The sequence below is a fragment of the Myxocyprinus asiaticus genome, chromosome 2 (genome assembly GCF_019703515.2).
Source record: "Myxocyprinus asiaticus isolate MX2 ecotype Aquarium Trade chromosome 2, UBuf_Myxa_2, whole genome shotgun sequence".
Taxonomy (NCBI): Eukaryota; Metazoa; Chordata; class Actinopteri; order Cypriniformes; family Catostomidae; genus Myxocyprinus; species Myxocyprinus asiaticus.
Window position 1 is genome coordinate 23,235,161 of NC_059345.1, and position 288,358 is coordinate 23,523,518.

General features: G+C 39.7%; 4 protein-coding genes across 6 annotated transcripts in view; 3 read left to right on the forward strand and 1 right to left on the reverse strand.

The window, feature by feature from the left end:
- The first annotated feature begins 12,495 nt into the window (after positions 1–12,495).
- htr2cl1 (5-hydroxytryptamine (serotonin) receptor 2C, G protein-coupled-like 1) lies at positions 12,496–187,022 on the forward strand. Of its 2 annotated transcripts, XM_051722998.1 has the most exons (5): positions 12,496–12,613; positions 35,461–35,569; positions 169,331–169,968; positions 181,051–181,251; positions 184,807–187,022. In XM_051722998.1, the coding sequence occupies exons 3-5, from the start codon at positions 169,572–169,574 to the stop codon at positions 185,766–185,768; spliced, it is 1,560 nt and encodes a 519-aa protein (XP_051578958.1). In that variant the 5' UTR covers positions 12,496–12,613; positions 35,461–35,569; positions 169,331–169,571; the 3' UTR covers positions 185,769–187,022. The 2 variants fall into 2 exon arrangements, with proteins under 2 accessions (XP_051578958.1, XP_051578968.1); XM_051723008.1 differs by lacking the exon at positions 35,461–35,569 and having other exon boundaries at positions 12,567–12,613.
- A 2,658-nt stretch (positions 187,023–189,680) lies between these two features.
- zgc:109889 (uncharacterized protein LOC553542 homolog) lies at positions 189,681–247,090 on the forward strand. The gene is made up of 10 exons (XM_051723020.1): positions 189,681–189,854; positions 215,559–215,703; positions 216,632–216,766; positions 228,404–228,557; positions 228,758–228,875; positions 230,827–231,005; positions 231,471–231,755; positions 234,692–235,068; positions 235,535–235,735; positions 246,460–247,090. Exons 2-9 carry the CDS (start codon positions 215,571–215,573, stop codon positions 235,690–235,692), a joined length of 1,539 nt encoding a protein of 512 aa, XP_051578980.1. The 5' UTR covers positions 189,681–189,854; positions 215,559–215,570; the 3' UTR covers positions 235,693–235,735; positions 246,460–247,090.
- A 5,174-nt stretch (positions 247,091–252,264) lies between these two features.
- gpr185b (G protein-coupled receptor 185 b) lies at positions 252,265–258,051 on the reverse strand. 2 transcript variants are annotated; one of them, XM_051723155.1, is made up of 3 exons: positions 257,914–258,051; positions 257,677–257,821; positions 252,265–256,909 (listed from the first exon to the last, which is right to left on the reverse strand). In XM_051723155.1, exon 3 carries the CDS (start codon positions 256,905–256,907, stop codon positions 255,909–255,911), a length of 999 nt encoding a protein of 332 aa, XP_051579115.1. In that variant the 5' UTR covers positions 256,908–256,909; positions 257,677–257,821; positions 257,914–258,051; the 3' UTR covers positions 252,265–255,908. The 2 variants fall into 2 exon arrangements, with proteins under 2 accessions (XP_051579115.1, XP_051579106.1); XM_051723146.1 differs by having other exon boundaries at positions 257,764–257,947.
- A 19,463-nt stretch (positions 258,052–277,514) lies between these two features.
- si:dkey-172j4.3 (diacylglycerol kinase delta) overlaps positions 277,515–288,358 on the forward strand; it is a 121,808-nt gene continuing 110,964 nt past the window's right edge. The window contains exons 1-2 of the mRNA XM_051722763.1: positions 277,515–277,669; positions 278,702–278,921. Of these exons, the coding sequence (XP_051578723.1) occupies positions 278,745–278,921 (177 nt within the window). The 5' untranslated portion in view covers positions 277,515–277,669; positions 278,702–278,744. The remainder of the gene's footprint in view (positions 277,670–278,701; positions 278,922–288,358) is intronic.

The window sequence follows — 288,358 nt, forward strand, 5'->3', positions numbered from 1 at the left end:
AGTTGTGATGACTTTACTATTATTCTAAAATGTGAAAAAAAAAAAAAAAAAAAAGAATGAGTAAGTGACCCTAAACTTTTGAATGGTAGTATATATATATATATATATATATATATATATATATATATATATATATATATATATATATATATATATATAAAAACATGTCCCTTCCAAAAGGGCATAGCTTTGGTTGGGGACAAAATTATTATTGCTTTTTTTTCTCTATTCTAACAGCTAAAATAAATCTTATAATCCCCTAGACCCATTGCAATTAACTTCTCATACATAGACAATTTACAGTATATAAGCTTTTTAATTATTTTCTAGTTAGAATTATTAAACCAAGTCCATGAACCACCTGTGACTGTTTAATTAGCTGCACTGCTGCTTTGATTGCCATGTGAATAAAGTATGCAAGCTGTTCAAATAATGCACATTTCATTTGAAATTATTAACCAGAAAAACTATCAGCTAGGTATTTGCTACCACTTGGTTAGCCAGTGAACTGTGGGATTCACATGGGTTGTTAAAGATGCAAATCCACGAATCTCCATCAAAACTGTAAGTGATTAGAATATCATTTTACAGTGTTACTGGTAAACTTGTCTCAACCACAGGAGAAAGAGCAGCAGATTCATGGGACGCTCATGGACTCCTCAGTCTGAATTAGGAACACTATGGTCCTAATAAAGTGCCTGACATGGTCTTATGCTGTTATTGCCCATCTGCCTCAAGGTTCGATGTGTTGTGCATTCTGAGATGCTATTTTGCTCATTAAAACTGTACAGAGTGGTTATCTGAGTTACCGTAGCCTTTCTGTCAGCTTGAACCAGTCTGGCCATTCTCTATTGACCTCTCTCATCAGCAAGGCATTTCCATCTGCAGAACTGCCACTCACTGGATGTTTTTTTTTTTGTTTGTTTTTTTGACACCATTCTGAGTCAACTCTAGAGACTGTGGTGCGTGACAATCCCAGCAGTTACAGAAATACTCAAACCATCCCGTCTGGCACCAACAATCATGCCAAAGTTGAAATCACTGAGATCACATTTTTTCCCCATTCTGTTGGTTGAAGTGAACATTAACTGAAGCTCCTGACTGGTATCTGAATGATTTTAAGCATTGCAATGCTGTCACATGATTGGCTGATTAGATAATCGAATGAATAAGTAGGTGTACAAGTGTTCATAATAAAGTGCTCAGTGAGTGTACATATCTGATTTACCAAAAAAAGAAAAAAAAAAAAGAAAAATCACCAATTCTAATCTGTATGGCTGGATGCTTTGCAATTTTTGCAGCTTGGTCTCATGAAAATTATGTGACTGTAGCAACATTTTTGCACAATTATATTATGTGGTTCCTTATATGTATCACTGCAGTTCCAAGGCGAAATGTGCATTTTGTGGAACTAAAAGCGAGTCTTTATTCCTGACAGATGAGGTTTTCAAGGTTAATCATGTTTTAAATCAATAAAACCTACCTCCCTATCTTAAACCTTAAACTGAACCTAACCGATAGTGTCATAAAAAGCTAATGTCACATGAAAAACAGATGAGGTTTTGAAAGTGAATGCACTATTGAGTTTTAAATAAAAAGAAAAAAAAACCTACTTCCCTAAAACTTAAACCTAAACCTAATCAAAAGTGGCATAAAAAACAAATGCATGTAACATGAAAAACGCCACTGTCATTTTACAAGTCACTTAATAATTTTATCGTGCTTCTATGACACTTTCGACTCATGTGCTCTTCTGAGTTCATACACCAGTCCTTTGCATTGCAAGTGCATCGCTTTATCTGTTGAGCTACTGCACAATTTTATCACACCCGAATACGCTTGTAAATGTAGTTGGTTATGTAATGCAAATGTTAAAAAATATTGTTTTAAAAGTCGTGCACTGTAGTAAAAGTGTTTAGATGTCATCAAATAGAATTGTGTGAAGAACAGGGCAAAATGTAATGTTTAGGAATAATCTGCCATTTTACTTGTAATTTCTGTGAAAGAGAAGTCACTGTTGTTGTTGTTGCACTAGTGTTGATTTCACCAGGAAAGTGTCGCAATATTTACAATGAGCCATGTAAAAATTATTTTGCAAAAATGTACACTACCGTTCAAAAGTTTAGGTTCACTTACTTATTTTTTTTTTCTTTTTTTCACATTTTAGAATAATAGTAAAGTCATTACAACTATGGAATAGCAGAAATGGAAATATGGGAATTATGTTGTGACTAAATAAATCCAAAATAAATCAAGACTATGTTATATTTTAGCATCTTCAAAGTGGCCACCCGTTGCCTAGATTTTGCAGAAATATGCTCTTGGCATTTTCTCAACCAACTTCTTGAGGAATCACCCTGGGATGCTTTTTAAACAGTACTGAAGGAGTTCCCATCTATGTTGGGCACTTAGTGGCTGCTTTTCTTAATTATTTGGTCCAAGTCATCCATTTCAAAAATTTTTTTTTTTTTTTTTAATACAATTTTAGTTTTGTTATTAAATAAACTAATATGTTGGCACAATTATATTTTTGTCTACAAAACTAATTTCAGACTTTTAAGCATACGCCTTCAGATCAAAAGGTTTTTAAGACCATGAGAAACATTTCAGACAAGTGACCCCAAACTTTTGAATGGTAGCGTAGGTATAGTAAGTAACATCATTTTATGAGACCAGGTTGAACTTTTGGGAGTCAGGGTACACAGGGGTGCTCAAAGGTTAACTATTTGCTAGTTTTGCCAACGTTTACTAAGTTCATGACACTGAATCTTTGAAAGATTCAAGATCCAATGTACTTTATAACTAAATAATAAAATGTCCTGCTTTTTTTTTCAGGGTTATATTGATTAAATAGTCGGTTCTTATTACATTTGGACAAACAAACATTTTTACTAATTTCTACAGTGTTTTGTGTACACCCTTTGACAGAGACTGCTGCACCATTATTTGAATGAGCTATCACTTTGTAGCAGTCTGTTATTGTGGTGTCATTTATTTCAGATTTACCCTCCCCTAAACATCACATAACAATGTGAACGACGGTGTGCTGTTTTACATGTCAGTTATAAAATTCTGTCTCTTCGAGACAACTTATAGCCTGCCAGTAGCCTGCTATTTCAGTATAGACATACCAGCAACCGCTTTCCTAAAATTGAGTTTTCCCCTTACACCAGGAAGAGCTACAACAAGCATTAATCCCCTTAGCCCATCTTCTTTCTGTCTACACCCTTAACCATGCCTGAAAACACACCGCTTGTTTTGCACGTTTGTACTTTTGTAGATTAATGTTTTGAAAGGAGTGTTTATGCACTCTGGTATGGTTTATGGATGTATTTCAAATCTTGTATCAAGGTTTCAAGAATTCAATGAATTATTCCTCCCTGTGAGTCATATGAACTACATAAAGTGCTGAGAAGTATATCTTAGATAGATCAACACATCCTGCTTAAATATGAACCATGGAAACTTTACAAAAGTCCAAGCAGACTATCCAATTTATGTAAACACTTACTAGCTGTAGAGAACTGATTTAATCTCAGATATCTTGAAATAGGTTCTGCTATATCCTATTTGTAAAAAAAAAAACCCATATGTCAAAACGTCACAGTCAATTAACATTCTTTAGAAGTAGGATGTTATCGGTGGGATTTCAGTTTAATATATCAGAGACAAAGCAAAAGCAACTCAAATCCCTGTGCAGCTCCCAAAGACCTGTCACAGCCCTGCAGGGAGCAGAAAGAAAATGAGTACGACAGATATGGAAATACATAAAAAGAAAAAGCTAAATAGAAAGAGAGAGAAAGACAAAGTGAGAGGGAGGGAGGAAGAGCTCTAGGAAAGCAATAAAACGGATAAAGAAAAGGAGGCATGTGGCAAGACAACACAACAGTGACACAGTCAGAGAGATACAACACAAAATGACAAGCCAGACAACAACAAAACAAAAATATGGTAAGATGATGTCATTCCATTCCTGAAGAGCATCAGCGTCTCAAAACAATGATGAATATTGCATGTCAAACATGTTAAACTGTTTCTGTAATCTTTTATTCTAGTGTGAGATGTGCTGGCTTTCCTTGTCTCTCTGCAAGGTCCAGGTTTACTGGAGCTTGTCACAATTGTTATCTCCAGCCAGGCAGGAGGGTCTGGCACTCCCCTTAGGGGAACGCTGGGATTCTGGGTTTCACTTTGAGGATGATGCTTGTAGCGGGTATTGTTTTAGCATGTGCTGTGTCATTTTTTGGCACAGCTGGCTCTGCTATTTTTCAGGTATATAGGAGAGATATTGAAGGCGTGGTGATTTGTATGGTCTGTCTGACAGACATAGCATGTTTGACCAATTGGAGCCATTGCATGGTGCTTTACTGATAAGGGCTAATTCTTCATACTGAGAGCATACATGCTTTCATACTAGAAAACCAGAACATGATCAGCTTTACAAAATGACATATGGAAGCTGTTAATTTTTTCCTATCAATTAATCACATCAGGTTGCCAAATAGGGGAAGAAAGAAACAGGCAGTGGGAGAGAAAGAAGGAGAAAATAAGAATTAGTCCATATACAATGATAGGAGTTGTCAGGGGTCTGGCAGAGAGAAGCCAACTTACTGCAACATATACACACAAACAGGAACTAACACAACACAGCTGTTCTCAGCAGAGATTTTCCATTGTCCATTCCTCACAGCTGGAATATATTTTTTCAGAGTTAAAAAAAGAAGCCTTTTTGGCATGATTGTTGACATTTACAATATTGTCAAAGCATATAAAGTGCTTATAGTACAAAAACAGACAATATAGAAAATAAAAAGGTGAAGTAAATAAAGAAATATAAAAAAGGAAGGGGAAATAAAAAGGCACAATGTAAAACATAATAAAATAAAATGGTCCTTCATTATTATTTGTAACGATATTTGTTTTATATGTTGTATGTTGTCAAAGTGTATAAAGCATATGAATTATAAAGCAGACATAACAAAAAAATAAAAAAGGTGAAGTAATAAAAAAAAATGTAAGAATTGAAGGGAAAATGTCTGGAAACAATTTTTTTTTTTGTTGTTGCTTGAGTGATTCAGCCTTTCAGCCCAGACCTCAAGCATGACCGTATAATGCAAGCATCCCCTTATCATGTAGAGATGTGTGGAGTTTTTATGTGTGTCTATACACACAGAGACAGCTACCTGAAATCAGAGGTTAGATGACAATGCAAAATTCACATTAAATAAATGTTTTTGCTTTTTTCCTTTGACAGAATCTAGGATAGGAAAGAGGTAGCATTTGGTGTCTGAGCTGAAAAAGCTGCAGTGTCGTCAGATGTAATAGTACATGTTGTTTAATCAAATTTTCTCTACATGCACTGGTGAATCCGTCATAAGGGAGCGAACCAAATTACAACACAGTGCACCTGCTGAGGATTTAGCCATTTACAGGTCTTCTTCTTCATCATCTCTCTCTCTCTCTTCTTCTTTTTATTTATTTATTTATTTTGTTCTTACCTCACTCCTACCTCTCTCTAAGCAAACAGTGCAAATTGGTCTTACTGGCAAGAAGAACTGGTGATGCAGGGCTTAACCACTGTCTGCCCCAGAAACCTGTGTGGAAGGCTCTGTGTGGTTTTTGCTCAAATGCATTTAATGTGTTTGCCCCCTCTTTCTTTTTATTCCATTATTTGCCTTTGGAATCAAAACTAGGACAGTCTCTTCTCTAAGAATTCTGCAGTGGATGACTTGAGATAAAGTAATATACTGACCCATTCAAATGTGAGAAAAAATATCTCTGTGTGTTTACCTCTGTGAGGCCAGAGTTCTTGCAAGGACATAAGGCAAGTTAAATAAGGTGAGAGGAAATCAGTCATTTCTAATCCATTTCTGAGATTCTAAATCTCTTTCACAGACACACATAAATAGTGACGTATGCAGGTTTCTTTTGGGTTAAGGATATTGAAATGTATCTAACATAAAGCTCCATAGAGATTAAACCCATAGGTGGTTTACCCATAGGTGCCCCACATAATATAAAATAATCCTCTGCATCTGAGAGGATTACCAAAACTGGACTAGTAGCTGAACTGGGAGAGATGTGGAATCATATTTTGAGTGTGCTGTAAGGTCAGTGTGTTGCTGATGGTAATAACAATATAGCATTGATACATGCGTTAAGTAATTCCACAACATTTCATCTCCTTTCAGCCTGAGGAGATGGTTAGTCTCCTTCTCTCTGTTTCTCTCTCTCTCTCTCTCTCTCTCTCTCTCTCTCAAACACACACACACACACACACACACACACACACACTCCGGCAGGGACAACAGATCGATCAGTCAAGCTCTCAGATGTTTGGCCCTAGGGAGCCTTGTTTAAAACCTCTTACCTCCAGACCTCAAGAGTCCAGCATGCTCAACTGGGCCTCACTGTCAGAGTCAAAACTGGAGTTTAGGATCAGCTGGAATGAATGAAAATATTAAGCTCCTCGGCTCCGTGATTGGTATTGTTCAGTTCTCACCTCCAGTTCAGTATTTGCATTAATACATGGAGTATTGCTCCACAATCAGATTAAGTTGTTAACTAATCTAATCGTAATTAACTTAATTAAGATGGAGTTAAGTAAAAAAAAAAAAATATCACAGGATATTGAAATATTACAGGATTTTGAGGTTGAAAAAAAAATAAATAAAAAAAAAATAAAATCATTTGTAGAATACTTCTTGGTAGGCACCACATTTTTTTTATTTTTTTTTTATGTTTTACCTGAAATTAAAAGTCTGAATATCTTTTGCATCTGATATTGATTTTTAAGTTCAAAGCAAATCAGCTTTACCTCAACCAACTTTGTAGCAACACTGGTACATCTTTCCATCTAACTGACATGAGACTCAAATTTCAAGCCACCTTGGATGTGTATTTGAGTGTGTTTTTTATTTTAATATATTTATGGGATTTTCTCTTTAAATCATTAAGTGTACAGTAACTGGAAAGCAGGGAGAAGAGAGGGAAAGGCACATGGCACAGGCCAGATTCAAACCCATGCCCCCATAATCACAAACACCCTTAAGCTGTCTTTTCACTGCATCCAGAAAATATACTATAGACCACATTTCCAGTGGAGAGTTGCACAGGGGCTGCATGGGGTTCCGACCATCTGCGGATGCACAATTTTTGGATCTGATTTGAGCTTCGGATGCGATAAAATATTTCAACTCATTTGACTACTTTGTGACTGCCCAAGCGTATGTGATGTATTCAAAACTATGAGTCTGTATATTTTGAGTTATGCAGTTATATATTTTTCCCTCAGATGTGTACGTGTCATTTGCAGTATTTACGCACATGCAAAACCTTCATATTTAACCTATATCTATGAATTTCTTATCCATATTTGCTGAATTATTATTATTATTATTATTATGATTGTTGTTAATTATCATAACTGTAACAGTATAATAATAATAAGTTGTAATTATAACAGTAAATATTAAGTGAATATTAATATTATAAACTTTCTTAAAAATTTCCACTTGGTTGAGAGCACATGCGCCACTTACTGTGCTCAAACAGAGTGTGTCCCTGCGTCCAAAATTGCATACGGTCACAGTATTACCTCTGTTTGATGAAGGATGCACTTCTCCGCCGGTAAAACAGTACACTCTTTAGGTATGCATGCGAGTCAGGCAGATAATACCTATCAGGATATGCTACCGGCATAACTATCATGTAGTGTGATATGGTGTGAGGACGGTACTAAGCCCTTACCCTACCCCAAACCCTAACCCCAACCCTAAAACCATGCGAATATAGCGTTGGTAGCACATCCTGATAGGTAGCATATATTTTCAGAACACCGGCCCATCAGGAAAAGTCCCGGTTCTCCCTATGGCCAGTCCGCCCCTGGCAGCAGGGAGTCAATGGGATGTGTGCATAAGTGCATGCACATGCGGGGTTGGATGGCAGAAAGAGTAATTTGATATTAACCAAATATACCTTTTCTCAAAGTGGGAGAAATTTGCCTTCAAATATCCCACGTCATTGTTGAGTAGTCTAATGATCCTATCTACTGGCTAAGGCGGAGAGGAAGGCAGGATTACCCTTCAGCCATTTTGATAACGCTCTCTCTCTCTCTCTCTCTCTCTCTCTCTCTCTCTCTCTGAGTGTGTGTGAATTAACTTTTATATTATGGGGCAATATTTGCCCCCTGGATTTCATTTTGGGGGACATTTTTCCCTTTATGGGGCAAATTTTTTTATAACCATTTAAATCATAAACTGTGTCTCATGCGTTTGTCAAATACTTTATTTAAAATATACTTAAGAATTTATTACCTCTTACCCTAAGAATTTAATCAACATAAATGAATGTATTATTCCGTGTATAACTAGGTTATATACAATTTTAAGAACTATATCAGATATTAAAATTAAAAAAACAGAAGAAATAATTAAAAGGGCATTTTTCCCCCTTACAATTTACAACCCCAATTCTGAAAAAGTTGGGACAGTATGAAAAATGCTAATAAAAACAAAAAGGAGTGATTTGTAAATTATTTTCACCCTTTGCTATATTGAAAGCACTACAACTAAGCATTATATGATGTTTTACCTTGGGAAGTTTTTTTATTTTTTATTTTTTTATTTTTTTATGTACAGTAATTTCAAATCAGATGATTGTAACACACTCCAAAAAAGTTGGACAGGGGCAATTTAAGACTAATAACAATTTGATGAGTTAAAATAACAAGGCAATGTGAAACAGGAGATGTTAAACAGATGAGGCAATCGTGTCATAGTATATAAGAAGCCTCCAAAACAGCCTAGTCCTTCAAGAGCAAGGATCGTTCAAGACTTGTCAATTTGCCAACAAATGCTTCAGCAAATAATCCAGCACATTGAGAACAATGTTCTCCAAAGACAAATTGGAAGGATTTTGGGCATTTCACCCTCTACAGTGCACAATATAGTTAAAAGATTCAAGGAATCTGGTCAAATCTCTGTGCTTTAAAGGGAAAGGCGAAAACCACTTCTGAATGTGTGTGATCTCTGATCCCTCAGATATCAATGTCTTAACAAACATCATTCATCTGTAATGGATATCGTGAACACTGGCTTGGGATTACTTTAGTAAACCTTTGTTAGTCAACACCACTCACCGCTGCATCCACAGATGCAAGTTAAGACTTTACTATGCAAAGCAGAAGCCCTACATCAACACTTTCCAGAAGCTCTACCAACTTATCCTGGCTCGGTCTCATCTTATATGGAAAGTAAAACAGTGAAACCATGTTTTTTGGTCCGATGAGTCCACATTTTAAATAGTTTTTGAAAAACACAGCCGTCGTGTTCTCTGGGCCAAAAAGGAAAAGGACCATCCAAGCTGTTATCAGCGTCAGGTCCAAAAGCCAGTGTCTGTATTGGCCAGGGGTGTGTCAGTGCCCATGGCATGGGTAACTTGCACATCTGTGAGGGCACCATTAATGCAGACAGATATGTACAAATTTTGGAGCAGTATATACTGCCATCCAGCACCGTCTATTCCAGGGATGTTCCGGTATTTTCAGCAGGACAACGTCAAACCACATACTGGCCGAATAAGCAGAGAGTGTGGATGCTAGATTGGCCTGCCTGCAGTCCTGACCATCTCCCATTGAGAATGTGTGGTGCATTATGAAGTACACAATACGGCAACGAAGATCCTGTACAATTGTGCAGCTGAAGACATGCATAATGGATGAATGGGGGAAAATTCCACTTTTTAAACATAACAATCTTGTGTCTTCATTGCCTAAATGCTTAATAAGCGTTATTAGAAGAAATGGTATTGTTTCACAGTGGTAAACACTCGACTGTCCCAAATGTTTTGGAGTGTGTTGCAATCATCTGATTAGAAATTATTGTACATACTAGTTGTAGTGCTTTCAATATAGCAAAGGGTGAATATAATTTACAAATCACTGTAATTTGTAATTTTTTATTAACATTTCACATACTGTCCCAACTTTTTCTGAATTGGGGTTGTAAAGTTTGGGGGCATTTTTGTAATTTTGAGTGGCATTTTTCCCCGAGACCCTTCTGACCCTGGTTTGTTTGTACCTATAGTTTGAGAACAGATTTGTACCCTAAAGTGAGCTAAATCAGATAAAGCCTTCCTTTGGGGACATTTTGGGTTGTCCTCGTTTAGAAAAACAATTCACACATTAATCAAATAATGATTAATAATGCAAAAGGTTTTATGTTAGAGTTAGGTTTAGGGTGTGAATAAGGGTTAGTTTATTGTAATTATAGTTAGTGTTATATAAAAACAATAGAAGTCTATGGGATGTGCTCATTTAGATAGCTGAGCAAACGTGTGTGGGTTTAGTTAGTGTGTGTGTGTGTGTGTGTGTGTGTGTGTGTTTACAGGTATGTTTTGGTGGTTTACTATACACTAGTAGTTCCGAGGGTATTATGCTATAAAGGTGGTTAATGAAGACATCCCTAGTGTCCCCGTAATTCAAACAGCTTAATAAATATAATAAACAATGTTTTTTTGAAAATGTAAACAGGCTAAAAGATTTCTGTGAGGGTTAGGTTTAGGGTTATGGGATAGAATAGATCGTTTGTACAGTATAAAAATCATTATGTCTATGGAGATTCCTAATAACGATAGGAGTACCAACACGTGTGTGTGTGTGTGTGTGTGTGTGTGGGCGGGTTTAAGTGGTTTATGAGGACTTTTTTTTAGGTTACAAACTGGGAATTACAAGGGTATTATGCTATAAATGTGGTTTATGAGGACATTTCTAGTGTCCCCATAATTCAAATTGCTTAAAAAACATACTAAATGCAGAAAATTTTTTGTGAGGGTTAGGTTTAGGGGTAGGGTTAAGGGATATAATCTATAGTTTGTACAGTATAAAAATCATTATGTCTATGGAGAGTCCTCATAATGATAGCTGCACCAACATGTGTGTGTGTGCGTGTATGTGTGTGTGTGTGTGTGTGTGTGTGTGTGTGTGTGCGCGTGTGTGTGGTCAGGGGAAATGGTCCTGTGAGGTTCGGCTCAGTAGACTTGCAGGGAATCTGGTGTCTCCAGTCCTCTGCACTCATCACTTTGCATAAAGGCTACCGTTAATGCATAGCACTCGATGGAGTTACTCTTCCTAAGGTAGGAGTTCTGATTTCATACTCATCTGGGTCAATTTTTTCCCCCACTAAAATCCTGAATCATTATATGGACATGCATACTAGAACCATTTCACTACTCTGTAATGCCAGTAGTGCAAGTAATGAGTGGTGCCTTTTATGATTGCACTTGAGACATTTGAGTTGGATTTGAATGACCTTTCAAATCCCATAATCTTCATTCATATCATAAACCTGCAATTTTATTGCCCTACTGCTCATGCCCTCAAACCATTGTGAAGTTCCATTTGTCCAAGTCTGGCTTTAGGGTGAAGCTCAGGTCCCTGCTGTTGTCACAAATGATATGTCAGGAGCATGAAGAAGCCATTCGTAGGAGCCCTGCTGGGTCTGTATAATTTAACACGAGGCACTCAGCAATGGGCCGGTGCCAAAATGCTCAACTGCAGATCTCATCTAATCATATTCCTCTCCACACAGCACCATGCAGTTGTTCATAATTGGCTCCTTCAAATGTGTTTTGTTAGGTATGATTAGTCATACCCCATAAGAGAACTGACACTCTTGTCTATAAAAGGTTTGACCACACTTGCATCACTCTGAAATTTGGGTGAATCACATGAAATCTGTCAAGAAAGTTCCAGGTCATATTTCATGCCAAAATCACACACACACACACACACACACACACACACACACACAAGAGATATTTTTTTTTCTTATATAAAAACTTGGAGTTAGAGGTGTCTTATTCTCATTACTGTAATACAAAATAGATTATAAACATAATAATAATAGCAATAATAATAATAATTTTATCTGATCAATAATAATAATAATTTATGCTGATTTAAATCAAAAGATCATTGTATTCCAGTTATTTTACAGTAACAAGAATCTAATGTAATCATCGAGGATAATAGGGGAGGGGAAAAAAAAAACAGACAAACAAACTTGCATTACGTAATGAGAATTATAATGGGAATGTCATTATAAAAAAAATGGCTGAGGAACGTCTGATATATCATCTCAGGTTTGGCACTGCATTGCCGCTCCATGCACAAATACTAAGTCTTTTTATCAAAAGATAATTCTGCTTGACGTTCAGTTTTCTGAATGGTGCGAAAAGTCCTCAGTCTTGCACTAATTGCACATTCAATGTAATTAAAGAGGACCGTCCAGTTGAGACGCGTGCACAATAAACGCTGGCTGGCCACTATCCTCGCAACCCGTGGCCGTGTGCCAGAACGCAGCTGCTTTAGCAGAATGCCGGTGGATCATCGCGTCTCTTTGAAATGCGGCTGGTTGCAGGCGATGACGAGGACGCGCGCGCGCGTGCTCTCTCGCCGCTCTTCAGTCTGAATGAGCACGAGCCTTGTCCTGCCACGGGCTCGCGTTCTTGAGGAATTCGTGATCAATGAAAGTGAAAGAAGACTAAATAAGAGAGGACAAACGCGATAATGCGTCCACGACCGGCAGGAGAGAGGGTCAAGACAATTCCTTAATGGGTGAGTTAAGCATAACAAACATTTATTGTTGGTCACCTGCAAGAAAACACTTGTAGCTGTGTCTATTTGTATGATTCGCTTTGAATGGACATGTTTTTGCAAATATGTAGCCTATATAATTTCGCATTACCTCGTCTTTTGAAAAAAAACAACAACAACAAAAAAAAAAAAAAAAAAACAAATTTTAACAACTGCAATTGGTATCTTTCCCAATCGTTTTTCATGTGGTGGGTGACTCATCTGTTAAAAGTAAATGAAAGTCTCATTGCACTATTGTTTACTTACTTGTGTATGTAAACGAGTCTAAGTTTAAAAATGGATGGCAAATAATGAGCACTTTTTTTTTTTTTTTTTTTTTTGACGAGTAAATAAAGCCATCTATTTAGATGGAAATGTCATTGCAGCTTATTATAATACTTGCACTGGAGTACTGGAAGAACTTTAGTCTTTCCTCTGCGCATCACTTCACATCCATTAGGATACTCATCTTATTAATCAAGTCATTTCAACTCATTAAGTCAAACATTTGCATGAAATAGAGTCATGACCTTCTACAAGTTACTCCACAGGCTACTATTCACAATTCACTAGTAACAGAGAGTGTAAAATGAATCAGTTTTTAGTGACATTTAAATGCTTTGTCTTTGTTCAAAGAACTCCAAGTCTTATGCAATGGTATGTAGAGGTAGACTGATCAGCATGTGTTTGGTCATGGTAATTGTAAGAGCAGTTGCTGAGGCATGTTTGCCTTGAGCTGATTAAAAGCAATAAAAAATGAATGAGCTTGCGCGTACTCGGTTCGAAAAGTGGGATCGTTTTGAGCATCTGTCCTAAATTCGTGGCAAGTGTTTTCATGTTTAAATCAAATTTTGTCGTGAGATTTTGCGACACAGTGTCTCCGCATTCCTTTGCGGTGATAAGAGAAGCAGGGGTTATGCGTAAAGGGGATTTGGAGAGGTACGCACCCGAGACGCGTGTATTAAGTTCGAAAGTGGACGCTGTAATTAGATGAGATAACGCAATACGGCTGACATCATCCGAATACAGAGTGGCATGCGTAACTGCGCAACATTTAACGTCGTTTAAGACGGAAATGATGGGAATGGGTTGAATGACATTGTTAATTCATATGTGTGATATTAAAATGTTTACACAGCAAACATCTATCCAGGCATTTAAGTCTGTTTTTTGAAAAGGAAATTGATTGAAACTCATTAGAGGAAGGTGTGTGTGTGCGCGCGCGCGTGTGTGTGTGTGTGTGTGGGCGGGTTTGGGTGGTTTACGAGGACATTTGTTTTTAGGTTACAAACTGGTAATTACAAGGGTATTATGCTATAAATGTGGTTTATGAGGACATTTCGAGTGTCCCCATAATTCAAATTGCTTAAAAAACATACTAAACGAAGTTTTTTTGAAAATGTAAAAATGCAGAATGTTTTTTTGTGAGGGTTAGGTTTAGGGGTAGGGTTAGGGTTAGGGGATATAATCTGTAGTTCGTACAGTATAAAAATCATTATGTCTATTGAGAGTCTTCATAAGGATAGCCTCACCAAGGTGTGTGTGTGTGTGTGTGTGTGTGTGTGTGTGTGTGTGTGTGTGCTGATGCTGAATTTTAGCCATTGAATTCTTTAGTCCACCACCCATGAGGCAACTGAAGTTGTAGGGTTAAATTAAATACCTTGTTAATCTACATTTTCATCGCTCATGTTCTTTGCTTGCAATCTGATATTTTACAGAACAATTGCACCGATCCACTAACGCATGTGCATGCACGCACGCACACAAAAGCCAACCCAAAAGACCTGCAGAGTTCATATGTGAAGAGTAGTTATCTTATTTTATCTGGAATCAACTTTCACTATGCCCTTTTTTATCTCATCATGTACACTCAAATTATGTGTTATGTGTAACTGGTAATGTATCACAACAGAGCATGCATGCATTAAAAATTACTCAAAAGATTCTTGATACATGACAAAGGACACCTTCTCTGATAAAATTTTTCAAATTATTATTTTTTAAATGAACTTTACAGGCAGCACCAAACTACATCAGTCCCAACAGCTCTCCTAAAGCCACTAATAAACAAATAATATTTTGATACCAGTTTGTACTTCCATTTGCCATTAACAAACATATGCTGTAGGTAGGTATAGTTCTTAACAGATTAGTAGCTAGTTCTTGAACATTTAAATATATAAAATCAAACTTTCATGATGTTCATAACTACATTAATTCATTTTCAGTTTTAACTGTCTATTAAGCATTGTATAATGCAATAATGCTTAATGGGTTATTCATGAAAGTTATAAAATGTTAATATATTTTATATAACATAAACTACCACAAAGAAGCCATTCTGCATCTGTATATGTTGTTTTCTTTTATTGTTTTTCTATGAAAATATGCACCAGACCAGTAGTTCCCAATCTTTTTTACCTTGAAACCCCCTCTACTTATATATAAGTCTACACATACAGAATATCACCACCATGGGTGCGTGCTCTCTCTCCTCGCGCTGTATGTGTTTGCTCGTGTGAGAAATGCAAAATGATGATTATAATAAAATGATTTTTTGGAATATGCATTGTCATGGATTTTGCATAACTGCAGCAGACATGATACTTGATAGATTTCTAGCGGTTGACATTTCCATTACACATTGACACAGAGCCATGCAGCAGCTTAATGGTCTCGGTATAAAGCATCAAAAAGGTATGTCGTTTTAAGAAGTTTTTGCAGTCTTGAAGTGCGTGGTTATGATGTTGTAGAATTTTCCATTGAAGATCTGTGATGAGGCGTGTTGGTAAAACTCTCTGCACAAGAATGATGCCTCAGCCACAATAGCACATCGGTGCAAGGATGTTTATTTACAGTGCTCGTTTTTCCCAATCATTCCCCAAAAGTGCACAAAAATATTTACAAAAATATATACACAGCTCTTGGCTGGATTTCCTTCTACACAAAGCACCACAAACACACTACTCGGAAAAATGGCACGACTCTTGCACATCTTTCTCCTCTCTAAAAGAACCCCCCTAATGTGAGAGAAAGCCGCATAAAGCGGAGGCTCCACCCACTGGGGACAAACCATTGTATGGTAAGTATTAGGTAAGTATCAGCAGATCAACCTTCTACAAAAAAGTTAAGTTTACCCCATCATATACATACACATTCACATCTACATTTAAGCATATATTATGCACATTATATGAACATACATGTTATTAATCACATTTTCCATAGTTCTATATATTAACTAAAAGGAGTTCCCCCCCCCCAGACACATAAAACTTAAGCCCGTCCAGCCACCAGAGGGATCACACAGGGGGAAATCCCTGATATAAGGACTTGCGAACCGCCGCCTGCGTTTAGCCCCTTGAAGGATGCAGTATACTGAGCATCCTCCTTTAAACAAGACTCATTTAAACAAGATGGCCTTCATAGGACAAACGGAAATGGTACGTAACATGGTTGCTATGACAGCACACAACTCTTTAACAAGCGTGAGCGCTTTGAGTGAGAAGGGAAAAAGTCCCTTTAGAAAGGAATGTATGAGTGTAAATGGGTTATAAGGGAAAAGAAGGAGGCGAGAACCGGCTTGCGCCCCGCCTGCCGGTGGGTCATCCTCGCCTTCTTCGACCTGGGAGGAGACAGGAGGGGAAAAACAACAACAAAAAAAACAGGCAAGGGAAAGGCCAACACGGAGTGACAGCAAGAAAGAGAGATGAGAGAGAGAAAAAGAAACTCACTCACCGGTTCTCTGATGCGCCGTCGTGTGGTCCTCGATCACTCCTCCACCCTCTCAGGCGGACGACAGCTGCTTCTCCCCAGGAGGACCGGAGTCAAACCTCCGACCCCTAGCAGACAGAACGCCCCTCCACGATTCTGGCAACCCGTGGGGATACTCCTCTTCCCCTGGCAGCGGCCCTAACGCTCCAGGCGGTCGGGGAGTCGATTCCCTCCTCCCCTCGCAGATGGTGGTCTTCCCTCAACCTCTCCATGTTTTCTGGTGGCTGGCAGGGCACTCCTCCGCCCCTGGCAGTGGCTCCATTGCTCCAGGCAGTCGGGAAGTCCAGTCCCTCCTCACCTCGTGGACGGCGGCCATTCCCCGTGTCCGGGCATTTGGGCTAATCCGTCCCCTGGCGGATGGCAGCGGCACTCCCCTGGGTGGACGGCAGTGTCAAGGACTCTACGACGGGCTGCTGCCTGTAGTTCTCTCTCTCTCTCTCGAGAACTGCTGTCTCCGGTCACCTTTATCCCTCGCTCGCCTCATCAGGCTGATTGGGGTCTGGGCATGCATCATTCCGGCCCGGCCCCACCTTCCTCCACGCAACAATGAGGTACATTTTAGGAGAGTTATAATGATGTAAAGAGAAAAGAAAATAGATTTTACAGGTGTACTTTTAGTCTAATACTTTATTTTAATTATATATTAATATAATTATACATATTATATACTCTGCACCCATCTACTGAGGTACTTCAACTTGGGAATTAACATTACTTGTCTAACGTCATATTTACAGGCAAATTGTGATAATTTTTTTTAGACATTTCCGTTGAAGCAAAGAATTATGGGTTGTGAGTGCCCACGAAGGATACACCTCATGCATCCTCCAAATTCCCGTGAAAGAAGGTCGCATTTGAAGGCTGCATTCAAAGTGTCCTACTTACTTTTCTGAAATGAGATAGCCTTGATGACGTATGCAGCTGAGGACGCAGCCTTCCCAAACGAGACACAGCCATAGACTAACAAATATACAGATGAGTAAATAAAGATGTTGTGATTCACTTATCTGGTGTGTGCGTGTGGTTATTGGGATGGCAAATTAGCAGGGAAAAGCGATGTATAATGGGCATGTATGCGTGTATGAAAATACAGCAGTAGCACAGTCCCAAGTGTGCACCCAGGGAAAGGCTAAACAACTGTAAGTGTGTGAGGAATTTGACATGTAGATAAATAGATGGGGCTGGGATTGTTATTGCTGTCCTGGCCGGTGACAGAGATCTCTGTCACAAGATCCAAGAAAAAGAAACCCACAAGCACTTGTTCACGCGACAGCCAGCGCACCTGCGTCAGAAGCAGAATAGGCTACTGTAAGTTTGGTGCGTGCCATCCTCACGCAGTTGTGCAAAGAGGCTCTTATTGGTAGAGTGACATTTCATATTTCTTTTTTTAATGTTTGAGATTTTGCTAATCACGTTGAGTTAGACAAGGATGCTGGCATGCTGTTTACTGTTATCGCGCATTTTATGGATTCACACATTTTTTGGATTCACGCGTTTTTATTTGACTCAATTATCTGATTTCTTCAGAATCTTGGGTGTAAGCACAAGATTAATCAGACATTATTCAAAACGCTGTCGGTCATTTTGACACATTAAAAAAAACAAGTAAGAAACTCTGCTTAATCCATGGTATATCTCTCTCACAGAGCGATCGCGAGACAAACAGACCCAAGAGCAGAGGAACAGTTCAATGGATTTATTCACGAAAATATAAACAGTCACTGAGCTGATGAATGTCGAGGATCCCGGCACCTGTTGCAGCAGCATGAAGAGATCTACGGGGAGAGTGCGCGCCTTGGCCGCGCAAGGGGCAATAGTGAAGAATGTGTTTGTAGAATGAGTGTGCGTTGTGGAAGTCAGGAATAGATTTGTGGAATCCTCCATTGAAGCTCAGTGAGGTGCAGAACAACACCCAGATGGGTAGGGCATTCTTACTCCCAACATGCTGGCAGAGACGAGGTATCCTCCATGGAAGACCAGCTGACATGCAGCAAATTGGAAGGCAACCACACACCTGACACGCGGGCAACCAACAGATACACGTGACAGGACCAACTAGGCAGAGAGAGTGAGGCTAGTTACTTCACATCAGACAGTTTTCTATAATGATAACATAAAACAATCATTACAGACTACATTCCACAATACTGAACTCCATTCAGTCAACACTGAACTACATTTAACAAACCAGGCACACTATAGGATTAAAATAGGCAAGAATAAAATAAGGAACAGGTACCGCTTGCTAGCTGAAAGTTGGCATGATCAGCGTTCCCATGGAAATAATCAGGGTTCCCATGGAAACGCTGATTCCACGTGCCAGCAGCATCTGAAACACATGAGGGAGAAAACGTCAACACGCTTGGAACAAAACAAACAGAACATGGAGCATGAGTGTCCGGATCCCGACACAGACCAAAACTGAACCAGACAGGAAATCAGGATCCAGACACCATGCCCCAGACACAAACAAGACCGACTGAAGAGCGCACAGCGGCAAATCACAACCAGACTCATGCGCTCACACAAAGCACATACACGAAACACAAGACAGACAGGGAACAGACAGGACCGTGATATTACCGGAGAGCGCACAGCAATAACTAACACCCAGACCTGTGCACTCAACACAAAGACAGGACATGGGACGAATATGTCAATCTCTCCTCAGCCTGAGCATGTGCTTGAAAGAAAGAGAGGGAGGGGACAGCACTCGCAGCCATGTGAGAGAGTGAAAAAAACGGTGTTTTTAATGCAAAAATAACTAACGCGTCTCTTTTAAAAGTATTTGGCATATGAGGGAAGATGCATTAGGGAGTTTTTATTCTGATGGTAGGCTGCAATAGTAAGTTCATAACTTTGGGCGTTAGATCAGCTGTTACTCAGGCTGGTGCGCCCAAATAATTTTCCGCATTTGCAAGCAGTAATTTTCATTCGCAAATGTGAGTAAAATGCTCACACTGTAGAGCCCTGATTATTGTAAATAATTCACAAAATTTACTGTATCCTAACTGCATATATTAAATGGTAGTTGTTATTAGTATCTTTACTAAAATACAAATATTTGGGGACCCCCTCCAAGTCTATTTTTGACTTCTTATGGGGGGGTCCCTAATGGTCCAGCAATACAGCCCCAGAGACAAGCTTCAGAAACAACCCACCTGTCACAGTGTTACTCCCTGGGGAACAAAGACATCCCAGGTTCTGTGCCACAGTGTGGGAAAGTTTCTCTGACCTTTTCCCTCTGAGTCTTTACTTTGTGGGTTTCAAAATACAGGTGAGACCCCATATGTCACTTTTATTCCATGGGCAGCATCAGTGCTGGAATGAATCACACAAAGGGGCATTTTGATGTCCAGAGGGGGAACACACTTGCCACTCACTTTTGACTAAATATAACATTTTTATTTTTGAGTGGAGTGGTGGATGTGATTTTTAAAATGCTTTCTCCTATCCCATCTTAATATGCAGAGATACCTATAAGTAAACTATGTGTAGGTTGGTTTCCCCGAGAAGTGTAAACATTGTGGCTCTATGGCACTTTCAACATTTCTCTGTTTGTTTGATCGGCCCGGCCAGCCTGACACAGCAACATTGGCTTAACCAATGGCATGAGTTTGGGGCGGAACTATCTGTTAGTATTTTGGAAGGGCAAAAACTGGTATCAATATATTATTTGTTTATTAGTGGCTTTAGGAGAGCTGTCAGGACTGATGTAGTTTGGTGCTGCCTGTAAGGTTAATTAAAAAAAAACAATAATTAGAAAAAGTTTATCAGAGAAGGTGTTTTAGGCACTGTTAACTTAAAAATAATTTCAATATTTATTAACGCATCTCAAGACACCTGTGTTCTGTTTCACCATTTGTTGCACTGCATCAAGCTTTTTCAGCGCTGGTGTCACAAATCGACATTCTGATGAAGTTCAGGTTGCAAAGAGGACTTAATGTGACTGATACACATGATTCCAGATTATTTTGTTTTGTGAGACAATGCTTCCCCCTTTTGCTCTGGTGTGCAGACAATAATTACACAAGTTAAATGCTGAATCATTTAAAAATCAAAGCATCCCGAAGAAGTCCTATAATACATAGTGTTCGCTGCCTCATGGAAAGTGAACCTGCCCGGGCAGAATTACGCATTTTCCATTTATTAAGAATAGGCTTACTATGTTGCAGGCAGTGACAGAGATTAGTTTTTTTTTTTTCATGATTTTATAATTTGAAGATCTATCTATTGTGTTATTTAGGCTTGTAGCTCACTGTGCACTTTATTCCCTGCTATCTGAGATCGTGTTTGACGCATCCATGGCAATACATTCTTTAATCCAGAGTCCCTACTCCCGACAAATAACACAACCGTTCATGAACTCTCGCAGTTAACCAAATATTACAAAAGGTTACCGTGCACATATTTAGGGTATTAAGGCACCTTTCTCTTTATCATTAAACATTAAATGCATGCAGGACTTAAACATTTTAAAGTCCTCTATACTGTTGCATGAATTCTGTCACTTATATGAATTTAAACTATCAGCTTTGTACACAGCCAGGGTAAACTGCATCTTATCTTTGTGTTTGGAAGCTTTTTGTGAATCAGACGCTGTTCTCTGTAGTCCTTCAAATAAACACGCTTCACCTGTGGGACACAGATTCCCTGAGTGCGCCTCAAGTGTCTGTGCTTGTGTTGCTGTCGTCCAGCACGCATTCAGACAAAAAAAAAAAAAAAAAAAAGTATTTCACATAAGGCTGACATTTACATGGATTTATAATAGGTATCTCAAAATAAATAAATCATATATTTAAAGCTCGGGGCCCTTTGGGTTTAGAGGCCCCTGGGCAACGTCCCAATCGGCCCAGTGGTTAATCTGTCCCTGACTATTCCTCTTCAGTTGTTCAGTATTCATAAGTGTAGACATGCCTTTCACATGGATTGACAAGTGAGGTGTTCCTTTAATGTGTTATGCCTGTGGTTTTAAAGGCATCTTTTAAAGGCCTCTGGATTTAATAAATCTGCTAAATTACAACTAACTACTAACTAACTAACTAACTAAGTTGTTGTTTGTTCATTTTAGTTCCCGTGGCTTGTCGCTTAATATAAACTGAATTGGGATCAGTTGTTTATTTTTTTTAAAAAGACTGAAAGAAGTGTGAGAATTACCAAGCACTTTAGGACACAGGCACATGGCAAGTCTGTGTTTCTAAACTTTGAGTGGATAAATAAAGAGCCTTTTTATTTCAGAAGTATGTTTGAAAGTTAAATTCAGCTGCTATAGATGGCCTGTTTTACTTGATGTTTGTTCTGTTCAAAATGACCATGACACATTAAACTAAACAATGGTCTTGATGATGTTTTTTTGAAAGTGAGCCACCATTTCATTCAGATGTTCTATTTTCATCATGTTCTAATTTTAAATCTGGACATTCTGAGTCTGTTCCTGACAATGTTTCCATGGTACTTACTGGAAATGCTTTAGCTGGTGTCAACAGCAATTCCTCATGTGCATTCTGTCTGTCTCTGACTGATGGGATTGAAGCTCCAGCTTTGGAAAAACACACAGCTTTGCACATGTCTTTGGAACCTGTATGTACAATATGTGTGGGGCTCAAAGGTGCTGTAAGCAATTTTTGCTGTTCTGGAACTTCCACCAGACAACCTGTTGAATTAGCCACGTCCCCTCTTTCCAAAATCTCGCACTCCAAAGACATGCACACAGGCACAAACACACTAGAGAATGTTGTGTTGGAGCAGATGGAGGGAGGAGTGTCCCACTGAGCATTTTGCCGTCTGATCCTGAGCGTTTCACAGAAGCAGGACCAATAATTGACAGGCAGAAAGTCTTCTGACTGGCTGAACAAACAATCTGAGTGCAGCCTGCGGACATCCCGCAGACATCTACCGCAGACATATTTCATAGCTGATGCTATGGGAGCACCCCCAAGGGGACGTTGACTTTGAAACCCTATACCATCACAGCAATTTGATGACTGGCTTGGTGCTGCGCCTATGCTGATGCCATCGTGGGCATATAAGCTTGAGCTTTTATGCCCATGGTACATTGTATGCCTTGCAAATCCTACACAAGCACAGTAGCATCCAGTGGGAGATCCTTTGCTTGGAGATTGTGCCTCAAACCTATGAGAGCAGATCTATCCTCAAAGGAATTTCCCATGGGGGAGCATCATCAGCTCTATCATCTCTGGAAACCAGTGGCTGTTGAGCCATTTCGGCACAACTAGTATCACTGCTTCTTTGTCCTCCCGTACCTTGCACAATATTTGGATGTAGTAAGTGAATGGGGGGAAACACATACTTGCTTTTCACTGGACATCTGTGAGCTAAGGCATACAAACCTAGTGGAGCTTGCGTTGTCATGGAGTGCCAGAGGTGATATTGCATGGTCTCTGGGGAGGCAAACAGGTGTACATCGACTTCCTCGAATACCGACTAATTCCTCTGAACTGATTGAGGGTGGACTCTAGTGTTTGTGTGTCTGTCACTGCATGTGTAACTTCCAAATATCCAACAAACGTTATTTTGCATTGCTATATTAACTCCTGTTTTGCAAACAGACATGTTGATAAATATGGTTAGAGTTCATTTTGAAGTGCTTTTGTTGAACTCAGCGTTTCGCGCGCGGCAACGAAAGGGCTCTCAAGCAGCTCCGCATTATCGCAGGCAGTCTACCTGGTGTGTCCAAAGGGTCTGTGAAACCTGGATGCTCAAATGCGTCTCCAGTGACTACTTGTGTTCAGATTTCGAGGGGAGATTTCATAAATACATACAGCAATCACTAAGCCATTATGTTACTGCATGATACATGATATTTTCTGGACATTTGTGCTTCGCACTAGTAACACGAGTGTGAATGTGAGCATCTTTTTTTGACCAATGCTTTTCCAGGACAGGGGCACTAAATGGGCTAATCAGATTTCAGCTGGGGCCAATGCACCCATGGCCCCCTCCCCTAGATATGCCTCTGATGCTATCCAACAATGTTTCCTAGAGTATTGGAGAGAAGAAGCAGCACTTTCTGAAGATCTGTCACAGGTCTTTTGAAAGAAAATATAACCTCTGCTATATTTCAGTGATACATTACATGGCAAATATAAAATAATAACAGACAATTGTGTTAATTTGATTGATGTTTCTATTTGGGATTTTTCTTTTTTGGGACACTTTTCCTTAAAGATTGTTTTCAAGAAAAAAATCTCTTAAAACACACAACTATATTTAGTTTACCAAGCAGAAAATGCTTAATACCCATGAAGTTGTGAAGCATGGAGCAGGGCCATCAAGAGTCGTTCATTTTATCGCGCGTGGTTATGGACATCGGTGTGTCCAGAGGCACCATCCAGGGACTTTGTAAAAGTTTTCCAAAACAAACCCCTTCATAGAAGGGCTCCGAAATGAAAGCGTTCACCAGACAACCTGCAGCCCCCAGATCCGTGTAGAAACCCCAAATCTGTGTAGAAACCTCACTTTTGAGAGGGCATTCAAAACTAGTGCTTACCCTTGCAAAACTTGCCGCTACAATGCTAGGGTGTTCAAAGTGGTTGCCAGGACTTTGTTATTCACTTGTTAAGGTGTTCTGAGTGGTGCTATGTGGTTGCTAGTTTGTTCTGGGTAGTTGCTAGGTGGTTATTGTCCTGAAAGTGTTATTATGGACCCTAGATATGGCTTGGGTCCCTCCTTCAATGTGAATCTATGGGATTTTGTTTTTTACCCAAATTATCCTCCTCCAGACAATCACTTAGAAAATTAAAAGCACACGTCTCCTCAACAATTGCAAAATTTGAGGTATCGTTCATGTCCATAATTTATGTGTGTAGCAAAGATTATTCCTCGAAAATGCTGAAGTATGAGCAAAAGTAATAGTGATGCTTGCCTTACTAATGACAACTGAAATAATATTGACCACAATAGATACAGTATTTTGGGTCAGATGTCTGTTTTAAGATAATTGAATTCTGGGGTATGTGTGTGGATGTGTGAGCGCACATTGTGTCAAACAGTAAAAGCACTGAGCATAAGAGCGGTGTAAGTTCCTCTCTGTTCACACTGTGTCCCTTACAGTGACATTGAGAAACCCTGTAGATAGGAGTGTCAGGCTGAGGCTTTAAAACGCTTCTCAGACTATTACTGGAGGTGTGAGAGATTTAAACATCTTTCTGCCCACACAAGGGCATTGAGTTCAATTCAGTTCAATCCTTTCCCCCTGCAGCTGTCCTCTCTCTACCTCTTTTCTTTTTCTGCTCTCATGGCCCCATAATGTCCTTTTTATGGCTTTTTCATCTTTTACACGACTGGTAAATTTATATGTGCAAATCTAAACAGCCATTTTGATACAAGACTGTATTATACTATACGGTGCTGTGAGATTTAGTAAAAAAATAATAACAATTATATTACAGTTATTTTAAAGGTGCACTCAGTAATATTTTCCTAATTATAATTTTTTTTTTTTTTTACTTGAAATAAGTTAATTGTAATTTTGAATTATATTTATAAAATCATTGATTGCTATATTTATATTTGAATATCAATATCAATCTTTTAATATGCAAAGTTAAGCACTGAAATCCTTTCACTGTGTGTTGACAGTTAAAGGTTTGGTTTGACTTGCTCTGTGTGTGTGTGTGTCCAAAGATAAAATCCACGCAATCTATTTGTCATTGTGAATGTCTCTTTTAATACCCTTTCTATACTTATCAGTCAGTTGTTGATCAAACATAACAAAAAGGAACATTTAATTCAAATGAAGAAGCCATGCTGCTTCATTCTCGTTAATATGCACTCAACCAAAACAAAACACGGAACTGGCGGTAATCCTGAAGAGACTACTGTTTTTGCAGTTGTTCTATAGCAATGTATATAATTGTATATATATATAACATTTTGTACATCAGGGATATAATACAATATTACTGGAATGTTAAATTATATTTAGCCTTCGCTACACATCTTTGGTTTTGTTTCAATGAAAGAATACTTGAGCCTTACTCATGGTGCTGTGGGGGTACTTATGGCAAAAAGTTTGGGAAACAATGCTATGCTATGCTATGCTATGCTATGCTATGCTATACTACACTATACTATACTATACTATACTATACTATACTATACTAAATGAATAAGGCTCAGCCTTAAAGGTTTCCCTTTTCTTTCTCCTCTCTGCTTTGATAAACAAGCAGGCATCACACTGCCACCTCTCCTATCTGTGCCTTTGTGGGGAGCTGACATTCTGTCGGGGGTGGCATCAATAGATCCAGAATGTTCAGTTACTGTCCTGCTGCGTGCCCTCTGTGGCATCACTAGTCACTGCTTGCTATTATATTCTAGCCATTGTGCACTTTTGCATTGGTTGCTGTGACTCTGATATCACACAGTGCGGAGTACATGAATTAACATTGTCAAGGGCAGGAGGCTTTGCTCGTCTAAGTTCAGGCTTTAGGAGAGGACATGATGGTACATCTGAGGTTAAATATATGCTGTGAAGTAGAGAGAGTGTGAATGTGACAGACCAAAATAGAGGGCTGGATAAAGGACAGGAAGGCAGCCAGCCATCAGAGAAATGATTGAATGAAGACGGTCACACTGTATCCTGACCAGTCCCTGTCCCTTGTTGAAAGGCCATTTATCAAGGCTTGTATTGCCTCTATCTGTATCAATACATGCAAACCTAATCAGTTGCACCAAACCGTTCTCAGAATAGTACCTGCTGTTCTGGCATAGGGTACTATCTGCAGAGTGAAATTTAGTAACAATGTTCCATTGCTGTGTTTAGTGATTTCTTCCAGTTCAGTGAATTTTTGTATGCAACTGTGTCTTGCATACAGTGAGAGTTTAATGTGTGTTGCTTTTACAGAAATCTGATATATGGCATTATTTTTTAAAATACATACCATAAATAATACATGCATGTATGTTCATTTATGGGTTTCTTGATATAAAAAGTCACGTACTTACATAGAGTATATATGCAACATATATTTCAAAATACAAAAAAAATACTGTTTACATTAGGGCTGCAACTAATGATTATTTTGATAATCGATTAATCCAGGGGCGTAGATTCTGGGGGGATGAGGGAGATGTAACCCCCCCAATAATCAAAACAAGCAAGTACAACATGCATCTGACGGACAATTTTTTGTTGTGGAGCATCTCACTGTAATTGTGTAGCGTCGTGTTTCACTGGGTTTCAGTGTCTCTAGCCATAAATACAGCGTTTTTAGGACACTGTATAGGTTAAATGCAGTTTGAAACTTTGAAAAATAAATCTCTGTCTTTGAACAGCTGTTGGTTTGTTGCCTGTACAGCTGGAGTTGCACTAACTGCCCCTTGCTGCCTTTACATCAAGGTGGTACTTCAAGCTTGAATTGCTCCATTGGTAGGAAAATTCTTCATTACAGAATTTATGAATGGTCAGCGGGCACGATTAATGGTGTAATTTTTTTTACATGTTGTTTTATTTAATTAATCGCCTTGAATTAATGCATTAAATCTAGGCAATCGCCAGCCCTAAAGACGAGTACAAGAAAACCTCACAAATCTGGGCAAAACACACTCTACTTACAAATACTAACAATTTATCCAAAGTTTGAAGCAGCCCTCTGTTCTCTTAATCCTCTTTCTTCTGTGATTATTCTGGCTGGGGTTTTATGGATGGCAGAGTAGAATGAAAAAGGAAGACCTCTCCAGCACAGTCTCAGAGAGACACTGAATCTTTAGGACTGCTGCATAACAGTTTGGAATAAAACTGTTGTACAGTGTATTGTGTAACAAACATTGAGTCTATGGAGAAATCACACATACACATGCTCATACTTTGCGATCATTCCCCCTGAAAAACAGGCACCTCGCTGACTTTGTGATATCCAGTTTTGTTCTTCCTATTTTTTGTGGGGGTTCACACACATTCAGTACACACAAATGCACAAACACACAGACACGAACACCTGACTGATTCTGTGATGTCCCTTCTCACCCTAATGCCATTCTACAGTCACACTTCGCCCAGCAGCCCCGCAGAGGATTATGGGATGTAAAGTTCTCTGACGATCTGTCATTTGCTTGTGGACTTGCAGATCAGCATCACTGAGCCACAGCTCTAGAGAAGAGACACTGAGAACAGGAGAGAAACAGCATTATTTCACCTTCCCTTTATCTGCAATAGGCGTTTGTGTCAGTGACTGTAAGAAAAGGGTTGTAACAGCATTTGTTATTAACTTTGTGGGATGGATGATGCACCAGGACAGAAGTTTATTTCCTAAGTAAGTTTGCACTTGGTTATGTTGCTTTCAAGCTCACAATAAGCACAAAGTTTTCACTAGTTAAAGAAAATGCTGTTTTGAATTGCACACAAATGAAAACAAGTCTGTAAGTGGAAGAAGTACAGATGTTGTTCCTGTTTTAAGATCCTTGATCACATCTAATTTTAACAATCCATGCTTTCCTGTGTTTTTCACTGATGCAGGAGTAAAAAAAAGTGTATAAATCTCAAAGAGACAGGTGACATTTCGAGCTACATGATATTTAAATGAAGGAGAGCATGTAGCTCGAAACATCACATGTTTGTTGGTGAGAATACTATTAAAGTTTGTTTAGGAGCAACAGTGTGCTGACCTTGCTGCATTTTTTGTCCTCTAAAAAATTGTGGAAAGATGATTATTTAATGATTCGTCAACTAAATGATTGACACCCCCGACACATAACAGCACAACATATTGAATGGATACCTCACAGCCTTGTTTTCATTTGCATCAAATTAAATATGGCGTCTAATATTACCAAGGTCTAATATCGATAAACCATGAATTTGAGGCCATAACTGATGATACACTTTAGTTTGGCATTAACCACTTTCACATATGAAACCTGTTAAGTTGCAGTAAAATTGCTGGATTGCCTTCACTGGTAAATGTACCACATGTGCTATTAACGCATACAACAGCTTTGCGTCTTTTCTCAGTTTTGCTACCAGTCACACATCACCACCAAAATGCCATAAAAGTCTGAGATGTAGTTAGTTATTTTATCAGTCGACAAATTTCTTCATTCCCTTGGATGAAGAGAAGCACTTTAAGGCTGGATTACATGACACAACTTCTAAAATAAGATTCTAAAAATATTTGGTATCATACAGTTACTGGCAACACACACTAAACGAATGAGGATCACTCTGGCAGTCAAGTCAATCCGATCAGATCATAAACTCAAGCGGAATCGCGGTTGCACGGTTGCTGGTCTAGGGTGGAAAGACAGGGAATGCGACATGAGTTGTAGTTACAGTAAGTGCCTTTCAAAGTTAAGGTCCACACTGAGTGCTTATTCACCATTTCCTTTCTTCATGGTCCAGTTTCAGGGCCTCGCGCGGTTGATTTCCATTGGCTGCTCACTGTATGACTTAAGATTTGAGTAGTGGAAAATCAAACAATACAAGATCTCCTCTATAGCTGCCTCTAAAATAACAAACATGTTTGATATCCTCCAACTATATTAAAATTATTTCACAATTTGTCCAATTTGACAACTATCGAGTAATTTAATAATCTCTTATTTTACGGCTTTGTTTACACATCCCTGCTAAGAAAAGCACTTTGACGGTCTAAAAGTCACATTTAGGCAACATAAAAGTAATCCATGCGACTCTAGTCGATCATTGAATGACTTCTAAAGTGAATCGATAGGTTTATGTAAGAAACTAGTCAATAATTAAAACATTTTTAACTTTAAATCGGCGCATCCATTCACACCAGCATCCTATGCTGGCGGACCAGCACCCAAAATGTCCTGGTTACTTTCGTAACCTCCATTCCCTGAAGGAGGGAACGAGACATTGTGTCGATGTAGTGACACTAGGGGTCACCCTTGGGAGCCCTAAACACCTCTGCTTTTTGAAAAAAGGCCAATGGGAATTGGCAAGTGGAATTTGCATGCCACTCCCCCGGACATACAGGTATAAAAGGAGCTGGCATGCAACCACTCATTCAGGTTTTGTGCTGAGGAGCCGAGACAAGGTCTCGGCCATTTCAGCGGGTAGTTCAGTGTTGTGGCAAGAGGGACACAATGTCTCGTTCCCTCCATCAGGGAACGGAGGTTACGAAAGTAACCAGGACGTTCCCTATCTTTCACTCACTCGATGTTGTGTCGATGTAGTGACACTAGGGTTCCCTATACGAAACACCACAACTAGCTGAACTGTGTTATGTGGACTGGTGGTGCAAGACGGGCAGACCACTGTGTGCCTTGTAGTCAGCGCATCAGGCCATCACGTAACCTCCCCCAATGCTCTTATGAGCGTCAAACGGTCCTTTGGGAACAAGTCGACTGCCCAAAAAATAGGGACAGTCTAACCCAGCCGTGGCCTCTTTTCCTCTTTTTTCTCCCCAAAAAGAGTGGAATTTTGTTTACCGGCTGGGGGCCATAAGTGTCTACGTCGGGGGGGGTGTCACTCCCAAGGGAAAAACAACACAGAGACCACACCCCACCCGGAGGGGTTCACGTGGAGAAGTCCCATGGTAGGTCCTACCCAACGGGGGAGGAGTTCAACAAACATGGTGACCAGGGGCAGAGGAACCTCTGCCCAAGGAAGACGCAGTTTACCGACAGAGAAATGATTTAGCGGAAGATATATCACATGGGGTCACCTATGGGGAACCAGCGCATGTGGAGCACCTACCCCAGTACAGGGCTTAGTTAGCACATGTACTGGGCCAGCAGCGAGTTTCTCCGCAAACTCGTCTGCCACAGGGCTAAGGAGGAAAGTCATCCAGGGATCACAACTTGTGAACACTACTGGGAGTCAAAAGCACATGTCTTCACCTCATGGGAAGGGAAATGCACTATGCACAAGCGGTACACCCGGCCAGCTGTCCCGGAACTTACCTGTTCGTACCTGACAACACACGGGACGAAACCAGCTCAACCCGGAGATTATAGAACCTCACAAAGGTGTTGGGTGTTGCCCAGCACGCTGCTCTGCAGATGTCTGCCAAAGAGGCGTCACTGGTCAGTGCCCAGGAGGCCGCTACACTCCTAGTAGAGTGGGCCCGTAACCCCATGGGGGGAGGCACGTCCTGAGTGTGATATGCCGTTAATGGCCCAGTGGCCGATCCTCTGTTTGGAGACAGCACTTCCTTTCCACTGTCCACCAAAGCAGACAAAGAGCTGCTCGGAGCTTCTAAAGCTCTGCGTGCGATCCAAATAGATGCGTAAAGCATGCACCAGACACAGCAACGCCGGGGGGAGGGGGGGGGGGTCTGTCACGAGGAGCGTGAGGTCCGAGAACCACGTCTGGGAGGGCCCAGTGCTACTAGGATGACCTGCTCCTCATCCTCCCTGACTTTGCACAGGGTCTGTTCAAGTAGTGACAACCACGCGATGTGTCCCACGGCACCATGCCCATCTCGGGACTCAAGTCTGAAGCCAGTGCTGAAACGGTCTCATATGCATCAACCCGAGCGGTGTGGCCACCGCTGAGGATGCCATATGCCCCAGGAGCCTCTGAAAAATTTTCAGTGGAACCGCTGTCTTCTGTCTGAACGCCTTCAGACAGTTCAGCACCGACTGTGCGCGCTCATTCGTGAGGCGCGCCGTCATCGAGACTGTGTCCAACTCTGAGCCGAGAAAAGAGATGCTCTGAACCAGGGAGAGCTTGCTCTTTTCCCAATTGACCCAAAGCCCCAGTCGGCTGAGGTGCGTGAGCACCAGGTCCCTGTGCGCACACAACACATCCCGAGAGTGAGCTAGGATTAGCCAGTTGTCGAAATAATTGAGGATGCGGATGCCCACTTCCCTTAGCGGGACAATGGCTGCCTCTGCGACCTTCGTGAAGATGTGAGGGGACAAGGACAGGCCGAAGGGGAGGACCTTGTACTGCCCAGCCCTTGAAAGCAAACCGCAGGAAGGGTCTGTGTCGAGGTAAGACCGAGACGTGGAAGTACGCATCCTTCAGGTCTACCACCGCAACCCACCACCTTTCTTTGGTATGATGAATTAGGGGCTGTAAAACCCCTTCTTCATCTCGGCCGGAGGGACAGGCTCTATCGCACCCTTCCGTAGAAGGGTAGCGTTCTCTGCACACAAGGTAGCGGCGTTCTCGCCCTTCACCGAGGTGAAGCGGATGCCACTGAACCTGGGCGGGCGCCTGGCGAACTGAATCGCGTAGCTGAGTCGGACGGTCCAGGTCAGCCATCACGATGGGTTGGAAAGCACGAGCCACGTGTCCAAACTCTGGGCGAGGAGGACCAAGGGGACAATAACGTCGGACGTACCAGCGGGTGGGGCCTCATGGCGGGGAGGAGCCCGAGGTGCCACGTTGAGGGGGCTCAAACCCCGTGGCCGTGCTGAGTACAGAGACATCGAAGCACTTACCTGGCTCCTGGTGCCCACCATAAGATTGGTCGAGGAGGGGGGAGGAGGAATATCGTCCCCGCAGTCCATCAGATGCGCATGGGCAGGGGGTCCGCCACTGGGGCGCCAAACCTACCGAAATGGGACAGTGGACGGCGGTCGTGATCAACTGAAGCTGGGTTATAGTGAAGTAATTGATATTAAAATGTCACAGTGACTGGACATCAGCTGTTCAACACTGTTGCTTATGTAGCCAGTCTGCATTGTGTCTTTGAGGAACACGAGTAGCTTTACAGGGAGTGAGCACAGCACACATATGTTCCTGATGTTTGCTTTTACATCTGCTTTTAATGTTAGTCAGGAAGCCACTAGTTTCAGTCTCAGATGGCTTGCCTATGGACTACTCACAGTCCGTTCACTGATGCATATTGTGCTTGCTTATTCCCTTAAGTTCCTCGTGAAACATAGGGCCTCTGCAGCAGTCCTCCAACGCACTAGGTTCTGGGCATATTGTGCAGTACGTATAAATGGAAAGAGCTGGTTAAAATCTTTAGTTCCAATCAGACTGGCTGACTTCTGTACAATTTATAAGAGTAACGGTGCTTAGGTTTTTAAACAGTCCACAGGTACTCAGCTGCTACAATAGCTAGGCTAATCACTGGATTTGGCAATGTTTGCGAGGTTATTGACACTAATATTTGAAATATAATCAAGAGTTTTGTTTGAAGGCAAAAAATTCAATCAATCACCTTCATGTTGTTCCAAACCGTAATGACTTTCTTTATAATGTGAAACAAAAATAATATTTTTATGAACTGAATTTGTATTCAGCTGAATATTTTTTAATACATTTTTATGGAGTTTTAAAGAATATCGTCATTGCATTTTCAATACAATGGCAGTGAATATTGCATTACTTTAAAGCTTAAAAAGGACCCAAAAGTATCATACACATGTACATGCAAGTCACTTTGAAAAACGTAATCAAAACATATCTGTTTGTGTTAAGCATTAGAAAGTCATATGAAGGCCTTTCACAATACATATATCATACATTAATTGCCTGATTGCAATTAATTTAGATAACAAAAATTCAGTCAGGACCACTTCCATCAACTGAATATTACCTTAAATGCTTATATGAATACTTTATTGGCTTGTAGACAATTGAAGCATACACTCCCATAGCACTATATTAGGAACACCTTTACACCTACTTAGTCATGCAATTATCTAATCAGCCAATCGTGTGGCAGCAGTGCAATGCATAAAATCATGCAGACATGGGTCAGGAGCTTCAGTTAATGTTCACATCAACCATCAGAATGGGGAAAACATGTGATCTCAGTGATTTCGATCATGGCATGATTGTTGGTGCCAGACAGGCTGGTTCGAGTATTTCTGTAATTGCTGATCTCCTGGGATTTTCATGCACAACAGTCTCTAGAGTTTACGCAGAATGGTGCAAAAAAATTAAAAACATCCAGTGAGTGGCAGTCCTGTGGACGGAAACAACTTGTTGATGAGAGAAGTCAATGGAGAATAGTCAGACTGGTTTGAGCTGCAGAAAGGCTACGGTAACTTAGACAAGCCCCCCCCCCACCCCAAACAAAACCATATGTCAGACATCCCCCAACCAACAGATGATGCTGCTGCTGGCTTAACTAAATCCAAACAGCTGAATCACCACCCTGCAGTGACCAGAATTTCTATGTCCAGAGTTCAGAGTTCTCAGGGTCCAGGGTATTCTCAGAACCCAGTTTAAGTAATCCTGAAGTACAGATTACCTAATAAAGCTGTTGATAAGAACCAAAGTCGATGTCCACAGATTTCCTAGACAGAATTAAAAACAGAGCCATCAATTAAATTTAGATTAGAGTTATTCAACAGAAGTCTATCGGCCAAGAGCATGAAGGCTTTTTAACAGCAGCTGCAGCTGTTGTTGTTGCTGCTCCGATGCAACAGTGTGAGCAGTATACAGCACCAAGGAGAGGACAAAAATCTGGCAAACCAAGAGCTGCAAACCAGGAACTGAACCTCTGGCTTTCTCTCCTCCGAGATGAATATCAGAGGGCATACATGAGGTCATAAACTTGGGTATCAGGATATGGATTAGTGACATCAGCAAACACATTTCACACATTTAGTGTACTACACATTGTCCACCCATACACATTTAATTGACCATAAATGTCCAAAAGAAGATATCTGACAGAAATGAGTCAGATCATGTGAGGATCAAATTAGTATAATAAAATCTCAATCTTAGAAAAACCTTGGGTGCAAGAAGAGACTGCTTCCTATATTGAGTCCACAAAATAAAATAAAATACACCCTGGACTTAAAGCACCCAAATCGACAGGAGTGCGATAAGAAGCATATTGTCTTGTTGATGCAGTCTATGCACAGACTTTAGATGCCAAACATTTTACAGATGGATAAAAAATAAGCATCTAAAGAACTCAAGGATCTAAAGGAACTCTTATGGAGGAAGGCTGCATTATCTGAGATGGGTGACAAGGCATAATAAAGGCACATAGGGCCTACTATAGCAATCACATGCGCCGATCCCGTGGGTGCTCAAGGGCCCAAGCACTCACGGGATCAGCGCCTGTGATAGCTGTAGTAGGCCCTTTGTACATTTATTATGCCTTGTCACCCATCTCAGACAATGGAATGGCCGAGCACCCATGGAAAAACACGAGATTTTCCCCATTAATTTTCTCCATAGGCTTTTAAATTTTTTTTTTTTTTTTTTTAATAAATATTTCTCAGCTTTGACCAGAAAGCTCTATTATTAATTAATGTCATTAAACATTTGATTTGAAGCAAATTATTTTCAAAAAACAAAAAAAGCGATTGGTAACTGGGAACTTCTCTCACTGGTGGATCTCACTTAGGGATCACGGTTCCGGCAGGAGATCAGGAACCAGAGGGATTTTACAAGACACAACTGCAGATTGAACTCTTTAATAATTAATTCATCAAGCACACTGCCGTACAGAGATAAAACTTTGTTACTGAGCAGGCTGAGCATGCACAATCTTATATTCCTTCCTAGTACTTAGGATAAAATTTTTTTATAGTTAATGGCCATTTGTTGCATGCATAGAAGTGTTCGTGCATGCACCGTGCTTAGCTTTTTGCCAGACGCCCCGTATTTTATCCCATACAGGACGCCTAACATCCCGTACCAAAGGCTTTGTGTCCTATACTGAAGCAAAAAAGGGTCTAACAACGAAACTCTTGAAGAGGACTCCCATCTTTAATCGAAGTGCTCAAAATGCTCAAGAGTCCCATATTGGCTGTTGGTCATTAGGGCACCCACGGGCAGATACATGATAGCAATTGCAAATAAAAAGCAAAACAACGCAAATAAGTGGAGCCAAGTAAGTCTTACACTTCATGCTGATTTTGCTAGAGTCATTGGAATGAATCCAGACAGACAGTGCGAAGCGTACCCTTGCTATTATTAAACGATTAGGATGCTATGATGTGTCACTCCAATTATTAATTAAGGAACTGATAGCTGTTATTTATTACATGAATGGCGAATGCGGAGGTTGAACTGCGAACCGATAGTTGTGGCCTTTTAAATCCAGATAATGGAGGAGTTGAAGGAAGTTCGGGACACTAGACAAGCATGTTATTAATTCCAAAATGGATGCAAAACATGGATAATAGCAAGATTTTCTCTGCAGGCCAGTCAATACATGGAGACGTAAACTTCTCCAGAGGCAGCTGTTGGTGATGAGTATGTCGGTGTTACCCTGGAGTAGATGTTCTTTGTTTCAGTCCAGCGTGTCCATGGTGAGTGACAAAAAATTTACATTTTGTGCAATGCGGTATTTTTATGTCAATTAACATATGCATGGTGTTATAAGCATTGTGGCGGGGTGAGCAAGAGACAGACACATTGGATGTGGTGACAGGCAACAGAATGGCATTTATTTGAAATAATAATAACAGAAAAGGGGGAACAAATGTGTCCATGGCGGAAAGTGTCCAAAATAAAGGGGAATCTGGTGTCTGGGCGGTGAATAGGGTTTAGTGAAGGAAGGGCTGTGATGTGAGGGTAAGGTCCAGGTATAATGGGCGGGGTCCGGCGGCCTCATGCGCTCCCCTCCTTGGTCCTTAAGTTTAAAGCTTCAGTGCCACTGTTAAGTGTAGCTCTCATCTATGCAAAGGAAAGGCAGCTGAGACAATGATTGAAGGAAGGACTTAAAAAGGACCACTTTAATTGAAGTCTGAATTGTACTGGTAGATATCATGATCAGCTAAGCGTCAGCTGATTGTAAGCTTGACTATCGTGACCTGCCTGAACTAACGCTATGCTATATATACAGTATATAAGGTGTATGTGTATAAAGCTTACACTATAAGTGACATGAACAAAACAAACATTTAAATGTCAATTATTTTAAAATGAATATGTCTGCTTTGTTCATGTCACTTACTGTACAATGTAAGCTTAATATACACCTTAACATGTATGACAGTTTGTATGACAATTAATCATCAGCCAATAATCATAATTGTGAGTGGGTCTAAAACATACAATAAAATCATTTATCAGAATTATTTGTATGACAATTAATCGTTAGGAAAATTTCATATCCATGACAGCCCTAGCCATACAGTTTGGAATGACATGATAGTGAATAAATTAAGACAGAATTTTCATTGATGGGTGAACTAGATATCCACAAGCATAATTGTGTATTCCATTTGTTATCTGAGGTATGCCTTTGAAACCAGAATAAACTGCAAAGTTGATCAGACTTTATGCCGATTTTATGCCGAAAAGTCTGGCTCTGTGAGACTAGAATGCCAGTTCTTAAGAACTCATTGAGGTGAGAGATCTTGGCCTGTACCATTTCGGATAGTGTGGAATGCTGTGCTCTGTTGTAGATGCCTGGACTGTTTTTGCAATGTTAGTCCTAAATCTGTTTTAACCCCATATGCACATTACTGTGGGTCTAGTAAGGTGTCCATAATTGTTATTGTAAGCATGACAATGTTAAATGGTACTATGTGAAAAAGTCTTCTAAAAGTATTGTATTCTTTCAATAAAGTCCATGGCCATCTGTCATTTGTCTGTCTTTCTGTTTCTCCACTAAAATCTGATGTCATCTTGTTTTCTCACCACTTTGCTTAAAAGTTTTCTTAGGAAATGTGTATTAATTGTGTGTGTGTGTGTGTGTGTGTGTGTGTGTGCGCGCGCATGTGCGTGTCTTTGTGTGTTATTACTGTATGTGAATAGTGCACAGACATAGTTTTAGGAAATTTGGAAAGAATGTGCCAGATATTGCAGACTGTCATTGAAGCGATCGTTTCAAAAAAGCTTAACAGTGGAACATGAAACATATTCCCACATCTTACACATAGGCTCTGCTTTAATGTCTCGTCATGTTGCAGCAGTAAATCTTGTTTTTTGAACTCCATTTCTGGTGGTCCATTCCCATTGGCCATCAAACCACAAATATTTCTGTAATGTGAACAAAAGGGATTAGCTCTGTCAAACTGATGAATAACCCAGTGCTCAGATGTGTAATGAAATGCATCCTAGACATGACTTGAACTTGGTATTATGTCTCATTGTGCTTTTTTACTGGGTGCATGTTAGGACAAGACTAGTGCAGGAACAAAGGATTTTCCATAAAAAAACACCAATAACCAGGATATTGAGTCCAGGGCTGGACTAGTCAGCGTCCTGGTACTTGTTCCCTTGTACTGTTTTTAGTATAGATGAGAGACTGGTTTGAGTGTCATTATAACTAGGGTGGCCAGACATCCTGTTTTTCCCAGGACAGTCCCATATTTAAGCACGTTTTCTAGTGTCCCAACTTATTCTGAAGAAATTGTGTTTGTCCCGTATTTCCCCTTTCCTAAAAATTCTCTAGTGCCTATGCGGCTTTCTCAGTCACTTGAGTATTCTAATCAAAGATAGCCAAGGATATGGCTTGTAAAATCGCTAAAATCACAATGTGTTATTTGAAGTACATGATTGTATTAAACTATCCAATCACAATCCCCTATCAATAGACATCCAGTTAGTGAACTGATTGAAGAGGCTTTGAAAGTGCACACAGATGAAATTGCAGCTGGAAAAATGTCCAATTTCAAGGAAGTGTGCATGTACATTTAATGAGGATCTTCAAAAATAATTTTAATTTCTAAAATTTACTAAAATGTACTGTCACAGACAGAGCCTAGTAAAGTGAGGTATGAGATTCGTGGAGCTCGCTTTTCCATCGCCCATGGAGGCCGCACTGACAACGCGCAGCATGTTCATACAAAAAGCATGTGGATGGTGCTAATAGCAAGTGTGCCACGGCAAGTGTTAGCGATTTTTTTTGTGCAGCAAAGTTCAGAATCTGACAAGGTGCACGCAAGTGGAGGACTTATTTGCTTATCATTCTGTTGTGCATGGCCATAGCTTTGCACATTCATGACCTGAGAAAAGTCTTGCAGGCCAGGCTGGAGGAATCATTCATACCCTCTGACATTAAAAAGCAGATGGATGCCCTGGTTGAAGCTGATGACATGCGAGTGGATGATTTATTTTGTGCAGTGAGAAACTTTTATTAAGCATTGGTGGATTACCTCCAAAATTGGAGCCGCTCATTTGAGAACACAGAAAAACTTAAGTGGGCCCTACTGAGAGACATCCCAGAGTGAAAAGACATTCAGAGTAGCCTCAAACACTTCTTACTCCAGAATCCCCACTCTCAGTTTGATTGACGAAACCACGCTCTTTGATGAGTGGGCTTGCATAAAATCATTGTCACTCGTCACATCACTGAGTGGAACATGAATAAGATGGCTGTGCCATAGAGATGGACAGACGTTTTGTGTGAGCTGGTGAGCAAGATCATCAACATCGGAGTCTTAGCCAAGGTTGTGGAGTTTGTTTTATGCCTGCCTGGGACATCTGCATCTGTGGATCATGTGTTCTCATTAATGAACGCAGCATGGACACCGGATAAATCTCAACTCAGTGTAACAGTCATGAAGGCAATACTTTTTGTACATCTTAATTTTGTACTGGATTGCTCTGTATTTTACAATAAACTCTTGAAAGGCATGCGCACACTGAGACAAATTGCTGCCAGCGAAAAGTACAAGGTGACAACAGTTACAGATGCGGATGCACCCTCTACTTTGCATTGATCTGCGTCTAGGTAAGGATACATCAGTTTCATTTTCGCTGGTAGGGGGCTGTCCCATTTTCCACAAGCAAGAACCTGGTCACCCTAATTATAACAGAGATAAGAATCTTTAGAATGAAATGAGACCCTAGGAAGATTCCATAGGAAGACCCTATGAAGTCTCAAATGGTGACCTAACAGTATGTGGCTTAATGAGATTTATTTCAGAAGCAGAAGAATGGGTACATACGGACAAGATGGACAGAACCAAACTGATTCTTATGCATCATATTATCTTAATAGAGTTTTAAATAAAGGTTCAGGAAGAGCTAATTCATTTAGTCTTGTCAATCATTACGCAAGAGTATATTGTAATTTTTTTTCCCCGAGCTACTGTACAGGTTATTATCTAGAGAAGATGTTTTAAATTTAGGCTGACAGCACCTTTGGTAACCCGGTTCTTGTCCGATTTCAGACTGCCCAAGCAGGCCACACAGGACACCTAAGTTAGGAATTAACAGGAAAACTTTATTAATGGCACAGTTGCTTAAGCCATTGAGTGCAACACACAAAATAAAGAGTTTAATAAAGAGTTGAGCTGTCCTCAGTACATCCCAGTAGTGAATATAAGCAACACCAGCCTCTTTTAGGGCCTCATTCATGAAAGTTTTGAAAGTATATGATCAAATTCGGAGTAATTTGAGCATAAAATGCACCTTCCCGAAATCTTTCCTCCGGATTAACATACAGTTCGTACTTCCCAAATTTGTTAGTAAAAACGTGTGTATGTTTGTGAATTCCAAACATTTGTAAAGAGGGGGCATGTGCACGTTCATTCACTATTATCATGTGTACCAGACGCACTGGCGAATGCTTTTAACATCTATGCGGAACAGTAATGAAATCGTTTTTATGTATGAAGTGCATTCTCATAGTAAAATTTGGATTTAGCAACAATAGTTTCTCAAAGAAATTGAGGACTTACTGTCATCGCATGTTTTTTCTGTCATCTCCAGCATCATTTGTGAAACTTCTTGTAATTAATGATGGTAACAATGATAAAGGCTACTTGCAAATGAAAGAATATTCAGAGAAATTAATAGAATGCCTGAAGAAGATCTTTGACCGAAACGCTGTAAGATATTACAGATTTGCAAGCTATACGACAGAGTGTGGGTTTTCTAGATGTTTCCCCACTGTATTGTGTTTGCATTGCATCTGTCCGCAATGTGTTTATTTATGGATTTTACAGCATTAGCACTGACCATACGTTATAAACGGAACACGATTTACCAATGCCTATACAGAATTAGGAAACTTAAATATAGAGCTCATATCAAATAATATTTATAATAATAAAAACTGTCCAACCAGTCAAGTTAGAGGGCATTAATCTTTTAGAGAAAAAATCAAGCACTTTTGCTGGAAAAAAAACGATAAGTAGAGTTGGGGAAAAATTAATACTTTAAAAAATAAAATTTAAGCAATAAATATATGTTTCTAAATAAGAAGCTATATGGTATGGTTTAAAAAGAAAAAAAGCTTTGTTTTCTTTTTAAACCATACCCTTCTTCTTCTTTTTAGGGCCCAAGCACTGAAAGTGCAGAGGCCCTATTGTTCTTCTAAGGATTACTAGGGCCCATGCACTGAAAGTGCAAAGACCCAATTGTTCTTCTAAGGATTATTATTAGGGCCCAAGCACTGAAAGTGCGGAGGCCCTATTGCAATTCTAAGGATTATTATTATTATTATTATTATTATTATTATTATTATTATTATTATTAGGGCCCTAGCACTGAAATTGTGGCAACCCTGTTGTACTTCTAAGGATTATTATTATTATTAGGGCCCAAGCACTGAAAGTGCTGAGGCGCTATTGTTTTTCTAAGGATTATTATTATTATTATTAGGGCACAGGCACTGAAAGTGCGGAGGCTCTATTGTTTTTCTAAGAATTATTATTATTATTATTATTATTATTATTATTAGGTAGGGCTGCAAATAATGATTATTTTGATAATCGACTAATCTAATGATTATTAGAACAATTATTCGACTATTTGGGCGATCATTGCAACGATTAATCATTAGCTTTTAACTGACTATTCAGCTTGTACCTTGACTTAAAAGGTTGTAATAAACATGCTTACTAATCATCTTTTACAAAATCATCTTTTAAAAATTCCTCTAAATGACATTAATTGAATTAAAGGGAAAAAAATACTTTTATTAAATTTAATTCAGTAAAATTTCACTGCAGAAAAATCCTGTTGTTATCAAGTGTTTTGTCTTGTTTCCATTTAAAAATATCTAAAAATCCTTAAAACAAGATACATTTACCTGAGAAACAACATATAATATATTTAGATTTGCTTTCAGAATGTATCAATATCAATCAGTAAAGTCAAAATATAATTATATTCAAAATCTATTCTCTGAAAGCAAGTCTAAATATCTTATATGTTGCTTCAGGTAAATGTATCTTGTTTTATGGATATTTGAGATATTTTAAAATATTAAAATATTTATTATATTCAATATTCTCAGATAACACATTTTCTTCTGCAGTAGAGCTGCTAAAGTAAATGTACTTTATTTTAAAGTATTTTTTGATATTTATATTGGAAAACAATCCAAAATAACAACAAATCAAACAAGTATTTTGTTGCAATGTATAATGGTACGAAGACGACCCTCTCTCACCTTTTTGTTCACATCGATCCATCTTTAACTCTCAAAAAACTAAATCTCTCTTCTTAATAGAGCTGCATATCGCTGATTTTCTTCATGATAAGATACACACCATAACACATATGTATTATGATTCACTACGTGGTGAGCCATCATGTTATAATCTAGCTGCAGCAAGCGTGCACAAGGGACGAGCGTCCCCACACCAGAGTGTGCATCAGCCGGGTGCAGTCTCTCCCCCTTCACGCGACTCATAAAAGCGGCGCTGACCGCACAGAGAAATGCCAGTTTCGGAATTTATACTTATTTACATTAACTGCTTATTATTTGAACTTTAATAAAGGATGCATTAAAGATATAATGGCGGAGTGTTTCCTTTAAAGGCGCTCTGACATGCAAGTTTTGCTTAAGGGAACGGCAGCTCCGACTCCACTCTATTTTACAACGAGAGTGCTTCTGTATTTAATTATTTGGTATTTTTGTATAATTCCCTCATACTTTCTGATCTACATCACCTAAAGCTGTTTGGAAAGTTTAGAGTGCATCTGGACTGTGAGCAGTGTTTTCTTCCTCTCCTCAGTCAGGTGCGAGCTGCAGTACTCCTCTCGCGTGCCATTATTTGTTTCATATCTGATCACATGTTGCATTAACATGGATATTTTGGATTGTATTTGCATATTTTGAAAATTGCAGGCCCTTTTTATACTTCTCCTAGGGGATTCATGTGACTGGCACCAAACTTAGGCAATATTATGCCAAGACATTATGTATTCTACATTGTGAATGGCTTTTGATTTATTGAACGGTTTTGCAATGGCGACGCAATAAATTAAGGGCACAAATGTCAACAGGAAATTCCTTATATCTTCTGTGTGCATTGTATGATTTTGATGAAAATTCAGATGTATGTTTGGTAGTGGGGCTGATCACATTTATGCAGCTATTATGGGTCACAGTCATAACGCCACCGACTGGCACCAGGAAGTAAGGCAATTTTATCAGACTTTGAAATAGCCGTCTTGTGTTTACATGAATTGCTTCAAAATTCTTTAGAATAATGTCAAGACACTGCTGATGTAAAATTGTCATGGGATATTTGATATCTTAAATAGTGTTGCCATGGCAACGCATTAATTGTTGTTATTCATTTGTTCCTATATTTGGTTATTTTTTGGGCACTTGGCATGCTTAAAATTTCATGAAATTTTGCAAACACATCAGAGTTGTTGGCCATTAGGGCTGGGCAAATGTTCACGCATGGGTGGGTGGGTGTGTGTGTGTGTGGGGGGGGGGGGGGGGGGGGCTCTGTAGCACAACCCTTCAATATGGGTGTGTAAGACGGCCTCTGTAGCACCCACATTTTCAGATACAGTCACCACAATTGGTACATATATTGTTCACATCAAGCCAGACAACTTTCATAATTATAGTGATAAGCACCGCCCAACAGGAAGTCAGCCATTATGGATTTTTTAAATATTACAATCTCTGAACTTTTAAATACTCCTCCTAGGGGATTCATGAGACTGTCACCACATTTAGACAACATTATGCCAATTCATTGAAGATGATAAATTGTGAACAGATTTTCATATATTGAATGGTGTTGCCATGGCAAGGCATTAAATTAATGGTGAAAAACGGGAAACAGGAAGTGTCATATCTTCTGTGTGCAATGTGTGATTTAGAGATGTATGTTTAATCTTGGGGGATAATTTCATGGATGTGAATTTGTGTCACGATCATAGTGCCACCACCTGGCAGCAGGAAGTTTGGCTCTTACAACAGACTTTAACCCTCTGGGGTCTGAGGGTGTTTTGGGTCCTGGAGAAGTTTTGACATGCCTTGATAATTGTGCTTTTTTCAGTTGCTTAAAAACATATTAATGGCTAAAGTCTGATAACACTGTATTCAACATAAACTAGGCTACAATAATATGTGAACAACAAGTATGTACATGTTTGTATTTTTGAAAAAATAACGTTTATGAGATTTTTTAAATGTTTTTAAAAGAAGTCTTCTGCTCACCAAGGCTGCATTTATTTGATCCAAAATACAGCAAAAACAGTGATATTGTGAAATATTTTTACAATTTAAAATAACTTTTCTATTTGAATATATTGTAAAATGCAATTTATTCCTGTGATCAAAGCTGAATTTCCAGCATCATTACTGCAGTCTTCAGTGTCACATGATCCTTCAGAAATCATTCTGATATGCTGATTTTCTAATATGGGCATATTTACAGCACATTTTACATATTTACACCCAAACAGACATTTGCAAGCACAAGCTTCATTGATGATAATGAGGCAGCATAAACAATGGTTAAAATGTAATCTAAACATTCATATTATTTTTATATCATATTACATATCATATTTATATCATACAGCATATAATTTAAATACCTGCTTTAGCTGAAACAACATTTAAATGTAACTAAAACTTGCCTATTAATGCACATTTCAAATTTCAATACTCTGAATCCTGGCTGGCAAGTCTGGAAATAGTCCAACTAGTAAAATATGTCCATGTTTATATAAAATAGCATGTCAACTAATATGTAAGTAAAACTAAATGACTGACTCATCCGAAATTATATCCTCAGCTGAATCAAGTAGCTCTTCAAAATGCAAACGTTCCTCGTCGGTTTCCTGCTCTTCTTCTGAGGAAAATGTGAACACTTCATCACTATCCAGGAGCTTCCTCACCTGTGTAGCATGCCATCTTCCAAACGCGCAGAAAAGTGAATGAACTTGATGCTTTTTAAGGCACTGTTGGGGGCGTTTACCATTTGCATTGATCGCCTCAGCACATTACCGTATATAGTGCCCTCTGCCCGTGGGTGGGATCACATTAGGAATCATTAGCTGAGCCAGGAGAAACTGTACATCGCTTTGTTTCATACAGATTACATTGCAGGAGAATATTTGTTTTAAATTTGAACTGTTTTATTTAAAAGTAGACATTTTAAGCTTTCTTCAGACAAATGTTTATTGTTTGTGTGATAAGAATTTGCTGAGTTTCAGTTCAATTTTGGGATGTGTTTCAGAAAGATGCTCACGGAGACAGAGACGGCTAAAAGCGCACCCTGTTTATTTTCTTTATTTTACAAAAGCACATGGTTTTGTTGTTATTGTGAGTGTACACAAATAAAAGTAGACCCTTTATAGTCTCTAATGATGTCTTACACTTATCTGTATGCCCAAAAATGACGGAGTATTTTAAGTTGTTTCCGCTGTTATGAGGAAAAAATCCAGCAGGATGTGCCGGCGCGTCCGTCGACCCCAGAGGGTTAAAATTGTCCACTTACTGCATATTTACCCTAATTGCTTCAAAATTGTTTAGAATAATTTCAAATGCCAAATGCATGTGTCCACATTGCATTGTTTTCCAAAAGCCACGGGGTGGAAATGGACCCATGGAACTTGGGCCCTTCATTATTTTTATTTTTTATAATTTGTTATTTTTTTAGGTTAATTTTACTAATTTAATATTAGTTATTTTTTCATTACTTATTTAATTTCTCGTGTTTCATGAATTAGGAGCAAAGGGTTACACACCAGACACCAGTTACTAAACCCCCCCCCCCCCCCCCCCGCCCTATTCCTGGAGAGGAAATCAGCCGCAACCATCTGCGGCCCCGGCCTGTGGACCACCTTGAATTTGAAGGGCTGAAATGCCAGGTACCAATGAGTGATCCACGTGTTGGTATCCTTCATGCGGTGGAGCCACTGAAGCGGGGCGTGATCCGAATGGAGGATGAAGGCCCACCCCAGCAGGTAACAGCGGAGGGTTAGGACCACCCACTTGATGGCAAGACACTCTTTTTTGATCGTGCTGTACTTAGTGTCTCTCAAAGAGAGCTTATGACTAATGTACAGCACGGGGCGCTCCACCCCTTCCACCTCCTGCGAGAGCACGGCCCACAACCCCCTCTCTGATGCATCTGTCTGTAAAATGAAGGGAAGAGAGAAGTTAGGAGCATGTTGGAGTGGCCCGCCACAGAGTGCAGATTTCACTCTCGTGAAAGCCTGTTGGCACGCCTCCGTCCACTGGACTGGATCTGGTGCCCCATTTTTAGGGAGATCAGTCAAGGGGCTGGTTACATCAGAAAAATTAGGCACAAACCTTCTGTAATAGCCAACCAACCCCATAAACTGTCTCACCTCCTTTTTGGACTCGGGACATGGGCAGGCCGCTATCGCTGTGGTTTTATCAATTTGGGGTCGTACCTGCCCATGTCCCAAGTGGAAGCCCAGATACCATACTTCCACCCACCCAATTGTGGGTTTGCAGTGTGTCCCGCTCACCTTGGCGACCTCAGCATGGCTCTTAGATGCTGCATATGCCTCTGCCAATCATTACTATATATGATAATGTCATCCAGGTAGGCAGCGGCATATGCGGCGTGTGGCCGGAGGATCTTATCCATTAGGCGCTGTAACGTGGCGGGAGCCCCAAACAAACCGACCAGAAGAGTGACGAATTGGTGTAATCCGAACGGTGTGGGAAAGGCTGTGTTTTCTTGGTATAATGGAGTTAAGGGATCTGCCAATATCCCTTAGTTAAATCCAGTGTCTAATAAAATTGAGCCACACCCAACCGATCGAGCAGTTCGTCAATTTGGGGCATTGGGTAAGCATCAAATTTAGACACCACACTGACTTTCCGGTAATCAATACAGAACCGGACTGACCCATCATTCTTAGGTACAAGAACAACTGGGCTTGCCCAATCGCTGTGCAATTCTTCTATTACCCCCATTTCGAGCATTGCCTCTAATTCGTCCCGAATCACCTTTTTCTTGTGCTCGGGTACGCGGTATGGCCGACTACGTACAACCACTCCTGGTGGGGTCTCGATATGGTGCTGTATGAGGTTAGTACGACCGGGAAGAGGAGAGAACACGTCCGCAAACTCTTTTGCAACCTGGCCACCTCCGTGAGCTGGGACAGTGAGAGGTGGTCTCCACAAGGGACCGGGGTGAAGGGATCAACTTTGAACTTCACCTCCGCCCTCTCCAGAACTACCATTGCCATGGACACGGGGACCACCTCTCTCAATAATTTAAGGAGGTTGAGGTGGTATGTTTGACGTGCCCTGCCTCTATCTGTTCGTTTAACTTCATAATCGAGGTCCCCGACTCACCGTGTAACCTCAAAGGGTCCTTGCCACTTGGTGAGTAATTTTGAGCTCAGTGTGGGGAGTGATACAAGTACTTTGTCTCCCAGTGCAAATTCCCATAGCTGGGCACCACTATTATAGAGCTGGCTTTGTGTCTCTTGAGCTTGGAGCAAATTCTGTTGTGACAACTGACCCAGTGTGTGTAGCTTTGCTCGAAGATCAAGGACGTATTGAATTTCATTTTTGCTCTGGGAAGGTCCTTCCTCCCATGCCCCCCATATGACGTCAAGCACAACGTGGGACCACCATCCATACAGAAGCTCGAAGGGGGAAAACCCAGTGGAGGCATGCGGGACCTCCCTGACTGCAAATAATAGGGGTTCCAGCCATTTGTCCCAATTCCTAGCGTCCTCGTGTACGAACTTACGAATCATGTTTTTCAGGATGCGATTAAACCGTTCCACCAGTCCGTCAGTAATAATTGAAAAATACAGATATGTGAGGGTGATGTCGGGATGGAGCTGCTGGCCATTGATTACTCTCACTTGGTCAAAGGTGTGCCTAAGGGTTTTGTCATGCGACTGCTCTAGAGGGAAGTCCCCCGTCCAGGAATTCCCTAAGGGTGGGAATGCTGGAGGATTCCCCTCCTACATCATTCTGATGCTGAGCAGACGCGGACGGCCCCGGCTCCGCCTCCCCAGCCATCGCATCACACATCACACACTGTGTTTTTGGTTTGTAGGACCCATCCACACACAACGCTTTTAATAATCTTTTAAACCCCGGCCAATTGGTTCCCAGAATCAGTGGATGGGTGAGGTGGGAATTAACCGTGGCCTCCACACTATGCTTTACTCCCTGAAATTGAATATTGGTAGTCACTACTGGGTATTTGTGAACATCCTCATGCACACACCTCACCATCACCTTGTGTTTTATACCCAAAGCCCTGTCATGAACCAAGCCATGATGGATCGAGGTTTGATTACAACCCGAATCCACCAGGGCTTGGTATGTACGCCCCTTAATTTTTACCAGAATCCTGTACATCCGTGCTCAACCGGGGGCAGACTGTGGTGTGTCATGGATCCGAATCCATGTCTCCACCTCCATCACTGAACGGCGGTCTTTGACGCGACCCGGCTCCCTGCAACCCCAACAGAGTGGCCTAGGCTTCCCAGCTACACCTGTGGCGGTGGACACATCAACCTGGGAAGGACGACGGAGAGGGGTAGAGGAGGGGGCCGGTGCATAGTGCAGCACGCAAAGGCGGGGCGCCTTTTTGGGTGGGGGTATAGGGTGAGAGAGAGGAGAGGGAGGGGCAAGAGGAGGAGGAGAAGCAAAAGAAGGAGAGAGAGAGAGAGAGAGAGAAATGGACTGCTCGCCGGCTTCCTGGTAGGCCGCCATGTGGGCTTCGGCCAGATGGACGGCATGATCCACCAATGTGGGGCGATGGCACTGGACCCATTCCACAGTTCCTTGGGGCAGACGAGTGGTTAGTTGCTCCAGCACCATCAGGTTGATAACTTCCTCCATGCCGCACCCTTCCTCGGCCAGCACCAATCTTCGGCCGGTGTCACGGAGCTGCTGGGCGAACGCGAACAGGCGGCCGGTGTCGCTCAAGGTGAGGGAGTGGAATTACTGGCAATGTTGTTCGGGGATATGACCAACCCGTTGCAGGACAGCGACCTTCAGCTTGATGTTGTCCAGGCGGTCCTCTGCTGGCAGTTGCTGCACTGCGAGCTGGGCCTCCCCAGAAAGCAACGTCAGGATGTGAAGGGCCCACAGAGCTCGCGGCCAGCCGGAGGCAGTAGCTGACTCTTCGAAAAGGCTTATAAATGCCTCCAGATCTTAGTGAGCAGGAGGTACAGTCTTTTCGCTGCCTTCGGGGTCACAGCGGAGGATCCGCACGGAGCTAACCAACTCCGTAAGGCCTGCCGATCCTCAGCCTGGGCTTGAGGAGCTCCCGGAAATGTTGCTCCTGGGCAAGGAGGGCTTGATGGTAGGTCTCCTGGGTGCTGGCCAGGGCACGGATGACTTCATCCAGCGGTGAGGTGTCCATGGCGACCAGTCTTCCTTTTCCCGGGTTTTGGCACCAGTGTAGAAGTTCCAATAAAAGGAAGGAAGCGGGAAGCGGGGTGGCAGTCCAAGTAAGATAACATTTAATGGTCTTTAGCTTGACAACAGTACATGCACTTTTAGCTTCACAGCACAATACACCTCAGCTTCACTACTAAACGCACTTCAGCTTCACTACTTCGGGTTCCTTGGTTCCCATTTCTCTCTCCCTCATTGGCATTCTCAGTGGCCTTTTCAAGCCCATCTCCGTTTTCACTGTAATGAGACACAGGTGTTACGTATCATTAATCACCAGGTGATGGCCCTTACCGCTTCCTCTCTCCCCAGTGACAGACACATGACCACGTCCCGCTCCTGCTCAGATTATGCTAAAATCATGGACCCCAGCTTGGATTGGCTCATCAAAAATCATTAATAAGTAATATTGCTGAGAAATGTATTTCTTTAATCTTTTTTTTTGGGGGGAGGTTTCCCATTTTCACCCAATTTGGAATACCCAATTCTCAATGCGCTTTTAAGTCCTCATGGTCGTGTAGTAATTTGCCTCAATCCGGGTGGTGGAGGACAAATCCCAGCTGCCTCCGCATCTGAGACCGTCAATCCGTGCATCTTATCACGTGGTTTGTTGAGTGTTTTGCCACAGAGACATAGCGCGTGTGGAGGCTTCACGCCATCCACCGCGGCATCCACGCTCAACTCACCATGCACCCCACCGAGAACGAACCACATTATAGCGACCACGAGAAGGTTACCCCATGTGACTCTAACCTCCCTAGCAACCGGGCCAATTTGGTTGCTTAGGAGACCTGGCTGGAGTTACTCAGCACACCCTGGGGTTTGAACTAGCGAACTCCAGAGGTGGTAGCAAGCGTCTTTACCACTGAGCTACCCAGGCCCCCGTATTTCTTTAATCTTTTAGTTTTTGCAATTTAAGGTTTATATGTCTTTTGTCTTTCTTGGAATTTCTGTTGTTGTTCTTTGAATTCCTTTGGGTTCACTGACCTCTATCTTGTGACTGTGCCACTTTTCCATAACTACTCTCGGAATTCATGCCTTTTCTATTTCTTACTTTGAAGTATGGGATCGGATTTATTCACAGAAAAACTTCAAAGCTGGTACAAGATTACTTCAAACTACAAATAAAAAAGTTTACCCACCAGCATTACAAAAGGTTGCAAAGTGGCTACAATTCTGCAGCTAATATCCAGCCCTTACTATGATTCCAGATTCCATGATCTAAAACGTGAGCATAAAATATGAATTACAAAATAACTTCTACTGTGTGTGAGAAAGAGAGTTTAATCACAGACTCAAGACTAGCATTAACCATGCCCCACTGGTCTCAGGTCAGTAGACACAACCTCCATCATAGAGACCATCACAGACAAAAATCAAATCAAGTCAGTTTTATGGAGAATAACTGGCATCACTTTTGAGACATATGAGACATTTACAATATGAAAAGACTGTGGTTGTGGTTGGAGAGGTCATTGAAGCATATAGTGTCTCTGTCTCTGTTTGTTATTTTTTCTTCTTTGCTGAAATTGATTCAGTAAAGAGGCTATAAATGGGATATATATATATATATATATATATATATATATATATATATATATATATATACATATATAGATAGATAGATAGATAGATAGATATAGATATATAAATAGAGAGAGAGAGAGAGAGAGAGAGAGAGAGAGAAAGAGAGAGGTGCAAATGGTTACTCAAACAAAATATTTTGCTTTTGGAAAGTTGCTAAGTAATTACACCTTTCAATTACATTTGATTTGTTCACATTCCTTTTTATGATGTCGCACCTAATTTCACCCCCATTCCCTGAGGCCTCATTCCATCTCATCCATGCTTGTGTATTAATGGCAATAAAGTTTTAATTTAATACTCATTACTTTTATGTAGGGCTTACTTTGCTGGCCCGAAATCTGTCAATTTTTAGACAGCGAGTTATTTTCCAGAGAAGCAAAAGTGAGCTATCACATCCCGTGACACTAAAAAAACAAGCACATGCTGCCTGTCAGCTAAACTGGGTCTATCACTCTGACGTGTCACAACCAAGCTTAAACCCCGACCTAGCCTTACCACTGTGTGGAGTCAGACAGCCATATTCCAGCTCTCTGACCTCTGATTATCATTGAAGAGATGGATAACTTCAATGACAAACCACTTATCTGAGCAGACCCCAAGAAACATTCTTCCTCTGTCCTCAAGGAGTAGACTTATGTGTCTTCATGTTTGTGTTAGAGGCACCCGCTGATCTATAATTTAGAAATGGATTACTACTGACATCATAAAATTGAAGCCAATGTGTCACCATATTTGTATGACAAAATATTTCAGTGTGCCTACTGGCTTAAAAGAAAATAATCTAATTTCAATTAATTAATATGAACCATTCATAATTAATTTAATGTGAAATCTGCCCGTAAATCTTGCCACGCAAAGACGATTAAAATGAAATCTGATGGGCTACTAGGACTAGTTTAAAATGGTTTTTAAATGGCAAATATACACACATAACAAATTTATGACATGTGTATGTATGACAATTGAGAGCCAATCAATATGAAAACAGAGCTTAATCCCGGGCATTTTAGGCAATTTAAAAAATCCTGGCCCAACTTCTTTAAGATCCTGGAAAAATTGTTGTGTAGTTCTAATTGCCTTACATTGCAGCCTTTTCTACTTAGTACTGTGCAAAAGTATCAGGCACATAAGCTGTTTCACTAAAAAAAAATTCTTAAGTTGTTTTTTTTTATATCTTCAGCTTTAGTGTGTCAATAGGAATTATACATTTTAGACTCCCAAACATTCCTTTTGCAAGTAGAATATAATAGAATCAAAGAATATGGAGCCCTGCAACAGATGGTATTTCCTGCACAGGGCCCCAACTGAACATCAAGTCAGTCTAGGATTACATGAAGAGAAAGAAGCAATTGAGACAGCCTAAATAGATAGAAGAACTGTGGCAAATTCTCCAACAAACTTGGATCATCCTATCTGCCAACAACCAAAAACACTTGTGTCCAAGTTTACCTAAGAGAATTGGTGCGGTTTTGAAGGCAAAGGTGGTCACACCAAATATTGATTTAGCTTTTCTATGTTTACTGGACTTTACATGACGTTAATTGATGAATGACAACTATTGATGTTATTATTTTTAAAGAAATTCTCACTATGCTACATTTTTCAAGAGTCTAAAACTTTTGCACAATATTGTACATCACACTTTGTGGACAGTTTTGCACATCCCTTGGTGAACGTTGTGCTGTACTGATACAGAACACTCTGGATCAGGTGGGTGCTCCAACATTGCGATCCGTTTAATTGTTCTTTGTTGCAACAAATATTATCTATAACGAGTCAGTTAAAAGTTAATCACAATTGTCACAAGGGGGAGAAAGGTGAGAGTGGTCCCGCAAAACATAAATCTAAACATAAATTTAAAATTACTCAAATTTATTTGATGTATTTAAGGTACAGAATATTATTTGTGTTATTCTTCTATTGTGCAAGAGCAACAAAAATAAACAATTTATAGACACAGGTTTGGTGGCCCATTCATACAAATTCTTTATTATTTTTATTATTATTATTATTATTATGTTTATTATATTTTTTCTGCAACATATACACAAGGAAGTACATAGCAGGAAATATGTAGAAAAGTACATTACAGTAGATATACATGCACTATGTATAACAAATACAATGCAGAGTGTGAAATACATATACAAGATTAATAGCTGCAAACAAGTGAGCTGATTGTAGTCTTTTAGTATTGTAACCGAGCTTCTGGATCGGGTTCGCCAAAACACTTTTGAATAATAAAATAATTAAAACGAGACTCAGAAGTTCCATGAACGGTGCACACTTTTAATTTTCCCACATCTCAACCACATGTCCTGCAGGGACCAACAGTAACCTTATGCGCATGCCCATCCCTCCAGTCCCAAATGACAGAATGTATTACACACACATAAATGCAAGATCCCTATACCTTAACTTCAATTCAGACTTTAATCTGTTACAATATGTTAAAGTGTACATAAAATGTAAATGCAAATCCAGATAGTTTAAATTCTATGTCTACAAACCAGATCGTTGAGCATCTGTACCTTCCTTAGTAGGAGTGCCCAAAACCTTGATCTCTCCGGTCACTGAAGCCCTGCCCTCTGCTCATAAGAGCATAATGTTTTCCTCATTTTAACTGCAATCACTAAACATCTGAGTGCCACAAACCAGTGGCTACATGATGTTGAGATCTTGCTTCGACATCCAGATAAGTGGAGGGACAGTTAAGTTGCATCTCAGAATTAATTGTTATGATGTCGAGATTCATCTGCGACAAAGAAGGAAAGAGAGACAGTAAAGAGCCTCACTCAACTGCCCCAGGAAGGCAGCATGCCACGGCAAGAGCCTACTCTGGACACTTGCATTCATACATACATACATACACACTTGCATACACTGATGTATACACAAATATACATATAAACATACAAACATAAATCTACACCTATATACACATACACACTCACATACATAGACACTCATACACCCATATATACAGTATATATATATATATATATATATATATATATATATATATATATATATATATATATATTTCATGTAACTGTGCATGGAACTACTTTCTTACGTGACGGATCAGAATCTGCCGTTGCTGGTTTAAACCAAATGATGCATCCAAGCCTCTCAAAAACATCACTTCTGAACTACTAGTATCACGAATTACTAGTATAACAGCTTGGGTTGTTTCTAACATGTTATTGGAGAAACAAGGATGTGTGTGTGAGTGTGTGTGGGGGAGATCATCATATGCAGGTTGTACATATTACTAATAAATATTGAATAATACTATATGTGGCATTCAACCTCATCTGACATAGAGGGTCTGCAGATCAATGTCCCCAAGCGCACCTCATTAAGCATGGGGGAGAAACAACAATTTTTACATTTTATAAAATAATTAGATAAACATATCTTAGAAAGACACACACACACACACACACACAATATGTAAAATCAAAAGTATAGCCCTATATAATCATAACTGTTTTCCTAGTTATTTTGTATGAGGCATTCATGGCATTCCATATTAGGAAGGTAGATTTTCATCTACTTGGAAAAAGAGGATAAAAAGTGACCAGATTTTATCAAAATTATTTATGTCCTGTTTTAATGTAGCAGCTATTTTTTTTCCATTGATATGTGTTCCAATAATACATTTGACCAGTGATTGATTATTGTTTATTTTTCCAGTTTTGTAAAATAGCTTTCTTTGCAATTGTCAGAGCTGTATATATAGGCTTAGTATAAAGCGATGTGGGATCAAGTTCAAATAAATCTCCAAGGACACAGAGGAAGAGGGAGAGGGGAATCTTGGTTTTTATGATATAAGAGAGTTTATCGGTTACCTCTGCCCAAATATTCTGTACTGGTGTGCAATAACATAAGGAGTGTGAGTATGTATCAGGGATGTTAAGATTACATTGAGTACAAGTTTCTTAATTAGATAAACCCATTTTGTGTTTCTTGTATTGTGTAATATGTGTTTTATGAATGGTTTTATATTGAATAAGTTGTAAATTTGTATTTTTAATAATTGAAAACGTATTTTTACAAATCTGACTCCAGAAGTTTGTGTCAGGAGAAAAAGTCAAATCTGTCTAATCTTACGAATAGGTAAAGAGACTGAAAAATCTGTACTGAGAATCAGTCAATATAATTTGGATAATATTTGTTTGGTGGATGAAAAAGTCACAATCTGTATGAAAAATATAGATGGTTGAAGTGTATTGAGGGTAATATTATTTATTTTATTTTTTATGGTGTTTTTTATTTGTAAGTATTGAATAAAATTTCCATTTGGGATTCCAAATTTGAAGGTGGAGGTGTGTTATTTAGGGGTCAAGCCCTGAAAGGGCGAAGACCCTTATTGTAATCGTTATCGTTAGTGTTCTTATTCTTCTTCTTTTTTTTTTTTTTTCCTGCCTTGGGAGTCTATGGCAGCCCATAGAACCGTTCGCAGGAAAGTTATGATATTTTGCACACAGCTAGAGGACAGTCTGAACTGTAACCACCGCAAATTTGGAGTCTGTAACTCAAACCCTTTAGCGCCACCAACAGGTCAAAATTTCACTCATGTTTATGCTAATAACTTTTGAACTGTAAGTCCTAGAGACAAAATTCTCCTGTTTCCTGACCTCACACCAAGTCGAATGCATACCTTGGTTTCGATTTCTGCCCGACTAGATTTTCCGCCATTCCTCCTACAATTTTTGTCCGATTTCCACCTAAATTTTTTAAAGCCATCGTGAGATAGAGCTACATGAAAGTTATCACTTTTTTTTTCGATGTTTGAAATCGTTCCTGAGAAATGGCTTCACGAAGTTGACAGCGAGCACGCCAAAATGGACTTCATGCTGTATCTCCGCAACACTTTGACAGATTGTGACAAAACTTGGTATGTGATCATCACCATCATGCCTTGAGGTCACCTGCAGTGTTTCGCCACACTGACCCCTACTGGTCAGGAGATAGCAAAAATTGCTATTTTGGCTCATACCTCTTGAATGCTTTGGCCAAAAATTATAAAACTTTAGATTCAGTGAAACATTCCGAGTCAAACGATACCCAATTTTCCCATGTTGGCCATTTTGGGCATTGGTCATTTAGAATTTTTTTGCAAAATGCTGTATTTTATGTGCGCATTGGTGTATCGTTATGAAACTTTGTGTCATCAGGACCATGCCCTGAAAGTGCCTGAGAAGTTTAAGTCCAGTGCCACCTATTGGTGGAAAAATGAATCTTTTCTAACTTTGTGAGCTTATAACTTTAGTGCCGTTGGTCTATTTTCACAGGACTGGTCTCATTAAGTTCTGAAGGTCTTGCCAAATGTAAAGATACCATATTTGCTATGGTTCACCTTATGGCCTGTTGCCACTTCGAAAATAGTTTCAAAACTACTTTAGCGAATTGCTTCAAAGCCGTTTGTCCGATTGGAAAGAAACGTCATATGAAAGAGAACATGGGAAAAATTTGCTCGTAAATGCCAAAAACAGGCCGATGAATTTTAAAAGTGGTCTCTGCTTTTACGTAAATTGATATAACTCTTAAGTGAAATGAGATATTTTCACCAAACTTGACACACTTATATAAGGACTCAACCTGAGAACACACAGAAATTTGCGAGGTTTGGCCATGTGGTGGCGCTATAACAGGGAACAATATGAAAGTGGCTCTAAATATAGAAACATTGGTCCGATTAATTTCTAAATTTGCATGCAGTGTCTTTGCATTCAGTGTCTTTGTGGGATTTGCCATCATTGATCATGAGGACAGTTGCATATATTGAAAAACATGGCAGCCATTGGCCTATCATCAACAAATTTGACATTGAGCACACCAAAATGGACTTGAGGCTGTATGTTTGCATTTTTGTGAGACTGGTCTTGTTAGATTGTGTGGGTCATGCAGAGAACAATGATACCATTGTTGGCCATGATTTGATTTTATGTAAATGATTTGTTATTGCTATTACTCCTATAACATTTGTCCAATCAACATGAAATTGAAATCTGCTAATTATTTGCAGACAATGCCTGAAAATATTAGCAAATAGATTTTTGTTGTTTAGAATTGTTTCACAAACAAATTCGAAAGCACCAAATTTATATAAAAAAAAAATAAATAAATAAAAAAAATACCAAAGAGGAATTAAGGCTGTTGCATTTGCTTAGTAAAATAAAAATATTTTAGGACCTTGCCCTGGGGAGTCATTGTGAATTCTGGATGCCCTGCAGTAAACAATGGCTAAATGTGCTTGCTTGAAATATTTCAGTCAATTAGACAAATAGTTTTCAATTAAGTTAGTGTCATGGAAATTATCAAAACTTTTTTTTTTTTTTTTTTAATTGGATTATACTAAATATTGCATAGATGTCTATAAATGTATTGCATATAACTCTATGGATGTAAAAACTGACTTTTCCAATTTTTTCCAAAAAATCCTACAAAGTGCTTGAGAATACACAAAACAATGTATAGTGTGCAATGTTGCACTTAACACCCTCTGCACAACCTTGAGTAAACGCTCTTTATCAATGTACATTTACATTTACATTTTACATTTATTCATTTGGCAGATGCTTTTATCCAAAGCGACTTACAAAAGAGGAAGATATAAGTGATTCATCTTAAGTTTCCCTAGCATCAGAATAGTATTCAAAACAGATTAATGTGCAACAAGAATTTTTATTTTATTTTATTTTTTTAATGACTGGTTAAGTGCTCATGGAAAAGATGTGTTTTTTTTTTTTTTTTTTTTTTTTTTTTGAAGACAGGGAGTGAGTCAGCTTCACGGATGGAGTTGGGAAGGTCATTCCACAAACGTGGTACGATGAAACTGAAAGTCCGGGAAAGTGTTTTGGTGCCTCTTTGTGTTGGTACAACAAGGCGACATTCCTTAGCCGACCGCAGCCTTCTAGTGGGCGCGTAGCTCTGCATAAATGATTTTAGGTATGCTGGAGCAGACCCAGTGACTGTTCTGTATGCCAGCATCAGAGCCTTGAATTTGATACGTGCATCAACCGGCAGCCAGTGGAGAGAGATGAGGAGTGGTGTAACATGCACTCTCTTTGGTTCATTAAAGACCAGATGTGCTGCTGGATTCTGGATCATTTGCAGGGGTCTAATTGCACATGCAGGGAGGCCTGCAATGAGAGCGTTACAGTAGTCCAGTCTAGTTATGACAAGTGACTGGACAAGCAGTTGTGTGGCATGTTCAGAGTGGAAGGGTCTTATCTTCCTGATATTGTAGAGTGTAAATCTACATGATCTTGTGGTCTTTGAGAGGTGGTCTGTGAAATTTTGATTGTTGTCGATGGTTACCCCTAGATTTCTGACCGTTTTGGAAGGCGTTACTGTAGTTGAACCCAGCTGCATGGTGATGTTGTGTTCAACAGCAGGGTTGGCTGGAAAGACAAGGAGTTCAGTCTTGGCTGGGTTGAGTTGCAGGTAGTATTCCTTCATCCAGGCCGAGATGTCTGCAAAGGCAGGCAGAAATTTGAGCAGTCACTGTGGTGTCATTGGGTTGGAAAGACAAGTAGAGTTGCGTGTCATCAGCGTAGCAGTGGTAAGAGAAACCATGTGCCTGAATGATGGGTCCCAGTGATGTTGTGTATATAGAGAAGAGAAGTGGCCCAAGCACTGATCCCTGAGGTACCCCAGTAAGCAGCTGGTGTGGCTTGGATATCTCACCTCTCCAGGCTACTTTGAAGGACCTACCTGAGAGATAGGAATTAAACCAGTGCTGTGATAGAGAGGAGAGGGTAGAGATTAAGATCTGATGGTTGACTGTGTCAATGGTTGCAGATAGGTCCAGCAGAATCAGGATGGATGATCTGGATTTAACTTTCGCCTGTCTCAGAGACTCAGAGACAGAGAGCAGGGCAGTCTCAGTGGAGTGTCCACTTTTGAAGCCTGACTGATTGTTATCCAGCAGCTTGTTCTGTGACAGATAGGAAGAGATTTGATTGAAAACTGCCCTTTCAAGTGTTTTAGCCATGAATGGGATGAGAGAGACTGGTCTGTAGTGTTCTATTTGTGTGGGGGTTAAATGCAGGTTTCTTCAGCAGCGGGGTTACTCGAGCCTGCTTAATCGAAGTGGGAAAAGTGCCTGTAAGCAGAGATGTGTTAATTATGTGTGTGAGTGCAGGTAGGATGGACGGAGAGATGGCCTGGAGAAGGTGAGAAGGAATGGGGTCAAGGGAACAGGTGGTGGGGTGGTTGGAGAAGAGGAGTTTAGAGACCTCAGTGTCAGTCAGAGGAGTGAACATAGAGATAGAAGAGTTGCATACAGGAGACAGGTGTTTGAGAGGGAGTGGTGCTAAGAATGTATTGCTGATGGTTGTAACCAGATTAGTAAAAAATGTGGCGAAGACATCTGCTGTCAGTGATGTGTCAGATGGTGGAGGGGGAGGGCAGAGAAGTGTGTTGAATGTTCTAAACAAGCTGCGAGTGTCTGTGGTGCTGTTGATCTTGTTCTGGTAATAAGAAGTTTTTGTAGATTTAACGTTATCTGAAAAAGTTGCAAGCAGAGACTGATATTTACCTAGATCTGCTGGATCTTTAGATTTCTGCCATCTCCTCTCAGCTGCCCTGAGGTCAGTCCGACGTTCACGAAGGACATCAGACAGCCAGGGGCTGGGTGGTGTAGTACATGCTGGCCTAGAGGAGATAGGACAGATGTTGTCTAGACATGTTGTTAAAGTAGAACTTAATGTGTCTGTGGCAGTGTTTACATCAAGCATGGAAAATACATTTAGTGTGGGAAGAGAGGTAGAGACAGCAGTGGAAAGGCGTGAGGGTGGAAGAGAACGGAGGGTACGGCGAAAGGAAACCAAAGGTGGAGTCTGTTTTAATGTAGATGGGAGAGTCATGTTGAATTGAACAAAGTAGTGATCAGAGACATGTAGAGGAGTAACAAGAATATTTGAGTTGGTACAGTTACGTGTAAAAATTAGGTCCAGCTGGTTGCCCGATCTGTGAGTTGCTGTGGTGTGTGGTCTTTCCAAGTCAAATGAGGCCAGAAGAGAATTCAGTTCAATGGCCCGGGGCTGGTCTTGGTGTATGTTGAAATCACCAAGAACCACAAGTGGCCTACCATCCTCTGGCAAGGAGGACAGCAGGAATACTGCTAATATGTACTAATGTACTAATAGCCAAAAGTGCAAGCACTTGTTTCTGCCGATGATAGAGATTTTAATGTACAACTAGTACACGCAAATAGAACAGTAGTGTATCTTGAGAAACATGGCCATCGATGTTTGTTTTTTTATCTTTAACTCCTACAGCATTCATCAGAATTCTAACTGAAAATGTTTCATGATGCTCTTTAAAATAAAGAGTTAATTTGTTAGACTCAAAGTCTGGATTGTGCTAGAGTGGTGTATACATGCAAGGTTGCATCTTTGAGTGTGTGATTTCTAGAATTTTCGTTAAATGTTTTTAAAACACTTGTGACGTTTGATATGTGTGCCAATGAAGGGTGGATCACCTAGTTTGATATTATTGCATTCATCTTGTTCCAGTTCAAGCCATGAATTCTGAGAAGAGTTAAAATGTATCCATTAAATAAGATATTGTAATGAGTCGCGTGATGCCATGCGAGGGTTGGACGTGTGAATCGCAAGCTCTGCGCACTTTGCCAGGTTTTAATACTTTTTGTGTCATAAACTGGTGAGATTCGATACACCCTGTTCCATAATTGTTCTATGAAGACAATATGTCAAAGAATTCAAAATCCTCGGGCTCTGGAGACATTAAAAGACACTTACGTGCTCAAGCTGATACCCCAGACAGGGCCGCAGGCCAGAGACTCAGTTTGGACGGTGCGGCGGGAGAGATTCAGCGTCAACTGTCGAGAATGTCGTTGATGCTGGCGAATGTCATAGCGGATTTGGAGGATCTTGCTGTAATACAGTACTGTGCAAAATTCTTAGGCACATAAGATTTTTCACAAAAACATTTGTCTTTACATGGCTATTTTTATCTTCTGCTTTAGCGTCAATAGAAAATATAGATTTTAGATTTCCAAACATTTATTTTGTGAATTGAATAGAATAGAGGTACAGGGAGCCCTGCAGAAGATGGCATGGGCCCCCACAGAGCCCCTTACTGAACATCGAGTCAGTCTGGGATTACATGAAGTAACAGAAGCAATTGAGACAGCCTAAACACATAGAAGATCTATGGTGAATTATCCAAGATGCTTGAAACATCCTATCTGCCAAGAACCTTGAAAAACTGTGTCCAGGTGTACCCAGGAGTATTGGTGCTGTTTTGATGACAAGGGTGGTCACACAAAATATTAATGTAGCTTTTTTATGTTTACTGCACTTTGTACAACGTTAATTGATCAATCGAAACTATTTATGGCATTACTTTTGAAAATATTTTCACTATACAACATTTCTCACAAGTGCCTAAATCTTTTGCACAGTACTGTATGTTGATTGATCATGGCCAAGGAGATGAAATTCACTGAGTTGGTTACAAGAATAAGGGATCGATTATCTGGAGTCATCAGAGAGGGAATTAGCTGGTAATCCAAAGCAGATTTCGAATGCGTTTGGGAAAAATTGGAAGATCTTGAAAATCATAACTGCCAAAACAACATCTGAATTGTTGGAATTCCTGAGAACGAAGAAGGCCGAGATATGGTGAAATTCCTAGACAAGCTCTTCCCGAGTCTGTTCGACATAACAGGCCATAAGCTGGAAATCGAGTGAGTTCACAGGGTCCTGGCTTGGAGATCCGCTGAGGGAGACAGGCCTTGGTCAATTCTGGCCAAATGTCTGAGATCATCCAATAAAGATCTCATATTACGTGAGGCGAGGAGTCGGGGAGGGCTTTCTTGGAAGAACCACAGCATTTTGTTGTTCCCAGATTTTGCGAGTTCAACAGGAGAGAAACATGATCGATTCGAGGAATGTGGGAAACTCTTGCATCAGTGGAGGGTCACTTTTGCACTGATGTTCCCGGCCGGGTTGAGGATAGATGCTAGGGATGGCTGCGGAATATTTACATGCCCACAGCAGGCGACGTCTTTCATAAAGTCAGTGGAATGAGTAAGTCATTGTGTGGCGCTCGCTTTGCAGCCGAGTGGACCTGACTCACTGAACATTCACTTGACTGTCCGAGGAAACTGAGCACCTTCTTTGTTTCTTTTTGTGCTGGTTCCGCCTAGCAGCTGGAGTTTGTTTTGTGGAATAACACTCCTTCAAGAAACGTTTGCATTGACGGAGGGTCGCTTTTGCACTGAAGTTCCCGGCCAGGTTGAGAATAGATGCTAAGGATGCCCGCAAAGTATTTACTTGTCCCCAATAGGCGATGTCCCTCATAAAGTGAATTGAATGAGTAAGTCATTGTGTGGCGCTCACTATGCAGCCTAGTGGACCTGACTCACTGAACATTCACTTGACTGTTTGAGGAAACTGGGCACCTGTTTTGTTTCTTTTTGTGCTAGTTCCGCCTAGCGGCTGGAATTTGTTTTGTGGAATAACACTCCTTCGGGACAGTATGTGAATAAATCTGTCCTATTTGCTGGAGTTTGTTTTGTGGAGTATTTTCTGCAGGACATTGGAAGGATTAGGTCATCTGCTGCACTCATGAACAGCCGACTCACTGAACATTCATTTGACTGTACGAGGAAACTGAACGGCCTTTTTTTGGGGGGGGGGGGGGCGGCTGGTTCTGCTAGCGGCTGGAGTTTGTTTGTGGAGGAACACACCTTTGGGAAAGTATGCAGATGAAGCTACACGTTCTTTGTGTTTATTCTGCCTATTGGCTGGAGTTTGTTTTATAGATTATCTTTTGCTGTGTAATTCTGTCTCACAAAATTTGTATAGAAGCAATCCGATGGCAAAGTTGTTGCGGGGGCTCTCATAGGCGTACATGGACTGTTTGAGTTTAGAGGGATGGACGCCAGTTGGCGTTGTTGTGCCACACGTTTGTTTGGTTTGGGGAGAAGTTTGGGGTTTGTTTGTTGCACTAATGTTGGAATGTGGTCTTTATAATTTTGTTTTTGACACACAATCTATATTTTCTAATATGTCAAAATGTTAAATGTTAATATGAGTGGATTGTCTCTCTCCACGTGGAATGTGAATGGGTTGGGGCACCCCATAAAAAGAAGGAAGGTTATTTATTTTCTTAAAGGTGCAGTATGTAACAATTTTCATGTAATATTCGCCTTTTTTGCCAATGTGTGAATGGCTTGTAATGCAACTTAAAAAATGAGCCCTTCCCGGACTTCCTAGGTTGCCTATTAAAGCCTGTAGACTGATTTTCATGTGAAGGGAGCGGGTCGGTTTTGCCAGGAAAATCCAAAGGATGTGCCGTTTATGCACGCTCCTGAAAGCCTTGCCTAAGTGCTTCTCTTCTGCTATTCAACAGCGACAACAAACAGTCTGCAACACTAGGTAACGGTATCTTAGAGATGGAATCCAGCAAACGTCCAGCTCCCAGCACAACACCAACTCCTACACAAACTCAGAGTAAGCCACAAAAAAAAAAAAAAATGCATCTACTGAATGTCTTCTGGCTATGCGGGAGCGTGCTCGTGGTCGAACGAAAACTAGAGTGAACATCGGCAGGGCATTTGATTCCTGGAGGGACCTTCGTTCATTTATGAGGATCAAAACCGACCCTGAATTGGCGTTCTTCTTATTGGACAGGTAAGCTTACATAACTGCAAAGCATGTGAAATATAGTGCCATAAGGATTGATCTGTGTAATTTTATCTTTGTTTAACTTAATCTTGCCTGCACAGTAACTGTCATAAACAATGTTAATCTGTAAATATTCAGCAAAGTAAACTACAATAACACATTAAATGAATGCTAGACAATGTTCAAGATAATGCAGAAAGACCCATTCATTAATGTAACGTAACTTGGTTATACAGAATATGTATACATTCTATTATTATAAAACAATATCGCATCGATACATCAAAATGACAGTTGTGATAGAATCAGATCAATACTGAATTGTGTCATCATATTTATAATGCACAGTCTATTTTATAAACAGTTACTGTCATCATCCACCAAATATAATATACATACTCAAAGTTTGTAGTAAAACGATCATAACTGTGTAATTTTAATTATGCTACCTCATCTGTCAGCATGATGCCGGTGAATCACGTTCAGTCTCTTTGTATGTTACGTCATTGTTTTGGCCGATGCTTGCTCGCTCGTGTCCCTATGGAGTGTGTGCATGAGCACGAGCAACAGGTAGCTGGCTGCAGTTCACTTAATGGCCACAGGTGTCATTAATAACAATGGTTTCTGAATTTTACATACTGCACCCTTAATCGTAAGAAATATGATATAGTGTTTCTTCAGGAAACACATCTTTCCCTGCAGGAAGCTGAAAAATTTGGGAAGATATGGGGTGGACATGTTTTCTTTAGTGCTGGCTCAAGTAAGAGCAGGGGAGTCATTACATTGATAAGTAAACATCGACAATTCAAATGTCTCAAACAGAGTAAAGATAAATTAGGAAGAGTCATTATTGTTTTAGCAGAAATTCAGGGGCAAAGGTTGATTTTGGCTAATATTTACACACCTAACGCTGATGATCAGAGCTTTTTTTATGGATCTTGAAGGGATGTTGCAAGATGCTGGCACCTCTCATGATATAATACTGGGAAAACATTGTTTAAACCCTTTACAATAAAGATTCGAATGTTTCTTTTTTTGCTGAGTTTAGTTGCTGCTTTAATGTATCCCTTTTGCAAAATCCTGGTTTCCAACAAATGTTAAAGGCTGAAATCAGTGTTTATATGGAGACCAACTGGTCCTCAGTACCCTTTGGTGTGGCTTGGGAGGCACATAAAGTGATCCTTAGGGGCCAGATCATACAGTATGCCTCATTCACCAAAAAAATCCAAAGCACGAGAACTCGTGGAGTTGGAAGGGAATATTAAAAGTGTCTCAATGTCATCTGATGGCCTCAGGGAATTGACCTGACTGAAATACAGATATAATACTATTTTGTCGCAGAAGGTGGAGTTTTGGCTATTCAGGGCTAGACAAAGTTGGGGGAAAAAGCAGGGGAGTTTTTGGCTAGAAATATAAAGCAGAGAGAGTGTTTTTCTACCATTCTCAGTGACATTTTTACCGTGTCCATTGATATTAATAATGCTTTTAAAGAATTCTATCTTGATCTCTATAGTTCCATGTCTTCGTCTACTAGAAATATTAGAAATTTTATGGAACTTTTAGAACTCCCTAAACTGACGACTGAGCAAAACAATTCTCATGAGTGTAAGAGTTACCGTCCAATTTCCCTGATCCAGCTAGACATTAAAATATTGTCAAATATTTTGGCTAATCGATTAAGTAAAGTTATGACATCTCTTATACATATAGATCAGGTGGGGTTTATTCGGGCTGTAGCTCTTCTGATAACATTAGGCGTTTCATCAATATCATGTGGTCAGTGGCAAATGATCAGACTCCGGTCGCTGCCATCTCACTTGACGCCGAAAAGGCGTTTGATATGGTAGAATGGGATTATCTTTTTAAGATTTTGGAAATGTATGGGTTTGGGAGTACGTTTATTGGATGGATTAAGTTACTTTATAGACACCTGTTAGCGGCGGTACAAACAAATAGATTAATTTCAGATTATTTTACTTTGGATAGGGGCACCCGGCAGGGTTGCCCTCTTTCCCCATTATTGTTCTGTCTTGCCCTGGAAACATTAGCAGCCACAATAATAAAAGAGGATGATTTTCCAGGGGTGACGGCGTAAGGTGTGGCGCATAAGCTTTTGCTTTACACAGATGGTATTTTATTATTCGTCTCCAACCCTTCTAGATCTATGCCTTGCCTCCACAGAATTATTCATTCCTTTTCTAAGTTCTCAGGATACAGAGTCAGTTGGTCTAAATCCGAAGCTTTGGCCCTGACAGCATACTACCCAGTAATGGCTTTTCAGCCGGGCACCTTCCAGTAGCCTAGACAGGGCATTAAGTATTTGGGCATTTTATTCCCAGCAAGTCTGATTTAGTTAAGTTAATTTTAGAGTTCATTTTGACCCCTTAATAAAAAGGTTTTCGAGCGATGTGGGCAGGTGGGTTTCATTAAAATTATCTATGATTGGGAAGGTTAATGTTATCAAAATGAATTGTATTCCAAAATATAACTACCTGCTACAATCTCTCCCTGTAGATGTCCCCATCTCTTATTTCAAGCAATTTGATAGCATAGTGAAGTCCTTCATTTGGAATGGTAAGAGTTCCAGATTACATTTCAATATGTTACATAGGCCGATTGACAAAGGTGGGCTAGGCCTACCCAAGATTTTGTTTTATTATTATGCATTCAGTCTCAGACATTTGGCTCATTGGTCGCTTCCACCTGAGAGAGCCCCTCCCTTATTTTTATTGAACAGGATGTTTTTGCCCCTGTTTCGCCATTGCAAAGCCTTTCTGTCAAACTAACTGGAGAAGTAGGGGGCCAGTGGGGGTCAGTGATGAGATGTTGCTGCCCATTCTAACCACCTGGCATCTGCTTGACAGGATGTCCAGGATCCAGCTGCACAACGAGCTGTTTAAGCCCAGAGCCCGGAGTTTCTCATCAAGCTTGGAAGGCACGATGGTGTTGAATGCTAAGCTGTAGTCTACAAACAGCATTCTCACATATTTGTTCCTTTTTTCCAGGTGGGAGAGAGCAATGTGTAGTGTAGATGCAATGGCATCATCAGTGGAGTGGTTGTTGCAGTAAGCAAACTGAGTCCAGTGAGGTGGGCAGCACAAAGCAGATGTAATCTCTGATTAGTCTCTCAAAACATTTGCTGATGTTGGGGGTCAGAGCAACAGGACGCCAGTCATTTAAGCAAGTAATTTTGGATTGCTTTGGTACAGGCACAATGGTGGATGTTTTAAAGCATGTGGGGACTACTTTTTGGGAGTAGCATACACCCCCCCCCCCCCCCCCGGATACTCTGGGAATGGTGATTACTGCTTTTGGAAAAGGTCATGAGGCATCAGTGTATTACTCCCTGCTAATTCAGAGTCTGGGGGATGGAGCTTTAACATCTATCAATAAAGCTTTGTGATGTGATCCCATTAGTGATGACAGAAGCCTTTGGTGCATTATAAATTGTTTGTATGCATTGAATAAATGATTTTCCAAAACCAAATTTCTCTAGAGTTTTAAAAATAAACTTCCAGTTGACTTTATCAAATGCCTTTTCTGCATCCAAAGAAACTATTATTGCCTGGGAATGATTGCGTTGTGATGTACTAATAAGACTGAGTAGCCTTCTTACATTACTAGAAGAATGTCGACCCTTGATGAAACCGGTTTGGTCATTATGGATAATTGATGGAATTATTGTCTCTAAGCGAGATGAGAGCGCTTTAGAGATTATATATCGGAATTTATTAGTGATAAGGGATGATAAATAGAGGGAAGAGTCGGATCTTTATCTGGTTTTAATAATAGTTTAAATTATGCTGTATTAATTTGAGCTGGGATCTGGCCTTTGGTATTTATTTCTGTAACATTGCAAAAAATAATGGGTCAAACATATGCCAGAAATGTTTCAGGAATTCCGCAGGGAATCCATCTGGTTCTGGTGCTTTATTATTAGGCATCTGATTTAATGCATTATGTAATTCAGAGCTTGTTAAAGGAGAATCTAAGAGGTCTGCTTGTTCTTTTGAATAAATTAAGCAAAGTTAAATTATCCAAAAAAGATTTAATGTCTGTTGGATCCGGATTATTATATAGTATAAGTGGCTGTAAAAAATAAGAAAAATCTGGTTTATTTCATCTGGTGATTGTGTGAAATTCCCTGCGGAATCCCTGATGGTTGTCATATTGATTTTTCTTTTTTGTGCTAAAGTGCTGATTTGTTATTATATTCAAACTCATTATACTTAAGTTGTTGAGCAAGGATTATTATTATTTTTTTTTTAAATAATGTTGTCATGCTGAAATTTATATTTTTGTTAGCACTTCCATGTGTTCTGCTCCGGGTTATTTGCATATATTACAAATACAGCACTGAAGTGTTGAAGCGTCATGTAGATTTAAAAGAAAGAGAGTCAATTTGAAAATGTAGTGATATTGGTGCATGATCACTAATTATAGGGTGTATTTTAGTGTTAATGATATTTTGAATACTAGATTTATTAGACAAAAAAAAAATCAGTTCATGAAAATGATTGCTGCAGAGGTGAGCAAAAAGAGTATTCTCTAGCTGTCATATTATTAACTCTCCAGCTGTCTTCAAAACCTAAATCTTCCATATATTCTATTATTATTCTTGATAATTGAGATTGTCTTAAATTTCCTAATTTACTAGATCAGCCTAAACTCGGATCCAAAACTGTATTAAAATCTTCTCCAATTATTACTGTTGAGATGGTGGATAAACTGGATATTTGTGAGAAAAGTGAGTGGAAAAATGATGGATCATCATTGTTAGGACCATATAAATTAACCACAGTAAATGGTTTATCGTTAATGGTTAAAAGGCTTTTGATGTACCTTCCTTCAGAGTCTGTTATTGTGTTGTTAAGAGTTAAAGAGAGTCTCTAATAGAATAAAACAGATAATCCTCTTTGCCTTGTATTAAAGGTTGAAGAGATTGTTTTTGTGAAATGTGGAGATGTGAGGGATTGTTCATCTGAATTTGAAAGGTGGGTTCCCTATCTGTCACTCACTCGACGTTGTGTCGATATAGTGACACTAGGGGTCACTCTTGGGAGCCCGAGACACCTCTGGTCTTTGATAAAAGGCCAATGAAAATTGGCGAATGGTATTTGCATACCACTCCCCTGGACATACGGGTATAAAAGGAGCTGGTATGCTACCACTCATTCAGGTTTTATGCTGAGGAGCCGATATAAGGTCCGGCCATTTTAGCGGGTAGTTCAACATTGTGGCAGGAGGGACACAACGTCTCGTTCCCTCCATCAGGGAACGGAGGTTACACAAGTAACCATGACATTCCCTATCTGTCACTCACTCGACGTTATGTCGATGTAGTGACACTAGGGGTCCCTATACAAAATGCCAAAATTGGCTGAACTGTGTTACGTGAACTGGCGGTGTGTGGTGGGCAGACTACTGTGTGCCTCATAGCCAGCACACCAGGTCGACACGTAACCTACCCCAACATATTTATGAGTGCCGAACGGCCCTTTTTGGGGACAAGTCGACTACCCAAGAGATAGAGACAGACTTAACCCAGTCGTGGCCTCTTTTCCCCTTCTTTTTTCCACTCCCTAAAAAAGAAGGGGGATTATCCAACTGGGCCGCCAGGTCTAGTCAGGGGGTGTCCCTTCCAAGGGGAAGACACCGCGGAGACCACACCTCACCCAAAGTGAGGGGGGGATATTTAAATGGAAAAATAAGCCATATAGTCTTTCCAACCATATGGGGAGTCTTCAAGGTAGATCCTGCCCAATGGGGGAGGAGTTACTACAAACATGGAGACTGGGGCAGAGGAGCTCTGCCCAAGGAAGATGCAGTTTGCCAACAGGGAAACAAATTAGCAGAAGATATATAAATCGCATGGGGTTAGCCTTACAGGGAACTGCCACATGCGGAGCACCTACCCCAGAACAGGGCTCTTAGTTAGCGCGTGTACTGGGCCGGCAGCGAGTCTCTCCGAATAGTCGACTGCCACAGGGCTCGGAGGAAGTCAACCAGGGAACAAAGTTTGTGAACACTACTGGGAATTAATGGCGCACGTCTTCAGCTCCAAGGGAGGTGGAAAGTGCTATGTGCAAGTGATACACCCGGCCAGCTATCCCGGGCTTATCCGCTTGTGTTGTGTGCCACTACCTGGGACGAAACCGGTTCCACCCGGAGGTTGTAGAACCTTGCACAGGTGTTGGGTGTTGCCCAGCCCGCTGCTCTGCAAATGTCTGTTAGAGAGGCACCCCTGGCCAGGGCCCAGGGAGCCGCTACACCCCTGGTAGAATGGGCTCGTAGCCCTACCGGGGGCGGCATGTCCTAGGCGACATATGCCATAGTTATGGCGTCAATGAGCCAGTGGGCGATCCTTTGCTTGGAGACAGCGCTTCCTTTCCGCTGTGCACCAAAGTAGACAAAGAGCTGCTCAGAGATTCTAAAGCTCTGTGTGCAATCCAAATAGATGCATAAAGTGTGCACTGGACACTGCGACGACAGGGCTGGGTCTGCCTCCTCCTTGGGCAGCGCTTGCAGGTTCACCACCTGGTCCCTAAAGGGGTGGTGGGAACCTTGGGCACATAGCCCGGTCAGGGTCTCAGGATCACGTGAGAGTAACCTGGACCGAACTCCAGGCACGTTTTGCTGACAAAGAACGCTTGCATGTCACCTACCCTCTTGATGGAAGTGAGCGCAGTCAGGAGGGCAGTCTTCAAGGAGAGTGCCTGAAGCTCGGCTGACTGCAAAGGCTCAAAGGGGGCTCTCTGTAGACCCTGAAGAACTACAGAGAGGTCCGATGAGGGAACGAGGTGCGGTCTGGAGAGATTCAGCCTCCTGGCGCCTCTTAGGAACCTGATGGTCAGATCGTGCTTCCCTAAGGACTTACCGTCGACTGCGTCATGGTGTGCTGCTATGGCGGCAACGTACACCTTCAAGGTGGAAGTAGACAGCCTCTCTTCCAACCTCTCCTGCAGGAAGGAAAGCACTCATCCGACTGCGCATCTCTGGGGGTCTTCCCGACGGGAAGAACACCATTTAGCGAACAGACACCACTTAAAGGCATACAGGCACCTCGTAGAGGGGGCCCTAGCCTGAGTGATTGTGTCTACCACGGCAGGTGGTAGACCGCTTAGGTCTTCCACGTCCCGTCCAGGGGCCATACATGGAGATTCCAGAGGTCTGGGCGCGGGTGCCAGATAGTGCCCCGTCCCTGTGAAAGAAGGTCCTTCCTCAGGGGAATCTGCCAGGGGGGAGCTGTCGCGAAGAGCGTAAGGTCCGAGCACCACGTCTGGGTGGGCCAGTAGGGTGCTACCAGGATGACCTGCTCCTCATCCTCCCTGACCTTGCACAGAGTCTGTGCAATCAGGCTCACTGGGGGAAATGCATATTTGCGCATGCCAGGGGGCCAGCTGTGTGCCAGCGCATCTATGCCGAGGGGGGCCTTGGTCAGGGCGTACCAGAGTGGGCAGTGGGGAGGATCCTTGGGAGGCAAACAGGTGCACCTGTGCCTGTTGAATCGACTCCAAATCAGCTGGACCACCTGAGGGTGGAGTCTCCACTCTCCCCTGAGGGTAACCTGTCATGACAGCGCATCCGCTGTAGTGTTGAGGTTGCCTGGGATGTGAGTGGCTTGCAGCAACTTGAATAGCTGCTGACTCCAGAGGAGGAGACGGCGGGCGAGTTGTGACATACAATGAGAGCGCAGACCGCCTTGGCAGTTGACATATGCTACCGTCGTCGTGTTGTCTGTCTGAACTAACACGTGCTTGCCCTGGATCAACAGCCGAAACCTCCGCAGGGCGAGCAGAATTGCCAACAGCTCAAGGCAGTTCATGTGCCAATGCAGTCGTGGACCTGTCCAGAGGCCGCCGGCTGCGTGCCTGTTGCAACCACGACCACGTCGTGACCACGACACGCCTGGAGACCAGTTCTAAAGGAACACCTGCTCGTAGAAACGAGAGGTCGGTCCAAGGGCTGAAAAGACGGTGACAGACCGGCGTGATGGCCACGCGATGTGTCCTGTGGCGCCATGCCCATCTCGGGACTCGAGTCTGGAGCCAGTGCTGAAGCGGCCTCATATGCATCAACCCGTGCAGGGTGGCCACCGCCGAGGACACCATATGCCCCAGAAGCCTCTGAAAAAGTTTCAGTGGAACCGCTGTTCTCTGTTTGAACGCCTTCAAACAGGCCAGCACTGACTGGGCGCGCTCGTTCGTAAGGCGCCGTCAAGGAGATTGAGTCCAACCGAGAAAAGAGATGCTCTGAACTGGGAGGAGCTTGCTCTTTTCCCAGATGACCCGAAGCCCTAGTCAGCTGAGGTGTGAGAGCACCAGGTCCCTGTGTGCGCACAACATGTCTCGAGAGTGAGCTAGGATTAGCCAGTTGTCGAGATAGTTGAGAATGCGAATGCCCAACTCCCTTAACGGGGCAAGGGCAGCCTCTGTGATCTTTGTAAAGATGCGAGGAGACAGGGACAGGCCGAAAGGGAGGACTTTGTACTGATACGCCTGACCCTCAAACGTGAACCGCAGGAAGGGTCTGTGTCGAGGAAGGATTGAGATGTGGAAGTACGCATCCTTCAGGTCTACCACCGCGAACCAATCTTGATGCCAGACACTCGCCAGAATGCGTTTTTGCGTCAGCATCTTGAACAGGAGTCTGTGTAAAGCCTAGTTCAGTACTCACAGGTCCAAGATTGGCCACAACCCACCGCCCTTTTTTCGGTACAATGAGGTAGGGGCTGAAAAACCCCTTCATCTCAGCTGGAGGGACAGGTTCTATCGTGCCCTTCCGTAGGAGGGTAGCGATCTCCATGCAAGGTAGCAGCATTTTCGTCCTTCACCAAGGTGAAGTGGACACCACTGAACCTGGGCGGATGCCCAGCGAAGTGAATCTCGTAGCCAAGTCAGACGGTCTGGACCAGCCCTCGCGACGGATTGGAAAGCACAAGCCATGCGTCCAAGTTCCGCGCAAGAGGGCCCAAAGGGACAACATCATCAGACATACCGGCAGGTGGGGTCTTGCGGCGGGGCAGAGCTCGAGGTGCCACACCACGTTGTGGCCGTGTTGAGTCTAAGGACATCGAAGCACTTACCTTGCTCCTTGTGACCACCCCGGAACAGCCTGGGATGGGGGAGGAAGAGGCCTGTCCTCGTGACCCGTGGAGACTGTCACATCGGGGGCAGATTTGTGCCACAGTTGGGTGATCAGGGGCGGGAGACCGCCGCTGGAGCACCAAACCTGCCAAATAGAGTGGTGGACGGTGGTCGTGATGACAGCCTTGCACACCAGATATGTGACCCAGGGACAAGGAAACCACTCTTGCTGAGCTCTTGAGTACTGCAGCCACTTGGGCATGCAGTGCAATTAAATGCAAAAGGTAACGACAAGATGGAGAAATCTGCTTACCAACTCCAGAGCAGCGGGTTTCGTTGTCCCTGAGTCGCCCGTCTCAAGGGTGCTTTGAAGCCTTTCACGGGTTCTGGGTGGCCGCGAGACGGGTGGCGTCTGCTTCCTGTGGTGGGCTCCACGCCGGGGCTGGGCCGAAGGGGCGGGCTGCGGCGGGGCCAGTGCAGTCACCGCAGGGGGACACCCTTGGCGATGAGTAGATGGGGTGAGGGATCTTGAGCCGTGCAGGGGCAGGATATGCCGACTAGCATCTGTCTACTGCTCCACCATCGAGAACTGCTGGGCAAAGTCCTCGACGGTGTCGCCGAATAGGCCCATCTGGGAAATGGGGGCAGCAAGGAAACGTGTCTTGTCGGCCTCGCCCATCTCGACAAGGTTGAGCCAAATGTGGCGCTCCTGGACCACTAGTGTGACCGCGCCGTGACCTCCGTCGCTCGGAGAGCGAGGTCGGTTGCCGAGCGCAGTTCCTGCCTCAATCCCGGTGCGGAACTACCCTCGTGCAGTTCCTTTAGAGCCTTGGCGGACTTGCAGGAGAGCCATGGCGTGCAGGGTGGAGGCGGCTTGTCCAGCGGCACCGTAGGCCTTGGCCGTCAGAGACAACGTAAAACTACAGGCCTTGGACGGGAGCTTTGGGCACCCGCAACAGGTGGCGGCGCTCTGTGGGCATAGGTGCACCGAGAGCGCCTTTATCCACCGGGGGATTGGCGAATAGCCCTTGGCTGCCCCACCATTGAGGGTAGTGAGGGCGGGGAAGCTGAATAGATCGGGACCAGGCAGTAAAAGTGCCTCCCGCGACCTTGTCAGCTATTCATGCACTTCCGAGAAGAAAGGAATGGGGGTGGGGCGTGGCTTTGAGTGGCGCCGTGAGCCCAGTAACCAATCACTGAGCCGCGAGCGTTCAGGGAAGAGCAGAGGGTTCCACTCTAGCTGACGCTCGCGGCTGCCCTGGAAAGCATGTCGTCATCTCCGCATCAGCCTGTGACTGGGCAATCATCCCCGAAGGGAGGAGCCCAGCTGAAGCTTCCGACTGGACAAGCCCGCTCTCCGATGCTGCGCTCGAGAGCTCATCACTTTCGCGGGCTCTGAATAAGACGTCGAACTTGCCATGAGACGAGCCGGCAGACTCATCCGGAAGCCCGATTGGGGCAGACGAGCGTGCTGGGGAATGGGAGGTCCGCGGGGGGATACCCGGCAGAGGCGGTCCCATTGGGGTCCCCAAATCACCCCCAGTGCTAGCCGCGCTGGCCTCATACCCATGGGTAAAAGGACCGAGGCGGGGAGCCTCTGGGGTGGCTTGCTGAAGGCAAGCCGTGACCACAACGTTGCCATGGACATATCCTCGCAATAAGAACTTGACCATCCACAAACACTGTCTCCGCGTGAGCAGTGCCCAGACACGAAAGACAGTGATCGTGACCGTCAGAATGCGAGAGATTACGAGCACAACCAGGAATAACACACAATCGGAAAAGCATCTTTAGAAAGACGAGTCTTTAAAAAGACGCTCCATGTGTGCCGCTCTTTTAGAGAAATATACTCTTTTAGAGAAATATACTCTTTTATTTCTGCCGAAGCGCCCAGGGGCATTATCTGCAGTGCACCAGTGCAGAGGGGGGAAAAGCCGCTGAAATGCACCGTCAGATCCAGCAGAGGTGAATGAACAGTAGTATTCAGCTCAGTGAGCGTGACCGTTCGGCTCCGAAGAGAAAATCTGAATGAGTGGTTGCATACCAGCTCCTTTTATACCCGTATGTCCGGGGGAGTGGCATGCAAATACCACTCGTCAATTTTCATTGGCCTTTTATCAAAGACCAGAGGTGTCTCGGGCTCCCAAGAGTGACCCCTAGTGTCACTACATCGACACAACGTCAAGTGAGTGACAGATAGGCAACATATTTTTATTCTGTGGCTTTTGTATAGATCATTGAATAGGTTGAAGTGGATTAATACGTGATGTTGTATTTAAATGTTTTTATTTATTTTATTATGTTTTATATTTAACTTTAAATCAGTCTGTTTTTATATATTTTGTTTGTTTGATCTGTAAAGCGCTTCCAGGAGGTGTTGGTGTGTGTGTGTGTGTGTGTGTGTGTGTGAAGATCAGATCAGAGCAGGGGATGGGTGTGAGACTGGGCTTTTCAAACCTGCAGTAAAACACTTTCAGTTCATCAGCCATTAGTTGACTCTCTACAGAGCGAGGAAGAGGTGTTTTGTACTTGATGTTTTTCGGGCCTTTCCACACAGATGCAGGATCACTGGCTGAAAACTGGTTTTTCAGTTTTTTAGAGTAGCTTCTTTTAGCTACTCTGATTTCCTTATTCAGTGGGTTTCTGGCCTGGTTGTACAATATTTTATCCCCACTTCTGTAAAAATCCTCTTTGGCATGATGAAGCTGTCTGAGTTTTCCAGCAAACCATGGTTTATCATTATTGAATGATAAAAATATCCTAGTAGGGATGCATATATCCTCACAGAAATTGATATATGATGTCACAGTATCTGTGAGCTCGTCCAGGTCTGTGGCTGCAGCTTCAAAAACATTCCAATCAGTGCAGTCAAACCAGGCTTGTAGTTCCAGCTCTGTTTCATTAGTCCATCTCTTTACAGTCCTTTCTACAGGCTTAGCTGATTTTAGTTTCTGCTTGTTGGAAAGGAAGAAGATGAACCAGACAGTGATCAGAGAGACCTAAAGCTGCTCGTGGGACAGAGCGAGAAGTATCCTTTACAGTGGTGTAGCAGTGGTCCAGTATATTTCTGTCTCTGGTGGGGCATGTGATGTGTTGTTTGTATTTTGGCAGTTCACAGGTGAGGTTAGCTTTATTAAAATCTCCTAGAATAATAATAAGTGAGTCCAGCTGTTGTTGCTCCATGTCTGTGATGTAATCAGCCAGCTGTTGCCACGCTGCGTTCACACATGCTTGTGGCAGGATATAAACACTCAACAGAATGAATGAGGAAAACTCCTGCGGTGAGTAGAAAGGCTTACAGTTGATGAAGAGCGCTGCTAAATTAGGACAGCACATCTTCTTCAATGCTATTACATCTGTATACCAACTTTCGTTGATGTAAAAACATGTTCCACCGCCTCTCGTTTTCCCTGATGATTCTGCAATGCGATCCGCTCTGAACAGCTGGAAGCCCGATGAAACACACTGTCTGGGATGGCTTCATTCAGCCAGGTTTCCATGAAACACAAAGCAGCGGAGTTAGAAAAGTCCTTATTTGTTTGAGTGAGTAGAAGCAGTTCGTCTCTTTTGTTGGCGGGGAAGCGAACATTCGCCAGATGAATACTCGTCAGGGGAGTCCTAAAGCTGCGTTGATGAAGCTTCACAAGCGTGCTGACTCGTGTCCACGAGCACTGCTGCGCCTCCAACTAAGAAGTCCAATAAAATGTCAGAATAATCAAACTCCGGCAAAAAATTATCATTCAGCATTCAAATATTCAGCAGTTCATCCCTGGTGAAACTAATCACCTAATCAATCTATCTATCTATCTATCTATCTATCTATCTATCTATCTATTAGGGGTGTAAATTGGACATAATCTTGAATAGATTCTCTTGACCTGTGATCCAATACTTCAAAGTTTGCTGCGATACGATTAGAATCAGGGGCCTGCGATCAATATTCTGATATTATGTGCCTATTTTACACAATCAATTACATTTTTTTTTTTTTTTTTGCCCTCAAATGCAACCAAAATTATTGATTATTTTATTCAGCTCTCTGTATACACATTGGTACATCCACAACAAAATAAGGTACTTTAGATGTTGAAAAAAATTATACAGATAAATAATGTAAAAAATAAAGTCACACACAAGTGATCATCACTCATTTTATGACAGCTAAAGTTTCAGTTTAGTCCAATTCAAAATACTTACATACCCATGACTTGTTTCCAACTATCCGTTCTATCCGTGGTTTTCTTGGCTACAACTTCCACAGTTGTAATGAAAAATTCTGTTACAGTTAACTGGGATAAATGTTAGTAAGTGTGTTGATGTGTAGATGAGTAAAGTCATATTACTGATGCTGGAGTTGAGCAGGTGTTTCTCTTTCCCTCGTTAGTGCTGTTCAGAATGTCAGCATTGTCAAGATGTTTCAACTTCTCCATGGTACTTTAAAATAGCAAATTCTCATGTAAAATTCAAAGGGGTTTCATGCGCAACAATATTGATGGAAGCCTGAATTAACTGTGCATGTGAGCCACTCTGCATTTGTCAAGAGAACTCACATTTTAAGGAGTGCCCGGTTGATGCGCTCGCATGGATCCTGTCAATGGAACTCGCATTTCACGGGAAGCCCGGGTGACATGTGCGCACACCGCACGGATAGCAGAGCACAATTTGGCTTCAAAGACCCCGCGCACATCCGTGTCCCACGCGAAAAGCATATTTAGCACTCAAAGTCAAATGAATGTAATAAGTTTGCTTCATCGGTTGATGGAAATGCGTATGGATGTGGCTGACATGAGAGTATTAAAATAAAGGTACATCTTAAAAAAAAATGTCTATATCGATATTTAAACGTTGTATTGATAACATTGGATTGTTGGTGATTGGCTGGATGCATGGATCCAGATTGATGGATCGTTACACCCCTACTATCTATCTATCTGTCTGTCTGTCTCTCTGTCTGTCTGCACAATTATATTCTTAGTTCTTTCTGAATCTGAATTTTGGTCAAACAATAATTTATTGTGCTTTGCCCTAACAATAAATTATATTTTATCTTGTCACACATTTACTCTGACTGTTGCTTAATGTCCTTTTCCCCAAAATGTCAATATATTTATGTTAAAGAAATGTTACAAAAATATTGATTATTGCTCTGAGAATATCAATACAGTATTTTGAGATGAAACATTGCAATAATTGAACATATCGATTTTTCCACAATTTCTACCATCCATCCATCCATCCCTCCGTCTGCCCATCTGTCCGTCTGTCAATCCATCCATCCATCCTTCCATCCCTCCATCCATCCATCCCTCCATCCATCCATCCATCCATCCATCCATCCATCTGTCTGTTTTCCTGAATTATCAGTGTTGCATTCCTTTGTAAATAGCTTGATTTGACCTTTCATCCTGCTGGTTCCCAAACAGAACATATGAATCACTCTTTTATCCATCCATTTATTCTGCCTGCCCACAGTTCCGCTCAGTGATTAAACGATTCGCTTAAAGGAGCAGGACAGACTTCACTATTAATGATTTTCTGTGGTTCCACAAGGAGATGAATGACTTGCATCCCACAGGCACATCAGGTTCAGCACAAGCAGTCTGGGGAATAGAATGGATTGTTTGCTCGTTTTCTCTCCATCCACAAGCTTCATCTTTGCCCCAAATTGAGTCAACATTTTTAATCAATAACATGATAAGTGATGTGCTAATCTTTATCATTCAATCCAGGATTGTCGATATGTACCGTAGCTCTAACGGTACTTCACAAATCTCCTGATATTGTGCGGCTGGTCGATGGCGGCTGAAGGGGTGACTGCTTTGGTGAACTTCAGGATATTTAATTTTATTGTAATATATAGAAGAAAAATAGAGCAGGTCGATATTGGAGGGTGTTTATGTGCAGATCCAGCATGGTCGAGATGTAACTGATATCCATGTCACGGGATCTGTGAGGCACACAGAAAGTATGTCTGTGTTTGACAGATCAGACCATGACTGTATGATTCTCTTTAAGTGAACATTCAAACACAACACTTTGCTGTTATATACATAGATCCAATTTGTGCACCATCTGTTCTGTGGTGTTTGACACACCATGATCCATGCTTGCTTTGCGGTGTGGTGGGAATTTGTCGCATGGTCGAAGGACACCGCAGTTGCGGCACCTGTAGAGCACGTTTGCGCTGCTTTGTGGTGTCATGGGGGTTTGTTGCATGACCCAAAAGACGGCACAGTTGTGGCACGTTGACAGCACATTTGTGCTGCTTAGGGATGTGTTTTTTTGGGGTTTTTTTGGAGCCGAAGGCAGAAGCACAGCAGTTGTGCTTTCTTAACTAAAATGGTTGCCATCTTTGGCTCCTCGGTAGGTAATGGTGAAGGCTTGGAAAGACACCTAGATAGAGAAAGTGAGAGGTAAACCTGCATACAATCCAGTGACAGGTATTTAAATGGGCTCTCGCAGAGACATGCTGGAAGTAATATTGGTGAGACCCTTCGGAAGGCGCAATTTCAGGCGTTGCTGTAGAAATTACAAAATAATCATATTTAGGTGAAACTTTAGAAAACATGTGCTAGGGAATATAGTACATCTTCATAAACAATGTGAAAAAATAGCATAAAATGATCTGAGAAATAAGAGCTTTGGCTCTGTACTGCATACAGATAAGCATGGACTTGCAATCATCATTGAAGGATTCACTTTAGGCCATTCGCTCTTTAGGAGTATAACTCACTTGTAGTACAATATACTTCTTGCATAGGAAATGCATCGCATAGCAATAGGTGTGAATTATCTAGGAATGCATTGAGTTGCAGCTCTGCACTGCATACAGAAATGCAGGAGATATGTGCTGGAAAATACAGTACATCTTAATAAACAATGTGAAAAACAGCATAAAATAATCTGAGAAATAAGAGCTTTGGCTCTGTACTGCATGCAGATATGCAGAAGAAATGGACTTGCAATCATTACTGAAGGATACACTTGTGGTCATTCGCTCCTGAGGAGTATGACTGCCCCCTGCTGTACAATATACGTCAATATATGTCAATAACGCTGAGAGGAAGCGAGACATGTTGCAGAATGATTATGAATGAGTTGGAACACGGCGCATGATCCGCCTCTTGCGGAGCTGAATTCGGCTCATGTCTGTTCGGACAGAGGCTGTGTATCACTGCAGTGTGCTGTGCAATGGTCAGATCGATGCGCGGCAGCAAAGTTGCGTTAAAATGTCTGCGTTGGTTTGAAAATAATTTGTCATTAGATGATCGGTCGATTGAAGGGAGTTCTGTGTTGCATGATGCCCCTGTCTTCAGAATGAAATAAATCATGCTCTTAAGGGCACTTTGGAGGGAGAAACAATTGTGATATTCATGTTAGAAGATGACGAACAATCGCTGAATAGAGCATGCCCTCTAAACAAGCTGTGGCATGGTAATGAGGCTGACAGGCATTACCTGTGTGGCAGAACCTGATTAAAAATGCTGGGGGTTGAAATGGTGGTTGGATTGAATAGTTAATCTTTGTTTCTTTCACTTTCAAATAAAATTTAATTCTAATGGCATGAAGCCGGAACGGCGCCTGTTCGCGGAGGCAGTTGGCACTGCTTTCCGTGTGGAAAGTTTAGATAAGAGAACACATGAGCAGTTTCACATTTTTAAAGTGCAGGAGCAGCTAGTTTGTGGCAGCAACTTAGCGCTATAAACTGCTTTGTCGAATGGAGCATAGAAAGACAGACAGGGTAAAAATATATCTTTATAATATATATATATAAAAACACTAAACGTGGTAGCCGTCAATACTGCTAAAAAACAAAGAGCTGCTATTGTAGCTTCTGTTGAATAATGAGACTGTTTGGATGGAAGAGCTGTTCTGGTGGAGCCGAATGCTTTGCAGGGAAGTTGTATCCGATGATCCGTCTGCCTGGGTCTGTTCGTGGGAAATGGGTGTGGCCGAATGCCGGAAAGACTCTCATGTCAGGAGAGTTGTCACAGGAAGCAGGTAAGCAGTGGCTTATATACTCCTGCTCGTGGGCTGTGATTAGTCAGATTAAAATTAACATGCTCCTCCCGAACCTCTGTTAGTTAACTCCATTCTGTGAATGTCGGGCACCTCAGGCTGCTGCAGATGTAATTGTATTCAGCTGGCGTTCAGTGCTTTATAAGCGTTCTTTCGCGCAATCCGCCACAGCACACCACACCAGTGTGATACAGAGATAAGATTGCCAGAGCAGCGCAGAGCGAAACTTGCATCATTCAGTCGGGCTTCACTCAATATAGGGATGGCTGGTGGAGACCACAAAATGGATGTGATCCATTTGAATTCTGCAAAGAACGTTGTAGTATAAAGCACTATATGAAAAAGTCAAACCTCTCAAAATGCTAGACAGCCCCTACATTATAAACAGAACTGACGATGTAAAGAGGAGGCAAATACACAATCATCCTAGCTAAAATGTTTTTGTTGTTGTTGTTGTTGTTGTTGTTGCTGTTTTTACTGCAGTAACACTAACTGGTAACTTATTACCATATTAAATCTATTAGGGTGAGTCTATTAGAATGTATTTTTATTGCCACTGTGAAAGTTATAGTTAAAGGTTTAAATGTGTTTGGGCTGTCAGTTTTTTTGTTTGTTTTTTTTTTTTTCTCATAACAAATACTATAGTTTTTTTAAAGACCATCAACAGTAACCTAACCACAGTTAGGTGGAGCTGTCCAGTGTCTTACTGTACCTGTGGCAATGGCTTTATCATTAGAAATGCCACTTTTAAACAATAGTAGAACTATGTTATCTTTCACATAGGCAAGTACAATTTAGAATGAAGGGGTTAAAACTTCCATGAATTATAGACAAATTATGGACACACTTTCCTCCTGTTTTATCATACTCCTGTTATAACTGACCATGTTTGCCTTCAGATATTCTAAAGGTGACTTAAATCATTAGGCTTGTGTCCTGCTAAACTCATATAATTCTTGTTCAAATAAAATGTCCAAACAAATATGCAAGTATGCAGTTACAGTCTCCAGTTACCTTTATCACTTTTTGGGAGGTGGGGGATTTTGGCTAGTGAAAATTATGAGTGGCTAGTGACCTGGTAACACTACTAGCCACAGTGGCCGGTAAGCCAAAAAGTTCATTTCAAACCTTGGATATATCAGTTCTACAGTCATGATCCAACATATGCTTTCTGTTGGTAGCAGAATTTGTACCATCAGTTCAATTAAAGGATTTCAGGAATCATAATGAATTTAAGAAGAATTTTTTTCTTCTGAGACAAGGAACTGTAGGGAATTCCCCCTGGAATATTCACCTTAATCACCTTAATTTCTACATCTGTACGTTTCTCTGTTGATTTTTCAGAATATAGGAAATGTTGTCAAAAATAGACCATTTTTTTTTTTTTTACTGACTTCCAGCACTATGAGTAGTCAGCAGATTTTATTGGTAATTTAAGTACTGGTCGTAACACTGTTTTATTGGCCGTAACACTCACTTAGTTACTGTCTAATAACTCACATGCTGACTATCAAAGTGGTAACTGCAATTGTTACCGTAATGAGCTATATCTACTTGATCTAACCCTTGAAAAAGTTTTGTTGGTGTCACCTAAGGATTCAGGTTGATTCAGTAATGTTAAATATTATTTTTGTCTTGAACAAAACCAGTTCAGTCATTACAACTCTCTGAAAGATTTTCTTCACATTTTAGAATAATAGTAAAGTCTTCAAAACTATGGAATAACATAAATGGAACTATGGGAATTATGTTGTAACTAAAAAAAATCAACAATAAATCAAAACTATGTAATATTTTAGCATCTTCAAAGTGGCCACACTTTTGCCTAGATTTTGCAGACATGTACTCTTGACATTTTCTCAACCAACTTCTTGAGGTATCACCCTGGGATGCTTTTTAAACAGTATTGAAGGAGTTCCCATCTATGTTGGGCACTTAGTGGCTGCTTTTCTTTTTATTATTCGGTCCAAGTCATCCATTTAAAAAAAAATTTTGTTTATTATTATTATTATTATTTTTTTAATTAAATACATTTATATGTTGGCACAATTATATTTTTGTCTACAAAACTAATTTCAAACATTTAAGCATACGCCTTCAGATCAAGAGGTTTTAAAGATCACGAGAAACATTTCAGGCAAGTGACCCCAAACTTTTGAACGGTAGTGTATATGATTTTGGTCTTGGCGGACTAGATCTGCAGTGCTGCTGCTGCTGCTGCTGAAGAGCATGTATGAAGACTTGCTACTGCTAAAACATACACAGACATGCTGAGTTACACTGAGTATGTAGGATATGCTGCTGTACAATTAGGCATTCATACAATCCCCATGTAACATATCTCTGACAGCACGCTGCAGTAAAACCAGCTTATCTGCAGAACTGAGCAATTTAAATGTTAGACAAAGAGAGAATATACAGTTGAATGGCTACCTGATTACACATCAAAGGACCTATCAGTTTACACCATGTGAGCAGACTGGCTTGACAAATCACATGTGAGTGAGCCGACTGACTAACAGATAACAAGTTTAAATAACTTTTTAGAGTTTAATGCCTGAACTTTAGTCATTTAATTTAGATGAACATGAAGCACAACAACCTTCATTTGTTACCTCAAGCATTTATTTCAACCCAAACCCCCAAAAATTGTTTTGTTGGTGTAACTTAATTTTTAATGTTGATTTAGTCAGATTAAATAACATTTCTGACTTGAAGAAAATCAGTTAATGTAGATATTACCACATGAAGCATATTTTAGTGCTTCACTTAAAACATGTGGTAACATTCATATGTTACCTCAAGCATCTATTTCAGTCTGATCTAACCCATAAAATGTGTTTTGTTGTTGTAACTTAATTTTTCATGTTGATATAGTCAGATTAAATAACTTTTCTTACTTGAATAAAACCAGTTAATATAGATGTTACCACATGAAGCTGACACACATTTTTTACTGTGTACAATTCTACCGATCATACTAATGCAATACTAACATCTAAGATTAAAAATAAGTGTAAGTAATATAAATGTTATTGTTATTTAGAATACAGTATACAGTAATTTAGCTTGGTTGTAGTCACAAGAACAACAACAACTGTACAGTGCAAAAGAACAGTTAAAAAAACATTATAAATATTTTAAATAATGCATTGGTGTGAAAACTATGTTGTTCTTAAATTGTCCATGCTTCAAAAAACAAAACAAACTTGTGCCAGCTTGCAGTAATGTCTTTTATTTATTTATTTATTATCATTATTGTTTTTTGCAGAAAAACAAATGGTTTTTGGCCAAGAACTAGGCATGCACTTGTCTATAAAAATGCATAATGTATCATTACAACAATTGCTGTTTTAATATGTCTCTGTGTGGTTTGTTTTGCATAGATATACTGTATGACTTAATTTGAGTAAATCATTTGAAGTTTGTTGACTCCATAAGTTACTTTGGCTTTTTCATTTTCCACACAAAACATCATCTCTTAAATTAGTCAATGAAGTTCCTCTTTTAAGGGAATTTTGATTGTGTTTTGCTGGGAACACATACATTTATAAGTACATACCGTCTCCCGTGGATCTTTCCTCAGCCTGTTCAGTCTGTGCCCCCTTCGGCTCATCAGTTATCAGCAAAGACAGCTAGCTGTTTGCTTTCATTAGTTGTTGTTTGAGTGACAGAGTGAAGCCGGCCATGGACTGAGTAGGTGTTAGAGCTGTCTCCATTCTGAAGTGTTTGATAGCAGGCTAAAAAAGAAATAATAAAAAGGCACACAAGAAGGTGACTTTGCAGCCAAAGCTGAAGCACAGATCTTTGTCTAATTTTGTAATATTTGGTTGACTTGTTTCTCCCTGCTGAGTGCTGACTCTGGTGTCAGTCTCGTTTGAGACAGAGTGCACACTGATTGGCTTGATGTCTGTCTGGAAAGCTCTAGAAGTTGGCAGAAAGTTCCAGAAGGTCAGAAAAGGCTCTACAAGATTCTAGGTGTTGGGGTTGACTCACAGAAATGTCATCTTAGTTATTCCTTTCCACAGTTGTCATGGGTCAACTTTAGCTTATGTTTTAATAAGGAGCAATTTCTTTTTCTCAACACTTGTTTGATCATGTTAAAGATGGTTGAAAATGTGTTTGCTGACTAATGCTGGGGTAAGTATTACCATTAAACTGTAATTGCTTTCTTCTTCACTTTCCTCCAATGACTGATCAACCATGCAGACACGCTTCGCTTTTATGTACTGACCGAACTGACCGAACAGGTCAACGGAGCATTTTTTATCAAGAGACCCTACAGTAACCCAGTGTTGCTGTAGATGGACCAAACACACTTGAATGAATCAACACTCTGTTTCTCTAGTGTTAACTGCTCACTCAGAGGGAAAAGGGGGGTGGGTATATTTCTGTTTCTACAGTAATAACAGGTCAGCCATGACTAGAGTGACACTGGCCTCCAATTAAAAAGTACAATTTCATTAAATGTCATGTCAAGCAATACCCTGAGGTCATGAAAGAAAACAGGCTGTGAAATTTAGTCTGTTTCGACCTGTGTCTGTTCAAAAGCAAATTTTTAGAAAAATAAAACATTTTAAATTTAAATTCAGTCTACTATATTCAGTGCCAGGATCTTTGAAACTTGAGCACAATATTAATTCATTGACTATGGGCCTAATGGAACACAGGGTTAAACAAGCATGTTTTAATTAATTCATGATCCATTTGAGACAGTTAACTGGACCGTACCACTGATCTGAGGTCGAAGGTGTGTTTTCAGATAATGATGGCCATCATTATCATACCTTTGGGGTATTTTCTCTGTTGAATGCTTGAGACCTTTATGTGTGTTTGTAGTTTATGCTGGTGCAAAAATATTAATGGATATTAAAGTCCAATCAAAGGGTTTTTGAAGGTCATTTAAAATGACTATTTAAAACCTTGATCATACTATAGGTTTGACTGTTTGACCTTTATATTAATACATTTTTATGAGGGTTAATTTCTCAAATGTTGTTCAGGACAATATTAATTAAATGAAGATGGAGTTTTGGCCGACTATTTATTGATTTCCAGGATTTACATTTTGAACCATCACATGACTGTTGCTATTCATCTAAATAATTATTTAAACAGAAATTTATATTCATTTAAAATATTAATCTTTCCATGGTACTTTAACACAGTCTGGCTAATATTTATTCAATCACATAAAGCAACACTACAACAACAATCCCTATATACATACTATATATATATATATATATATATATATATATATATATATATATATATATATATATATATATATATATTTTTTTTTTTTTTACAAAAGACACATTTGGCAGTATGCATTGTCATTAAAAGCATTATGCAATTACACTCACTGAGAACTTTCTTAGGATCTCCTGTAGACCTACTCATGCATTTATCTAATCAGCCAAATGGGTGGCAACAGTGCAATGCATAAAATCAAGCAGATATGGGTCAGGAGCTTCAGTTAAAGTGCACATCAACCATAAGAATGGGGAAAAAATGCGATATTGGAGATTTTGATTGTTGGTGCCAGACCGGCTGGTTTGAATATTTCTGTAACTGCTGATCTCCTGGGATTTTCACGCACAATAGTCTCTAGTGTTTATTCAGAATAGTGCCAAAAACAAAAAAACATCCAGTGAATGGCAGTTCTGTGGACGGAAACGCCTTGATGATTAGAGAGGTCAAAGGAGAACGGCCAGACTGGTTCGAGCTGGCAGAAAGTCTACGGTAACTCAGATAACCACTCTGTACAACTGTGGTGAGCTGAATAGCATCTCACAATGCACACCACGTTGAGCCTTGAGGCAGATGGGCAACAACATCTGGCACTTTATTAGGATGATAGTGTTCCTAATAAAGTGCTCAGTGAGTGTAATTTGCCACAGTAATTAACCTAATAGCTATCACTTTATGTGCCAAGCTGCCAATTGGGTGTTTTCTGGTCTCCTCATTGTGCATGCTGTGTGTCTTCATGGGTCCTCACAGCGCCTGCAATGTGGAGGCCAGGGGACTCAAAGACAACAAATTAACAACCACAACCACAAACACAACAACCTCAACACAACAGCTGATAAGGTCAACCGTATCCATTGTATTTTACATTGGCCTTAATGTGGCTTGGGAAAACTCCAGCTAATTACATTTATGCAAAACCCTGCCCTCATTAATGTTTGGACGCAATGTTAGAAACATTTTCATCTTTTATGCATGTGGTCTGTGTCAGTCAGCCACACAGATCACCTAGGCAGCTTCAGATGAAAATTGGTTTGAACCTAATTATCAGTGTACAAAGAAAGTGCTGTCTGTATTTCAGTTAAAGTGAAGTGATGTTTTCAAACGCCTGCTTTCTTGTACGCAATTTCATTACAATGACTGAATGGAAGAAATTTGGTATAATAAAATCTTTTAAGCTTTTAAACTGTTACAACAGAGTCACTATCTGTTTAATCAAAAGATGTCTCAAAGCAAGAATGTACATTTTCTAAAATGTTTAATTAAAGCACTGAAAGATCTTTTTAAATACCTAATCCTCCTCCAAACTTTTTGCGAAGAAGTTTATTAAAGGAGGTCATGTTATAAGGAATACAATTTTCCTTGATCTTTTGATATAAAACATACTGTAACTTTCAAAATTTAGAACTTCCTTTCTAATCCAAAAATAAAATTTAATAAAACCAAGTTTATGATGTCATGTGGATGAATGCATTAAAACATCAATAATACCTACTGGGTGATCAGAAACTTGGCCCGCCCAGTCATGGTGAGGTAATGAGAGGAAAGCTGGATAGATGCTATGATTCCTAAACACCAGAAGAACTTACAATAATACTGTATGTGGGAATATTTATCAAACCTTGTGCTATTCCTGGCTGTGTACAGCCAAGGAATATTGATATTCCTTGGCTGTACTGTAATATTCTGAAGGATCCCAATTTTAGAAACAAGTGTCTTAAGTTTGTTTTTAACAAGGTCCCTGATCATTTCAGTCTGACCTTAACAGTATGTGCACCACATTTCACCATGAATTAGGCCTATTTTATGAAACTGTCACAATGTAATGCAGGTTTTGAAAAGAGGCTGTTATTTAAGAAGGGTGAAATGTATTAATATAATTACATTGGACCTGTCAGCAAACTCGCAGCCAGTGAATTAGCAGACTGAGAACCAGAGCACAGCACTGATGCTGCGGGATATTCCAAGCTGATATCTCCGATCTACTACCATAAAGGCATTCCATTGCCAGATGCTCTAAAGATGACGTGTAAGGAATCAAAACTGCAATGTTTATCACTTACTTTGTACTGTATATCTCCCTGGGTGTCAACATGTTTGTGACATCACGCACCTGCATCTCAGCGAAATCGAAGTTAAAAATTTCCGCATACGTTTTTAAGTTAAAATTCTGACTTCAAGTGGCGTTCCATTGCACTTTTCCTAGAAGTTGTTTGAAAATCCAGCTTTCTGAGTTCAATGGAATGCAGCATTAGCACTGCTGCTAATTTCTTATGCAAAGGGAGAACTTATGCAGAAGCAAAAAGTGGACTGTTTAATTGTAAGGGCTAAAAAGAGGGTGGAAAATGGACATGAAAAACATAAATATGACAGTAATTATAACTAAAATTATAAGAGGGCCTCAGGAAAAACATAAATAATATAAAATAGATTAAATGACCACAAAAAAAGTGCTTGGTGAGACATCCAGAAACAAGACGCCCACACTCTGATAAAGATCAGAAACGGGGAACGATGCTATTTTCCACTAAAATGTAAAAAATTATTGCTCAATGCTCTAAAGCTTTCTCCCAAAAATGCTATGTTAAAGGCCACCATTTCTTTAAAAAAAAAAAATCAGAGCCAAACTTGCTACCCTTTTAGATATAATAAAAGAAATAAACCCTATCCCTTTCACATTGGTTATTTTTCACAGAGCCCTCATGCTCTTTATTGAGGGTCAAATTGCTTTTAAACGTAATAGAACTCAAGCCTCAGCCTTGATTGGAAGCGATGTGTTCCAGCTGGAATGATTAATTGAGGTAGTTTGTTTGAAGCACCAGTTCAAATATGTCCTTCCTCAACCATTTCCCATTATTTTTCCCTCTTGAGAGAAAGTACAGAAGGACCAAAGTCACAAAGGTGTGAGAGGTGTATTTACAATTTATTTTCCATTGCAGTTGTTATTTGCTCTTATTTTTGATGTGCATTTAAAAGAAAAGATTGTGTGTCAGGACAATGAGAAGGAGCTACTGTTAACACAATGGTGAGAATAAAAAGATGAAAGCAAGAAAAGTACAAAACAAATATGTAACCTTATATATTTAAAATAGACATTTTGCTAAGCTCTGCCCCCACTGAATCATGGTACATACCACACATTTTTTGTAAGGGCAGTAAATAATAATAATAATAATAAATATATCCATTATGTTGGGAGGAACAAAGAGGTATGTAGAAGTTCCAATGATAAGGAAGGAAGCGGGTGGCAGTCCAGGTAAGTCAAGATTTAATGGTTTATCAGTCTAGCACAGTCTTCGGCTTTTCAGCTTCACAACTTCAGGTTTCTTTGTCCCTGACTCTCTCTGTCTCTCCGGCGTTCTCGGCAGCCTTTTCAAGCCTGTCTCCATCGTCACTGGAACATGACACAGGTGTTTAGTGTTAACAATCACCAGGTGATGGCCCTTACCACTTCCTCTCTCCCCAGTGACAGACACATGACTACGTCCTGCTCCACAAGGTATATTGATTATTTTATTCAGTACTGAAAAATATCAATTAGAAAAAAATGTGATCTGATTATAAATTCATTAGCAAATTTCTTCTAATGTAAGTGTGTGCTATGTGTTTTTGGTGCTTATTATAGTAGGCGTGTTATTATCTAACACACCTGATTCAACTCATTAGTAGAGGGCTCCATGGCCTGTATTTTGTGTCAGGGAAAGGGGGCAAGGATTACTCTCAGCACAGTGCAAGGATCTCAGTGCTGAACTTCTTCGGCACCTCACTACTCAAACACTGGTCAGTGAAATCATGAAATTACCAGCCAGTGGCTAATTACAGAAATTTTTAGTCACATATGCAAGTGATTTAGGTTGGTTGCAGATAGAAAGAGCGATCTTGAGATTTTAAGCATTGACATCAGGGTCTTTCAAATGAAGATCACGATTGAGCGGAAAATCTATCATTTTGCTTGGCCCTACAGCCAAACGCATGAGAGAGTTCCAGCAGGTCCGTGAGAGAAACGGACTCCGTTTCAGTCTCACTCGCTCCTCGTAAATGCATCTCTTACTGCACTAAGAAAAACTGCTTTCAGAGCTTGCACTTATTTAGATGACCTGCTGCTTCTTTATTAAAATGCTGGACATGAATACACAAATCGTCCATGTTTTCACGCACTGGTGAAAGAATAAAAGTATCGATACAATATCACGAGAAAAATTATTGCGATATATCGATAATTGATTGTATTGACACAGCCTTAGTAAATAGGGTCAATTTAGATTTCACGTTGACTGAAACTTTTACATCCATCACAGAATATTCTGATTTAGAGATTTTCTAATTTTCAGTAAAATGAGCTCATGAAGTGGTAAAAATTCAATGGTAAAGCCTTATGTATATTCTTATGTGGACTGGAATGAAGGCCAGTAATGACATTTCAAAGCATTTCCATCTGCCATTTATCTTAAAATTACTTATTAAATTATATAGTAAGTGATTAAACTCTGGAGACTGCAGGAAAAAGCTAATTACAGTTACTGATGTTAAACATGCTCATTTGGGAATAAGGGGTGATAGTTTAATTCACAACATGCACTTCTCTAGATGTATTACATATAGATTTAGGAAAGTGCACCAATAAGCTATCAACAGGAGTGTAGTACTCTCAGCTCCATTTAACTATGTTTAAATCCATTTTGCAGAATTCTGCAGATTCTTCCCCAAAATCAGTGCAGATAGTGCAGAAAAAGACAGCAGATTCCATCTGGGCTTGATTATGAGGAATGTTCCTGCAGTTAAGTCCCCAGCGTACTCATGAAGAAGTGCTTCTTCATTCTTCGCTCAGTGCCAAAAAGATTTGAAACAGCTGAGCAATGACATACTATTTCTGAACATTCAGACATCCACCACTGTGGGAGGTGTTTAGAGGTACATTTGAATATGAGGATGCTCAAGACTACATGTAAAGCATCAACTAATATGACATGAGATCAGTAAAAGATGCTTTTTTTAACCTCTTGATGATGATTTAAAGTAACATGCAGAAAATGCGCAATTTGTCTTGTTTACCTTCTTAATTCATTACGCTAATGCGCTAACATGCAAAAAGCGGCCAAAACATGCTCCGGTTACACTCTGTTATTGTAATTTATGATGACACTGATACCACTGCAAATATGGGTGTATAAAATAGTGTTAATGGGCAGAATACAGACAAAAGAATGATGAGGGATATTTTAATTTGGGCGTATTGTTTTCACTGCAGAAGGCACATGAGTGAAGCAGCATATAAAATAACAGAGTGAATGGGCACTTAAAAGTAGTTGAGTACAGTTGATTCCTTTTGTGGATTAAGTAAACAAAAAAACAAAAAAATGCATGACATGTTCTTGGGAAATATACCATTGTCGAACTATAGTACAGATGTATGTACATTTTCATCAGCTCACTATTAACTCTGAACACCAATGTGTTAATGTTGACTGATCTTGACTGACTGAATGCTGTGAACAGGAATTAGCTGTCGGCCTCAAGGTATATGGAGCTCCAGGTCACACCTACCAATGACATGGACCAATGGGAGTAAGAAGATGTTTAGCAGCCGGTAAGAAGTTTTCCTAAAAGTTTGCTAGGTCGAGCTGGTGCGAACCACCAAAACAAACTCAAACACCTTCTTTTTGGCCAAATTTTCTCCTTAATGATGTCACACCCGTTCGTTCTTCGATTTCGTACAGTAGGAAGTATGCAGAGGCCTTCAGTCTTCTAAAAGTAATTTATCTAAATTATATAAAGGCTTCTGTTAAAGTGATCAAGTAACAAATTCAGTCTTGTCCAGTCTTCCCGAGCCCCCAAGCCCGCTCTGGAATCATGCTTTGTGTTAGCTGCAGTCTCCCTCAATCTGTTTTTTGTGGGAGCAGGTGAGAGCACATGTTGTGAGATTGACACTGTCAGATAAGCTGCTCACAGAGACTCAAATCAATGCACCTGAGGAGAGGGGAAGAGGTGTGAGTGATAATTCTACTGGGTGTATATGTGTGTGACAGCAGCTTTTATGTCAAGTAAGGTGTCTTCACCGACTCTGTTCTGATTCTCCTGGATCAGTTCTCTGCTTTTCACACTGTCAAGCACAATCTGCTGATCCCCATGCTGCCAGAGATTGGTAACCCCACAACTGCACATTCATGGTTTGATTGTACTTGAATGACAGATCATACCTAGTCAGTGGGAAAGGTTCCCTCTCCAGACCTTTGTCACCTGTGTGCCTCAGGGATCTGTTCTGGGACTACATTCTCCATCTGTACCACATCATATGCAATCCAAAGCTGCAAACAAAACACACACCTCACCCTTGTTTTTAAATGACAAGCCAAATTTACCATTTGAGCATGAACATACAAATTTAGCTTGATTAAACAAAAAAAAATCAAATTTCAACTCCTTACCATTCCTACTTAAAGGGGTAGTGAAGAAAATGTGAGGCATTTGATGCTATGATGCAAAGGTGTTGTGGGTTGTTGCCAGGCCATTGCTCTGTGGTTGCTAGGTGGTTGCTTACTGGCCCAAGTCAAAAGAGATTGAATTGAATATACCTAATTGTCCCATATAGGGAAATATGTCTTGGACTCACCCCCAAGTCTCTTTGATATTCTTGTCTCTAAATATGGCTTGTGTCCCTTCTTCAATGTAAATCTATGTGTTTTTTTTTTTTTTTTTTTTTTTTTTGCCAGATTCATGAATTCATGAAATTCATAAGTCTGAAATTAGAAAAGTAATAGTATATGTCTCCTCAACAAGCTACAAAATCTGTATCGCACAGTAGCGTGCCAAAGTGCTTGTGTGATATTGCTAAAATACAACAGTTCTATAAACAAAAAGTTAATACTTGGGGTTAGGGGTTTTCAGTGGTATCTCTTGCTCTTTATTACTGGTGAGGCACAATCACTTAGCTGCCAAACCCTCAATAAAGGCTTACAGAAATGTCCCTTTTATATCAAGCAAGTATGCATTGAAAACTTGCTTGTCCACTTGTCGTCAGGTCAAATCATCAACGTCTCAAAAGCAATATCCTTCAGTTCAGTAATATGATCGGTGCACACACAGCAAATCAACAGTGCATTCGAATTAATTCGGCTTGGCTTTCCAGTGAAGTTCATTTGAAAAGAAATGATGCACGGGGGCCTGGGTAGCTCAGCGAGTAAAGATGCTGACTACCACCCCTGGAGTTCGAATCCAGGGTGTGCTGAATGACTCCAGCCAGGTCTCCTAAGCAACCAAATTGGCCCGGATGCTAGGGAGGGTAGAGTGACATGTGGAAACCTCCTCGTGGTCGCTATATTGTGGTTCTTGCTCTCGGTGGGGCACGTGGGGAGTCGTGCGTGGATGCCACGGAGAATAGCGTGAAGCCTCCACACATGCTATGTCCTGCAGTAATGCGCTCAACATGCCACGTGATAAGATGCAAAGATTGATGGTCTCAGAAGCAAAGGCAACTGAGATTCGTCCTCCACCACCTGGATTGAGGCGAGTCACTACGCCACCATGAGGATCTAGAGCACATTGGGAATTGGGCATTCCAAATTGGGGAGAAAAGGGGAGAAAAAAGAAGAAAAGAAATGATGCATAATGATCTTTTTTATTTCATTTCACAGAAGTGCAAACCTCACCTATCGAGATCATACAGTCCATTAATTAATTGATTTTCATTTAAAACCCCTATTGCAACGAACTCCCTTGTGTTTATCCCATCACCTTCCCATTATGTTTGGACTGTTAGACTACACTTCCCATGCTGCACCTTGTTTATCACACTCATCTGTTCCCCACCTTTGTGCCCAGGTGTTCCATGTTTTGTCATTACCCATGTGTGTATATATAGCCCTCATGTTCGCTTTAGTCTTGGTCGGTTCTTGATAGTTTGTTAGCACGTAGTTTATGATGTTACCTCATTAGCCAGCAAACTGCTGTTATGTTTGAGTTCCCTTTTTGCTCCAGTGTTTTCGTTTCATCTTTGCTCCCTTCATCTTCTGAGTTCCGTAATAAAGAGTTCTGCAGTTGGATCCCCATTCTCTCGTCTCGTCCTTCCCAGTCTCGTAACACCTATAAAGGGTCTAAAGTTTTAACCCTTTTCAATTGCTTCAATTTGACCATGTTTACATGCATAATAATATTATGATATGAATGCGAATTTGCTCATATTTGATCAGTGTCAAGCACACATTTTTGGAGCAAGGATTTTTCATTTATAAACTAAAAGAATTGAACAAATGTATATACAGACAGACAAAAGCATCATAATAGTCTAATATTTAAAAATGTTACTGGCCTTTCCCAATTCTTCCTTCATCCTCTGCTACCTGTAAGGACATGAACAGAGTCTGCTTTGAGTGGCCACATTTTGAGGCCACAAACAAAATTTGAAGCATATTTTGGGTGGCCTTTGGACAATAATTCCCTTTTCCCCCAAATTTAACTTTTCTCTGAAATTGGTTGTCTTGCTTACAGTAAAGTTATTAATTTTAGCTGAAGGACAGGCAATTCACAGCTTTTGTAGACCCTAAAAATACACCAAACATTTTCAAATAAATACAATGTATGCCTTTTCTACCTTGCTAAAAATAATCTAAAACAAATATAAAATAAATGATCAACTTAAAATTAAGAATTAAGGATAAAGTGAATTAATATTTAGCAATAGGCTAAATATAAAAGAGTAGAATTACTTAATATGGCTTCTTGCTGGTGTGAACTTCGCAACATGAAGAGCTCAAGTTTAAATACTCAATGGGCATTCTTTTTTCTTGTTTTTAGAAGAAAAAAAATTAAGAGCTTGAAGACTTTATTAGCCACAGGGGCACATCTTATTTTGTGATTTATCTTGACCTGTACTGTACCATGTATATAGAACTATTCAAATAGCTGGCAACTCTATGAAGTAAATGTCTTACAGAACAGTCAGGTGTGTATATAAACAGACTAATCACACAGAATTTGGCAACAGGAGGTTCTGCTGAAAATTCTGCTGCTGAAATTGGTCTGTGCTTACCAAAATTCAAAGCACTGCTTAAAATGCATTTTGAAGTGTGGCAGAAGCTATAAGTGTTGTTGAACATGTGTGAGCTCCAGTTACAGGGTGAAATGTCTACAGGGTGGCGCCAAAAGTTGTATTTGTTGTAATACAGTCAGAAAATGCATATTTTATTAACTCTAAACCTAAACATCAGTGGAGTAAAAATTTAATTTTATTAAAAATGCAGCCTCCGAATCATGCTCACCATTGTTTGTGAACACAATTACTTCTGGTTTCCATGAGACGAGAAATCACGTCTCGGAGGTTGAGCAGTAGCACTAGAGGGAAAGGTAATCTCAGTTGAAATTATTCAAAAATGTCTGATAGGGGATGGCACTTGTCAGTAATTGATAAAATCCATATGGCAAAGTATGAGCAATAGTAACAATGATGCTTACCTTAGCAAGCACCACTAATTAAGAAGGTCAGGCTAGGATATTTACTACCTTTCTTCGAAGCCTCTGGAGCTATTCACACACACACACACACACACACATCCACATCTCCAGGAGCATCTGGAGGTACGCCAGCAGAGGCAATCACTTCCTCAACAAAGAATTGATGTATTGGAGCTGAAATATTGGCCTGAGAAAAGGCAATTGCTCTACAGTCAGTCCATTACAAAACATCAATTTAAAAGATTTTTGGACTTGGCCATGTGTTCAGTCACCAGAGGAAGCACAGGATAAAAACTTTGGAAAAGAGCTGTGACAAAAGTGTGCATTTCTCTGCTATTCAAATCTATTTGGTGATTTTCCAGAACTAAACAATCCAAAGCACGAGCCTCGCAATCACCTCTCCTGCTTTTCTAGTAGGTGCTTGGTATAGATATCTAGTATTACACTTAATCATCCAGTAAGGGAGTCAACCTATTTTGACATTCAATGTACAGTAATAACACTGAATGCTGTTCTTTTCTGCACTTCAGTTTCTCAGCAGATGAAGACAGTATGTGCTTTAGTCTCTGACTTCACTTTTGATAATTGCATGTTATGATCTTATATTTAGGGATTTATTTAACCTTATTTGACACTCTTTAGCAGTTTTTAACTGCCCACACATGTGGTTCTGGCATTTATAGATAACTATTGGATTGTGGAATTAAGTGATTGTGCCACACCAGTAATAAAGTGCTAGAGATGCCACTGAAAACCCCTAACCCTAAGTATTAACGTTTTGTTTATAGAACTGTTGTATATTAGCAATATCGCACAAGCACTTCGGCACACAATCGTGTCCCACACCATTTGTGCTATGTCTAAGATTATTGTGAACAGTTAGATTGTGTGTGGTCTTGTATTGTCTTATCCTTATTTTTGTGAGGTAATATTTGTAGTAAAGGTAAATCTTTGTTTGAAGCTTAAATTCAGAAAGTGAAATAAACAAGTGACCCTGTTTACTTTCTTGATACACATTTCTAGTCTTTATCCATTTAAAAAAAAATTTGTCTTCGTAATCTTTCATCAAAATTGAATAACTTTCTCAGCTTCTGAAATGACTTCCCTAAGTTGCACAGGTTATTGGTTAATATTAACCATTAGTCAGATAGCTATTTAGGTCAAAGACATCATTTACAGGTGGGACGGGTAGGACATGTCCATACCATTTTTTGCCTTGCCAGTTTTGTCCCCACATCTTTTGAAATGGCTTTTGTCTGAAGTGTCTAATGCAGACGTTCCAGTTCTTGAGCAGGAGTTTTTTTTAATTTAGTTCATGTGGGTTATAAGTGGTGATCCTTCATGGAGTTTTTTTTGTTTTTCTACTGTACTGACATTGTTAGGGTGCTTTCAGACTAAAACTTTTCATGCATTTCCGATTTTGAATGATGTCAAAGTTCGGTTCGTTTGGTTGATGTGAATGCAGTTTTCTGAACTCGGGTGTGCACCTGTGAACCGCACCCAAGTCTGCTTGAAAAGGTGGTCTGGGGTACGGTTCATGTAAACTCCAGTATGGTTTGTAATATTCATCACATGCATCGGCACTGATTTATGTTTCTACTGGTGGGTGACCTTAGTGATTCCAAAGCACTTTACACTGACTCATTCATCCATCCACACACACACACACAAATGACAGCAGAGCTGCCATGCAAGGCACAAGCCTGCCAATTCAGAAATACGTCACATTACCAAAGGCATATTCTGGGTTCATTGGGAGCTACTTGGGGTTCAGTGTCTTGCCCAAGGACACTTTGGCATGTGGAGTCATATGGGCTGGGATCGAACCACTAACCCTGCAATTAATGGCCAACACGCTCTACCACCTGAGCCACAGCCACCCACAAAGTCCAGCCCTTCTTTTCTTATTGAATATCCAGTTTAATTCAGAAATACGTCACATTACCAAAGGCATATTCTGGGTTCAATACAAGTTAAGCTCAATCAAAAGCATTTTTAGCATAATGTTAAATATCACAAAAATTATTTCACCTCATTTCTTCTTTCATTTAAAAAAAAACAAAAATGGAAGTGAATGGGGCCAATTTTAGGATTTCAGCATGCCCAAGTGGCGGCAGTACCCAAGAGTTCAGCAAGAGCGGTTTCCCTGGGTCACACATCCGGTGTGCACGGCCATCATCATGACCACCGTCCACCACTCTATTTGGCAGGTTTGGCGCTCCAGCGGCAGTCTCTCCGCCCCTGAGTGCCCAGCTGTTGCACAAATCCGCCCCCGATGTTACAGTCTCCACGGGTCATGAGGACAGGCCTCTTCCTCCCCCATCCCAGGCTGTTCCGGGGGTGGTCACAAGGAGCCAGGTAAGTACTTCGATGTCCTTGAACTCAGCACAGCCACGACATGGTGTGTCACCTCAGGCTTCGCCCCTCCGCAAGGCCCCACCCGCCAGTACGTCTGACGAGATTGTCCCTCTAGCCGAGATGTAGAAAGGGTTTTACAGCCCATACTTCATTGTACCGAAAAAAGGCGGTGGGTTGCGGCCAATCTTGGACCTGCGAGTACTGAACCGGGCTTTACACAGACTCCCGTCCTAGATGCTGATGCAAAGACACACTCTAGCGAGTGTCCGGCATCAAGATTGGTTCGTGGCGGTAGACCTGAAGGATGCGTACTTCCACGTCTCGATTCTACCTCGACACACACCCTTCCTGCGGTTTGCATTCAAGGGTCGGGTGTATCAGTACAAGGTCCTCCCTTTCGGTCTATCCTTGTTCCCTTGCGTCTTCACGAAGGTTGCAGAGGCAGCCCTTGCACCGCTAAGGGAAGTGGGCATTCACATCCTCAACTATCCCGACGGTTGGCTAATCCTAGCTCGCTCTCGGGATGTGTCGTGTGCGCACAGGGACCTGGTGCACTCGCACCTCAGCCAACTAGGGCTTCGGGTCAACTGGGAAAAGAGCAAGCTCCTCTCGGTTCAGAGCATCTCTTTTCTCGGATTGGAGTTGGACTCTGTCTCGTTGACGGCGCACCTCACGAACGAGCGTGCACAGTCAGTGCTGACCTGTTTGAAGGTGTTCAAACAGAAAACAGCGGTTCCTCTGAAATTTTTTCAGAGGCTCCTGGGGCATATGGCATCCTCAGCGGTGGCCACTCCGCTCGGGTTGATGCATATGAGACCGCTTCAGCACTGGCTTCAGACTCGAGTCCCGAGATGGGCATGGCACCGTGGGACACATTGCGTTGCCATCACGCCGATCTGTCACTGTCTCTTCAGCCCTTGGACCAACCTCTCGTTTCTATGGGCAGACGTTCCCCTAGAGCAGGTCTCCAGGCACGTCGTGGTTATGACAGATGCCTCCAAAATGGGCTGGGGCACCGTTTGCAAGGGGCACGCAGCCGCCGGCTTATGGACGGGCCTGCGGCTGCGTTGGCACATTAACTGCCTCGAGTTGCTGGCAATTCTGCTCGCACAGTGGAGGTTCCGGCCATTGATCCAGGGCAAGCACGTGTTAGCTCGGACAGACAACGCAGCAACGGTAGCATATGTTAACCATCAAGGTGGTCTGTGCTCGCCTGCCATCTCCTCTGGAGTCAGTAGCACCTTAAGTCACTGCGAGCCACTCACATCCCAGGCGACCTCAACACTGCAGCGGATGCGCTGTCACGGCAGGTTACCCTCAGGGGAGAGTGGAGACTCCACCCTCAGGTGGTCCAGCTGATCTGGAGTCGATTCGAACAGGCACAGGTAGACCTGTTTGCCTCCCAGGAATCCTCCCACTGCCCGCTCTGGTACACCCTGACCGAGGCACCTCTCGGTAATAGATGCACTGGCACATAGCTGGACTGCGCAAATATGCGTTTCCCCCAGTGAGCCGACTTGCACAGACCCTGTGCAAGGTCAGGGAGGACGAGAAGCAGGTCATCCTGGTAGCACCCTACTGGCCCACTCAGACGTGGTTCTCATACCTCACGCTCCTTTTTGAGCCTTTGCAGTCAGCTGAGCTTAAGGCACTCTCCTTGAAGACTGCCTTCCTGACTGCACTCACTTCCATCAAGAGGGTAGGAGACCTGCAAGCGTTCTATGTCAGCGAAACGTGGTTGGAGTTTGGTCCGGGCTACTCTCACGTGATCTTCAGACCCCAACCGGGCTATGTGCCCAAGGTTCCCACGACCCCTTTTAGGGACCAGGTGGTGAACCTGCGAGCCTCCTCCTGGGGAAGTGCAGACCCAGCCCTGTATTTGCTTTGTCCGGTGTGCGCTTTACGCATCTATTTGGATCGCACGCAGAGCTTTAGGATCTCTGAGCAGCTCTTTGTCTGCTTTGGCACACAGAGGAAAGGAAGCGCTGTCTCCAAGCAGAGGATCACCCACTGGCTCATTGACACCATAGCTATGGCATATCATGCCAGGGACGTGTCGCCCCCGGTAGGGCTATGAGCCCATTCTACCAGGGATGAAGCGGCCTCCTAGGCCCTGGCCAGGGGTGCCTCTCAAACAGACATTTGCAGGGCAGCAGGCTGGGCAACACCCAACACCTTTGCGAGGTTCTACAACCTCCGGGTGGAACCAGTTTCGTCCCGGGTAGTGGCACGCAATACAATCGGGTAAGCCCAGGATAGCTGGCCAGGTGTATCACTTGCACATAGCGCCTTTCACCTCCTCTGAGCTGAAGACGTGTGCCATTAACTCCCAGTAGTGTTCACAAACTATGTCCCTGGTTGACTTCCTCCGGGCCCTGTGGCAGTCGAGTTTTCAGAGAGACTTGCTGCCGGCCCAGTACACGTGCTAACTAAAAGCCCTGTTCTGGGGTAGGTGCTCCGCATGTGGCGGTTCCTTGTAAGGTAACCCCATGCGACGTATATCTTCCGTTAATTCGTTTCCCTGTTGGCAAACTGAGTCTTCCTTGGGCAGAGGCCCCTCTGCCACGGTCTCCATGTTTGTAGTAACTCCTCCCCTGTTGGGTAGGACTTACCATGAGACTTTCCCACGTGACATAGTTCCGACATAGCTCAGCAAGACCATGTGACGTATTTTCCACTTAAATATCCCCCCTCACTCTGGGCAAGGTGTGGTCTCCATGGTGTCCTCCCCTTGGGAGGGACACCCCCCAACTAGACCTGGTCAGCCCAGTCGGATATTCCCCCTTATTTTTGGGGAGTGGAAAAAAAAAAAGGGGAAAAGAGGTCACGACTGGGCTAGCCTGTCTCTATCTTTTGGGTAGTCGACTTGTCCCCAAAGGGCCGTTCGACACTTATAACTATGTTGGGGAAGGTTACGTGATGGCCTGGTCTGCTGGCTTTGAGGCACACAGTTGTCTGCCCGTCATACACCTCCAGTTCACGTAACACAGTTCAGCCAGTTGCAGCGTTTTGTGTAGTGACACTAGGGGTCCCTATATCGACACAACGTCGAGTGAGTGACAGATAGGGAATGTCATGGTTACTTGTGTAACCTCCGTTCCCTGATGGAGGGAACGAGACGTTGTGTCCCTCCTGCCTCAACGCTGAACTACCTGCTGAAATGGCCGGGACCTTGTCTCGGCTCCTCGGCATAAAACCTGAATGAGTGGTTGCATCCTTTTATACCCGTATGTCCGGGGGAGTGGCATGCAAATACCACTCGCCAGTTTTCATTGGCCTTTTATCAAAGACCAGAGGTGTCTCAGGCTCCCAAGAGTGACCCCCTAGTGTCACTACATCGACACAATGTCTCGTTCCCTCCATCAGGGAATGGAGGTTACACAAGTAACCATGACGTTTAATGGGCATATATTGTTTACGCGTTCACATCGTCATGGCAACAAAATTGTAAAAATGGATATAACTTTACACAGAAAAGGTTAGAAAGGGATGTTAACACACATATTGTTTAAGTCCTGTGGCTGTACTTGTGAATCAGTGAGTATCTATACATTTACTGATTGGCCCCATTCACTTCCTCTGTAAATGCCTGTAAAAAGCTTTTTTTTTTTTTAAAGAAAAGTCGAAATAAATTTTTATGGTAATCAACATTATGCCACAAATGCTGTTGACTGTCGTAAAGATTTGCCATGTAAATATGGGTATGTCATATTAATAGGAAGTTGGTCTTGGCAGACTAGATCTGCTATGCTGCTGCTGCTGTTGCTTCTGCAGCATAGCAAGTACTAAGACTTGATACTGCTAGAACATATACACAGGCATACTGAGTATAGCATGTGGACATGCTGCTGCTGCTGCACAATTAGAGAAGCACAAGACATGCTGCATCAAGCATGTATGACATGCTGCTACACAATTATACAAAAATACAATCCCCATGTGGCAGATCTAAAATGTGCAACTGTGGCTTATGCCACAAAGCAGGATTACGCAGCTAGCTAGATAAGTTTAAACTTAGTTTAAGCAAACTCTGAATTCGCGGTACCAGTAAAGTGGATTGGCTTTCATCTGGGTTCCTCGCCATAGTAACATACGCTAATCGGCTAACCTGCTCCAGGGCAGGTTATGTTCCCGATCAGAGATCTCATCCAGATACTGGACCAAATCAGCTGTGAGCAAAGTGATAGTCACTCCCCCCAGTATCTCTCACTCAGATTTAAAGTGCACTTCAATGAGACAATTTTATAAATTTACAAAAGAATCTATTTATGATCATTATTTATTGCAAGAAATATATTTTTGGCAGTCTTGCATTTGTTTAAAGACACTTTCATTTGTTCCCAATAATTTTCCCACACTGGCCATAAAATATGTATGAATAAATAAGCCTAAAATAATAATTATATAATTTCAAGTAAGATATTAATACAATATCAATAATGATCGAATGACTTTAAAATATAAAAACCCCACAATATACTGTAGATGTATCAGAAAAGTTTGAATGCCACCCAAACCCCTTCTTATTAGGATTTGCTGGCAGAGATGCCATGAACATACAGTATTCCACTTGAAGTTCAATAAAAGCACACTAGCACACCAAATGTCTTTTATTGTGTCTTATGCAGCTAGAAAGATCAAATAAGTGTTTATTAGTGCATACATCTACTCATTTTCCAATTTCTCACACTTTTATTATTTGATAGTGTATGAATGTCTAATAGTATTAAATGATATTAAGTAATTTAAATTAATACTAAAGCTTATTTCAGTTTTTTACATTTCAAATCAAGATATGAAACTTTTTAAATTACAAGCCTGAATGTTCTTGTTGTGGACCTATATAAAGTTACTTTCACATCAATATATTATCTATTTTCATCCCATTCAGAATTTGTTTGTGCTCTAGCAGAAGCAGCAGCAATGTTTCTTCTTACTGTGTAAATGCCTTTTGAATTCTTTATCATTTACTAGTGATCCTCTGTGCTGTGTGAATGTATAATAATTATTCTTGATTTCATAGTGTTTATTCGTGTTGTTTAAATGTGATTTGATTTATCATGTTTTTTTTTAACGTCCTCTTGTGCTGTGTAATAACTGTTTAAATTCTTATAAGTTATCATAATTTTCATAAACATCTTCAGTGGAGAAGTAAATCTCGCTTTCTCACGAGATGTGATTGGCTGTTCGCTTCATTCATGTGAACGCAACGTGAACTAATAATCTCGGGGTCAAACTCTGAAATGATAAAGTTGGTAATGAGTGTCTTGATACCACTTAACCCTAATGACACCTGATTGGATTTGGTAAGTTTTGTCAAACTAAAATCAATCCTGGAATCCAGAATTTGTGCAGCTTTTTTTGTGATACATGGCACTGGGGAGGTGGAGGGTTTCAATGAAAACTCTTGCAGCACGCGGCAGTGAACCAGCTTACTTTTCATTACTTGCACACTGAGCAAATATAAATGTTAGTCAGTGATAGAGTAAGCAACATGATTGGCTACCCGATTACACATCAAAGAACCTATTAGCTTGCGCCATTCAGCGTTTCATGCCTGAACTTGGTCATTAAAATGAGAGTCGGCTGTTGAATTTTGACTTTACATAACATTTGTTGAACGAAAAATACATTGTCAGATAAAGGTCCCTGAAATATTCCAGTCAGGTAGAGCTACACATGGCATGTTAATCTTACATAAATGATTATCATCTTCTGTTGTGTATGTGCACTAGTTATCAAAGGATTTAAGAAAGGGGGGGCGGGTTGTAAATATCTCATCTCTCCCCAGAGATAGACCTCAACTATCTTGCTGTTTTAGAATCAGATTGTTACATTTAATGTTAATCAGACACCGATTGCCTAACAAGATCTAAAATGTGTGTAGGTGATCAAGCGTGTTGTCCTTGCTGGATTTTAGCAGGGTTAATGTCAAAGGGAGATTGAAGGAAACCGAGAGGAAGAGGAAAATTAAATGCAGAATGCATAAAATAGGTAGATAGCCATATCAAGTAGACTATGTAAAGGCTATTGCTGGAGCAATTTTATGATATTGCAATTAAGGGTGTTTCTCTGTTGCAGAGCCAATTTTGCATGCAGAGGTGGCAGCAAAGACATCTATGACAGCAGGAAGGGAGGCAGAGAGCTAATTTTGGAAGTACTGTTATATGTATGCAAATACAATTGCTGTGTAACTATATAACCATCTATTGACGAAAAAACAAACAGTATGTATTAAATGCAAAAATGAGATGACCAAATGGGAAATATATGTTTAAAAAATGCATGTTGGGTAATGAAGTGATTAAATAAGTGTGTTGTTCAGCCAGAAAATGGTAATGTCAGGGCCATCCTGTCAGACTAGAGTCACTAATGACTGTGTTTATGAAAACCGCTTCAATATTGAATCCTATTGCTGTAATACAGCAGTAATCTGCATCATTCTCCACCGAGAGAGAAAAAGAGATAGACGGACAAAGGGAAAGACTGTAATTTTCTCTCTAGTCTCAGTTTGACAGGATCAATTCTAGTTTGTAATAACAGGTTCTGGGCGTGAGGCTGGCTCAAGCACACATTGGGATGACTCATAGTTTTACCTCCTGTTTGATATGGGCGACTCAGAATGAATGTGTGTGTCCGAGTATGTGTTGGTTGGCGTATCCGCTTGAAAACTTTGGCTCAGGGCATTTGAAAAGTCTTCCACTTGATGGTAAAGCCAGTACACATCATCGTACCCTGTCCCTAGAGGTAACACTTTGGATGTGACAACATAACATGCACTTCATTTCTTTCTTTCTCTCTCTCTCTCTCTCTCTCTCTCTCTCCCTTCCATGGCTGACACATCAGCCCTTTTTCCCCACAATGAAATGAAAGCCAAAGGGAACACTTGTGAGAACAATTAAGAACCTTACATTGTAGGCACCACAGAGCCCTCTATAAGTTATGTGTTCATAAGGGACCGAGAGATTTGTGAGGAGGGTTTATGAGAAAAAGAGGTGAAAGAGAGAGAGTAATGTGTACATAATAGAGAAGAATCATGTCAGCTCTGGTCATCATTAAACTGCCTGGTTAGCGCTGATTTCCCATTGGGAGTTCTTTCTTTGCTTTTGGTCTTGGTTTAATCTTTGTCCAGGGAACCAGCATGAATGGTGACAAATTTAGTCCATCACACCTGTTCAGCTGCATCAAGATCTTTACACCAGAGAGTCAGCAAGCTGCAGACAGACTTCATTACCTGCACACAAAAAATCCTGCTCTTTCACTCCTCCTTTCTCAATCTGCTCTTTTCTTTGTTTCTCATTCTCCAAGGTCTGGCCATGCTCACGTCAAATCAACTCTCACTCTTTCTTCCAACTACTTTCTTACACCACGGATTCAGAATCTGCCGTTGCTAGTTCGAAAGATGCACCCAAGTATCCATTACTAATTTGAAAATAACACTTTAGAACTAGTAAAGACAGCTTGGGCTGTTTCTTACAAGTAATTGGAGAAACAAGGACATGTGTGTTTGTGTGTGTGTGTATGAGAGAGAGCAACTGAGCATGTGATTACCTGTGTCTGTTACAGTGATAAAGTAATGTTGCAGCTGTTTGATTAGCTCTATTCCTCAGCTGTAGTGTGGTAGTAATCCGCTCCAATCGTGGAGTGATGCTGCCATACTATCAGAAATATCCAATGAGTATTCTACTCACATTGTGTTTTGATGTTGGAGAGAAAACATAAAGGACGCTAATTTCATTTAAAAAAATCTCGTGGAGAACTCGTTTTGACACTGACACAGAAAGCTGTTTGATTACTCCATCTGTCGCGACTCTCAGTTGTGATCGGCATTAATGCTGAAGCTGTTAGTTTAACTCTATTTCTCAGCTATAGTGTAGTGGTAATCCAAGCGATCATGGAGTTAGAGACAATTCCGGATGACTTCAAAGAAACTCACGCACTGACTGACAACACAGTTTGTCATCGTCAGCTTAACTCGCTCATAGCACACACAAGACAGTCATTTGTCGCCACCTGCTGGCTCAAAACGTTGTCTTTATTGTAATCTTCAATAATTCTTAATTGCTGTGACTTACAGTGCACTGCAGTGTATATACAGTATGTCATTTGTATTCAAAATGCCTTTGTATACCAAAAATGTGGTGGTGTCTCCACAAAATCGTTATTGCTGTGCTATTTTTAATAGTCGTCAACAGTCTGTCATAGCAGCATTAAAATATCTAATAATTGTTCAAACTAAAGATGGTTTTTGTTGGGTGAGAACTGTTTTATTGCTTGCATTATAAAGACTCTTGGAGCATTTACATTTCGTCATGTTTAATTCGTAACATGCAGGGTTTTGAGAAAATATACAAGTAGATTTACATGGCAATAAGATTCAATCATTTGTTTTAAACATTTGTTCTAACAGTCTTTATGATTGTGCAAAATGCAGTGATTTTAAACTTAATACTTAACACAAGTTTTTTTTTTTTTTTCAATAAGCAAATCAACATCAGACTCGTAATCACTGCAGCTTGAGAAATCAGTTTATTTTATTTTTTATCTGTTTGCTAGTGAACCCACTTGCTTGTCTTGTTTGTTTTGCAAACTTGTCAAGTGGTTAATTCTTCTCGCCAGTGATGGGCGGAGGGCGGACCAGCTCGAAGGTGCATTCAGTAACCTATCATACCTGGGTAAAATAGCTTGTCATTTAGAGCCACCTATTGTAAAGACATGAATGTGCCAACGGCAAACATTTTGCATCGGCCATTCATCAGTGATTCGTCTCTCATTACCGCGTCGCCATTGGTGAGCAAAGGCCTTTACACGTTAGTTTGGAACTACATAAACACAAGTGGAGTGATACGAACAGTAAAGCGTCCCAGTACTGATGGTCTGAGCTATCAGCACTCTTGGGATGCCTCTCATCCAATCAGACTGGAACTAACTATAGTACAGACAGACAGATAGATAGATAGCATTTTTTCATTTTTTTCAGTTGCAGAATGTCAGGAGTTTACATAACCATTGAACCAAGCAAATCTCTCTGTCGATATTTGATCACAGATTCTATCATCTGTTCTTGCCAAACGCTGCACTGAAGTGATATGCATCTTGGAGCAAAATACCTTCTTAAAGGGATAGTTAAACCAAAAATGTAAATTCTTTCAGTATGTATTCCTCATGCGGTTTAAAATCCGTATGTACTTTTTGTTACGTGGAACAGACAATTAGATGCTAAGAACAATGACCTGGCTGCACTTTTCCATACAACAAAAGTGAATGGGAACTGGGGCTGTCACTCTAAAAAAAAAAAAAAGACAAATAAACGGCATAAAAATGGCTCTTTCTGCCTCCATCTCTTCATCTTTCACCCACTGCAGTGGAAAGTAGAAGTGTTTACTGATAGACTCCATACCCTCACAGAGAGAGGGAGGGAGCTGTCAGGGATCCTGGGCATATTGAGGGCTCTGGGGTGCTTTAAGACTGAGGACGGCTGGTGCCAGTATTCACTTTTCCTGGCGTTCATACACAAACCACCAGTCTGAGTAATTCATAGCATAGAGTCAGGAGTTGAAATGTTCTCTTTAGCACTGAACAGCATTGTGTAACCAGAGCTCAGTTAGTGTGACCAGCCAGTAGGGCCTCTGTCATTTCATGACCCTGAGAACTGGAAGTCACTTTGACTGTTTTCTGGACAGAGAGTATGTGCTCATACTCCGCTTGACTGACTGAGTGAGACCGATTCAGTGTGTAACCCAAACTGAATAAAATCCAGTCCTACTAGTTGTGTTCGGAAACCTAGAGAGCTGCCTACCTAGACAAAGTTTAAAGCTGGGAGTCAGTCTTAAGGCACTATAGTTTTAAGTCACTACAGCCTTTAGTCACTAAGTTACAGTACTCTCTCTCCCTGATAGCCTCTAAGCGGTTGATTCAATTAGCACTTTATATAGTACCTCAAATCACACTGGTACGTTAGGGCCTTTCATCCAACAATTACATTTTTCATCTCTCCTTAATTATTTGTTATTATTACTATTCTATGTTTTATGCAATTTATTTAATTTTATTGACATTTTATTTTACTGTTTATTTTAGTCTAAATATGTGACATGTTTTTTTAATACTGTATGTTTTCTGTAAAGCACTTTGTAAACACTAACTATAAAAGGTGCTATATACATACAAGTTTTATTTACTTAAAGGAATGTTTCAGGTTCAAAACAAGTTAAGATAAATCAAAAACATTTGTTGCATTATGTTGGTTATGACAGAAAATAATTTACTCATTCCTTGTTTATTATTAAAAAAAAAAAAAAAAAAAAAAGCAAAAATTGCGGTTACAGTGATGCATTTGCAATGGAAGTGAATGTGGCCAGTCCATAAACATTAAAATACACACTGTTTCAAAAGTATAGTCATAAGACGTAAACAGTTTACATGTTAACATCATTTTAGTGTGATGCTGCTTTCTAAGAGACCTTGTTTTGGCCAAACTCAAAACAAGTTCTGCAAGTGTTTGTCACGCGTGAGTGACCATTAACAGACCTGCTGTCTACAGTATGTAGAGCGTTTCAAATCAGTCACTTATAAGGTTTCATGAAGGTTAAGGTACTCTGCTAGAGGGTAGCTGCCTATGTAGGCAGTAGGGAAAGAGGCAGAGCACTAGGTTTTGGGACAGAGCCATTATTATCAATGAGATGAAATGAGACAGGAAAATGTAATGCTGGTCTTTTATTACTAAACAGGGCATGGAACTGATCCAAAATTACTGTTGTTTTCATCCCTACAAGAATCACAGGTGTAATCTAAATCAGCTCCCAATTACTCTTCATCACATGCGGTCTTCTTCAGAACACCATACAGTCTGACTTTCAACCTTGCAGTTGTTGATGAGTATATTAGAACAGTAAGGAGTAACAGTGTAGTGAATAAACTGTCAGTCGAAAGGTTGTGGCTTCAATGCCAGGCTGTTGTGGAGAGGGATTATGCCTAAAACTGCTAATAAATCACTGTTGTTACAGTCCTGCACTGCTAGTGATTTGTTATTGACGAATGTCCTGCAATATACTGTACATATAAGCTATGTACAAAAAAGTTATATTTTTGCCTTTCCTGCGAATGGCTGATGAATTTAAATTTCTTGTAACTGTTTTGCACCTTTTATTTCATTAAAATGCTTTTGTCCCAGTGGCAAAAGAGTTTAGCTATTTTCTGTAGCACATTTGCATCAAACAGAGCAGATGACTGTGGCACTTGCAGCATCATATTTAAGCCATTCTCGGTGAAACTGCAACTGTCAGTAAAAAGACAGTTTGTGATTTTATTTTGTAATATTTTTTTTGTTGGCTCTATGCCAGGGATGTATCGGCAAACAGAGTTGTGAAGACACAACATTTTTGGCTTCATAGGTTCCTAACTGCAAAGTTCAGTTCACTGTAAACTGAGGTGTATCTCTTTACCTTTTTAATATGATGTGAGAGGAAAAGAAGAACTATTGTTCCAACTTATATTACAGTTTAAACCATACATTATGTTGCAATTGAGCTTGAGTTGTATTGAACCCAGAATATTCCTTTAATTTCACTCGCATTTGAAGCTTGCCGAGTTTTAACTGTGGACCCTTATGTTAAAACCTTACATTATCAGCAGTAAAGCTTTTAAAGCCTTCAATGTCTTATCAAAGACATTTGTGGTGGTGGTTTTTTTTTTTCTGTGATTTGTCTCCAAAAGACCTGGGAATTGAATTCATGAATAAGGTTGTGTGCATGTGCTAAAGCTACTCCATATGTCCATGATGTTCAGACTAGTGGTTGTCTAATCAGCCAAAGCCAATAATTAAAAAATGCCACACATTGGCTGATTAATTGGCCTTGTTTATATAGTGTTTAACTACTTACTCATAGCTACCATATTAATAAATTATTTGCCAACTAAAGCCTTCATCAGCCAAATGACAAAGGACAATACATCTGTGTGCACTTCCGCAGTTAATTCAGGATGGACTTCAAAGACTTTAGATATTAATCTTACAGTTCATACAAAATCTTTTTGTTTAAACATTGCCCCCTAACACTTTCTTAGTTTACTAACTTTAAACCATAACTTGTATTACACATAAATAATTAATACTGGCATTATATTCATGCTGTTGAGCCAGAGGGGTCATTCACCAATCAAAGGGAGATCTGCTCTTTACTCCCAAAAGTGATGAGTAACAGCAATGCTAAACAACATGTGCGGTACTGCACAACTCATGGTGTGGGCGAGAGCACCCTTGGGTGTCAGAAAGGAAGAGGAGACGAGGATGAGGAGCTAATATATTGTACGGACGATTTTCATGCATGGCATCAAGTTTTTGACTTTTTTCCTTCTCTCTCTGATTGTAATTTTTACAGTTCTCTGCAACAATCATGCCACCACTTTGTTGTTACCAACTAGTCCACAAATAACTTTTAGTTATTAATTTATCTGTTCATCCAATATTGACAAACCATTTTCTGCATTTATTATTGTTATTATTATTAGCCTTGTCGTTTAAAAATAATATAATAAAACGTATGTATACTGATATTAAATAAAGTGTAGCTATAGGTATTTAAATTGTATAAAGTGTAATTTTGTGATTGTCCTGTAGGTGTCTGCATCAGTCTGTGTCCTGATGATGTTCTTTGCGCTGTACCATTACTCAGCACTCGTTAATCTACAAGCATTTTCATGTACAACTTAAGTTACAATGCTTTTGGGAAACAGGCCGCAAAACTAAGATGAATTGTAAGATGGATTCTACGATCTACTTAGGCTTACGATGCTTTTGGGAAATGAGGCCCATGTTTGTTGTGAAAAGCGCTATACAAATAAAAATGACTTGACTTGATAATATTTAAGGCAAATTTAGGAAGTTAGGAGAAGAGCAGGAAAATGTTTTTTTTTTTTTTTTTTTTCAGTGGCTGTTACTGGCTTAAAGCAGGTGATAGCACAGATCAATATTGAGTTGTATCTCACACAGCTGGGCCCCCGGCTGCTGATTTTCTTTACCGTGCACTCTGTGATTGCAGAGCCTTGCTGCCTATTCAATTTCTTCTGTTTTTTTTTTTAATCATTTCAGTTGTGTTTGTGGTTTGTGTGATGGAGTGTGATATCTGTAAATATGACCGGCCCTGATGATGTATATGGTTTCGTATCGACAGACTGTGTGGGTTTATTTAGTGTGTGTGTGTGTGTGTGTGTCTTTCCGTCTGTCTAGCTTTTGTACGTTCTGGAGAAAAAAGAAATTGAGCTTAAGTTGAGTCTCAGACACTTAGTAATTACAGAAGCATGCTGTGACTACAGACATACTGTAGGTGTGGAGGAAACCGCACACACACTTACAAACGTAGTAATACACAAAAATGCTCTTTCTTAAATGCATGCCGACACATTACCTTGCTGAATAATTACAGATGAACATTGTTTATGACAGTTACTGTGCAGGCAAGATCAAGTTAGCTAAAATTACACAGATCAATCCTTATGGCACTATATTTCACATGCTTTCAGTTATGTAAGCTTACCTGTCCAATAAGAAGAACGCCAATTCAGGGTCAGTTTTGATCCCCAAAACCGAACGAATGTCCCTCCGGGAATCAAATGTCCTGCCGATGTTCACTCTAGTTTTTGCTCGACCAAGATCACGTTTCCGCTTAGCCAGACTGGATTCAGTAGATAAATGTTTTTTTGTTTTTTGGCTTACTCTGAGTTTGTGTAGGAGTCAGTGTTGTGCTGGGAGCCGGACGTTTGCTGGATTCCATCTCTAAGATAACGTTATCTAGTGTTGTAGTTTGTTGTCGCTGTTGAATAGCGGAAGAGAAGCTATTACTGTCTGAGGCAAGGCTCTCGGGAGCGCGCGTAAACGTCACATCCTTTGGATTTTCCCGGCAAAAACAACCTGCTCCCTTTGCATGTAAATCAGCCTACAGGCTTTAATAGGCATCCTAGGAAGTCCGGGAAGGGCTCATTTTTTAAGTTGCATTACAAGCCGTTCACACATTGGCAAAAAAAAAGGCAAATATTATATGAAAATTGTTACATATCGCACCTTTAAATAAAAACTCAACGTCAATTAACCCACTTATCCTGCGTGGGTCACATCAATATTTCTAAGACATCTTTGTGCCATGCCATAAAACAGTAAGTTATGATGTGCAAAACAATACACATTTCAGGGGAGTGAAATTAAAATGTACTGCAGACATACAGTGGCATGCAAAAATTTGGGCACCCCTGGTCAAACTTTCTGTTACTGTGAATAGTTAAGTGAGTGGAAGATGAACTGATCTCCAAAAGGCATAAAGTTAAAGATGAAACCTTCTTTTCAAGATTTTAAGCAAGATTAGTGTATTATTTTTATTGTGTACAATTTTAAAGTGAAAAAACTAAAGGAGCACCATGCAAAAGTTTGGGCACCCCAAGAGATTTGAGCTCTCAGATAACTTTTACCAAGGTCTCGGACCGTAATTAGCTTGTTAGATCTACAGCATGTTCACAATCATCATTTGGAAAGGTTAGGTGATGCATATTTCAAAGCTTTATAAATACTCTCACTCCTCAAACCTTGTCCCAACAATCAGCAGCCATGGGCTCCTCTAAGCAGCTGCCTAGCACTCTGAAAATTAAAATAATTGATGCCCACAAAGCAAGAGAAGGCTATAAGGAGATTGCAAAGTATTTTCAGGTAGCGTTTCCTCAGTTCGTAATGTAATTAAGAAATGACAGTTAACAGGAACGGTGGAGGTCAAGTTGAGGTCTGGAAGACCAAGAAAACTTTCTGAGAGAATTGCTCGTATGATTGCTAGAAAGACAAATCAAAAACCCCGTTTGACTGCAAAAGGCCTTCTGGAAGATTTAGTAGACTCTGGAGTAGTGATTCACTGTTCTACTGTGCAGCAACAGCTGCACAAATATGACCTTCATGGAAGAGTCATGAAGAAAACCTTCCTGCATCCTCACCACAAAATTCATTGTCAGGAGTTTGCAAATGAACATCTAAACAAGACTGATGTATTTGGGAAACAAGTCCTGTGGACTAATGAAGTTAAAATACACGTTTTTGGCCACAATTAGCAAAGGTATGTTTGGGGGAAAAAAGGGTGCAGAATTTCAAGAAAAGAACACCTCTCCACCTGTTAAGCATGGGGGTGGATCGATCATGCTTTGGGCTTGTGTTGCAGCCAGTGGCATGGGGAACATTTCACTGGTAGGGGGAAGAATGGATTCAATTAAAAACCAGCAAATTCTGGAAGCAAACATCCCACTGTCTCTAAAAAAGCTGAAGATGAAATAAGGATGGCTTCTAAAACAGGATAATGATCCTAAACACTCCTCAAAGTCCAAAATGGACTACCTCAAGAGGTGCAAGCTGAAGGTTTTGCCATGGTCCTCACATTCCCCCAACCTAAACATCACCAAAAATCTGTGGATAGACCTCAAAAGAGCAGTGCATGCAAGATGGCCCAAGAATCTCACAAAACTAGAGGCCTTTAGCAAGGAAAAAGTTCATCAGATAACCACATTTTCACATTCTTTGCTGGTGTAAAGGACAAGAAAACCATATACTTTATGCAATTATAGCCCCCATTCAGTTACATCGATTTTGGAAAAGATGTAATGTAAGTGAAAAGACTGAGGCTGTCACTGCCTAACATTCTGCATAGCATCTCCTTTGCGTCCAAGGAAGAAAGTAGAAATGTTTGAAAATATATAATTTTTTTTTGTCTATTACCCCTTTAAGAATAAGCAAGTAACCTCATCTCGTGATAAGTGAATGATAAATGAGTCAGTCCCTTAGCCTAGGAATTACATAAAAATTTAAGTGTTTTGATTAGATGCCAAGGAGGTCAGCTTGTGGAAGTGATGACATCAAAGTCATCAGCGCTGCAAAGAAATAGATTATTGCAGGACGGAACATAGCTGGTGTGGGTAAATTTAAGTCAACAACTCGACAACAAAGTTTCACCAAAGAACCTTTATACTTTTGCCAAGACAAACAGGCACAATATATGGCAAGTCCTTGGCCTATGCAATAATGACACAAAAGTCCAAGACAAACATCCCAACAGTGATGGCTCAGAATACAACCAGATGACATGCATTCACGAGTGTCAAATCAGTCACAAATCAATGCTATGACATCCGGTTTGAGATCAGTCTCTCTTATAAGAGATGGCTACAAATCTGGCCTGAGAAAGTTGTTTACAATGAAAAATCACACGACACATGCAAAAGGGAATACTCCATCATGAAACGTGGAGCATGGACTCATATCTTGCATGAAAAGCATCAAGTCCTCATGCACTCTGAGATTCAGGAGAGCAAATGTTTATCCAAATGTTGCATCTCACTATATAGATATAATTTGGCTCTGCACTGAGTGTGATGCACAAATGTATATAACGGTTGAGAATATGCCAGTGGCTGACAAACCAGTTGTGCTTAAGTGCATGTTCCAGAATGTTGATGAAAGTCTCCACACTGGGAAAGCAAAGGACCAATTATCAGGAGATCTGAGAACACAAGTGTCTAAAGACCTCTGGGAGGGATGAAAACCAGCACATATGGTGAGCAGCGGAGGCTTGCAAACTGATGGATGATGGTGACCCAGAGCCAGGCCACCTACCAAATCTGGCAACATTACAAAAAACTAAACAAGAGATGCGTGACAAAGAGCTTGGAGACAGGGACCCAATCATGTCACTACATCTGCTAAAATACAATGTTCCCCACAATGAAAGCATTCATGACACTGGCCTTGCTAAGTTTTTTTTGCCATTACTAGACACCAACCTAGATGCAAGTTTATCAAATGAAGTCCAAGTATTCAGGCTCCATTGTGAGTTTTGATGCCACCGGTCCAGTTGTGAAGAAACTAAGACCCTCTGGACATGTCTTTCTGTACCAAGGAGCAAATGCTCTCTGAGAACCACACCATCAATTCTATTGCATACTGGCTCACAGAATGGCAATGAGCAGGTGCTTCTGTGCCCAAAGAGGCGGTCTGTGATTTCTCCTTAGCTTTTCTTGGAGCATTAGTTAAGGCCTTTACTCCTTACCCTAACTTGAAATCGTATGTCAGTGAGTGCTTTGGAGTGTTGACAAGGAATGTCTCAAGGCTCCTACCTTGCTTCATCAGAGTGGACATTGCACACTGCATCAAGCTCATTAGCTAATGGGAATGCCTAAGACAAAGAGGAAACGGAGTTAGAGAATTCTCAGAGCAGTGGCACAACTTTTACAAACTAATTCACTCGAAGATGCAAGGGAGCTCATTCATTCAGTGGCAGTTCAGTGATTCCTTCAGTGAATCAGCAGGGAATGACAACAAAGGCATACCTGTTGTCTCTGAAACATGCAAAGCACAACTGAAGAGACGAATTGCAGAGGGGTGTGTCTTGCCATGTGTCACTGAAGATGACAACTTAGACGTGACAGGACATGAGGAGATGGGAAATGAGGAGACAGAACATGAGGAGACACTCCACACAGATCTAAAAACATGAGTGACAGAAATCTGTGCAGAGAGTCAGATGCTTGCAGCACATAATGGTGACAGGGACAACTTGCATTTCCTTCCAGATCTTGTCCCAAATATCATAAGAATGGCATCCTATCTGCCTCTTTGGACAGCCGTGGTGGTTCCATACTTCAAAAGTGTGCATAATACAGCAAGCTCTGCAAATGTTGAGGCTGAATTGAAAAACGTAAAACACGGTCTCTTCAAACATGAAAGCCTCCCTATCCGAATGGACCGCTTTGTCATTCGTCACCTTGAATTCCTTGAGGGCAACATGAGGCTCTCCTCTACCCCTTGAAGACAACGGAGCACACTGAGACAAAGAATCAAAAGACTGAGACAAACACTGACCATAGTGAGCAGGATTCAGAGGTTACACCACAAATAGTGGAAGACGACCCTGTTGAAAACTGGAAAGGCCTCAGTGTTCCTCCCAAAAAGCAACTGTCCTATCTGACCCCTTACACAGAGTGGCTGCATACAGACACAAACCTGAAAAGAAAACAGACCAAAATTAATCTCATTAAAAATGGCAATTACCAGGCTAATGCACCTATTAGAGTTGGCACAATGCTCAGAAGTGTCATTAATACCTGTGCTTTTGATTCATTTTGCCAGTGCCTTTGCTCTCCTTTCTGTGACAGTGGATCATTTTGCAATAATCTCAAAAAGGAGCATCCAAAACAAGAAATGTTTGATTTGGTCAAGACCATTGTCACAAAAGGAGTCGGAAAAGAGGTGTATGCAAAGAGGGCAAAAATGCTGTTCGAAATGTTTCAATGTGTTAGGCAGGTAGATGCAAATTGCAATGTTGCAAACATAACATCAACAATGAAGCAAGTACCAAGTGCAAAAATTTTGACTGAGTGCTCTTCTCCATGTACAAGTTCATCAAGGACAATCCCTCTCCTACCAGTCAGTGTAGATATGCTACAAAGTCAGGGAATGAACAAACTCCAAGAAGCACTGGAAGATGGACTACACCTCAATAGGTCCAAGTGTCTGAAGCCACTGAAGTCACCTGATGACTGCCCAGAAAGCTGGAAGATAATGGGTGGCTCAGCAAAGAAAATCCTCTGCAATGGCTCAGTCACACACAGCTGCATCACTGGACAACTACTTTGCATTTAAATAAATGCTGATACAAATCTGAAATCCCTGTGAACATGGACCTGGACAGTCATATCTTCACTTGGTGAGGGGTTGTTGCATTAATTCTAGGACCTACATGGGATTCTATTGGACATTTCATGGCTCACTGGAGGAGAACCTCTGTTGGCTGGGAGAAATACGACAATCTCAGCAAAAACGAAGATGCAACCCCATGTCATATTGTTCTCCAAGGAGGACTAAAATGTTTTGTTATGAATATCTTCTATTGGCCTCTGCAAAAATGAGTAAAGTTAATAACAGAAATAGTCAATACATTTTCTTTACCAGTCAATTTCCATTATAACATCTGTTTAAACAGTTCCTAGTTTGTTTTTTCAATGTTTTTAAGAGAAATTCAATGCTTTTTTTATTGTTCTGTTATTTCGAACACAGACCTCTTTTTACACTTCTCTAACAGGAACTGTCAATAGAAAATGTTTTTCAGTTGATCCATGGTTCTTTGAACGATGATACTTATTTTCTTCAGATTATTTGTTCTGTTATTTGTATATTTTCCATCTTTAAACTAGATCAATTTTCCATTTGAAATGATACAAGACTTTGTTGTCTGTTCTTTGTTTGATGTTTAAAGGGCAATGTAGTGGGCTGCATTCTGCTTGATATCTTAATCTTCAATATTGTTCACATGTTAGAATATAAAGATACATAACTAGAGATTATTTAGCAGAGACGGGCCACTTCTATTAAAAATGAATGGGAGAAATTGGAACGCTCAACCAAGAAGCTCTGAGCGCCCAACGGATGTAGATAGGAAGTCCTGTCTTACAGTTAAAAGAGCCAATCACCTTCTAGATACAGACATCACCTGTCAATCAACTCTATCAACACTTCATCAGCTATAAAAACCAGGAAAATTGCATTTTTTAGGGTAATATGTAAAGAATCACAATTTATGATACCTGTATTGTCAGATTTTATTGCTGATTTGAAATATGTTGTTTGATCGTAATCTTGACCAAACATTTTTTAGATGATGGTCTTTCTCCATTCAAGTAGACAGGAGCTATACTGGCATAACTGGAAATAGTCTCCCGAGAGCTTTCCAAAGTGGACTGACTTGCTAGAAAGACTTTGACATAACTCGGCAACATTATCTCATGTTTAAAAACAAACAAACAACAACAACAAAAAAAGCTAAAACCAGCATAAGCTTTTTTTCTTTTTTTTTTTTTTTTTTTTTGGTGGTTAAAAAAAACTAATCTGCCAGCCTAGTTAACCTGATTTTTCTGGCTTTACAGAGGTTTTGTGCACTATTTAACACTTGTCTTTTTAGGAGACCAAGTTAAAACAGCAAAGACCAGCAAATCCACTTAGGGTGGTTTAAGATGTTTTTAGACACACTAATTATTGATGTTGGCAGGTAACTAAAAGGTTTGACTCACTGCTTTAATAAATACTTTAAACAAAAAGGAACTATACACCTTAGCTGTTCTTACCTTTCTCAGAGAAATCTAGTATAAAACAGGCAGAAATTTGAAGATAAAATGAACAAACATTTAATTCAGTAGTCTAAATTATACACTCGTTAGGTTACTCATTGCTTTGAATAAAATCCTAAACATTACGGTCTTAAACGAGAACCTCATTCAGCGATGAACAAAAGTAGCATTATGTTCCAACATGCTCACAAAGTTTTCAAACATTGCAATACACAAGAGCTGAATTTACAAACAAGTGATGCATGTGCACCTGATCTGATCAGTGCACGCCTCATATTGATTAGACTCATATTAGAGAACAGTGTACATCTTTAAAATACAAATACAAAAACCTTAAAAAACCCATCAACCAAACCAGGCCGCGACGGTTTCTGACAAACTATAAACGCACACACAATTTGTGATGGCTTATGAATGAATTAACTTCTTGATAATTATATTGTGGTGGGCCATTAAGATTTCTTGTTCAGCAAATTCCACAAACAGCTATATAAATGACCATCTGTGCCACAAATACATACCTTGTGTTGAATTTGGAGCTTGCAAGTCAATGCCAATAATAAAAATGCCCATATCAAAAGAAAAAATAAAGCAAATGTAATGGACACTGCGTGAGCTCAACGAGTAACTGACGTAGTCCACGTGACGTCATTGTTCCCGAAAGGTTTCTTGTTATATCTAAGAAAGGGAAATAGGTACAAAGTTCATTTTAATGGCACAAACCAGCACAAATCGAGCACAAACGAACAACACCGGTTTGAAGTGATTTAGACCACATGGGGTGGAGAGTGACGTCACACAGCCAAAAAAAGTATGTTTAATATCACAAACACCAAACCAGCACAAACACTCGTTTTAGCTGCACAAATTAGCACAAACTAATGGGATAGTTTTTGAGATTATTTAATTATATGGGGTGCCATCTTCATGGAGGTGTAAGACTTTGATATTAGGGCAAAGATGTACTGCAAAAAAAATCTTATTTTTGATGAGAATTTTTGTATTGTTTTCCTGTAACAACCGGCCACTGTGGCTAGTAGTATTCCAAGATCACTAGTCACTCAGCATTTTCACTAGCCAAAAACCCCCACCTCGAAAAAAGTGATAAAAATAACTGGAGACTGTAGCTGCATGCATTTGTTTAGATATTTTATTTGAACGAGAATAATGTTAGTTTAGCAGGACACAAGCCTAATGATTTAAGTCACATTTCTACCATTGTTTAACAGTGGCATTTGTAATGATAAGGCCATTACCACAGGTAAGACCATGGATGGCTTCACATTACTGTGGTTAGATTAATGTTGATAGCCTAAAAACATTTAAAAACCTTCAACCTCAACTTTTACAGCTCAAATAAAAATAAGGTCTAATAGATTTTCCCTGATAGATTTAAAATGAATACAGTATATGCAAGTTACCAATTAGTGTTACAGCAGTAAAACAAAAACAAAAAACATTTTGGTAAGCATGATGACAGTGGCGTAACTTGGATCTTACGGGCCCCAGTGCAAAGATCCTGTCGGGCCAACTCCTTGGGGTGTTTGGGTCGTTTATCGTCCCCCGTTGGGCCCGCAGCCATTTTCAACTGTTGTGGGCCCCCTCTCATCCCGGGCGCTAGGGTGGTGCCCACCCTGCCCTCCCTGTAGTTTGCCCCTGGATGATTATGTGTATTTTATAAACTGGTGATGTGTATTTGTCATTTCTTTATCTCATCAGTAATGTTTATAATGAAGGGGCTGTCTAGCAGTTTGAGAGGTTTGACTTCCTCCATAAAGAGCTTTATACTAGAATGTTCTCTGTAGAATTCAAATATGTCACAAGTTCCATATCTGTCACTCACTCAACATTGTGTCGATGTAGTGACACTAGGGGTCACTCTTGGGAGCCCAAGACACCTCTGGTCTTTGATAAAAGGCCAATGAAAATTGACGAGTGGTATTTGCATACCACTCCCCTGGACATACGGGTATAAAAGGAGCTGGTATGCAACCATTCATTCAGATTTTCTCTTCGGAGCCGAACGGTTGATGCTCACTGAGCTGAATTCCCATGGCTGTTCATTCACCTCTGCTGGATCTGATGGCGCATTTCAGCGGCTTCTCCCCCCTCTGCACTGGTGCACTGCAGAGAATGCCCCTGGGAGCTTCGGCAGAAATAAAAGAGTATATTTCTCTAAAAGAGCATATTTCTCTAAAAGAGCGGCACACACGGAACGTCTTTTTAAAGACGTGTCTTTTTAAAGATAACCGTTTGTGTGTTATTCCTGGTTGTGCTCGTTATCTCTCGCACTCTGACGGCCACAATCGCTGTCTTTCGTGTCTGGGCGCTGCTCACGTGGAGACAGCATTCGTGGATGGGTCATGTACTCATTGCGAGAACATGTCCATGGCAACGATGCGGTCGTGGCTTACCTTCGTAAGAAAGCAAGCCACCCCAGAGGCTCCCCGCCTCAGTCCTTCTACCCACGGGTATGAGGCCAGCGCGGCTAGCACTGGGGGCAATTTGGGGACCCCAATGGGACCACCTCCACCGGGTATCCCCCCAAGGACCTCCCATTCCCCAGCAGGCTGGTCTGCCCCAATCGGGCTTCCAGATGAGTCCGCCGGCTCGTCTCACGGCGAGTTCGACCTCTCGGAGCCCACGAAGGTGATGAGCTCGCGAGCACAGCATCAGAGAGCGGGCTCGTCCAGTCAGACACGGAAGCCTCAGCTGGGCTCCTCCCTTCGGGTGTGGTCACCCAGTCACAGGCTGACACGGAGATGATGACATGTTTTTCCAGGCAGCCACGAGCGTCGGGCTAGAGTGGAACCCTCCGCTCTCCCCTGAACCCTCGCGGCTCGATGATTGGTTCCTGGGCCCCCGTTCCTTTTTTCCTGGAAGTGCATGAAGAGCTGACAAGGTCATGGGAGGCACCTTTTACTGCCCGGTCCTCGGGCGGGCGATGTCCACCTTGGTGATCCAGGAGCGCCACCTATGGCTCAACCTGGTCGAGATGGGAGAGGCCGACAAGGCACGGTTCCTTGCTTCCCATTTCCCAGGTTGGCCAGTCCAGCAACACCGTCAAGGACTTTGCCCAGCAGTTCTCAGCGGTGAAGCAGCAGACGGAGGTTATCCAGCACATCCTGCCCCGGCACAGCTCAAGATCCCGCACCCCGTCTGCTCATCACCAAGGGCATCCCCCTGCGGTGAATGCACCGGCTCCACCGCAGCCCGCCCCTGCGGCCTGGCCCCGGCGTGGAGCCCACCACAGGAAGCAGACGCCACCGTCTCGTGGCCGCCAAGAACCCGCAAAATGTTTCAAAGCACCCCTTTGATGGGCGACCCAGGGACGACGGAGCTGGTAAGCAGACCTCTCCATCCCCCGGTGGAGGGCTGGGAGGAGAATCTTTTGTTACCTTTGCATTTAATTGCGCCGCATGCCCAGGTGGCTGTGGAACCCAAGAGTTCAGCAAGAGCGGTTTCCTTGTTCCCTGGGTCACATACCCAATGTGCACGGCCATCATCATGACCACTGTCCACCACTCCATTTTGGCAAGTTTGGCGCTCCAGCGGCGGTCTCCCCACCCCTGAGCGCCCAGCTGTGGCACAAATTCGCCCCCGATGTGACGGTCTCCACAGGTCACGAGGACAGGCCTCTTTCTTCCCCGCCCCAGGCTGTTCCAGGGGTGGTCACAAGGAGCCAGTTAAGTACTTCGATGTCTTTGAACTCAGCCAGGCCACGACACTGTGTGGCACCGCAGGCTCCACCCCACCGTGAGGCCCCACCCGCCGGTAAGTCCAACGAGATTGTCCCTCCAGCTGAGATGAAGAAGGGGTTTTACAGCCCCTACTTCGTTGTACTGAAAAAAGGCGGTGGGTTGCGGCCAATCTTGGACCTGCGAGTACTGAACAGGGCTTTACACAGACTCCCTTTCAAGATGCCGACGTAAAGACACACTCTAGTGAGCGTCCGGCATCAAGATTGGTTCGCGGCGGTAGACCTGAAGGACGCGTACTTCCACGTCTCGATTCTACCTCGACACAGACCCTTCCTGCGGTTTGCATTCGAGGGTCGGGCGTATCAGTACAAGGTCCTCCCTTTTGGTCTGTCCTTGTCCCCTTGTGTCTTCATGAAGGTTGCAGAGGCAGCCCTTGCCCCGCTAAGGGAAGTGGGCATTCGCATCCTCAACTATCTCAATGACTGACTAATCCTAGCTCACTCTCGGGATGTGTTGTGTGCACACAGGGACCTGCTGCTCTCGCACCTCAGCCGATTAGGGCTTTGGGTCAACTGGGAAAAGAGCAAGCTCCTCCCGGTTCAGAGCATCTCTTTTCTTGGTTTGGAGTTGGACTCAGTCTCGTTCACGGCGCTCCTCACGAACGAGTGCGCACAGTTGGTGCTGACCTGTTTAAAGGTGTTCAGACAGAAAACAGCGGTTCCACTGAAACTTTCAGAGGTTCCTGGGGCATATGGCATCCTCAGCAGTGGCCACTCCGCTCGGGTTGATGCATATGAGACCGCTTCAGCACTGGCTTCAGACTCGAGTCCCGAGATGGGCATGGCGCCGTGGGACACATCGCTTGGCCATCATGCCGATCTGTCACCGCCTCTTCAGTCCTTGGACCGACCTCACGTTTCAACGGGCAGGTGTTCCCCTAGAGCAGGCCTCCAGGCACATTGTGGTTATGACAGATGCTTCCAAAACGGGCTGGGGCACTGTATGCAATGGGCACGCGGCCACTGGATTATGGATGGGCCCACAGCTGCGTTGGCACATCAACTGCCTCGAGTTGCTGGCAATTCTGCTTGCCCTGCGGAGGTTCTGGCCATTGATCCAGGGCAAGCACATGTTAGTTCGGACAGACAACACGGCAATGGTAGCATATGTCAACCGTCAAGGTGGTCTACGCTCCTGTTGTATGTCACAACACACCCACCGTCTTCTCCTCTTGAGTCAGCAGCACCTCAAGTCACTGCGAGCCACTCACATCCCGGGAGACCTCAACACTGCAGCAGACGCGCTGTCACAGCAGGTTACCCTCAGGGGAGAGTGGAGACTCCATCCTCAGGTGGTCCAGCTGATTTGGAGTCGATTCGGACAGGCACAGGTAGACCTGTTCGCCTCTCAAGAATCCTCCCACTGCCCGCTTTGGAACGCCCTGCCCAAGGCACCTCTCAGTATATATTCGCTGGCACACAGCTGGCCCCCTGGACTTCGCAAATATGCATTTCCCCCAGTGAGCCTACTTGCACAGGCCCTGTACAAGGTCAGGGAGGATAAGGAGCAGGTCATCCTGGTAGCACCCTACTGGCCCACGTAGACATGGTTCTTGGACCTCACGCTCCTTGCGTCAGAACCCCCCCCCCCCCCGGCAAATTCCCCTGAGGAAGGACCTTCTTTCTCAGGGACGGGGCACCATCTGGCACCCGCGACAAGACCTCTGGAATCTCCATGTCTGGCCCCTGGACGGACTGCGGAAGACTTCACCACCTGTGGTGGTAGACCTGATCACTCAGGCTAGGGCCCCCTCTATGAGGTGCCTGTATGCCTTTTAAGTGGCATCTGTTCGCTAAGTGGTGTTCTTCCTGACGCGAAGACCCCTAGAGATGTGCAGTTGGATCTTTGTTTTCCTTCCTGCAGGAGAGATTGGAAGGGTGGCCTCCACCTTGAAGGTGTATGTAGCTGCTATAGCAGCACACCACGACACAGTGGACGGTAAGTCCTTAGGGAAGCACAACCTGATCATCAGGTTCCTGAGAGGCACCAGGAGGTTGAATCCCTTCAGACCATGCCTTGTTCCCTCATGGGACCTCTCTGTAGTACTTCAGGGTCTACAGAGAGCCCCCAGGCGGGGTGTGGTCTCCACGGTGTCTTCCCCTTGGGAGGGACACCCCCCCCCCCCCAACAAGACCTGGTGGCCCCAGTTGGTGAATTCCCTTTTTTTGGGGAGAGTAAAAAAAAAGAGGATAAGAGGCCACAACTTGGCTAGACCATCTCTATCTTTTGGGTAGTCGACTTGTCCCCAAAGGGCCGTTCAACACTCATAATAGTGTTACATGTCAGCCTGGTGCGCTGGCTACGAGGCACACAGTGGTCTGCCCGTCACACACCGCCAGTTCACGTAACACATTTCAGCCAGTTGCTGCGTTTTGTATAGGGACCCCTAGTGTCGCTACATCGACACAACGTCGAGTGAGTGACAGATAGGGAATGTCCTGGTTACTTCTGTAACCTCCGTTCCCTTATGGAGGGAATGAGACGTTGTGTCCCTCCTGCCACAATGCTGAACTACCCGCTGAAATGGCCAGGACCTTGTCTCGGCTCCTCAGCACAAAACCTGAATGAGTGGTTGCATACCATCTCCTTTTATACCCATATGTCAGGGGCAGTGGTATGCAATTTTCATTGGCCTTTTATCAAAGACCAGAGGTGTCTTGGGCTCCCAAGAGTGACCCCTAGTGTCACTACATCCACACAACATCTCGTTCCCTCCATCAGGGAGTGGAGGTTACGCAAGTAACCAGGACGTTTTGTGGTTTCCACCGGTCGCCACAATATCGAGTGAAGCCTGACTGAATCATGCAAGTTTCACTCTGCGCTGTGCCAGAGCTGTGGTGATTTTATCTCTGGAGCATGCTTCATTCGCCCCACACAGATGCTCTTGTAAGTCATGAGAGGCATATTTAGTGCTTATAAAGCCCTGAACATGAAATGAATACAAATATATTTGAATATTCACAGAATTTTCAATGCAAGAAAATTCCAGAAAACGTCACCCAACAAAATGGCTAATAAGAGTGATGGAGTTATCCGCCACTGCTGAATGTTACCCGCATTTAGCAGGTTGGCAGGTGTAAATTTCAAACACTGTTTGTTATTAACTTAAAAAATAAAAATGTTAAAAAAATGTGCTAAGAAGTAATCAATAAGTATTTCACTTTACTGACCTTCAGTAATCTAATTGAATAGGTAACAAATTACATTTTACAGCATCTATTCTTTAATCTGTAGTGTAATACTGTACATTTTAAAAGTAACCCTGAGTATACAGTACATATGCTCATATTTGCCTTTGTCAGCTTTTTTCTTCCAGTAGGATTCAGTGGTTAGGGTATGTGTTCATAGTTTTCTTTTTTGTTCACTGTCTTGTAGTCTTAAGTAAGCGTAAAGCTGCATTAAGAAGCAAGCTACCTTTGCTCTCACAGAGACCCTACATTACACATATACACAGAAATCTGAGGTAAAGCCACACACTCAAATTATCTGAGGCTGATTGCAAATTTGGGATGGCGGTCGATGGAAGAGAAGTGGTGCTCTTCACCTAGAGAGATTGAGGAAGTGGATAGCAAAAGAAAGTTTCATTAACTGAGAAGAGACATTTGACTGAGCTCAAAGGACTGTCCATGTATAAAAAGAGCCATGGAAAAAGTGAGGAGGAGGAGACAAGAGACTGATTGATTGCACATGAAAGACAGTTGTAACAGAAAAGTGTTTAATATTAGAAGGTGGAGAGTTTCAGAGAGAGAGACTGGTCTTGAAGACTGGAGAGAATTATTTGTAAATGGTGATGATGATGGTAATGTGAAGAAAATGTGAGTGGTGCTTTTCCAAGCAAAATTCATCACCATGATGCTAGGATTTAATGAGTGGTTTTTAGAGCATTGGTGTGTGGATGCATACAGGCCCAAGTCAAAAGATTCTTGTCCCTGAATATGGCCGAGGTCCTCCTTCAAAGAAAGTCTATGGGATTTGTTTTCACCTGTTTTAGCATTTGCTAGGTTAAATCATAAGTCTGATTGCTAGGAAAACGTCCTGATTACTTTCGTAACCTCCATTCCCTGATGAAGGGAACGAGAAGTTGTGTCGATGTAGTGACACGGGGGAGGATTCCTGGGAAGCAAACAGGTCTACCTGTGCTCAACCAAATTGACTCCAAATCAACTGGACCACCTGAGGGTGGAGTCTCCACTCTCCCCTGAGGGTAACCTGACGTGACAGCGCGTCCGCTGCGGTGTTGAGGTCACCCGGGATGTGAGTGGCTCGTAGCGACTTGAGGTGGGCGGGCAAGTTGTGACATGCAATGGGAGCATAGACCGCCTTGGCAGTTGATGTACGCTACCGATGCTGTGTCCGTCCGGACCAACACATGCTTGCCCTGGATCAATGGCCGAAACCTCCACAGGGCGAGCAGTACTGCCAACAACTCTAGGCAGTTGATGTGCCAACGCAGCCGTGGGCCAGTCCAGGAGCCGGCGGCTGTGTGCCCATTGCATACGGCGCCCCAGCCTGTCTTGAAGGCGTCTGTTGTAACCACGACGTGCCTGGAGACCTGCTCTAGGGGAACCCCTGCCCGTAGAAATGCAAGGTCGGTCCAAGGGCTGAAGAGGTGGTGACAGATCGGCGTGATGGCCACGTGATGTGTCCTGCGGCGCCATGCCCATCTCGGGACTCGAGTCTGAAGCTAGTGCTGAAACGGTCTCAAATACATCAACCCGAGTGGTGTGACCGCTGCTGAGGATGCCATATGCCCCAGGGGCCTCTGAAAAAGTTTCAGTGGAACTGCTCTTCTCCGTCTGAACACCTTCAGACAGTTCAGCACCGACTGTGCACACTCGTTCGTGAGGCGAGACTGAGTCCAATTCCAAACCGAGAAAAGATATGCTCTGAACCTGGGAGAGCTTGCTCTTTTTCCAGTTGACCCGAAGCCCCAGTCAGCTCAGGTGCCGGAGCATGAGGTCCCTGTGTGCACACAGCAACTCTCGAGAGTGAGCTAGGATTAACCAGTCGTCGAGATAGTCGGCATCCGCATCCTCAACTTTCCTTAGCGGGGCAAGGGCAGCCTCTGCGACCTTTGTGAAGACGCGAAGGAGAGGACCTTGTACTGGTATAACTGGCCGTCGAAGGCAAACCGCAGGAAGAGTCTGTGTCGAGGTAAGACCAAGATGTGAAAGTACAAGTCCTTCAGGTCTACCGCCGTGAACCAATCTCGATACCGGATGCTCACTAGAATGCGTTTTTGCGTCAGCATCTTGAACGGGAGTCTGTGCAAAGCCCGGTTCAGTACTCGCAGGTCCAGGATTGGGTCACAACCCACCGCCTTTCTTCGGTACGAAGTAAGGGCTGTAGAACCCTTTCTTCATCTCAGCTGGAGGTACAGGCTCTATCGCACCCTTGTGCAGAAGGGTAGCGATCTCCACACGCAAGGTAGCGGCATTCTCGCCCTTCACCGAGGTGAAGCGGATGCCGCTGAACCTGGGCAGATGCCTGGCAAACTGAATCGGGTAGCCGAGTTGGACAGTCCGGGTCAGCCATCGTGACGGGTTGGAAAGCGCGAGCCATGCGCCCAAACTCCGGGCGAGGGGGACCAAAGGAAGGATCATGTCGGACGTACCGGCGGGTGGGGCCTCACGGTGGGGCAGAGCTTGAGGTGCCACGTCGAGGGGACTCGAGCCCCGTGGCCATGCTGAGTCCAGGGACATCGAAGCACTTACCTGGCTCCTGCCGACCACCATAAGATTGGCCAAGGAGGGGGGAGGAGGAACCTCGTCCCCGTAGTCCACTGGAACCAATCCCGTGTGGGCGTGTTTGTGCCAAAGCTGGATGCACAGGGGCGGGGGGTCCGCCGCTGGAGCGCCATACATGCCAAAATGGGACGGTGGTTGGTGGTCGTGACAACAGCTATGCGCACCGGATATGTGACTCAGGAGACAAGGGAACCATTCTTTTTTCAGGCTTTTGGGTGCCGCAGCTTCCTGGGCATGCGGCGACAAAAGATTCTTCTCCCGGCCCTCCACCGGGGGATAGAGTGGTCTGTCGACCGGCCCCAGAGAAGTGGGTCTCCTTGCCCCTGGGTCACCCATCTCAGGGGCACTTCGAAGCCTTCCTCGGGTTCTTAGCGGCCGGCCGTGAGACAGGTAGCATCTGCTTCCTGCGGAGGGCTCCATGCCGGAGGGGGTGGGCTGCGGTGGAGCCGGTGTTGTTGCTGCAGGAGGACGCCCTTGGCGACGAGCAGACAGGGTGCGGGGTCTTAAGCCATGCTGGGGCAGGATATGTTGTAAGGCCTCCGTCTGCTTCTTCACTGCAGAGAACTGCTGGGCAAAGTCCTCGATGGCGTCACCAAACAGGCCAACCTGGGAAATGGGTGCGTCAAGGAACCGTGCCTTGTCCGCCTCTCCCATCTCGACCAAGTTGAGCCAAAGGTGGCGCTCCTGGACCACCAAAGTGGACATCGCCTGCCCGAGAGACCGCGCCGTGACCTTCATCGCCCGGAGAGAGATGTTGGTCACCGAGCACAGTTCCTGCATCAATACCGGATCAGAACTACCCTCGTGTAATTCTTTTAGCGCCTTGGCTTGGTGTACTTGCAGGAGAGCCATGGCGTGCAGGGCGGAGGTGGCTTGTCCAGCGGCACCGCAGGCCACAGTCATCAGGGACAACGTAAACCTACAGGCTCTGGACGGGAGCTTCGGGCACCCATGCCAGGTGGTGGCGCTCTGCGGACACAGGTGCACCGTGAGCACTTATCCACCTGGGGGATCACTGAATACCCCCTGGCCGCTCCACCAACGAGGGTAGTGAGAGCGGGGGAGCTGAAAGACCGGGACCGGGCAGTAAAAGGTGCCTCCCACGATCTTGTCAGCTCCTCATGCACTTCCAGGAAGAAAGGAACGGTGGCAGGGCGTGGCCGCGGGTGGCGCCCCGTGCTCAGGAACCAATCGTCAAGCCGCGATGGTACGGAGAGAGTAGAGGGTTCCACTCTAGCCCGACGTTCGTGGCCGCCCGGGAAAGCATGTCCGTCTTTTCTGCATCGGCGTGAGACTGGGCGACCGTTCCTGCGGGGAGCCGCTGGGGTGGCTTGCTTTCGAATAATACACAAACGGAAAGACATCTTTAAAAAGAAGTTGTGTGTGTACCACTCTTTTAGAAAAAAAAATATATTCTTTTTAGAATATACTCTTTTAGTTGTTTCTGCCGAAGCTCCCAGGGGTGTTCTCTGCACTCCACGGGTGCAGAGGGGGAGAAGCCGCTGAAATGCGCTGTAGAATCCAGCAGATGAGGTGAATGAACTTCGCGGATGAATTCAGCTTCAATGAATAGAACCGCTCAGCTCCGAAGAGAAAATCTGAATGAGTGGTTGCATACCAGCTCCTTTTTTTACTCGTATGTCCAGGGGAGTGGCATGCAAATTCCACTCGCCAATTCTCATTGGCCTTTTTTCAAAAAAGCAGAGGTGTTTGGGGCTCCCAAGAGTGACCCCTAGTGTCACTACATCGACACATCGTCGAGTGAGTGACAGATAGGGAACTAAAAGCACACTTCTTCTCAATGGACCACACAATTTGAGGGGTGATTTATGTCCGGAGTACAAATGCTTGCCTTAGCAAACACAAATAATGATGATGATGGTGGGGGTTGTGATGACAATGATTATAGCCACAAAAACAAGGACAAAACCGTGACTGTTCTATCAGAAAGAATCGCAGACTTAAGTAAAGTTAGCATGACAGTTATTTGATGAATAATATTGAAACACAGGAACTGAATGTCTCTTTTTGGCACAAGCCCCATCTGGTGGTCCAATGAAATTGCTACTCGAACCGTCAGATCCTGCAGAAGATAGGAGATGGGGGCAAGGAGCCTACCCCCGTGCAGGTCGGGACTCAACTGGTGGCAGTGGGGAGGTGGAGGTTGCCATGTTGGCACACTGAAACAACAAGGTGATAGGTTGTATGCAGACTTTTAAAGCAAGGGCTGTTTTATGATTGACTAGGAGTTACCTAGATAGTGTTGTGATGATGATGTACAGCTGCGAGTCTTCCCACTAGAACTACGCTTACACTTACATTTCCAGTCAAGTGAATGTTTAAACATGACTTTTTTTGTTAGTTTGTTTTTTTTGTTTTGTTTTTTTGCTTGTACTTCTGTGCATGTACACCACCGGTCAAAAGTTTTGAAACACTTGACTGAAATGTTTCACATGATCTTAAAAATCTTTTGATCTGAAGGTGTATGTTTAAATGTTTGAAATTTGTTTTGTAGACAAAAATATAATTGTGCCACCATGTTAATTTATTCCATTATAAAACTAACATTTAATTTAAAATAAAAAAGTTTTTGAAATTGATGAATTGGACCAAATAATAAAGAAAAGCAGCCAATAAGTGCCCAACATCGATGGGAACTCCTTCAATACTGTTTAAAAAGCATCCCAAGGTGATAACTCAAGAAGTTGGTTGAGGAAATGTCAAGAGTACATGTCTGCAAATTCTAGGCAAAGGTACTTTGAAGATGCTAAAAATATTACACAGTTTTGATTTATTTTGGATTTTGTTTAGTCACAACATAATTCCCATAGTTCCATTTATGTTATTCCATAGTTTTGATGACTTTACTATTATTCTAAAATGTAAAAAAAAAAATTATAATAAAGAATGAGTAAGTGTTTCAAAACTTATGACCGGTAGTGTATATTGATATACTAGTGGGATAGGGATTCCTTTTTTTTTTTTTTTTTTTTTTTTTTTCCCATGTTCTTGTGTCTGCACTTGCTGTATCTATGAATTGTATATTTCCATTTCAAAGAGCAATTTTACCTGTGGGGAAAAAAATGGCACTGTATTCTCTGCTGTTTAGTTCTGTAGCACACCATTCTAAATTTGATACAGACATATCAGAAATCTTTCGGAGCTGAATGACGAATGCAAATTTTTAAAAAAAAAGAAAGAAAGAGTGATGGACAGAGGAATTCAACACCATACTGTGTGTCTCTCTGGGGGGCTCCCCTTCCCAGCATTTCTCCAAAAATTACACCTGTCAAAACTAACACAAACACACACATGCAAACATGTCGGCCAACCTGACACAAATGTTCACTGTAATCTTGAAGAAGAGAGAAGATTTAGGATGGATGGATGGATGGATAGATGGAGATGTGTTGGCACCCCAGAGACAAAGAAAATGGATGGAAAGTTGTCTAGGACGATGAAAGGAAGTGTCTGGTGGCGAAGAGAGAAGATAAATAGATGTGTGAGAGAGAATGAAACAAAGGTTTTGAAGACGAACATAGTGGGGGAGAGTAATGGAACAACAAATCAAATCACTTAGAAGAACAAACCACTTAGAAGTAAAGAGATGCTTCTGTCTGCATTAACACTCCAGAGAGGATGTGAAATGGATGTGTCCAACAGAGACAACAGAAAAGTGAAGACAAATCACTTTACTAAAAGCACAAAGTCAGGCATTAGTAGATAGTGTAGAAAAAAAGTGTGTGTGTGTGTGTATATGTTTATACTACATTGTGGGGACCAAATAATAAAACCTGAGATCACCTACCTTGTGGGGCCCAGCCAGTGGTTCCCACGAGGGAAATGGCTTAGTAAACATATATTTATTTATTTATGTTTTTTTTGAAAATGTAAAAATGCAAAAAGCTTTCTGTGAGGGTTAGGTTTAGGGGTAGGTTTAGGGTTAGGGGACAGAAATTATCGTTAGATCTGTATAAAATCCATAAAATGCATGGAAGTCTATGGAGAGTCCCCACAATGTAATACACACAAACTTGTTTTTCTATGTGTGTGTGTGTGTGTGTGTGTGTGTGTGTGTGTGTCAATAAAGGGTATTTGTTAAAAGATGTAAATTTGGGCAATAAAATATGGACTCCTTTTGATTTAATAGATATGGTATTTTAAAGGGAACATACAGTTTTGCAGAATTATATTTTTGCCCCTGAAGTTCACTTATAATGTTAGTCAAAGTTTATTGTACCACAAACTCATAATTTAGTTTTTCATGACCATTTTCCACCCTCTCGCTGACCTTTTGTGTAACAGGCTGATTTTGCTACTGTACTTTTAAGATTTCTGTATGTAATTTACCTCTGTCATGACTGGCTAACTTTCAAGTATCAGCATAGTTCACACTGTTGTTCATCAAGTGGGCAAGTTGCTTAATACTGAAAATAAATGTTAAACAATAAACACTGGCCATTAAAGGTATACAGTAGTTCACCCAAAAATGAAAAATTTGTCAATTTTACTCACCTTATGTCATTCCAAACCTGTATGACTTTCTTCTCATACAGAAAAGAATTTGTTTTATTAATATCTCTGTCCATCTTGTCTATACAAGTGGTGAGAAACAACCTGAAATCTATGTAATTTTTCAGTGAAAATCTTGAGGTCTGATGCACATTCACGGGCGCAGTAAGAGAAGCTAGTTCACGGTGACTCTCATTAACATGAGAACTTGCATTGTTTAATGCAAAGTTCTCACCTGAACATGCAAGCAACTGTGAACAAGCTTTTGTTTTCCACATAAGAAAGAAAATTGGAACAGCATGAGGTTGAGCAAATTGTTGGGTAAACTGTCCTACATACAACATACACACCTATAGCCTCTATCTTTAATATGCCCCACTCATTATTCATAATTCTCTTCAATAAAACATTTGGAGGTACAAAGAGAGCAACATGTTTCATGAAAAGGGAAGAGACAGTGATGAGAACATGAGTGAAAAGTTGAAATGATAGAGAAGTAATTGAAAGACTAGCAGAGTATGTTGGAAGGGTGGAACGGTTCATTAAGAAATTCGGTGCCACAGTAGCGGTAGTGATTTAAGAACAATTGGGCTAATTAACCCTCATGCACTGTTCGGTCATTTTTGACTGAAATCAATTTTGTTTTTTCAATAAATCTAGTTTCCTTTATCTCACAGAGATGAAACTTGGTGACTTTTCGTCCATTTGATATCTGAACACACACCAATAAATTGGAGTTGATTCGATCAGTCTAAGTGGTAGAAGAAAAAAAAAAGTTCAACTTGTACTGTTCCCGGTGAAAAGTGACCGCCATAGGAAATAAATGGGAAACACAAAAAATTACATCTGCAGAAAGTTCATCTGTTTTTTGTTTTTTTTTAATGGACACAGTCAGATTCTTGAGACTTTAAGCTTTCAAACGGTATACAATTTATGAGGATTGGTTCATTATTTGAAAAAATATTCATAATAAAAGTAAAAAAGCTCAAGGTCATATAGGTAAATAAATGAGTAAATAAAATAAAAAAGGTCTAACACCCACGTCTAAAAACCCACCCAAAATGCATGTTTACTGTTTCCGGTTACTTTTGACCGGGAACAGCTGGAACGTGATTTAATGATGAACAGTGCATAAGGGTTAAGAAAGTTTTCGTTAGAGTGTGCAGATAGCCATGCTTCTGCAGTCTTCACCCACTGACCTGAGCACTGCGTTCATCTGATAATGATGCATAAACACATAAATATACACACATTTGTCCACATACACAGGCATTCAAGTTTTAGATAATCACATACATGTACACCAAGACATACGTACTTTCACAGTCATGCATCCACAAACACACATCGCTCTTTTATTCTTCACTCTTCCCACACGTTTAGTTAAGGAATAGTTCACCCAAACATTAACATTTTGACATTATTTACTCGCCCTCAATTGTCTTGAAACCTTTATGACTTTCATTTTTAAATGGAGCACTGAAGTGAATTTTTAAAAAGTCTTCACAAGGTTTATTTGCCAAACATCGTTGGTTCTCATCACATCTTGTGACCAAACGTCATGACATCATGCCGTGGAAATTAGGTTTACTGTTATCGATATAGCCGTCATCTTTTATTTCAGCACTTTATTAATGATTTCATTGGATTTGAGAGTGAATAATGGCTTAACTTATGTTATGTTCATCACAAACAAGTTTTTTGGTGCTTGACAGACCAAAATGACTACTCACTGTCATTATAATAAACCCTGTGAAGACTTTTTTTAAATTTCTCATTTTGTGTTCCACGGAAGAAAGAGATTCATACGGGTTTGGAGCACATTTGGGTGTGTAAATAATGACAGTTATAATAATTTCCATTTTTGGGTGAACTATCCCTTTAATGAGAATAGACTTCTATTATTTTATATTATGCTAACTATAATTACTATAGACTAAGCCAATCCCTAACCCTAAAAGAAAACATTTAGCATTTTAAGGATAAAAAAATAATTAATTATATTCATTTATGAATCTTTTTTCAAATGAGGACACCCACAAAGTAAGGTTTTGTCACATTTAACAAAGTTCTGTGAAACGATGCATACATTTTGTTCTTTCAGCACACACAGACACAGGCAGGGGGCAGACAGGTGGGTACAACTGAGAGCAGGTCTCCAGTCTTTTACACATGACTATTGACATGACTGCTGATTGGACAGACAGAGCGTGTGTTTGTGAGGGAGAGAGTGGAAAATATGCAAAGTCACATCTGTGATTCACAGCAGGCTCACTTACAATCACACACACTTGTACTAGATTAACAAGGGACTCATCTTGAAACACACACACTTAACAGAGGACTCAGCTTGAGATAAGAACACCACAGGTCACTGTGCTCTCTCCCAGCATAGCTCGAATGAACCCAGAAACCTCTGCGAACAGAACACACACAGAGCGACAGGGAATTTGGATCCGGGTCAGACTAAGAGTCACAAAACAGATGCTTTGAGCAGACTTTACTTCAGCTGGTACTTTACTGTAGACTCACAAGAGTGAGCCTGGAATCACACATGTGCAGGATTTCATAAAAATCATTAAGAGGAACATATAGTGGATTTTATTTGCTCTTTCAAAATAAAAGAGTTTGATGTGGTATGTAAACATACTGTAATGTTCACAATGCAAAGATCCCTCTGCAGTCCAATCAGACAATTTGTGGAAACAAAAAGTCTCATAGAATCACATTACTATACCTATATTTTTACAAAATGATTTTAATTTGGCTCGTTGTACGTATTGCTGCACTTTCCTGAACATTTGAGGATGTGGTTGCTTCAGCAATTTTGTTTTATCTCACATTTGCTTTTATAATGCTGTCTGTTAGTGTAACAGGGTTCTATATGTGTTGACAAGGAGGAAGCGGAGGACGGAAACTTAAACTCAAATGGTAAGTTTTATTTTCACACTCAAACGAAAAAAAAATAGCTTTTAAGCTTAACAATCAAGCAGCTTCAGCGGGTGCGTGTGCAGGGCACTCTCTCTCCCCTCTACTGGCATCTGGCTCGCTTTTAACTCTGTCTCCTCTCTCACTGCAATGACAAACAGCTGTTAGAGACAATCATTGACAGGCGATGACACTTACCGTTCTCATCTTCTGATTTCGCTCTCCATTCATAAGCCGGTGCTCGACCACGCCCCCACTACCACAGTTAGATTTAGGTTTAAGTTTTTTGGGTAGGGAGGATGGTTTTGTTGATTTAAAACTTGATAAGAGCATTAACCTTAAACACCTTCTGAGCCCCTTAGAGGACAGGGGGCTCAGGGGGACAGGGGGCTATGTTTTTTCTGAAATAGTTTTGCGTACCCTCACAATATGATTTGGGTTCCCTCACAATAGTTTGCGTTCCCTTGCAATATGTTTTTCCTATACTCGCAATAGTTTTGTGTTCCCTCTCAATAAGTTTTGCCTATACTCACAATAGTTTTGCATTCCCTCACAATATATTTGCCATGGTTTTACTACAGTAACCATATTTTAACCATGAAGCTCGTAGTATTAGTACTATGGTTTTACTATAGTAATATTGTACATTATAGTAACCATAGTTTTTGGCAGAAATTATTTTGCAGAAAATAAAATGCAAAAAATTAGTGCTGTCAGTCGATTACAATTTTTAATTGTGATTAATCGCATAATTTTTGTAGTTAATCATGATTAATTGCAGATTTTTAAAGTGCTGAAATGTAACACTATAAATAATTATTTTCCTGTCAAAATGCATTTATTTCCATCTTAGGAAAGGAAAGAAAACATTTTAACAATATAAAGCTTAATTTACATTTTCAAACAAAGCCTTCCATGGTATAAAGAAAGAAATGCACTAAAATATCACCATTTCAAGTAACATTAAATGTTTCCCAAAGTCTAAGAGGAGTTTGAATAACTTAAAGAACTAGTCTCCACATAGGTTGCATATTCATTGCAATGGGCATTAAATCTCGTAAACTCTCATCCTCCACAATATTAAGCAGCCGGCAGACTGTGGCTATCTGCTTTGTTACAGTGTGAGGGCATCAACGCCGCCCTTCTAACCAGTGTTTATGCTGGTTTATGTTGTGTTAAACCTTTTCAATTAATCCCATATGTTAACGCGTTAAACGTTTTGCGAGCGAACGCAAACTATTGTGAGGAATGCAAAACTTATTGTGAGGGAACACAAATTAATGTGAGGGAATGCAAAACGTATTCCAAGGGAATGCAAAAATTATTCTAAGGGAAAGCAAACTATTACGAGGGCATGCAAAACTATTTCATAAATAAAATTCCGGCCCTGTCCTCTAAGCGACTCCATAAAAACCCTACAAATTGACTAGCTTTTAGCACCACACAGTGGACCTTTCACCTCGAAACTATCGCGATCTGTGTAATGAACCACGTAACATAATTCTGCAAAAATATCACCACAGTCACGTTATTTTCATGAGATCAGGCTGTTGTGACGTTATGATGATCATAAGCACATATCATATGACTTCCCATGTTTACACATCAACACTTATTCAGTAATCAGCAACTTGGCCCATCTTGGACAAAATATATGGTTGCGCAAACCTAATTTGCTATTTTTATGAGAAATAAGTCATTGCGCTTAAGACGTCTAAAAACCACGTCTATTCTCAGCGGAAAGTCTAAACTGGGGATTTCACCAGCAGGTGCTACTGTATCAGAGTGCATGTTACTGATATTGCAATGGAACATAAAAGTATGTTGCTGACAATTACAGTTAATACATGATGTTGTGTTATGGAACAATATGACTGAAGATACTTTCATTCTCAATAATTTAACAGAGCCTACTGTACATCCAGTTAGTCCCAGTGAGCACCACCTTTTCCATGTGTATAAAGTCTGTGTCATAGAAGTATACTTGAATTCAAGAAGAACATAGTTACTATGTTTCTAATTTCAGCGGGACAGTCCGTCAGTTCTTCCATAGTCTAATATACAGTATGGGTGCATCTCAATCAGCTCCCTAGCCATGAAACATGAAAGTGAACCCACACTCTGAAAGTGAAAGTGGGGATTTATAGTAAAAAAGGATTTAAGGTGAATCAAGGATGTTTAAGATTATTTTCCTAGCCATCCCAGGGCTGATTTTGGTTAAATTAGTTTAATCAGTGAGTCAGTGTAGCCCATGTCTTCTGAGATACGCAGCACAGAGCAGGCTAATGAGAGCCTAATCTCTCACTGAACCACTGCTGTAGCAGAGATCTGAAAAGCCCTCGGATTTCACACACACTCAACCCCATTGGTTGCCCCCCTCTGAGAAACAGTGGTATTTATTTATTTATTATTTTGTATTGCCAAAAGTGTAAAAGTTTTATAAATCTCAGTCTGTTGTAAATTCCTGAAGTCACACACTGTTACAGCACACACATAAACATAGTATCTCTCTCTCTTTCTCTCTTTTTCTTTTTCTCTCTATTTCTTTTTCTCTCTCACTTCTATTGCTTTTCTTAAATAATTTTGTTCTCTCTGTGTGTGTCTTCCACACATCTGTGATCACAGCAACCACTCTCCCACAGAGCTGTAGGATCTTGTTTAAGTTTTTTATGGATGTGTGTTAGCAGGGCAGATTTCATCCACCTGTTATATCAGAGCAGGTATTTTAATCAACTCACTGTACTCAACACACACTCCATAAAAACATCTGTGACACGACCAGCTTCCAGATTACATGTCTTTCAGATCCTCTGAGCAGCAGACATGTTTGGTTTTCACAGTACAAGGGATCTGATATAAAATTGCATGAATTTATGGGATCTTATGGTAAATCTGCTGATATTATATATTCAATAAAAATAATTTTGTGTATTTAAAGCAATGTGTTCTACTTTCCTTGGTCCTTCATACACACAAACACACACATACACACAGGGCCTAAAATGTGAGTAAAAATACAGCCTAATGTGATTATAAATTGGCTTGCCTTGAAATTGGTTGAAATGAAAATGGTCATATCATAATGGTGTATTTAGCTGTCATAATAAAAGATAAAAAATAAAAAAAACAATTTTGTGATTAACCAATTAGAATGAAATATTCCAGAATGCCTTGTTATAAAAGGGATCATAAGGGATGTCAGGGGCTGATGTAGGGTGATTTTGCCTAGCTTATTGTTGCTGTTCTAATTCATCCCAAAGATGTTCAGTGGGGTTTTGATATTGGCTTTGTGCAGGCCAGTCAAGTTCTTTCATGTTAGACTCATTAACCCATTTCTTTATGGATCTTGCATTTTGCACAGGGACATTGTCATACTAGAACATAAAAGGGCCCTCCCCATACTGTTACAACAAAGTTGGAAGAACAGAATTCTCTAGAATGTCACTGCATCATGTAACATTAATTACTGGAATAGCCAAACCTGTTAATTAGAAGGGGTGTCCAAATACATTTGTCCATATTGTGTGTGTGTTGGGGGGGGGGGGGGGTTAAGTGGTTTACGTAGGTTACAAACTGGCAATTACAAGGGTATTATTCTATAAATGTGGTTTATGAGGACATTTCTAGTGTCCCCATAATTTAAATTGCTTAAAAAAAACATACTAAACGATGTTTTATTGAAAATGTAAAAATGCAGAATGTTTTTTTTTGTGAGGGTTAGGTTTAGGAGTAGCGTTGGGGGATAGAATCTATAGTTTGTACAGTATAAAAATCATTATGTCTACGGAGAGTCCTCATAATGATAGCTGCACCAACAGTGTGTGTGTGTGTGTGTGGAATATTCCTTGCATTAAGCCATAAAAATGAAAATGTGAGGATCAAAATCATGATGAATCTTCATATTTTTATGACAGGTACAGTTTCATGGAGAGACTGAGTTGCTGCCAAAGACACAATGATCAGTGACAGTGACATTTATGACAAATATGCAAGGTAAATTATAGCTAAACCGTCCTGTTGAAATATAAGGACAAAATACTGTATTTATTTTTAAATAAAAATAATGCAAAAAAAATAAATAAAATGATGGCAGGTAAATTTTCCCAATTCACCTGCAAATGACATTTGAGCTAAAAGTTAATTTTGTAAAATATTAAAAGTTACTTTCCCTACATACCTGTACTTATGTCTGTCTTCAGCCACCTGTTATATACACTCAGCAAAGACTCAGCCATGTGTGCTCCAACCTTTGCATGTATGTGTGCGTGCATATATTTTTCCCATGGTTGATTGTATGACAGTGAAGTGGTTAGAGCTGATGTTCCTCTGTATGATCTGTGGAGGGAGATGAGCAAATGATGAACAAATACAGGTATGCTGTTACAGTGGAAAAGAGAGAGAGAGAGAGGCTAAGCCATTCCCCACTAAACTATCCTCAGACAGGCATGGAAACGGAAGATGAATGCAATTCAGAAACTAGTTTCTTCTCTAATCAGTACATTAATAACATTTTATTTTCTCTCTGAACCCGCTCAGTTAGACTTACTCTTTTAGACTCTCAACAGTGGGACTCATTCTCAGTAGAAGAAAAACATCAAGCCACAGTTTAATTGCCTAAATACACAAAAGTTTGTCTCGTCAACTACTTTTCTCAGCTTCACATAGGCCTGCTAATTTACATACTGTAGATATTCATATGCTGTTGTCCCTGAAGGCTCGTTAAAGCATCCTGAAAGATAAATGATTACAGGCTTTCAAAGAGTGTACTCCTTTTAATTTTTTACAAATAATTTCTGGCCTTTAATGGTTTGTATTTCAATTGGCTCCTGGGCTTTTACAAGGGGGCAAAGGTGGCGCCAACTTTCCCATTTTCTTTTAATTGCTTGTCTTCCATTGCTTCCGCTTGACACTCGCTTTGCTTTTCATTAAAATATGTAATGAATATTTGGTGCAGGGTGGGGTCGCTCCATTGTTTGCGTGCATGTCAGTAATGGGCAGCGCTATACAGGATTAGACTGAAAACTGAGGAGAGTGTGTGATGAGTGAACAGAGCAGCATCAGTGTGAGTGTGTCAGTCTCCCTCAGTGGGCTGCTCTTAACTCATAGTCTCTGAAGCAAGCTTTGATTGACAGCTGACTGTGGATAAGCCTTTGATATTTCAGCCTGCAGTCCTGCCTGCTGACGGAGCTCTCAGGTGAAGACTGTAAGACTGCAGGGAGAGAGGCCCAGACTGTGGAACAGATGTTACTGCAAGAATACCAATCACTAGACCAGAATATTGATCACGGAATGACCTATTATCTACAGTTTTCCTGAGCAACCACTGGGTGGCGCCATGATGATTCTAATTGCCTGTTTTGTATTTCTAGTCCCGAGACAAAAAGTTAAAACTGCCAAAACGAGCAATCCAGAGAAGAACAACAACCACTGAAGTGTTACTTGGTCTAAAAATGAATTTCAGGCTCAACTCAGAATAATTCATGATATCTGCGTAACTAACCTCTGACCATCATTTCATGTCATACACATTCATGTCGTACACACAGGTGAGGCACTGTCTATAAAAAACGGTCATCTCGACTCTGTCAAGTATTGGCATATTTTTTGACAATTTTTACAAATGTAATCCCTTAAACATTACATTACCCGCTAAGAATATATGGCAATGTGATTGAAAACAAAGGGGACCATAAATTAAAAACAGTCGAATAGTGGAACACTTCCGTGTTCTGGATAAAGGTGAATAGGATGAGTCAATGTGGGAACAGGTCATGTGACATACTAATTACCTTGAAGGATGAATGGAGGGAAGGGGTAACTGAATGAGCATAAGAATTCTTAAGAGAATGTGTAAGTGAGTGAGTAAGTAAACATGTTAATGGTGAAGTGAGTTGGTGAGAAAATGACTAAGTGAATGAATAGATAAATTAATAGTGAAGAGTGAGTGAGTGAATGAATTTATTAATGAATGAATAAGTGAAGGAATGATAGAGTGAGTGAGTGAGAGATTTCAGACAAAAATTATTACAGAAATAAATGAATGTATTTAAGTAGATGAGTGAATAAATGAGTGCATAAGTCAGTCATTTAGTGAGTAAATGAATGAATGAAAGAATGAGGGAGTGAGAGAATTCACAAATGAATAATTACATGAATGAATAAGTGTGTAAGTGAATAAATGAGTATGAGTGAATGAATGAGTGAATAAGTCAGTGAGTGAATGAATGGATAAGTGAGTGAGTGATTGAGTGTGCGAGTGAGGTAATGCATGACAGAATGAGTGAGTGAATAATCAATTGAGGGAATAACTCAGAGAGTGGGGGAGTAAATGTGTAAATGGGGGAGTGACTGGATAAGAAATGACTAATTTAGTTAATAAATAGATAAATGACTAAGGGAATTAATAAGTAGTCTAATGAGTGTGTGAATGAATGAATGAATGAATGAGTCTTAAAGAGAGATTGAGTGTATTTATTGATTAATTAATGAAAAAAGTGAGTGAAGAAAGTGTGTAAGTGGCAGAATGAATAAATTAATAAAAGACTGAGTGAGTGAAAGAATCCACTAACAAATGAATGAGTAATTGTGTTGGTGAATGAATAAGTCAGTGTGAAAATGAATAAATAAATTCATGAAAAAATTAATACACGAATGAATAAGAAGTGTGTAAGTGAATGAATATGTGTGTGAATGAATAAATGCATTAATAAGTCAGTAAGTCAGTGAATGTATAAATATATGAATAAATGAAGCAAATGAAAGAAAGAGTGAGAATACACAATTTAATACATGAATTAATAAATATATAAATGAATGTAAAGAACACAAAAAATATTCATGGACAAATGAATGAATGAATGAAATGATTACAAAGATAGAATTCATGGACAAATACTGAATGAATGAATTACTGTGGGGGGGGGCTGGGGGGGGCAGGTTTAAGTGGTTTACAAGGACTTTTTTTTTAGGTTACAAACTGGTAATTACAAGGGTATTATATTATAAATGTGGTTTATGAGGACATTTCTAGTGTCCCCATAATTTAAATTGCTTAAAAAACATACTAAACGATGTTTTATTGAAAATGTTAAAATGCAGAAAGTTTTTTGTGAGGGTTAGGGTAAGGGTTAGGGGATAGAATCTATAGTTTGTACAGTATAAAAATCATTATGTCTATGGACAGTCCTCATAATGATAGCTGCACCAACATGTGTGTGTGTGTGTGTGTGTGTGTGTGTGTGTGTGTGTGTGTTTGTGTGTTTACAGGTTTAACCTCCATTGTGGGGACCAAATGTCCCCACAAGGATAGTAAAACCTGAGATCACCTACATTGTGGGGACCAGCCAGCGGTCCCCATGGGGAAATGGCTTAGTAAACATACTAAACTATGTTTTTTTGAAAATGTAAAAATGCAAAAAGTTTAGGTTTAGGGGTAGGGGATAGAAATTATCGTTAGATCTGTATAAAATCCACAGAAGTCTATGGATAGTCCCCATGATGATATAAAACAAAACACACTGTGTGTGTGTGTGTGTGTGTGTGTGTGTGTGTGTGTGTGTGTGTGTGTGTGTGTGTGTGTGTGTGTGTGTGTGTGTGAAAAGTGAAAGAATGAGTAGAGTCTGTGTAAATGAGTCTCCATGTAAAGTGAGTGAATGGATGGATGAAATGAATGAGTGTCTTTAGCATAACTGTTTTGACATTGTGACTAAATGACACTGAACAAGTGAAATTGTGTATGTGAATGCTGCATGTAGAACAATAATAAGCAAGATCAGTGAAAAAGACTGTTGCATAAACCTACTTACATTTATTTTTCATTCTTTAATTTTCTTTTATCACATTCTTTTCATCCTAATGACAATATTTCCAGTGGCTTCCTTGATAGTTTTCATGCAAAAATAGCACCAGGCGAGACTACAGCTCAGAAGCCTGAGCACCTCAAGTTGGGTGCAATAGATGCCGGGAGTTCCATGAGAGCAAACAAACTTGCAAAGCCCTGAGGGAGATTCAAAGGTGAGGTGAACAGAACAACAGAAGGACACAGACCCCATTAACTGGTTCCGAGACCCTGTAAGGACACACCATAACAAAGAGGTTTAAAAAGGGGGACTTGCCACTCTGTTTACTGTCGTGTTTGTTTAGAGGGCAATAAGACAGTTGATGGGGAAAAAAAATGAAGGATCACTGCCCTCTATCAGTAGCTTATTTCTACAAATGTCAAATTCCACACAACACCTTGACACCTGGTTGGATGTGAATGTGTAACTGAAAGCAGGATTAGGGCTTAGTCTCTCCTGTTTGTGAAGAACCTCAATCGTGGTGAGCAGCGTCGAATTTGGTGGCAGTAGGCACAACTGTAATTTATCCTGTCGTTCAGAAGTGAGTAAATTCTGTAAAATAATTAGCAGCTCTTTCCAGTTGAGTGAAAGGAGTAAGAGAAACTAAGCTCTAAGCATCCAAGGTTTTCTTTAGAGCTAAATAACCATGGTTGAGTCAAAGGGAGTAGGAATTGGACTGAATCTGAAACTGAATGGCCTTGGCTATGTGGGAGAATGAGGCAGAACGCAAACTGTGTCAAAGCTTTCATGATGATGAGTTGTTATATGTACTCTCAAGTGGCTAGTTTAGCAAAAGAACACAAAGGGGCTTTTTTGCTTTAAGGTTTCCAGCTATTTCTTTTCCATTTTTTTGTTTGCTTGTTTATTTGTTTTTTATTTATTTATTTTTATTTTATTTATTATTTTACTGGGTTTGTGTGTGGGCAATGAAAGCTGTTGTATTTGTGTCAGCAAGTAAAGTTTTCAAACAAACCAACAAATCCTAATTCAACAGCAAACTCATACTCTTGCAGCATAATTATGGTTTTAGGCAGCCTGAATGTCAAAAATACCAGTACTTGTCAGTTCCCGGATGATTCATGAAGGTTTTGATGACGTGGTAATCAGCGTGTCTGTCCTCCAAATGTCTATCCCTCATTTCTTAGATGGAGACACTGTCCTTAAAAATAAACGGCTGAGACCGTATGTTTCACTTGAGCATGTGTGTGTGTAATAATATGTGAGTTAGATAAGAGTTGTTCCTTCCCTCTTTCATCCTTAAACAAAGGCTTGAAGCATTATCACAACAATTATCATCCACTAGAAATCAGAGAAAGAAAGAGAGAGTGAGAGAGACAAAGAGGGAGATGAAAGTTGTCATCAGTAGCTGTACTATCTGTCTGATTCTGGCTGATCGATGGATTTCTCTTCAGATATTGTTTTTCCTCCCCTTCTTCACAAAAAGATTCATTTAATTTTTTCTCCCCTCATTAATCACACCATTCTGATGACCACTTAACTCCCACTATTTATAATAAAAGATCACTGAGATACAAGGCAGGCCATCTGAAAGGAAATTATATAGGCGTATTTATAGACTACATAGCCTCTCCCTAAATGTCTCTCTGGCTTTGAACAAGTGGACTTTTCAGTTCCCAACAGTGTCACTATTGTAAGATGTATGGGGTCTTAGTCCAAGAGATAATTCAGCATGAATATCATCAGAGTGTTCTGATATCAGCACACAACATCATTGGTGACAGACTACAGTACTTGTGCTACACTTTGAATACTAACTTCTACAGAAAGGAGGTTTAGGATGTCGCAATAAAGACAAAAGAAATTCAAATGTGAGTCCATTTGAGAAATGAGAAAGGGTTTTTGTTTGTTTGCTTGTTTGTTTGTTTGTTTGTTTTTATACTGTATGATGTTTATTATATGTTCTCATGTTAATGGATGCTTTTGTTTGGTATGTCCAGTATGCTATATATTGCCTTCTAGTTGTGCTTGATGGTGCTGACTGTATAAAATGTCTGAGAGATCAGACAATAAAGTATAATTTATTATCTTTCAGTTTATTATACTAATAAAAATACCAAAAAAACGTATGCCATGGTACTGCCATGTGTTTTGCACATGGTACTATGGTATTCTTTGAAGTACACTGGAATACCATGTTACATGAATATGGTAATAATTTAGTACCATATCAAAATATCATGGTATCACCATTAATAATGCACCAATTCCACTTTTTTTATTATTTATTTACCAATAGTGAATGCACCAATACCACTTTTTTATTTTTTATTTACCAATACTTAATGCACCAATACCACTTTTTTTACAGATACCGAATACGCCAGTACCACTGTTTTACTGATATCGAATGCACCGATATCACTTTTTTACAGATTCCAAATATACCAAACTACTCATTTTTTACAGATACCGATTGTAATACTTGAACTATAATATCTAATGTACAGTATATACTTCACAAAGGGCCACATTAAGGTACTCTTTGGCCTCAGGCCTACTGTTTTGTTGGGCCCTGCAAGTCGTGGGGGTGGGGGACTTGGGGGTGGCATCGGAATGTTGTTATCATATGGGCTACACGGACAGGTTTCGATGTTTTGCACCATCTCCGTGTTTACAAACATGTCCTCCTGCAAATGTCGACGGGGTACAATAGAGTGCCAGATGCCGTGACTTGGACCCCCCCCCCCGCAGCCACAGGCCCCCGGGTTTAAGCCCAGGTAAGCTTGTGCGTTAATGTGGCCCTGAACTCACTGTGTGGAACTGATTGGGGCTTTATTTTTTACATTTAAAAAAACAAAAACCTCTGACTACACATTATTACTTAAATGATATATACTTAAAAATGAGTGCAAATAATCATAAAAAAAAAAAAAAAAATAATAAAAAATTTAAAAAACATACGAAAAATTTTTTTTGCCAAATATATTGGATATTTCTCTCCATTTTCCTCATTGCAATGAATGTGTAACTGTGATAGCAGATATTTGTTTTCCCACACATATAACCACACCCCAAGTACATGAGACATTACGACTGTATCTATGTTACACAGCACACCACAGTATTGGATTTGGATCAGTCTCGTCTTACCAATACCTGATTAGGCTAAAAAGGTCAGTGTCGGTGCTGATATGAATGCAGGTATCAGATCAGTGGATCCCTAATTACCATCTGATATCATCACTGCACCATGGTACCACCACAGTACTCTTTTAACAGGAAACATAATATAAAATTCTCCTCTGGGCCTCTACAAATGGATTCCTATGGCCAGGCCTCCATACACTGTAAACCATTCACTTTTGCTTTACTCCTTCTGTAATGTTAAGTACATTGATTTTCATTGATGCCTAAGAATACCCTTCAACATTTAATACAATACACAGGATAATTTTGTAACCATATGTGGGCTTCTGAATGTTCCCCTTTGAGGCACAGCCACAGGTTGCATCCTTAATGAACTGCAAGGTGTCTTTTTCCTATTGCTATTTTGTTGTGCCAAGGGAGTTTGCAGAGGGCGCAGAGGACGACCTGTGACAAGGGCTTTTTACTAATGAGGACTTATATGCTACTCTTTTGTTGCTCATATTAGAGGCTTCTTTAACTCACATTAATGAAAGAACAATACAAGGAATTGTCCACAAGGACAGTGTGAAAGATATGAGTGAAGACGACCTGCGTTTTACTACATGCTAAAGACTAGGATGGAGGAGGTAGTTTGATGATGGTCCACCACTCAGAAAATGCTTGCAGACATTTCTACAAAAATTTGAAAATATTTCAGTGTTCTGTGTTTGATTGGCCTCTCTACATCCTTAGGGCAAACAGCTAAAAGCCCTTGCAGATGCTTTCAATGCACCTCTCAACTTAGGTGTCATGCGCTGCTTTGACCTCCGTATGAATAGTGTTGCAGATAGCCCCATTGATGGGCGACTCTATGAGGTTGCTAGGTAGTAAGTGTAGGGCTTTACTGGTTGTTTAGATCAGTGTTACTATCAGAAATAATTAATAATTATTTCTGTAGTTATTAATCAATATTTAAATTAATTAATTGGATCTAACTCATTAAAACCTCATATGGGACTCCAGTAAATGTAGTGTGCTACGTTTAGGAGCAAGTTTGGTTATTAGCAATAATTGATAATTATCAAAGATAATTACTAATTATTAAAATCAATAGAACATTGATGAGAATCAATGTTAGCTTTTTTAATCCTTTAAAATCAACAATTATCAAAGATAATCGTCAATTGTTAACATCGATGAAACATTAATTAAAATTAACACTAGCTTATTGATCATTCAAATTCAACAATCATCAAAGATAATTATCAATTATCAAAAATCAATAGAATATTAATAAGGATTAACATTGACGGGGCACCACCCTGGAATCAGGGACTAGAAACCAAATATTAAAACAGTCTCAATATTAGATTGTTTTCTTAGGAAAATCGACATCCGAAGAATATCGATTTTCGGCAAAAAAAACAATGAATGAAGGTTTGAATCCGAGCACTGACATCCCGTCAGCATGACACAGGCGTATGCAAAACAAACCAAAACACTTCTATTTGTAATATAAACAAAGTTTATTTATGCAGTAATATCAATTAATAATTAATACAATGCAGTCAATAAACTTCCGACTTACAACTACAAACTAAACAGTGACATGATTAGATATGGAAATAAAAATAATCCTATAACACATAAGGTGTGTGTGTGACAGTGTATGTGTGTGTGTCAGTGTGGTTAGTGAGAGAGAGAGAGAGAGAGAGAGAGAGAGATGATTAAGTGACAGCCCGAAAGCTGATTTCGCGATAGCGGGAGAGAAAGCAGCTGTGCTCATCACTCAGAGACGCGGTTTTACGAGCGGGGCTCGTAAAAGTCTTGCGTTATTTGACTCTTTAATGGATGAACTCAGTTTCTGTTTCACCCGCGATGGCGAAATTTCACAATCCAATTTGGTTGGACCACAATACAGCAAAACAAATTTGTGATAATTAATAACCTGAGTATTAATAATGAGCGGACATAGCGGTCCGTAAAGCAAAAACCTTGAAACACAAGAATAACACGCTATAATATTCTATCACTGCCCAGACGTAACCTCTTACTTGAATCGCATGAGGACACAGGTAGAATGTGTTTTCCTCCGTCCTTTAACTTTGACCTGGTTCCTTGAGGCTCGTGTGATGACGGGAGGCCGTTTCCTCGCTCTGTCGGCTGGCGGTACGGCTGTTGATTGTCGGCGGGCGGTAAAGCTGTTGATTCTCGGCGGGCTGGCAGAGAACTCAGAAATGTCAACTTGATTGAAGTTGGAAGAGAAATCTTTAATCTCTTCACTTCTGTAGGCAAACGGATGAAGATGCGAATTGCTCGGCGGTCTCCTTCGGATCCGTTAGAGTGTTTGGTTGAACACAGAGTAATCTCAACTCGTCCAGCGAGATGGAGATTGTATGGCTACAGTTTCAAGTCGGACATTACTTCCTTGTGCCACGAGGTTGCACCGGAGAGAAGCAAAAGCTATGTCTTTATTCGGTGAACGAAGTCGCTGGAAGTGAATTCTGGAAGCATTTCAGAATTATTTGAACTCCTGATGATGTCATGTTTGAGGGACGTTCTGTTGTGTGCCTCATCCAATAGGAGTTGAGAATTCAATCCTTTAGTGAGCAAGGCTTCATGGATTTGTAGTCTGTTTTGGACTCCCTTTGTTTGATTTTGCCGCGATTTTTATCAGTAAAATTTACGACATGGAATGTGTGGGGGCTGAGTTAGGTTTTATGACTTGTGTTAGGCCTGCCTTTGTCTTCTATCTGAATACATGAGGCCCAACATAAGAAAGTGGTAAGTGTATACAGTAAACAGTGAAAATAGTGAAAGAAAACAAACCCTGCCTAAGATTGTTTGCTGGTCTTATCTGGATTAAAGGAATAGTTCACCCAAAATTAAAATTCTGTCTTTATTTACTTACTCTCATGTTGTTCCAAACCCACATGACTTTCTTTCTTCTGCAGAACACAAAAGGTGTTATTTTAAGGAATGCTGCAATCACTGATTTCCATACACTATCAGTTGATAGTAATTCACTTTAAAGCTTAAAAAGCACCCAAAATTGTGTTAAAAGTAGTCCATTTGGCTTCATATTCCAAGTCTTTCAAAGGCATATGATCACTTTGTATGATTAATATACTGATATTTAAGTTTTGCTTTTTAATCTTTAAAGTGAGTCACTATCAGCTGGTATTGTATATAACGACTGAAAATTACAGAATTTTATATTTTTTTGGTAAACTATTCCTGCTTCGATTGCACAGATTGCAGTGTTTTTGAGGCTGCAGCCACAGACCTGGATGAGCTCACAGATACTGTTACATCAAACTATATCAGTTTGTGTGAGGATATGTGCATTCCTACTAGGACCGTGGTTTACAGCAGAGCTCAGGCAGCTTCGTCAGGCCAAAGAGGATGCTTACAGGGGTTGGGATAAAGTCTTGTACAATCAGGCCTGGAACACACTGAACAAGGAAATCAGAGTGACTAAAAGAAGATACTCTGAGAAGCTGAAAAACAAGTTTTCAGCTAACGACCCTGCATCAGTGTGGAGTGGCATGAAACAACTCACAAATTACAGGACTCCTACCCCCAACCCTGTGGTGGACCAACAACTGTCTGACGACCTGAATGTGTTCTACTGCAGATTTGAAAGGCCCAATCTTACACCCCACACCCACTCTGACCTTCACTTCACACAAACACCAACACCTCCTGCAACCCCCCTCCTCCCCCCTCCTGCTACTCAACCTGCACTTAAGATCTGTGAAGATGATGTGAGCCGGGTCTTTCAGAAACAAAAGACGAGGAAAGCTTCAGGCCCAGATGGCATCTCACTAGCATGTCTTCGATCCTGTGTTAACCAGCTGGCCCCCATCTTCACACAGATCTTCAATAGATCACTGGAGCAGTGTGAAGTCCCATGGTGCTTCAAACGCTCAATCATTATTCCTGTCCCAAAGACACCAAAAATCACAGGACTTAATGACTACAGACCTGTCGCCCTGATGTCTGTGGTCATGAAATAATTTGAGAGACTGGTGTTGGCCCACCTGAAGAACATCACTGGACCCTTTCTAGATCCCCTTCAATTTGCTTATCGAGCAAACAGGTCTGTGGATGATGCAGTCAACATGGGATTGCATCATGTCCTGCAACATCTGGACAGACCAGGGATATATGCAAGGATCCTTTTTATGGACTTCAGTTCAGCTTTCAACACCATCATCCCAGCTATACTCCAGAATAAATTACACCAACTCTCTGTTCCCATGTCTATCTGTCAGTGGATTACCAGCTTTCTGATGGACAGGCAGCAGCTTTTGAGACACTCACTTCCAGCACCTGTAAAATCAGATGATTGTGGACTTTAGGAGGAACACCCCAACACTGACCTCCCTCACCATTCTAAACAGCACTGTGGCAGCAGTGGAGTCATTCAGGTTCCTGGGCACTACCATCTCACAGGACCTGAAGTGGGAGACACACATTGACTCCACTGTGAAAAAGGCCCAGCAGAGGTTGAACTTCCTTCGCCAGCTGAGGAAGTTCAACCTGCCACAGGCGCTGCTGATACAGTTCTACTCAGCAGTCATTGAGTCTGTCCTCTGCACTTCAATAACTGTCTGGTTTGGTTCAGCTACGAAATCAGACATCAGAAGACTACAAAGGACAGTTCAGACTGCTGAGAGGATTATTGGTTGCTCCCCCCCCCCCCCCCCCCCTTCAAGAACTGTACACTGCCAGATTGAGGAAAAAGGCTGGAAAAATCACTCTGGACCCCACCACCCTGCCCATTACCTTTTTGAACTGTTGCCTTCTGGCTGACGCTTCAGAGCTCTGAGCACCAGAACCGTCAGGCACAGGAACAGTTTTTTCCCTCAGGCTATCCATCTCATGAACAGTTAAATTGCCCCATTGAGCAATAACTATGTGCAATACACAGTTTAGTCTTTTTTATATTTATCCAACACATCCAACTATAAAAAAAAAAATAAAATAAAAAAAAATAATAATAATATTTGCACTGTACATAACAGATTTGTATTTTGCACTGTACATAACAGATAACAGATTTGTATTAGATCTGCTCTACGTATGTGTATGTGTGTATGTACGTATGTGTATAATAATTTTTTATTTTTTATTATAATCTTTGTCTTACTGCTGTTTTTGTATTGTTTTTGTATTGTTGTACACTGGAAGCTCCTGTCACCAAGACAAATTCCTTGTATGTGTAAGCATACTTGGCAATAAAGCTGATTCTGATTCTGATTTAATAGTTTAATAGTCTAGCTGGTCTCCCGGTCAGGTGCCCAAAACCCCTCTAAAGCCAGCAAACCAGACCAGCCTGACTAGGCTGGGAGACCAGCAAATCATTTAGTCTGGTTTCAGCTTCTTCTTTTTTTTTCATTTTTTTTTCAGCAGGGACAAAATTAGCATGTACAACTTTCTGCCATGCTTCGTTTTTTTCTCTGAACATCATAGTGTGGCTTTGATGTTGTGTCCTGCAACTCAATGCATCTAGATACACACAGGATCAGCCTATCTTCTAACTTGTTTTGTTTTTCGCACCAGCACTGCCCACATCATATGTCAGGTCAATTGTCAGGTAATTATTGGATGCACTTCGAAAGGTCAGCAGCAAATAGGTTTGGGCATCACCTTACTACACTTGACCTGTGCAGAGTTAATGTTGTAGCTTGACGCATTGCTCCATAGAGTTCTATGCATTGGGGAACATTGATCCAAGTCATGAGAAAAAGCCCTATGTCTTGTTTTAAACATGTCCCATTCATCTTTTTCTCCAAGATTGGCTTTAAATCTTCTCCCAGATAATTATCTTTAAAATCATCCAGGTTGTGTACTTGGGGTAAACAAATTCACTTCTACTGTCTTACCATCATACCATTTGTGTATGTGTTTACTCACCTTTTTAGTCTATTAGCAAGTTAGATAGATGTTAGATCTCCAACATGTCATCCATTTCAATAGACAGAGATCTTCCCTCCCTCCAACTCACTTCTTTTGCTGTATCTGAAGAGTCTCTTTTTGATCTATGTTTGATAAAGTACAAAAGGCTGCCCACAATATGCTGCTAGGTGGTGGTTGTGAAAGCAATCAGTCCCAAGATGTGCACACAGAAGCTGAAGCCATTCAGAGGTTTTTCGCCTGCCTCAAGACCACTGATACTTCAATAAGTGTGGCATTAACATTAACCCAGATGACTCCTCCTGTTAAACCTTCCTGTAGAGGCCACTGTAGTGCTCGGCATGATGATGTTTCGTTGATTGCCCTTGAATATCCATGCAGCTCAAGTGTCATTGAATCAGCTTTGCGGAAAAGACAACAAGGGATAGTCAAAGGCATCACTTTATCAGTGAGCCGTTGGTCACAGGGAGGAAGAAAGTGCTAATTTATTGGATGAGTAAAATTGTTATGTTATTCGTCTTTGATCATGTGTTGATATCGTTAAGCACTAAAAACAGATTATAGATCACCCAGAACAAAATACTTCAATATCATGGCATGCATGATTGTTTATCCGAATGTTACTCACAAACAAGTGTTGCAATTATCACAAGTGTTGATTGAGTGGGAGTCTATGAGGACAGAGAGACAGGCGGAGTAGCTTCAGGAGGGTATATAGTGTATGTATGTGCGTGATGTAAAAGACTAACTCTGGGAATGCAGATACGATTACAGGATGAAGAGGTGCTAATGAAACTGAAATGAGAGGAACAATCAGCCACAGTCTAAAAGACTCTGTCAACCAATAATGTTCATGCCAGTGTGTGTGTGTGTGTGTGTGTGTGTGTGTGTGTGTGTGTGTGTGTGTGTGTGTGTGTGTGTGTGTTATTTTGAGATAAAAACGTGTTATATAAACAGGCTGAAAACATAAATTGAGTAAAATCATGAAAAAAGTAAAGGATTAAAGAGAGAAGAAGCAAAAAGTGTTTCTCTGTGATGGAAAGAGAAAAGGGAAGGGAGAGTGAGGGAAAGATACTTGGGGAGAAAAAAAGAGCAATGGGGCTGAAATTACTTTGATGGTGCTCAGTCAAGGGCATAAAGCACCTCGACAGGCTCTTTACAAAGTGTTCCTGAAATGTGGAGGAGAGACTGAAAATTGAAAAGCATGAAAGAAAGAAAGATTGAAAAGAATATGCTGTTTCTCTAGATACCTAAATAAACATCACCCTGAGCCCTGCAAAAATTAAGAATTACAAATAAAAGGAAGAATAAAAGTTGAGTTGGCTCATGACTCACGGAGAGATATCAAGACTAGAGCAAAATTAATAATGAACTAAACTGAAAAAAGTCTAGAAAAGAGAAAGAGAGCAATATTGGAGATGTCTGAGCTGAGTTTTAACTGTTTAAAAGCGACAGTAAGTAGACTTCTGCTGAGTTTAAAGAGTCGTCACTCTCACATTCCATAGTCTAGACATGGTTTCATTTCCACATGCAAAATTAGCCTTAGTTTAAAGTCTTGTGTTGCGGCATACTCATTTTGGTCGCTGTCCCGTGGGACTGCGACATCATATTTCCTCTCTGGAAGGTTATGTCGCGTAGTGCGGCATGATGGCATTCTGTTCCCCATTTGCATTAACACGCAATGTCAAGTGTACCGAGTTGTAAGGGAATGTCTTGGTTACGTACGTAACCTTGGTTCCCTGAGACGAAGGGAACGAGACATTGCGAATGCTAGCCACACTACAAGACTCAGAGCTCTTCTGAGGTGCGAGCGATGCGCTCCTTGTCCCTCAGTCAGAAAATTCTGAGGAATGGTGTTTGTGCACCAGGCTGGGCTCAAACACCATAGCCAATATTAGAATATTGGCGTTATTGTAGAGAGGTTTCAACTAGGTCTTGTGGAAGGACAACTCCCCCATATGCGTTAGCATGCAGTGTCTCGTTCCTTCGTCTCAGGGAACCGAGGTTACATACATAACTGAGACGTTTTCAAAGGGAGTACAAAATGTATTAATAAAAAAATAGCTAGTTTAAGCTAGTTTGAGTTTGTATGTTAGTAATTATAATGTTTATGTGCTCATTTCCCCCCAACGATAGTGTAAAAGTGCAGATTTCTAAATGTTTAAGACTAATTGTTCTGTTATTTGCTTTACATAAAGTTCACTTTTAGTTAATTACCATCAACCAGGCTTCATTCAATTCATTAAATTAAATGTTAATTCTCTCACCTAACCTTGCATCTCAATAAAAAAATTTCTGAATTATACAGTGTATGTATACAGATATACTGTACACGCTTACTCACCAGCCACTTTATTAGGTACACCTGTACACCTACTTATTCATGCCATTATCTAATCAGCCAATTGTGTGGCAGCAGTGTAATGTATAAAATCAAGCAGATATGGGTCAGGAGCTTCACTGCAGAGACTGTGTAAGACATCACTCGGAGTAGCACCATTCTTTTTACATTACCATTACCAGGAAAGTGTCATAATCATAGGCATTACAATAATGCCTTTTAATCACTATACTAGTCTATTTTTGCTGTATCAATACATAAATGATGAATTATGACATTTCATGATTTTGATTAAAATAAGCATGAACAAGTACCTTTATTAAGCATTTATAAGACAAGAGTTAAAATTGGCTCACTCTTTGGCAGGTATTGCATGAAAATCTCCCTTTTTATTTATGTGGTTATAACTGCACATAAATGATTATAATGCATTTGTAGATGAGTTGTGAATCATTAATGAACCCCTTTATAAACCCTTTACAAAGGGAATGTTAATGTAAAGTGATACCAAGAGACTAAACTTCTTGCAGAGGGTTTTACCATGCTGACCACTGACGTGCACAGAACAGGGGCAGCAGGGGCGCAATAACAGTAATAATGTGTTATTATGTGATTTCTTTGTAGATCGCGGGTGTATTAAAGAAAATTAAGTGGAGGTGCCTCACAAGTGATCCTCCCTATGCCCTGTACTCACTCCGAAATGCAGAGCCCTTGAACTGGGTACTGGAAATACCATTAGGCTTCCACAGTACCGCCACTCCCTATATGCATATTACGCAGTCTGCGTAGGGCACCAACTCCTTAGGGGGGCATCATCATACCCTAGGGGGGCACCAGAAACTCCACCGGCTGCCCTTACTCGCATGTTATACGTTATTCACAGACCCTTTAGCATTCATGGAACACAGTCGATCGCCTCGCACTTTCTCATCGTGCCATCGCACCATGCACCACATTACCAGGGTAATGCCATGGTACTGAATGATTGATCAAATTCATATTTCATGATACTGTCATGGTACTCCAAGGTACTTTAAAAAATACCATGGTTTTACTATGACACATGTCATAAGCATGGGGTTATGACAGACCATGTCTGAAAAAAAATAAAATAAACAAGTGTATTACCATGGTGCTTTTTTTGAGAAATATAACAGAATAGGCTATTATTTGTGATAAAGGAAAAATGGAAAAAATGATGTACAGTATATAATGTATATACAAGAAAATGGTTAAATAACCAAAAAGCAAAGAAATTAGTTAAGTATTTATATAATACTACTGATTCAAAAAAAGAAAAGAAAAAAAATCAGTGCCCTTTTTTATTCTTCTGCCCCGTCTCTGCTAAGGTCTGTGCACATCACTGGTGCTGACTGTTAAGCACAGCAAGTTATCATCACTCAAATAGCTCTCAAAGAAGTTGTGACTCTTAATTAATTTGAGAATTGTGTCTCCCATTAAAGAATACGTACTAAGAATACGTTTACTGAAAATATGTTATTTTATATTGGCTGCTGTATACCATGCTTTTCATGATTTTTATGCTGATAATTCCCCACATGGGAAAAAATATAATTGCTTATTTCCACTCATTTTGGGTGAGGCAAGTCCCAAATTTTGGGGTTGTTTTTCCAGACCAAGTTGATTGTTTCTCTTCTGAGATCTTTTCTTTCTTTTTTACCGGTTACCATTTGGACACAATTGCAGAACACCAGAACTGTAACTAAAAAATAAAGTTTCTGCTCAGAACAAACCAAAATGAATTTTTTTTTTTTTTTTATCTAAAGTAAAGGCATGTAAACACTAAAAGCTTACTTTTCACATTGTGAAAAGACACACAAACTGTTTCCTCCAAGTGAAGTTTTAGTCTCTGCACCTCACCCTCAAAGCTGATAACGAGTGGCTGATTGTTCATGTCAGAGATACAACCTGCCCTTATGCATAAATATGTGCCACTCAGAAGCATGCTGATGGCCATTTTGACTTCACCACAAAAGAAATAGAAAAATACAGAGTTTGAAATGGAATGCAAAAAAGGACAAGAAATCCCAGAATGCAATCTGATTACTTTTGTTTGGTATTTGGTAAGGTTTTGCTCAAATTAAACTTTGAGTCAGAGAATGATGGTCTGGCATCCGCATATGAAAGAGAACTTCCATTAATGACACCAGTGATGCTAAACAGGAGCTGCGTTTCTAAAGTGTTTGTTGTTGATGGTATCTTGTTTCTTTGATAAGATTACTTGTCCTCACATTCATATATCTAGGCAAGACATCAAATGAATGGGACTGGTGTTTTTATCATACTGTAGTGTTTAGGAACCAATCCGTATTACAGAAACTTACTATCATAAGTCTAAAGTTAAGATTTACAGTAATAATTTAATTAGAACTTATGTGCATCCGAACTGAATTCGCCAAGGTTACTACAGATAATATAGAATTCTAAGGTTAATACAGTATGTTTCTGTAATAAGGCCACAGAGGACATTTTGAAAATTTTGTTTCTCAAAAGTGTCAGGGTGTAAGGGGGTTCAGTGGAAAGGAGGCGGCGAGAACCGGCTTAATAATATAAATAATAATTTAATAAACAACTTAAACACAAAACACACAACCAAAACCACACAGTACAGCTGTCTGTAATTCTCTCTCTCTCGAACTGTCGTCCCCAGCCGCCTTTATCCCTCGCGCGCCCCATCAGGCTGATTGGGGACCGGGTGTGTCTCATTCCAGCCCGGCCCCGCCCTCCTCGGCTCTACACTCCTCCCGGCATTGCCTCAGGCCGGGGAGCCCCCGGCATGACGGGGGGGGGGGGCATGCCTTATGCCCCGACTGCCGGCGGGTCCTCCCCGCCTTCCTCGACCTGGGAGGAGACAGGAGGGGAAAAAAAACAAACAAACACAAAATGGCAAGGGAAAGGCCAACACGGAGCGACAGAGAGAGAGAGAGGAGAGAGAGAAAAAGAAACTCACCGGTTCTCTGATGCGCCGTCGCGTGGTCCTCGATCACTACTCCACCCTCTCAGGCGGACTGCGGCCACTCCTACCCGGGCGGACCGGAGTCAGACCTCCAACCCCCAATGGACAGAACGCCCCTCCGCGTTCCCGGCGTCCCGTGGGGACTCTCCTCCGCCCCTGGTAGCGGCCCTACCACTCCAGGCAGTCGGGGAGTCACTTCCCTCCTCCCCCCGCGGACGGCAGTCTTCTCTCGACCCCTCCGCGTTCCCAGGGGACGGCAGGGCACTCCTCCGCCCCTGGCAGCGGCTCCCTCGCTCCAGGTGGTCGGGGAGTCCCGTCCCCACTCGCCTCGCGGATGGCGGCCGCTCCCCGCGTCCGGGTGGTCGGGCTACTCCGTCCCCCGTCGGACGGCAGCGGCGCTCCCCTGGGTGGACGGCAGTGTCGAGGATCCTGCGACGGGAATCCCTCCTCCTTCCCGGGTTTCGGCACCAGTGTAAGGGGGTTCAGTGGAAAGGAGGCGGCGAGAACCGGCTTAATAATATAAATAATAATTTAATAAACAACTTAAACACAAAACACACAACCAAAACCACACAGTACAGCTGTCTGTAATTCTCTCTCTCTCGAACTGTCGTCCCCGGCCGCCTTTATCCCTCGCGCGCCCCATCAGGCTGATTGGGGACCGGGTGTGTCTCATTCCAGCCCGGCCCCGCCCTCCTCGGCTCTACACAGGGTGACTTACAATATGTTGATCCACCAATGAAAGGCTCCATTTCATGGTTTAAGGGGTTTCCCATTCTTCCAGATAGTTTAGTTGTGTGTGTGTCGATCAGTGGCATCTCAGGGTGTTTTCACACTTGGGTCCTCTTTAAAAGAACCAAACTCAGACCCCTTTAAGTGGACCAAAAAGTGAACCAAGTGAAAAAGGACCCAGTTCTACATGTTAACTTATGAGATTATTAAACATGTTTAATACCCTTAAAATGAAAAATTTGCATTAGTACAGGTGTCTTTGTTCAATAAAACATATTTTATTAATCTTCTGGATAAAAAATAAATAAATAAATAAATAAACTGTTTTACCAGTGTTGGGCAAACTACTCAATAAATTTAGCAAGCTAAGCTACAAACTACTCAACAGAAAAATTAGTTAAGCTAAGCTAAAAGCTATACTTCAGAAAAAGTAGCAAGTTACACTACAAGCTACATGCCAAAAGTAGCTTGCTACATTTAATCTATTTCATATTTTTTTCAACCGCAGATGCACGGAACATACCGTCATAGACAAAGCATCTAAAAGACTTATTCACATGATGTTTATCAAAGCCTTGGTACAGTATATCATAGTTTAGTGCAATACAGTATACAAGTATACAGTATGGTGCAATACATACGTGCACATACGTAAAAACATGTAAATTCATATTTAGACATGCTACTTATACAAACCCATGTGTTCACCATTTAATGTCACTATTTTTACATTTTATTTTTCATATTTATTCTACTACCTCTACAACCACATACCCATACAATTTCATTTGCACATTCCTGTATAAAAACTCTGCGTAGATACAGTATACTATTCATTTATATATTCACCTATATAATACAGAAATACAGCAGATAGACAGAATTATAGGATATATCATCAGAGGCCAAATTTCTTGTGTGTGTGTGTGTGTGAGAGAGAGAGAGAGAGAGAGAGAGAGAGAGAGAGAGAGAGAGAGAGAGAGAGCGAGCACATCTGGGCAATAACAATGTGATATCTGGTGGAATCAGATGGTAATACCATGGTACTTTGATATACAATTACCATATTTATGTACCATTCTATATTTGCATGGTGCTTCAAAGTACTTCAAAGAATACCATGTTACTACAATGGTAAATTAATATATGATTACCATATTCATATACTATTTTATTTACATGGTGCTTCAAGGTAATTAAAAAACCATGGTTCTTCGCTATATGATTACAATATTCATATAGCCTGCCATTGTATTAACATAGTGCGTCCAGGTAATGGTACATGTCGAAAAACATGGTAATGCCATGGTACTTTTTTATGTGTTTTCGTGTAGGCTAATATGTGTTTTGATACTCTTTTGGTTGGAAAATTTATTTACCTGCAGAAGTCGTTTACAAGCTGCACACGTGTTGAACTTTATAAAGACCTTCTTCATCATTGGCAAATGATAGGACGCATTTGCAGGTTTTGTTTCCATTGATTGTAGATCCGCTGCAACCAGCATTATCTTTATTTTCCGTGTTATAAAATACTCAGTGAGCTTATAGGCAAGTGAGAGCATGCACAAATGATTCAGCAGCATGCACACAAGCTTTCTAAGGCATTCAGATTGAATCGTGAACCGATTCAGACTGCTTTCCTATCACATGTGACCAATTCATTTTAAAGAACCAACTCAGATGAGCGATTAATTTGTGATTGGACATCTTTAGTTTTGATTCAACACTGGCGACAGTAAACATCGGTTACAAGGCATGATGTAGTGGTGTAGCTTTTCTCAACGCCGCTACCTAGTCAATACAGCTTCACTACTGAAAAGCTACTTGATTTAAAAACTAGCAAAGCTACTGTCTTGCTACTCAGAAATGTAGTTAAGCTAATAGCTTCGCTATTTGTAGCAAAGCTACTGCCCATCACTGTGTATTACATAGTGTAAATATATAACTTGTTTTTTATAAATTAAAAGGAAAAAAGCAATGCATTAAACTGAATGCATAGTAATTTTATATTAATAATACTGTATTTAGAGGCAAAATTCAAGAAAATCAATCATGGATTATGGTAGATTAGTCGTATTACCAACAAAAACCCTCGAGTCTTCATTTGCACAGAACACTGAAGAAAGATTTTTGAGTTTGTTTTGTGATAGTTTAAATAGCTTTCATCAGCAGCTTACTCTGTCATCTCCATAGAAACACAATAAGCGGCTCATCGCGTCTCTTCTCTGTGCGTCATCATTAATGGTGTATAGTAACTTGAAAGGGTCAGACAAGTATGGTATTACGCGAAAGGGAAAATCAAGTGAGCCTGGAGCGCTTAGTGTTCACAATGCACGTTATTAGCGAACCAAACTGCAGGCTGCAAGTGAACCGTATTCAGACCACCTCTCGAGATGGTCTCAGTTTGGTTCACTTTAAAGGGGTCTGAGATCATTTGGATTGTTCACATATGGGCCACAAATCCCACGAACCGTGCTCAGACCCCTGAAACGGACCAAGTGTGAAAATGCCCTCAGTCTCATTATTTCTGGTGGGGCACAAACAATCACTTAACCCAAAATGAATTCAAGGGTTGAATTTGACAGATAATTCCAAATGCTGTCTGTCATTTTGACAGAAATTTCACCTTAGAACGCATTGGTTTCACCACACTTAAGCATGAGGAGTCAAAAATTAAAAAATGGATGCCATGTCCCTGAATGTAGCCCTAGTACTTATAAAATGAAGTATGAAGGAAAAATATAGATCATGACTGAAATTTACAACTCCGTACATCAGAGAATCAGATAAAGAGTTTTTCTAGCACAACCTCAAAAACATGATGCCACTCACAAACATCACTAGTAATTTCATTTGAGCACAAAACAACAATGAAACTTTCAGATCCACGTCAAAAAACTCATGTGATCATAAAAGCAAGCCAGATGTAAGCAAATCCTCAAAAGATGTGCAAGCATATTATCTCATTAACTTTCATAACAAAACTAATCAAAGTGAAAGTTTTGCAGTTATTTTAATCTAATACAAACCAGTGCATCAACAACACTTGGCATACAATTAGTTGAAATGATGAATGGTGCAGTCTAACTAAGCCAACCAGCAGCACATTAGAATAAAATTAGCTTACCAATTAAGTTCACTTCGCAGGTCTGCACTCAGGAGCGGTCATTTCCGAGGACCTATCAGCTTGACACACATTTGATCAAAGCTTTTGATTGGCTAGGGGGCAAAGGCAAACGTGCCCCTCATGCTATCATTGAATGCTTGTTGCACATGCGTATGACATTCTCCATATCTAGCAAATGAGAATGATTAAATGACTTTAATGCAATAGATCTCAATAATTATAGAATTTCTCAAAAGAATATCTACTGTTGTCTGGTATTATGAACAAAAAACATGTTTAAGATGCAGAAAATATATTATTTCTGAAAATAAACTTATGATTATTCAACACATTTCGCACAACAGCGCCACATCTGGTAGGGTTCAGCCTTACTTGCCTCTAATGTAGAGACTCCACTGGTGTCGATTTTAAAGCATATTACCAGTCTAGCTAGTATTTGATGAGAAAAGATGCAAAAAATATAAAATTATAAGCAATATCTCATGGTCATTTAATTAGCATACTGTAATCTCAGACCTTTGTCACACAATCCATGTTTATAATATTCACACATCTGAGGTTCAAGAAAAAGAAGCTGCATGCTCCTATTAGAATTAAACATTTTAAATAAAATAATATAATGAAAAACAAAGGTTGTCTTGTTTATTACATTAGATGCTTCCAGGAATATGGCAGGAGCAGGAGTTTGGCTCTGTAAATGGCAAATTTTGTAAAGCTACAGCTCCTATAACAAACTTCCTACATTAGCTGAGTTATTAGCTGCCTGACCTTCTCCTGTATGAAGAACAGGGAGAAATGGACTGATATGAATGGCTTTCTGATCTTGAAAGGGCAGACTGTTGATGTAGAGACAGATCTGTTAGTTATAATACTGAAAGCTGTTTCACTAGCAGGGCTAGAAATCAATCATGGTATCATTACAATAAGACAAAATTTGACTGTGATTACACTTATTTTTAACAATATATACAGACAGTTGTGCTCAAAAGCTTGCATACCCTTGGAGAATTGGTAATATATGTACCATTTTTTAAAGAACACATGAGTGAGCAGGCAAAACACATTTCTTTAATTTCTTATGGGATTCATATTCAACTGTAGGTTATAACAGAATGGCACAATCATAAAACAAAACATGGCAACAAAGAAAAAAATGAAATGACCCCTGTTCAAAAGTCTGCATACCCTTAGTTCTTAATACTGTGTATTGCCCCCTTTAGCATCAATGACAGCATGCAGTCTTTTGTAATAGTTGTCTATGATGCCCCAAATTCTTGCAGGTGGTATAGTTGCCCATTCACCTTGGCAAAATGCCTCCAGGTCATGCAAAGTCTTTGGTTGTCTTGCATGAACCGCATGTTTGAGATCTCCCCAGAGTGGCTTGATGATATTAAGGTCAGGAGACTGTGATGGCCACTCCAGAACCTTCAACTTTTTCTGCTGTAACCACTGGAGGGTCAACTTGGCCTTGTGCTTAGGGTCATTGTCATGCTGGAAAGTCCAAGTGCGTCCCATGCGCAGCTTTTGTGCAGAAGAATGCAAATTGTCTGCCAGTATTTTCTGATAACATGCTGTATTCATCTTGCCATCAATTTTCACAATATTCCCCGTGACTTTAGAGCTCACACACCCCCACAAAATCAGTGAACCACCACCATGCTTCACAGTGGGGATGATATTCTTTTCACTATATGCCTTGTTGACCCCTCTCCAAACATAGCGCTTATGGTTGTGACCATAAAGCTCTATTTTGGTCTCGTCACTCCAAATTACAGTGTGCCAGAAGCTGTGAGGCATGTCAAGGTGTTGTCGGGCATATTGTAACCGGGCTTTTTTGTGGCATTGGCTTCTTTCTGGCAACTCGACCATACAGCTCATTTTTGTTTAAGTATCATCATATTGTGCTCCTTGAAACAACCACACCGTCTTTTTCCAGAGCATCCTGTATTTCTCTTGAGGTTACCTGTGGGTTTTTCTTTGTATCCCGAACAATTCTTCTGGCAGTTGTGGCTGAAATCTTTCTTGGTCTACCTGACCTTGGCTTGGTATCAAGAGATCCCCGAAAACATTACTTAATAAGTGATTGAACAGTACTGACTGGCATTTTCAAGGCTTTGGATATCTTTTTATATCCTTTTCCATCTAAAAAAAGTTCCATTACCTTGTTACACAGGTCCTTTGACAGTTCTTTTCTGCTCCCAATGGCTCAGTATATATCCTGCTCAGTGCATCCACGTGAGAGCTAACAAACTCATTGACTATTTATACACAGACACTAATTGTAATTTAAAAAGCCACAGGTGTGGGAAATTAACCTTTAATTGCCATTTAAACCTGTGTGGGTCACCTTGTGTGTCTGTAACAAGGCCAAACATTCAAGGGTATGTAAACTTTGATCAGGGCCATTTGGGTGATTTCTGTTATCATTATGATTAAAAAAGGAGCCAAACAACTATGTGATAATAAATGGCTTCATATGATCACTATCCTTAAATAAAAGACATTTTGCATGATCAGTCATATTTTCAAAATCAATGCCAAAATTTCAAAATTTCTTCCAGGGTATGCAAACTTTTGAGCACAACTGTATGTGTATATATATAGAGAGAGAGAGAGAGAGCAAAAATATTTTTTGTTGTGTTCAGACGGCCTTTAGTGATTCTCTCACAAAAGCCTTGTGTAACTATTTCACCTGATAACAACGAGCTAAAATGAAGAGAATCTACCAAGGGCAACAGTTAGTAGAGCAGTTTAGCTTCAGCTGTTCTTTGTTTGATTTTGTTTTATTGTCATTTTCAAGTGTTTTGAAATGCAGTTCATAATGTAGCCCTCTTGAAAAAGGAATCCAGTGACTTGCATTCCATAAAGATGAATTTTCAGTTCTTATGCCACACTTTTCCCTACCAAGATAAATTGAGACTAGAATTTATTTTCTGTTCCATTAAAGTGCTGCATTGAACGTCTGTAAGCAAATAGCTTTTCAAGCCTGCTGGTTACATTCTTAATATATATGCCACAATTCGTCCCTGTGGCCAAGACTGATATCCTCAGCTATGAAAAGCATCACTGAGTTAAACATAACAATAAATTAAGAGATGTGAGAGATTTTTTTCTCGGTGGGAGCACGATTGGGGTCCATTATGCAAGTACGCGCAGAGAGCAATCTGGATATGCATATGTTTAGTCATTGCCCATTGTGTTATTGGGGTCCTTGGGGGATCTGTGTAAGTCTATCTTATTTGTGCCAGACCACACGCATGTGACTGCTCCAGCTTTCCTCACTGTACATTTGATTTAGATTACCATACAAAGCGGGGGGGGGGGGGGGGCTTAATATTAGACTTATAATTCTACAAACATTCACAAAGATTCCTTTACTTAGTGCTGCTGTCAGAGTCACTCAATCTAATCTTTGTCCCGCAATGCCTTACTCTATTCTTCATTTGTCTCTGCTGATCTCTGTCGACAGCACCAAGACTAATTAACTACTCAGCATTTATTTCTTATCCTTATTTCACACATACACCCACCCACTCAAACTTAGACTTGGCTCAGTTCCTGTCAGAAAGTAAATGTGTTGGTGTTTTTTGGTGGAAGAACAATTCAGTCCCATCCAGCAAAGTTGTCTTCCCAGAATTCCCATTAAATGAAAATATTTCAGCAGTTAATTTTCAAATTCAAATATTTAATAAGATAGCCAATTCTAAGGGCATATTCATTTAGACCAGTGTCTGAAGCTCTTTTTTGAAGCTGAATGTCTTTTCTTTCATTTTGCTTTTTATGTTGTCTTTTTTTATATTCAATTAATTAAGAGACTGTAAATCTCCTTGATTAGAAAATGTGAATGTTTATTTGTGGCTTGTAGGTGTATGTAAAAATAGTAAAAATATTCAGTTTAGTCATTGACGATGGTGTTTACGCCCTGACATGAATCGTGAATGTGGCTTCACGATTGCTGTAGCAAAGCAGATAGCCACAGTCAGTGGAGGATGAGCGTTTAAGAGATTTAATGCCCATTGCAATAAATCTGGAACCTATGGTTGCATAGTTCTTTTAATAATCAACTTCCCACTTTGACTTTGTGAAACGTTTGATGTTACTTGAATTGGTGCCATTTCAGTGCATTTCTATCTTTATACTGTGGAAGGCTTTGTTTGGAAAATGTTAATAAAGCATCATTCTTGCATATTGTTTTGTTTTCTTTCCTTATAAGGAAATATGTGCATTTTGACAGGAAAATAAATATATTTAGAGTCAAATTTAGCACTTTCAAAATCTGTGATTAATTGCGTTTAACAATTAAAAATTATGCGACTAATCGCGATTAAACTGACAGCACTAGTTAACTCATTAGGAAGTGTCTGCAATTTTCACCTGGGAATTTGTGGCAGCATTTTCCCACTATGAAAGCCTTAAGGCGCAGTCACACATATCTTTGCATGCCAAAATTCTGCTGGTGAAATACGGTCATCTCAGTGGGAATCTGCATGATCATGAATTTTATCCGATGGACTTCCAGTGGCTAAGAATTTCCCTTTGCAGATTTCACCTGGAGTTTTTTTTTAATTTTGCAGCAACTTTCGTGGCATTGACCAATAGGAAGCTGCTTGATTTGGCAGTGACCTCTGAGTGGGTGGTGCTTCATACACAGTTACACTGAATATAACATTGGACAAGGATTTCATTTTAGTGGCGAGTTTCTTTTAAACTTCACTCTGTCAGATTATGAAGTGCAGCATTAAAAAGAGGCTGATTGGCAGTTATTTTTTTATTTTTTTGCTGATTTCACACACATTTAGCATCCACCCACGTCATCTTCGCCCACAGAATTTCACAGTGCAAAGGTATGTTTGACCGCGCCTTTACCATATTGTAAAACCTACAGCCTTACTCGAACCCAAATGCCAACCCTGTCTTCAACCTTTAGTCTAACACCGGTCGTTACAAGATTAAATACTTGAATTGCTGAAAGGGGTGTGTGTGCATTTGTCCCCGTTTCCTGTAGCCATTCTATTTCATGCTAACTTAACCCAATTCACAGTTACTTGATTGGTTTCTGCTCAAGCTAATTACCCATTATTGGAATGCAGAATCTTACTTGGTTTGAGTGAGTGCATTCTCATCCACTTCATTAATGGAAGATGAAGGAAAAGAGAGAGAGATACAGATAAAGAGAGAGAGAGAGAAAGAGAGAAACAGAGCCCAGATTAGAATTCTCATCAGGTGTAATTTGGAGCCATCATCAGCGTCATTAACCTGAGTTCATATTTCAATGTTCTCTCTAATAAGCTGTGTGCTTTTTGCTTGTTTTGCACATCACCTCTAGTTCAGATTGCACATCACCTCTAGACAGAAACATGCTCTACGCAAGTACACAAACACAGACATAAATGTTTGGCCAACACATTGCAAGTACATGGTCCTGTTGTACATATTTAGCATTCTTGCATATTTCTTTGGCTGTAACAAACCTAAGTACTCAATACGGAGTGTAAACATGTTTATAATATCTGACTTAAATAGCAAATTTTGCTGCTTCCGATTTTGCGTACTGTCAGATTATGTACTGCATTTGATGAAGAACATCCTTCATTGCAATTAATAAAGTACGTTCTTTAGGTATACAGGTGACTAGTACAAATCTCGCCAGAAATATTAGGCCATTAGTACTCCTTTGACATACTACTTGTTGCATACTATATAGTAGGGAAGTACGTATATTCAGATGCAGGGATTCTCTTCAAACTGGAAAGAGAAAACTAGCCATAGAAGAAGACAGTGTAAGGTAATGCCAGGTCTGCTATAGCACCCCTTGTGGCAATGCTGAGAATGCAACACATATTTCCATTGAATGTACTTGTTACCAATTGCATTCTGAAACATTTCGCAAGGCAGCAACATACCAAGCTTTCATAGTTAGAAGTGATTGCGTTCACGAATGTGCTTAGTGAATGTTTCTGACATTGCACACAGATACTTCTACTTTTGTGCCGTTTCAGAGGACCTTAATACTGACCATTGTTTCTTCTTCGGTTGAACCCATAATGCAACCCATACCGTTTATTATTCCTCTTTACCCAGCAGAATGTTTCCCAAAGGAGATCCTCTAATCTTTTAAAATGTGACCTGAGGTGCCACATTTAAAGTCTTGTGGCTTTTATGCACTTTCTTTCAGTTAGGCTGCGTGTGTGTGTGTGTGTGTGTGTGTGTGTGTGTGTGTGTGTGTGCGCGTACGTGCGTGTGTGTGTGCATGTGTGTGTTTAATGTACAGAAAGTGAATATATAGTGATTTATTTATTGTAGGGCCGTTTTACTTTTTGCTGTTGTCTTCTTTATCTTTGGTCTCCAGAGAGGAGGTGATCTACCAAGGACTCTGCTGCGTCTGAAGAATATTGCAATTCTATTCTCTATTCAGATGCTGGGAAACATGTCTGTATATCATAAAACTGCTGTCCCCTGCAGTGAATAAACCTATTTATTAGCTTTGTAGAGGGAAACAAGGACAGGTTGTGTCATTTTTCTCTGTGTAACTCACGTTTTCTGTTTATAGGGGACAATCTCTGCAGTTAAAGAGAGAAATGGCTTTGTGTCACCTTGATTTACTTAGATTGCTTGTTAAGTTTTTCTTTTTAGTTTACTTGTAACAAACTGCAAGAGGCAACCAATCAATATTTTCATTTTAAGAAGAAAAAAAAAATTATAATCTCATAGACTCGTTTATGTTATATCCTCACTAACCTGTTAGTCATGATGGATGGCAACCACTGAAGAAGTGGATAAAATGTTCAAAAACCTAATGCAACATAGGCTGTGTCTGAAAACTAAGGTGCCTCACTGCACAGTCAGTCAGTTACTTCACAGGTACCATTTGCATATGAAGACACCTTGTCAGGATGCTGGTTTCTGAAAGCCTTCCAAGTAAGGATGGGAATCGTAAGGAATTTAACAGTTCCAGTTCCAATTCTGATTCCTCTTAACAATTCCTGATCCTTAACGGTTCCATTAACTATTTTTTTTTTATTATTTTTTTTTTACATTTTTAACAATTGAGGAAGAAATATTTGGAAACAAAAAATGCAGTTCTTATTGGATTTAATGCCTTAATTTACGGCCCAAATGATGAGATGATTTATTATTTCTACTGAACAGATTCTTACAAAAGGTGTGTTTTTCAAAGACTTTTTAATTAAGATATTTTATTAATTTTTATAAAATACCATTAATTACAACAAAACTGAAAATGTGTATCTTTATCTACACATAGTCATATCAACAGCCACCCAGTAATTACTCTGATTTCAATTTCACAAGCCTTATGTACACGACACAGTAACAGTTCTTGGTTAATTTAGAATCAGAATGAATGACTTACGATTTAGTAAGTTAAACCAGTTGACACTTACACTCACCTCGCTGTATGTTTTGCAGTGTGGATTCAAGGGTAATTTGTTTGGGAATTGGGTTACACCGGTTATGCTGCACACTGTAGATTCAAAAGAACTGGCTCTTAAGAGTCATTCGTTTGAGTATCAAACTACACGTCTTGCTTTGTGTTTCACGCTGTAGATTCAGTGGCGGGGCAGCACTGCTTTTGAATGATAGTGCAGGAAACACTGTCAGAGTATTTTAGCATGCCGTTGTGTCCGCATCTGCGGAACAATACACGTTCAAGAACCGTTTATGGAACCGAAAGTCCTGAAAATCATTAGGTTATAGTGTGTTTTTAAAAATGGAACAAGTTCTGAATAAGAATAAGGTTCTCTGTTCCCAATCCTGCTTTCAGGGCACTATAATGACATGTCTAATTATCTAAAACAATTTCAAGTGAGCTTAGACTTAAACATGCAAATATTTAGTTACTACAAAGTTAACTTCTTGGTAGAAATGGAGTCATAAGTAAAACATTTAAAAAAAAGAAGAAAAAAAAAAGACAATTAGAAACAAATTACTGCTTTCAGCCGCTCCCTTCAGACAACATTTTATTCTTTCAACCAACCACTGAATCACACACACACGATTTTGGGAAAAGCATTTAAGCCTAAGAAAACTGACCATATGAAAGCATCTTATTATGTGACACAAACACTGGATTCTGACGTGCCTTTCTACCTCTATATACAGCCTGTGAAGGCATAATTTTTCAAACTTCGTCTGCAGCCATACTCGGTGCATGTTATGACGAGATTCATCTTGTAGCTCATTTTCAGCCTTTCTCTTTTGGTTGTGTTCTCTTAATAAAAGCATGTATGGTTTGATGTGTCCCACAGAGCACTGTGGGTGTAACATGCCATCAGTCTCCACCCATTATGATGCACAGGATAAATAATGGAGTGAGCACTGCAATTACTGAAGCTAATTAGACATGCCGTTCGGTTCAAGCACAAAGTGACTGGCTGGACGAAGTGACAATTACCCACTTGTTCATCATGATAATAATGACATTTTATCCCATTACCTTTGATAGGTGTCTTAAGTTATTAATAGCTGCTAATTTAATGAGGAATAACCTCAGAATCTGTAAATTATAGCTCTCAGTAGGCCACTGAAGTGAGGTGCGACAGGTTAGCGGAGACCCGGAATGTAGCAAATAATTTTTTAACTTGCGAACTCAATTACCCTCAATTACCCTGGGGCAGGGTAACTGGTTTCCGAAATGGATGGATCTTCCCGTGACTGATTGTCTGTGTCTCTTTCAGTATAACGATGAAGATATCCTTACTGTGACAACTGAAAATAAATTCTGGAAGCCAAGTCGAAAGTGCTTGTCAGTCACCCTTTAGACATAACCTAATGCAAAGACACTGTTCATCACAGCCCTGAATTTTGTGAGGCTTTGATTCCTACTATTATTTTTTCTGAGCAACTGTCTGTGGTACAGTGACATTTCTGTGTGTCTCTAACCTCAAAGTGAATATTTTTGAATTAATTATTATTCTATGTGATTTTTTTTTTTTTTTCTGTGTTTTTCAGATATGGTCTCTGTGAACAAGATCCTGAGGCACAAACTAGAAACAGGAAATACTATGGATATCCTCAGTGCAGTAGATTTCTCCTTCACATAGCATTTTGAGTGGATTGCTTCACCCTTTTTGTACACAACTTCCAAAGTTCTCTTTCCATAAGTGGCAATCAACGGCCATGATTGGAAAGAGTTCAGATTGATACAGTGCCTAAAGGGGACAGAGAAGAGAGAAAGGTAGCCACACAGAGTATGGGGGCACCTGGCGGGCCAGTTCTGGGTGGATTCAGTTCTACAACATCTTCCCTAGACATCGTTGGCTGGATGGTGTGGCCTGGTAATACCACCATGAGTTTGAACCAGAGCTTCTTTGGGACCGAATACAGCTTCAATCTCTCCGCATCATCCTCCTCTTCATCCTCGCCTCATGGTGTGGAAAGGGAGGAGCTAAAGGAAAAGAACTGGCCAGCCCTATTGATACTGGTGATTATCTTCTTGACAATTGGAGGGAATATCTTGGTTATTTTGGCCGTTTCGCTGGAAAAAAAGCTGCAGAATGCAACAAACTTCTTCCTGCGCTCGCTTGCGGTGGCGGACATGCTGGTGGGAATCTTGGTCATGCCTATCTCACTAATTAACATTCTGTATGGTAAGAACACAATTAACATTCACTCTACTTGACCTTATCACTGCTAGACCATTGACTGTAGTGCAGGATTTGGCTGGAGTCAGGACCATTTCTGAACATTTTGGCATCCTAGGCAAGATCCCTATTCGTACCCCTGTCTGGGGGGGATTGTGTGGCAGTGGCCTCCTCTTTGGCGCCCCCTCAGCTGGTGGCACCCTTGATGACTGCCTAGTTCGCCTATGTCTAGAAACGGCCCTGGATGGAGTGGTGGATTGTGGGTAGATATTACTAAAAATATTTCAGGTTGTTCTATAGACCTATGAGGAACTGTTTCTTAAGGAGTGTAAAAATGCAAATGGAAGGCAAACTTTAGAATAATGCATCCCACTAGGAAGTTTTTTATCACCTATCATGTTTTTGATTGTGAAAAGCCACTTTCCTCCATGATGTAACATCCAGAGTAGCATTTCCCATTAAGACCCAGGGGCTTTTCAGTGGTGTGAGGCAACCCTTCTCCTCCAAATAACACGGCTCATTATACAAATGACAGGACATAATCTACCCCGGTTAAATAACACATTTAATTGGTCTCTTTCCACCAAAACTCAAGAGATGATACCCTTATATAAAAAGAAAAGATGGTTGATTTAGTTTGGAGATTTTACATGAATTTAATTATGTGTGGTGCAGAGCACCGGCAAAGTTAGAAAAGGTAAGTGCCAGAAGTGGCAAGACTTAATGTCTTTAAAGCTCTGTAAAGTATTAAATCTCCCTTGACAGGGTGTGAGAGATACTGAAATAGAGACAGGAAGAGAGAGACAGGCCGTGGGAGGCACATTGAGAGAGACAGAAGCTTGTTTGGCATTGCTTTGCTTAGAAGCCCACAGAAATATCGCCTTTGGCAGTATTCAGATCGTTTTCAGGTCCAGCCGCCTCTGAGCAACTGAGCTGTCTGCTTCAGAGTATTTCTGGCTCTTGCTTTCCATATAAGGGGCCACACTGCCCATCTCTCCCGCTCCAGCTTTACCCTCTGCCTCGACAATCTTTGGGCCAAATGTTTAGCCGAACTCTCTCAGACTCCATTCTGTATTGATTATGGAAGATGTCCTAGCTTTAAATGATCTTCACTTGATGTCAGCTGTAGATAGTGCACATGATGAGCTTGCATTTGTCCATTTGAGAGGAGAGAACATTATTGATTAGCAGAAAGAGATATTGATCAGTTCAGCAGCCTGCAGAACCTCTGAGCAAACAGAGCATTGGAAAAGAGGCGATTTAGAGGCGGGAGAGTACAGACTGTCATACATGCATGCACAAAGACACACAATGGAATGCATATAGATTCATGTGTGCACACATACCACATACAGCAAAAGCATCTATTTATAAACATAAGCATGCATTCAACATACAAACACATGCAAATGTTTATACATTGGGGTCCAAATATCTGAGACCACAAATTTTGCATTTAAAAAAAAAAAAAAAAAAAATGTATTACACATTTGAATTTAGAATTCACATTCTAATACACATTACAAATTGGGTTATCAGCTATTTGAAAAAAAAGTTACCACACACAAAAATTAACATAACTTTCAGAATTTCTTAGTATTTGCACAATGTCACAAATCTGCTTACATGATTAGTTACATACTGTAGAAATAGTGCAGAATCTTAGCTATGCAATAACATTTCTTTGTTTTAACATGTTGTACATTTTAAAACTTTGTTTGTTTCCAGGTTTAAATGAAAAAAGAAAATGCAGATTTTCAGCGTGGCCACAGATTTTTGGTCCCCACTGCGCATATACTGTACAAAACAATAGCAAACTTTTTGTGTCATACCCATGCACTTCTTGGGTTTTGGCTTTTTACAACCACCGGAGAAAGATACACCTACACACAGAGATTGAACAGATAGAGATGGAGTGGAGGGACTCCGCTGCATGTCTGCTTGTTGTCATAAACAGTGAGCCTGTGATGGCCATTACCAGCAAGCTGTCAGAGCAAAATATCATCAACTGTTGGAATGTGTGCACTAAGACACCCACATGCCTATAAACGCACTCTCACACATGAATGAATGCTTTCACACTCATACACTCAGGAACGCCTATCCTCACACAAACACATAAACACATGTACACACAAAATGACATAAAGATTATTTTCTCACTGCAGATGATGTGAAAGTGATGGATTTTACTCACCTCATTTCATTTACAGTGTCTAATAGTGTGTGTGTTTTTGCATGTGTGTGTGTGTGTGTGTGTGTGTGTGTGTGTGTGAGAGAGAGAGAGAGAGAGAGAGAGAGAGGGAGGGAAGGAGGGAGGGAGCAATGTAGCTGCATATTAAAAAACATGTGGGTGTTTGAATGTGTATGTATGTGTGTAAGGGAGGCAGATATCGTGATTAAGCAGGCATGAGACTTTCATAAGAAACAGCCATCTGACCTTGGAGGTTGTTTCAGTCAGTTTAATCTCGGTGTGAGTTGGGTTTTGAGTTCCAGTGTATCATCCCAAAAAGAGATGAAAAGGAGGCTGAGATATGAGGTTTATGATGGAGTGGCATGACTTGTCCACATGTATTACTGTCTGGGGAAAGCAAAGAAACCATATCTTTGTGGTAAGACAGAGTAAGACAGGGTGATGAGAATATCATCTGAGAAAACCATTAGAGTGATTATATTTTCCCTTTGGGGAAAACATTAATTGTGACAGTTTCCTGGTGAAATGAACACTAGAGGCTCTAAAACAACAACAGTTACTTTTATAAACTTTCATACAAATCACGAGTAAAACGGCAGATTATCAGTTCATAAAAATTTACTTTTCGGCCTGTTCCTTACACAATGCTGCCTTTATGACAACAAAACACTTTTACTATAGTGCATGACTTGTAAGATGATCAGGGCCAGCCCGTGGGTTTATGAGGCTCTGGGCGAAATTATGAAAATGGGCCCCACCAGTGTAAATATTTCCTTAGAACAACTGCAAAGTACTGCTTAGTTTTTTGTTTTTGTTTTTAAGAGAAAGCACTCAAAAATAAGCACTCTGCAGCTCAGTAGATGAGAAATAACATTATTCCTCAACATGAAGATGTTAGGTTAAAATGTACATGACAGGATGTGACAGGATTTCTTCACTATTTTAAGTTTTCCACCATTTTAGTCACCTTTCAACTTGAGAACTACAAATAAACTAGTGTCTCAATGAACATGAGGTCATGGAAACTGCAAGTATAATAATTACTGGGAATCATTTTACAATAAGGTTCTATTTGTTAACATTAGTAAATGCATTAGGTATCATGAACTAACAATGAACAATATATTTTTACAGCATTTTTACAGCATCTTGGTTAATGTTAATTTGTAAAATCACAGTGGTTCATAGTTTGTTCATGTTGGTTCATATTGCATTAATTAATGTTAACATATATAACTTTTAATGTTAAAAATGCATTACTATATGTAGAAACATAAGCCAAAATTATTTTGTAAGTTAACTAATGTAGTTAATGTTAACAAACACAACCATATTGTAAAGTGCTGTTTAAAATAGTTTTAGATGAAGAAAGTATGTCACACCACAGAACACTGTTGACAATTCTTGAAATTTCATGTCATCAACCCACATAACATTGCATAAAGGTTTATTTAGTGCAAAAAAAAAAAAAAAAACTAGAAAAAAACAAGTTGGCCAGAAAAAAAGTGAATAAAAGCAAAAGTGAATAAAAGTTAAAACATCAGTGAAAATCAGGTAGCTGCTGCAATATGGGGGGAAAAGTATGTATAAATAAAATTATTTAAATGGAGCCTATAAACACAACACCTCGAAAAATATATAAATACATGTAAAGTATAAACATAAACCTCTTAGAGAGCAGATTTGTAGATAGGATAGTTTGGTTATTTTGCAGATTAATTGCTCATATTTTTACTCTGCGTGAGTTTTTTTTTGGGTCGGCAGTGTCTGAATTCCTTCCCCAGATTATTCTTGACAAAACGTGACAAGTCTTATGCTTTGACAAGCTCTGTTTCTGCCATCCGTTAAGCAAAGTAAGCCGCAAAGACTCAAATAGCCACAAGTTATATGTTTAATGACTTATTTTCTGCATTTCTGTCAGGTGCATTATTCAGCAGGATGTGCATTCTGTGTCTAATAATACTGTGATAAGAAGTAGCACTAAAGTACCCAGCAATGCAATGAGGTATAAGTAAATTTAGCAAAGTACTGTGTATTGCTTATAGCTTTACTGTTTGCTGATTTTATATAAACTGCTATTATTGTAATTGTTTTAACTTTCATTTATTTGTTGTTAGGTAATTATATAGAGCACATCTTATTCTTAATATGTTGTTTTTGGTTATCACAGACATTGTAATTTGTATGTTCAATGATAAGTTCTTGCATTGATTGCATGAGCTATGAAATACTTAGAGCTACAGGGAATTTCAAAATAAAAGTATCCGATGTTTCTTACGATGCACTTTTCATGGGGCCCACCAGACATGTTGGGGCCCTAAATGGACACTTATATCATGTGTAGGATGGGCCAGCCCTGAACATTATACATTTTACCATTTGCACTGCATAGCCAACTACATTTATAAGCTTGTTCGAATGTGGTCAAATTGTGCAGTAGTTCAACTGATAGAGCGTTGCACTTGAGATGCAAAGGACAGGGACGCGTCCTGACACAACTGAATGCGAGTCGACACGTGAGTCAAAGGTGTCATAGAAGCACCACAAAAACGACATGATTGCTTCAGCAATTGCGTTGACATTTGCGTCACATTTGCCTTGATTACACAAACAGTTAGGTTTAAGGTTTTGGGTAGGGAGGTAGGTAGGATTTGTTGATTTAAAACTCAACAGAGCATTAACCTCCAAAACGTCTTCTGTTTTTCACCTTACATTTGCTTTTTATGACACTATAGGTTAGGTTTAGGTTTAAGGTTTAGAGTAGGCAGGTATGTTTTATTCCTTTAAAATTCAATACAGCATTAACTTAAAAACCTCATCTGTTCAGGAGAAAATGAAACTTGCTTTTAGCACCACTCAGTGGACATTTCACCTCTGAACTGCAGTGATACATATAAGAAGCCACATAATATCATTTTGCAAAAATGTGACCACAGTTGTGTAATTTTCATGAGATCAGGCTCACTTATACTCTCTTAGCCTTTAGCCCTTTTACACCAACAGGATGCCTGTGCCAGAGCCCGTATTCAATCTGGTCCTATTTTTACCAAAGTAAAGGTGGTTCTGGGCTGTAAAAATTGGCACTGCTCTGGTACCTGCTAGTCTTCAACCATGTCAGTGGCCGAGGGGCATGATAATGCCCTCAAAATGTAAAGGTTCTAGAGCAACAACAACTTAGTCTGGTTAGACTGACGATTACAAAACTAGATTGCTCCCATTTTTGTCAACAAAGCTCTCTAAACTGTTGTGATGTGACACACATTTTTTTCTATTTCTGATATTTTGTCTGAATTAAATTACTTTGGATGTTAAAATTTAACAGGAAGAGAGTATAAGAGAACCCATATTTAAAACTGAGTGAAAGTATGTTTCTGGCAGTGTGTGTCAGTCATAAGCAAAGCCATGAGCCAAGTTGTTTATCACAGACATCTTAAAAATGTTGAAAGTCAGAGCTTAATGAGTTAATTGCCTTTCGGTCAGTTATATCAGTGATGCATAAACATAAACAGATGATTTTTCATTTTTGTATTGTGTTTCAACACACCATCCATTTCTGTCTGCACTGAGATAGAAATTAATCCACTATACATGTAAATCCAGGCTCAGTTATCAGTTGTTTCAGTTAATCAAAGCAAGATGCAAAGGGCCTTATGCAGCTGGACCAATCAAGTGATGAAAGGCAGTTATATTGAGGAGTGTGTGTATGTGTGTGTGTATGTTTCTATCATCAACATGCTGATTAAATCATATGTGACATGAGAGAATGTATCGCCCGGTGCCATGTTAATTATGTTTCGATTCGTGCCACAGTTCAGTTAAAAATAGTCCAGCATGTCCACTGATGATGAAATTAACAGTTGGATGTGCCATAACTTTGTTCAATTAAACAAAGACAAAACAGAAATCATCGTATTCTACAAAAAAAGACAAACTGTTTAAGGTGAAACTTTCCTTTACTCCAGGGGTCCAAAGACTAAAAATCAGTCAGGAATCTTGCTGTTATTTTAGAATCAGATCTTAGTGGCAGTAGTCATATCAAAGAAATAACTAAATCAGACTACTATCATCTAAAATTTTTTGCAAGAATTAGGTGCCTCATATCCAAACAAGACTTAAGATTAACTTCTTCACGCATTCATTGCCAGCAAGATGAACTACTGCAATGGGCTCCTCACCGGCCTTTCCAAAAAGACTATTAGACAGCTGCAGCTCATACAGAATACTGCTGCCAGGATCCTGACCAGAAATTAAAAAACTGAGCATATCACCCCAATCCTCAGGTCTTCACACTGGCTTCCAGTGACATTTAGAATAAAGTACTATTACTCAAAATTGGAAAATTGAGTCTTAAAAAGGTTGTCTCTGAAAATTGCAGCACTGTTTGGATACAAGGGAGGGTCTTATGCACTCTTTTTATTTTTTTTTTTCCTTTTCCTGTTAAAATGTGCAGCCATTTAGGGGCTACAAAGGAATTAAGCCTTCATTTGGGGGTTAAATCCGACTAAATCTCCAGCCCCATGCTTTCCACCACACCTCCAACACCTTTACAGTATATCCCATTTCTTTCTCTGGCTTCTTATTTAACCCCGTAATCTGGAACCTCATGGATCTGTTGCAGTCATTTTTTTCTCATTTAGGGGAAGTGTAATCACATGTACTGTGGGCTATATCAGTGGACAGCAGAGTATGAATGGGACCACCCAGAGAGATATGGACAAATACACGAGGAGAGAAAACCCCTTGCTCACCATCTGTGTCAAAACATTTGCCAGTCTTATGCTGGCAAAAAAAAACTGTTATCATTAATTTCACTAATTTGGCTTTAGATCTCCAGACAAGCTGTCCTGAGCTCCACAGTGTGGTCTGGATTTGGTCCAGTCTCATTCTGCCCATGACTGGAGTGCCTTCACTTGTCCTGGGCGCCAATAAAACATAAAATTGATAGTGAATCAATTTGAACCCTCAGACATGCCCCTCGAGACCTGTAGAACATTCTGTAAGAGTACCTGACCCTGCATTAGAGCGTGTCCTCTCTGAGGGACGTTTTCATTTTGCCACTTCTGTCACCTAAAAGCCTATCAATTGAAGTCTGAAATTTTGTATTAAAGGCATCATCTCTTGTCCCCATCTCTTGTTTCGTTCAATGTTTTCTGAACTAAAAGTTAGCAAAAGTTGAATGTTGGTCTTCAAAAAACTCTTGATAAATTTTTTGTGCTGTTTGCTAAGAGCAAGCCACTTCTGTCACCTAAAAGCCTATCAGTTGAAGTCTGAAATTTTGTGTTAGAGGCATCATCTCAAATCTCTTGTTTCATTCAATGTTTGCTGAACTAAAAGTTAACAAAAATTGAATGAAAAAATCTTGATACATTTTTAGTGCTGTTTGCTAAGAGCAAGCATCACTAATACTTTTGTTAGTATTGATAGTTCCATCACACTATGAATTTGGCAACAGTAGGAAGTTTTGTTGCTGAAATCGGTCTGTGCTTGCCAAAATTCGAATCACTTGCCCCCAGTGGCTGAAGATGGAAGTGTTGTTGAACATATGGGCACGTGTGAGCTCCAGTTTCCGGGTGAAATGTCCAGAGTGACGCCATAAGTGATTTGTTTTTTTAAGTTGTAAATATTGTAATACAGTCAAAAGGAATGCATATTTTATTAACTCTGCTCCATAAACCAAACCCCAACCATAAACCTAACCATCAGTGGAGTAAAAGTTTTATTTTAGAGTGAAAATGCAACCTTCAAATTGCACTAACCATTGTTTATATGAACATAATTACTTCCCACAAGACCAGAACCTATGTCTCTGAGGTTGCTCACACAAAAAGTTCAGTAGCGCTAGAGGGAAATGTGTCCACTCTTAAATTGATGCAAAAATGTCTGCTAGGGGCTGATAACGGCACTTGTCACGAATTCGGCTCAATGGGGTTGATTTCAAGGTAAATGAATTTTCAGAAGCAACATGTTGATATCTTGTGTGATAATATTGATTACTTATAATCAGTGTTAGGGATTGAACAACCCCCTAACCCTAAGTATTAAACTTGTCCCACACTGTTTGTGCTGCGGACATCAATGGTATCTCAAATGGTACCTCATGCAATTTGTTGAGCCCAGGGGCGCAGATAGTCCCGAATAATTTTTCTCTAGCACTGAACTCTTTCTCCCTCATCACCGTACCATGCGTCAAAATCTTCCTTTATCTGACTTTTTGCTATCATTGCTAGGAGCTCTGGCATCGCACCTCCCTCACTTTAATACGAGTAGAAAGTTGCCGGACTCAGTGGTTGTGTTCACAATTGCATACAACCATACTACTCTTATTGTTTCTGCAATATATACTCACTGAGCACCTTATTAGGAACAATATGGTCCTAATAAAGTTCCCGACGTGGTCTTCTACAGTTGTAGCTCTGCCTCATATCCGCCTCAAGGTTCGATGTGTTGTGCAGTCTGAGATGCTATTCTGCTCACTGCAATTGTACAGAGTGGTTATCTGAGTTACCGTAGCCTTTTTGTCAGCTCGAACCATTCTGACCATTCTCCGTTGACCTCTCTTATCAACAAGGTGTTTCCATCCGCAGAACTGCTGCTCACTGGATGTTTTTTTTTTTTTTTTTTTTTTGCACAATTCTGAGTAAACTCTAGAGACTGTTGTGCATGAAAATCCCAGGAGATCAGCAGTTACAGAAATACTCAAACCAGCCCGTCTGGGATCAACAATCATGTCACGGTTGAAATCACTGAGATAACACTTTTTCCCTATTCTGATGGTTGATGTGAAGAATAACTGCTCCTGACCTGTATCTGCAGGATTTTATGCATTGCACTACTGCCACATGATTGGCTGATTAGATAGTCTCATGAATTAGTAGGCGTACAGGTGTTCCTAATAAAGTCCTCAGTGAGTGTATACTGTAGATACGTTTGAAATAGTAAGAGTCGTGTGCTAGTATGCTATTCCAAACAGCAAAAGTAGAGTTGCCACCCATTCCGTAAAATACAGGATCGTCCTGTATTTAAAGATGAAACAATGCGTCCCATATAAAATCAATACGGGACACGATTTGTCTCGAATTTAAGCTGGTCTGATGGCGCCATGGCGAAATCGTTCAAGAATTTGCTAACTTTAAGTCACAAGCCAGGACATTTGCATTTTTTGCAAAACTCTTTTTTTAAAGACCTCATGCTATGAATATCGCAAACTTTGCCAAATCTAGCAACTATTTTTTTTCTTTCTTATAAGCACCTATTTAAGCATATTTACAGCATGATAAATAAGCTAAAATAAGTTAAAAACACCAGACAATCATTAATAGGCTATAAAACTGCCAATTATACACAATGTGCATTGAACTACGGAAAGGTAAAAGGGACAAAATAGTGTTTTTTTTTTTTTTTTTTTTTTAACTATGTTTGAAAATACAGTATTAAAAGCACACAATTTCTGATCTTTAAGCAGCATGTCTGAGGCTGAAACAAAAGTTAGTATTTTACTTTTAGTTTAGGTAATAATTCAATATTAACTATATAAATACCTTATCACCTCACAGATGTAACATTTTAAACTTTTATTATTAAGGGTCAGATTCACTATGGATGAATTGCAGCCATTAAAATTGACAAAATTTTGCACGCACTAACTGCGCTCGTTTAGCGCCCGATTAACTAAATTATGCAGATCAGGCAATGGCACAAACGCATCCACAAAATCGTTACTGAATGCAATTTGCACGTGCATTTCTGATCTTGTAGTCCGATTCTGAGCGCAATATAGCCGAGAATGCCACAGACCACCGTATTTGACCCCTGCCAGGACTGAACAGCTTTAAACATGCAGAACATCTGCTTGATGACACCGAACATCTGGATATACAGTATGCCAGTTTATAACGTTCATCAACATCATTGGATGAGTATTTGATTAATTACTGCTGAAATGATCAGTTAAATTTTTTTTCACAAACATCTCTTTAAGTAAAACTCATTTTACCGCCAACTTTCATTTTGCGGTAATCGCCGGATCCAAATGGTAAATTGCACTGAGTTTTGTGAATGAAGCGTAATCTTTAATGAGTCTGATTTACATAGAAAGGAGGCGTGTTTGCGTGGAAAGGAATGACAATGATTTCATTTAAATATTGAAGACGACGAGCAATTTCAGCACTGATTGCACCTGCTAAATGTGATTGCGGTTGGATAGTGAATAAGACGCAGGTATTTACGCTGAAATACCACGCGCAAAAGTGCCGCAACTGTTTAGTGAATCTGCCCTAAAATGTTTTATATTTCAATATTTCATCAAAGGTGGCCCTATGTAACCACAGCAGTCTGGGCTATGCCCCGAATATCCACTGACCCTAGAAACGCCCCTGGAATGCCATAACATTTTTAAGCAATCACTTGCACTACCTAACACTCTAGCATCCTGACAACTTTGCACAGGCAAGCACTACTCAAATTTTCTTCAGAAAATGTACAAATGTAGTTTATTCTCAATATTTTTGTTATGCAAACCATTATAATAGAAGATTTCAGGTTTTATCACTGTAGACCAAGTATGACTGTGTGCCTTTCTCTATTTCTCTCACTGTCACTCTCTCTCTCTTTCATCCTTGAGCCTACACAACTCTAAATGACTTGCTTTTTACATAACCTGACTGGGTCTTAATGTTGGTTATGTCAAGCCTTCGACATAACACAGCCTTGTTTAACTGTCTTACCATTTTGCCCTCTATCTCTGTCTCTGACTTTTTCTTTCTTTTTCTCTTTCTTTCTATCTAAAAAGACCAGCTTAAACAGCATGCAATTCCCAGGCTGGTCTAGACTGGTTAGTGCTGGTTTGGTGCTGCTTTCATTAAGAATGTTTAAAATCTCTCTTTTGTTCTCTCTAGATTATGCCTGGCCATTGCCCAGTGCTCTTTGTCCTATTTGGATATATCTGGATGTGCTCTTCTCCACTGCTTCCATCATGCACCTGTGTGCCATTTCTCTTGACCGCTACGTGGCCATACGCAATCCAATCGAGCACAGCCGGTTCAACTCACGCACCAAGGCCATGTTGAAGATTGCTGCAGTCTGGACCATTTCAATAGGTCAGAGAAACATTTAAAGACATCCAATTATATGGTAATCTGAACAAAATGTGGTATTTCCTTTGAAAATGATCCTGGGGGTTGAATGGAATGATGCAGCATCCCCACATTACCAGCATTACAGGAGGAAATGCTGTAAAATACCTTGTAAGTTCAGAAAAAGGGACAAACACACCATTACATTCTGAAGTCAATAGAGGTCTTTAGATCGAAGAGTTCTATAAGACCATTCATACCCATTAAAGTCCATTTCTGTCCACTGCAACCAGTTGCCCTTTTGAATTCATTGGAATCTGTTAGTATTTCACAGGACCCCTGAGAACTCCAGACTTATGTTGTGGGGTTTCCCAAGGTTACAAGAGCCTCAAAATGTGTAGAGACCACTCATTAGAGCAATAATGAAAATTAATTTGAAATTACATTCTTTAAATCAGTTTGTTTGGTGATTTTCTCCATCATTAAGAGCAGTTCACCAAGAACATTTTCTAATTTTCATTAATTAAATGTTGAAGATTGTTTTAGAAATCAGTAATCTGTAGTAAAGATCATCACCTACTGTTCAAAGTAAAGCACACATTATGTTAACTTTCACATACTTTGTATGGAATGCTAAGGGTTTGGCACACTATTGCATTAGCGCCATCTATAGTCAAGCTTGTGTTCAATATAGAGTGACCATAACTGATCTGTTTTAACAGCAGAGAGATGAGTGAAATTACTGTCTGGATTGACTGGTATCACTGGCATTTGTTCTTGAAGGTTTAATGATTTTGTTATAGAAAGAAAATAAAAACATAATATAATCTCATTCTGCCACCTACCTCACTCTCTCCTCTTTTTCACTCTCTCTACCTTTCACTACAATGTCCAAGGAAAGAAAGATGAAATGCCCCATCTACTTTCTTACCCTGCTCTTAGAAATTAATGCAAGTGCACACACTCTCTCTCAGAAATGCTCACATATGCTGTACTGTATGTATTTAAAGAATACAGTTTTGCTCAAAAGTTTGCATACCCTGGCAGAAATTGTGAAATTTTGGCATTGATTTTGAAAATATGTCTTTTATTTAAGGATAGTGATCATATGAAGCCATTTATTATCACATAGTTATTTGGCTCCTTTTTAAAACATAATGGTAACAGAAATCACCCAAATGGCCCTGATCAAAAGTTTACATACCCTTGAATGTTTGGCCTTGTTACAGACACACAAGGTGACCCACACAGGTTTAAATGGCAATTAAAGGTTAATTTCCCACACCTGTGGCTTTTTAAATTGCAATTAGTATCTGTGTATAAATAGTCAATGAGTTTGTTAGCTCTCACGTGGATGCACTGAGCAGAAATGAACTGTCAAAAGACCTGCGTAACAAGGTAATGGAACTTTATAAAGATGGAAAAGGATATAAAAAGATATCGAAAGTTTGAAAATGCCAGTCAGCACTGTTCAATCACTTATTAAGAAGTGGAAAATTCAGGGATCTCTTAATACCAAGCCAAGGTCAGGTAGACCAAGAAAGATTTCAGCCACAACTGCCAGAAGAATTGTTTGGGATACAAAAAATAAAAACCACAGGTAACCTCAGGAGAAATACAGGCTGCTCTGGAAAAAGACGGTGTGGTTGTTTCAAGGAGCACAATACGACGATACTTGAACAAAAATGAGCTGCATGGTCGAGTTGCCAGAAAGAAGCCAATGCCACAAAAAAGCCCGGTTACTATATGCCCGACAACACCTTGACACACCTCACAGCTTCTGGCACACTGTAATTTGGAGTGACGAGACTAAAATAGAGTTTTAAGGTCACAACCATAAGCGCTATGTTTGGAGAGGGGTCAACAAGTATTGTGCTGTAACAAGGCCAAACATTCAAGGGTATGTAAACTTTTGATCAGGGCCATTTGGGTGATTTCTGTTACCATTATGATTTAAAAAGGAGCCAAACAACTATGTGATAATAAATGGCTTCATATGCTCACTACCTTAAATAAAAGACAGTTTTTTTGCATGATCAGTCATATTTTCAAAATCAATGTCAAAATTTCACAATTTCTGCCAGGGTATGCACATTTTTTAGCACAACTGTATATATACATACATTTACACACTGAGCACTTTATTAGGAACACTATGGTCCTAATAAAGTGCCTTGGTCTTCTGCTGTTGTACCCCATCCGCCTCAAGGTTCGACGTGTTGTGCATTCTGAGATGCTACTCTGCTCAGTACAATTGTACAGAGTAGTTATCTAAATCAGTGGTTCCCAAAGCAGTCCTGGAGGCACCCCAACACTGCATATTTTGTACGTCTCCCTTTTCTGACAGTTGAATCAGGTGTGTTTGAGTAGGGCGATATCAAAAATGTGTTGTGCTGGAGTGCCTCCAGGACAGGTTTGGGAACCACTGATCTAAATTACGGTAGCCCTTCTGTCAGCTCAAACCAGTCTGGCCATTCTCTGTTGACCTCTCTCATCAACAAAGTTTTCCATCCACAGCACTTCCGCTTACTGGATATTTTTTTTTGTTTTTGGCACCATTCTGAGTAAACTCTGGAGACTGTTGCGTTATATTCAAAACACTCAAACCAGCCTGGTGTCTGGCACCAACAATCATGCCACGGTCGATATCACTGAGATCACATTTTTTTATGATGTGAACATTAACTAAAGCTCCTGATCCGTATCTGTGTGATTTTATGCATTGCACTGCTGCCACGATTGTCTGATTAAATAATCACATTAAATAGTAGGTGTTCAGGTGTTCCTAATAAATTGCTCAGTGAGTGTTCATACAAAAACAAACTTATGACAGTACCACTAAGAAGTTAAAACATACAAGAAAGCACAATTCTCTTCTTTTCCCTCCTCTGGATATATCTTCTTCTTTTACATTCTCTCCCTGTCTTTGTTCATTGTTACAATCTATCCTTTTTGTCTCTCTCTTTTTGTCTCCTTTTGTTCCATCTCTCTTTCTCTTTCTCAACAGAGGGCTCTTGTCTCATTTGTTAATGACTTAGTAATGACAGTGCAGATGACAGAGAGTTCACACATCTAACCTCTCTCCCGTTTGAACATGAGCCCAATGCTTTTTTATTCTTATCTCGATCCAAAACAGCATTAAGGCTCCATCTGCCTCGAAAGTCTGATTCATCTGCTCTAATAAAATAAAATACCATCTCTCTCAACCATCTGGAATACTGATCTGGTTGGAAATGAGAGTAGATTTGTCTCAGAAAGAGACCTCTGAGTCTGTTTTACTGGGCCTGTTTGTCTTTTGCTTTTGTCTCCAACATCTTACTTCAGTTTCTCTCTCATTTGTTAGTCTGGCTGTTCCAATGGTTTAAAATTCAGTTTGTTGCTCCATTGACAGTCTCCTCAACATGCACCTCTCTCTTTATTTCTTTCCCTGTCAGTCTCACTCCCTGTTCTTCTCCTGTCAATTTAAAACTAATATTGTTGGATTACAAGGCTTTTTCTACACATGTAGATAGATCTTTTAGTTTATTATATATTCTATCTCTACCCAAACCCAATCCCTTCTCTCTTGCTCTCTTGCAGGTATCTCAATGCCTATCCCAGTGATCGGACTGCGTAACAGAGAGAAGGTTTTTATAAATGGCAACTGTGCTCTGAATGAGGAACGCTTCATATTGGTTGGCTCTTTTGTTGCATTCTTCATCCCCCTGGTCATCATGGTGGTCACATATTGTCTCACTGTCCAAGCACTTCAACATCAGGCCACAGTCTTCCTTTATGAGGGTAAAGCCTCTTCTCAGCAGCCTTCGCAGCCTCCGGCACCGCTCTCTACCCAGCTTGTCCCACCTTCAGCTCCATCCCGTCGCAACAGCCTGAACTGTCTTCGGATCAGCAACAGTGATGGAAAAACCCTCAGTCTGACCACGCCATTGGACACCATCTCAATAATCCCAAGTTCAGAAGCTCCCTCTCAGCTGAATTCGCCTGCTGGGCGGGACCCAGGAGGAGCCCGCGGCCGGCGTGGAATGATGCAGGCCATCAAGAATGAGCGGCGGGCATCCAAGGTGTTGGGTGTGGTGTTCTTCCTCTTCCTTATCATGTGGTGTCCCTTTTTCATCACCAATGTTCTCTATGTCATCTGCCATGGTGCCTGTAATGAGCCACTACTCACAGAACTGCTAAATGTGTTTGTATGGGTGGGGTACATTTCATCAGGGGTTAACCCTTTAGTGTACACATTGTTTAACAAGACCTACCGACGGGCATTTTCGAGTTACATGCACTGCCAGTATAGACAAGTGGGGCTTAAACCCATCCCTATACATGTTCCTTGTCCATCTCATGCGGCAGTCACGCCTATCCTTATCTGCCAAAAAGTTGCCATTGATCGGAACAGTAACTGCCGAAATGGGGATGGGAATGGAATCCGGAACCTGGAGCCTCATGACATGGACACTGACCCTGGACTGGAGCTGAAACCAGGAATAACAGAGCTTTCCATTAACAGCAGCCATACGCACACAGAACACACCAGCAGTGTCTAAAAGGTATCTTTGAATCTGACATAGACACTAAGACGGGGTGTGACTTTGCTCCAAGTGATCTACCTAGATTTGTCTCAAGGAGATGTAACACCTAAAAGAACTCATAACAGCACTGTGATTGGCTGTCTCTACAACCTCAGCTGTATCATAGCTTAGAATGTATTCTGATCAAGAGTTAGCAACAGAAACAATAAACTGACCAGGAGATATTGTGTCAGTGCAAGGAAAGGGAGAGAGAATGTCAATGTATTTACAGTATGAGTGTTTTTGTTAACAAGTTCAGATTTTTGAATGCCAATAAGTACTGCATGAGCGCCCAGTCTCTTACTAAAGCAGCACTGGACACTATGAGTATTGCTGACACCATAAGACTGCAATTTACTCAGTGTGCTGCAAATATCTGACAGGTAGAGTCACAGCATCCTCTTGTGGTCATTTGAGTAATTACAAAAGATGCAGTGCAAATCCAAAAAAAAAAAAAAAAAAAAATTTGAAAAGAAATGACTGCCCCATCCAAGCTAGTTGCATTAAAATATGGATGAAGCTATGCTGTCTAAAAACACTTGCAAGTCGGATTATTGTTTGTGTAGCTTATAAATATCTCCAGTAATATATGTTGGATCCTTTGGGAGTTGTATTAACACAATAGCATAGTTAAGACACCATATCATCTTTTCCTGGTCAATAAATGCGGTGGAAATGACTGCAATACTCCAGTTATTTTCAAACCACTTCTCACAATGGCATAGCAAACTGGACCAAACAGCAGAATGAGTGAAATTCAAACTCCACAAAAACTCATATCACAGATTTTGGTGTGCTTCTTTAATCTTTAAAAAGACACAACAAGTGCAATTCGAGAAGGGTTTAATTTAGCTGAAAAGTCCAAATTGCTTCTTTAGGATTTCCTCAGAAGGTTTTTTTTTTTTTCTCTAATTTGAAGTAGCCTAATAGCCTCTAGCTCTGGAGAACACTCTCTCCTGAATGTAAGATTAGTTGTTAGATGCCTCATCAGGTGGTCATGAATGACTGAGGGAAGAAGCAACATTGCACAAGAGTACTTAAACCATTTACTTTATCTGGACGGACTGTTCATGACAACAAATGTTTGTCTGTATGACCGAAAATGTTCATATGAGAACGTCCAGGAACATTTAATGAATAAAGCTGTAAATTCTTGCTGTTTTTATGTGTAGAACCTTAGAATTTTCCTGAATCACCTGTCCATGTTCAAACTGCCATTTTATACCATAGCCTGTGAATGTTTTACTAGACTTTGTTTTTCTTTTTTTTTTTTTTTTTTTTTTAACCCATCATCCTTACAATATTATAATTTTGTAAAGCTGCTATTTATTTATTAAAAGACAATTATCATTAATTCTGCAAAATACATTGTTTTGGTGGTCAGTGACATTTCTGTTGTAAAGTAAAGCAAATTCTTAAGAGGTTGGGTACAATAGTATAAACTGAAAATAAGAAATCTACTTGGAACACAATCAAATTGCTTTCAGGAATCAGGACCATGGACAGCATCTGATGGGTGGTGGCCAGGAACTTTCTCAAGAAGATCTTTACATTGTATTTAGAATTTTTCTTCATTTAAGACAGTGAAAAACAAAACTAATTAGTTACGCCACATGTGTAGCATGTTCATCAACAGTTTAGACTTTTTCTTGTAATGACACATCTACTTAATTTTGCCTTAATTTTGCCTTAAAAAATACATATGTTGGCCTACTGTGGAAATAATAGTATGTGTTACAGAAATCGTTTTTTATGTATATAGATTTATGAAAGTTCAGTGTATTTTATGTGCATCTCTCCAAATGTTTGTCTACGCGTTCAGAGATATACAGTGGTGTGAAAAAGTGTTTGCCCCCTTCCTGATTTCTTATTTTTTTGCATGTTTGTCACACTTAAATGTTTCAGATCATAAAACAAGTTTAAATATTAGTCAGAGATAACACAAAATGCAGTTTTTAAATGAAGGTTGTTATTATTAAGGGAAAACAAAATCCAAACCTACATGGCCCTGTGTGAAAAAGTGTTTGCCCCACCTGTTAAAACATAACTGTGGTTTATCACACCTGAGTTCAATTTCTCTAGCCACACCCAGGCCTGATTATTGCCACACCTGTTCTCAATCAAGAAATCACTTAAATAGGACCTGCCTGACAAAGTGAAGTAGACCAAAAGATCTTCAAAAGCTAGACATCATGCCGAGATCCAAAGAAATTCAGGAACAAATGAGAAAGAAAGTAATTGAGATCTATCAGTCTGGAAAAGGTTATAAAGCCATTTCTAAAGCTTTGGGACTCCAGAGAACCACAGTGAGAGCCATTATCCACAAATGGCGAAAACATGGAACAGTGGTGAACCGTCCCAGGAGTGGCCAGCCGACCAAAATTACCCCAAGAGCACAGCGACGACTCATCTAAGAGGTCACAAAAGACCCCACAACAACATCCAAAGAACTGCAGGCCTCACTTGCCTCAGTTAAGGTCAGTGTTCATGACTCCACCATAAGAAAGAGACTGGGCAAAAATGGCCTGCATGGCAGAGTTCCAAGACGAAAACCACTGCTGAGCAAAAAGAACATTAAGGCTCATCTCATTTTTGCCAGAAAACATCTTGATGATCCCCAAGACTTTTGGGAAAATACTCTGTGGACTGACGAGACAAAAGTTGAACTTTTTGGAAGGTGTGTGTCCCATTACATCTGGCGTAAAAGTAACACCGCATTTCAGAAAAAGAATATCATACCAACAGTAAAATATGGTGGTGGTAGTGTGATGGTCTGGGGCTGTTTTCCTGCTTCAGGACCCGGAAGACTTGCTGTGATAAATGGAACCATGAATTCTGCTGTCTATCATAAAATCCTGAAGGAGAATGTCTGGCCATCTGTTCGTGACCTCAAGCTGAAGCGAACTTGGGTTCTGCAGCAGGACAATGATCCAAAACACACCAGCAAGTCCACCTCTGAATGGCTGAAGAAAAACAAAATGAAGACTTTGGAGTGTCCTAGTCAAAGTCCTGACCTGAATCCTGTTGAGATGCTGTGGCATGACCTTAAAAAGGCAGTTCATGCTCGAAAACCCTCCAATGTTGCTGAATTACAACAATTCTGCAAAGATGAGTGGGCCAAATTTCCTCCACAGCGTTGTAAAAGACTCATTGCAAGTTATCACAAACGCTTGATTGCAGTTGTTGCTGCTAAGGGTGGCCCAACCAGTTATTAGGTTTAGGGGGCAATCACTTTTTCACACAGGGCCATGTAGGTTTGGATTTTGTTTTCCCTTAATAATAACAACTTTCATTTAAAAACTGCATTTTGTGTTTACTTGTGTTATCTTTGACTAATATTTAAACTTGTTTGATGATCTGAAACATTTAAGTGTGACAAACATGCAAAAAAAATAAGAAATCAGGAAGGGGGCAAACACTTTTTCACACCACTGTATTACTGCTATCTACTGACAGAAATACGAAGGTAAGAAATAAGAAAAATAAATACATCGCCTTAAACCCTAAACCTTGTTGTAGTTAATACCGCATTTATTTTAGGAACTGGAATTTACATATTTTCAGCATCCCTGCAGCGAAGTTTTCGTTTAACCCGTTACTTAAGTATATTTGTCTTTATTTCGTCGTCTGTTTGTGCTGCTAATATTGGCGTTAAAAGTAAGTGTCATTTATCTAACCACAACAGATAATAAAACCACACTTACTGTACTTGACCGTCGTCTAAACTTACTTCTGATTTGTGGTTTCCTACTTTCTTCTACTCTGCTGCTCCAGTCTGTCGTTATTTTGGTGGGAGGTGGTCTGGAATTCAGTGTGCGCATGCGCACAGGGCAGCGCTTATCACCTCGCTCTCGCAGAAGACTCGACGGTGTCAAGGAAACGCGCACGCTAAGCGCATCGTTCGGAGATTTATAAACAACTGAACCTGTCTCGCGCGCTGCTATTTACATCAGCCATTGCAAAAATTCGCTACAACTGAGCAATGCTTTCGATGTAAAAACATACAAAGCAATATACGAACCGAAATCAGAGAGACGGAGTGCCAGCGCTTGCAAGACACAGGTAAAGGCGGTCTTTTAATCTGTTTTGCGTCTGTCAGGGGCTTGGACAAAGCTGAGTTGCTAACGCTAACATCGTGTGCAAATGCTCTCTTTGATCATCACATCAAAAGACTGGCATGTTATGACTGACTGTAGCAGCGATTAATTATGAACCATGACAATATTTGTCCTGATATAATCACCGTGCACTTCCATTATAACTTGTTTGGGGGAGAAATCGTCTGCTAAGAACAGAAATGTGAGGTACAATGGCAGTATACCAGTAGGCTTTTTAAGTAAACATTACAGGCTCTTTAACAACGTTTTGTAATGTGGGGAATTTGTACCGTTCTTAGCATCTAAGCTAAATATTTTGTTGACGTCATTTGAAAAGCTTATTCACACAAACAAAAGATTATTCAACTGTGTTATACCCTTTAATGCCAATTTCATAATTTAACCAGAGGAAATTGTTAGTGTGCATCCACCGCCGCGTGCTTGCCAACTTTGAAACCTCACCCTTGATTGTGATGCTGTCAGCGCTTTGATGTTCCCGAGCGCGAGACAGAATGGAACTGTTTACACAGTTTACATAATGATACAAATTCTATTAGCTCACCGAATAGTTTTCTTTTTGTGCTCAGTCATTTAGTGCAGCCATGTGACTTGTGCGGATGATGATTGGAAATTTCTAAGAGTGTTGCTTTGGATTATAATTATATTATATTGTTATGTTATGAAATAGACATTGGAGTATTTTTATTACTTTTAGAGACTTTGAATTCCCATAATTTACTGAGTGAACGCTTTGAACTCAGTGGCATTCATTTGTAAATTAGTTAATGAGAATTTGGTGGACACTTACATTTCGCATAGGCTCTTTATTCAACGTGTTAGCGCAATAGGATTTTCTGTGATCAAAGACATTTGGTTAGGTACGTACTGTATGTATTTGAGACTGTTTAATGTAAAAAGCAACGGTCAACAATCTCTACACTCGTGCTTTGCATTACAACACTCACCTTGAGTGGGACGAATCCCACGAGACTTACCCTCGTCCATGCGTACTAAACACCAGGCACAACAAATAAATGGCAAGACAAAGGAGGGAAATTTCAGTTTCCCCATGTATGCGCAATCCTGTATGTATGCGTTAATGTAATTTGAATAGACCACTTCCTATGTTTTCATTAGAGATGTCAGTGAACCCATGTTATCAGAATGGCAATGAGTTACTCTTTAGACAGGGCTTTGGTTTTAAATGTTGTAAACTTTGACTTGTTCTCCAAAACTAAACAATGCAGATCACAATATTTGTTTAGTCCATGGTCAGTTGACCTTTCTCATCAACAAGGCGTTTCCATCCACAGAACTGCCGCTCCTGGATGTTTTTTTGTTTTTAGTACCATTCTGAGTAAACTCTAGAGACTTTTGTGTGTGAAAATCCCAGGAGATCAGCAGTTACAGAAATACTCAAACCAGCCCATCTGGCACCAACAATCATGCCACAGTCTAAATATGAGCAGAGAGAGAGAGAGATTTATATTTAATAACCAAATTTTGATTTGGTTATTTTGCTGTGGTAGACTTTATGACTCTTTGAAATAACTTAAATAATTTGGCGAAGTGATATGGAACCATTATGTGGTCTAGACTGTGAACTACTTCATAGCCATACATTTATTGAAAAATAATTGCACACCTTAGAATGTCCATCAGCCAATCAGAATCAAGCATGCAACAGCCCAGTGGTATTCACAGTTTTCCTGAGCAACCACTGGGTGGTGCCATGATGATTCTAATTGCCTGTTTTCTCGCATGTAAAACTAACCAAAACAAGCAATCCATATGGAGAACAACAACCAGTTAAGTGTTATTTGGAGTGAAAATGAATTTCACGCTTAACTTGTGCAGTTGTTGGCCATCATAACAACTCAAAGTAGTTAATGATATCAACGTAACTAACCTCTAACCTTCGCTTCATGTCATCTGCATACTCAGGTGAGTTACTGTAAAAAAAAAAAACGGTCATCTCAACTCTGTGAGTTATCAGCACTATAGAGCCACATGTTTTTTACAAATGTAATACTTAACCTTCTAAGAATATACGGTGATGCAGGTGAGAACACTGAAGACCAGAAATTGAAAACAATTAAGAATCCAGAATCGTGTAATACTTCCGCATTCAGGAAAAATGTGGATAAGTACAAAAATATGCAATATGCAGGGTTCCAAAAATAATTTGACAGTTTCCAGTGTAGTGATAGTACACATAACACAGTGACGGTAGGCAAAACATACAGTAATAGGATAAAATAAGCAGGAAGCAAACATGGCTATACTGTGGAGTATGACAAGTTTGAGTCCAGTATAACTACTCAAGTGCGATGTTCAAAGGTTGAGTAGGGTTGTGCAGTGGCATTCTTGTACAGTTCTAGATTTCGCTTAAATAGGAACTGATGTTTTTATCTGACTCCATGCAAATATGGGGCCTATTGACTATACATGTATGTTAATGAAGTAAGTGTAAATTTTCTGCAACCGTGCTCAGTTATTTTAAGAGTGTAGTGTTACGCCAGCATGCTTTATTGTTGAGTCTTGTTGTTTACCAGTTAGCCCTGTACAATGTTGAAAATGATAATCTCCACCACATTGTGTGGTCGGAGCACTATTTTCTATTATGAGTATTCCAGGGCTGTATCTGTTTTTTTGTGTTTATAGAACTGGGCCCCTCACTGCCTTGACCTTTGCTGGCTGGTTTTGGAACATTTGGCAACATTTGGAAACAGCAATAGAGCTGTTCAGCTTGTAGTCCACAAACCCTGAAGACAATTCGCCATGGGTTCCCTCTAGATTTTCCTATGGGTTTTTATAATGGAGTTTTTGAACTTATGAGAAAAATAAGGTCTATAGTTAACATTACTTGAGTTTTAATTTTAAAGCCTTATTGAATTAGACACTTTTTTTTTAAAATGCAGTGTGGCTTCAAAATTCACGTTTGTGGTATGACTGTGCATCCACGTATCATAGAGTAATGTTTACTACAGACCTTATTTTTCTCATAATTTCAAAAACACCATTATAAAAACCCATAGGAAAATACAGAGGGAACCCATGGCGAATTAGACTTCCGGGTTCACCTACAAATTGATGTCATGACGGAACAGCTCTATATACCCTCACATTTTTTCCTTGAGGCCAGGTGGAAAGTACATTTCCAATTCAGCTATTGTAATTAAGCCCAATATTTCAAACATGCCCAAATTTTGCTTACTTGCTTTTTCTGAAAAACGTTACCATAAGTTTGTATTTAGAGATCGACCGATATGGGTTTTTAAAAAATGTATTAACTTTTATTTGGCATTAGCCTAAACATTCACACAAAGCTTTAACTTACTGAACTTAACTTGTTAAAATAAAAGTAAAAATCTTAAAAAAATAAAATAAAATAAAAAAACAATAAAAAGATTTTGTGTGTTTTCGATGGTAGATAGCAGTTTGTCCTGGTTTCTATTTAGTCTTCTCATTTTACTTGGTCAAATTATTTACATATAAAGCAATTGTAATACATTAGGATGAAGGAAATAACAACAGTGTGCAGAGTAGTGCAGCAACCACAGACTAAAAGACAGAATCAAACTAATTGTACATACAGTGCACAGTAGGGCTGCACGATTATAGCAAAAATCATAATTGTCGATTATTGCCCTTGATATTGTAATCGCGATTATTAATGTCGATTAAAATATTAAATTACCATGACATCACAAAGTAGCAGATTTCAATGGTGGATATGAGCTGTGCTCCAGTTTCTTTTAAGCATCTTTTAAGCAGTAAATATTGTAATAATGTTTGTTAATGTTAGGCCAAATAAAACTTATTTTAAATGGATATCTATGGTATAAAATACATTAAAATTATTGCTAAATTACTTCTTAAATTATTAGTCCACACACAGTAAATAATATGACAATTACATTTTCAAACTTATTAACAGCCGATTTAAATTGACCAAGTTACTTACTGTGTTCAGTAAGCCCTTTGGTGGTGAGACAGGGGTCCGTTCATCCCGTTAGATCTTTAATGGTGATCTTGTTTATGTACGATCATCGTTAGATCATTTTTGGCCTCAGTGGTGCACTTTGGAAATTAAAAACAGTCATTTGCGATCGGAGTTTGTACAATTCGTGAAAATGTTAAATCTACTAATACCAGCTGCATGGCAAATGGGTCTTATTACAGCAGACACAATAACAATGACGGTGATGCCTGAAATATGCTATTCATGCCATATTCTTTATGTTGGCTACACCTCCAATACAAACTTAGAACAGTTAAGCTGAATTACTTTATTGCTGTTTTGTACAAATCAAATTCACATTGGCATACTTACTAACATGACAAAACAAAACAGTTATTAGATTTTTAATAAATTGTACACAGAAATCGTGCAACGCGGCAAACTTTCCCATTACAATGACTGCTGTCACTCACTGCAGGTTTACACTGTTTGAGACCTGCATTTCGACGCAAGCTCAATGATGCTCCGCACAAAGTTCTGCACTCTCGCGAATGCTTTCATTAAAAACAAAGCATTTTAGTTTTGTCGTGTTGCTCATTTGCAGTGTATTTAACATTTACGTTCAAAGCGAGCTCTGCAATATGCAGTGAGTCCAAAATAATTCCAGAGTGCTTTTCGCTCTTGTTCTACAGCTTCTTTTTGAGTGTCAGGTGATGTTTCTTCAGTATTAATTTTTGTTGTGCCACCACGAAAAGAGGTGGAACATAAAGTAAGCATCTGGGCATTCAGACGGTTTAAAATTGCGCATTAGGATCAGTCATTACTGATAGGACAGAGGATTAATTTAAGCGGCTCTGATTGGCCATTGCCATTTCATTGCTCAACGGACATGTTAGTGATTGGTTAGAAAACTCAACCACTGCAAAAACACATTGTAAATAGAAACTATTGAAGCAACACGAGCAGACTTAATATTACATTTATTTTGAAAGCACTTGAAGCACTATTACTTTGAAGTTGCTTTCACACGCTAGTGCGGATCCAGCGAGAACAGCAATCTACTGACCATTTCCAGTTTAGTCGGCCCAGATCGCCTGCTTGGAGTGTCATGGACTGACTGTCATGCAATTTCTTGAGTCAGAGGGACACAGTTTTGATCCAGGCTATTATAAAAGGAATATATATGAGTGCTCCACAGATAGAAAATAGATTTGTGCAAGTTTTGTGAGGTTTGTGAATTAAATGAGATATCCGCATATTTGCAGACAATATATGAAAGAAGTTTTATTGATATTTGCCTTTTTATTATTATACAAGACAGTTAACAGGTAGCCTACAGGGAACTGTTGAGAAGAGAGAGAAAGAATGAGAGTGAGGGAAAAAGAGAGAATGAAACACCCGAGAACTTATATACAATATATTGATTGACCACTAGTTGTATTCATCATTACCACAATAGTTAACATAAACTAATAATGCACATTACTGGGGGGCCTGGGTAGCTCAGTGGTAAAGATGCTGGCTACCACCCCTGGAGTTCGCTAGTTTGAATACCAGGGCATGCTGAGTGACTCCAGCCAGGTTTCCTAAACAACCAAATTGGCTCGATAGTAGAGTCACATGGGGTAACCTCCTCGAGGTCGCTATAATGTGGTTCGTTCTCGGTGGGGCGTGTGGTGAGTTGAGCGTGGTTGCCGCGGTGGATGGCGTGAAGCCTCCACACACGCTATGTCTCCGAGGCAACACGCTCAACAAGCCACGTGATAAGATGCGCGGGTTGACGGTCTCAGATGCGGAGGCAACTGGGATTCGTCGTCCGCCATCCGGACTGAGGCGAATCACTATGCAACTACGAGGACTTAAAAGCACATTAGGAATTGGGCATTCCAAATTGGGAGAAAAAGGGGAAAAATCCAAAATAAATCAATAAAATAAAATACAAAATAATGCACAATACTTTTATTTGTCTTGGTTAATGTTAATTTTTACATATATGAATGCATTTTTACACAAAGTATATATTAACATTAGTTAGTGCAATATGAATTAACATGAACTAACAATGAACAATTGCATTTTAATAAATAAACATTAACCAATATTACAAATGCTGTAAACAATCTAGAAACTCAACAGTTAACTTGTATGACCTTGTAATGTGTTAACTGTTTATCTTACCTTAAGCCTTTTTGCATGTTGTTTTCATTCATATAGCAGGCCACCTCTCCCCTCCATTTTGTTTGTGTGCAAATGAAAAGAAATGCCTGTGTAAAAGAGTTTGCTGCTATTTTGTGTGTGGCATTTGCCTTTTGTTATCCCCCACCAAAAGAGCATGGCCTGTCTATTGAGACATCAAAAGGCCTGTCCATGCAGGTCACACTACAACTCAGGATAGAACTAAACCAGGCCTCTCTCTCTCTCTTGCTCTCTTACTACCTGTCTCTCTTATTTTCTATTTCATTCACTTAAATTGTCAACAGCTATGAGTAGTTACTGCTATGAGACATTTGGTTATGGTTGTGCCAGCAAGCACAAAAACGCACACACTACACACAACCTGCCAGCATGTTGACTCAGCAAAAGGGTGCAGTGTGATCAATGCTGTGTTGCCGTGGCAATAACTCACGGGGGTGTCACTGCTGTGATTATCGATGTTTTAAATCAATCCACCCCTGTCCTATGTCATCAGTCTCAGCCTGGTTTTACAAACCTCACCACTGTGCCTGGATGGTGCCAGGGATATTTTATGGTTTTAGAGTTTATTTGAAATCACTTTCAGTCATTATGTTTATGTTCAATTAAAAGCTAGAGAAGGCTAGATTTGAAAACAGCATGAAAGTGGTACTTCTACTCGGATGTTAACTACCCTTTAGACCAGGGATCGGCAACCTTTTTGACATGGATTGCCATTTTTTTTATTTTCCTGGTCAATGGCTGTGAAGTTTGAGTCCATTTTTCAGATTTTAATTGTTTACTTTTCATTACAAATGATGTTATCAGCATAACCGTTTTAGTGAAAAATTTGTGCAAAACCCAATGATTATGATATAATCATGATCCTGCATGTGCATTTTAACAAAGCATCTTTTGGAAGTGCTTTAATGAAAGAAAACCTGTCCTTTTGTACAAAAGTGCCATAGGTTGCCGACCCCTGCTTTAGACTGTACGATGCTGTCACAGGCCTCACTCTCTGATGGCTATTTTAACCTGTCTTGCTTTGGTCTCTGATGTGGTCTTGCCTTCTGTTCACTGGGTTCTTTGTCATGGTCTCAGTGCTCCCATCCTAAGGTACAGTATGCTCTACTATGGCCATGTTCACACAACAGCAGAATATGGTTGTCGGTCCTGTATTTAAATGTTTGATATGTTTATGTTCACACACAGTTTGGTTATTTACAAGAGTGACAACTGCATTCACCCGTACATTTTCAGGACTCACAACCACATTTTCAGCAAACCCGTGCTGTGTGAATGGAACCAACTAGTTGTCAGTAGCATCATAAAATGTGAGAGCCACGCTGCACTGTACATGTGCATGTCTCATGTTAATTAACATGAGAGGTTTCGTTAACTCACAGAGATGAATATATGAGTTGTGTGTCATCCGAAGATCCATTCGCTTTCTTCCATCGGAGCTGCACGACACAAAAGCTTGGCTCTGTCCTTGGTTAAAAAGCATTCAAAGCCATTAATTATGATCTTGATGGATGAACTCAAGCCTCGTTTGGACTCGTTTATTTAATAACGTGCTATCAATTGTGATGAGACATGCTGGTGTTATGGACGTCGCAATCTTTGATATTTACTTTGGTCACTTTTATCATGGTTACAGGTGTTAGAATACGGGCTTGACTTCGGCTGTTCATTCATACTGACAGTATTCAAGCCACTACTGTAAGCTGTATGAACAGGAAATTTCAAGACTCACACCTGTAAGTAAATGCGGTTGCCAGTCTCAAACACTGACTGTGTGAACGTAACCTACTTGACTTTGGACATCGATTCTCATGTATGGCATTTTGTGAGGTTCCATGTGAAATTCCAAATTCTGGGTTGAATTTGTACACCTGTCTGTGATGGATGACCGATAATAGAACATTCAGACTTATTTGACCTTGTTAATATCAGACTGATAATGCTGTGAATTCGGTGAGAGGAGATCCAGGGACAGAAAGTTCTTCTGCTGAAATCGTCTGTGCTTATTGAAATTCGAACCACTGCCCCCAGTGGCCAAAGCTGGAAGTGTTGTTGACCCTTCTCTGTTCTGGGTGGTGACGTTTGAAGCGAGTTGCATTTTTAGTTGTAAGTGATGTAATACAGTCAACTGAAATGTGTACTTTATTAACTCTTCCCCCTTATCCAAACCCCAACCCTAAACCTAAACTTCAGTGAAGTAAAAATGTATTGTTAGAGCAAAAATGCAACCTTCTAATTGCGCTCACCATTGTTTATGTGAAAGAGATTACTTCCTGGTGTCTTTGTTTTTTTTATTAGCTTTCATATTTTTAGCGGTCGTGCTGTAAAGCAGATGAATTTAGAGATGCATGTTTTCAGAGAGAATTTAAACATACTGACATTCTAACATTTACAACTGTTAGAAAAAGCTACTGGAACTCCATATACAAAACAAGTCCCACATCAGAACAGTCCTCGGAGTGCTTGCATAGCTCGAGTGACCCCTTTTGCCCCAGGCCTTCCACAGCCAGGGATGGGTGCACTGAGGAACAGGGACTTTAGGTCACATGGGCGCCTGGCAGATTTGTTCCGATTGTGCTGAATGCAGCACATTTAATTGTGTGTGACAAAGTGAGAAGAGTCCATGGGAGAGAAACTGAAAGAGAGAGAGAATTACTAACTCTCTGTCAATCCCATTTCAGTTCTGTCTTTAACAAATGTATTCTTATTTTAATTCAGATGTTTGAAAACAGCTTTTCTTAAACCCAGTTCTAAAAGAATGATGCTTAATTTGATCATGTCAGTATACAACTGTATCACCCAGGACAAGAACCTTCAGGATTTCCAAAAAACATCTGATTGTATGTCTGTCTGTCTGTCTGTCTCTCTATCCGTCACTCTATCTGTCTGTCTGTGTTTGGCTTCTGCTCTTTTCTCTTTTTTTGATCAAGCAAAAATTACAATCTGGGGGCATGAAAGGAAACCATGGCAACACTTCCTCCATTCTAATGGCGTTCTTGTTCTGTATTCCGAATGACTCTGAATTTGGGCAAGGGAACAGAGAAGACAGTCACATTTCCGTAGTCTTTTTTTTTTTCGTGGTGTTGGGGGTTTATCAGCATGGCTCCCAGAGGGCTCACAGCGTTGATCCTGACATTAAAGATGTGACGGGGTGAGGGGAACCCTGTGGAAAATGGAGGTGGGGTAGGGGGATCAGGGGCTCTGGAATCTGGGCAGCACCAACACACATCTGCTCATCAGATCGACCTGCATATGCAGCTTGGCTGTTTGTATTCTTTTTGATTTGACCTTCAAAACATTTTTTCCTGAAAAATGTTTGCTGGAATGTACAGAATATAAGAGAAAGGAGGCAGAAATAAGTTTTTGTAAAATTTGAGGTTTTTGTTTTTTGGCAGTTCTCTGTATACAGTCACACAGATGTCCATGTGATACTACTGATGTTTATACAGTAAGAATCAGAATCAGAATGAGCTTTATTGCCAAGTATGCTTACACATAAAAGGAATTTATCTTGGTGACAGAAGCCTCCAGTGCACAAACAATACAGCAACAAGACAGAGAAAAAAAAAAAAAAAAAAAAGAATAAAAATAAAAGTGAATAGAAAATAAAGTATATATAGGAATACACAATAGGACAATATATATATATATATATATATATATATATATATATATATATATATATATATATATATATATATATACACACACACTCACACGTACAATATACAAATACAAATCTGTTATATACAGAAGCAAGGGCATGTGATGGCAGAAGAGGGTATGGTATGTTGGATAAAAATAAATAGACTAAGCTGTGAATTGCACATTAATTATTGCTCAATGGGGCAGTTTTAACTGTTCATGAGATGAATAGCCTGAGGGAAAAAAAACTGTTCCTGTGCCTGATGGTTCTGGTGCTCAGTGCTCTGTAACGTCGGCCAGAAGGCAACAGTTCAAAAATTAATTGATTCAATGAATCTCTTACATGTACAGAGTTCTGATGGGTAACCAGTACAGATCATTCTAAAAATGTGCAAACATGGTGTTCTGTTGCTCTATGCAAAAGTTGTTCTTTGGAGACATAACATTGATTAATCTTAACCACTAAATTGGTCATCAGATAAGGGTCAGAGGTGTATAATAAATTGAAAGTGCTCTTCAGTTTCTTGGCTAAGGAACATGACTCAAAAACCTCCAAACAATTCCTACCATGACCTCATTAGACAAAACACAACATAGGCTATCTTTCCCCATGGTTGAGTTAAGCCTCACTGAAACACAGGCCTTATCCTGCTGGAACAAATATGAAGAGAAAACAATGCATCCAATCACAACAGAGCAAGGTTAGGCAGAAATATACTTTTAGTGATGCATTCTAAGAATGCATTTGTGTCAGTAAATACATGTGGTACAATAATTACCTAGAACTTAAACACAATCAAACTCTTAATTTGATCAATTATCAATGAATTAATGAATAAATGAGTAAGTAAGAATGAGTTATGGCATTCCTGACATGGGTCAGACCCTCAGTCACCTTCAGAGGTCAAATGTACAAACGACCTATAACATTCATCATTATAACAAATGCATGATCATTTTGAGGTTCAAATGCAATACGCAGCTTTATTAATAAGTTAAAGATGGATCAAAGTGAACAAAAAAGTGAGAGAGGGTAGTCTTTGCCCCATTATACACTGCAAAAGAATACGTTTTTGATTTGTTTTGGCTTGTTTTCCAATATAAATATCTAAAACAACTTTAAAACAATGTACTTTAGCATCTATATGGCAGAAGAAAAATTGTTATCTGAGAATGTTGAATATAATATAAAAAATACAAATATTTTAAAATATCTAAAAATCCTTTAAAAAAAAAAAATGCATTCACCTGAGAAGCAGCATATAAAATATTTAGACTTAGAATAGATCTTGAATATAAGTATATTTTGTCTTTACTGCAGTTGCAGAAGTATAACCAAATGAAAAAATACACTTATATACAAAATCCACCTATATTTAAGATACATTCTCTTAAAGCAAGTCTAAATATCTTATATGTTGCTTCTCAAGTAAATGTATCTTAAGTATTTTTAGACAATTTTAAATGGAAAGCAAGACAAAAACACTTGATGATAATAATAGGATTTTTTACAGTGATTTTTATTTTTTTTACTGAAATAAACAATAAATATTATTGTTTTCCTCAGTGAATGTCATTTAGAGGTATTTTTAAAAGATGATTTTGTCCTCTTTATTGTTAGCAAGCACGTTTATTACAACTTTTAAGTCGGGCACAAGCTGAATAGTCGGTTAAGAGCTAATGATTAATCATTGCAGTAATCGCCCGAATAGTCTAATAATCGTTCTAATAATCGTTAGATTAGTCGATTAGCAAAATAATCGTTAGTTGCAGCCCTAGTCGCCATGGCAAAGGCCCTCCACATCTCCCACTCAAAACAGGGCACTGACATTCTCTTCTTTCATCTCAGACTTTAGGTTTGTCATCAGTTTCAACAACCATTAGTAAATGGATGAACCATAGCAGGGTTTCATTTCTGCAAACAAACGTAAACACATAGGAAAAGCAGAAACAAAAGCAAATAATTCTCCAAGCAATTAGGAATTGTTTCTTTCATTTTAGACACCAAGACTTTTCAGTCTTTGACTTAAATTTAAGATTGCGTTTAGTTTTATTCTCTAAATTTCAAATATAAGGATCAATTTCATATTAAAACAAAAATCCTTCACTTTAATACATGTTTTAATCACTTCTTTTGACTGAACCCCTGCACCTGAATTGAAGCTATTTCCTATATTTTCTCTAGCATCATCTAAGACATCATAAAAACATAAACATAAAACAACATAAAAACTTGAAGAGTTTAAAATTCTTCTGGAATTTTATCAAACACCATTTCCACAAAAAATGGATAAATTATCAAAAATATCATAGCAAAAACATCAATGCAACATATAATGACACTCTGGATCCCATAGACTAGACCAGACAGAACATTAGGGCTGGGCAATAGGACGATATTATCGGATATCGACGATGTCTTACAAAGATTGCGACACTCATTGACAGACTATGATCAACAATCATAGATCATCTACCCGCAACGGGCAGGTGACCTTTAAGATGTCTCGGAGTGACACGTGACAAAAAATGCTGTTAGTCACAAAGACATGCGCTTGAATAAACACTTTATTATATTTTTAAGAATCAGTGCTTGTGTCTGATTCGCTGTTTGTTCAGAGGCATGCAGCATGAGCCTGTCATGTGGAACAAGGGCATGTAAAGATTTTTCACTCTTTTTTTTCTCTGTTGTCATTTGTCCGAAAACTTTTTGCAAGAATAATGTCATCTATGAGAATGCTGCAAAATATCTCCGAACATCTCCGGAGGTGCTGTGAGTTTAGTTCGCTTTATTTCCACGGTTAGCATGCATTGTGAATGCTACTCTGCAGGTTCAGTAAAAAAAAAAAAAAAAAAATATATATCATATATATATATATATATATATATATATATATATATATATATATATATATACTGTGTATATATATATATATATATATATATATATATATATATATATACTGTGTATATATATATATATATATATATATATACACACACACACACACAGTACTGTGCAAAAGTCTTAGGCACATGTTTCACAGAAGCATTTGTCTTAAGATGGTTATTTATATCTTCAGCTTTAGTGTGTCAATAGGAAATATAAATGTCCCAAACATTACTTTTGCAAATAGAAAAGATTAGAATAGAAGAACAGGGAGCCCTGCAACAGATGTCATGGCACCCACAAAGCCCCCCACTGAACATTGTGTCAGTCTGAGATTACATAAAGAGACAGAAGCAATTGAGACAGCCTAAACAGAAGCTTGGATCATCCTATCTGCCAACAACCAAGAAAAACTGTGTCCAGGTGTACCTAGGAGAACTGGTGCTGTTTTAAAGCAAAGGTGGTCACACCGAATATTGATTTAGCTTTTTTATGTTTACTGGACTTTGTATGACATTAAGTGATAAATGAAAAGTTATTATGTCATTATTTTTGAAGACATCCTCACTATGCAACATTTTTCACAAGTGCCTAAAACTTTCACACAGTATAAAGTATATATGTGTGTGTGTATATATATATATATACAGGTGCATCTCAATAAATTAGAATGTCGTGGAAAAGTTCATTTATTTCAGTAATTCAACTCAAATTGTGAAACTCGTGTATTAAATAAATTCAATGCACACAGACTGAAGTAGTTTAAGTCTTTGGTTCTTTTAATTGTGATGATTTTGGCTCACATTTAACAAAAACCCACCAATTCACTATCTCAAAAAATTAGAATACATCATAAGACCAATAAAAAAAACATTTTTAGTGAATTGTTGGCCTTCTGGAAAGTATGTTCATTTACTGTATATGTACTCAATACTTGGTAGGGGCTCCTTTTGCTTTAATTACTGCCTCAATTTGGCGTGGCATGGAGGTGATCAGTTTGTGGCACTGCTGAGGTGGTATGGAAGCCCAGGTTTCTTTGACAGTGGCCTTTAGCTCATCTGCATTTTTTGGTTTCTTGTTTCTCATTTTCCTTCTTGACAATACCCCATAGATTCTCTATGGGGTTCAGGTCTGGTGAGTTTGCTGGCCAGTCAAGCACACCAACACCATGGTCATTTAACCAACTTTTGGTGCTTTTGGCAGTGTGGGCAGGTGCCAAATCCTGCTGGAAAATGAAATCAGCATCTTTAAAAAGCTGGTCAGCAGAAGGAAGCATGAAGTGCTCCAAAATTTCTTGGTAAACAGGTGCAGTGACTTTGGTTTTCAAAAACACAATGGACCAACACCAACAGATGACATTGCACCCCAAATCATCACAGACTGTGGAAACTTAACACTGGACTTCAAGCAACTTGGGCTATGAGCTTCTCCACCCTTCCTCCAGACTCTAGGACCTTGGTTTCCAAATGAAATACAAAACTTGCTCTCATCTGAAAAGAGGACTTTGGACCACTGGGCAACAGTCCAGTTCTTCTTCTCCTTAGCCCTCTGACGTTGTCTGTGGTTCAGGAGTGGCTTAACAAGAGGAATACAACAACTGTAGCCAAATTCCTTGACATGTCTGTGTCTTGATACCTTGACCCCAGCCTCAGTCCATTCCTTGTGAAGTTGTGAAGAAATTCTTGAATCGATTTTGCTTGACAATCATAAGGCTGCGGTTCTCTCGGTTGGTTGTGCATCTTTTTCTTCCACACTTTTTCCTTCCACTCAACTTTCTGTTAACATGCTTGGATACAGCACTCTGTGAACAGCCAGCTTCTTTGGCAATGAATGTTTGTGGCTTACCCTCCTTGTGAAGGGTGTCAATGATTGTCTTCTGGACAACTGTCAGATCAGCAGTCTTCCCCATGATTGTGTAGCCTAGTGAACCAAACTGAGAGACCATTTTGAAGGCTCAGGAAACCTTTGCAGGTGTTTTGAGTTGATTAGCTGATTGGCATGTCACCATATTCTAATTTTTTGAGATAGTGAATTGGTGGGTTTTTGTTAAATGTGAGCCAAAATCATCACAATTTAAAGAACCAAAGACTTAAACTACTTCAGTCTGTGTGCATTGAATTTATTTAATACATGAGTTTCACAATTTGAGTTGAAGTACTGAAATAAATGAACTTTTCCACGACATTCTAATTTATTGAGATGCACCTGTATATATATATATATATATATATATATATATATATATATATATATACATACAGTACTGTGTGAAAGTTTTAGGCAGTTGTGAGAAATGTTTTTTGTTTATGTGTTTCAATAAATGAATTAAAGTTTTAAAGCAAAATCAATAAAGCAAAAAAATTAACCGACCCTCGGCAGGGGGGTTGACGATATAATCCTATATTGCGATATTTTTAAGCCGATTATCAATAAAATAATTTGTACATATCGCCCAGCCCTACAGAACATAAAACACAATAAGCAACAACAACAGACACATGAATGTGAAATTTTCACATTTAAGGTTTGCTTGTCAGACTTTCCCAATTTAGTCCCAATTCCCAAACAATTCTGTTTAGATTTTTATTTACTGTAGATCAGTCTTTAAAAGCAAAACAAAAACTAAATAAACAAGCAATCTTAATCTTTAGTCACCTTAATCACTATTAACAATGGACATGAGTTCAATAAAAGCATAAGTAGAAGTAGTAAATCATTTTTAAATCTCAATTATTCATCAAACAAACATTCCAATGTTTGTTTATTTCTAACAGTCTTCTGAGTCAGGCACTCCTTTTCTACAACGGTTCTCAAAAGCCTACCCCCGAAACAAATCTATAAATAATAATCTTGTACACAGGGTATTATCCCATGATGGCACAGTGAAACAGAAGTTATGGTATTTAAGTTGTTTTAGTAATGTGGTTATTAAAATGCAGTCGGGTTGAGTGGAACTCACAATTTTTGGGCAGATTTCTGTAGACCTCCCTTTTAATGTTTCTGGCATAAAAGCATCCATCACTTCCTTTACCCATATCACACCTCCTGCCTTAGGTTGCCCCCTGCTTGGCCAAAAGAGAGTCTTACCTGTCATTGGATTATTACCTCATACCCTGGTCTGGTTACCGCTTAGTCCTATTTTGCAATCCTTAATAATTTGATATTAGTAAACAGATATTCTCTTTTGTTTCAGCAAGTATCACTTGAGAATCGTCACAGCCAATAGGACCCTTATCTGATGACCAGCCAAGACTTAGTGGTTCAGAATAATTAGTGTTATGTCTCTAAATATCAACTTTTGCGTAGAGCAACAGAACACCATGTTTGGACATTTCTAGAATGATCTGTACTGGTCACCTATCAGATCCTTGTAAGAGATTATGTCAATTTATTTGCAAATGACTATAAATACTGTTGTTCCTGTAATCTCAAATCATGTGTATAACTGTACTATTTCCAAAGTAACTGTGTGTAACAGCGACACCAGCGTATAAAGTTTCAGAGGGAGGCAGTGTCTCTTACGCCTCCCTTGAGGGCATTGCGATCTCATTGAGCTCCTAAAGAGTGACATGAATGTGATCCGAGAATGAAGAGTACAGGCAAAATGTCATGTGAGGGGAGTCACTTGATCGGCCATACCGATACCGATCATTTCGCCTTTTATCACGATCTCTGTCATAACTGGCTATATGCAATCTTCCTGCACAGTCACTATTAATTGAATTTTCCACTTCTAATATCACTTTGCCTAATTTTTGCTGACAAAAACAGTTTAAAAAGCTTTTTTTTTTCCTTTAAATTTTGTTAAATAGGCTAACAAAATATTCTCTATATTAAGATTAAAAAAATTAAGCTTGGTGTCAAACTGAAGACAAACTGATAAACTGATAATGACATTTTTAGTTATTTATTCATTGTCTTTATTTCATTTAATTATTATTATTCCTTATTTTATTTCTATTTTATTTTTGCATAAAATTTAATACATTATATTATAGTATTGTTTAATATTAATATTGTTTAAAGAATTATTATATTTATATATTCCTTCCCTGACTTTTTATTTAGATGGATGATTGTATTAATAGTTCATTTTTCACTTGTTGCTGCTTGAACTTCAATGAGAGGAACACGTGGTCTCTCATGAGAGCGAGAGATGAAAGGAAAGCAGAGAAAGAGGCGCATGTTTCTGGACTCTACAGGTGCTACTCGTTGATGTTGTTTAATCGAGATATTTAATAAAGTTGTTTTGAATTACACCACATCTTGTAACTCGCATTATTACTGAGATGCCTATATCCGGCGGAGACTGAGAAGTTGCAGCCATGAACGATAATAAGGACCGTTTGCAGCTCGTGCTATTTTCCCTTTGCCTTGTTGCATGTGAAACACCACATTAACAGTACAGTACACAAAGTTTTCATATTCGCCATACCTCTCCCACTGCATCGTTCTTAACTGCTGAATTAAGTTTGTTGTCTTACAACACTATGCCAGTATTCCCCAAACTCTATGATACCATGATGCTGAAGTCTTAAAGGAGCCACGCATCTTTTGCGGCATGAGCGATCAGTTTATGCGTTCGGCCAAATTATTGATCACCGATCGAGTCATAGGACATGAAAATCGTCCAAGACCAATCGGTGGGTGAGCGATTGGAGCATCCCTAGAGGGGAGACATTGCCTCAATTTTGCTCTGATTCGTTCAATACAATGTCAACCAGTCAATCAATACAATGGCGCCCACCTGGCAATGGCGAGTCTCTGCAGATCACTATGAATGGGACGAGCTGATGGAAGGGGAGAGATATTTACAGAGTAACCGATTCGGACAACTCCACTTTTGGACATGTCCAAATTTTAAATGAACTTGAAATGACTTAAAACATTGGTGTGTCAGTGAGCCGGTTTTTAGTGAGCACTCGCTCTCAAAGATACAGCTCTGTGCCATCAGGCCATCATTACAGAGAAGTAGATGACTGATCCAAAACTAAGGTGACTATAAAAATAAGCAAACAAACAAAAGATACATAAAACATGCCTGTTGCTGTATTATTGTAGGTATTATTTTTGAGACAAAGTAAAAAATAATTATAATAAAACACAAAAAAAAAGTATTTTACTTAAATAGTTTAATATGAACATTAGGAACATAATACATTTTTTAGTATGCTTATAAACTTGGATTGTTTTAACCTGAAATCTAAGCAAACATCAAATTTAACTGAAATATGAAAAAAACTGAAGAAAAAAAAGATCACCACCTGCCACTGGTATGAAGTCAGTTCCCCTGAAGTGCCACAGCTTAGTAACCACATGTGTAGTTCATTACATAATAACTATGGCATGTTCAGGGCCGTATTAATGCACGGTCCTGCGACTGGCAGGGCCCAGCGAAACAGTAAGCCCTGGGGCCCCAGAGAATCTTAATGCGGCCCTGGGCATGTTCCACTATATTCTACAATTTCTATTATTAAAAACCTAATATTCTTTTTATATTAAGTTTTGTTTACTGTTAGTTCATATTTAGTAATGTTGTTAATTAATGTTAACAAATACAATCTTATTGTAAAGTGTTACCTTGTTACCTAATGCAATGTCATCCATACATTATGGGTCTATTAAATGACCAGATGCATTAAGGGGTGAACTGTATATTTTGGGGACATTCTCTCTGCTCCATTTTTTTCCTCTTCTCTCTGTCTTTCTCCATTTTTTGCTTTCTCTTTCTGTTTCCCTTTCAGTAATTCAATCCTTTCTCAGAAACGGTCTCCTTAGTATTGTAGCCATGACAACAACACCATGGCCCCTCCTGGCAAGGTGGAACACTTGTTAGGTCTCTCTCTCTCACTCTCTCTCTTTCTCACATATTCTCACCATCACGTATTGTATTCTGACAGTTTGTGTTTTAGGGTTCAAGACAGTTGTTTCATAAAGACAACAAATGAGAAGAATCATGAATACCTGCCTGTAATCATATGAAAAATGTCTATAGTAAAAGGGGTCATGAAATGCTATTTTTTCATAATTGTATTATCTTCCCTGCGGTCCACTGATAATGTTAGTAAAGTTTTTTGCAACAAAACAGTCATAATTTTGTAATATGTGGTAATTTTCCATCCTGTCTCTGGCCCTCTGTCTGAAACACTCAGTTTTGGCCACAGCATTTCCTTAAAACTTCAACGTAAAGGCCCACTGTTATGATTGGCTAACATCATGCAGGCCCTCAAATACAGCCATATTTTAAACTCAGTCAGAAAAGAATGAACAAACTCCACAACATTATGAAACTAAATCTCAGGGTTTAGCTACACATAACGTTCATTCAACACATAGCATCCAAATATATTAAACTATTCATCTCAAGCACAACTGTTAACACTCAGCACCATTAACTATCAAACAGTCATGCCATTTGAAATATTTACGAATAGAACTGTTTACTTACTGTTTTGCGATCGGGTCCAAGTGTTTTAACTGCTCCATCCTTCAATAACAGTTCCTTTGCCAAGCTTGAATCATATTATGACTGGTTCTCAAACAGTCCACGCTGATATGAGCTGAATAAAATGCACATACTGCACAACCCTTTCCACTTTAATTTTGCTTATTAAAATGCTGGGGTGCCAGACAGGAATTCTGTTGTTTGTATTAAGTTTTAGTTTGTCCATAGTTACATCAATTAATGGAAAACATACAAAGGTTGCATGCATGAAATACCATCAATATTGTCCATTAAATATCAACAATATACATATATATATAAATTCAACAAAGACTCAGGGAAGTTCAATCATTCTGTATATTTACAAACTTAAAGTGTCCACAAATCCAAATATAAGTTGCATGGAAAAATCAGTTCACTTCAATAGTCAAATTCAACACAAAAAAATATATAATTAGATTATTAGATTAGAAATGTGCATGCCCCATTTCCACAACAATTGGCTGTAGAGAATTTGGATATTCCTCTCTTCATGCTGTACACACTGACAGAATGAACTGGAGGAGTCTTCAGGAGGAGCTCGGTTCCCAAACTCACACTGCTGCCATCTTTGCTCTGTCTCACGTCACCAAAGTAAAGGTATTTTTGGGGTTGGGCTTAGAAAGTTGCCATCTTTGATTTGGTAACAAAAGTGCATGAATGTCTGGTTTATGGAGACTGAAAACACTTGAACTGTGAATGATTAGGCCATATTGACTGGATTATGTGTTTATAGTTATCCGGATAATGTTATTGTAATCAGGATGATGAATAAATGTCACAGTGGCTGTTTACATGTCCGTGGAGTATTTGTTGTATTAAAGTTTATTTTAGAATAATATTATGAGATGACATTGTCACAATACATAGTCCATCCAAAGCATGGTGAAATGATGCACACACACAGGCGCACTGAGGCGTACATTGCTGTAAACACATCAAAACGGTCAAAGACTTCCATCTAGCGCATTTTTACATTCACCAACATTAAACAATAAAAATGGCGCACATGGTCGAAAGAATAGCTTTTTGAGCAGTTTGTGCTCAAAACAGCAAGAGGCAGAGCAGCTGAATGAAAGAGAATGGCTTATCCTCTATAGAGTTGTAACTTGACACTGCGTCTTTTAAAGGCTGTGAGATACGTGACAATGATCAAAGACGTCTGTCTGTTGCATGTTTATATACAAAAATAATTCAAAATATCCAGATGGGTCCCCTTTGGTGTACAGGAATAGTTAGCCACACTAGGCCTGTCTGCCCCGCTCTCTCGAACTGAGCTCCAGTGGGCGGGGCCAATGGTGTGATGATGCAAGTTGTGGGATGTGTAAATACTAATGAGCAAAGTCTCATGATGTCACAAACAGATTTCAAAACGAGATGTTTCAGCAGGGTGGTAACTGTATATGCTCTCTTTAGACTGTGTGGAAGTTTTGAGTTCTGAAATTTACAGCATGGTTTTATTGTACAGTCACCTCTTATTTGTCCAAATATCAAGGAAAATTTGATTCTCCATTTCATGACCCCTTTAATGCTTTTTTGTTACACTTAGACAGAGACCTACCTTCTAAGACAGCAATTTTGGGCATCATAGGTGGGTTCTGAGTCTGTAGCATTTTTAGGCTACAGTATATTGCCAGTCTGCGGAGTGGCAGAGCAGATCACTCGGCTTTTCTGCTTTATTCATGAGCAGACAGAGAGAGAAAGCACTCAGAGAGAACACATGGAAAGGGAGTGTGAATATTTCATTGCAGTGTGAGCTGTTTTTGAACTGGTGTATAATTGTTACGATGGGGTGTGTGAGAGAGACAGATGAAGCCAGCAGTTGTTACCTTGATGACAGACTGGAAAGTGATAGACTAATAGCAATATGGACAGGCAAATAAAGTGACCTGGTTTACTTGGTCATTTATTCCTTGTGTCATTTTTAAAAAATATATATTTTTAATTATCAGCCATTAATTAAATATTGGCAAAGGAATTAAACATTTCTGTAGTGGTTCACCACTACACACACACACTAGGTACTGATAAAATCAAACATCGGTATATTGTGATGATATTCTCAATATTGTATAAATACTTAAGATTCCTGTATCAATATTTTTAGTAATCTATTTGTGTATTCATATCATGACCGTCATTTCAGTAATAAAGAAGCAGGTTGTCTAAAAAAGCTCAAAATGTTAGCGCGGCATTTCTCAGTGCAGTCAGAGCTGCTTATGAGATATGAGAGCAATTTAAACAGATTCACTAATTTTTCTCACGAGTCTCGAGTCTTTTTAATACATTTGGTGCAGTTTAAATTGCAATCCAATGATGATATTGTGATGTATCTCTGAAACTTGGCATATTTTTTCACAATACGTATTGTATCTTAAGGTGGTTGAGGATGCCCAGCCCTAACACACACACAATTGTTTGATTAGTTCAATAGATTTTCTTACATTTATTGTCTGCAAGGTTTTCCATAATAATTTAGCCTGCAATAAACACTAGACAACAGGAACACACACACACAATGTCTGATGTCCTACTAGGCTGTAACAGCACTCTATTTCATGTCTTATTAGCATCAAACTAGTCAATTTTAGTTGCCAGGCGATGCCATCTGTGTGCTCAGGTCACTTAACTATTTCATCTGCACTCCTGTGTGTGCGGCATTCCAGTGAGTGTCTTTATTAATATCCGTCTGTGGACAGTGGTGGTCTGTAAACAGAAGCAGATCAGAGTTGGTCTGGCTTCAGAAAGAAAGGCCCAGTTCTGTCAGAAATTGTGGAATGAAATGCAGACAAACCATTATTAGGCACAAAACACTTATGGCATGCTAGTTTAGCAGAAAAGACATCATATAATCATGAGTTATAGAACTGGTTGTTTTTTTTTTTTATAAACCATCTTTAATTGTTTTTTAATTTTTAGATATACACACTGTAGTGTCAAACTATAAACTAGCAGGGTTGTGTCGATACAATCATATATTGATATTTCACAATACTTTTTCTCACAATATTGTATTGATACTTTAGATCCATGTTTTGATATTTATATTCCACTATTTGTGCATTCATATAATGTCCAGCATTTTAATAAAGAAGAATCAGGTCATCGAAATAAGTGCAAACTCAGAGCGGCGTTCCTCAGTGCAGTCAGAGACGCTTCTATAAGTCAAGTCATTTTTATTTGTATAGAGCTGAACACATACTGTTTCAAATCAGCTTTACAGAAAATTATGCTATAACAGAAAATGAAGCTGTAATGTCTTGCAGTCATCTTTGTGATAAAAACGTGATTGTAAATTGTGCCTTTGAAAAAATAAGTAAATAATATTTGTATTTAGACCCACAGTGAGCAAGCCAAAAGTGACTGTGGCAAGGAACACAAAACTCCATAAAATGTTGGTTAATGAAGAAAAATAACCTTGAGGAAAATAATAATTGGAAATGTGATTTTCAAAGGACAGATTGCTATCAAATATTACACCTAATTTCTTTGCTGTAGAATGACGTAACAGTACATTTTCAAGAGTCAAATTATATATTAGGTTTTTGGTCCAATAATTAGTACCTCTGTTTTGTCAGAATTGAGTAGAAGGAAATTTCTAGCCATCCAATCTTTGATATCATTGATACACTCTGCTAACTTGGAGAATTGTGAAATTTCGTCAGGTTTCGAAGAAATATAAAGTTGGGTATTGTCGGCATAAGAGTGAAAAGTAATTCCCTGGTTCCTGAAAATGTCCCCAGGGGAAGCATATATAAGGAGTAAAGCAGAGGCCCTAAAACTGATCCCTGTGGCACTCCATACTTAACGAGGAGCAAGAGAGACTTAAACTGAGCCCGTTTTAAGCACCGAGATCTTTTCACTGTTTTGAGAGTAAAAGTTAGGTTTCCATGTAATGTGTCCAAAGACGAGATCCACGCAATCCATTTGTCACGTGTCTCTTAATATCCTTTCTGTTCTTTACAGTCAGTTGTTATAAACATTTAATTCTAATTACACCTAGCAGGGATGCTGGAAAAAACCATTCGACTTCTCTCCTTAAAGAGGACCTTAAAGAGACCATGTTAGTTTTTAGCACAGGTTATATGCTATGTTACATGTTATGCTATATATCAATGCTATAAATGCTTGTAAATATAAGCATTATATATATATATATATATATATATATACACACACACACACACACATACATACAGTTGTGCTCAAAAGTTTGCATACCCTGGCAGAAATTGTGGAATTTTGGCATTGATTTTGAAAATATGACTGATCATGCAAAAACCTTTTATTTAAGGATAGTGATCATATGAAGCCATTTATTATCACATAGTTGTTTGGCTCCTTTTTAAATCATAATGGAAACAGAAATCACCCAAATGGCCCTGATCAAAAGTTTACATACCCTTGAATGTTTGGCCTTGTTACAGACACACAATGTGACACACACAGGTTTAAATGGCAATTAAAGGTTAACTTCCCTCACCTGTGGCTTTTTAAATTGCAATTAGTGTCTGTGTATAAATAGTCAATGAGTTTGTTAGCTCTCACATGATTGCATTGAGCAGGCTAGATACTGAGCCATGGGGAGCAGAAAAGAACTGTCAAAAGACTTGTGTAACAAGGTAATGGAACTTTATAAAGATGGAAAAGGGTATAAAAAATATCAAAGCCTTGAAAATGCCAGCCAGTACTGTTCAATCACTTAAGTGAAAAATTCGGGGATCTCTTGATACCAAGCCAAGGTCAGGTAGACCAAGAAAGATTTCAGCCACAACTGCCAGAATTGTTCAGGATACAAAGGAAAAACCCACAGGTAACCTCAGGAGAAATACAGGCTGATCTGGAAAAAGACGGTGTGGTTTTTTTAAGGAGCACAATACTTGTTGACCCCTCTCCAAACATAGCGCTTATGGTTGTGGCCATAAAGCTCTATTTTGGTCTTGTCACTTCAAATTACAGTGTGCCAGAAGCTGTGAGGTGTGTCAAGGTGTTGTCGGGCATATTGTAACAGGGCTTTTTTGTGGCAGTGGCTGCAGTAAAGGCTTCTTTCTGGCAACTCGACCATGCAGCTCATTTTTGTTCAAGTATCGTCGTTTGTGCTCCTTGAAACAACCACACTGTCTTTTTCCAGAGCAGCCTGTTTCTCCTGAGGTTACCCGTGGGTTTTTCTTTGTATCCCGAACAATTCTTCTGGCAGTTGTGGCTGAAATCTTTCTTGGTCTACCTGACCTTGGCTTGGTATCAAGAGATCCCCGAATTTTCCACTTAAGTGATTGAACAGTACTGGCTGGCATTTTCAAGGCTTTGGATATATTTTTATATCCTTTTCCATCTTTATAAAGTTCCATTACCTTGTTACGCAGGTCTTTTGACAGTCCTTTTCTGCTCCCCATGGCTCAGTATCTAGCCTGCTCAATGCATCCACGTGAGAGCTAACAAACTCATTGACTATTTATACACAGACACTAATTGCAATTTAAAAAGCCACAGGTGAGGGAAATTAACCTTTAATTGCCATTTAAACCTGTGTGTGTGTTACCTTGTGTGTCTTTAACAAGGCCAAACATTCAAGGGTATGTAAACTTTTGATGAGGGCCGTTTGGGTGATTTCTGTTACCATTATGATTTAAAAAGGAGCCATACAACTATGTGATGATAAATGGCTTCATATGATCACTATCCTTAAATAAAAGACAGTTGTTGTTTTTTTTTTTTTGCATGATCAGTCATATTTTCAAAATCAATGCCAAAATTTCTGCCAGGGTATGCAAACTTTTGAGCACAACTGTATACTGTATCTGCAGTAAAATATATATTCAATACGTGGAATTTTTATATTTTTAAAAATGTGACCAAAACTATGTAAAATTGATAGAATTTGTAACATTTATATTTCTGTAATCTACCAAGTTAGATGGTCCCCTGTTTAATTAATAATAGCATTATCTGAAAGAGAATATATTTCATACAATATGTAAGCAAAATGGACATTATATCTGAAATATACCCAAATTAATTGATGTGAATGCTTGTGAACCGGAATCTAATCGAATCATTATATCGTGATTGTATTGTGATATATCGAATTGTGACATACGTATTGTGATGTATCACGATATATCGAATCATGACATGTATCACAATGTGTATCATGAGGTGGCTGGCGATACCCAGCTTTTTCAAGAGTTCCTTTCATTTGTTCCCTGAAAAAGTTCAAAAAGTTAAGTCAAGTTTATTGTACACTGTATACATGCAAACCCTGGAACAAAATGTGGATCTGCAAAAGCAACTTACAGACACACTGAACAGTACGGTTACTCCACTGTAAATAAATACAAAAACAATGTTTTGTCACAAACAAAGTTTACATCACAATAAGTAGCTGGTTCCATATCAGTGAACTTTTAGTGGACTTTTCTGTCTTTAATTTTACAGTGTGTTCTCATTCAAAGAGCGCTAAGAAATTAGACTTTTTCTCTCTCTCTCTCAGCTGTAGTTAGTCATGCCACTGGTGAAGAGGAGTATTGAGCCCAAGCACCTGTGCAGAGGAGCTCTGCCTGATGGAGTGCCCAGTGAGCTGGAGTGCGTCACCAACAGCACCCTGGCGGCCATCATCAAACAGCTGGGCAGCCTGAGTCAGTGACACTCTCTTTCTTTTCTCTCTTCTTTTATTGAATTGCTTGTTCCGTTATGTATTTATCTGCACACTCAGCTAAAAAGACAGAAATGGTATATAGTTTGCATTTGTTGTGTTTTTGATGTTGTTAGTGTTCCCCATCATTGGAAGCTGGTGCATATTTTTGGATAATGAATTAAACATCTTTACTTTGCATTATTCTTAAGAACACCCCTTCCCAGTGATAAAAACCACAGTAATGCATGGGCTTTGGTGACTTGTTGCTTTAATATACACACACTTGTGACTGCACATCATTTGAATTCTACATATTAAGTTACGCTTTGAGCATACAAAATCATTTCTGACACTGCAGTTTACAGGATAGAATGTCAAGCTCAAGGGCTTCTGTTTTTAATAATCACAAATAAAATGATATTCAAATGATAAAATATACCATCTACTCACTTTTCTACAACAATAAAAACATGCCACTTTCAAATATCACTTTTTTTTGTATTGAGCCAAGAAGTCAGTGTGTTCTCGTCATACGAATTTGCAGGTGAGAGTTCAACAAACTTGAACTTTGGTGCTCAGTGGAGTGAAGAGAGCATGAAGTGTAGTATGACCACGGCTTTAATGTGGAAAGTTGTGACATTGCTGCGCAACAGCAAGCAACTTATCTCCGCTTTGCATTGTACCTAACAAAAAAAAAAAAACTGTTCTTGCTTGACTTAGTTGTGAAGCGCCCCACTCTGTATTTTCGCATTACTCTGTTTCTTGTTCGTTATGAATGGTATAACATTATAAATGGTATAAACATTAAAAATGATACAGCAAAAACTTTGCTGGTTGACACATTTCTACTATGGCATGGTACTGTATACATCATAACACCTAACCCTACAGCAGGGTAATCTCTGTTTCTCTCACTGTCGGTCTTACAGGTCGTCATGCAGAGGACATCTTCGGGGAGCTGTTTAATGAAGCTAACAGTTTCTACCTGCGTATGAATAACCTGCAGGAGAGAGTGGACTTGCTGGCTATCAAAGTCACCCAGCTGGACTCCACCGTGGAAGAGGGTAACAACAATCATTACGCTTAATCTCTAGATCATCTTCAGATCTTATCAGGCTTTTAGCTGTTGCAGGTAGCAGCTGGAGAGAGTTTGAGAAAGGGAAAGAGAGGGTTTGCCTTTGAGTGCTGTCCTGTGTTATGGTCTTCTTTAAGCCTGTAGTTAGAGGGGTGACCACTGATCTATAATATAGAACTGGACTGCTGATGACGTCATAACATTGAGGGCACTGTGACACCATTTTGCTATGCCCAAACATTCCATTGTGCCTGTTGACTTTAATAGGAAAACATATAATTTCAAAGAGTATACTCAAAGTCTTTCTCAGTCCACTGTCAGCCATCTTTGGAATGCTCTCGGGAGGCTATTTCCAGTCATGCCAGTGCAGCTCCTATCTACTTGAATGGGGGAACACCAAAAACAACCTCAAAAACAGTTGGTCAAGATGACGATCAAAGAGCATATTTTAAATCAGCAGTAAAATCTGAAAAAACTGGTATCATAAATTGTGCTTCTTTACCTCATTTATGCTAAAAAAACGCAATTTTCCTGGCTTGTATAGCTAATGCGCATGCACGTTCTTGAGTTGATTGACAGGCGATGTCTATCTAAAAGGTGATTTTATCTGTAAGGCAGGACTTCCTTTCCACATCCGTTGACTGTTGGGCACTAGAGCTTCTTGGTTGGGCATTCCAATTTCTCCCATTCATTTGAATAGAAGTGGCCCATCTCTGCTAAATAGACTCTGGTATACTTCAGTCATTCAACCACCACTTATACAGTTGTGCTCAAAAGTTTGCCATGGGGAGCAGAAAAGAACTGTCAAAAGACCTGCGTAACAAGGTAATGGAACTTTATAAAGATGGAAAAGGATATAAAAATATATCCAAAGCCTTGAAAATGCCAGTCAGTACTGTTTAATCACTTATTAAGAAGTCAGGTAGACCAAGAAAGATTTCAGCCACAACTGCCAGAAGAATTGTTCGTGATACAAAGAAAAACCCACAGGTAACTTCAGGAGAAATACAGGCTGCTCTGGAAAAAGATGGTGTGGTTGTTTCAAGGAGCACAATACGACGATACTTGAACAAAAGTGAGCTGCATGGTCGAGTTGCCAGAAAGAAGCCTTTACTGCACCACTCCCACAAAAAAGCCCTGTTACAATATGCCCGACAACACCTTGACACGCCTCACAGCTTCTGGCACACTGTAATTTGAAGTGACGAGACCAAAATAGAGCTTTATGGCCACAACCATAAGCGCTATGTTTGGAGAGGGGTCAACAAGGCCTATAGTGAAAAGAATACCATCCCCACTGTGAAGCATGGTGGTGGCTCACTGATGATTTGGGGGTGTGTGTGAGCTCTAAAGGCACTGGGAATCTTGTGAAAATTGATGGCAAGATGAATGCAGCATGTTATCAGAAAATACTGGCAGACAATTTGCATTCTTCTGCACGAAAGCTGCACATGGGATGCTCTTGGACTTTCCAGCATGACAATGACCCTATGCACAAGGCCAAGTTGACCCTCCAGTGGTTACAGCAGAAAAAGGTGAAGGTTCTGGAGTGGCCATCGCAGTCTCCTGACCTTAATATCATCGAGCCACTCTGGGGAGATCTCAAACATGCGGTTCATGCAAGATGACCAAAGACTTTGCATGACCTGGAGGCATTTTGCCCAGATGAATAGGCAGCTATACCACCTGCAAGAATTTGGGGCCTCATAGACAACTATTACAAAAGACTGCACGCTGTCATTGATGCTAAAGGGGGCAATACACAGTATTAAGAACTAAGGGTATGCAGACTTTTGAACAGGGGTCATTTCATTTTTTCTTTGTTGCCATGTTTTGTTTTATGATTGTGCCATTCTGTTATAACCTACAGTTGAATATGAATCCCATAAGAAATAAAAGAAATGTGTTTTGCCTGCTCACTCATGTTTTCTTTAAAAATGGCACATATATTACCAACTCTCTAAGGGTATGCAAACTTTTAAGCACAACTGTATATCTGAAATCTGCCTGCAAAGCCTTACAACACAAACATCCTACGCATGTAATTATTTTTTTTAGAGCTTGAATATTTTCCCGAAAGCCTGAGCAAGTATATCTATATCATAAATTAGCTCTTACTAACTACAGTGGCGAACAGATCAAGCTGAATGTAAACAAGTTTACTAAAACTGATGTAAGATACAGACATTTTCAGACAAATGTATTGCAAATATCAAAGTGTTTTTTGTGAGTTATTTTGCATAAATTGTTTAATTTAAAAGTGCCTTTTCTCACGGTGACTTGAGCACACATTCTCGCTTGCACTCTCTCTCTTTACATACACAGAATGTATGGCATGTCAGTATGAAAACATGCATTTTAGACGATTTAGAAATCCCAGTCTGACTTATTCAAAGGTCAGAAAAAGAAGCTGTTCGGGAAAAACGATGCGTTGTCACCCTATAACAAGCAGGTATTGCGGCTTTTCATAATTGCATTCCAACTGCATGACAGTTTTGCCACATCCCTTGGTGAACGTTGTGTTGCACTGATAAGCTACACACTGAGGCAGATGGATGCTCTGACACAGTGGCGGACTGGCCATTGGGAGAACCAGGACTTTTCCTGGTGGGCCGGCTGCGAAATGGGGCCGCTGCATTATGCAGAGCGATTTGCAGAAAAGGACAGTTTTTATGTAAAATCCCAGGCCGAATTTTCTTCCCAGTCCACCCCTGCTCTGGCATTACGATCAGTGTGTATCTTCTCCCTATCAATGAATATTTTCCATAACAAGCAGTTAAAAAAATCAATCACAATTGTCATTATAGGCGGCGAATTGTCGACAGTTGTATACTGATGTCAGAGATGGTGAAACAGCTGCGGTATTGGCTATCAGTCGTTGAGGCTCTATGGCAGTTGGGGAACACCAATATGGCCACTCGAACACTTCCGGTGCCTTCACCTCTGGCTGGCAGTTTACCATTGCGTTAGCAATCCAATATTATATAAATATCACTGGGGTGACCCAGCTTTTTCTGTGTGCTGTGAAAGATAGAGAGAGAGAGACGTCAAACTGTATCAGTTTACTCCTCCCTCCACTCTCTTTTCCTTTTTTTTTTTTTTTTTTTTGCTTTTCTCTCTGTGGTATACAAAAACATAGTGTCTAACCCTCTTTCTTGTCTCAATATATGAAATAGATGGGAGAGGTCTTTGATGAAGAATTGTTTTTATCCATAAACATTCTGTCCATGATATATGTATAATCAAGATTTGGGCCATATTACATGTTCAGCATCAAGTGACTAAAGTATACAGAATATCAAAGATGCAGACTAACACCGGCAAGTTTCATTACAATTAACATGATGTTATTTAATAAACAAATCCAAATGAGGCACAAGCACACCAGTAAAATATTAATAAATCAATAGCAGCTTCGAATGCATTTTTTTTTTTTTTTTTTTTTTTTTTGTTAACTAAGTGCAGAGTGCAGCATTTGGTTCCAGAAGACACAGGGACTGCATCTAAAACCATTGACTGATACAGAGCTCATATCTCCATCTCTGTGAGTTACCGAAACCCCTCATGAAAAACACGAGATGTGTGTGCAGTGAGAGCTGCTCTTGAATTGTATTATGTGACAGATCAGTCAATTTGATTATAGAATGTGGATGTCACCCTAGTTTTTAAACCAAACTATTTGTGAACGTAACCCTATTTAGGAATCTAAGGGTGTTTTCACACTTGGCCAAAGAACCAACCAATTCAATTCAATTCAGTTTATTTTATATAGCACATTTAAAAACAAATTTGTTCATCACCACACCTAACATAAATTCAACAGGAAAGACTGTATATTAAAAAAGACAGTGTATGTGCGTATAACTCCAGTTTAAGATTCCCTAGATTCAAAAGCAAGAGAAAAGAGAGAAGTTTTCAACAGACTTGAAGACCTCAACAGATTGGTCCAAACAAATATGAAGAGGAAGATTATTCCATAGTTTAGGGGCAACTACTGAAAAAGCTTGATCCCCCTTAGATTTTAGCTCGGACCGAGGGACAGCCAACAGCACTTGGTTTGTAGATCTAATATACTGAGACGGATTGTGTAGTGCTTTAAAAACTAGTAATAAAATCTTAAAATCAATTCTGTAGCGCACCGGAAGCCAGTGAAGAGAGGAGTAATAGCACAGGAGTAATATGCTCCTTTTTTTTTAGTGCCAGTCAGTAGCCTGGATGCAGCATTCTGCATGAGTTGCAGATGGGACAGTTGCCGCTGACAGACCCCTGCGTAGAGAGAGTTACAATAGTCTAGTCTTGAGATAATTGAAAAAAAACTAGCCACTAAGATGCCAGAGGAACCGATGCTGTCCGCCGAAGAAGGGGAGGAACAGTTCCGTCCGCCAGGGGCTGAAGGACTCACTGCCGTCCGCCAGGGTAGGAGCGAGCTGGCATCCATCAAAAGGTGGAGGAATGGTTGAGAACAGGGCGACAGCGCGTCCAGGAGCCGGCAAGCAAGTTCTCTCTCTCCCCTATCTCTCTCTCTCTCTGTGTGTCTCCGCTTGCCCTTTCCCTCTCCCCACGCCAGCAAACAATGCTTCGAAAATTTGTACCGTTGACACATTTCTGCTGGTATATTGCCCACCCCTACGCCACTATGAGCTAAACCCCAGAACAGCACACAAATTCTGACCAATGAGGGGACAATTTGCTCACGTGACTTTAACACACTTTTGGGCTGATTTGACATTGCGAACCAAACCAAGAAGAAAGTGGAACAAGGTAACATTTTTAGCCCGTTTCTGAACAAATCAATCAAACTACAGGTCTGAAAGCATCCTGCCTGGTGTGTATGTAGCCAGGATATGTTAATCTATTTAAAAGATTGAGCCCAGCTGCAATCAATAACTGGGGAGTCGATAAAGAGTGTTTAACATGCACCAGCTCCCTCATGAACCCTCACTGAGGGCGAAGAAACATCGACATTTCTTTTAAAGTCCAAGTGTTCCATTATCACCTGGTTATCAGAGTGAATGATGACCTCTCAACCACACCTGTGCTGAGAGCAAGGCTTGCTGGAAATGCACAGCGTGTGGTTTCTGTGCTGCATGTGCATGTTTATAGCTCTCTAATGTGTGTGACTGTCTGACCTGATAGTGATCTAGAGTTTTATCTGCACAGCGAGAGTAGGTGGTTGGGGAGGAGGAAACAGGACAGAAAATTAGATGGTCTCTGAATATTAATACATCTCACAAAAAAAAGGGCAGAGGATAATGGGGTTTGCTGGCATTCATGGCTGGGTCTGATCCAAAAGTCACCCCATCCCCCCTCCTAGCGTCCATTCTAATTATTAATTTATAATCAGCTTTAAAACTTAAAACTGAGCTTCTTTTTGTCTCAAACGCACTACATACACAAAGGCCTGTGGTCAATATGTGCATAGAACCATGTATCAGAGGGAACTGTCTCCGTAGATAACAATATGGCTCAGTTGTCTCTCTGAGCAGCCATTTTGGGATCAATAACATCACCCTAATTGCAGGTAAATGTGACACAAATTGCTTCTGAATGAAAGGGTATTATTTTGAGAACAAGAATAAATATCCACCATCGACAGCTCTGACAGAGAAAGCGTAGTCCTGGACTTTTTAACTAAGCTTTTTAATGGTGACTGTCATTTAAAACATGAATTTGTCTTTGTTGGTGTCCTGAAAGCTGCACCATTGTTGTTTTTGAGAGAATGTATGGTATAGATATTTGAACAAATGGACAAATTAAAAAAGCTGTATTGTTCCATTAGAACAGAAATGCATTTTGGGTGTTTGTTCATACTAAATTTTTGAAAACCAGAACTACCACCTCCTTTTATAAGCTGTCCCAGGTTTGACCTGATATACCCCATTTCTGCCTTCAGATCAGCCAGTACGCTCAGCCTTACGTTAGTAATGCTCAATAAAACAGTACAGTGGCCCCAGCGGTGCAGTCAGTGCTTTAATATTGTGTATGTTCTCCAGTGGCATACATACAGTTGAAGTCAGAAGTTTACATACACTTAGGTTGAAGTCATTAAAACTCATTTAACCACTCCACAGATTTAATATTAGCACACTATAGTTTTGGCAAGTCGTTTAGGACTTCTGCTTTGTGCATGAAACAAGTAACTTCCAAAAATTTAGACAAATTGTTTCACTTTTAATTGACTATAGCACAATTCCAGTGTGTTCCAATTCCAGAATTTGTCTGATTATGTAAACTTCTGACTTCAACTGTAATTAGAGAGTGATTGTGAGGCAGTCAGTCATTCTTTACATCAAAACAAACTTCTCCCCCTCAAAGTCAAACAGGCACAAGACAGGCCTAATGAAGGAGACCTTAATAAATTATACAGCATTGGGAATTAGGCATTCCAAATTGGGGAGAAAAGGGGAGAAAAAAAAATGTTCATAACATGCCAGATCAGGGTTAAAACGTTAGAAATTTAGAATGTGCACAAATGTGAATAAGGTTTGAGAGCTACAAAATGTTCATTTTGGGATGAGCTATTCATTAAAAAAATGAGTACCGTAACCACATTATTCTATTGGAGCTGGTTATTAAAGACTTTTTGCAGCTAGTTTTTTTTTTTTTTTTTTTGTGATCCATACCTAACAAGTGACTTTCTAAAACAAACTGAAACACGAAACAAATTTCAAACTGAAATGTATAACAAATGTCCCCGTTGAGAGGTAGCTAATATAAGGGGCAGTGCTGGGGAGTAACAAACTAAAAGTAGTGACTATAGCTGGGTTTCCATCCATGTATTTGTATGCACATTTTGGGATATCACACAAAAACTGCTGGATGGAAACACCAAGATTCAAATAAAACTAACCAGAGGATCAATCATAGCATCTGAAATGTTGCTCTGGTCATCCTGAAATTACGGTGTCTAGAAAATCCAAAGCCTCCATAGAGTTTGCAGAGCAAATAAGTCGAATACAAAAAAAAATTCCATGTATTCTTGATCCACACGGCAAAGACATAAGGACGGAGGAACGCACACACACATGGTGCTCCCAGAACTGTGTGATGTGCTGTCACTCCCAGACAAGTTCTTCTAGAGTGTTTTTTCTGCAAGCTCTAAACTGCAAGTATTTTATTAATAAGAGTCACAGTGGCTACAATTTCTCTGAAAGTGACGATTTTGTTCTTTTGAACATGAGATGGGAATGTGGCTTTTTTTGCAAATTTTTTTGCAATATTATGGTATTTCGCATATATTAAATTTGCATATATTAAATTATAATTAAAATTGGATAAAGGATAGAGTAAGAACATCTGAAGTAAGTAACGTCACTGACTTACCTCAGTCTACAGGAAATGGTCCATAGTAGTGTAAGGCTAGACTTACACATGCTTCAGGGAAGTCTAAGGTCACGTCACAGATAGTCTGTGTTTGTGCCATTCTAGATTAGTCCTGGGTGAGAGGCAGTGTGTGTGAATGACCACCTGTTGTGTCCTGTCCTCTCTCTCTCCCTCTACAAACAAATAAGAGACTTAAGCAGGGATTTCACACAGCTCTGATTTAAGGCCTTTTACTCTTTATGCTGACCAAGGGACAGCTTGTCTTGGTTAAACCCCAATTTGAATCATTTTAGAAGAGACATTAAACTGATGTCAGATCAGTATTACAGGTTAATGATTAAAAGTATTGCCTTATCCTTGTCCAGACCTCAAAGTGTGACTGATAACTGGCTATCATACGGCCCAGTGCACTCAATAAACACAACAAGCAGGTCTTGACAGCTAACACCCGTCCACCTGCCAAATGATAGAGCCTGTTACAAGCCACTTTGGTAGGTGATGTTTGCAGAATTCTATCTGCTTTTAAATATATATGAATGTTGGTGCACTGCTGAAGCAAATTTAACTTTATTAATCTTGTGTTCAATGCTTTATAAGCACTAAATACTGAATGCCTCTCATTTTTGACACGCGCATCTGTGCAAGGATAATAAAGCATGGTATCGCACAAACCACCAGAGCACACACATCATCGTGCTCCAGAGATAGGATAGCCAGAATTCTGGGATTGCGTGGAGCTGAATTTGTCAATCAGGCTTCACTCGATATCGCGTCGGAGACTAAATTTACAGTATGTAAACCATTTCAGTTCTACAGAGAATGTTCTACTTTAAAGCACTATGTAGAGGAAGTCAAACCTCTCAAACTGCTAAATAGCCCTGACATTATAAACAGCTCTGAGGAGGTAAAGACGAAACAGTACTGTGCCATGCATCAACTTAAATTACAAGGTGTTTTAAAATACACATCATCGCTCACAAAAAAAACAAAACAAAAAAAACATTAGTAAAACACTAAATTGTATAGATTCATATTAAATCTATTAGACTTCATTTTTATTACAACTGTGAAAGTTAAAGTTTCTTAATGTGTTTAGGATATACGTTTTTCATAACAAATAATAACGTTTATTTTTTTAGAAAGACTTATGTATCTACTTTAACAATGGCAATTAGGAGCCATCCATGGTCTTACCTGTGGTTATGTCCTTTTTATTACAAATTAGGGCTGCAACTAATGATTATTTTGATAATCGATTAATCTAACAATTATTAGAACGATTATTCGATGATTATTGCAACGATTAATCATGAGCTCTTAACCAATTATTCAGCTTGAGCCCAGACTTAAAAGGTTGTATTAAACGTGCTTGCTAACAATAAAGAGAACAGATCATCTTTTAAAAATACCTCTAAATGACATTCACTGAATTAAAGGGAGAAAAAACACTAAGTTTAATTCAGTAAAGAAATTCACTGCAAAAAATCCTATTATCATCAATAGTTTTTGTCTTGTTTTCCATTTAAAATGGTCTAAAAATCCTTAAAACAAGAAACATTTACTTGAGAAGTAACATAAGATATTTAGACTTGCTTTAAGAGACTGTATCTTAAATAAGTGTATTTTGTATACAAGTGTACTTTTTCACTTGGTTATACTTCTGCAAGTGCAGTAAAGACATGATATACTTATATTCAAGATCTGTTCTCTAAAAGTAAGTCTAAATATCTTATATGCTGCTTCTCAGGTGAATGCATCTTTTTTTTAAAGGATTTTTAGATATTTTAAAATATTTGTATTTTTAATATTATATTCAACATTCTCAGATAACAATTTTTTATTGAAAATGCACTTTGTTTTAAAGGAGTTTTAGATATTTATATTGGAAAACAAGCCAAAAAAAAAAAAAAAAAAACGTATTTTGTTGCAGTATATAATGGGGTGAAGACTACCTCTCTCACCTTTCTGTTCACTTCAGTCCATCTTTAACTCACAACAAAAAAAAAAACTCATCAATAAAGCTGCATATTGCCAATTTTCTTCACGATAAGAAATGCACAGTGACATATATTATTCAATAAGTCACGAGCCATCACGTTATAATCTAGCTGTAGCAAGCTCGAGGGATGAGTGTCCCCACGACAGAGGTTGCCTCAGCTGGGTGCAGTTTCAATCTGTCCCCTTAAGATCAGGACATTCGCGCAACTCATGGAAGAGGCGCTGAGAAATGCCAGTTTTGGAGTTTGTAGTCATTTACATGATATGCTTCCGTATTATTTGAACTTTAATAAAGCTATAGCACATTAAATATAACTGCAATAAAGATGTAACGCCGGTGTGTTTCCTTTAAAGAGCTCCGGCTCCGCTTATTCCACAACGAGAGTACTTCTGTATTTACTTATTTTGTATTTTAGCTGTATGGAAGGTTTGGAGTCAGGCGCAAACCACAGTGCTGCTCTAGCACATCATTGTTAGAGTTTGTGATCTCATGTTACGTTAAATGAGATCAAATGACTATTCGACAAAAAATTTTGACTACAATTTTTTTTATTGTCGACGTTGTTGATAACGTCGACTAATCGTTTCAGCCCTATTACAAATGCTACTATGAAACAATGGAAAACTTTCATAAGGGTAAGTACAATTTAGAATTAATGGGTTTAAAGTCTGGGCTTCCATGAATTATGGACAAATTATTGGCAAAGTTTTCCTTCTGTTCTAACTGGCCATGTTTGCTTTCAGATATTCCAAAAGATGACTTAAAGGAATATTCAGGGTCCAATACAAATTAAGTTCAATCAACAGCAATTGTGGCATAATGTTGATTACTACAAATCAATTTCAACTTGTACCTCCTTAAAAAGCAAAAATGTGGGTTACAGTGAGGCACTTGCAGTGTTAGTGAATGGGGCCAATACGTAAATGTTAAAATACTCACCGTTTTAAAAGTATAGTCACAAGATGTAAACATGATTTTAGTGTGATTAAAATATCTTACTAGCCTTTTCTGTGTAAAGTTATAGCCAATTTTACAACTTTGTTGCCATGATGACATAACACTAATCCGTAAACCCTAAAACGACCATAAGTTAAACAACTTTATTGCTCAAATAATACATGATTTTAAATGGAAGAATTAACACAAGTGCTTCTATAAAATTATAAGCTCAATTGAGCTTACCTTACATTGAACCTGGAATATTCCTTTAGGCCTGTGTCCTGCTAAACTCATTCTCGTTCAAATAAAATGATCAAACAAAAGCTTGCAGTTACAGTTACCTTTATCATTTTTTGTGGGGTGGGGGATTTTGGCTAGTGATGTTCTTGTAACATTGGTGTCTAGGAGTGGAAGAGGAAATGCATGAGTGGAATCTTTAAATCCTTTAATTATACACGCTGGAGTGGAAACAAACTATTAAACATAGCACTTCTTAAACACAAAGCAGCACTTCATTAACTCAACAAAACATTTCAAGGACCAACAAAGGAGTGGGTAAAACTAGAGGATATTTATACAAAAGGAACTAATGAGGGAATAGAATACAGGTGAGGATAATAAGAAACAGATGGAAGTGATGAGGGCAGTGCACTATGGGAAATTAAGTCTGGGGGAAAACTTCAAAATAAGAGTCCTTGAAGCGCATGAGGGAGACAGACTGTGGCAGTTCCACATTTTTTAACATTTTTACTAGCCATGGGAATATGCTAGTCACTGGTTGGTGAGCCAAAAAGTTAAGCCCTGCCTAAAGGTCTGGATTACAGATAGCGGTGGCATTTTTTCTCTGGCTTTGATTCTGTTTTTCTTTAAGTATGTGTAAGTATGTGACACAGCTACTGTCAAAAAAAGGCCACAACCTTCAATAAAGTCTAATAAGGCTGAGAAACGGTCACTTCCTACTGTCTGTACTTTAACCTGCAGTGTGCTATAGGTTATCACACCAATGTTTTATAGGTTGTTGCATCCACGATGATGATCAGGTTAGTCAAATGTCTGTCTTAGCTATAGCTTTCAGAGATGGCAAGTTTGGCCCAGAATACTATTTCTGACAGCAGATATGTTGTTTTTTTGTCCTGTCAAAAGAGACCTCACATTTGACAGTGTAGAATAGATTACATCTAGAATAGGATAGACAAATAGGAATTCACTGAGATTTTCCACAGAAATGCTAATTTTCCCTTTCAGAAAAGCAAGTCTGGATAATAAAATATTTTAGGTTAGCTTAGTTTACTTTATTGTCCAGCAATGGCAGAAAATGAATGCATCACATCTGAATTCTCTCTCTTTCTCTGTCCCCATCTGTAGTCTCTCTGCAGGATATCAACATGCGAAAGGCCTTCAAGAGCTCCACCATTCAGGATCAGCAGGTGGTTTCCAGGACCTCAATTCCTAATCCTGTCCTTGAGCTCTACCATCGTGGAGACAAACCTCCACCTCTTAATATACTTAGCCCTTACAGGTGAGATGTTCATCATCATCATCCTGACATCTTTATTTTTGCACATTTAATGTCAAGTCACACTCCACCAAGGGAAAGATTACATATCATGTAATGTAAACACTACAAAATGCTACTACAACATTAACCACATTTTCGTGTGTGTGTGTGTGTGTGTGTGTGTGTGTGTGTGTGTGTGTGTGTGGTTAAAATGTATAAAGAGATGATAAGAAGGATGCATTGAAGTTCTACACAGATCCCTCCTACTTCTTCATCTTGTGGAGGGAGAAGATGCTGCAAGCCACAGAGGACAAAAGAAAAGAGAAAAGGAGACAGAAGGTGTGTGAGTCATATGTAAGCACTTTGTGTGCTTATGATGGTTCTGTGATTTTTTTTTTTTGTTCATCATGTACTAACATAAGGAAGATTGTAAGACTGTGACTCATGACATCATCAAAAGCTGGAATCAGTTCCTGGTCTCAGATAAGACTAATGTCCCAGGTTTCATCTGTATACAAATTAGAAGCTTGTGTGTCTGCATGAATGAGAGCTCTAACCCCCCCAGACTCTGCCCCTTCTCTCCAGACCAGTGGCTCAGGCCAGATTCACTCAGACCAGACTAAGTCCCACTCCAGGCAGGCTCTTCTCAGAAGTCCCCTTCTGTCCTCCGTAAGAGACCTGCATTTTCGTCAGTTTATCTATTCTTCCACTCCCTCGCAATGCTGACACCTGTTCAGTCATTCACTTTCTCTCCCTCCGCTTTCTCCTCACTAACCTCTCTACCGAGTAGTGTGTGCATGTGAATGTTTAATGCATTTCCTGAATCACATAGAAAATCTTCTTTACAGCACTTTTCAGTGAAAGATGTGTGCAGTTTTTCTTCATTTGGTTTGACTGTTTAAAACTTTCTATCACAAATGTGATTTGTGATTAAACCAAAGTATGTGAGCGAAATTTGAGCGACAGCCAGTTCCCCTCCCCACTCAGAGCATTCTAAACACACTCCGATCCTTTTTTTTTTTTTTTTAAATAGACGACACATAGACAGAGATGTATTACCCTCCGTAAGATTTGTCCATATGTGAAAGGAACATTTTATCCTGTTTTCTGGACACAACAAATTTTTGGCCATTCTTACACTTGTATTCACCCTCTATTTTTGTTCATTATCATGCTTATTACACTGCTACTTACCGAATAAATAAATACATGGGCATGAAATATTGATTTGCATTGAAATTACACTCACTGAGCACTTTATTAGGAACACCTGTACATCTACTTATTCATGCGATTATCTAATAAGCCAATCGTGTGGCAGCAGTGCAGTGCATAAAATCAAGCAGATATGGGTCAGGAGCTTCAGTTAATGTTCACATCAGAACAAATGTGATCTGTTTCTTTAACTGCTGATCTCCTGGGATTTTCACACACAACAGTCTCTAGAGTTTACTCAGAATGTTGCCAAAAACAAGAACATCCAGTGAGCGGCACTTCTGTGGACAAAACACCTTGTTGATGAGAGAGGTCAACAGAGAATGGCCAGACTGGTTCGAGCTGACAGAAATGCTACCGTAACTGAGATAACCACTCTGTACAATTGTAGTGAGCAGAATAGCATCTCGGAATGCACAACACATCGAACCTTGAGGTGGATGGCTACAACAGCAGAAGACCACGTCGTGAAATTTATTAGGACCATAGTGTTCCTAATAAAGTGCTCAGTGAGTGTATGTTATTATCTAAGATGAAAGAGACCCCAGAGTCTCCAGAAACACTGAATTCAACCTCAGGTTTGCGTCACAGTTGTGATCTACCTAAAATCTACCATGAGTTTTAAATTAAACAGAAATCATTTTATTAGCTTACCTATAGAGATCGCAGAGTGATACAAGGACAGGAGCACATCATGTAAATAGTAAAAGATTACCCGCAATACCCGGATGACCGGTAAAATTTTTGTTTGTGCCCAGAAGTGCAACCATTCAGAATGGAGTATTCCAGAGAGCCGTGTAATAACACTGCTTAATATGTGGTGAATTTGTGCTCATATGCGATTGCATTGTTTTGCATGAGCGGTAATAGAGTGATCTTCAAGAAAGAGAACATAACACTCCAGAATGTCATAAAAACGATCCTTGCTCCAGACAAAATAATGCAACTTCACTACTTCTCTGCTTCTACTGCAAATCGCTCACAGACTATGGATGAAATCCTGGACTTACACTTCACATCCACCCTTCTTTTCTCTTTCCTTTTCTCTGACACTCTATTTCTGTCTTTCACTCAGGAGCAGCAGAAGCAGGTGGAGGATCCCAGTCGTGAGGTGAAAAAGGTCCGTAAAGCCCGTAATCGTAGGCAGGAGTGGAACGTTATGGCGTATGACAAGGAGTTCCGCCCAGATGCACGATTCACGCCTTCTCCATACCACGGCATGTCATCGGAGGGCTCCCTTTCACCTGACAACAGGTTGCTGATCTTTTTCACTCTGCCTGTCTCCATGGCAACATGTGAATGTTAAAGTGGGCCAGTTGGGCTGGCCTCAGGAAAGCTCACTGCTGCCATCTGTTGACACTTTAAGCTGACACTTAAAAAACATCTATTTGTGTTTGTAAAGACATACAGCACCACCTGCCAACCTTAAGCTTCACATCTGTTCACATCTTACGGTGTTCTCTTAATTAAATTGATGTAGTTGATATTGATTGAGAGTATTAAAAGTATTGGATGATGACAGAATATTTTGGATAGAACTTCCATTGTATGTTTAATACTGTAAATATGATTTTTGTTTTACAGTCAAAATTATTATCTTAATCAACAGCATGCCACAGATGCTATTGATAGAGCTTAACTTTTAAATTTTTTAAAAGTCCACAAATCTATACAAATATTTGCATTAATGTTTCCCTCATCCTCACCACCCCCCATCAGGTCTGTTGCTTCAGACTTGGGTGAACACTCTTACCCAGGTAGCCCCAGTCACCCAGGTCAGCAGATGGCCGTGACCAGTGCCTACTCCACTTCTGATGGCAAAGATCACCTCATGGCCCCCTCTCATGTCCAGACCCAGTCCTTGGACCGCGGTTACCGCCCAGCTCCTTCCTCCTCCACTCCCGCTGGGAGACAGACTATTGGCAGGGTTCAGACTTCCCACGGACAACCAATCACAGACCCTGCCCTTAATGGACCACGCCCACTGCAGGCTAAAGACTACAGGTTATTCTTTGGGTTTTCTTTTTTTCTTTTATTTTTCTTGTCAATCCAACCTTTCCCATATATTTTTTATTTATTTATTTTTTTTTTGTCAGCTGAACTTCTATGACCTAAATTATTTGCTTAAAGTACCACCTGAAATTTTACTTTTCAATAAATACAGTATAATCAATCTTATATTAAATAACTATTTTTTTTTATATATTTACAGTACTGTGCAAAAGTCTTAGGCACTTGTGAAAAATGTTGCATTGTGAGGAGGTCTTCAAAAATAATGACATAAATAGTTTTCATTTATCAATTAACATCATACAAAGTCCAGTAAACTTAAAAAAAAAAAGCTAAATCAGTATTTGGTGTGATCACCTTTGCCTTCAAAACAGCACCAATTCTCCTAGGTACACCTGGACTGCTTTTCTTGGTTGTTGGCAGATATGATGTTTCAAGCTTCTTTGAGAATTCACCACAGTTCTTCTATCTATTTAGGACAGAATTGCTCAATTGCTTCTGTTTCTTCATGTCATCCCAGATTGACTCAATGTTCAGGCTCTGTGGGGGCCATGTCATATGTTGCAGGGCTCCCTGTTCTTCTATTCTATTCAATTTGCAAAAGGAATGTTTCGGAGTGTAAAATGTATATTTCCTATTGACACACTAAAGCTGAAGATATAAATAACCATCTTAAGACAAATGTTTTTGTGAAACATCTTATGTGCCTAAGACTTTTGCACAGTACTGTATATACAGTATATGACCAGAAAAAAATGTTAGATTTTTGCCGTTTTAACTGTGCACATTTTATTTAAAAATGATGCATTTTCACAAAAACTTTGGTATTTGCATTTCTATCACAATCACAGAAACCATCTCCAGTTACATCACGAACCCCCACTTTGGAAGCCTGGTCTAAATTGTGAATAGAATATTGTCATAGGTGCTGTATGTGAGCTCAGTTGTTATACATGTATTTAGTCTGAATAATGTAAACTCAGCAAAAAAAAAAATAAAACGTCCTCTCACTTTCAACTGCTTTTATTTTCAGCAAACTTAACGTGTAAATATCTGTATGAACATAAAAAGATTCAACAACTAAGCCATAAACCGAACAAGTTTCACAGACATGTGACTAACAGAAATGGAATAATGTGTCCCTGAACAAAGAGGGGGTCAAAATCAAAAGTAACAGTCAGTATCTGGTGTGGCCACCAGCTACATTAAGTACTGCAGTGCATCTCCTCCTTATGGACCGCACCAGATTTGCCAGTTTTTGCTGTGAGATGTTACCCCACTCTTCCACCAAGGCACTTGCAAGTTCCCAGACATTTCTGGGGGGAATGGCCCTAGCCCTCACCCTCCGATCCAACAGGTCCTAGACGTGCTCAATGGGATTGAGATCCGGGCTCTTCTCTGGCCATGGCAGAACACTGACATTCCTGTCTTGCAGGAAATCATGCACAGAATGAGCAGTATGGCTGGTGGCATTGTCATGCTGGAGGGTCATGTCAGGATGAGCCTGCAGGAAGGGTACCACATGAGGGAGGAGGATGTCTTCCCTGTAACGCACAGCATTGAGATTGCCTACAATGACAACAAGCTCAGTCCGATGATGCTGTGACACACCGCCCCAGACCATGACGGACCCTACACCTCCAAATCGATCCCGCTCCAGAGTACAGGCCTCGGTGTAACGCTCATTCCTTCGACAATAAATACGAGTCCGACCATCACCCGTGGTGAGACAAAACCGCGACTTGTCAGTGAAGAGCATTTTTTGCCAGTCCTGTCTGGTCCAGCGAAGGTGGGTTTGTGCCCATAGGCGACATTGTTGCCAGTGATGTCTGGTAAGGACCTGCCTTACAACAGGCCTACAAGCCCTCAGTCCAGCCTCTCTCAGCCTATTGCAGACAGTCTGAGCACTGATGGAGGGATTGTGCATTCCTGGTGTAACTCGGGCAGTTGTTGTTGCCATTCTGTACCTGTCCCGCAGGTGTGATATTTGGATGTACCGATCCTGTGCAGGTGTTGTTACACGTTGTCTGCCACTGTGAGGATGATCAGCTGTCCTTCCTGTCTCCCTGTAGCACTGTCTTAGGCATCTCACAGTACGCACATTACAATTTACTGCCCTGGCCACATCTGCAGTCCTCATGCCTCCATGCAGCATGCCTAAGGCACGTTTACGCAGATGAGCAGGGACCCTGGGCATCTTTCTTTGGTGTTTTTCAGAGTCAGTAGGAAGGTCTCTTTAGTGTCCTAAGATTTTATAACTGTGACCTTAATTGCCTACCGTCTGTAAGCTGTTAGTGTCTTAACGACCGTTCCAATTTTATGGTTTGTTTATGGTTCATGAACAAGCATGGAAAACATTGTTTAAACCCTTTACATTAAAGATCTGTAAAGTTATTTGGATTTTTACAAAATTATCTTTAAAATACAATGTCCTGAAAAAGGGACGTTTCTTTTTTTGCTGAGTTTATAAAATACAATATATTTGGGCTGTGCCAATATATCATATCGAAATTATTTTTCTCAAAATATTGCATCAATATTTAGATTCTTATATGGATCTATTTTTTATTTTTTATTTATTTATGTGTTTTCATGTAATTTTCTACAATTGAGAGGTAGTTGTAGATACCCACCTCTACCACGTAGGATGTTATATTAATCTCAGCATAGACTCAAATATAGACCCAGACTTTTTCACCATTTTCTATGCTGATTTTGTGGAAAAAAGATGTAAGCATGGTAAAATGTGCTAAAAGGAGATGAAAGCATAATCACATTGTGGGGGATTTGTAGAATTTTATAAACGCCAGTTGTTCAAATTCTGTGGAACACTAGATTTCTGCAGGCACATATTCTGTATGGGCCAGTTCTTATATAAGGTTATGTGTTTGAATAATTCCTCTCTCTCTCTCTGATTCTCTGTATCTCAGTGGTCAGCAGTCTCAGCATCGAGAATATTTTGTTCCTCCTGCACCTCCTCCCCCTCCTCCTCTCATACCCTCTGCCCAGACAGCCTTCGACAGCCCCACTGGCCCCTCCTATGCCCTTCCCAGTGCCGTGCCACCTCTCTCCCAATCCTACAACCACTGTCCACCCACTCCTGCCCTCCCTGCTTCCTACACCCCTTCCCCGACCCATCCTCCCCCTGCAGCCCCCCCTCCACCTCCACCTGGACCGCCTACACACCCTCATACACACACCATGCCAACGGCTTTGGCAGAAGCACCGGTGGTCCCCAGGAAGGGCCAGGTACCCCTGATCCCAATGAGCGATGCACGCAGCGACCTGCTAGCTGCCATCAGACGAGGTTAAAGTTCACACATAAATTGGGGTTTGGGTGTTCAGGATTACATCTTTATATTTTTATATTCATCCTCTTTTAGGTTGAATCTCGTGAAAACATGTCTAGGTTACATCACCCCACACTGCAAAAAGTACTTTTCTTACTCAATATTTTTTGTCTTGTTTTATTTTAAACATCTTGAATAGATTTTTAGTTTGTTTTACCTACTGATATATTTTAAACTGGATTTTGTCATCATGAAAAAATCATTGAGATAGCATGGCATTAAAAACTGAAATCAAACTGAAAATGCAGAATTACATGAGAAGTTACAGTAATTCTTTTCAAAGAAATATGCAAACATTTGGTAAGGTTTATGCTTTAAACAAAAATAAATATATATTTGCCAATGGGGTGAAAAAATAAACTTAATTCAAAGGGAAAACAAGTTTATTTTTCTTATTGTCTGTGTCTTAATTCTTTCTCACAGGAATCCAGCTGCGTAAGGTGCAGGAACAGAGGGAGCAGGAAGCAAAGAAGGAGCCAGTAGGGAACGATGTGGCCACCATATTATCACGTCGCATTGCCGTGGAGTACAGCGAATCTGACGAAGACTCTGAGCTGGATGAGAACGAGTGGTCAGACTGAAACAAGAAAAACTAAGATAGTGGAATGACTGAAAAAACAAGAAGTAAGGGTTTAGAGTCTAGGCTTTGGAGATAAGAATTAATGTAGCATGCCGATGTCTGTCTGCACTCAAAGAACACAGCTCCTGTGTTTAAAAAAGTAAGGGCTGCATGACTGCAAATTGTCAAAGATATAGAACCAAATACTTCAGAATATTAGATTTTACATCTTTAATTTGAACTGAAGCCTTGTCAGTGAAGTTTAACCAGAAGTTTTGACCCCATGGAACATTATTAGGTCTGCACAGTGGGCCCGAGTCCACTGCCAGAGACTATTTATTACTTACTGAAAGTGTGGTGGTCCTACCATCTGTTCTCTTTGCTGCACTCTCAGCCTGATCTCATTATTATACATAGCTATTTGAATGTGAATTTTTGTTACATTTAAACATACATTTTTGGATGTTTGGATAGATGCGTTCAATATGGACATTTTAAAAGCATCTAAAAAAAAGCATTAGTACATATTTACAGCTTTAGAAATTTAAAATGTTTACGAATCCATTATATGTATTATTTGAAGTCACGAAACAAAATATATATATATATATATATATATATATATATATATATATATATACACAGTTGAAGTCAGAAGTTTACATACACCTTACTCAGTTTTTCACAATTCCTGACATTTAATCGTAGAAAACATTTCCTGTCTTAGGTCAGTTAGGATCACTACTTTATTTTAAGAATGTGAAATGTCAGAATAATAGTAGAGAGAATGATTTATTTCCACTTTTATTTCTTTAATCACATTCCCAGTGGGTCAGAAGTTTACATACACTTTGTTAGTATTTGGTAGCATTGCCTTTAAATTGTTTAACTTGGGTCAGACATTTTGGGTAGCCTTTCACAAGCTTCTCACAATAAGTCACTGGAATTTTGGCCCATTCCTCCATACAGAACTGGTGTAACTGAGTCAGGTTTGTAGGTCTCCTTGCTCGCACACGCTTTTTCAATTCTGCCCACAAATTTACTATCGGACTGAGGTCATGGCTTTGTGATGGCCACTCCAATACCTTGATTTTGTTGTCCTTAAGCCATTTTGCCACAACCTTGGAGGTATGCTTGTGGTCAGATGTTGCTTCAATATATCCACATAATTTTCCTTCCCCATGATGCTGTCTATTTTGTGAAGTGCGCCAGTCCCTCCTGCAGCAAAGCACCCCAACAACATGATGCTGCCACCCCACATGTTTCATGGTTTGGATGGTGTTCTTCAGCTTGCAAGCCTCACCTTTTTTCCTCCAAACATAACGATGGTCATTATGGCCAAACAGTTCAATTTTTGTTTCATCAGACCAGAGGACATTTCTCCAAAAAGTAAGATCTTCATCCCCATGTGCACTTGCAAACTGTAGTCTGGCTTTTTTATGGCAGTTTTGGAGAAGTGGCTTCTTCCTTGCTGAGCAGCCTTTCAGGTTATGTCGATATAGGTCTCGCTTTAAAGGAAGCATATCGCTCTGTCCCTAGAGCAGCTTTGGGACTCTCTGATCACTGTCTGGTTCATCTTCTTGCAAACTACAGGCAGAAACTAAAATCAGCTAAACCTGTAGTGAAGACTGTAAAGAGATGGACCAATGAAGCAGAGCTGAAACTACAATCTGGACGAGTTAACAGATACTGTGACATCATATATCAGTTTCTGTGAGGATATGTGCATTCCTGCTAGGACTTACTTAACATTCAACAATGACAAACCGTGGTTTACAGCAGAACTCAGGCAGCTTCGTCAGGCAAAAGAGGATGCTTACAGGAGTGGGGATAAAATCTTGTACAATCAGACTAGGAACACACTGAATAAGGAAATCAGAGTGGCTAAAAGAAGTCATTCTGATAAGCTGAAAAACAAGTTTTCAGCTAATGACCCTGCATCAGTGTGGAGTGGCCTGAAACAGTTTACTAACTACAGGACTCCTACCCCCAACACTGTAGTGAACCAACAACTGAATGACGATCTGAATGTGTTCTACATTTGAAAGGCCCAATCTCACACCCCACACCTGCTCTGACCTTCACACAAACAACAACACCTCCTGCAACCCCCCTCCTCCCCACTCCAGCTACTCAACCTGCACTTAAGATCTGTGAAGAGGAGGTATGCCATGCCTTCTGAAAACAAAAGACAAGGAAAAAAAACAGGGCCCGGATGGTGTTTTACCCATTTGTCTAAAATCCTGTGCTAACCAGCTGGCCCCCATCTTCACACTGATCTTCAATAGATCACTGGAGCAGTGTGAAGTCTCATGCTGCTTCAAATGCTCAATCATCATTCCTGTCCCAAAAAAAAGCAAAATCACAGGACTTTATGACTTCAGACCCGTCACTCTGACGTCTGTGTTCATGAAATCATTTAATAGACTGGTGTTGGCCCACCTGAAGGACATCGCTGGACCCTTTCTAGATCCCCTTCAATTTGCTTATCAAGCAAACAGGTTTGTGGATGATGCAGTCAGCATGGGATTGCATCATATCCTGCAACCTCTGGAAAGACAAGGGACATATGCAAGGATCCTTTTTGTCAAATTCAGTTCGGCTTTCAACACCATCATCCCATCTATTCTCCAGACTAAATTACACCAACTCTCTGTTCTCACGTCTATCTGTCAGTGGATCACCAGCTTTCTGATGGACAGGCAGCACCTAGTGAGACAAGGGAAATTCACTTCCAGCACATGTACAATCAGCACTGGTGCCCCCCAGGGATGTGTGCTCTCCCCACTACTCTTCTCCCTGTATACAAATGACTGCACTGCCAAGGACGCCTCTGTCAAGCTCCTGAAGTTTGCAGATGACACCACTGTCATCGGTCTCATCCAAGATGACGATGAGTCTGTATACAGAAGGGAGGTTGAACGGCTGGCTCACTGGTGTGGCCAAAACAACCTGGAGCTGGACACGCTCAAAACGGTAGAGATGATTGTGGACTTTAGGAGGAACACCCCAGCACTGACCCCCCTCACCATTCTAAACAGCACTGTGGCATCCGTGGAGTCATTCAGGTTCCTGGGCACTACCATCTCACAGGACCTGAAGTGGGAGACCCACATTGACTCCATTGTGAAAAATGCCCAGCAGAGGTTGAACTTCCTTCGCCAGCTGAGGAAGTTCAACCTGCCACAGGCGCTGCTGATACAGTTCTACTCAGCAGTCATTGAGTCTGTCCTCTGCACTTCAGTAACTGTCTGGTTTGGTGAAGCTAAGAATCAGAAGACTACAAAAGACCGTTCTGACTGCTGAGAGGATTATTGGTTGCCCCCTGCCCTCCCTTCAAGAACTGTACACTTCCAGAGTGAGGAAAAGGGCTGGAAAAATCACTCTGGACCCCACTCACCCAGCCCACTACCTTTTTGAACTGTTGCCTTCTGGCAGGCACTACAGAGCACTGAGCACCAGAACCGTCACACACAGGAACAGTCTTTTCCCTTAGGCTATCCATCTCATGAACAGTTAAAACTGCCCCATTGAGAAATAATTATGTGCAATACACAGCTTAATCTATTTATATTAATGCAACATACCATATCTCTTCTGTCATTACATTCCCTTGCTTCTGTATATAACAGATTTAGATTTGTATATTGTACATACATACATATATATATATATATACACATACATTATATATATATATAAGCTGGAAAATTTGGGAAGATATAGGGTGGACATGTTTTCTTTAATGCTGGCTCAAGTAAGAGCAAGGGAGTCATTACATTGATAAGTAAACATCTACAATTCAAATGTCTCAAACAGATTAAAGATAAATTAGGAAGAGTCATTATTGTTTTAGCTGAAATTCAGGGGCAAAGGTTGATTTTGGCTAATATTTACGTGCCTAATGTTGATGATCAGGGCTTTTTTATAGATCTTGAAGGGATGTTGCAAGCCGCTGGCACCCCTCATGATATAATATTGGGAGGAGACTTTAATCTTTTGATGGACTCAGTCCTTGATCATAGTGATGCAAAATTGTAAGCCCCCTAGAGCAACACTGACACTTCACATGATGTGTAAAAATCTTGGTCTTACAGATATTTGAAGACTTTTGAACCCATCTGGTTGGGACTATACATTTTTTCATCAGTCCATAAGATTTATTCTAGAATAGATTTTTTTATATATCTAAGTCTCTCATTTCATCTGTTGTTGATTGTTAATTGGAAACATTTTAGTCTCAGATCACACCCTGGTGAAGGTGTTGCCACATATAGAGAAAAGGAAATCATATAGTTGCCACTTTAATGTATCCCTTTTGCAAAATTCTGAATTCCAACAAATGCTAAAGGCTTAAATCAATGTCTGTATGGAGACCAACTGGACCTCAGTATCCTCTGTGGGCATGGCTTGGGAGGCACTTAAGGCGGTTCTTAGGGGTCATATCATACAGTATGCCTCATTCATCAAAAAATCCAAAGCACGGGAACTCGTGGAGTTGGAAGGGAATATTAAAAGTGCCGAGGCAGAGCTTAAGTGCCGAATATCATCTGATGGCTTCAGAGAATTGACCTGATTGAAATACAGATATAATACTGTTTTGTCATGGAAGGTGGAGTTTTGGCTATTTAGGGCAAGACAGTCATATTTTGAGTCTGGGGACAAAGCAGGGAAGCTTTTGCCTAGATATATAAAGCAGAGAGCATCTTTTTCTACCATTCCCTCTGCTGGTGGTGAAATATTTACATTGATATTAATAATGCTTTTAAAGAATTGTATCTTGATCTCTATAGTTCCACGTCTTCGTCTACTGATGAAGACATTAGGAACTTTATGGAACCATTAGAACTCCCTAAATTGATGAATGAGCAAAAAAATTCTCTTGATTCTGAGATAAACTTGGAGGAGCATGGCAAGGTAATTAAGGCCTTGCCTACAGGCAAGGCTCTGGGGCCAGATGGTTTTGCCACTGAATTTTTTAGATCTTATGCTACAGAACTGGCTCCACTTTTGTTAGAAGTTTACACAGAATCATTAAAGAATGGAAAGCTTCCGCCAACCATGACTCAAGCCCGGATCAGTCTGATACTTAAAAAGGACAAAGATCCAAGCGAGTGTAAGAGTTACCGTCCAATTTCCCTGATCCAGCTAGACGTAAAAATATTGTCAAAAATTCTGGCTCACCGATTAAGATATGACATCTCTTATACATATAGATCAGGTGGGGTTTATTTGGGGCCGCAGCTCTTCTGATAACATTAGGCGTTTCATCAATATTATGTGGTCATTGGTGAATGACTAGACTCCGGTCACGGCCATGTCACTTGACGCGAAAATGCATTTGATATGGTAGAATGGGATTATCTTTTTAAGATTTTGGAAATATACGGGTTCGGGAATACCTTTATTGGATGGATTAAGTTACTTTCTAGACACGCGGTAGTGGCAGTACAAACAAATGGATTAATTTCAGATTATTATACTCTAGATAGGGGCACCGGCATGGTTACCCTCTTTCCCCATTATTGTTCTGTCTTGCCCTGGAACCATTAGCAGCCGCGATAAGAAGGGAAGATGATTTTCCAGGGGTGTTGGTGGGAGGTGTGGCACATAAGCTTTTGCTTTACACAGATGATATTTTATTATTCGTCTCTGACCCCATTAGATCTATGCCTTGCCTCCATAGAATTATTAATTCCTTTCAATTGGTCTAAATCTGAAGCTTTGTCTCTGACAGCGTACTGCCCAGTAACGGCTTTTCAGCCAAGCGCCTTCCAGTGGCCCAAATAGGGCATTAACTATTTGGGCATTTTATTCCCAGCAAATTTGTCTGATTTAGTCATTTTGACCCCTTAATTAAAAGGTTTTCAAGCGATGTGGGCAGGTGGGCTTCATTACATTTATCTATGATTGGGAAGGTTAATGTTATTCAAACACATTCACCTGTTACAATCTCTCCCTGTAGATGTCCCCCTCTCTTATTTCAAGCAATTTGATAGCATAGCGAAGTCCTTCATTTGGAATGGTAAGCATCCTAGATTACATTTTAATAAGTTACATAGGCCGATTGACAAAGGTGGGCAAGGCCTACCCAAGATTTTGTTTTGTTATTATGCATTCGATCTCAGACATTTGGCTCATTGGTCGCTTCCACTTGAAAGAGCCCCTCCCTGATTTTGTATTGAACAGGAAGTTCTCGCCCCTATTTTGCCATTGCAGAGCATTTCTATCAAACTAATCGGAGAAGTTAATTTACACCCCGTTATCTTGTATTTGTACTCGGTATGGACAAAAGTGTCCAGAGTGTTTAATTCGGACATTTATTTAAATGTTGCCTCAAGCATATGGCTGAACCCTGAATTATGTATTAATAAGTCTCCTTTCTGCTGGTCAGAGTGGATTGTGAGGGGGGTTACTACACTCGGTGACCTGTATGTGAGTGGAGTGTTGAGATCTTTTGAAAATTTGGTTCAACATTTTGGGATTCCCAGATCTCAATTCTATAGGTATTTACAGCTGCGCCACTTGCTCTGTATTGTTTTTGGGAGTAGCACACACACCCCTAAAGTGGCAGATACTCTGGGAGAGGTGATTACTGCTTTTGGAAAAGGTCATGAGGCATCAGTGTATTACTCCCTGCTAATTCAGAGTCTACGGGACGGAGCTTCAACTTCTCTCAAGAGATTATGGGAGAAAGATTTAAATTTGGTATTGGAGGAGGGAGTGTGGGCCAGGATTAATTATTTAGCATTTTTGGGGGACTCTCGGGGAGGGGATGGGGAGAGAGAAGTTTAGTTTAATTATGTATGTTTATTATATATATATATTTTTTTCTGTGTGTGTGTGTGTGTGTATTATTATTATTATGTGACCACGGGGGTGTTCGTTGGGGGTCAGGGTGGGGTTGGTGATTGGGGAAGGATATTAGTGGGGGTTAAATGTTAAATGCTGATTCGATGTGTATGTGTTATGTTTTTCTTTGTTGTGAATTTTTGAATCAATAAAAAATGTTAATTTAATTTTTTTTTTTTTTTTTAACAACCACAGGTGCACCTCCAATTGACTCCAATTAGCCTATCAGAAGCTAATTGCCTAAAGGCTTGACATCATTTTCTGGACTTTTCCAAGCTGGTTAAAGGCACAGTTAACTTGGTGTATGTAAACTTCTGACCCACTGGATTTGTGATATAGTCAATTAAAAGTAAAGCAATCTGTCTGTAAACAATTGTTGGGAAAATTACTCGTGTCATGCACGAAGTAGATGTTCTAAACAACTTGCCAAAATTATTGTTTGCTAATATGAAAACTGTGGAGTGGTTAAAAAATTGGTTTTAATGACTTCAACCTAAGTGTATGTAAACTTCTGACTTCAACTGTGTGTGTGTGTGTGTGTGTGTGTGTGTGTGTGTGTGTATATATATATATATATATATATATATATATATATATATATATATATTATACACATACAGTATATATACACACACTCATTGAACACTTTATTAGGGACACCTGTACACCTACCTATTCATGCTATTATCTAATCAGCCAATTGTGTGGCAGCAGAGAAATGCATAAAGTAATTCAGATACCGATCAGGAGCTTCAGTTAATGTTCACATTAACTATCAGAATGGGTAAAAATTTGATCTCAGTGATTTAGACCGTGGCATGATTGTTGGTGCCAGATGGGCTGGTTTGAGTATTTCTGTAACTGCTGATCTTCTGGGATTTGCACAAACCATAGTCTCTAGAGTTTATTAAGAATGGTGCTAAAAACAAAAAACACTCAGTGAGTAGCAATTCTGTGGACAGAAATGCTTTGTTGATGAGAAAGGTCAACAGAGACTGGCCAGACAGGTTCAAACTGACCGAAAGGTTACGGTAACTCGGATAACCACTCTGTACAATTGTAGTGAGCAGAATAGTATCTCAGAATGCACAACATGTCAAACATTTTATATGGAAGTACTGACAACATTTTTCCCAAATTCCAAATAAAAATATTGTCATTAGAGCATTTATTTGCAGAAAATGACAACTGGTCAAAATAACAAAAAAGATGCAGTGTTTTCAGACCTCGAATAATGCAAAGAAAACAAGTTCATTTTCAATTTTAAACAACACAATACTAATGTTTTAACTTAGGAAGAGTTCAGAATCAGTATTTGGTGGAGTAACTCTGATTTTTCAATCACAGCTTTCATGCATCTTGGCACGCTCTTTACCAGTCTTTCACATTGCTGTTGGGTGACTTTATGCCACTCCTGACGCAAAAATTCAAGCAGCTCGGCTTTTTTTGATGGCTTGTGGCCATCCATCTTCCTCTTGATCACATTCTAGAGGTTTTCAATGGGGTTCAGGTCTGGAGATTGGGCTGTAACAAAGGGGATAGCCACAGTCTACTTGTAGATTAATATTGTGGAGGATGAGAATTTAAGGAATTTAATGCCCATTGCAATGAAAATGCAACCTATTTGGGGACTAGTTCTAGACTTTGGGAAACATTTAATGTTACTTAAATGTGCTATATTAGTGCATTTCTATCTATATTGTGGAAGGCTTTATTTGGAAAATGTTAATAAAGCATTATTAGGGGGCCTGAGTAGCTCAGTGAGTAAAGACACTGACTATCATCCCTGGAGTTGCGAGTTCGAATCCAGAGCATGCTGAGTGACTCCAGCCAGGTCTCCTAAGCAACCAAATTGGCCCGGTTGCTAGGGAGGGTAGAGTCACATGGGGTAACCTCCTCATGGTCGCTATAATGTGACTCGCTCGCGGTGGGGCGCGTGGTGAGTTGTGTGTGAATGCTGCGGTGGATGCTGTGGTGGACTCCACACGCACTATGTCTCCGCGGTAACGTGCTCAACAAGCCATGTGATAAGATGCACGGGTTGACGGTGTCTGAGATTCGTCCTCCGCCACCTGAATTGAGGCGAGTCACTACGCCACCACGAGGACTTAGATATTCCAAATTGGGGAGAAAAAGAAAAAAATTATCAGTGCATGAGTTGGGTGTTATGGGCACTACAGCAGATAAGATATCTTTGAATAAAAAGCTTGAATATGGGTCTATTCCTCACACAGAGTTATTTGAAGACTTGGATTATAGCTAACTAATAAATAGATTACTTTTAATGATTGTTTTATGGTGCTTTTGTGGTTTATTTGTATGTTTTTATTTTATTTTTATTTTTTTAGCTGCAGCATTTTCTGAAAACTCATTTTGTGTCCCATAACAAACAAATTAAAAATTAAGAGCTTAGTAAATTATGAACCGTTTACAGAATTTTTATTCATTTTATCATTTTAAAGTTTAGTCTTGGTTAAAGTAGCTATTCCTTCACAAACATTACAAAAAGTAATAATCCTTCAAGAAGATCAAAATTGTTCTTTTTTTTTTATCACGATGGAAGTGGTGGCTAATACCAAGCTACCGTAGTTTCATTGTAGGCTACTAACAATATCCACAGTAATTATGGTATCTATCCTACTGTTTATAACTTTACTATAGTTAAAAAGGACAGCAGAAATCACACAGAACAGAATGAAACCATTAAAATGTCATACTAGGTAAATGCATCAACTGCGTTAAATGTGATGACATTTAATTGATAAAATTAACTGATTGAATTCAACCAGTATACATACGCTTTTTTACATTTCTAAAAGTGTTAATACGTAAAATGATTACGTTTTAGAGCCTGTCAGTAATGTACATTTCAGTGTATATGTAATCATAAGCAAATGTAAGTTTGCCAGAACCACACTTTACATAAGAATACATACGAATTCTAATGAGATCATGTTGACACCCTCTTTTTCTAACTAACCTTAGAGCATGACCTCATAATTATTAGAACAGCCAGTTGGGCGACCACACAACGCTAATTTTAGTACAACTAGCCCAGGACTGCTGCTCATATGAAAGGGAAAATAGTTGAAAAAGTATTCAAGGCTAGTACATTTAGTGTTTACAGTATACGTTTTAATGTGTCCATGTTCCCAAAGAAAAGGCCACATTTTGACCTTTTAAATGCATGATGACCAAGTAACAAGCAGATAACACAACTTTTAATTAAATTCTCAAGTCTGCATAGCAATATTTATGGGCAATTTGCTCAAATAGAGCACAAATACATGGTAGATGTTTAGTTAGACATTTGTTTGTTTACGGAGTTTAAAATATTTCAGTGTTATTAATGTTTTCGTTCCAAACCTCCCAGCGAATAGAATAGATTCAAGGGTTTTCGCTGTATGGACAATCTGAAGTAGTCAACTATATCTAACACATCTTCTGTAAATTATATTGAAATTTAGTGTTATTTATCTCGGGAATAATTTTTTTTTTTTTCTGTATCTAAGGGATGGCAGGAGACTGGTTGAGTTGAGTTTGCGTTATGTCATTAGTGATGCAATTTCCCAAAAGTAATTTATTAAAAGAACTTAGCAGCTTTGAATGGATTGAATTTTTTTAAGAGTTTTATTTGCTCTCTTCTTGGTTTCAAGTCAAGGTTGGAGGACTTTTAAACTATATTAGTGCATTCTGAATGCTGATTGCTGCTGCTTGAGGGCAATTATTGGTAGTGCAACTACAAAAGACTTTTAACAACAATACTGGGCTCAAGTACATTATGCAAGATGGGTCCATTAAACACACCTTATCACTATACTTTAATACTTTGTTTTGAGGTTCAAGTGGTGCTGTGTTAGTAGTTATGGATTGTATCTTTAACTGTGTAAGAATCTCTCATAATTGTTGTTTTTTTTCACCCGGTTTGATCCTACAGGATCAAACTGTTCACTTGTCAATCAAGTGAACCATAGATACAACAGATGTCAGCACTATATCACCCAGGGAACCAACACTGCATATTTAAGCAGACAACAATAAAGACAGCTGTGCTCTGTTACCTGTTTGACCTGGTAGTATACATCCATTAACACAAATAAAAATTAACAGTTTGTTCTGTTACTTCTGTAATTCTAGGTAAGGTCTCAGTTGTTGTTGTTTTTTTTTTTTTTTTGCTAGTGTTTTAATTTTGAATCATTTTTCTTGACCTTGGGCAATTGACATGCTTAATATGCTAATTTGTACAGAATGAAAGCACTTCAGTATTTCAGTTTTTATTTTCTATTTTCTATTTATTTGCTTAAATGTGCCACTCACACCTGCACAGACAGGGAAGTTTAAACTCTCCCGAATTTAACAGCTATCATAGGCTGTGCTTTAGCCTGTGTTTTGTATGTATACAATAATGTCTTCTGTGTTTAAGCAATGTGATATATAGAACTTTGTTGAGACTGCAGAACTTTATCTAGACAATAATCTACAAGAGAATCAATGTATCTGAAAAAAATACACTGTAGGCAAATGCTGTATGCATGTACAGACTGCCATTAAAGTGCTTCTTAAAACAATTTTACAGTGTGGTTTGTGGCAACATTTGATGCATCTGTTTCAATTCATTTTTAATTAATTTAATCCATCTTGGTATCTTGGTAAATCTCTTATTGAATTACTTGTTAATTGTAGTTATACCTGATTTACTTAATCGGGTTTAAGGGGTTTTGAAATCTTGAAAATCATGGAAATCTCTATTGTGATAAAAGGTCCAGTAATCACACACAGCTGAAAAAGTCATGTAAATTCAATGGTAAAAAGGTGTGGGTACCCTGTTTTAACTAGTTAACTTCTCATGTGCATTATTACATACCATTACCTTCTTACTCTCGCTGTCCACACATCCTTTATTTTATATCTATTGACTTACAGATGGTGTAGTTTAGCCTTGTTACTCTACGGACGCTAGATCAGATTACATTACAGGCTGTGGTTTAATGAACTCTCTATTAAAAAGTCTTCATTGTTTCTCAGACCCTTAGTGTTTACCTTGCTTCTTTCCCTCGTCTCATCTCTATTTTTCTTTTATGCTTTCTCGTGCCTTATAAATTGGTAAAGAATGTGACTGAGGGTCTTTTTCACCTGGTCTGAACTTTGAAAGATGTCAGATGTCTCTCCATCACAGGCGTAATTTACGGCTGGGATCAGCTATGTGAATCTGACGCATCTCCCTCCTTTTTCATAGTCTTTTATTGTCTCCTTCAGCTATTTGTAGAGCTGTCAAGTGAGTGAGCCTGCAATGTTTACTGGAAAATTAGTTTTTTTCCTCCACAGGGATACATGAAAAAGTCATAAGTGACTTATTGTAATAGAAGGTTTTATGAGGCCTTGTTTCCTGTTCAGGTCTGTTTTTGAACATTTGTGTGCGTGCCTAATAGAGAAATAGATAATTAAGAAGGGGTGACGGGAAGTTCACTATGATTCAGCAGTAACAGATGAGTTGGTAGTCATACAGCAGATGCGCTAGCTTACTGTCAAGTGTTGCTTATCTGTGTTAAGCCTGGTTCAATCTGTACGATTTTTTCTGTCCTTTACGATTGCTGCCTGTCAGACTGTACTATGACCCCAGTAAATATACCAATACAGATTGTGCGACATATGCTGTACGACATATGTCTTCTATGTCAGACTGTACAAAATACATCTTTTAGGACTATAGCACTAATTTTTGCTATATTTTGGAGTAATGCTGTGTTCCAAATGAAGTCTGAGGTGAGAATAACCGATTTAAATTTCCCACTTCCATCCTCAATGCATTCCAGTCAATCACACATCATGGTCTCATGCACAATCTTCCAGATGCTAGCTAGCTAGATATGTAGTAGCTATTTCACAAGCTAAATAAGTGAAAACATAGGCATTGATTGATACACAAACAATTATTCTTAATATCTTGTACATTTATTGTATATTGCATGTTCACACATTTCGTGCAGTGAAAATACATAAAAGTTTGTTTTTACGTTTAACAAAACCCAACTTCACGTTATGTTTGTTGGTCACCACCACACTGGAAATGACGCCAAATGACGCTTCTCACTGAGGTCAGGGTTGATCAATCTACCCTGAGATTACAAGGTGGATGTCCAACTCCGAGCAGCGTTCCAGTCATTATTTTCAAGAAGGAGGTTGGAAAATACTGAGTTACGAGTTGTTTGGAAGGCAGCATAAGTCATGGCTGGGTAAAATAGGATGCCATGGAATGCCCATTCTACAATGCGAACTCGAGGTAATTTTGAGAGTATGATCATAATGTGAAGATAACGTTAGCTAGCACCATATTTGTTTTGGCATATCACACAGACAAGCTAGTATCAACATTTTTAGCTGAATGTTTATCTCTCTCTCACTCACACACACAAACACACTCCAAGTAGTGCTACTTCCCTTCATTGTTGTTGATTGTATTTGGTGCGTTGATTGCATCATCAGATGTTGTGTTTCTATTTGTTCTTTAATAGTCAGGCAACGTAAGAGTGGTCACTGCAGGACCCAAAATTTCTGATGTCAGAACTTCGTTGAAGGCTAAAGGTCATCGTAAGGGTAATCGGCCATCCATCGGTGAGCATGTCACACTAAACGATGTAAGATTGCAGATTTTGCCTACAATGACAGAAATCCCTTAGGATTCCCAAAATCTGTCTCAGATGGCAGAATCGTAGTGAAAATCCTACAGTGTGAACCTGGCTTTATTTGGTGGCCTTCAAAGCGCCCTGCTTTTAATTGCTAAAATTCTTTGTGGAGTTTAATAACAACGGCTATATGTTTTAGAGGTCATATCCTGCGATATGTGTTTGTGTCTTGAAGCAGTTCTCATGTTAGCAGTGCCTCAGTCTCAGTGGCGCTGTAGTGACTCAGTGCTGTCGAAGAGGTGATACTGTCACCTCTCACTTTCTCTCCGCATGCGGGGGCGCGCGTGAACGGTGACTCATCGCAGCTTTTCACCATGAGCGTGTTCGTGAGTGAGCGAGCGAGTGAGTGGGCAGATTGAGTGGGTAAACCTTACTGTCCTGCCTCTTTTCACTTTCATTAGTTGTGATTCATCGAAATTACCAGCAGGAAGCGCAATTTCTCACTTATTTGGCCAACGTTCATGAGAGGGTGAGTTTATCGTTATCTTTACGGACCCTACCATCAGTTTTAGTGTTATTTCTCGAACTGAATGTAGATAAACTTCATTAACCATCGTCCACCAATCTCTTAACTTCATTCTCCCGTATGTAGGTATATCTGATAGAGTAGCAAAGATCAGCTAAATTTTGCAAATGGTAGCAGCGAGTTTTTACCTCAGTTCGTGTTTCTTTTCATGTTTAGGTTACACATTTATTCCTTGTTGAAAAAGAAAATAGATAACTTCATTAGATAACCTACAACGGTAACTGTACATTTATAAACAGTAGGATAAATACCATAATTACTGTGGATATTGTTAGTAGCCTACAATGAAACTAAGTAGCTTGGTGTTAGCCACCACTTCCATCTTGATAATAAAAAAAATAAAAATGATCTTCTTTAAGGATAGTCCTTATTAGGACTACTTTTTGTAATGTTTGTGAAGGAATAGCTAAGAGCGGTGGTCGATTTACTTTAAAAAAAAAAAAAAAAAAAATGTAAATTCAAAGGGGATGGTGTCAATTTATTTGGGGGCGGAGGGGGGGGGATATAATACTTATGGGTCAAAAATCTAGTTTTAAACACTTGTGTCATGTTGTCAGAAATTTAATCTTTGTTTCCAATTTGGTTTCATACTTTTTAAAAAAAAAAAAAGAAAAAAAAAAAAGCCTTCATAGCATTTTCTACAAAACAAATTTAAACTTTAAAATTGTCATGTGGTGTAACTATCAAGTAAAAAGTATTATAATACTTTATTTTCACCTTGAATACATTAGAGTATAAACAACTAAATTATTAATTTCCAAAAAATTTTCAAACACGTTTTTCATGGTAAAAAATAAATTAATAGTTTTTATAAATATTATGAATTTTTTTAACAAACATATCAAGAAGTTTGCTCAGGGATACACCACATGACTTGAACAAAATGTGCCTTTTCATAAAAAATGTCAAAATTAATATCAGATTTTTTATTTTTATTTTTAATTCATGCTCAGTCTTGAGGGTCTAAAGGTGTCGCTCTGTTTTATGGTTTTTATGGTCAACATAAACCTACATGTTGGTTACACCCAGTTACTTTTATTTGGTGGTCAGAAGCGTTTAAAATATTTTAAAACACAATTATTATTTTTTTATTATTATTATTTTATTATTATTATTATTATTTTTAAGAAATAACTATAAAATGTTATTCTGCAGTCATGCCAACATTTATTTTTTCAGGACTTTCAGCTTTTAATGAGACTTTGACTTTATTTATTTATTTATTTATTTATTTACTGTCTCTGGACACCTTTTTTTATTTTAAGCCCCAGAAAAAAATATCAATATGACTTTAAACTCAGAAATTGAAAATATTCTCATCATAGAAGAGGTGTATTCAAGTAAAGCGTTTGTGTGAATTGCATTTTTATGTATGACAAAAATGAGTGTAGCTTCATTGACCCTTAAAACACATGGCCATAATATGCACCTGTTACCCTCCGTTATTTTATTGTATGGTGAATTTTGTGGGAAGTATCCAGGTTATGATCATGAAAAAAAAAAACAAAGAAAAAAAACTAGATCACTCGTCCACTGTCACAGACACGCATTTTTTTCTACTTCAAGAACTGAACTAGTATAAAGGAAGTTTGGGCTGTTTCTATGAAGGATGCTTAAACAGTTGTTCTACACACAAAAGCGTTTTATGGGCGAAACCCCGAAAAATGTTTGAATTAAAAACATGTACATATTGTAACTGTACACTCGTCATTGCAATCTCTTACTTTATGTTCTCTTCTTTTTAAAGAAAGACCAAATATTTTCTTGAACTGTTCTCTTGACCATTTTTGAAGTGCGCGAAACGTTTGCAAACGTGCATTAACTTCAGTGGTGTAAGTTTCATGTGAACACTAGGAAGAACCCATCGCTAAACTCGGACATGATTGCCGGTGTTTCCAGAAAACCGGCGTCTTTTCACAGTGTAGAGACAGCTCGCGCGCTCAGGGTTGCCAGATTGCGTGACTAAAGCGTCGCCCTGGCAGAATGTATCCAAACTATTCAAGTGTCAAGATCTAATTGGGGATTTCACTTATAGAAATCTGGCAACCTCATATGTGGAAATAAATTCTGACTGGTTAATCGCCTTTATTTAAAGTCCGTTATTTATCAAACGTAGAAAATTAAATATTTTACTTGTATGATTAGTTCTAATACATGACACAACTGATCTAAAGGGGATGGTAAGGGAGTGGTGGTTTTACCAGTGTGATGCTTTTCGATATTTCATTCAACAAGGGGGATGCCATCCCCTCTATGCCCCATCAACTCGAGCCCTGGCTACGAGCCGACTTTCATCGGCCCTACAAAAAGGGCGCGAATCCCCTCTCAGCGTAGGCTCGGCAAGATTTCAGATCCCACACTCCATTCAGCGTTATGTAAAAAGGGAACGGCTCAATAATCAAACGCATTCCTTTTAAAGCTCAGCCGCCTTCAAACGGTGACCTGCACCGGCGTGAGTGCTGTCTTCCCTCCTCACACACATGCATTTAAATGATAAAGTCACCAAACAACCACAGACTGATTGAGTTTGCTGAATTTTATTTGACAAAGTATTCTCCTTGAGTCGTTTTTTTTTTTTTTTCACTCTCTTTCTTTTTCTCAGTATTGTCATATTTACAGTAATAAAAAATAAATCATTTTTAGGAAGGATTACATTCCACACTTACATTGCAACGTGTAGCATGTTCCTTTTATAAAGTGCATTGTACTTGTCAGATTTTCGTTCACAATAATAAGAGAAACAATGCAAGAAAATCATAAACACATTTACATCACAGTATCAGAGCACCCAGCTACATGACCACTTTCTAATAAGGCCCACATTTCGCCAGTTATAACTGACCCCTTAATTGTGCTGACAGCTTGTCTAAAAGGAAAATTCCTTTAGCTCTATAGATGTTAAACAGATTGGAAGAGTGATTGTAAATTACAGTGAGACTCGTTTATTAATCAGTAACAGAGATTTGGATAATGGGCTACATTTGTGTGCAGTGGTTACATAACCCCAGAGGCTCTTCCATTGGCTTATCTCTCTTTCTCTTTCCTTATTTTGGGACGATTCCTTCTCACTTTAATGTTGCCATTGATGGGAAATACAGAGCTCTGCTTAATGGCCCAGAAAAGGGATTTCAAACACCCTAGATAAGTGTAACATTTCATGCTCTTCAAGGTTATTTTAAGCAGGGCCAGATTTGGTGTTAACAGAGCTTCTGTGCAGCTAGGAGCTGTCATTCAGACAACCTCTCTCTCCATTTATGTACGCCAAGAGTGACGTCACAACACAGGACTAAGGAATGCTTACATTCTTTCTCTTTCTCTTTTAACAACTATTAAAGATTCTTCCTGGCTGCCTGGCATACTTCAATCAATTGTATGATGATATCTGTGGTGTTAGTACTTAGATGGGTCACTTTTGAGCATGAGGCTGGGGGTGGACCATCTGTCCAACAAGTACTGTTGAGAGGGAGGAACGCAGACATTCCTCTGGCGTAGAACTTGTATAGCACCTGGTTCTGGGGCTGTTTTTGAGCTGTATCTTACAGACCTCACTAGTTGTTAAAACAACCAATGTCTGTCATCGATGGTGTTTTAGTAAACCACCTGGACACACAAAAGTGTGCTTTGATCACTGCAAGATTTAAAGATGATCGACACAGGAAGGTGATGTTAAAAATCTTGATCCTTACTTTCATTCACTGATATGATAAATGCATGAAAATCAATAAGACACTAGCAAGTATGGCACTGTCTGCCTTGCCAACACACTTAGTATTTTTGTGTTGATTTGTTTCTGTTTTTGCTTTTTTAGGAAACCATCGATAAGAATACATATACTGAATACACACACACACACAGACACACACACACACCAAAACAACATCATCAAACTCATGCCCTGATGTGTGTAAAAATATGTTTCCATACAGCATTGCATAAGAAAAATAACTGCTGCACCCCTGAACAAACAGAATCTATGGCATCCCATTGAGTATACTGTAGTGGAGATACATTATTTAACAATAGATTTGCAGAAAAACATTGATATTTGCCAGGTGTTGTATATTATGTGGGGTGGGTTATTTTTTAATAGTGCGCACAGTTTGATAGGTCACTGAACCCCACTCCTGACATAAGTGAGTGGCGTATAAACAAATGGTTCACTCTCTCTCTTCATCTCTCACCCTCTAAATTACGCACACATCAATCACACATATGCACACACACACACACACACACACACACACACACACACACACACAAAAGACTGGAGTTTTTGTTTTGTTTTTTCACAGTATCCAGACTGTGAAAAAGCTCCATATTAAAGTCCATCAGTTTTCATACAGGTCACTAAGAGTATTGAGGTTAGTCAGAGGGCACCTGGATGGGCTCTCAAGGCCAACTTTGAAGACTTGTACTACAATGTGATAACACATCTTACAGTACAAAACAGTACAATTGAAACACCCTGGTCTTGCTAACCTATTCTGTTTTATCATGTTCAAGTCAGGAAGTAGAATTAGCTCTGTTGATTGCCTTATTGTGATTGTACCACTATCAATGAACGGTACACGTTGATTCATTATTGCAGAAGACAAAAGGTAAGGCCAAAATTAATATTCTTTGTCATAAATGACGGGTCGTCAAAAAACTGCTGCGAGATTTATACCCCCTAAAAACACAAGGCTTTGTCATGAGCTCCACAAGTATCTATGCATATAAAATGTTATGACAACTAATCGTTTATTGTATCAGTTAGTGATGTATCTTTTGCGCAGTTGTGAGAGCTACAGTGTTTCTCAGTTTTGTTCTTTGTGTTTGTTTGTTTTTTTGGGGGGGTGGGGTTTTTTTTTTTTTTTTTTTTTTATTTATTTTTTTTTTGGTTGTACAGCTTAAATCAGATTTGGCGGATTCAGTTATGTGTTTTTGAGAATCACCATGTAAAAGTAATTTACATTAGCCAAAGTCCCTTCTGTCCCATTGTGGCTTAGTTATCTTTTAATAAGCTTGTATGTAGACCTATTTACACACAAACCTGCTCATAACATTAATCTCTGAACTGACTAATTGTACAGCCTACACACACAATTATATCTGATAATCGCTTGGATCATTTCACGGTATAGACCCAGTAGCGTTTGTCTCATTTAAGCATTGCCGTCCCAGATTGCCTTTTGCAAAATAACGTTATAACAGTTACCTTGAAACATGTTGCCTGAGGTCGAGGCTGACATCTAATTTTCACGAGCAAACCTTCATTAACCCCACTGTCTCGCACTAAAATCTAGACATGCACTCGAGCACGCGAATTGCATTAAAGTGATGGATTCCGGGACCGAAAAAAATATATAATTTCGTGGCAGCAGATATTTCACCGTCCTCACGTTACGTTAGCAAACCGATACAAAATTCAAAAAAGGAATCCTTTGATGTCAGTTATGATATAAGGTTTCACTGCAAATTATGTAAATGACGCATTGTAACAAAACACGCTAAAATTAAAAGAGAATGTTCGCTTTCTTCTCGCACCAAAATTCAACTTAGTAAGACGATCTAAACAGAGTGATGCAATTTGATAGAATTGGCAGTAAAGCAACAGATACCAGAAGAGTTATAATTTTTGCTCACGGGACCTTGTTTTCTCTCTGTCATTCATACATTTTTAAGCGAACACAGATCTTAGTGTTAAAGGCGAGTTTGCAAGGGAATAGTCTCGTTTCATCTGTCGCTGTCCTTGGTGCTGAAAGTGCTCTACATAATGTGAACGTGAAAGCTTTCTTCACACAAACCTGGCTTGGTCTTGATATAATTTTCACTGTAAATGGTGATTTTATTTATAAATATATAGTATTGTTACTGATGGTAGCCTGTGATTTGTTTCTCTGGGCCTGAACTGCACCTCTCAGATCATTTAGATTATTAAGATCATATTAAAATTTAACTGGGATAATTATTAGTTATTGATGATGCAATTTGATATTACTGTGCATAGTGCTGCACTATGCATTGAAGACATCAAATTAAACAGTGCAAACTGACATCTTGGACTTGTAACTGCAACATGTACTGCACATCCAGAACATTTGACTGGGATCCCACCAAGGGAGGACATCATATCATTAACATTTACACAGTACAAACCAATTCTGTGAGCTAGACATAACTCATACACAGTCCGACCTAAACATCGCTTGATGTCCTTAGCCGCAAGGAGAAGTTGGACGGAACACATCCGCAGCAGGCTAGCCACAGGGATTTCTGGATGTCCGGGTTTCTGTAAGCATATATGATTGGGTTTATGACAGAGTTACATGTCGCTGGCAGCACCGTTGCATACGTGTAGATCACTGGGTAGCTTGAGTCTGCCACAATTGAATACATGGCGAAGGGCATCCAGCATGCGGCAAAGGTGCAAAGGATGACCGAGAGTGTGGATACACCTTTTGTGGTGGAAATAGCCATAAACTGGTGCTGAACAGCAATCTGCTGTGCATGGCGGAAGGCAATCTTACAGATCTGCAGGTAAAGCTGCATCATGAGGGCAAACACAAGCAAGAACGTCACAGCGAGTACCACAGCATTGTTCTTGGTGACTGGCCGACAAATACTGCAGCTGGCCTCATCTTGTAGGCAGTTCCAGCCAAGCACTGGCAGTAGGCCCAGGATGATGCCAACCAACCAAATGAGAACCACCATTACATAGGTGAACGTCACTGTGCGCTCTGTGTGGTAGGTCAGAGCATTGTAGAGAGACAAGTAGCGATCCACTGTGATGGCCAGAATGTTGAGCACTGATGCGGAGAAAGCTGCGATCAGCAGGCCGACGGAGATCAGCGTCACAATCTCTGTGTTCAGCATATAGATGAAGACAAAGTTGAGAATGAGACTAAGTCCTGCAAGCAGGTCTGCAAATGCAAGACTCCCTATCAGGATGAACATAGGGGCTCTCAAGGTGGGAGTGTAAAACAGGATGGCAATCACAATTGCGTTCTCACACGAGATGAGCGTGCCTGTCACGCACAGTGCAATGTCCCATGGGCTAACGGGCATTGGTCGCAGCTCTGCCGTTCTTACCGGTGATGAGTTCCGCACATCCAGGAGATTCCACGTGGCCGCCGTGGAGAGGGAAGAGGTGTTTTGAAGTTGGTTGCTCATTGCTGGTGCAAGAGAGTGAATCATAGCTATTGGGGTGGGGGGGTGGGGTAGGTAGTGAAGATAAGAGAGAATGTGTGTGTCAGTAAAAAGGCAGTGGGCATAGGATATCTGTCAAAATAAATATGCCTGAAGCCTCCAAACCACACTAAATAGTCTCTTATTCCTATGGCAGTCTCTTCTAAACAGTGGAATTAAAAGCCCATTTAAATTAACTTATTAATTAAGATATGTATTCACAAATTTTGTTATTGAATCAAGTTTTCCAATTTAGTTATTATAATTAGCAAATGAAAGTATTTTTGATGCTAATTAGAAATTAAACATTGTCAATAAGCATTTGAGAGGCACAATTAAGACATTTTAATCTTCTCAACACAAATGTAGCAAATTGTATCCAGATACAATGAGCTATAAAAATATGCAACATGTCTTTTAATTTACTACTGCATGTGCATTTAATCGCAAAAAGCTATTAATCAAACACCGGTCTCAACAAAAGCACGCACTTTGTTTCTATTTTTAGCAATTGTCTAAAAATAAGACGCGCCTCGGTGCACGGGTCTCTTATGAAAGCATCGTGTATATGCTTCCAGAATTCACAATGATGCGCTTTTGCCTGACGCCATAGACGCAGACACATTTTAGCTGAGCGCAATGGGTTTTCATTCATAAATTTCCGCCTCACCAACCTACCAATGTATAAACCGTAAAAGAAAAGACTGCAAAGGACTCAGAGAGGTCAACCCTCCAGTAGTTAATTCAGATACAATGATGACCATTAAAAAACAATCACCTCCAATTAACGACACATTTATCCAAGGCGTTTTCTCACAAAAGCCACCCGTTACAGAATACACAAGTGCTCATCAGCAGACGGTACCTCAGTGCCATGAAGCTGCAATGCCTTTTTCTCCCCCGAGCTCGAGTGCAGTCCGTGCCTGTCATACGAGAGGAGATGGAGATGAGAAGGGAGATGAACGACCCAGAAAAAGACGGAGAACAACATAAAAGAAAAACTAAAACTCCCGACCCCTCTTCTTTCTATCTTTGTTCCAAGGGTAAAATCGTTATCTTTGGCGGGTTTCTTCCTCTGGAAAGAAGAGGTGCACATCGGTTAGCATGGCTAATACTGTTGGTAGGACGACAGCTCCGGCTCGCTTGATATTCCCCCCATTGGACCTCACCGATGATTCTCCCCTCTGACGTCAAGAGTCCTCACAACATTCATGATCGAGTCTGTGAATCAGAGATGCTGTGGACGGAATATTAATAAAAAAACGCGTTCAGACAACACGAATCCAATTATAAGGTACAAGAGACTTAGTGTACTTATAGTTTCTGGCGTACTATCCCCCGGTGCCGACACAAGGTCGCCGCCAGCTACTGCCGCTTTGCGCTAAAACGTTTCTTTCTCCTTTTCTCTAAGATGAAGTATAGCCACACCACACATATTTTAAGTAACCGAATATCTCCCTGGCGCTTATGTCCGTTGTGATATCTAATCTCCCCCACTTATGACTTCTGTGTGTGTGTGTGTGTGTGTGTGTGTGTGTGTGTGTGTGTGTGTGTTTTCGCGATGTTACGCAACATTACAGCTCTAATTTAATAGAAAATGGTCAAACATAAAGTTAAATTATCTAATATATCGTATCAGATAGGGAAAGCCTAATCGAGTAACGGCGTTATCAGAGGATATTTCTGTTGTAGTGCTGTGGTGATGATGTGAATCTATTTCATTCAGAAGCTGAAGGAAGGATTTTTCCTTGGCGCGTGTCTCACGCAGCTCTACTGAGGACACCGAAAAAAACTCCAGCTACTCTTAACATGTCTTTGCAAGGGTATTTATTTTTAGGAAGTCACGTTTGTTAGAATTGTGCTTCTGATACTATAGTATATAACACCAGATTATAAAAGTGTGATCTTAATAAGTTTGTAACAGTCACAACCTTCTGTGGTGCCTGGGGTTATTTATTCACATACCTCACAAACAGTACCAAAGAAAGCATGGAATGAACTGAAAATGTTCTAACAATCAATGTCTGATCACAATTGCATTGGAGGTGGGTTTTGTTTGTGTGCTTAAAATAGAGACACGAAGGGAGGGCCTTGAACTGTTTAAAGGAATACTGTTTTCTTATTGCATTTTCCCTGGCAGACAATCTTATGAACAAGTCATCATGATCAGAATTACAATAAGCCCCAACATTGGATGAGCACTGCCTGAGCCTTGGCCCTGAAATGGCTATTCACTGATGGGAGCTTCCACCAATCACCTTCACTCTCACTCCTCCATTCATCTGTATTGTCTAGGCTATTACATCACACTTTCATACCTTGCTCTCAAGTATGGATGCTTGCAACTGTGCTATTTCAAAAGTAATCTAAATACCACACAAACATACACCCTCATATGTTCAAACATGTTCAAACACACATCCATACACTTGATGTTCAAACGTTCAAAAATCTCTGATGCACATTTGTAACCTTGTAATGCACTACCACACAATTAGACGTTGTTTAAACAGACCCATACAAATACACTTTTTAATATATGGGAAATAGCCCAGTGCTTATTTTAGTATTACGGGTAAACAACTGTAGCCAAGCTCCATTTACTCTTTATTTGTTTATCTCGATAAACTACTACTTGTCAATCCATTGCTTATGTTGTCCTGGGATGTTGTATTGATGATTAAATAAATGCATTGCAATGCCTCCATTCAGCTGAGAAGACTGTTACTAAACTCACATCCACTGTGCCTAAACCTGCTGACGCTTCTCAAATGCTGGAACTCGCTCGTCAGCACATGCTGTTGCATTGTGTGTATGTGTGTGCATGTGACTGTCTCATTGCATGTATTTATCCACTGTGAACAAGCCGGTGTGCCTCACTGCCTGTCTGACAGCAGCAGCTTAAACGCTCTCAGTATGAAGTTTGTGTTTACTGTGATTTTCTCTGTTGCAACCCTCTTCTGCCTGTTTCATTTTCCAGTGAGAGGAGCTCTTTAATACAGCACTCTTCTATTTTCAGGCTGGTTACTGTCTTAGTGACACTGCTGAGTATATATGGAGTGGTTGGAGTCAGTTGTTGAGGTTTACCCATCTTGCTTCAAGAGATGCAGATGGGGGGTTAAATATGCAGTACTCATGCACTGTGTTTTTATGCTGTTGTTTAAAATCAGTAAAAGTCATTTTGGGACAGTGGGAGACTTCTCCGCTTGTCAGTTGTGTGTGTGGCAGGGACGGAGCTAAGGGGTCGCAATTGCCGTTTTGGTCATTTTTGTCTTGGGCACAAAATGTCTTGGCTCCATCCCTGGTGTGTGGGTGTGATCGATGTGAAGGGCTAAAGTAATTGCAGTCTTTTATGAACTTTAGCTGTCTTGAACAAACCTGTGAATATTCACCAAGGGGAGGTAGAGTGAGCTGGCAATGGCCTCATCATCATCATCATTATTATCACTATGACAATAATCAGCTTCATAATCAGCATGAATCTGCTACATACTAACGGTGGTTGAATTATTTAAGAACCTACAGTGAAATGTCATTAATTAGCTTAGTTACTGCAAAATGCTGCAATTTAGAGGTTTGTAAAGGTGTATTGATAAAATAATAACACTCAATTGATGTGAATATTGATATATGGATGAGTTATAAAGCAAGCACAATGGAAATTTGTCTAAATGTCACATACATACACACTGGGGCTGGGTATTGATACAGATTTCCCAGTTCGATTCTGATTTACAAGCTCTCGATTCCATTAAATTCTGATTTGATATCGATTCATGTGGGTACATTTCAGTAATGTCTCTTTTGCTTACATATGAAAGAGTATCTCTCCCAGCTAATGCTGTTAATTATACAGGGGACCTTCTAACTAGGTACATTATGAAAATATTAATTTTATTAATTATATTTTATTCGTTTCGTCACTTTTTGGCTTTTTAAAAATGAACAAATCCATGTGTTCAATCTTCTTCTTCTTTCGGCTGCTCCCGTTAGGGGTCACCACAGCGGACCATCCGTGATCCACATATTTGACTTGACACAGGTTTTACACCAGATGCCCTTCCTGACACAACCCCCAGTGGCTGGGGGACTCTCACTCACACCTACGGGGCAATTTAAAGTCTCCAATTCACTTAACCTGCATGTTTTTGGACTTGTGGGGGAAACCAGAGCACCCGGAGGAAACCCACACGAACACGAGGAGAACATGCAAACTCCACACAGAAAGGCCCAGTTGAGCCAGGACTCAAACCTGGGACATTCTTGCTGTGAGGTAACAGTGCTAGCCACTGAGCATAATTTGTACTATTTACAAGTACTTAAATTGATTTGTTGAACACGTGCTAAAACTGTTAATGTCTTTTTAACAAAACTGGCATTTCTGTAAAGAGCGTCTGTAGATGAGAGCATGTTAACAAGAGAGGACTCGAATGGCTTTATCTCATCTCATGCATGATTAGAATTAAATGTTTATTTTTTGTTGTTTTTGATCAACAACTGACTGTAAAGAACAGAAAGGGTATTAAAAGAAACATTATTCAATGACAAATGGTTGCGTGGATCTCGTCTTTGGACACACATTACACAGAACAACTTTTATTCTCAACATGCAGTGAAAGGATCTCGCTGCTGAATACTCCACCACTATACTACACAATTACTGGTGAGTGAAAACATTTACCATCTAGTTGCCAAATATATAGCCTACAATTTGTTGGCATAGTGCGAAATTTGGTTGCAAATGCGAGTGATTTCCCCTCATTGTAGTGAAGGGCATAGAGTAAAAGATTGATATTGGGATTTAAGAATCAATATCGAGATCATTTAAGTGAAGATCGTGATGCATCAGAAAATCTATATTTTTACCCACCCATAATACAAGCGCTGAAAAAAACTGGGAACCTGCTATTGTTACCTCAAGGATCTATTTCCACTTGATCTGACCAATAAAAATACTTTTGTTTCTTGTAAACTTCTCAGGTAAATTTAGTCTCTAGTTACAGGTAAATCCATTTTAGATTAAATGACATTTTCAATTGGAATAAAACCAGTTAATTTAGATTATTTAATTAAGTTATTTAGATAGCACATTTTTAAGGTTACCTCACAAAACATTTCACAGTTCTAACATGAGAGGAGAGATGTAGTGATATAAATCTTGAGAAGGAGGTGACACACATGCTGAAGCAGTATGTTACAAGCTCAGGCTTTTTTCAGCAGGTGGTGGACAGACACTGAAAAAAAATGTTAACTAAAAGATCACTCAAAAATGAAACTTCTCTCATCATTTACTCCCCCTCATGCCATCCCAGATGTGTATGACTTTCTTTCTTCTGCAGAACACAAATGAAATGTGTAATTACAGTATATACAAATGTGGAAAATTGGTTATATTTTGGTCTGTTCTCACCCAAAATCAACTAGATCACTTCAGAAGACATTGATTAAACCACTGGAGTCTTATGGATTACTTGTATGCTGACTTTATCTCCTTTTTGGAACTTTTGGTGTTCCCATTCTGTGATGGAGAGCCTGTGAGTCAGTTTCCACCATGGGATTTTAAAGTGTTCAAAGGATTTATTTCTTGTTTTACTCCACTTTTCAATATTTATTAGGGTTTTATTGTGCAAATGTTTTATCCATCCTATTTATTGGTGTTTTAACTCTTTATCTCTTGTTCTTATGTATTTATTAAATTATATTGTATTTAAGAATGGAAAGGCAAGAGTTAATTTGATTTTAACAAAATGGTATGTTCCAACTGGAAATGGTGGGAACATTTTGTATTTAAGCCAGCTGCCACTAGGAGGGAAAAAATGATGGACAATGAGTGTCTGGAGCACATGGACAAGGTTGCTAGTGCTGCTTTAGTGCAATATACTCCAGCCTCCATTGTTGAGGGAGGAGAGTTGGTACTGACTGGTAACTAACACAGGTCTAGTTTTTAGACAGTTTTTTATTTTATTTTATTTTATTTTTTTATGCAAACTTGGTTTTATGTTCGCTTTTAAACACTATTTATTTTGCACTCCTACAAAATAAACATATTTTTGGAACACCATTCCTTCTCACCGGTGTGATTCTTCTTGTTACTTCTCTGGTCCTTATCACACTTTCACTTGCATTGTATGGACCTACAGAGCTGAGATATTCTTCTAAAATCTTTGTTTGTGTTCTGCAGAAGGAAATCCATACATATCTGGGATGACATGAGGGTGAGTAAATTATGAGAAAATTAGCATTTTTTGGATGAACTAAACCTTTAAAAAAATTTGCTTCAAGTGGTAACATCTAAATTAACTGGTTTGACTTAAGTCAAAAATATTATTGAACATCTCTGAATCAACTTGTATACATTAGGTTACACCAACAGATCAGGTATATATAAAAAATAAAATAAAGCTTACTACTTTTTACAGTGCACAGCACCCTCAGACATTTTATCTTACTAAGAAATGGCAACGCTGATTTCTAGTCAATGCAACAACAACAACAACAAATAGTGGTTAACTCTGCTGAGTAGCCCATTGGGATTGTTCTAAGTGATTCAATGATTTTTAGATAATATACTCAACTACTGAACTAATTAGTGGTTTCTGCTGCCACATTTCCCCATGTGCTCTGCTAGACAGCTCAGCCTGTTAGTGGACCTGAGGAGAAAAAAATAATTCTTAACACTTAAAGTTTAAAAAGGGCTTAATGTTTTTCTCTTTTTCTCTCAAATTCTGTCTCCCCTTTTTATATTCCTTGAAATTTTTCTAACTTTTTCCTCCATTTCCATGTGTCAAACTCTTATAATATCCTGTTTTGGAGAAAAGTGAGAGAGTGCAGCAAGCAGACAGAAATAGCAAAAATGTGGATTACATTTTCACGTTATGAGAGAAAACTTCAGCCTTCAAGGACAGTTTACTTGACCTCAAACGTGTGTGTTTCCCATAGCCCACACACACAGCCTTTCTGATTGATGAGAGCATGTCAATTCATATTAGCCCTAAGAGGAAGACAACAAGAGTTTGGGCATTTGTGTATTTATGGAATGTGTGAAGATGACAGAGGAAGACTAGAACTGTGTGAAGTTAACAGGTCAAATGAGGCAAGGGCCAGCAAGAAAGCCAGAATGGACAGTGGGATTTCTGGAATGTGAACCGCAATGGAATATGGGGTTTTATCTTTCAGTAAGCAAAACATTTTCAGTAGACTTTAAAGCTGAAGTATGTAACTTTTTCTGTGTTAAGATACGTTCTATTATACCAGCTGAAAAATTAGAGACAACTATAAGTAAGCCATTTGTAGGTTAATTTTCAAATTTCGAAAACTGTAAACACTGTGTCTCTGTTGCAATATAAAAATTCCTGTATTTGTTTAGAGCAACCCGCTTAGACCCACCCCAACAATATTACTCAACCAGTGATGTGTGTTGGGGACGGGACTATCTCTTTGTTTGACTTATGGCAGATGAAGGGTGTATTCAGAAATCTGTTTTGAAAACATTGTTTATTTTTGCAATTCCACTCATTGGCCCTAGTGTCACAGAAATTACGTACTTCAGCTTTAAGTAGAAACCTGCAGTTTCTATTGGTCTGTAAACTGGTGGTCAACTGATATGTTTTTTTTTTTTTTTTTTTATGGTTATGGGTTTACTAATGTAGAGGAAGGAGTGGTTAAATGCTTTAACCTTGTGCGACCCCGCGTACACATGCATGGACGTTGTATTTGGGGTTGTATTATAGTGGGCTGACTAATATGGAGAAAGGAGTGGAGAATGCTTAAACCTCGTGTGACCTTGCGTGTGCACAATGCGTGGACGTTGTATTTTGGCTTCACTATATGAAACGCATTATTTAAATTAATTTAAACCGACTGATCATAGTTCAGGAGAATCTGTGCTGTCAGTAAAGGATTAAACAGAGTCATGTGACAAAACAACTTGAGTTTATCTTTGGGGGAAACACCAACAAAACTATATCTGGTAAGAAACCTAATTACATTTTTACACTGAAACCTGTTTGAGACAAAAGATTCTTTAGTTTCTCTAGTTTAAACGATATACCATTTTTAACATGCCAGATTTATCGTAAAACACCACGCTGCTAAACACAATGTACACTAATGTGTACTCTAGTGCATTTTATTATTAGAAATCCTATATTTACTGTTCATTATCATATTGAGAAGCAATAGGTTTTTCCAAAAGCTGAAAAATGTTGCTTTCAGAGGCTTTATATGGAGTTAGGATGAAAATAAGGTTTATTTTGAACCATTCTGAGACCAGTGCAGACAGACAACACACTGGAGGTTAAGTCATTCACTAAGTAGGGAGGAAGGGAGCATCCTATAGCTCTCTATGCAGCTAAGTGCATTAACTCCTCAAATCTGACCTAAAGTTCAGTTTGGGTTAGGATGAAAATAAGGTTTATTTTTAACCATTCTGAGACCAGTGCAGACAGACAGCACACTGGAGGTTAAGTCATTCACTAAGTAGGGAGCAAGGGAGCATCCTATAGCTCTCTATGCAGCTAAGTGCATTAACTCCTCAAATCTGACCTAAAGTTCAGTTTCAGGCTGCAGATGGTGTTTGGACCACTCAATATGTTTAGCAGGAATGGGACAATGGTAATCAGTACATAGATTCTAAATTTATAAATTATAATTTCATTTTAACATGGTAGGGTTTGGATGATGCTGGCCATTCCTTTAAATCAGAAATAATTATGCTAATTTCTGAAAAACATGTATAACCAACATTCCTAGAAACAGAATAAACAATTTGATAAAACAAATCTGACTTTCTATAGCTTAGTATTATTTAAAATTTCACAACTTAGTCCTGCTGGAAAATGCACAGTCATCACGCACGGGTATCAGGAGGTTAAAACATTTCTGTGTCAAAATGGCAAGTATTATGTTGTTTTCATTGTTATCATACCATTATTAAAGAAATGACAGAATTTACTAAGTGCAAAAAGGCAATGGTTGTTATTCACTGTTCAGGACCCTATTGGGATTGTTCAAAACAATTCACTGATCTTTAGATAATATTCCTCATCTGCTGAACCAATTAGTGGTTTCTGCTACCACACTCCCTCCTGTGCCTTGCTGTTCACATCATAATCCTCCTTGAGTTGCCGTCTTTTGCATGATTAGTATTCAGTTTCGTTGAGAAATAAATTACTAATTTAAATATATATATATTATATTTATATATATATATATATATATATATATATATATATATATATATATATATATATATATATATATCCACCTTGCAAAGACAATAAAAAGGACATAAACGGAGTAGATGCAAGTCTTACAGAGAAATAGCATGGTACAAATGTGCATGTAAATAATTTTACATATATAAATGTGTGTATAAAGGACACAAACAGACACAAACAAAGAGAAAGGATGGGGGTGGGAGCAATCTGTTTCTTTAATTGAGGATTAAAGAAAGGCACTCCAATGGTCCATGGCTGGTTCAAATATAAATGTCCCTGATGGCAGTAAATGGAAACGGATTCAGTGAAACTGCTGAACTGAGGGTACACTGATGAAATATGTTTTGTATGGACTCAGGCAGACACTGAGTTTCATCTCCACCATTTATTTCCCACCATTCAATTTATTTTCCCAAATAAATTGATCTCAGCTCACTGGAGCAAACTCCATCTCAGTGGAGGTGGTCTCATGGCAACCCACAAACAGTGGAACGATTCTACGATTCTTTTGCATGAACAAGATCGTACATTGCATGTATAACCGTTTCGTGAATTCAACTTCATTCAAACTGTTTATAAATATTGTTTTATAAAATATATATATATATATATATATATAACCATATGGTAGGCCTACTATCGACAATATCAGTAGGCAGGTGCGCCGGAACCGGGGGAGCCATGGCCCCACACTTTTAGCCTACACCTCAACTGAACTTCGGCTGACATAAAAATATGCACACTTCTGGCACATGCATTAATAATATATAGCATGGGAATTGACTGAATAGGAGTGACAACTAGCTGCTTTGAGTCATTGCTTTCCTTTTCTTGATAGAAAATACTGATCAAACTGATGTCTCCCTCAGGCAATCAAAAGGTCAGGCTTCAGCAAACGTTAACAAGTGATGCATGCTTAAGAAACACTTCATACAGCTTTGAAATCTTAACAAACAATTTGTTTCGATCCTGTGCTTCTAGGTGTACATCATACTGGTCAAATCATGTGATTTCACCAGCAGGAGTCACCAATGTGTGGCAGTGAAGCGCCTCAAATTACTGAATCTTTTACGGAATCATTTACCTTATAAGGAGTGGAAGTGAAGGTCTCTTTCTCAAAACTAAAGCGAAGCAAAGTAATAATCTAATACGTTAATAAACGACAGACAAGCAAGCACAACAGCATACAAAACACAGCAACTAGATCTAGCAAGAGTTAGTTTTTTTGTTTGATTTTACAGTAACACATACAAAACTACAGTAACGGAAGAGGGAGCTTCCAAACATGTGTTTTTAAATCTTCATGGCTATAAAACCCTTTGCAAACGTTGTGCGGACAACTACCATTAGACGATTAGAGCGAACAACAACACAGCAAGTAATGTAAATAATGTTAGCTATGTAGTGGGTTAGCACACTGTTGCTACAGTAAGTTGCTGCTGCTAAGATAACTTGCAGAGAAGATGAGACGGTTTTACGCACACCAGCTCCAGATACTCACAATTCTCCTGCTACTAAATCTAACATCACAACTACAGCATATATGGGTTCTGTGAAACATAGCAAAATGTATGTTACCCACCTATCGAGAAGAAAAATAGCAACTTCTGTATCCGTCTTCAAGCCTTTTACCTCTCGGAGGTCTCTCCACCGCTGAAAAGCCTCGCCGATGTTGACGTGGCTCCTAGCCTTCGACTTATCATAATCCTTCTTTTTTAGTTTATATTTGTCTGACCTTTTTCTCTTGGTATGTTTCTCAGCCATTTGTCCTCCTTGATGTTCAGAAAGTTCGCATCAGTCACATTTGCCATCACTTTTCTAACGAATTTCCCTCTTGCTCTACCCCTTCCCCCATCCTGTGCACGCACAAGAACCATCCCCTTTTGCTAATTGGCTGGAGTACTGTTATGTGGATCGGTCCGATCCTCTTAGTTTTTGTTGTATGCTAGGAGTAGGTACAAACGCAAAACTTTTTACAGCTCAGATACCTAACAAATTTTGAGAAATGATTTGTAATATTTGGCAAAACATGTACTAGAATAGTACATCTAACTCAAAGGAACACTAATCTCACCCATGGGAACTAAAAAAAAAAAAAAAAAAAAAAAATAAAAAATGTTATAACATAAAACGACATAATTAACATTAAATGGACCTTAAAACATAACTATAACCCCCAAAAAACGTTTAAATGTTAATTAATAACACCCCCAAACAGTCCCCAAAACCTGCACAGATGTACCTCATTAATTATGCAGTGACAACAGCCAATAGCAAGTCCTCAAGCATAAACAACAACAGACCTTAAAGCATATTCCTGGTAAGGACTATAACTCGATGTAGTTTTAGCATCTGATATTCATTCAAATAGGTAAACGTGCCATTTTGCTCTTTGCACCAAGAAAATTGAATAATGCAGATGTCTGATCTGTCCATCTAACCACTGATCTACAAACGCCCTGAATTAAAAAAGCCAGAAATGAATGAAAGTGGATAAGGGGGTGTTGGCTGTCACTGCCATTCTGTGTTGTTGTAGACGCGTGTTGAACCACAAGGAGATGTTCAGTTATACACGAGTCCAGATGTTTATGTAAGTAGTTATAACTTGCATGATATGACTTATATGATAGTCGTAGAATGACCATATACTGTTTGCACAATGTTATCAAGTAAAGTAACGGTGTTTTAAAGCCTATGTGGGTTTCGTGTTATTCTTCTTTCAAGAGGGAAATTTGACTTCATTCACAGTTAGACAAGACTGATATCGAAGATCAGTCATAAAGTCAGCAGAATTAGACAAAGTAGAATAATGAACATAATTGCTTTGTATCCTATTATTGGGGATGAGGAAATAACTTAAATCCTTAACTCTTCAAGTAACACAATGTCAAATGCAATATGCTGCTTTAAAAAGGTATAAAATACAGGGCATGTTTTGTTTGTGTAACGTTGTTAAAAACTAAGAATAAAACGACTGTCAAATGATTTAATACACACATAAAAAGAGGAACCCATACACAAGAACACGCAGTTGAACCAGTACAGTTTTCCAGTAGTATCCGACAGCGAAGACAGCGGTCTCATCAAAGGTAAGTGTGAACTGTGAATATGCTTTATAGCCAGGTGTCTCTCTGTGTCAGTGCGGAAGCAGATTTGAATCTCTTTAGTTAGATTACTTCAGCATTCTATGTATGTTGATAAATAACTAGTCAGTCACCGTGATTCTGACAATCTTGGAAGCTGGTCTGGTATAAATTGACCATACTGACCCCTTGAAACTCGTTCCGGCGCTGGTCTCAATAATCATCGTTGACCTTTTTCACACTCCGGTTTTGGAACGCGGAAGTAAACGTTTACAGGGTAAACTTCGACAGCGGTGAATGGGAGATCACAGCAAATATTATTTTCACTTACCCATTTGCTGCAAGACCAAAATTAAAAAATCCACTACGTTTGAATGACTTTCCAGAAGAGGAAAAAATAGAGAGCGAAGAATTAAGAAAGTTAAATGGGAGAAGATGCCAAATTTACTGTCACTCTCTCAGCAAGTGTAATAGAAACCCCCTCGCAGCTGTGTTCGTTTAAAAAAAATTCCTTTCTGATTTTTATTCAATTACCGTAAATGTTCCTTTTTTATTTTTATTTATTTATGATACACAACGTAGAAGTAGACATAGCTATGGTTTTAAAGAGAAGCAATCTGTCCATCAGGAGCAGAAAAAAGGATAAAAATGCATCAGGAATGTGAAACGAGAGAGCATGAAGGTATGTACTATTTGTAAGGCAATTTTCAAGTTCCCCATCGAAAGTAATTTCCTAATTTCAGTCAGAAGTACACATCAAAGCATGCAAAATCATTACAAATCAAAACATTTAATACAAATATACAAAAAGTGTCAAATTTACTTCCAGTGTTTTCGTGTCTCTCTGACGTTAAAATTGGATGTGGTCTTTTAATGCTTTTCTGGGAATAGAATATAATTGTATATCCTTGATAATTATTTAATTATTTAGGAACCAAAGCATCGAACTGCCAGTGTGAATTAATCTATAGGCTACCGCTGGGTGGCAGCAGAAAGCTACACCCAAAATAATACTTTTTAATAGTTTTAGGGCCAGGGGCCCCTACTCATCAACAACTTTTGTATCGTTTAAGAGAATAAATAATTTAACTGCATAACATAGTGTAAAATTACACATCTAGCTTTTTTATATAATGATAGCCTTTTAGGGAATCCAAATACAAAACTGACATAAAGGTTACAGCAGTAACACATGCACACTAAAAGGTGAGATTATTAAAGACAGTAATTAAAATTTATTTTTTTATATCACTTTGATCTAAATCTTTATTATTCCATAAAGGATTGTTATAAATATTGCTAGAGTGGGAATTAAGTGTATTTCTGCTGGACCTTGAATTTCTATAGTGGGATTTTTTAAATTGTTTAATCGAGGCAATATAAGGAAGGAGATTTATTTTTTATTTTTATTTTTTTAGATTTTCTTTAGCTGCTGTAACACTTAAAAACCTTATAAACCAAAGTCAGTTGCAAGGTAGAGAATTGAATAAGAACACAATAAAGCTAATTAACCATTAGAAATTTACATATGAAATGTAACATTTAAAATAAAAATAATAATTAAAAAGTCCCTGGTTTGGACATATTCACTGCAGAAGTGAATGCGAATATAAAGATTAACTCCAGCTGGCAGTTACATGCCACTCAGATCTGCATTAAACATGAAAGCACCGCTCAGTTTGTTGCAATTTCATATCCACCTAATGACAGAAAATTAACATCTATCTACAATATTGTGGATGTGAAAGAACGCTCAGTAGCTAATAGCCCTAAGAGCTCATTACTGGGGATAGTAGCAGATGCAAACAAGAATCGCAGTACAATAGGAACGTGAAATTAATGTTTTTATTTAGTTCTAATGGCAACGTGTGAGGCTATATAGGGTTTGGTTCAGTGCCGGTCCTAGCCTATTGGGAGCTCTAAGCAAAACTTTGTGTGGGGGGCCCCTGCCAGTGTGTTTGTAACACCCAAAAAGATCCCCCCAACACTTAAGCCTTTCTAGCAGAGCATTTTCGAATTAACAACATACAGTTTTTATACTTTTTATACTGACAATAATCCAACGGTATCTAAGATGACAAATTTCAATAAACAAAAGGAACATAAGGCCAGTCTTCTTGGGTCAGTTAGCAGGGCACTTGCTGGCTGTACATTCAGGGTCTGTGCTGGTGCTGCTGGTCTTAATGATAAACTTGAGAATTGTCCCTGAGGGCAGATTGAAAAAAAAAACAAAACAAATTGATTCTTAATTTAAAATGGCCTAACAACGTGCTAAGTAATGATATCAGCTAAGTTTACATTGATGACAAAGTTTTTGCATTTTATTTTGACTTTTTATAAATATATATTTTTTTATAAACTTTTATAATCTACAAACTATAAAAACATAAAACTGATCAAACATAATAAAACAATGAACGAGAGTAAATGAATACAGCCTAAAAGACAGATAGAAACATTTAAAATGTCAGTAAGAAAAATTAACATTGAAATAATTTTGATTGACAGCTAATTGCTCGCCGAAAATAACACTCTGGCACCACCTAGTTTGTTTAACAACGAATAACACACATATCAGAGTGTCTGACAGCTGAATGCTTTTGCGACAACATAGGCCCTATCCCCATACTCACACTTACGGTCTTGGCCACTTGAGTGCGCGTGCACGCGACAGGAAGTAAATGTTCAAGACTGTCCCATGTCTAAAACATGCCAAAGCTCAGTGCACTTAACCCACACTAAATCCGCACTATCGCGAATACCGCTTCGGAGCGGTCTTTCAGGCTAAGTGTATCCCAGAGTTCATCACGATCGGGAGCCACACCCCGCCTACCTGAGCGATCAGTGTATTTTCGTCATGATGACGTCAAGGGAAGCTTTTCAAAATAAGTTATTTATTAGAATCAGATAGTGAAACATAAGTGAAGCATATATTTATTTTAGTATAAATGACAGTATTCAACATTATATAACATGTTTAGGATGACTTCATATCAGCATCATAATTACAAAATATTATTTATGTGTATATTTATATAGGCTAACTCTTTGTTATCCTTCTCACCCAGTAATCACTTTATTTTGTTTGTTCTTGCCTAATACTGCTGGTCATTTTGGTCATTTATCAGCCAGTGTGGCATACAATATGCAGTCTAATAAATGTTGTTTTAAAATTAAAAATGTATCAACTACTACCACAGGTTCTTTCTTATCTTTATATATTTAAAATATAAGTTTTTAATGCTTTTTATTTGTTGTAGGAAACCACATACTGATAAGTTGTGTAAAGCAGTCTTTGGTCATCTTATATAAATGACAAGCCAAAGCATATAATTTAAATGGTTTGTATTAGTAGCTATTAATTGATCACACAGGTTTATAGAATTATTATTATTATTATTATTATTATTATTATTATTATTTATGTTTTATGCAGTGTATTGAGAAGAAAAGTAGAAAGAATTGCTTGTATTTCATATTTTACAGCAGTTATGGATGACGCAATTTTACAGTTAAACAGTTTTTAATGTGCAAAGTATTGAAAATCAAAATGAGTAAAAATAATTTACTTTTACAATTATTTTCACACAATAAAAACATTATACAAAATGGATTTACATATTTTCTACAGCACAATACACTTCCAACAACCAGTAGTGTATTAATAAATGAAAGGATGGGTAACATTTTCAGTTATTTATTATTTTAAGTAGGCTATAACAGTCATTGCTACCAAAAACAATCAGTCTTCCGCCGAGTGAAAAGACAAAAACAGCTGTCGCAACCAGCACCAACATCTTTAAGTCTACGAGTGTCCCAACGTGCAATCAAAAGTCATACACACACTCGCAGTCTTCACGACTACTTGCACACTAGAGGCCAAACACCGGAAATACGTAAGACAAGTGGGTAAGTAGGCAAGACCAAAACCGCAAGTGGGGGTATTGGGACAGGGCCATAATTTACCGGAAAATTTGAATGATTTTTTTTCCCCTCAAAAAATATGAAGTAAGCATCCATCAATATTTCTCTAAATGTGAAAACTGAGATACTGTTTATTGAAACATGACATCAACAGAGCTTGCATGATCAAACAGGTATGTGCTTCTTTATACATTTTTTAAAACAAATATGTTGCATTTTGATTTTGCATTCTTTGACGTGTACTCCTGATAGAAACAGAAAATTGCCTTAAAAATAGTACATACCTTCATGCTCTCTTGTTTCACATTCCTGGTGCATTTTTATCCTTTTTTCTGCTCCTGATGGACAGATAGCTTCTCTTTTTTTTTAATCCCCTTTTTCTCCCCAATTTGGAATGCCCAATTCCCACTACTTAGTAGGTCCTCGTGGTGGTGCGGTTACTCACCTCAATCTGGGTGGCGGAGGACAAGTGTCAGTTACCTCCACTTCTGAGACAATCAATCCGCACATATTATCACGTGGCACGCTGTGCATGACACCGCGGATACTCACAGCATGTGGAGGCTCATGCTACTCTCCGCGATCCACGCACAACTTATCACATGCCCCATTGAGAGCGAGAACAACTAATCATGACCACGAGGAGCTTACCCCATGTGACTCTACCCTCCCTAGCAACCGGGTTGCTTAGGAGACCTGGCTGGAGTCACTCAGCACGCCCTGGATTCGAACTCGCAACTCCAGGGGTGGTAGTCAGCGTCAATACTCGCTGAGCTACCCATACTACATTGTGTATCATTTAAAAAATATAACAATAATAATTTATGGTAAAATGCTGGCAGCTGTTGTTGCCAGAAATTCACTGTAAAAAATACGGTGACTAAGTTTCAGGCTTTTCGGGATGTTATTTTGATGCCCGGATATTTTTCTGTTTGCAACTGTTTATATTGTTAAATTATATAAACTTAATATACTAACCTCCTGGAACAATAAAAGTCTGCATTTCAGACTTCTGCATTGTTAATCACCGTAGAAATTAGCCACATGATGCCACATGATGTCACAGCACTGGATCGTTCTGAGGGTGGGTGCTTCCTGTTTCAATTTCTGCCTGTAAGCGGGCAGAAGCAGAATGGAAGAGTGGTCCGATTTGCCAAATGGTGGGCGGGGGAGGGATTTGTAGCCATCCCGGAATGGAGAGTAGCAATGATCCAAAACCCGGTCCCCTCGTGTGTTGAAACTAATGTGCTGGTGATATTTTGGTGCGACTGATTTTAAACTGGCTTTATTAAAGTCCCCGGTCACAATAAACGCGGCCTCAGGGTGCGCGGTTTCCTGCTCACTTATAATCCCATACAGTTCCTTGAGTGCCCGGTCTGTGTCGGCTTGTGGGGGAATGTACACAGCTGTGATAATGACCGCTGTGAATTCCCTCGGTAGCCAGAATGGTCGACACAGAAGCATAAGAAATTCCAGATCAGGAGAACAGAAAGACTTGATGGAATGTACGTTCCTCTGATCACACCAGGATTTGTTGATCATAAAACATACACCACCACCTCTGCTTTTACCTGAGAGGTCTTTCGCTCTGTCCGCTCGGTGCACGGAGAACCCCGCGGGTTCAATGGCTGAGTCTGGAATCTCCGCAGACATCCAAGTTTCTGTTAGGCAGATAATGCAGCAGTCCCTCGTCTCTCGTTGGAAGGAGATCCGCGCTTTCAGCTCGCAGAGCTTGTTATCCAGAGACTGAACATTTGCCAGTAGAATAGTGGGTAGCGGGGGTCGATTTGCACGGCGTCTTACTCTGATGAAAACGCCGGCTCTGTTTCCCCTTTTCCTCCTGCGTTTCCACGGCCGTGCTGCCCAGACAAAGGGCTCCGCTTGCGTGTTTGTAAACAGCGGGTCGGCATTGAGGAATGTGAATTCCTCAATGAGTCTTTCCCCATTATTGTTCTGTCTTGCCCTGGAACCATTAGCAGCCGCAAAAAGAAACGAGGATGATTTTTCAGGGGTGATGGCGGGAGGTGTGGTGCATAAGATTTTGCTTTACGCAGATGATATTTTATTATTCGTCTCCGACCCCACTAGATCTATGCCTTGCCTCCACAGAATAATGAATTCCTTTTCTAAGTTCTCAGGATACAGAGTTAATTAGTCTAAATCCGAAGCTTTGGCTCTGACAGTGTACTGCCCAGTAATGGATTTTCAGCCAGGGCACCTTCTAGTGGCCCAAACAGGGCATTAAGTATTAGGGTATTTTATTCCCAGCAAATTTGTGTGATTTAGTTAATTTTGAACCTTTAATAAAAAGGTTTTCGAGTGATGTGGGCAGGTGGGTTTCATTACATATCTATGATTGGGAAGGTTAATGTTATTAGAATTAATTGTATTCCAAAATTCAACTACCTGCTACAATCTCTCCCTATAGATGTCCGTCTCTCTTATGAGGGAGGTTAATACGCTCGGTGACCTGTTTGAGAGTGGAGTGTTGAGATCATTTGAAAATATGGTTCAACATTTTGGGATTCCCAGGTCTCAATTCTTCAGGTATTTACAGCTGTGCCTCCTGCTCTGTACTATTTTTGGTAGTAGCATACACCCTCCCAGAGTGGCAGAAACTCTGGCAGTGATGATTACTGCTTTTGGAAAAGGTCATGAGGCATCAGTGTATTACTCCCTGCTAATTCAGAGTCTGGGGGATGGAGCTTCAAATTCTCTTCTAAACTTGGTATTGGAGGAGGGAGTGTGGGCTAGGATTCTAAAAAGCATCAAGTCTACATCTAGAGATGCAAGGGTGCACCTTATGCAATTTAAGATATTACATCGATTCTATTGGACCCCCTCTAGATTGTATAAGCTTGGTCTTAAAGACACACCCACCGGCTGGCGATGCCAATCAGAAGCTGGGGACACAACCCATATTTTTTGGTGGGGTGTTAAGATCCAAGAATTTTGGTTGAGGGTTCAGAGTTTTATGTGTGACGTATTGGGCACTCAAATTTCATTTTGCCCTAGGCTCTGTATTTTAGGCGATGGGGCGTTCATTAATATAGGGGATAAATGCATAAAAAATTGGGTCCTAGCCAGTGTTATGATCAGATTATTCTTAGGGGATGGAAGTCGGATGGAGCGCCCTCATTTCAAGAGTGGTGCACAGAAATGGGGAGGGTAGCAGCATTCGAGGAAATGTCATGTAGAAGGCTAGGCAACTTAGATATATTTAATAAAAAATGGGGTGCTACTTGGCCTTTTGGAGGGCTCTCGGGAAGGGGCAGTGGAGACAGAAGTGTAGTTTTAAATGTGTGTGATTATTTATTTTATATATATATTTTCCCTCTTTGTGTGTGTGTGTGTGTGTGTGTGTGTGTGTGTGTGTACTCAAGTGTGACCACGGGGATATTTGTTGAGGGTCAGGGTGGGGTTGGGGATTGGGAAGGGGAAAGGGAATAATGGGTGTTAAATGTTGATTCTGTGAATATATGTTTTGCTTTTCTGTGTCAATTGTGTGAATCAGTAAAAAGTGTTAATCAGAAACAATAGTTTACTGTAAAAAGTACATGTATTCTGTTGTAAAATGTAATATAATTTTACCCTTGTGCTGTAAAATTATACGTTTTACACTTTTTTATTTTATTTTATTTTTTACAATATTTTACTGTAAAGTTAAACGTATTGTCTTGATAAATATATTATTATTCTTTATCTTAGTATATGTTAAGGTAGCTACCCGATAACCAATTAACAATTTTGTACTGTAGCATTTTTACATTCTTTAATCAGTAAAAATATGGAAATGTTTTACAGTGTGGACTACTTTAAACATCTGTGACAGCTTGGGGAAATTCACGCATTTTTATTGCGTATATTCCATGCTTGTTTGAGCTGAGAGTGGGTGTTAAATGGCATGAGATGCCTTTGGGCAGTCACGGATAGTGCGTCGGAGGAACTCATATAAAGATGGAGAGGGAGGAAGAATGAGAAAGTCATATGACTTAAATATGCCTTTTGTCGTTGAAAATGGTAGGTAGGCTACAGATCGGACTTTCCTTTTTTCTTTTTTTTCTTTTTTTTTTTTTTTTTTGAGCGCGCGCCGTGGTGCTGATTACCAAATCGGAGTCTGACATCGTGAATGGTCACCACTCTGTCAATCAGCTCAACATGGAGCAACAAGTCACACATTCCGTTACAAACATTCCCAATCCTTTTTCATCTAACACCCTTCAAGCTTTTAATGGAGGAAGTACTGATCCATTTGCATTGTACAGTATATCACAGTTCTATCTGCATAGGCAACTAGACAACAGCAACAAAACGATAAGACTTTCAAATATGTCTTATATACAGTATAAGTTACCAAAGACATCAAGACGCTCTCGCGCTGTAGTCTACCCCTCCCATTCGATGCTTGTCCGATGCTATGCGTACATGCGTGTATGTGCGCGACCGAAGCAGATTTGACACTATCTAACCGCGCTGCCGCGAGAACCAGAGAGCAACAAGAACACTCACACGAGTGTCAACGGGAGCCAGACACCGCGACATAGAGGTAAAACACTACATCCATGTCCACATTTGCCTTGCTCGGTTCAGCCGCCGCAGAGGGAATGGTGCGGGAGCGTGACAGTCTTATTTGTCAATTCTGAAAGTGATGGCCGCGCGCCGCTTTAGGAAGCCGCAAGCATTACATGAATAATACAATTAATAGATGTCTTTAAATGAGGAAACCGGAGAACTCTGCTCGCATGAAATTGCAATGTCAAATTCTATGAGAGAGTGTTACATAGCCTACATTCATGCGAATGCTGCCTATAACGCTGCTGTTTTGGGTTGGAAAGACACACAGTTGGTGCTACTGAGTCAGCCTCTGCAAATATAATCTCCCCAAATCCAAAAGCCCATTTGGCGCCTGCTTGTAAATAGGCTACCGCTAATATCTAGAACGTCTCTTTATTGTCTGCAAATCAACTGGTTCCTTTTCACTGTAACGGATGAACACATAGACATGCCGCCGCGCGACATCATAACAGGTAGTTTAATGTTTATTACAGAAGATCTATAAACTGCGGGTCTGGGTAGAACGCATCGTATTTCCTGTACACGGAGACATGTTAATTCAAGATTTTTGAAGACCTCATGGGGTCAAGAGCCGAGTCAATTTTAAGCGAGAAAAGTGATAATTATGTCGCCAAATGTATGGTTGTAAGCACAACCAATGCGCGGCTGTCTCTGAATGCACGCGCAACAGTCAGCGAGTTCATCTATCTCTCACAGCACTGACAGCGACCATCTGTAGATTATGCCAGATCGGTTTGTATTGATTCTAAACGCGCTAATGTGCTTCACTGTCTGTATATTCCTATTGTGCAATGGACAAATAATCGCCAGTTGCCGTTAACCAGAATGTGGCTCTATGTCCGTCTTTTAGTTTGTGTGCTGGCTCCTTTTTGGCCGCGACACAGAGGAACTGAATTTGCCGTCAACGGTTTAGTTCATAGAGCTCTGGCTGGAAACGAAAGCAGAAGTCTCCTTGGTAATCAATACTGTTACCCTGTTCTGAGCAATGCGTTTGCTTTTTCAGGGCTGACTTGGCAAAAAGGAGACGAGCGCTGTGAGAATCAGTCATGGCCTCGAAGTTCAATCCAAATGTCCTCTATGTCCGGGAGCCTCGGGAGTCCCTAACCTCTCCGGACCCTCAAGCCGAGGCCGGTGACGAATCATCGGACAGCGACGGGGAACCCGAGGAGACCTCGCACAAACTCATCCGAAAAGTGTCCACCTCCGGTCAGATCCGAGCCAAGGTAGGATTTTAGTGGTGTGAGAGAAAAAAGACACATTCAGTATAATTCTTACAGTGTTTCTGCACAATACAATACTTATTATTTTTATTTATTTATTTATTTTTACAACAGATTTCGGTTTTTGGAACAGTTGTTGCAAGCAATGCATAGTTTCATGCCAGTAGAGGAGAACAATTCTTTCCTTAGTTGCTGTAGTCAGAAGTGGAAACGCAGAATAGATTTATACAAAGTGAATGGCTCAATACCCGTGCACACACATTCAGACACGCACATTCTATAGTTATGGCTGCAATGCATATTGATCCAGGGGACAGTTGGTCGTGGCTCAGCATCCCATCAATACTTGGCATGCTATGACTAGTGCAGCGTGTGTACAATATCAATGTCAGTTTGGGCTAATGTTTATATTCCTGAAAGGGCAAAATGATGTAAGACTACTGTGGTACACAAGGCCGTATTTAGTCTACAAAGTGAAAGCCTAAACGCTGTTAATTAATATACTTGATTTAAGATATTGAAGTAGATCCTTCCTTAATAATTTTGTTCTCTGTATGTTTTCTGTGAATAAGAGCGATTTGGTGTAGAGGTCAGTCGTGAATGCACTGAGTGCAAAACTGAACCTTGACCCTTCACACAGCCTTGTTAATTGTGACAGCATTGCATTGTGATAAAATGAGAACAGCGGAATTGTTGAGCATGCATAGGTCTCATACATACAATAGGTACAGTATGTCCTATTAGTATATACTGTACATCCTATACACATATCGGGCCCTATTTTAAGAGTTCTAATCACAGCGCTATGACTTAAGTCATACAGGCAAAGTCAATGGGCATAGCCATGAAGTTTTGCTATTTTCGTGCAAGCATGTGCTAAGTCTAGGCACAAGTGGGTTTGGCGAAATTGCACGCGCCAAGCACTAATGGGCTGGGTCAAGTGCAATTTAATTCTGAGGTACTTTTCCAGCACCTTCTGCATCCTATTATATAGTCCATTTCCTGTCAAGCACCAGAAATATAAACAAAGACAGCACATTAATGAGAAGTTGGTTGACTGTATGCAATTAATTAAAAGAATAGGAACATTAACCTACATTCTTTTGTGCATTAACTGCATCCTTGTTGAATGTCAGGCATGTTGCTATGACAGTGACGCGCTCCTTTTATACACATGGAAAATGTGGTTCTCGTCAGGATTTGGATTTACGGTCCATTAAATGATAGAGAATGTAAGTATTATTAATCATTTTCATCTACTGACACGCAAATCATGGCTAGTATTAACAGTGATTATATCGGAACGCACTTCATTTCTAACAGTAGATTTTGATTTTGAAAAATTACATTCATTTATTGAAACACGAAAAAATGAAACCCAAAAGTTTATAAATTTAAATTTCTCTTCAAACAAAATGAAAATATAATCAAAACAACGAAGTGGTCAAAAAAATCATACCAAAACCAAACATTTTAGCCTCTTCAACTTCTTCCACCAGCCCCTTTTGCAGTGACGTAAAAATCACTCTATGACAACAGCTGGAAGAATACCAATACAAATGAGATCAGTTCATTAACATACAATAAACCCATAGTTTGCACGCATACACCCACAGATAGCACAAACACTCCCACCCACACCCACTTGCACACAAATGATATTTAAATTTTTCTAAAATTATAACATATTTCTGAAAACCTTAAATTTGGCAGTGTTTGTTTTGGTAGTGTTACAATATTCTTAGTCACATTTCAAAGCTGGCCTCATAGCTTCCCATTTGCATCTTTTGAAAGAATGAGACTCAACAACAAAATTTACTGGTAAAAGGTTTAGCAAAATTGTACGTGTCTTACCTGCGCTTCCCACCCCAGACAATTCTGTATGTATGTCATGTATGCATGTCAGGTGACCTTTCTCCTTTGACCCATGTGAGATCCCGAGTGTAAAGTGGACTGTTAAACTGTGAGGCTGCCTGTTGTCTTGGAAAATGAGAGTCTGTGTCATCATAACAACCAGAGCATACTCTAGGAAGGTCTGAGAATGCACTTTCAGCCACAGTTGGGCCCAGCAGTAACTTAGTAACTATATATTTTTCTGACACTGGTCTATGGCCTAGGCCCCACAGAACAACTTATATATATATATATATGTAGACTAAACACAGTGTTGCTGCTCATGGATTGCAAAGGTTTAATGCACTGCCATCAGAACAAATCACATCAGCATTGCTGACCAATTTCTAGAAGCTTCCATTAAAACAGATCTTGTCAGCCTTTCTACTGAGGCATCCAGATTGAGCATTTTACATTCATTTCTTCAAACCTTTCAAGCTAAACTCAAATAAGCAATTGTTTTGTGTACAAAGTCATTTACTGTAGATCATAGCTGTAATAGCTAAACCTGATCCCATATCAGCATATGTCAGCTATGTTTATCTTCACTGTATGGTTGATAAATTTAGCAGGATTTTAGTCAGTATCAACCACTTCACTGTATGGTTGATGAAATTAGCAGGATTTTACTCAGTATCAGCCAGCCAACGAAGCTGAACTAATTAATTAATTTAGTCAAACAGTGTCTATCATTCACTAATACTTTACTGTAGAAATTATTTGATTATTCCATGCTTAATAATGGAATATTTGAAATGGCTGATTTTTCAGCAATTTTGATTTCTTACTTACTGATTAATCAGTCTTTACTGTAAAGTAATGTATTCTGTTTGCTGTCAGAATATCACCAAATATATCCCAATTTTTTACTTCTGGATTTTTTGGGGTACTTTTCAATTTCAGAGGAATTTTAACATTCCAACTTATAATTTTGGTCAGCTTTGCAAAAATGGTTTGACCTTTACTTGAGGTAAGGGTGTGTTTAAGCACATATCAAATTATTCTGGATAATGAAATAGACATTTAGATTCATTTGGCTGACAGCAGCCATTTCCCTGTATATTGTCCATCATCTGGGTCTGAGGATCTGTACACACATAAGTAAAGGTATATGGTGTAACCGAAAGATATAACAGGCTAATGCTGCTTAGTAGAATTTGACATTGACAGTGTTTGTGTGTGTGTGTCTGTGTGTCTGTGCGTGCATGCATGTGTGTGTCTGCTTAGATCAGTGTGACAACAAACACCACATTCCACTTTCTCTTGCTCATTAGTAATTTCCTGTTCATTAGCATACTCGTTAAACCCTGTTAAGCATTGTTACGTGTGTAATTACAGCCTGACTGAGTTCATTTATTACACGTTGCTGGCTTGTACACAGTGACATATAAACATGTAAAGTTAGGAAAGAAATCCTAGTGAACAACATGTGGTACATTTTGAACGTGTCCTAGACAATCCCATCATATGAGCATATTGACGATCAGCTCAAAATATAACATGGAAATGTGTGAACATTGATTGGAATTTATTTGATTAATAATATAAACATGTATTTTAAAACACTTTAATACTTTTTATGTTTGACAATTAATGTAAAATGTCATGTCAATTACCCCCACATGCAGCCATGTAATTTATCTGTCCACGTTAATTTGAGTAGTACCATCCGTGCATAAACACGTTCACCCAGCTATCTAAATGGGGCTTCCCATTGACATACAGAAAATGTTTGAACTGTACACAGTATTCATGTACACAGCAAACATTTACTGCATATAACTTATTTTAAACAAATAGCAGGTAGTATGCAATTACAAACATACCCTGTGTGTATTTACCTAGTTATTATAATGGTGATAGGAATGGTCAAAGGGAGGAGACTTGAGCTGTGTGTGTGTGTGTATGTGTGTGTGCGAGAGAGATAGAGACAGAGAGAGAGAGAGAGAAAGGTAGATAAGGACAAGAATGAATGCAGATATGTGTATTTATGTGTTGTGCTTTAGGGGAAGAGAAGAGTGAGGGAAAGAGAGAGTGTGTGAATGTGTGGAGGAAGCAGTAATAGTGATGTGTGTGTATCCTGTAACAGGTTAGCTCTGAGGGTCTCATTTATCTGTGTGCTGTGTCAATACTCTCTCTGTGTAAGATGGCCCTATTCTCCTTCTTCCTCTCCAAGGGGTAAAGAGTTACATAAGACTCTCTCTCTCTCTCTCTCTCTCTCTCTCTCTCTCTCTCTCTCTCTCTCTCTCTCTCTCTCTCTCTCTCTCTCTCTCTCTCTCTGCCCTATTTGTTAGATCCCTCATTAATTTTGTTTGTAGAAACTGGAGGCTAGCGTGGAGTTGTGTTTTCTGTTTGTTATTTGTGTTTGGGTGTTAGCTAGGAGATACAGACTGTGTCCATTCAAACAAAATCTATATTCAGTAAAACAGAGCGACACATGAAATGAAGTGAGCAGGTGTTTAAAGGGGACGAATGACAGAAATCTGTGATAACTAATTAGCCTGTTCTCCTCAAGTAGTTTCCGCACACATGGAGGTGATCTCTCTAGAAATTATGACATAAACATACCAGACCTGTATATCATTTTTAACAATATAACCTGAAAAATGAATTTTACTGCAGTTACAAGGAGAATAACCAGGCAAAAATTACAGAAACATTAGGCTATTTTCTTCTTTAAAGAAGGATGTTTGTTTTTAAGCCACTTTGTTAGGGATCTACAGTTTCAAAAACTGTAAATGAGAGATAGACAGAATATACTGTGTCAATTTATATAAATTAGGAACAGGAAACATAATTAATATGATTGTTAGCATCAAGGCCTTATTAGAGTGAATGAAAAAGCAGAATTTAAGCATGCAAAACAGCCTTCAGAAAAACAAACTTCTAGGAAGATGAAAAAGATTGAAAGCATGATAAATGTACAAAAACAGAAGTGAAGAAGGGAACTCACTGTGAAGGTAGGTGGAGCACTGGAAAAATTAGTATACAAATATAATATAACTCATCAAACAACATTCAAATGATTTTTGAACCATCAAATAAAATATTAAATGTACATTTCACCATGGTTAAAATTTTACAATAACATTTTACATTTAATTTTGCAATAAAATGTAGACCTTTTATTTATTTTGAATCTGTTTTTGCAGGTGGAGTGTATGCCTTTGATAGGATATTAGAAATAGACAGAAAATATGGAGAAAATGTGAGAAAGAGGAGAAGAATTGGATCTGCAAATCAGGAGCTCTAGGGCCCAAACACCTCACGAGCATGCATGCTACTGTACCTCATGGCTCCAACTTGAATCTGTTCTTTGTGAATGCATTTACATGCTCTCTAAAAGTTCGATTTCAGTCGGACTAAAGCAATAATTTGAGCTTTATTGCCAAGTATGCTTACACATACAAGAAATTTGTCTTGGTGACAGGAGCTTCCAGTGTACAACAATACAAAAACAATACAAAAACAGCAGCAAGACAAAGATAATAATAAAAAATAAAAATAATTATACACATACTTATATACACACACAGACACATACATACATACATACATACACATACACATACATAGTGCAATCTAATACAAATCTGTTATCTGTTATGTACAGTGCAAATACAAATCTGTTATGTACAGTGCAAATGACTAAACTGACTAAACTGTGTATTGCACATAGTTATTGCTCAGTGGGGCAGTTTAACTGTTCATGAGATGGATAGCCTGAGGGAAAAAACTGTTCCTGTGCCTGACGGTTCTGGTGCTCAGAGCTCTGAAGCGTCGGCCAGAAGGCAGCAGTTCAAAAAGCGGCGAGTAGAAAGGCTTACAGTTAATAAAGAGCGCTTCCAAATTAGGACAGCACATCCTCTTTAATGTTGTTACATCTGTACACCAACTTTCATTGATGTAAAAGCATGTTCCACCACCTCTCGTTTTCCCCGTTAACTCCGCGATGCGATCCACTCTGAACAGCTAAAAGCCCGGCAGATGTAACGCGCTGTCCGGAATGGCTTCACTCAGCCAGGTTTCTGTGAATCAAAAGGCAGCAGAGGTTGAAAAATCCTTGTTTGTGTGGGTGAGGAGATGTAGTTCGTCCGTTTTGTTAGGAAGACAGCGGAGATTCGCAAGATGAATGCTCGGCAGGGCTGTTCGAAAGCTGCGCCGACGGAGTTTGACCAGCGCGCTTGCTTGTCTCCCTCGCCTGTGTCTCTTGAACAGCAAAGCTAAAGCTAAAATATCCAGCAAAATGTCTGAATATTCAAAAACTGGGAAAAGACTGTCTGGTATATGCTGTCAAATGTTCAGCAGTTTGTCTCTGGTAAAACTGACTGGAAAAAGATTACTAAACACAGGACAAACACACAAAAACAACAAAACAATAGAAGCGCTCCACACCGAGGCGGCCATCTGCGGGCCATCATGATGTAACAGACCTAGATCATGCAAATGTGCAGTAGCTCGGCTCCATCCAGCATGTAAACATGTCAATCAGTCCACAATAGGTCTCAGCGTTATGTGCATGCTCCGAAAAACAGAAGTGCCATGCAACTTTAAGTCATTTTTATTGGAAATTCAGTTTGAAGAAATCTTACAGTGTGGCTACTATGATTGTTCTCCCTTCGAAGTGCCCTTCGGAGGCTGATTTATCCTGTCTGGAATGCAGGGACACATGGCGAATGCTAGAAATGTTCAATTTTAGACAGATCATCATTCTGTATCCTATTCACACCTGTGACATATTGATGTGCCTCTAATTATTATTCTTTTGTCTGTATTCTGCCCTTTGACTAACCCTCTTATCTGTCTGCAATAGTAACACTCATATCATACATGTAAACGCATCACCCATCTTTGTAGTAGCATCATATGTCTTTCTTTAAAAAAAAAAAAAAAAAAAAAAAAAAAAAAGAGTAAAAAAATAACTTTTTCATACAAATTCAATCATACAATACAATAAATTCAATCATACAATACAATAAAAGAGCATAACAGGTGCAAACTATGGCCAAGGTTAGCATGCAAGCATTATCATTAGCACCATGAATGCAGAATGTAAAGTTATAAGTTATACAAATTATATAAATGACACATTATCTACTGCATATATTTTGTATTACTTTATATTATCATTGAGTGGTTATAACAGCTTCTTTTACTGATCTCATGGGGGTTCCATTCATAGAAAGAGGCAAAAAGCATGATTTTTAATATGCAGCCTGAAGCAAATGACAGGTACATATGCATAACCATTCAACAGACCAATAAAAATACCAGCAATCGCTAGGAAAATAAAGGCAAGCCATATATTTTCTTAATTGTCTATTTATTCACGACATCCTTCCTCAGTTTTAAACGTATTACACTTTACACTGAGTTTATAATGTCCTTTTAAATTAAAGGCACTAAGTGAAACAAAGCAGAGCTCATACAGTTAGAATAATCCAGGAGCAAATTGCGTCATCTTATGCCTTTGGACATCACGGATAACATACGGTAACTTACATCTGATCTGCACCAAAATCAATGTGTAAAGAATGTAAGAAATGCACATGGCTGTAAAGTTTTCCATGCTGTTGTGCCTGTTGTGTGTCTCGCTGTTGAGAAGCTAGTTAGCTGACTTCTTCAACACCCTGCTATGACACAAAAGGTCAACCAGAAAACATCTACATCACTATCTCAGCTGACATCCTTCCTTCAGCTATTCGATTATGCACAAAAACCAGAGGCAGCTCGATTAAAACTGCCCATGTACACATACCCACTATTAAAGACTTTTTTAGTAGATCTCCCTTTAGGGATCTCCACCGATGAGGCTATAGCAGTATGAGATGGTTTTTTTGTGTATATATGTAGAGAAAAAACAAAAAAATCTTGCAATTTTTTCGTGTGCTTGTTGAGAAGGTGTGATGGTTACATGGGCTCCTAGGTGTTTCTATATAAATGTCATGTAGAGGATATTGAACTGACTGTATTCAGTGTACTCAGGCAGAATTATCCCAAGTAAAAGGTCAGAGATCATGGTGTTTTAGCAAATCCCCTGTAGAATTCCATGAGAAAATGGATAGTGTCATATGTCCAGGAAGGACCCTGTGTTTCTTCCCTTTGTTGTGTTTCCCAGAAGGTGACCTTATGTGGCGGTTGACCTTAACCCACATTGAGTTTAGTCTCAGTCCACTGCTAATGGCCGGGTAAGAGCTTTCACAATCCTTACTAAACAGTCAAGGTCTGTGCCTCCCGCAAATGCCTGTTTTCTGCCATCACCTGTTGAAGTATGACAGATACATCTACCAATATGAAAGCTGAAGGAACACAGCTGTAACCGAATTCTTAGACCACTGAACTACTAAACTATCATTGCCCAATTCTCACCAAGTTTACTTTATTTTTCTTGTCTAAACTAAGGATGTATAGACAGGATGTTCAAACTACTTTATCCAAGGGTCAAAGTCACAATCATCACAATGGGACAATAGCTGAACCCTTGATTCCAATTAAACTTACATTATGTTTTATGGACTAATCGATTCACTGATTGTCTTAAGTAAGATAAGAGTCATTATAGATAAGAACAGCCTAGGTGTCTGTCTCTCATCTTTTTAACCAGTAGACTTTAAACCCATTTTGCATTGATTCTCTGTCCCTTGGATTCTGCAGGCCCCTGTAGAGAAAGAAAGCTTTAAACACAGTATTGTGATGGGAACTCCGGGAACTACAGGGAACTCATGGAGTTGAATAAATTTTTCATGAACTTGTTCTCGATTCCTGTTAACATTTCTTTTTCTTGATTTCCTATAACTCATCAGTTACTTTTGAGTTTTTTCTTTGTTTTGTTTTTTACACAAAAACCCTTGATTATTTTCTTCTCACTTTTTTTGTTGTTTAGCATTTTTGCCTTCCTTTTTGATTTCACCTGCAGTACCCCTTTATCTCTCTCATTCTCTCTCTTTCTTTCTCTCCTCATCCCTCTCTCTCACACAACCCAAATAAGTTCTGGGTTGAACTTGAAAACCTAATTAGAAAAGCATCGTCCATCATTGACATGACAGTCCATTAAGGCAATGGAGCGGAGAGAGGGAGCATAGATAGTTAGAGAGAGACAGAGGAAGGCAGGGGCAGACAGAGGGTTGAATGATCTCTGGTTTGTCCAGAGAGTGCCGAGGGGACAGAAAGACCGCAGAGCATTTAAGTAACAGGACTAACTGTCAGAACCAGTCTGAGGGGGAGAAACAAGGAGAAAGACACAGATGGAGTACATGACAGTGTTTGGTGTGTGTGTATATGTGTGTTTGTAAATAGAGAACAAAATAGTCACCAAAATTGGTACATATATAGTTCTCATCAAGCTGAACAACTTTCATACTTAGTCATTAGCTCTGCCCAACAGGAATTCGGCCATTTTGGATTTTCTGAAAATCGCAGGCTCTGAACTTTTAAATACTCATCCTTAGGGATTCATGTGACTGGCACCAAATTTGTGCAACATCATGCCAAGACATTGTAGATGCTAAATTGCGAACAGATATTTTGAACGGTGTCTCCATGGCGAA

Bases quoted from the DNA above. Each gene is read 5' to 3' on its own strand.
- htr2cl1 (XM_051722998.1), top strand. From the start codon at position 169,572: ATGGGGGCACCTGGCGGGCCAGTTCTGGGTGGATTCAGTTCTACAACA. The intron at 169,969-181,050 runs GTAAGAACACAA...TGTTCTCTCTAG, and splicing joins ACTAATTAACATTCTGTATG to ATTATGCCTGGCCATTGCCC. The intron at 181,252-184,806 runs GTCAGAGAAACA...GCTCTCTTGCAG, and splicing joins AGTCTGGACCATTTCAATAG to GTATCTCAATGCCTATCCCA.
- zgc:109889 (XM_051723020.1), top strand. From the start codon at position 215,571: ATGCCACTGGTGAAGAGGAGTATTGAGCCCAAGCACCTGTGCAGAGGA. The intron at 231,006-231,470 runs GTTGCTGATCTT...ACCCCCCATCAG, and splicing joins TCCCTTTCACCTGACAACAG to GTCTGTTGCTTCAGACTTGG. The intron at 235,069-235,534 runs GTTAAAGTTCAC...TCTTTCTCACAG, and splicing joins GCTAGCTGCCATCAGACGAG to GAATCCAGCTGCGTAAGGTG.
- gpr185b (XM_051723155.1), bottom strand. From the start codon at position 256,907: ATGATTCACTCTCTTGCACCAGCAATGAGCAACCAACTTCAAAACACC.